The sequence below is a fragment of the Camponotus floridanus genome, unplaced genomic scaffold (genome assembly GCF_003227725.1).
Source record: "Camponotus floridanus strain SB8 unplaced genomic scaffold, Cflo_v7.5 scaffold68, whole genome shotgun sequence".
NCBI classification, from domain to species: domain Eukaryota; kingdom Metazoa; phylum Arthropoda; class Insecta; order Hymenoptera; family Formicidae; genus Camponotus; species Camponotus floridanus.
In genome coordinates this window covers 320,095-608,452 of record NW_020229836.1, presented here as the reverse complement: position 1 = coordinate 608,452, position 288,358 = coordinate 320,095, and the positions used below count along the sequence as shown (strand labels likewise).

Sequence of the window (288,358 nt, the reverse complement as noted above, 5' to 3'; positions counted from 1 at the left end):
TTGTACATTAAATATAGACGAAAATTTTACATGGGGAGACGACCTCATAAATACACAATTTAAATCTCCAGTAAATCCTATTTTTAATATTGATATCGCAATGAATGATAAAACTGCTTATTACTTAATGGATCTTGAATCATTTCAGGTATAGACATTTAATCATTTTCTTATGTTAATGTATAAATTAGATAATTAGTTTATAATTTATTTTACAATTAAAAAATATTTTTAAAAAAACACGCATGTTTAAGAATGTATTCGATATAATAATAATTTTATTGATTTTATTGTAAATTTGATTATAAATTATACATAAGTGATAAACTAGTTTGATAAACTAGTTTATTAATTTTCAGGAAGTGATTACAGATCTGTTAGACAATTCTTTGAGCCTATGTCATCAAATTAAACAAGTTCACCCTTTATTATTACCCTTCCTAAAGTTTCCCAAAGATTTGTATCTCAGTTCAGTCGGCTTACTAGAAAAGCAAGTTTGCGAAGTTCGCGATCGTTTAAGAACCGCTTATCGAAAGTCTGTGATACCCCTAAAGGCATATGCAAGCGAGTACCAGCAGTATTTAGGAATTTATAAATTGAACGTTGAAAAATATGTGGAGTGAGTATAGATTGCTGTGGGCGATTCATATCATTTAATCGATCAGGTCATTTAATCAATTTCTCGGAAATTTTTTCTAGAATTTTTAACTTTTTTTCTCAATTCTTACCAATTAAAATTAATTATAAAAACCTGTAAATACCGATTATTTTTTCTAACCATTATTTTTTGCAGGAATTTCAAAAAAGTGGATCACACCGCCGCGGAAGTCACAGATGAAATATCCTTTCACTTCAAAATGAAATCAATTCTCGAATTTACGCTGCCGAAGGAAATCGTCATAGGGCCTTTTCGAGTGAATATCCAACCTCTTAGACAATTTTTGATACAAAAGCGACAAAACTGTTGTACACAGTTACTTACAATGTTTACTGAGAGTCTAAGAACGCAGATCAATATCATTCTATCTAATTATATGCAAATTAGAACGAGATTAAAGGCAATTCCGCGCGACATCGAGCATTTATTCGAGGAACAAGACTGGATGGGAACCATACCTCAAATGGTCAAAGGTCTGGATAAAATTGTACAGAAGTTGAAGCACGAATACGATATTCTCGATCACTTTTGGTGGAATCTGTCAGATCAAGACTTCGAGGCTAAATGGCAAGCCATTGGCTTTCCTAGGCAAATACAGTTATATGTAAGATTCATCAATTTTCTATAAAAATACATCATTGTATGATCAATCAAAATATTGTTATATGATTAAATTTTCTAAAAAATATGAAATATTGGCATCTTTAACTATTTGTTAAAGATTGAAGCATCAAATTTTATAATACTAATATAATATAATATGAAAAAAAAGAGAGTACTATTTAAAATTAATAATGAAAGAGAAATTTTGAAATTCTATATAATACATTTTTAAAGATATATAAATAATTATTAATTCTAATAAATAATTGTCTTGAAAAGTTTATAACTCTATAAATATAATTAAAATACTTTACATTTAATCACATATTTATATTTCTAAAATAATGTATGATCATATTATGTAATTATATATATATATATATATATATATATATATATATATATGTCCATCTTTTTATATATTATGCACAGATGGAAGAGACTGTTGAACGTTTTGCGAATGAATATGAAAAATTTCATAAGGCGCAAATACAGGATGAAATCTTGCTTACGGAAAAAATCAACACACTCGTAGGAAATGTTACAAACGTAGCGCTGCAAACAGATATCAACAAAATATTTGAAATGGCCGTAGAGATAAAGAGAATCTGTAAAATGATAAAAGATTGTCAAGAATCAAGTTTATTATTGAATGAGCGACAGAAATTGTTTGGTATGAATATCATGCCATTTGAACAATTGAACCAATTGGTGAGAGAATTCGAGCCGTATCAGATCTTATGGATTACTGCATCGGGTAATTGATAGATAGAGAAAAATACTATATCAAAATTATAAAATTGTAGAAAACTTTTTCATTTAAAATAATAAGATTCAAATTTTAAAGTTAAATATTATAGAATTTCACATTTATATAACATAAAATTTTATAATTTTTTCATCAAACTTTGTATTTATTTTTTGTTTTTTTTTTATTTCTATTATATTTTCTATTGTTATTATATTTTTAATACTATTCTGTTTTATTTATCATTTTTATTTCATTTTACAAAATTCTAAATTAAATAATTATATAATTTTAAATGACAATATATGATATATCATTAAATTTCGTAAATGTATTTAAGTATTTTTTACATTTTATTTAAGTATTTTTTTTATTATTAACATATCATGCATTTTCAATAACTCAACACATTTATATTCACTTTAAACAAATATTTGTAATTTTTACATGCCAAATACAGATTGGTTAAAATGGCAAGAAATATGGATGGAAAATCCTCTAATAAATATTGATGTTAATCAAATTGAAAGCATGGTTACTGATATGCACAAAGCTATATCGCGCTGTGTGAAAGTATTTCAAGAGAACCAAAGTAGGTCGATATTTCGTTTAAAATTCATTGAATTTTGAATGCAATACATTTGCAATTCATATAGAAATCGGTACGATGCAGAATAGTTTATATACTCTTTCGCAAATTATAGAGATAGCTGCTATAGCGTTCACTATAAGAGATCAAATTGAAGCATTTAAGCCTTACATCAGCATGATACAGGCTTTGCGACATCCAGGAATGAAAACTCGACATTTTGAAGAACTTAATAAGCAAATTGGAATACAAATGGAACTTACACCAACCTTAACTTTTAAGAGCTTACTCTTTCTCAGTGTGATGAAATATGAAGATATTGTGAAAACCGTCGCAGACGCTGCAGCAAAGGAATATTTGATAGAGAATGCATTGGATAAAATGACAACTGAATGGCAAACAATTATAATGGATATTCTTCCTTATAAAAATACTGGTATGTAAAAAGAAATGACCCCTTTCTTGTATATACATATATGTGAATATTGGATATATGTGAATAATAGATTTCACAAAAAAAAGTCAAAAATATCAAATTTTACATTTATTTTAATTTTTACTTCATTTCATCATGTGACAAAAATGATAAAAGATATATTTTAACAAATTAAAAAAATATGTTTGAATAGATCGGGAATTCCACAAATACTAATATATCAAATTTCACGTTTAGATTTTCATGCGTTTTAAATGACAATAAAATATATATTTCAACAAATTAAAAAGTTTATTTGTTTATAATTTTTTTTAAATTATTTAGTAATAGAAATAGTTTTAATTAAGAAATTAAATTAAGAATTAAAAAATATATTTTATATTATATTGTATATACTTTCTATTTTGAAAATGTACTTGAAACATAAAAATTTACATAAATAACTAATTTAATTAATTCCTATAATGTAAATAATATATTATTTTATTTATAATATATAATATCTTAACACATTTATATATAGGAACATACATAATGAAGATTTCCGACGACATCACTACTCTCTTAGATGATGATATTCTTAATACTCAGCATCTCAGTGTCAATCCTTTCAAAGTTGCCTTTGAAAGCCGAATCGATGAATGGGAAGCTAAATTGAGATTAATTCAGGAAGTGATCGCTCAATGGACGGAAGTGCAAAGGTAACAATTATATCTTAACTTCCGTTTGCCGCTATCAAAGAGATATATACTACTGATTTAATAGAATATATGTACAGGCAATGGATGTATTTAGAGCCAATATTTTCGTCCGAGGATATTAATCGGCAACTATCCGTAGAAGCGAGGAAATTCAATACAATGCAACGAAACTGGAGGCGAATTATGAAAAATGCATACGATTGCCCATACGTATGTAAAGCAAATTTGACATTATGTTTCGTATACATTTCTCCATTGAATTCTCTCGATCTATCAGAACAATGAAAATTACATAAAACAGTATTGAATTTGGAATAATAAAATAATAAAATAATATTTGATATTAAATTAAATTTATATAGTTTAAAGTTTATAAAAAGTAACACTTATCAAACATTATTAAATGTTAAATTAATTTTTAATGCATTTTTGTTCATTTTAAATAAGCAGTTAAGCATTCATATCATATTGAATTTATTCGTTGTTTGATCTACGTTTTGTAGCAACTTTGTGTTATTAGTTTTGGAAAAAGTAAAAAGTCAACTAACTTTTATGTAAACAATTCAATGTTATCATATTGATTTCATTCGTTGTGTTTTGTCTACATTTTGTAACAACTTTATATTGGCTTTTTAAAGTAATATACTTCAAGAATATATTTGCAGCGCATTTCTATCATCATTTTTATCATCTTATTTCCATGCTCATACAATTATTATTTAAAATTTTTTTAATATTAAATATGCTAAAAAAGAGAATATTTTTTTTTAATTTATTATTTTCTTTAAATGTAATAAATATTTAAAAATATATAGAGAAAAAAAACTCTGATCTATTATAAATATATAAAAATCTCACATTATTTCACATTAATAATAAATTATTTCAGATAATTATAACGTGCGCGGATAAAATCTTATTGGAAAGCCTGAAGGAATGTCTGTTAATCTTGGAAACAGTCCAGAAGGGTCTGTCGGATTACTTGGAGACTAAGCGAATGATTTTCCCTCGCTTTTTCTTCTTGAGTGATGACGAACTATTGGATATAATTGTCCAGTCCAAGCACGTTCAGGCGATACAGCCGCATCTGAAGAAATGTTTCGAAAATATGAGGGAATTGAGATTCGAAGATGATCTCAGGATAACGAGAATGTATTCCGCCGAGTACGAGGAGGTCACGTTACGACCATCGATCTATCCCGAGGGAAATGTCGAGAATTGGTTGGGACAGGTCGAGGATGCGATGCGCAATACCCTGCGAGAACTCATCGGTAAGGCCCTCGAAACAGTGGAAACGACATCGCGAAATCAATGGATATACATGTGGCCGGGCCAAGTAGTTCTTTGCGGGGGTCAAACATATTGGACTGCCCATGTGGAGGACGGTATCAGGAACAATACTCTGTCTGATTATTATAATCTGATGTTATTGCACGTATGTAATATGCAAACATTAGATTACTTTTCCATAAGACAAGCGAGAATAAATATAAACATTATATATTTTCTAAACGAATTATAAGTAATATCTTTGTCCACGTTATTTGAATAAATTGTTTATAACTTTGCTTCTGCTCCAAAATTCTGAGAATAGTTAACGTCAATATTAATTAATGTCAATAATAATTAATATCAATCAATAATTATATATACATTTAAAAAATTATACAATTTCCTTTTCATTTCTTCCCGCGAGCTTGTATTTTTTTATAAAGTAAAACATTTATTTTTACAAAATAAAACATTCATTAATCAAATATATCTTTTATGCGGTATTTTTCTCACATATTTGCACGTTCTCTTATATGTTGAAAAATTTAGTGATTATTTAAAATAAGGAATTAATACACTTTCTTGATACTTTATTGCATAATATGCACTGAAAAATTTCTCGTTTAAATGGAGATATAAATATGTGAAGACTTGTATTCTTGTTTATTTTAAATTAAATTAAAAAGAGTTTGATTAGATAAATATTGTAATATAATTTACACAAACTTGGAAATAATACATTTGTTTTAATAATATTTTATAGCTGGAGATATTTCGAGAATTAATACAGAATCCGCAAACCGAGATTTTAAGATTGATGCTCGAGGCTGTGATCACAATTGAGATTCATGCCAAAGACGTTTTGCATAAGTTGATTCAGCAGAAAATAATCAGTGTCAACGATTTTGAATGGATTTCTCACTTAAGATATTACTGGATTGATAACAAAGATTTAAAGATTCGCGCAATAAATGCTGAATTTCCATATGAGTGAGTTCTCGCCATATATTGGATTAATTTTCATTAGAATTAACAAGAAAAAAAGTAAGATTTCTAATATTATATTAATAATAAAATTTGATAGAAGAACTCACTTGTCAAAGATTAAAGAATTTGATACACACAATAATACAGTTTTTAAACTTCTAATCTTTGGTAGTAGTGTATATTAAGTAGTGAATTGAATCACTATACTTTTAAAACTCTAAAGAGAATTAGAAGTTTAAAAGTTGTATCAAATTTATTAATTCTTTTGATATAAATTTTATTAAATTTTATTAATTCTTTTGATATAAATTTTATTAAATTTTTTAAAGCTGCATTGAGTTCTTTATTACATGAATCAAAATTATCAAGTATCTTAGAACTTGTACTTTAAAATAATTTATTTTTATATAAGAAACAAAGCAAATTCACTTTCATAAATGTTATTTGATTCTACGAAACTGATATGATAACTTATCTAATTGTATCTGTTCCTAAATTTAATTATAAAGTTATTTTAAAACTTATTTTAATTATAAGAGGAATATCGTGGGAAATCTTCAAGAATTTCTTAAAAATCCTCTACTGATAAATAAAAGATAATCCGCTCTTTTGAAATCATAATTCTATTAATGTTCTATATACAAAATATATAAAATATTCTCTTATGCTAGTAATTCACTTAATTCACTTTTTGCAACTCTTAATACATAAAAAACAAGAAATTTGCTCAAATTAAAATCTTTCTTGAGCATAAATTTCAATTCTTATGATTTTGTTCTATGCTTATTTGTTTCTTTGAAATTATACAGTAACAACTCACATTCTAACGATTACTTGCATAATTAATTTTTAATTTAAATAGCAAATATATAAAATTAAATATTAATTTTATTTTTTAATTTGAGAATTGAAATAAATTTAATCTCTCTTTTCTGAATATTTCAATTTTTCAAAATGATCAATTAATATACACACATCTCACGAATAATCTACAAATTGAAAATATTTTTCTCAAGATACACATTTACTTCAATGTTACGAGGATGTAATTAATACTTATCTTTAATTAATGTAACTTTTTCACAGTTTTGCTGCGGCTACCTCTTACAAGGATATACTAATCAATGTCTTTCATCACTTACATTGTTCGGCTGGTTTCGATTTTGACTGCAATACTTTTTTCTAACAGAATAAATTATTAGAACAATTATTGTTATACTCTTTCTTTGTATCTTGCAGATACGAATATTTAGGTAACAATGGTAGACTAGTAATTACACCATTGACTGATCGCTGCTATCTTACACTTATTGGTGCGTTGCATCTGAAATTCGGCGGTGCACCAGCTGGTCCAGCAGGCACTGGTAAAACGGAAACTACGAAGGATCTCGCGAAAGCATTCGCGATTCAATGTGTGGTTTTTAATTGTTCTGATCAGCTTAACTTCAAATCTATGGGCAAATTATTCAAAGGCCTTGCCAGGTAGGTACAAATATTTTATATAATTTTGTTACACTCAAGTTACGTTAATGAGAATTTATCTAACACAATTCAAAAACACACGATTTTATATAATTTTGTTACACTCAAGTTACGTTAATGAGAATTTATCTAACACAATTCAAAAACACACGACTTCAATTAATAATTAAGATGACTTGACGATTTATAGCGCTGGTGCATGGGCCTGTTTCGACGAATTTAATCGAATCGATATCGAGGTTTTGTCTGTTGTAGCGCAACAAATTATAACTATTCAAAAGGCACAACACATACGAGCGAACGTGTAAGTAAGCAGCACCGGCAAATAGAAATTATATAGAATAAATTAAAACAATGAACATCATTATATCATAAAATGATTTTAACAATTTCTTTTTAAAAGAACGTGAAATCGTTTGATTTTGAAATTATTTAATATCGAGATCTAAACAGTTTAAATTGATATTTAATAATGGAATTCTATTTGATACTAGAAATAAAAAATATTATAAATTAGCTTAAAATTTGTATTGCAGAATTAATTTTAAATTTATTAAAAGTTGTACTTTGCGTATTTATTAATATTTTTGTAATATATACGATGTTAAATTAATTAATTTGGCATACATCTAAAATCGAATTTTTTGTAATATTTCAATATTATAATTAATTTTGTTACATAAATATATTACATAATTTTGTTATATAAGTTTTTGTTACTTAATACAATCAAATAACATTCTTTCTCCCTTTTTTCTCAAATTATAATTTACGGTTTGGTGAATACGTTATTAAATAATATATAAAAATAATCAGAATCTGTAATATTATATTTTATAATAATAAAGATGATGAAAGAATTATAAAGCAATAATAAATTATATGTATTTAGAGATAATAATTATTAATTACGAAAATTAAATACGAAAAGTTCAACAGTACATTTGCTCCAGCGTTATAATATCTTTGATTGATGTCAAATTAATATTAAATTAAATTCATAAATTTGCAGATTTCTTTTTGAAGGAGTTGAACTCACCTTAAAATCATCCTGCGCTGTATTCATCACTATGAATCCTGGTTATGCTGGTCGAACAGAATTACCTGATAATTTAAAAGCACTTTTCCGACCGGTGGCTATGATGATCCCAAATTATACTCTCATTGCTGAAATATCTTTGTTCTCATATGGCTTTATAAATGCAAAAAATCTTGCCAGAAAAATCACAACTATTTTTAAGCTGAGCTCGGAGCAACTAAGCATACAAGTATTTTTATTTTTCTATTTTTTCTTTTTGTTTTATTTTTCAATATAACCTCTGAAAAATACATTCTAATAGTACAAATCAAAATTACTACAGAGTGTGCCATCAAAAGTGGTTACTTGCTTTTATCTTTTAAAGAAGATCATAAGAAATCAAATTGAATGACTCAAACTGAATTCTATTGTGAGTATAATTTGCTTACACTAAACTATATGTGTTAATAAATGGAAATATATGCATAACTTTTATCTAATAATGTGAATATTTTGACATAATAAAAGTTATTTAGTAGAGTAGTATTTAAAACAAATATATGATTTAATGTAAATATTTTATATATTTTATTTTATGTGATTTACGAGTTAAATAATACGAGTTTTTTTTATTTATTAAATAGAAAGCTTATGAATCAATGAAAATATGAAATATTTAATAAATTTCAATATTTTGTGGCACGTGGCATAAAAACATCGCACATGTAACTTGCGAGGTAATTTTATTTTATTATTTATCGTGTTATTTACAACTGCTAGCTATCACTATAATATAAACTTTAATAAATAATAAGTTATAATTTTTAAACAAATTGTGAAATACTTTCTAATGGTAATAATTTAATTAAAGTGATTATTATTATTAATTAACTTTATTATTATTTCTGCATTATTGTGTTATTTATGTATTATTTATGTATTATTATATTTATGTTTGTTTAGCCAACCATAAATTTTGATAAATTATAAAATAAATAATTTTTAAAAAATATGTGCGACTTTAAAGCTTTTTAATAATTTAAGACTTTTAATAATTTAAATAAACGCGTATATTTATTTTTATCTCATAATTTTAATTTTTTGTACTTATATTTTTTATCTATTTATACTTTTCGTATACTTAGTATTATGATGAAACATGACAACGTCAATCTTTAAGGGTACATTTTAACTTGACGTTTGACACTCATTTTCAGCATCAAAAAACATGACTAAAAATAAAGATACTAATTTATTATTTTTTAATCACGTAATGTCTTTTGACCCTAAAAATGAGTGTTGAGTGAAAACGTGTCCAAAAGGTAAACCTTGCCCATGACATTTAAGCCGAAAACTCATATAATATGTAAAATATTCATATTAAATAATACATCATTATATCCGTTTCGAAGCGCTACAATTTTTATTATATTTGAAATATCCACATTATTATACAAAAATTATGCATACTTCTTCATTTATTAACACAGATAGCTTTTATAAGCAATCACTATACTCAATAATAATAATTTAATTTAAATCATTTAATTTGATATATATTTTTGTTATAGTTTATCTATTTTAAATGATAGATAAAAGTTAAATAAAAGATAAAAAGGGTGCCAATTTTGATGGGATGTCTAATATATTTTGAGGAATCTCGAATACACAAAGTAGGTCATATTCAAAATGTTTGTTAAAATAATTTTATTAAAATAATAGACTATATTAGACTATTATATCATATGTCGTCAACAATTTATCCAGTTACATATTACATTAAAATAATACAATTCTATAATGCTTCTAAATACAATGTTATAATTATTCATTAAAATAATACAATTCTATAATGCTTCTAAATACAATGTTATAATTATTCATGATAAATATCTTTATTATTTCATACTTTTAAAATAGAGTTACGTCATTTGACTATGATTTAAAATTAATTATTTTTGCATATTTTGAGTTTAATTAATTATATCTAAAATATAATTTGATAGGACCATTACGACTTCGGTATGCGCGCAGTAAAGTCTGTTATTATAGCTGCTGGAAATTTGAAACGAGAACAAAAAGATCTTGAAGAGAACCAAATCTGTCTTCGGGCCTTGAAGAATGTAAATATTCCTAAGTTTTTGAAGGATGACTTAAAGTTGTTTAATGGTAAATTAGTTTAAATCTTAAAATTTTTAAAAATTCGTAATCCTTTTTTAAATAATACAAATGTTGAATTTAAAAATTTATTTATCTTGAAATTAGATAATTTTTATAATGAACTATTAAATTTACAATTTTGTATTTTATTTTAAAAAATTTACGAAGGAGATATCCAATTTTAAAAAATACATTTTTTTTATAAATACATTATTTCATATTTCAATGTGGTGTATGAAAATAGATATCGCAAGAACAATAAAATATTTTTACGATTTTTTATTACTATAAAAATATATAAAATTAAAAAAAAAAATATATATATATATATATATTTATTTTATTTTTTAAATCTTGCATATAACTTATCACTTTTATATCATACTTTATATTATATATAAAGTATATTTATATTGATATTTTTATATCATATTTTATATTATATATAAAGTATATTTATATTGATAGATTTATTTATTTCTTGTCTTTCAGCATTAAAAGGGGATATACATTTATATTGTGTCGATTATATATTTGCTTCCGCTTCTTTTATATTTTATTAATTTTGTTTTTTATGGATATAATCTACTAAACAATTAAATTTTCCTATAACTTGTTTTTTTATGGACATTTAAAAAGAAAAAGATAAATAAGTAATTTATTACATTTCGTTTTTCCAGATATTGTATCGGATCTCTTTCCCGGTCTCATCGAGAAATCAGTAGATTATGAGATCCTAGAAGCAGGAATTCATAAGTCTATCGGACAAATGGGTTTAGAAGACGTCAATAGTAAGTTTAATTTTTCATTTTTAATTTGAATTTTTTCATTCGAATCTATGTACATATTGTTCTATCTTTTGATGCACTGCAGCAAAATTATTTTATAATTATTTAAAATATTTTATATAAAATGGAAAGAAAAAAGCAAATATATCACAAGACATATTAAAAAATAATATATAAAAATTTTTAACTTGCTCCATGACATGTAAATATTTTATATTTATAAAAAAAGTTCTAATTTTTCAAAAATTTATTTATATCTAATTTAAAACTCATTGTTGATAGGAAAATAGTTTATCAATCTACACTTTCTCTGTTAAATTCTTTCCGAACATAGATTTTTTCTCTTTATAAGTTAATTTTTAAAGTACAGATTAATTATGAATTTTATATTTAAAAGTGCTTTGCGTAATGTCAAATTCATGAATCTCAAAATACATTAAAATTATTAACTTTTGATGTAGTTAATCTATCTAATTCCTTTTTAATTAAGAAATAAATAGATATATATTTAGATAGATATATTAATTTAACTTCTAATGCCGAAAATATGTTATTTAATGAGGAATAAATGTTTCATTCAACTCGTATTTAAAGAAAAATTTTGCTTAAAATATATGACTTTTTAAATTGTGAAAGCCCTGTAATGCTCTCTCTTGGAAAAAATTATTTTTCTCTCCCCTTCATTTTTTAACACTTGCGAAATTTAATTTAAAATATTTTAATAAGTGTTAATAATATTAATTTATCAATATATATGTATAATGATTTCTAATAATATATAAATTTATAAGCTTTCTAATAAATACATTTTTATTAAGTTATCAGTTACAAAATTAAAGATGTTAAATATTCATTGTGGGAAATGTGCTTTAATAAAATAAATGGCATAGCTCACATTACGCGAGCAATATGTAAAAACTAATGAGAAAATTATTTTGATTTCATAAGTATGACAAATTCTTTATTTTTCTCTTTTCTGTTAATTCTCTTTTCTCGCTCGATTTATGTCGCTCATATAAATATATTTGAAATTTCAAACAATAAATCTTAAATTAATGTTAATTTGGTTTAAAATATCAAACCTACATAAATAAAATAGCTTATTATATATTCATAACGTATTAATATTATTTAATAAATAATTCAGTTGATGTTTGCATTAGGCATATTAAGTAAAGTTTCAAATATATTTCCATAATATTGTTTGTGGAATATGTTTGTTTTTAACTATTATGAATTATGCATTTATTCATTAATGTATGATGTGCAAAAGCGATTTTTATTATAAAATATTCTATTCACGGACAATTACAACATTATAAATATTGTATTGATTGTATATAACACTTTATTTAATTATTATTAGTCTACAGACTATATAATTATGTGTTGTTTATATAACATATAAAGAGACACATAAAAATTAATATAGGTTTTTTTAGAAAAAGAATAAATTTTTTGTTGCTTCTTCGTACAGTGATTATGAACTTTATGTACATATCTCATCAAGAGAGAAAGAGAGAGAGAGAGAGCATATTCACATTAATATGTATATACTTCGCGAAATTATGAAAATAAATGTCGTAATGTAGAAACGTGTCTTTGCACTAAAACATCCAATTTGGAAGCACGCGCTAAATGTGGCAACGCGCATTGGATCGATACCGGCATTCGGAGCTTCCTTAATTCGTCTGTGACTATGCTTCGTGGAATCTATTAAAAATTTTAATTACGCAATTCTAATTACAGATTTTGTGAAAAAGATAATTCAGCTGTACGAAACTATGCTGATACACAACGGATTAATGTTGGTGGGTCCGACAGGTTCCGGGAAAACCAAGGTAAGTACCAAATAATCTGCGAGATAAAGATATTCGTGTTATAGTAGATCTTTAGATGAGCTTCCTTCTTTAAATTTCTACGCTGTATTATTGATATTTTAATCGTTATATTTCTGTGTGCTTGAAAAAGTTTTATCGAGTGATATTCAAACGAGCAATATTAATCTATATCGCGATGTTAGTTTGATCTGATCAAATAATTTCATCATTTCAAAGTAATTCACGAAGATTTATAAATAAAAGAAATTTCTTTTAAATTCTCTAAAAGAAGGATTTCCTCATTTGATCACAGTAATTCGATTACAAATTACTTATGTGGATATTGTAAGAGATGTTTAAAATTTTACTGAAATCTAATAAAAGATTTAAGCTTTTTATATTATCCTAAATAGATTTTCTAGGAGTACTTTCTTAAGATTTCTGTAAGAAATCTTACAAATATTATTTGTTATATATATTTACAAAATATTAAAATAATTAAGATTCAAATTTAGCTTAGAAGTTTAATTTTATTGTTTCCAAATAGTATTATATAATTTTAATTATTTCGTGCATTTTACATAATAGCAATAAAGATGTAGTAGAAAATTTATAAGGAAGATAGAAAGAGATGTTTACAAAAATTATGTTATTGTAAGATACATATATTATAGATATATTGTTTTCTCTCTCGCATAAGACGTAATTATATTTCAGTACAAAAATAAACAATTTAAAAAAAAATTTGTGACAAAAATGAATAGAACATAAAAAGTTTATATTCTCTTCGGATCCGTTTGAGATATTTTAATAAAAATAATTTTTCTTATACACACACATATATATTGAATAATTATTTCTCTTATATATCATACATCATGATTAGGAAATCAAATCATATTCTTATTTTGTTATCTATTTATTTTAATTAGAAGTTTTGTAATTTTAAATTTTTTCCATATGTGAGAAATGTGATAATTTTTCTTATTATTTTATATATTTCAACTGTAAAACTCGATTATTATATATGATGCAAAATATCAAAGGACTTTATTAATAGTAACTGATGATGTATATCCAATCTCGCAATATGAATTCTGATCAATCCAGAATTGATCATACAAATCAAGTGAGATGGAGAAATAAACGAACTGTTTTAATAAGATTAATATGCTTGACTATACAACACATAGACGCAACATATATATATATATATATATATATATATATATATATATATTAGCTTAGCTATTAACGATATATATATATATATATATATATATATATATATATGTATATATATACATATATATTGTTTTCATATATGTATGTATTTCTACAAAACATATATCCAAAACATATATATAAAAGGGCATATATATATATATATATATATATAAAAGATGAAGCTAACAAAATCTACATATATTTTTTCTACTGCCATGAGAAAATGTGTGCGTATGATGTTTATATATTGCGCAAAAAAATATATATTCTCATCTTTTATAGAAAGTAAAATAAGTGACACATATACACCAATAGTTTGTCTTTCCGAAACAGGAAATGAAATAAATAAATTTTTAATGTTTGAAGTAGAATAAAATTATTCTCAAGTTTTTTTCAAAAAACAATTTTAATTTATTTACATAACATATAAATAATTATATTATAGGGGGGGATATAATATATATATATATAAATATATATAAATGCTACATAATATAAATATAATACATATTCATTTAAATTAATATAGAATAAGCGCATGTAAATAAAGTTCAAATCGTAAACTTAGTATATCATTTTACGATTAATAGTGGATAAAAATATACAATATTTCGTATATTGATTTAATTCAACATGTAAGGTTCATTATATAGAAACAATTATTATTTACATACCAACTTTCTAGTCAGTTTAAATAAATGAAATAATATGTTTACATACAGATATAACTGACATAATCGTACATACAATAAAATACATAGCCACTTAGTGAGACTCTCTTTACATAATAATTTAAGCAAAGAGTAAAATAAAGTTATACATACATACATATATACATACGTACATACATACACACACAAAATATATATCTTTAATATGTATTTTTCTAACATTATACATTATATACAGGAATGCGCACCACAATAATAATCATAAGTATCATATATATATATATATATATATATATATATATATACACACACATATACATATACATATACATATGTACACACGTATACAATACGTGTGTGTAAATAATTTACATATATATATATATATATATATATATATATATATAATATTGTATATATATTTTATAAAAAATGTTACTTTATTTTAAACTATTCTTTTTTTCATAATAATACGTTATATGTGATAGATACGAAAAAGGAGCACTGCTGAGACGTATTTTTATAAAAAAATATAGAAATTTATAGAACAACTGTATATATATTTATACATTTACTTTTTCATATTCTTCTTTTGTTGGGTATGTAATTATTTATTGATACATCTGATTTGACATACATGGGATGATTTAGTGACTTTTAAAGTCAATTTCTTAATATAATTTTACAGTAGAGGGTCAATTTGCGATTTTTAGAATTATTTTTATTGGATTTTTATTATATTCGACAATTTTAACGTTAGATATGTTCTTATAAATAAAAATAATTTACAATATATAACATTATCAAGTTAAAAACAATATATATTGCCTAACCATATGCATATAACTATAAATGCATATAACCATAATGCATATAAACATAAATATTTATGAAACTAAAAATGCGTTCAGATATCACAAGAAATAACAAGTAGTACTTTTACGAAAATGCGCAATGTGCGAAACATTTAATAAACATTTTAATAAAGTCAAATATCTAATTTATATATAACGTTATAATCATCGTTGAGGATTAATCATCGTTATTACAATCTACTGCCGCATACGCCTTTCTATTATGTTTCAAATTATATTGTCAAAAAACATTTTGATATATAATTAATTCAATAATGATGAATTTGATCAAGCAAAATTTGTTATTCCACGTATATAAGATATGTCATTTTATTATATTTTTAATAATTGATATGTATACGAAGTATACATGTCAAGTATAGTTTATTTGTATCACGCAGAATGCAGAAAGAAAAATATATATAAAAAAATATATATGTGATCAGATTCACGCATCTACATCAATGTTTTCAGTGAAAAATATTATAATCTTTTCATAGAAATGCTTTACGATAATCTTTTGTTCGGAAAAGTGTGCATATCAAATAAAAAATCAAGATAAAAAATGTATTTATATATGTCTATATATCTCAATTTATAAACATAATTTCGTAAAATAATTTAATCATATCATAATTTTCGATAAGAAAATTTCTGTTTAAATGTAACATAATATATTAATATATTTTATTTAATTTTTTCTTATATAAACGATTAAAAATAAGAAAAGTATTTTGCATTAACATATTTGTTATATAATTGATTGTTATATGAATTTGATAAGATGTTTGCAAAAATACTTAAACGAATTATTATTAATATTCGTAACGTATTGATAACGTGTGTGTAGGATTATTTGACACAGATAAATATTTTATATACATGAGCTAAGTGATTTTGCATTATATATACAAGAATCTCGTGTATTTTACGTGAAGCCATTGCGAGATTCTATTCATACTGCATGGATTCAAAATCGTAAAAGAATATTTGTAAAAACACAGTTTTATCTGAGATTTATATGAAATTGCGTAATCCCAAAGAGATCTTTTCCATGCAAAAATGCCGAAAAATTTTTTTTCCAGTGATTTCCCCAGACGAGTTCTCGCTCAATCGATCTCTGCTTTAATTGCGCAAAAAACAAAAAAGAAACGTAGCATGCGAGAGAGAAATGTAACGGCTCATTTTCTTTGTAAGTTTTGCATAAAACGTACAACTTATGTATGTATTATTTCTTAATTTGTTTTCGATAAAAAATATCAATGTTTTTAACATTTGACTTATATATATATATATATATATATATATATATATATATATCTTTCTTTTATAGTTTAAACTTTAATTCGCTTTTATTGTAGTAAATTAACATATTAAATTTTATTTTAATACAAATTTTCAATCAAATATTTAAAAAAATTTACAAAACTCTTTAAATCACTTGTTTCTCTTTAAGATTTATAGAATTTTTTTTAGAACAATTAAGGAAAATATAATTTACATTGCTATGTCTAAAAACTATAACCTATAATGCTATTGTCAAGTTAGTAAAATTATATAAAAAATTATATAATAAACTGAAATATAATTGAATATTAATTTAAAATAAATTCCGATTTTATTTAAAAAAGACAGTATTTGTAAAAAAAATTTGTAATCTTTATATAAAATCTGTTGCATAAATATGTGTAACAGAACATTAAAAATTTTATTTACATTTTTGGATTCTCTTGTAATGTTACTATATAAATTTTGTCATAATCTTTCAAATGTATATTTGACAACTTGTTCAAATCAACATTTTTCCAAACATTAACTTTAAAACTTTTATTTTATACCTCTTTTAAAATAGATCTTAGCTTTCTATTGACGTATGATTTAATGAAAATTAAATATTAACTCGCTATCCGCTCTCATTTTTTACTTTCGACGTGAGTCAACTGAAAAGAATAATCTCTTAATAACCTCTTTTTTTATTTTGATACAAAACTTTGAATTGGTAGATACAATCTAATAATCTATAATAGATTTAAGAGAGGAAATTATAGAATTGATAAAAAGAAAAGAAAAGTTCTTATAAAAAGTTTGGAAAAATTATTGAGAAAAATATTATAATTGCTAAAAATTTTTACAAGATCAACTTTGCGATCTCGTGCTGTCATATGATACATTATGAAGAATATCTTGCAATAAACGCCTCTGACTTTTTTCAATTCTCAAAGTAAATCCAAGTTTTACAATATTGTGCCAAATTTCGCATAAAAAATGTTTAATCAATATAACACACACACACACACACACACACACACACACACACAATATGATAGAAATAAAATATAATACAATATAACACATTTTGCTGTCCTATTCGCACACACACACATCAAATTTTTACTTTATGTAATTGATAAAAACCCAAATATTTACTGTTTAAATTAAATACTAAAAATATGTAATGGAAAAATTTAAAAATTTTATATATATAGTTTATTTTATTATTCTAGGAGATTATAAGATAAAATTAAACGGAATATCTCTCCATATATATATAATATATATAATATATATGATATATATAATATATAATATATCCTTATATAAAACATTTTTCTCTTTTCATCAAAACTTAGAAAAATGTATACAATACTTTTACGAATTAATTAACAATTCAATTTAAAAAAATTAATGTCACTAGAAAATGTTTACATTTTAAAAAATAAAATACTGTTGACAGCGCGCGCACGCAAAAGTTATCTTAACGTATTAAATAAAAATATATTAAATAAAAATATATTTATATATTAAATAAATATATTAAATAAAAATATTTTAATTAAAAATACTGTTGCAGCCAACTTTAAATGACATTTTCAACTCAAGTGATTTTTTCTTGTTTTATAAAATTAGTACTAAGTTCTATAAAATACTGAACTATAAGAAAAGGAAATATGATCAGTTAAACATGGGCGTAATTTTTTATTTGTTTTAAATAAGTCTATAAATATGTCTATCTGAAATAAAAGAAACATAAATTATAGTTTTATAAACAGCATTTAATTTAACACCCTTCAGTATTTTTTAAAAAGTAAGTTTTTGCTAAAATATATTTTTTTACTTTATACATCATGTTAATACATCATGTTTGTTCTTTCTTTACTTTTTTACTTACTTTTTTAATAATTTATTTTGGAAACATTATCTAAAACCAAAAAAAAAACAAATTTTTTATCGCATTTTTACTGAAGACTCAAAATATATTTTCAAGGTAGAAAATTCCGCTTGAAATTAAAATAATTAGTTTTATATTTTTTTAGTTTATATCACTGTTTTTTTCTAAAACATGATTCACATTTTACAAAAATATTTTTCAAGAAATTCTTTAAATATCCGATTCAAGCAGCGTGTTTCTAGTTTTATCATAAAAAATACTTTCTAATATTTTTTTTTATTATACTCTATATCGTATACATTAGTCTTATCACATCATTCAAGTAATCTTATCATTTACTGAGAGCTGCATTTACTGAGTAGCTTTATCCTTAAGTATTTATTGATTAACGGACCAATATAGATATCCATACTGCAATGATAAAGTTTAGATATCATAAATATTAAATATTAAAAATATAAATATTAAATGTTAAAATTTTTTATTCTTGCATATTTAAAATTTATAACAAATAATATTTTTATAACAATGATATTTTTTTATAAATAAAATTGTGCGCGCGCTGTGTTTTTTCATTGCATCATTTTCTGTTAATTTTTCTCCGACTAGAAAATATTATTTGTTTTTCAAATGATAAGAAAATTATGGGTGAATGAAGAATGTAATGTATGTTAAAATTGCACGTTCGAACATAAAAATAAAAGTATTATTTCTTATGATTTGAAATTAAATTACTCTGATGATAAAGATGACTTTTAAAAATTTATTTATATTTAATGAAAAAATGTGTTAATGTTCGAAAATTATGGCATTTATATAATGTAGATAAATTATTATTTTTTTAGCTATGTCTATTTAAAAAAATCAATATTTATGTTAAAGCGTGAATCATTTCTTCGTTATTGATATAAAAATACAAGGTTAATACAATTTATATGTTATATAATTGCATCACAATGGATTTATTTTGATGCCTCTTTCAAAAAAGATTTATTTTATGTTCTCTCAAAAATGTTACTCTCAGAAATATGAATGTAAAATTTCGTTAAAAGCTATCACAAAAAGAACTATTACTTTCGTAACGTGTTTATTCAATAATAATCTTATAATTTTGAAAGAGAATAATAGAAATAAGACAAAATCGCATTGCACATCATTCACGGTGTATCTAGTGTTATTGATTTTATGTTAAATAATGTTATATTGTGTAATGTTGTATTATTATTGAGCATAATATACTCACAAGCATAAGTCTTATAATTTGAAAATAACTACCAATATTCGTGTGTGTGATTATCAGTAATATTTTCTTACATTAATAATTCATATATATCTATATACATAAATTATATATATACATAAAATTGATTCTAATACATAAATATTTTATGCTTTTACTTTTTTCCTTCTTTTTTTCTATCTTATAGAAATTTAACTTTTTCTATTTTCTAGAAAAAATCGGTACATAATTTAGAAACAGAATATTGATTATTACTATATGGTAGATGTAGAAATGGCAAATAATGTAGTTGTAATAAAAATCTCAAAGAAATCAAACCCAGAATCAAATTTATCTGCTCTTCATATATTGATATATATACTATATAACTTGAAAGAAATTCGGATAAGATTTATAACAGGAATGACAACTTTAAACATTATAAAAATTTTAAAGCGAATTTTTGTTGTCTTTCTCTTTTTATATCCATGTAGATAAGAATTTTTGTACACATAGATAAATAGAAATAAATTTCTACAAGTATAACCGCCAAACTTGTGAGAATCTTATTCTCACACAGCAAACGTGAGTTTATATAATTACATGCAGGTTCCTTGTAAGTTCCTGTGGTCCTTCTCTGTCAGTCAAATATCTTGATATCGCTCGGATTTTTGACACCGATGATTTTTCCTAACGAATGTTTTACCAAATAAATCATCTCATCATTGACGTGAAATATAATGTTCACGTCACGTGTTTTGCGAAACGATGCGTTCTTTCAAGCCCATCTCGCAAACAGGATCATCTTGGATTTGGACCCGCTTACCGCAAAAGCCATCCGAAATCTCAGTTGGAAACAGACACCAGATTAACGATGATCCAATGAGCGTGGACATTTCACGGACTTATTGGTTCCCTAATAGTCACCATATAATCAATGTTCAGTTTGATTTCTGACGGATTTTCGACGAAAATGAAACTCTAACTATATGTACCTCTGTGAATTGCAATGATACAATGTCATGCTCTTCATGATCCTACGTAGTATCTGCTCCAGACAACGGCGAAACGTAATGCCGCACATAGCGTACAGCAAGAAATTGATGCTGAAATTCGTGTAGTAGAGCAGCATGAAGAATTGCTGTAGACACCAAAGCGTCTCTGGCGTGTTCTTCCTTGCCAAGGTGAAAAAAAACACGCATAGGCGAATTACGTAGCTGAAACAGAATAACAACTCGATTCATGACGCAATTTTCGTACAATTTAGATTGTACCAAGAAATGAATTTTTGTTTCCATCGTACATAAATTCTGACTGATATTTAATTTACAATTTACATCTATTGAAAAGAACCATTATAAATTTTTTCTGTTAATTGCGAAAAATATCAAAATACAAAATAATATTTTGTTATACATAAACAAACATTTACATTTTTATAAATGAAAATATTCAAAAAAAAATATTGAAAAATCTAGATAGAAAATCTAGAAAGAAAGGAAAAATACAAAAAATGTCAAAAAAATGTCACATAAAGAAATGCTCACCTCGGTAAATTAAGTAATATAAAGACTGTGCTAATGAGTACGAGCATTTTTGTGATGCTTTCTTGATTAAATCTGGTCGATCCAAGATTCCGAGAAGACATAACGTCTGTGAAGTAGAGAATAAATAAATTCCAGTACAATTTATTTTTACACTTATGTAGAAACATAGGACTAAGAAAAGTTTATTTCTCATACAATAGGGAGCATATTTTTTTAAATTTACTAAATATACTGAACTTAATATTGCGATTTTGTAAGAGACATTTACTTTTATCTTTCTCATTACTAGCATTAGTAGCATTTTAAGTTTTTATAAAGTTTTATGTTTTTAATAATTCCGGATTCCCTAATAGCAATGCTGCTATAAAAATCGCAAAAGAAAAATTAACTATGTTAACTTATCATATACTTGTAAAAACATGATTCTTATTTTACAAAGTATATTTTATGGAGTTTCCACTGGATTTAAATCTCATATTAAATAAACTTACGTATACAAGGAGCTTCTATTTCAGTCATCTGGCAAGCGTTTCGCGGTGTTGGCGGGACAGATGCAGATTGATGTCGAGAATGATTTTTAGACGAGTGGAAGGACAATTGCTGGGAAGGTGGTCTCCGCGTTCCATTTGCACCCACGAGCGAAACCATGTTTATATAACCAGCACCATTATTACTACTGTTACCACTCTGGAAATAATTTTAAAAAATATTGTTTTTATTCGATATGACATATATATAAATTCTACTAATTTATTTTATTAACTATGTAATTGATTTGTTTCCATTTATTTTATTAACTATGTAATTGATTTGTTTGTTCCCATGGATGTTAATTTCATATTATACTTTAGAACTTACTATTATACTTAGAATCACTTTAGAACAAGGCAAATTTGCCATGTAGTTTTCAAAAAAGTATATAAATATATGAAAAGCTTTTAAAAATGCAATATTTCATTATTAAAAAATATTTTATTGCGTTTTTAAAATTTTTTTAACTTATATAAGCTATAACATTTAAATATAAATAAGAACATAAGTTCGTCTTTTTTATTTGTACAGATAGTTTTTCTGCTGTTATTATTAACAGATACAATATAAAATAGTTTGCAGTTTTATTTTTTTAGAATCAATTAAATCGAAAATTTATGCACAATATTTAGCATTTTTAATCTCTGTTTTTAATTCAATCTTAACAACAAACTGATAAAATATGTTTTTATAAATCATTACTTAGACAAATCACAAACAATAAATAACACATAAACATAAGTATAAACTTTATGAGCTATGAGATACTAAGTCGGTTTTAAACATAAATGCTGTACATAAAATGCAACATTATGCATTCAATTGACCTACGGCAAAAAAAAATTAAATGCATCCCAAGTTATTGCATAAAATGTGTCAAATATGTTTTTAATGCATTTATTTTGCAAATATGCACACTTTACCTGCGAGATATAGTGAATAATGCGATGAATATTATTTTTAATATTTTTTTTATATACTATACATTTTTGCATAGTAATGATCATTTTTACTAATGATTTCTTTTCAAAAGCTTTTCATAATTCAATTAAAAATTAAAAACTATCATTTATCATTTAAAAACTATCATTTTAATTTATTTTATTAAATATGGGAGAATTATATTATAACATAATATGATTCATACTTTTAGTAATTAATTCGAAAGCTATTAAGACAAAAATATTTTTATAGTTGAATTTATATATTTCTTTTCTTTAGTTTGTTTTAAATTAAAGTTCTAAATTAATAAAATAATAAAAATTTTATTGTAATTAACATATATGAAAAATAATATAATACATATTAATTATAAAATATGAAATAGATAATATAAATTAAATAATGTAATATATAAATGTATATATATTTCTATTTATTAATTCATTATGTACAAAAAATTATACTCAACGAACGCAATGACCAAAGAATTTATTGATACGTATCTCGCATTCGTATAAAATAAAACAAATATTTAAAGAGTCCTTGGGGTGCCAATCATACTATGATGGTATATAAGACCTCATTCTTAACATGATACAATTTCTGAGATCATCGTTTCCACTATTACTTACTTCATTTATTTGATAGAATACTATGTGCTTCAAATTACAAGCCGCTATTTGTGTCATTGATAGACCTTTTTATTAAAATGATTATTACTTAATCTTCGAAAATTACATTCATTAATATCATAGAAATTGCATTTATTCGCTACTTTGAATAGAAATTTTACATCAGTGAATACAAAAGCTGGAATTTTATCGTATTGCACTGATACTATTGAAATGCTCATTGCAGGAAATGAAGTTGATTTCATCAAAATTTTATTCAGTTTTCATAATATTTTGTAAAGATTGAAACTTATTTTCCAGTGATGTTAAAGAATCTTTTTCGAGAAATGTAATGACGTAAAATATTTATTTCATTAAAAAGAGATATATGATTTATTTCTGTTCATTTAATTTATGAGATAGATAAACTTGTATAACATAATAAAACTTTCTTAAAAATCAAATGGACAATTATATTAATATATATATATATATATATATATATATATATACATATATATATATATATATATATATAATTGTTTTTATCAATAATTATCATTAAAATAATTAAATTAATAAATAAAATTAATAACTAATCAAGTTAAATATTATTCTATATTTTGTAGTGTTCTTTGTCATAAATAATTTTTTTTAATAATTTCTATTACAATTATATCATGAGATTCATTGAATACTTGTAAATTGATAATAATGCTGTCGTTTAAAAAGAGATTTTTTAAATCCTATTTAGGATATTTATCTTTATATATTCTCTTCCTGAAAAATTTAACTCTGTATCTATTAAACTATATTAATATGTTCCTATTTGTTGTTATTAAATATTTATCTATTTTCATTTCACAAATAGTGAACAATAACGTTGCTAAAGTGAGACTTATCATCAATTGGCCTTTAACCTGAATCACTTAAAGAATAACAAGTCATACACTTGGTAAGAATAAATTGACAAAGGAAATAATAAATCAATAATAATTTCTCATGACATTCCTATCTGCACACTTTGAAAAGTTAATTATTCAACTCTGTGACAAACAAAGTAGTTAATCATAAAATTTCACAGTATCTTTTATCGTTAAATAATTTGTTGAATTAATTAAAAACTGAAAACATTCAGCAACATTTGACACAAACAAAAAATTAATATTAGTTAAAAATATGATTATTCTTACTGTAGGCATTTCTTTGTATTGTTTTATTATAAATAAATTGTTTTATTACAAATAAATTTTATTATAAATAAGTTATCTCACTTCAAAAAGTTCCTACTGATGAAATCCAAAAAAACGACAAATTATACCAAAGAATTACCATCAATGATTCTATATAGTAAATCCATTATGATGAAGTACAGGAATAGTAGCTAAATACCAAGTCATGCTTTGCATAGCGATTCCAGACTTGCAACTAGATAAGTTTCCGATAAATACCTGAACAGTAATGTCGACAGCTTACTCTGTACACTGTTCCGTATCTAGCCTAGAATTTGCATAGCTAACAGATTTTCTTTAATGAAAATGGAGGTCATATTACTTGCTGTAGCGTTGCGATCTCAAACTTAATGCTAAAACTAGGATTTCCACGATATTCATGAAGGCTTAGTTTTCATGACAGTGAAAGGTAGTTTCTTGAAGCTTTGAGAGAGAAAATCAAAAGCTCTTATTACACAAGAATTATTAAATGACGTTGAGAATAGAAATTAAGATAGCAGACATTTGTAAATTAATTTAAACATGTAGAATTATAGTAAATCTCTGTTCAAACATGTAGAATTAAAGTAAATTTCTGTTATATCACTATAAAATTAAACATATATAGTACACAGATGTATTTTTTGCTCATTTAAATATAGAACAAGAAAATTAAAAATGAAAGAAAAATTCAGAAAAATTGGTAAGACATATGCATTTTTATTTTTTAAGGCAAAATTATATTTGTTTTGAATATTGAAAATGTTTTTTTAGACTGCAATAATTACAATTTTGTCGAGTTTGGTATATATCACTTTTTAACTTAAGTCTTTATTCACAAACAGAAAATATTCAATCTGTATAAGAGTGAATATATTCTGTAAATAATATTTTAATACATTAAATAATATTGTTATTTAAACTAATTATGTATTTAATATATTTTATATATTGTACATACATATAATAAGTTATATAATAATATATGGATAATTATATATATATATATATATATATATATATATGTTGTTATTTAATTATATATATATATATATATATATATATATATATATAAAATTAAATAACAACATATATTAACAATAATTACACATTAAGCGAAAAATATTATCGCCTAAAGAATACTATTATAAATAATGATATTGCAAAAGATACATCAGCAGTTAATCTCTAACGACTTAATTCGCATAATAACATAATCTTCGTTTTATCAACAATAAATTTATAAAGAACACAGTCGATAACAGCGCTTTCTGATACTTCTACGTACGAAGTAGATTTATTAATTCCATTTTAACGAACGAGAGACAGTCAGTTACACGATCTCGAGTGCGAAGCACGTATCTCAATGTCAGATAATTTATCGAGTTAATAGTGAGCGATCGCGAATATCAATATCAAATTTTTGTTCAACTTCGGCACAATTCTAAGTGATAATTGTGAATATACACATACATATATAGAAGAACAAAAATAACAACAATTTGAATTTTTTCTTTTTTCACGTTTTGTTGATGGTCAAATAATTGAATGTAAAAATTATTTTAATTTTGACGAACCTTTCAATTATCAACAACATTTATTTCTTATATGACAAATTAAAAAATCATCGTGATGGAGCTATCTACATTGTTGCTGACTATCCTCGCAGTGGGTATCTATGTGTATTATTTTGTTCTAAACAAATTATCTCATTTTGAGCGATTAAAAATCCCACATGTGCGACCGATTCCATTATTGGGTAACATGGCGCCTTTTATATTCCAACGTACATCTCTTGCGGAGCTCGTATCTAATATATACAATCTTTTTCCGGAGGCGAAATACATCGGCTTCTACGATCTTACAAAACCGGTGTATATCATTCGTGATCTGGATTTGATTACCACAATAGCTATTAAAAATTTTGACAACTTTTGTGATCATCAAAACTTTGTGAGCGTCGACGAGCGAATGGCCAGTAAAAATTTATTCGGTTTACGAGGCGATCACTGGCGTGAGATGCGGAAGCTTCTCAGTCCAGCTTTCACATCCAGTAAAATGAAGATGATGTTTAGACTCATGTGCAAATGTGCCGAGAATTTCACCAATTTTGTGGTAACACAATCTGGAAAGATTAGTAAGACATATGATATGAAAGAGACACTGTGCAAATACACTAATGACGTAGTGGCTACATGCGCTTTCGGCATTAGTGTGGATTCATTTAAAAATCCAAATAATGAGTTCTTCTTGCTTGGTAGAAACGCCTTTACCTTTGGTACCCGGCTATCTATCATGTTTTTTATGAATAATCATTTCCCAAAGCTCGCAAAGCTTCTCAAATTGAAAATGTTTGGTCCAAAAGTGGAAAAATTCTTCAAAGATGTCGTCAGTAGTACGGTAAAAATCAGAGATGAGCAGGGAATTGTTAGACCAGATATGATCCAATTGATGATGGAGACTAGAAATAATGATCAAGGACTCCAATTCGACATTGAAGAAATGACTGCTCAGGCGTTTATCTTTTTCTTTGGTGGATTTGATGCTGTATCGACGGCCATGTCTTTCATGGTGCATGAGGTCGCCACCAAACTTGATGTTCAAAACAAATTAAGAAAGGAAATTGACCATGTTGTCAGGGAGACCAATGGCAAGCCCACTTATGAAATTATCAACAGCATGAAATATTTGAATGCCGTTGTGAATGAATCTCTCAGAATGTATCCAGTGGCAAGTTATCTTGATAGGGTGTGTGTGAAGGAATTCGAATTGCCACCGGCGACTGTGGGTGGCAAATCAATTACATTAAAACCCGGAGATGCCGTATGGCTTCCAAGTTACACTATACATCACGATCCCAAGTATTATTCGCAGCCAAACAAATTCGATCCCGACAGATTTTTGAACGGCGATGTGGACAACTCGAGCTATATGCCATTTGGTCTTGGACCCAGACTTTGCTTAGGTAACAGATTCGCTTTATTGCAAATGAAGATTATGTTGTTCTATCTATTGTGGCGTTGTGATCTTGAACGTGATGCTAAAACCAGAGATCCTATAGTATTGGATAAAAAATCACCTGTTATAATGGCGGAAGGAGGTTTCTGGTTGAAATTAGGAGCAAGAAAATCGACAGATCTTTTGGAACAGTATTTATCGAACGAAAACAGAGATTAATAATATTCATAATTTATATGTGAATTTTAAGTCGAACAACAAAATTATAGTAGACATTATTATTATCAAATACGTACTCTCTCTTTTTCTAATATGAACATTTAATCCAAAAAAATTAAAGATGCTAAAAATAAAATTTTTTAAAAATAGTTTTACATACATATATATATATATATATATATATATATATATATATATACATATATGTGTATTTTTATACATCATATACATGTATCTGTAATGTAAGCAATAGATAGTATAATTTCGAAGTATCTACTTGAAATATTTCAAAAGAAAAACTTTTATTTTGTGAACTTTTAAATTGTGATTATGTATAAAAGAGATCTTGAATCATTATGGCAATAAAATTACACAATATTATTTTAAAGATTTGTAAAGAAAAAGTTATAACAAATAAAAATTTTGCTAGATCTAAAAATTTGCTCCTATACCTCTCACGTAAGCTTTAGGTACTGCATTTAATGCAATTACATTATTAATACCTTTTTAAAATGCAGCTTTATTTGTGTGTGTTAATGAATCAAAATTTAAATTAAATTCTTTCTTTGTCATTTAAAAAAAATATTTCCATTTTACACGTATTTATTTTTGACTGATTCTTGATTTTACAATTAAACTTTAATAATTGAAGATTTGATAATAATTTATTAATTTAAAATTGATATATATTTTAAACACACCATATAGATTGACACATACTATAGCTAGATTGTAATAAAAATAATTAAAATAATTGAGTATAATATTTTCAAGGATAATATTTTCTTATATTCAATGATATTCTACAATGATACTAAATGAGACCCATATATCATCAATCAACCTTTAACCAACTAAATTGAACCAGTCTCATAGAATGACAAGTTATTTCAATAAATGATTTTGTAAACAGTACTGCAATAATAGCACTCGATTAGATAATGGTTCTTCAATTGATCAATTCCATGACATAAATTTTATGATGTAAATTTGCATAGTTAAAAGGAAATTGCTTCAAATAAGAAGCAGCAGTCAGTCTTTATATTCAGTGCGTGATACATGTATCTAGATAGTATGTTGGAATCATAGAATATCATCTGTAATTGTGAAAATTTAATTTCTATTCTTGATAAAAATCTAAACACAATAAAAAACTAATACATTGTATTTATATACAACTTTATCTGCAATGTATCTATTTTAAATTGATAATATTACATGTGTTTTGTGTACAAGTAATGTTATTATAACAATCGAACGTAGAAATTATTTATTATCTTGACGAAAACTATATTGACAAAACATTACTGTAACGTTCTCTTCTTGCGTAATCATTTGTAATGGAGTTCTCTACTTTAATTCTGATTATCATTACGACATGTATCTGTCTATATTATTTTATTTCGAGCAAGCTGTCTCATTTCAAGCGGTTAAATATCCCACACGTGCGGCCGATTCCATTATTGGGCCACATGGCGCCTTTCATTTTCCGACGTTTGTCTCTAGAAGAAAACATTCGCAGAATATACAACTTGCTCCCGGATGTGAAGTATTTCGGTTTCTACGAGTTTATGACGCCAATCTATGTGATTCGTGACCCGGAAATGATCACCACAATTGCCATTAAAAACTTTGACAACTTCTGTGATCACCGTGATCTGTTAAACAAAGAAATCGAACCGTTAATGAGTAAGAATCTATTCGCCATAAACGGCGATTATTGGCGCGAGATGCGGAAACTCCTCAGTCCTACTTTCACATCCGGGAAAATAAAAATAATGTTTAAATTAATATGCGAGTGCGCAGAAAACCTTACCAATTTCATAACGAATGATTCTGGAAATATCGGCAAGACATACGATATGAAAAATGTACTGAGCAGATATGCCAACGACGTAGTGGCCACGTGTGCTTTCGGCATAAGTGTGGATTCCTTCAAACATCCAAACAATGAGTTCCTTCTTCTCGCTAAAGAAGCCGCGAAGTTCACTAGTAATCCTCTCAAAATCTTAATAAATAAAAATTTTCCGCTACTTGGAAGACTTCTCAGATTGAAACTATTCAGCTCAAGGATACAAAACTTCTTCAAAGAAGTTATTGCTGATACAGTCAAGACTAGGGATGAGCAGAAAATTATTCGTCCGGACATGATTCATCTGATGATGGAGAAAAGAGATAAAGATCACGGTCTTACGATCGACATCGACGAGATGACTGCCCATGCATTTGTCTTTCTCATCGCTGGATTCGATTCGACATCATCAGCTATGTGCTTCCTAACACATGAAGTCGGAACCAATTTTGATATCCAGAATAAATTGAGAACTGAGATTGATGATATTCTTACTCAGACTAACGGAAAACCCACTTATGAAGCCATCAGCCAAATGAAATACTTGGATGGCGTTGTAAACGAGACTCTTAGATTGTACCCACTGGGGTCTTTTCTCGATAGATTATGCGTGAAAGAATTTATATTACCACCAGCGACTACGGACGGGGAACCGATCACGGTGAAGCCCGGAGACAACATCTGGTTTCCGCATTATTCTTTGCATCGCGATCCTAAATATTATTTTCAACCGGACAAGTTCGATCCCGATAGATTCCTGAACGGTGAAGTAGACAACTCGGTTTACATGCCGTTCGGTATTGGACCTAGAATTTGCATAGCTAACAGATTTGCCCTGATAAAATTAAAGATTATGATATTTTATCTGCTATGGCGTTGCGATCTCGAACCCGATATTAAGACTAGGATTCCCATAGTATTAAGCAAAAAATCTTTTGTGATGACGTCGGAAAATGGTTTCTGGTTAAAATTGCGAGCGAGGAAATCGAAGACTCCTGCTACGTAGCTTTTAATGAAAGTTTGATGCAAAGATTAACTATATGTATAACTTTATTTTAAACAAGGAATTGTATTTAAACTATATTTTAATATATTCAAATTAGTAAATCCATATATATAGTATTTTTGTTTAGAAACATTTGATATAGGAAGATTCAATATTTCAAAATTTATTTTATATATGTAATATATCAAATAAATAACATATTTTTATTTTAAACACTGTAAAATAATATACGTATATATGTATATATACGTATATATATTCTTATAATATACATCGGTTGTAGTACTATCAATTAAGAAAGAATTATAACAGCAATAAACTATAAAAATATAAGGTATATTAAAAAGATAAATTTTTACAAAGAATTTATTCTTTTATTTGTAAACTGAAATCTCATATCCTCACATATTTATATAATAATAATTAAAAATAATTAAATATTGAACGAAATATTTGCTTGCCTCTAAGAATATTTAACGACAGCGTAACAGAAATTAGATTTATCTATTATTGTTATTAACATTTAACCTAATTAAATTTCATTTATCAACAAAATAACTTTGCGATTAGATATATGTACGCATATGATATCTATGTTACAACTATGATAACACAATTGATTTAAAAAAGGCCTTTAGAATACATCTTTAAACATTTTATATCTCATGCACTTCCAAATAAATTTGTTGTTCCAGAGCAGATAAAGAGCAGTCAGTTTCTGTATCTCGTGCATTATACATGTTTTCAAACAGTAAAATATATCGCTTGTTAATTAAAAATCTACTTTTTGAATTGTCCTCTTAACGAGAAATCAGCAATATTAACAAGACTTACTAATGACATTGTCTTCTCATGTAATCGATTGATAAATCAATGATGGAACTCTCTACTTTGATCTTGACTATTCTCACAGCATGTATTTGTTTATATTATTTTCTTAAACAAGCTGTTACATTTCAAGAGACTAAAAGTTTCACACGTGCAACCGATTCCGTTGCTGGATAATATGACATCTTTCGGCATACATCTTTGGCAGACAATGTACGCAGAATGTACGACCTCTTTCCGGATGCGAAATATTTCGGCTTCTACGATTTTATAACGCCGGTTTATGTGATCCGCGATCCAGATCTTACGCCAGCATCACCATCAAGAACTTTGACAACTTCTGCGATCATCGCAACTTTGTGAACGAAAGTAAGATAATGATCAACAAAAATCTGTTTGGCTTGCGGGGCGATGTTTGGCGCAAGATGCGAAAGCTTCTCAGTCCTAGTTTTACATCTAACAAAATGAAAATGATGTTCGGCTTAGTATGCGAGTGCGCCGATAATTTTTCTAATTTTCTGATGACAAAATCTGGAAAGATTAGCAAGACCTATGATATGAAGAAATTATTGTGTAGATATGCCGATATAGTGGCCACGTGTGCCTTCGGAATTAGCGTGGACTCATTTAAGCATCCAAATAATGAATTCTTCATAATTGGCAAAGAGGCTTTCAACTTCGGTAGCAGGCAATCTTTAATAATCTTCCTAAATAGAAACTTTCCGCTGCTTCAAAACTTCTTAAATTAAAAATGTTTAAAGGTAGTAAAATTCTTCAAAACCGTCGTCAGCAATACAGTGAAAGTCAGAAATAAGCAGGGAATTTTTCGTCCGGACATGATTCAGTTGATGATGGAGACTAGAAACAAAAATGAATCTACATTTGATATCGACCGCTCAGGCCTTCGTTTTTTTCTTCGGTGGATTTACTGTATCATCATCTATGTGCTTTTTGGGCCACGAGATTGCTGTTAATCTTGATATCCAAGACAGACTGAGAGCGGAAGTGAATGATGTTCTTAAGAAGACTAACGGCAAACTTACTTACGAAGCCATCAATAGTACGAAATACTTGAATGCTGTAGTGAATGAGACTCTTAGATTGTATCCGATATTGACTTTCCTGAATAGAGTATGCGTCAAAGAATTCGAATTGCCACTAGCGATTCCGAAATGGTAAGCCGATTATGGTAAAATCCGGCACTAGCATTTGGATACCGAATCACGCAGTAAATCACGATTCTAATTATTATTCGCAGCTGAATAAATTCGATCCCGATAGATTCTTGAAAGATGAAGTAAACAACTCGGTTTACGTGCCGTTCGGTCTCGGGCCCAGAATATGCATAGCTAACAGATTTGCTTTGATGGAGATGAATGTCATGTTGTTTCATCTAGTATGACATTGCGATCTTGATCCCGATATTAAAACTAGAATTCTGATGGTATTCAGTAAAAAGGCCTACTTTATGACGGCGGAAGGCGGTTTCTGGTTGAAAATACGAGCAAGAGAATCAACTCCTGTCGCGTGAATGAATCGAACGAATAAGGAATTGAGGAGACGAGATAAATTGTATTCATAATTGCATCATAAGAATGTTGAGGCAAATCATTTTTTGCCAGTTTCTAATTTTTCATCTTTTTAATTAAAACTTCAAATTAAAATTCTGTTAAAGTAAACTTAATTTAAAATTAACTGAAGAAAATAATTTTGTAAATGTTTTAACTCTATATAATTTAATTTTTTAAATTTCTCTTCTTCACAATCTTATAAAGAAATTTTTTTAATCTAATTCAAAAATTATTAACAACTTAATATATTTATTAAGAAAAAATCATTTCCAAATTAGGTAAAAAATCTGCTCTAGATATCTGATAGTTTGATAAATTCTGTATAAAATATATAAACAAACAAGTTAATTTTTGTCTTGTTTTTGTGATTAAATCAAAATATTATATGAAGTTTATTAATTCCTTTACCATCTAACTTTATAAATGATTGTATTATCATCTGTAGATATAATATTATTATGTTTTTAAATAAAATAACAATCCTTCGAACGACATCGATTATTATTTATTATACACTCTGTTATTTTTCTTTAACGAGAAATATTATATGTATATATATATACTATATATATATATATATATATATATATATATATATACATATATACATAACATTTTATACAAATGTTTCGTAGAGAGATTTCATATATTTATTATAATAAAACATGGTATATTCTGATGTGTTATATATTCATGCAAAATGCATTATCTAAGAGAGAATGTTCGTTTTAATGTTCAATGTTTGATATACAGTATCCATTTATTTCTATAAATATTGTTACGCTCGCGGCGAGGATTTCGAGCGCGCGCGTAACAATATATACACTTACATACATTTTATAAGAAAGATATTTATATTAACATTAAGATCTCAAATCTATCGCATCGTTTACTTGTATATATTCAATAGCAGTAAAATTTATGTAAAATATATTTATGTAATTTATGTAAAGTATATTTATGTTTATAAAAGTGAGTAGAAATGATATATTTATTTCTGCATGTATAATAACGTGAATATAATTACTTAATAATTAAATATGTAACAGATTCGAAACAGATTAAATATTATAATAATTATATTTTAAATTAAGATTCTCTCAGGATCTCATCAGGATAATTTTACAGAGTAACTTATATAAAAATTTCAATTATGTGATTACATTATGTGATTTGTTGTTAATACACATAATTATAATAAAATATAATAAATACATTGAAACACATAGAATATGCTGATAGTCGTGTTAGTTAATATAAAATAGATTTACAAGTCTTGAAACAGTCATGTTGCTATGTAAACGAAATGCGCATTCAAATCATATTTAATATTATTTTATATTAACGGTTATATCAATGGATATATAACTGTACTTTTAAAATAAGCTTTATTTTTTAAAAAGACACTATTGGATCACTATTTTTTTCACTTACACGTATACATAATACATATATATATATATATATATATATATATATATATAACCTATTAAGATAAACAATAGTATAATTATTTTAATTATATTACGATAATTATTATATTAAATAATATACTAAATATTATACTAAATAATTTTACATAAAGTCGTATTATTGTATTTATTTCTTTATAAAATTAAAGTGCATCTTATCTATAAAAAATTTTTTATTTTATTTTATATTTGCATTTATTATTTTCTTTTAAGACAAAACTTGGTCTCTAAGCAATGTTAAATTGCAATTTTAATTCATAATGGATAATGTAGTATCTTGCAATTTAAATTATAATTTTGTACTTGATGGTAGTTTTGTAGGGTTGATATATACTTATGAAAGGTACATAATTTCTATATACTTGCTTTTATAAATACTTTAATTCTCAAAATTTAATTCCTATAGATATAATTATCTAATTGAAAAGCATTTTAACTATTTTATATTTAAACTAAGACTTAAATAAAAATTAACAGTAAAAAAAATTCTGACAGAGGATTGACTTTATTTCAAATATTAAATATATCTTTGAAATATATGTGGAAAAGGATTAAAAGAAAACATTAATTGAGTTTTTTATATTTGTATAAATAAATATTCAGATCAACAAAACATATCGAAATATATTCCAAGTAACATTATTTTAACATATAAGGATTATTATTTATTAATAAAATTAACGAAAAATTTTGATAATATTAGTTGGTATCTTTTAGATTTCCTACAAACATATGACTGTTAATATATTATAATAAAATGAATTTTTTTCCATTCAATGAGGAAAAAGAGGAAAAGCACGAAATTCATATTATAATTTATTTTTAAGTTGAATAATAGTCAATCAAACTCACATATATATTAGGAATGAAAAATATCTTTTAAAATGTTGAAAATAGTTTTGGTTACAAAGATAATGTTAATATTACTATTCCAAGCATTTTATAGATATTTATTAATTAAATGTACATAGATTGAAAAGAACACAATGCACGAGAATTTTGCCCCACATACCAGAGTATAAATAAGACGATGAGATCGTTCGAACCGCACTTCGATTCTTGTCTTCGGTTTTATGTCAGAAAGGCAATAAATACTGAAATCTATATCCATTTCTTTTAAAGTTTCAGAAAATGATAGAATTTATTTTAAAATGTTAAATTTATCTATAAAAGTGCTTATAAGCAAAAAATTTAAAATATATTAATTGTATAAATCCAATTTTGTCTTTTCAGTATTTAGTAATTTGTTCTTCTTAAAAAGGAAAATCATTTATTTTTAAATTTAATATACTTTTTCGTGTATATATATATATATATATATATTCTTGAGAGTAAGAGAATAGTTTTTTCAATGCATTTTCTTTTTTTTAAATATTGTTATTAATTATTTATTATTAATTTATTATTAATTTTTCTCTCTTTGTTCTTTCTAATAAAATAAAATTCTTTAATTAAAGATTAGAATACAGCAACTATTGTAATTATATATATGAACAAGTAAATATTAATCATATATGTGTGAACCACAAGTAAAAATTAAATATTAATAAAATTAATATTAATCCATAAATGCTACTACATATTATATTACTATATACTACATATACTACATATGTTTTTAAGGTTCTAATTAATATATTATATTATATTACATATTATATTACTATATACTACATATACTACATATGTTTGTAAGGTTCTAAATAATATACTTGAATATTTTAATTTGAATCATTTTTTATTTATTAATATTATATACAATATAATGATTTATATATTTGTATTTTAAAATATTAAAAATGTAAAAAAATGATATCTAAATTTATAAGCACATTTTTCTTTTAAAATATTAAAAAGAATAAAATATGTGTCCTAATATTCGTTTTCGATACATACAACTTAATTGTGTAGAACGTGTATATTTATATAATGCTTACATTTTGCTACAAATCATGTTTTGATACAAATCTAATTAAAAAATAAATTATCAAATATTGCATTTGAGTCTAATATTTTTTAATTCTGTACGTGAATCTCGTTGCATTTTTCTTTTTTCATCTTTAATTCGTGTTACTGCAATTATATGCCAACTGATGCGCACACTAGACAATCAACATGGTGATTATATTTCGCTCGATAAAAAGTATATGAAAAAGTATAGTCACAGCAAGCGTTGAGTTTTTTTATTGACACTTAAATATGTCATTTAACTTCACTTGCTTGCAAATAGTAACTTTGAATATACCAGCACGTGTCTTTTATCAAAGAAATAGCAGCATAAAGAATGCCGCGTCCCACATTCTTTACCTTTATGTTTAACGTTTTGTTCCGTAAAATATAATATACAATAACAATATTGTGACAATTTACGGAACGACGAGTACGGTATTAAAAATAAAAAAAAGAGAACTTTATGGTAATATACTATACAAAAAAGAATGAGAAAAATAAATATAAAAATGTATCAATTTTCTTAAATTGTTATTCCTTAGAAAATTAATAAAACATTGTTACATGCACTCGATATTTATTGCGCTTTGTGATAATCGCATTTATATGTAAGGCATGAAAATGTTATACCTTAAATCGATCACATTTTTAACATTTATATTACATAAATAACAATTTTTAATTAAAATTGTTAAAATGTTAAGTAATAATTAAAATGTTAAATATAATGATAATGTATAAATTAGTAAATTATCATTTATATTTCTCGAAATATTATAATAATAATTGCACAATCAAAAATTGACTTTTTATCCTTCTTTTACTGATTCGTGTCAGCAATCAACGTTATTTTATGTATTCATTTTGTTTTAAATATTGATTTCTTTCATATTGATGTTTTTTTCTTTGATATGGCGATAGTATTGAATGCTATGATATTTGATTTGTTTTTTAGAGCAAATGCAATGCAAATATAAAATGCTGCTAGAAAGACAAAACATTGAAATATATAATTCCAATTAAATGTAACTTTTTACAAGTTTAACTGTGCGTGAATTGAGTTGTGAGTATATACATATATCAAATATATTTTTTATGAAATTTATAGAAAATAAAATGCGATATGTAAAATTTGACGCTAGCTTTAAAACTAAAATGAGTTTAAAATTATTTAAAATTTTTTTAAATTGTTATTTTTTGTTCATATTGCTTCATTATATATTTAAATTTCTTTTTAAAAATTATATATTGTTATACTTATCTTGAAAAGTGTGTTATTCATTTATATATCCCTCCAAAAAAATAAAATACCATTTTTTTTTACATTTCTATCGAAACGAAAATGCTCTAAAAATGTTTTAAATATATCAAAAAAATGGAAATGTAAAAATATTTATATTTTACAGATATATAAAATAAAATTATTAGTTTATTTAATTTTAATCATATTTATTTATAAATATATGTGTAAATATTATAATATATAGAAATTATTAAATTTAGTTCATAAAAAAATTTATAATAAAGCCTAATATTTTTTATAATGATTGAATGCCACTTTCCTTAAACAATTGTCACAATATATATTTTTATTCACCCAGTTTGATGAAATAATGCCTACTTTATTCCCTTGAAATTGTCTCTTTATACACTGTAAATTGAATGAATTTTTTATTTTATTTTTTTTTTAAGATTAACTTCCAACAAGAAACAATAGTTGCAAAATTTACTTTTGTCCTCAAATAATAACTAGCATTCAATCTCGTCTAAAAACGACAATTTCAATCTCTCCAATCTTCGATAGCGCATCAAGAGATTTATAATGTAATTAAATATACAGAAAGTGTATTAAAAAATATCATAATATCGAAAACTGAATACTAGGTCATTACATTAACAGAATACTAGATATATATATATATATATATATATATATATATATTCGTTGCATTTATAATTTTTAATTTATTTAGACAAATAGCAATAGTAGTTTTTATATTAAGTTGATGTTAGAGCATGCATTTATGTGTAAAGACGTAATGTTCGTTTTTTAATTATACTAAAAATAACTTAATTTACTCTATAGCCAAATTAAAATTCTTTACGTTAAAAGAAATAAATCAATATAAAAAAATACAAAATTAAGAATATACAAAATATATTTTTAATAAAAAATTTATTTTTTCTAATAAATTTGATTTTCTTTTTCGCATGATACTCAGACGCAAAAAAGTTCTCATACACACAAAATCTTATATATCTTATTTTTTTTATAAATATTTTCTTGAAACATATTTTATGGATACGTTTCTCTCCTCATGGATTACAATAATGTATCTAACTCGCAATGGGGATATGTCACGAGATTTACTTCGTAATCTTTTCCGCCCCTATATCCACCCACCAATATCAATGACCGAGCAAAAGGCAGATTCCATGCGATTCATGATATGTCGATAACATACCCAAGAGTGATTATAAACAGCGAGCCTAGCAGGAAGCGCCGGCAATGCACGCACGTCGATCCGTAAAGATGAATGGCAGTTAGTTATGTAAGCCGCGAGAGTATTTATACGTTGGTCGAAAATAGTCGACGAACCGCATTCGAAGAAGCGGCACGTTCCTCTGATACTATATAGATATCGACACACTTTTTATATCGGAGCAATGATATTAGAGAGAAGATATTAGAGAGATATTAAATAGAAATAAGAATTTGCTTATAATGTTTGAAAAAAAGTTGACACGACTTTTTAAATCTACCTATTCTCGTCTAAACAACAATTTAGATAATTGAACATCTCTGTATTTTTTAAATTCTCTAGTTCGATGATATCTTATTATACTTATTATACTTATCAATTGTAAGAAGCAATAAGTGATGCTGCCTCTTAGTTAAAACGTACCCCATATGTTTTCAAAAATAAATCAATTTTTGCCTTTTATTCTCTTCTTTTTGTGGTACTTTTTAGAAATTATGAGTGGATAAACTATTTCCAGATTTGTTGATGTTTCAGATTATATATGCTCGTTTCGATGCTCTGCTCATACACAGCCAACAGCATCGATTGATCGCACAGGGAAAACTCAATATTTCAATGTTTACTTCTAAGAATTTATGATAACATACGTGGGAAGAAATACTTCTAAAACCATATCATGAGTGTTATATATTCTAAAACTCCAGAATTTTCGATAGTAATAAAACTGGAAAAAAATATCACAAACAAAATAATATCTATATAAATATTTTTATTGTAAATTATATCAAATTTTGAAATCACATATCGTTAATCACTTAACGATATGTGATTAATTAGATCCATTAAATATTTTAATAATATATTTATGCATATTAAAAATTTTGCAAAATTAAAAAACAGTATAATTTAAATTATATATCTATTTAATATTTGTCAAGTAATATTTTAACATATATATAATATTACATGTACAATAATTTTGCATATGCAAACTATTATCATAAAGCATGCATTAACTATTTAACAGTATATATTCAGTAGTTATCCAGCAATTCCCAGTGTCCGCAATAATTTTGTGCATGCAAACTCATCATAAAGTGTCCACGTGCATTAGCCATTTATTAATAGTATCAATTAAGTAAAAAATATATAAAGCGATGAAACGTGTAAAGAGAAAGATATATATATATATATATATATATATATATATATATATATGTTTACAATTTATTGTTTTCAATTTATTTTTTAAATCCAATAAAACAAATTATTTAAATAAAACAATTTAATTTTTTTACGCTTAGCTTACAAATTGTCATTTAATAAAAATTGTCATTTCTAAATAAATTGTCATTTCTAAAAATTAATAAATTTTTTTAGAAAATTACACATTAAGATTATTTTGAAATCATTTCAAAATTAAAGAACTTTATTTTAAATAGAAGTGTTTATGTAATATAATATAAATACTTTAATGAATTTAGAGAAAAATCAGTGTATGCTTTATTTTAAAAAATATAGAGATAAAGTAATAAAAAAATTTTATAATAACAGTGCAAATATATGTGTATATAAGTACTTTAACTGAAGCTCTTTGTAATATACAAAAATACGATACCAAATTTACAAAAGAAATATGATATAAATTATATATCTATTTAATGGATGATAAAAATTAAATCTTTTAAAAGAAAAGCTTGCATTGAATAAAAATTAAATCTTTTAAAAGGAAAACTAATATATCATAATAGACATCATGTACATCATGTACATTGCATATACATAACAAACGCAATTACGAACCAAGATCTGTTACTGAAGGAAACTTACCGGGATTTGATTGAGATTGATATCGGCCTTCTCCCTATTGGCGCAATTAGCGGTGTAACCGGGCTCCTGGTTGAATCGCCTGCCAAACTTGAGGAGATTTCTCATGATCATAGTATTCATCACGATGATGAGTACAAGTGGCACAATCAGGCTTGCTATGCTGTCGATAATGCTGATAATCCGCATGGTTTCCAGATATTCGATCCTCAAATCGCACACCTCGTAGCCGTCCGGATTTTTCACCACCCCGGCAGTGACGAAAGAATACGAGTGGCTAGCCAGGGCAAAGATCGTCAACACCAGAATGATCGTTTTTGCTCGCGCTACGGTGCACATATGCGGCCGATGGAGTGGATATTGAACGGCGATGAATCTCTCGACGGTGAAAGCGACGATCAGCCAAACGCTGAGCGAGCTACAAACCGCACTCACATACACCAATGTTTCGCACCAGCCGTCATTGTTAAAGACTTTCCAGCCTACTGTGCTATTAAGCCACACCAGAAGCAGGGACATGAGAAAGCCGAAATCAGCAGTGGCTAATGCGGCCAAGTAGTAGCTGGAACTGCGCAGCTTCAGATGCGTCTTGAGGAAGACTACGCACGACAACAGGTTACCTACCAAGCCCAATAGAATAATGGCCGGTATGTAATACACATGGAAAAAATCCAGGAGAACGTATAGCGAGGTGCAGATTCCATCCAATTCCTCGTCCATATCAGAAAACATGTCTAAGCTATAGTTTCCATAATCGTAGGTCGTCCGGTTCGGCCAAACTGTTGGCGACGCCGATCTTCGGAATCGCGGAGACATATCACCAATTGTCGTCGATATTTGATGATCTCTCGAAACTCTACTCGATAGTTCGTGAAACGCGAACATGGTTGCACTATAACGAGATCACATTAATAGACAAAGGAAATTCTCTTCGATGATTCTCTTGATTGCTCCAGAAACCTGGATGCGATCGGTTGCGATGTGCATCAGCGCGTAATGCACGTCGCAATAATATTGGCCATTCTCCAGGCTCGTAGGTGTGACGTTGTTGATACAGACCAAGCCAATGTGGGCTATAGAGTTGCACTGAACGCTTGAATCACGGGTGCCATCAGCAAAATGATTGTCCGATGGAAATTTCCAGTATAACGTATATCTTACGCCGATAAAACCTATTGAATGAGAATGCGTGTATGGTGTGTTTGATGAAGATTCGTTAAAATTGTCGACACGAACACGACAATATTCTGCGCACTATTACGTTCGAATCGCGCGTGATAAGCAATATTGTTTCGATAAAAAAATGCCTTCCTTTCTTTTTCCGAATACGGAAAATATCGCGCTACCTGCTAGATGAATGACAAAAGATTGGCGGAAGCTTTCTAAATTTGTGAACAATAAATATATAAGCAATAAATTATAAACAATATTGTAGACATTATCCAGAATCAAACATCTGGTACGCGTTGAAAGTTCAGTCTATTTGTTGAAATAACTATTCGAAATCAGTAGTCAGATTAAAAAGCTACTTGATCTGACACGGTTGCAGGGCGGACGCATTCCGCTATGAGGAAACGCACGGCAAAACGGTTGGAGACTTTCCAACGTCGCTGACACGTATTAGCGTCGGTATTGGGTGCGCGATTGCGTTTAAACGTTCGAACATCCGTGTTTGTTCGGCACAAATTTTTTTCCCCTGTTCAAACGTCCATCTAAGCGGGTGACATAACCGTTTACATTTTCAGTTCGATTACATTCAATTTAATTGCGTTTGCAGGGGAATGTAGCTAAACAGTACTGTTTCCGCACACGTTTCGCTCAATCGATACGATTTCATTTAATGCGTAATTTACGTACGCACATTATTCAATTTATTTTTCCGGATTTCAGATCAGTAATTTATATGCATTTTATTCTGCGAGGGCATGCGCGTTAATTCAATTTCGAGAAAATTGCGAATTCATTATATTTATCATTACATTTATTTGTATAAGTTTTTTAGTTGTGGTTCAGTGATAATGCCCGAATGATAGGAAATTAATCATTAATTGATAAAATCCGTATTCAATTATATCCATAAGATGAACGAATTTTCGAGTTCATTGAATCGCTCGCAATTAGAGAAATACGAGATAATTTTTATGTGGACGCTATTTCGTATCCAACACATTTTCTAAAGAGAACCTTTACGCTATCAATTGGCACGTCGAAACGTTCTGCGTTAATGAGAACAAAAGGGATTCGTCCATTGTTCTTAGTCATAATTCTGTTCAAATTCTCATGTTTATTTCATTAACGCAGAAACGAGAACGCTATGCATTTAGATTTAATAGTCTCTGAATTGATTTCTTAATTATACTTCTTAATTGTCCATTTTTCTTCAACTACGTACGAATGATTACAAATCGAGCAAGCCGCGCATTAAAAGTCGATTTATCGATTCATAGCTTGCAACACATTTGAACGCGAGATAAATGCGGAAGTATGGTAGAATTGATAAACAGCGCGCGTTTCTGTGAGAATGCGATTTCATCGTATTCCTCACATTCATTACTCGCTCAACCTTGACTCGAATAGCTCCCGAATCTTTAGCGTATCTACAGTTTAGCTGATTCAGCGATCGTAATTTAGTGTATGAGGGTTTTATTCTTCGTATCCAGATATCTCACGTGTTAAGAAAAGCGCACTAATGTTTATTTATAAGTTTTTTTTTAATTACCTCTTCGTATTCCTTTAGAGTGTTATATCGCGTCGTTATTAAATTATTAAACACGCCAACTTACCATTTAATTAAATTGCACAATCACTAGCTTGCACTTTACAATTTCATTAAGCGCTTTGCAGCATGCTTGGTTGAATAATTCTTAAATAAGAACTTTCGTTCGCGAGAAATATATAATCAGTAGCGCACTTAATTGTCACGTGTCGCAAAGAATAAAATTATATATGTCATCCGATTTTCTACATGCATCTTTTTCATTAATTCTGCCTTTTCTCATCTTTCTACCTATCACCACGCACACAAAATTCAAGCAAAGATCGAAATATATCTTCTTGATATGTTGTACAGCATTTTAACAATTAAAAATATATTTCAAGATTTTCATCGTTGCCTTAATCTGACGATATATTTTTAATCGATGTAAAATGTCACAAAAAAATTGTTTCTTGAATTGGTTCTTTCAGAAAATTAAATCTTTTTAGGGTAAATAATCCCTTAATTTCGTTAAAGCACTAACTTTTTTACTGACTAACACTCAATTAAAACACCCTCGAAAGATTTTCAATCGTCGAACTTGTACGCTGATTGTAATTGAAAAATACAATGTATTCTGCAATTTTCATTGAAATTGAACTGGGATTACAGAGAATTTTTTTGTCAGCTTTGTTGAATGCGATAATGAAACTACCAGGAGTTTTTTCAAATAAAAAGCACTTCAGGGTTTTCAAACGAATTCGACGAATGATGAAAATAGTACGTGTGGTCTGCAATCTTCATTTAAATTTAATCACCCAATAGAACGTCCAGAAACTTTCTGGTAATTCTTTCTCTTCGATAATTCAACTATATCGTGCGATCGGCAAAAGTTCCGAGTTTTCGAACATTCACGATCTAAACGTCATATGAGGAAAATATATATTTCGCGATATTTCTATATTTAAATAGGATCGCCACAAACGCGTATATAGGAAAATGTGCGCGTCGTGTGATGGGAAACGTCGTCGGGTAAACTGGGAACACAGGCTTCTATGAGAACGCATCTGTCCCAAGCCGAAAAGTTCCGCCGCATGCGCTTTGTAGAGATCCTGCCGGCGTCTCGACGGACACCGCTGATGTCGACAACGCCGGCGTCGTTGGGCTTCACATCGTTCTGCGCCTTACGGCTTCGAAAAAGCAAAGGAAGGGTATTTTTTTCGTTCTACAAAAATAGACTAAAAATTGCGAAAAAAAGGCCTTTTTTTCGCTCTGTAAAAACATAATGAAGATTATGAAGCGAAGGAGCATCTTTATTTCGTCCTTTAAAAATAGAATGAAAAAGAGATGTATTTCGTCCTTTAAAAATAGAATGAAAAAGAGATGTGTATCATGTGATGTCATTGTACTTTTTGATCTTGAAATACAAAATCTTCACTACGAACAATATATTGATATATTAAATTGTTATTGGGAGATTTTTGGCATACAAAGTACCAAGTATAACACATTGTTATAAACTCTACTTGAATTTTAAGCATCAGAATTTCGAGATATTGAATTTGAGATATTGATTTTTTTAAGAAGTCATAGAGAAGAATCCATTATACACTATGCACATTGTTGAGCTTCATCTTACGTCATCTTACGTCTGGAGCTGCGAAGAAAGATATTGTGAAGAAAGTGCGTCGCGATCTTCTTTCCATCTTGTAACAATAGGATAAAAGAAATATGACAGTACTTTGTGATTTTGAAGCATGCAATTTTCGCAACAAATAGTAGAATAAATTTATATATTAAATTCTTATACACATATTATCAAGAAATTTATAAAATGCAAAATATTTTATATATTTTACAAGTTCTATTTGTAAAACAAACTTAGTTGAACTTCGATTCGAGATAGATAGCTTTTATACGATAAAGTTACGAATAAAAATTCATAGTCCATTATCCAGTGAAATTTTTTGTTACTTTTATTCTATGCTTCTATTACAGAAGATTCCAGCCGAATAACCTATTTGAATAAATTTTGTTCAATAACGAAGAGACTTTTTTTCAAACAGGATTATCGAAAGTTTTAATAGCTTTTATGTTATAAACTAATAAAAATCTAGATATCTTTTGAAATGTAAATAAATAGAATATAAATTTCAATTTTTAATGGATTTCATATCAAGGTCAAAATGTTAAAAATTTTAAATGGTGTTAGTTTTTTCATGATATAATATTTCGTTAAAATATCATGGAAATTAAAAAAATCTAATTTATATTCTAATGTATATTCTCTACTTGATAAATTTGAGATTTTTTACTATTTTACTTTTCGTATATCGTGAAATTTTCAATGTTAAAAATATATCTTGTTAATTACGGATGTATATGATATGTTCAGCAAACACTGATTATGTCCGACATAGCGTAGGTTATTACTACTATATTAATAGACGTATAAAGGATATGTTAAATTAATTAATATATGTTCAAATTTATAACCGATAACAGCCGAGAATAGCCGATAATATAAAATACATTGTTCTTTTTACTTCGCTGATAGCATCACATTAATTTTAAATTAATTTTATAAATAAGAAACACTTTTTTTTTGTCAGAAAAGAAAAAATATGAAACGATATTATTCTATTTTAAAGACTAATTCTCTAAAAATAAGTTACTTTCAGACATGACAACTTCCTCATATATTTTTGCTTTTAATTTTAAAAAAGATTTTAAAAACTAAGATAGTAAAAATGTTTGCATTTATTTATTATAATTTTCCTTATAAATTTAAAAATATTTTTAAAAAACTATTATTACGCATCAAAAAGACTTATAAATATAAAAGATATATCTTTTATTTTAATACGCTTTTCTTGTTCCTTTCCTTCAAAATAATGTTTAATTAATGATTATATTTGTTCAGCATATACGCTTAACTCTGACCAATCTAAACAATTTCAATCATTTTCGCAATCAACTCGCCATCCTATGTTAGCTTTCGTACACGTTGGCTTCATCATTAACGCAATACTAGTATTACGTTGAGAAATAACAATTTACTAGCTTCTATACATATCACAAATTATATTTATTGATGAATAAAAGAAATTTCATCAATAAGAAGGTCAAAAATTAAGTGGATTTATAAAAAGATATATAGGATATTAATATGCGTATAAAAATATATAGGATATTAATATGCGTATAATGATATATAGGATATTAATATGCGTATAATAATATATAAAATATCACGTCAAACTTTTAATGTAATAGTATATATGTCATCCTTCAATTCTTAAACATTTACTCATGCTTGAAGTTAAAAATTTAATTGTACTGATTGAATCAGTTAAATATATACATATCTCTCTATAATTATTTGTAAACTATCTGCAATTTATTTTATTATTCAATTTTTGAATAATAATTTTTTTCGAAAACAATCTTATATAAAATTTATAAAAAATCACCTTTCTCATAACAAGAAAATTCTTGCCATGTATTATCGCGATTAATATTTAATTTACAAGAATGCTTTTAATTATCTTTATAATTTATATTATTCTAAATATTTTTCTAAAAGAAAAATTTGAGACCAATCTCTTATAATAAAATATTTATACATGATTCGTAGTATACTTTATACAAAAAAATTCGTAGTACTTTCAATAAAAAAAAAAATTATCTTTAAGAAAGTACAAATTAGCACAAATAATAAAATATTAAATTTTTTTATAAAATTTTAAAAGAAACTTTTTGTTTAAAATTTTATATTTATAACGTATAAAAATTTTTCTTAATTAACTAATTACATTAATTAACTAGAAGAGAAAACCTTTTAGAAGCTAACAAGGCAACAGTACATAGAAACAAATGGGAGTTTAAAATAAGCTCTCGGGATAAAATTGAATTTAAATGTGAAATGACAAAAATAATTACGAAAAAAATTATTAAATTAATTATTTGTTACGGTACAAATGTTTTGCAATAATGTTTATTAAACACACCTATTTCTAGAATGTGCACATGTCACATCTAATATTAATTTATTTATAGTATACTAAATAATTTATAATTAAAAAAAAATTATCTCTTATTTTTCTATGATATAAATAGAGAGATTAACATAAATAATTAATAAATAATGTATCTATTTTGTGTGATTATTTCCAGTGTTACGAAGTCTTAAAACACGCGTGTACAAATCTAAAAGGTCGACCACAACCATGTGGTAAGCCATTCACAGCAGTTATCTCGCATGTATTGAATCCAAAAGCTATAACAATAGGTCAACTATATGGTGAATATGATCCCAATATACACGAATGGTAAGCGATATATCGACTGTGAAAAAATTGTCAAACTGCAATATCACTAAATTTCATATATATATGTTATGTTTGTCGAAGCTACAAATTTGCAATTCCTTGAATTTTAAAAATTTATCAAATAAACAATGTTTTTCTTCAATTTAAAAGATTTTTTTCTATATTAAAACGTGAAGCAAATTTCTTAAAATATTATATGAAGAAAAACCAACGTTTATATACATATTTTATTATATCAAACGTTTCAACACATATGTACAAAAATCTGCTATTCAACTTTAATAATCAATATTTATTCAATTTTTATTTTAATATTTATTTATAATTTTATTATATATATTTATAAAGTATTTTTATTACATTTATACGCATTTATGTTAAATCAAATGTGGAAGGGAGGAATTGTAATTAAGAGGAATTTAACATTAAAACTATATATATATATATATATATATATATATATATATATATGTATGTATGTATATATATTAGCTGTTGCATTACACTCGACGTTTTAATACAAATAAATTCGACATTATTATTCCATCGTTCGCTTCTAATTTTCGATTAATTATGATAATTAATCTCAAACGCCGCACGCATTAAGCGTATTAAATGCTCTGAACAAAAATATGTTTTTTAGTATCATTTCACAATTTTATCTGTTTTTCATATCAAGATCATGTTAATTTTTCTTTTATATAATTTGGAAATATATTTTCATAGATATCACAATATTAAAACTAATATAGAATACTACATATTATCAAAATGTTACCTCGCGTATATAATTAATTAAAATACTCTTATTATAGAAACAAATGCATCGTATATAAAGCAGATAATGAACTATTATCATCATTGTAATCTGACATATTTGGAGAAATTCCTTTCTCTGATATTATGTTCTCATATATAAACAAACTTTCAACTCATTTCAATGTGTAAATTAAAATAATTAATAAAATAATAGTTATATCACTCTTTCATTATATGTTTCAATTAACAATATATGCATTTTTAATATATAAAAAAATATTTCTTGGATATACATCTGTATATATTTAATTTTCTTTCGACACTTTCTACTCTAGTGGAAATGTATATATATTATATTTTAATTAATTCTCCTAAACATAATTTCCTCTAATTTTAATTAAAAATAAAAATATTATAGTGTAAATATTTTTATATAAATAATTTATGATTTTGTTAATAGTTTTATTAGAAATAATTTATGTTTAAATTTAAATAAATTGTTTATTAAAATGCATTTACTGCAATTTATTTATATATAATTATACATAAATACTAATAGAGAGATATAACAAATAAGAAACATATAATGAATTAATAGTAATACATAAATAGTAAATATGTAAATATATATCAGTCTATTAATATATAAAATATACGAGTTTTATAGTATTAAAAATGTAACATTTTTAAAATAGATACGATATTATCGTAATATTGATATCTACAGTGCACATTCGATTTTCAGGACAGACGGAATATTGCCAACTTTAATACGAGCAGATATAACAGCAGCGGATCATGATAAATTTTGGTACATTTTTGATGGACCGGTCGATGCAGCTTGGATTGAGAATATGAACACCGTCCTGGATGATAATAAAAAGCTTTGCCTTTCGTCAGGGGAGATAATAAAGCTATTACCAACTCAAACCATAATATTCGAAGTATCTGATCTTCAAGTGGCTTCCCCGGCTACAATATCTAGGTAATACGAAATTGGTTCAATAGGCTTTCATTGCTATAATGAAAGAAATAAATAAAATAATTTTGTTAATTGCAAATTGCAAAAATATAATATTTTATATAATTGGTAATTAATAACACTTGTTAACACTTGTTAAGTGATTCGAAGAGCTTATAGCTCTTAAAAAATAATAAATCCATAATATGTAAAATTAGATGGTAATATCACATTAAAAAATATTTTTATATGTTCTAGATTCAGCTTAGTTGAATTATCTTTTTTATTCTAGATATTTAATTTAAATAAAATAATAGCAGAATTCTAATGATTAATAAACTCACTATTATTAATAAACTCACTATTATTAATAAACTCAATATTATTACCCATACATACACATACACACATATACTTCTTTAGTAGCTTTTTTCTAAATTCTTTAAGTTATAAATAAAATAAAGCGTTTTAATCCCAAAGTGACATAAAATGATATAAAAAATTTTTTTATTAAAATATTCTAAGATTGATTTCCATTTAAGTTTATTTGCTGTAATTTAAATCAATGTTTAAAATTTATAATGCTTGATAATGATGATGAGAATTAATGAAAAATGAGTTTTTGTATTGATCACAATTAAAATATATATTAATTATAATAAAATTATTAATAATAAACATGCAGACTCAGATTTATAAAAATTAATGTAAAAAATAATAACATTAAACTCTTGAAGGTCGCCAGTAAATAAAATAAAAGAAGTAATTAAAAACGATCACACTGGCAAATTTTTTATTAAAGTGAATCACGACATTTCGACCATGGTTTTGGTCCTTTTCGAGTGAACTACAAAAAATTATTTCCAGAATTACACAAAAAAATAAATTACATTGATTTTGAAATAAAAATAATAATTGATTTTGAAATAAAAATAATAATTGTCAATTATAATAATGAAAAAATAATAATAAAGTAAAAAATAATAATTGTCAATTATAAGATTATCAATAAAATATGATGAGTAATTATATGATAGAAAAAGAAAGAAAGAAAGAGAGGGGGGGGGGAGAGCGAGAATTATTAATATACATTAACATTATATATTATATATATTATCTATTAATATTAATATAGACAAGTTTAGCATTGTAAAAGCACTCGAAAATATTGAATAAAATATAATAAACAACAATAATAAACATTTTTAAAAGAGAACACAATGTATTAATTAAAATGTTATTAAAATTATGTGATGAACGTTTCTATTTTCGTCAATACAGATGTGGTATGGTATACATAGAATCTGAAAATTTAGGTCTGCAACCTTTAATCGATTGCTGGATACGATCATTACCAAAGGTAAGTAAATATTTTCAAAAGAATATTTTTATAGAAATATTTTTGGCCTTCATTTAGTATATTGGAAGAATTAACGAAGAAATATGTAATTTATATTTAAATAATTGAAATAATATACATTTTATTAAAATTTGGTATATAAATTTAGTGTATAATAATGTTTTTGAAAATATTTATGTATAAATAGCATATTTGTTTTTAAATAAATATTTATTCTCTAATCCCGAAATTCTGCGTATTGCAGAAATAAAATTATTATATTATTAAAAAATTATTATTATTGAATTATTATTAAAAAATCATATTAAATTAAATTTTTAGAATAAACTTTACTACTTAACCTTTAATCTTTTATCGTTATATATATTTTCACTGATATTTTTAAATTCTCAAGTTTTTAAACTCGTTTTTTGAGTCTTTAATTAGCAACAAATAAATATAATTTTATGTGTAATACTATTAATCTGTAACTTTATTATCTAATTAGATACATGTAAGATATAATTACGTAAAAAAAGTCTTTATCGTTTTCATAGGCGATGAACGATTACGTCGAAGAAATAAGAAGTCTAACAGCTCAATTAGTATTTCCCGGTTTGAAGCTTGTACGAGAAAGTTTACGAGAAATCGTGGATACGGTAGATTCCGCCATTGTTCAATCTTACATAAATCTAATGAACTTCAGAATCAGACCGATGGTCGGCCGCGAAGGAAAAGCGCCACCAAGTTTTGCTTTCCAAAGGACTATACGTAAGTTGCAATTAATTTAAAACTGTGTAACTGAATTTTAACTGAAATTTTGCACATGAGCATTGCCATATATCATAAATAATAAATTTAAAAAACTGAATAATTTAAGTTATTTTTGAATATGTTACGTAATTACGTATACTAATATACATACAAAGCGAAATAAAATTGGTACTCGATATGCACTTGAGCCTGTATTATTATCAAAAGTGCTATCTGTTTCTATTCATCAATTCTGTAACAATTTGTCATATGTACATAAGCAGCTTAAGAGCATAAATGTCAAACTTGTGCTACGTATGCAAAAATGTAATGTCGTGCAGAACAGCATAATATTTTAACTTTAAATATAATTGGTGTTAATATTGAAATAATAATATTGAAATAATTATATTGTATTTCCAAATTGATTTAACGTTCAGTTAAATATAACAATAGAAATGACGTTTGATGTAATATGAGATGTAATATGAAAATAAAAATGATATAGTACAGACTTGATGTAATATTTTTAAAATAATTTGATGACAGGCTATGTTCATTAAACACATATTATAAATTATTCTTTATTTTATATATATATATATATATATATATATATATATATTTATTTTATTTATTTATTTATTTACTTATTTATTCATTAATAAAAATTGATTGCTATATTTAAATATTAATTATTATATATAATTTTTTCTCATTCTTTCAATCTATTAGAATCTATTAGAATCACTAAGAAATTTAAATGATATTATATTATATTTATGATATCGAATCTCACAATTATTGATCACACAATACTTTGTGCATAGCGGATTTGCTGTCGCCATGGATAGCTTTTGCTATAGTTTGGGGATTAGGTGCTATTTGTGATTATAAAAGCCGATGTATATTTAGTGATTGGCTGAGAAAAATACAAAAGGATGCTCAACATAAAACACCGTTTCCAGAAGATGGCCTTGTATTTGATTACAGGTATAAGTATAACGTAATTCAAGAAATGAATTATATGAGAAAAATGTCCGATGAAAAGGTAACGAACGGATATTATACCGATTACTTTAATCGGATATCTGATCGGAAAGTTCCGAATTTTGAATTTTCTGATCAGATATCCGATCGATTTTCTGATTGGATATCTGACCGGTTTCTTTTGTTTCTGATTAAAGTGATCGGTATAATATCCGTTCGTTACCTTTTCACCGGATATTTTTCTCACAATCAGTATAAAAAACAATTTTTTTCTGGAAACCTTCATGTACACAATTTCTTCGGTATTACAATTTACTTGAAAACATGTGCGCAGTTAACATAGAAATTAACATGACTATTCAGATTGCACGATGGTGGATTCACCGATCCTATCGAGGGTCAAGAGCCAATTCCACCGAAGTGGTACAAATGGTTGGATGGAATTCCACTCATCAGAATAATGCCAGAAACAAAATATACCGGTAAGTCACAATAATTTCTTTAGGGGAAAAAAATACATATATATACATATATATATATATATATATATATATATATATATATATATTACATTTATACTTATACAATACATAGTTAATTAGTTGATTATTTTGTTTGGCATCTAATTTTTACTTATAGTCACGCAATGAAAAGGAAAAACTGAATGAAAGCTTTGATAATAATGTTGAGCAAGCAAAACATACGAAAAGGACGTTTCAACTACATTTTTTAGTGATATTTTTAATTTAAATTAATAGAATTTAATTTAACTTAACAGAACTTTAAATTTGGTTTAACTTATCAGAATTTTAAATTTAATTTAACTTAAAAGAACTTTAAATTTTTGAGATCTAGTTATAAAGACATTTAAAATTAAACGAGTAAAAGATACATATACACAAAAAAATATACAATGTTCAAAGAAATTTTCAGAAGAAAATTATTTCAAGATGAAGATTTTATAATAAAATAAGAAAGATTATTAATAAGGAAATGTTGATACATATAAAGTCTCAACTATCCTAGATGTTCCACATTATAATATATTATATAAGTTTTTAGTTTGTGTAAATGTAAAATATAATTATTAATAATTAATATAACTATTATATTTATGACATTTTATTTCAAAATGGTATGTGTTGCAAAATAGTTATTTCAAAATGGTATGTGTTTTATATTTTGTTCAACATTTTCTTGACAAATAACTTTTGCAGATATCGAGGTTCCAACTAAGGATAACGTGCGAAGCACTGCATTAATTGAATATCTTCTCGTGAACGAGACAAATATACTCTGTGTGGGTCCGACCGGAAGCGGTAAGACTTTGACGGTGTCGGCGAAATTATCGCGTAACATGCCGAAAAAATATATTTGCGACATCATGACTTTTTCGGCGCGAATTACGGCGAATCAAACGCAAGTACAGCAGAAAAGCAAATTACGTATTTTTCGAACGGGAAACGGGAAGTGAGATTAATAGCACGAATCTATTTTCGCACAGGATTTAATTGACGCGAAATTGGACAAGAGACGTAAAGGTATTTACGGGCCGCCGATCCTGAAAAAACAAATTTTTTTCATCGATGATTTGAACATGCCGGCACTGGATGCGTATGGTGTTCAACCACCAATTGAATTAATCCGCCAATTTATGGTTTCAAACGGTGAGAAAACAGAATTAATTATACATACAAATATGTATAATATATAATAATATAAAATTATTAATCATTGTTAAGATGATAAATTGATGAATGAAAAAATATGCAAGAGAATTTAATTAAAAATAAAATGTGGAAAAAAAATAATGGTTAAATATTTAACAGCGAGTATTATATGAAAATTATAAAGTAATAAATAATTCTATACATGATTATTAACTATTCCAATTTAGTTATTATTCTAATTATTTTATTCTAATTTTAGCTATATAGTATATTTTATTTTGATCTGCGAATAATTTTCTAGATTTGCCATTATAAATATATTTGCAAAATAATACATCAATTATCTATTAAAATTTCTTCATTTTTTCATAAAAAAAAATACAGTGCAATATTTTATAATTTTATATTTTTATCTCATGGATAATATTATATTTCATAAATTATAAAGTTTACAAAAGTAAATACTTTTTATTTCCGTGCTACAGTATTGACCTATCTTTTACTTAAGAGATTCATAATTTTTATATTACACACCTGTTCATTAAAACCTTTGTTTACAGGATTTTATTAAAAATAAATTGTATCACGATTACGAAAGAGAGAGCGGATAAATAATTTTTAATAAATTAATCTTGAAAATTTTAATCGTGATTCTTAAAAGCTTATTATTATAAGAAAATTTAAGATGAAATTAATGTTTTAAAAGATTATATATGAAAATATGCATATAAAAATTTAATGAAACATGCAAAATAATAATTTCTAGTTATTAAATACTTGTTTCCCACACATTTATATTAATGTTATATTAAATTCAGTATCTAATAATTTTAATGACATTTTTCTATAGAATAATATCTAGTCTTGAATGCAATGATGCTGTCAGTTGACCTTTATTATATGACGGAATCCAATATCATGGATATATATTTATGCATTTCGAATATAAATACGACCAGATTAATACGATATCGGGCGAGTTATATAATCATGGAATCATAGAAAAAATTCTTACAATATATTATCCATTCCATTATTTTAACAAGTTCAGCTTTAATAAATCAAAAAATTTTTCAAGATTTTTTATTGCAATTTTCTTTGAAATGATACCAATTATGAAAAATAATACTGTCTATACTTTTTATATAATGATATAAAATACTACCTATATAATGATAAAATAATGATACTATTTATATAATGACAATATAATGATAAAACGTAACATACTAAAATTTAAATAAAGATAAATTTTCCACAGGATGGTACGACAGAAAAGAGATCGGATCCTTCAGGTTCATCGAGGACGTAAATTTCGTCGCAGCTATGGGACTTTCCGGAGGTGGAAGAAACCCAATAACTGCCAGACTTCTACGACATTTCCATATTATTGCGTTTCCAGAGATCGAGGACGACGCCAAAGTGAGTTGCATGGTATTTGTAAAACTGCACGTTGAATACGCTAATTGCTTGCATTTATCGACAATCTTTCAGGATATCACGTTATTTTTTGCCTATAAATAAAATTGTGAAATTTCCGCGCGCGTGAATTTTCTGAAGTTGTAATCTTGTCAAATGAAAAAAAGATCCTTGATTTAAATATCTCACTTCTATAGGTATCAAATATTTTAAGCAAGTTTCGTTTTTAATTCAAAATTTGTTTTTTAGAGCAATATATTATAGAGATATAAAAAGATAAGTAATATAAATAGACAATTTGTTTAAAATATTTTACATAATATTTTATGTTATAAAAAGTTTAATTATTAATTATTAAAATCTTTAATAACATATATTAAAGAAAATAAATTTTTTAATTTTATTAAAAATATTTTATTAAAAATATTTTTTTATTTATTAATTTTAATCAAAAAAACTGATTCATACACACAAATAAAAAAATCGCAAATCAAAATCATCAGTAGAAAAATATTCTATAAGATATTTTATAGACGAAAAGTACAAGAATATTGAATTTTAAATAATTTCAGAATAGAGATGTTTATTGTATAATGATACAATGAATATTACAATTTTATTTATTGTGTCGCTTGCGTGTTAAAATTCAATGAAAAATAATTTCCGATGTGACGTTTGTTACACTCGTGGCTGCACATACGTACATGTACATTTCCTTCCACTACGTCGTCAAGTTTTCTTCCATTGAATCGGCATCCACACCCAAGCGCATAATCGCGACCCTTTAGAAAAGACGGAACACCGTGGAACATAGCTGCGCTGTTTGTCTTGTTCCTCCGTGCTCGCCGCAATTAGACATCGTAAATCGTGACAGTACCGACCATAATTTATCATAATCACCTGCTCGGCTAATATAATGGAGACCATAATCAACCTCACCGATTCTGCGCACCCGCGAGACCTTCTATGTACGTTTCGTTCAAGGTCGATGAGGCGGGACCGAGTTTAAATATTGTTGATTAAATATTCATGTCAAATCATCCATAATATTCATACTCTGGAGAATTTCCTCAGTACTGATGCCCTCGGATGTTATCTAACATCGGATGTTATCTGATTAAATATTAGAGTAATATTATTATTAGTGCTAAACGTAATAAAACATAAGTAAACTTTAATTAGAATAATGTAATAATTGTTTCTTAATTTATGAGCTCCTTTTGGCAATTGATATATTATAAATTTATCGCCGAAAGGTTTATGTTTATGTTTCCTTACAAACTTTTTGAATTGAAATTAAAATTAAAATTAAAGTTTAACAAACTTTTAAGTTAATTTTTTATTAGAAAAATTCTATTTATTTTGTTATCTTGTAAGTTTCAACAGTAAATATCTACATGTAATTGTAAAATCAAATTTCAATTAAAGTAAATTTTAAACAAAAGTTCGAACAACTTAAAAATTTAAAATTAATGTTGAATTAAATATAGAATGCATGCTAGAATGCTTGTCAGGAAAAACTCATTGCTTAAAAGTCTATTTAAAAAGTAAATGTTATGTAAGTGGAAGCACTATAAATTTATAAAAGATAACTAATTAAATGTTTGTGTATATGAGATAATATTTTTAAAATTATAAATGGATATCTATAAATAATGGATATCTATAATCATTTAATTTTGTTGTACATTTAATTTACAGTCACATATCTTCAAAACAATTCTTAACTCATGGCTATCAAATACACCAGAACTTGAAAATATGTTGGATGATATAGTGAACGTTACTTTAAAAGTTTTTACAAATACATGCAACGAAATGCTGCCAACTCCTAATAAATTCCATTACACTTTTAATCTTCGTGATTTGAGTAAAGTTTTCCAAGGTATACTTATGGCGGATGCGACAAAAATGCTAGTTAGTATAATTTTTAAGTATTATTAACTTTCTAATTTGAAAAATTGATTATATTTCATTGCAAGGCAAATCGTCTCAGAATTAATAACAAGTTGCTTCAACAAAGTCGATAATATTAACTATCCTGTAGAATGAAAAGAATTATTCGATAAAAGACTATGTGCTCGAGTGATTAAAACTCGTGTATGATCAAACAAACCTTCCCTTCAGTTCATACATGCGCGGCGCTCATGGCTATACATCGCACGTTATTAAAAAGTTAAAATAGAATTAAAAAAGAATAAATCTATTTTATATAAAATGGAATAAAAAATATTATTTAAATGGCTTTATTTGTACGTGACAAAGCAGTCTATACATAAATTGGCGAATATTGTTATACGTTTCCAATTTTTTCTTGATTGCTTTACAATAGAGATCACTTTAATCTAATTCAATATTTTATTTAATATACAGCTAGTATAAAATTGAATGTTTTATATCCATCTTGATCTAAATATGCAAAACAAAAATACACGTTATGGAATTTTATTTATCGAGCAACAATTAATACATGTTTCGCATTTTTTGCAATTTATTTTCTTAATTAATCTATAGAAAAAAATTATTTTACATATTATATAATATTTAATTAATTAATTTATATAAATTAATTTATAGAAATTATCCTACATATTATATAATTTGTATCATACTTATCTTTTTATACGTAGACTCGTGAAAAACTATTACTACTTTGGTATCATGAAAATATTCGAGTCTTCAGTGATCGATTGATTGACGACGAAGATAGAAAATGGTTCGATCAATTCTTGCGAGATATATTAAACGAAAAGTTTCATTGTGATGCTGATAATTTTATTGGAGACGAAACATTATTTTATGGTGACTTTTGTGGTATAGCAAAAGAATATGAACAGATAACAGATATAAAACAAGTAACTATATAATTTCAGTATATTTAAAATTTAAAGTTTATTATATATATATATATATATATATATATATATATAAAATATTAATATTAATTATATACATACATATATATATATATATATATATATATATATATATATATATATAATATTAATATAAATTTTTAATTATGAAATTAATAATTATTATTTAAATTTAATAATATAGTAAATATATAAACTTTAATAATTACTATTTTTGATTTTTTTATATAATTGCATGTGTTTGTTTGTCTTTTTAAAAGTTTCTTGTTTATAACTAATACAAAAATTAATAAAAAATGTATGCCGACTTTTTTTATATATTTATAGATGGAAAAAATTTTACTTGATTTTTTGGAAGATTATAATAATTCAACAATGTCACCGATGCAATTAGTACTGTTTGAAGATGCAATGAGTCATATTTGTAGAATCATGCGAATTCTTCGACAATCTAGAGGAAATGCCTTATTATTAGGAATGAGTGGTTCAGGTATATTGTAATTGCACCTACAATATCACAAAATATTTTCATAATTGATATAATTGATATAATAGTTCTTAAAATTAATTTATATACTCTTTTACAAAAGATACATTTGATAAAGATATTAATTAATCAATTTAAAAAATTGACTTTTATATTAACTTTTATATTAAATACTATATGTGTAATAATAATATGTATATTTTTTTATAAATTTAGAAATAGATTATAAACTTTATAAAACTGATTCCATCAGAAGTACAAATATAAATATAAATTGAATAATAGTATTGTACAGTACTATTGTTAACTTTGCACAATTTTAAATAGCTACATTATTCGCAGCATCATTTTTCGTTTTTCATATTAATGTCTCATAATGTTCTATATAGCTATTGTATGATATGCTTGATAAATAGCTTATTCATTTTAATGAATGATATTTTAATATATTTTTATGGCTTCTTCAATCGTATTTCCAAGAAATTCATATTGATGGCTTCTTCAATCTAGAAAATTTACTGTCTAAAGAACTTGCATTTATTATGTTGCGTCTAGAAGATGCAAATACAAAACGAAATACTTATATTCCTAGGACGTCAAAGTCTGACGAAGCTTGCATCGCACATCCAAGAGTACAATTGCTTCCAGATTGGAATCAATAAAGCTTTTACGATTCATAACTGGCGAGACGATATCAAAAATATAATCTTAAAAGCAGGATTACGGAATCAATCTATTGTCTTTCTGTTTTCTGATACGCAGGTAAAATTAAATCAGATTGTCAATTAAAGCTTAAATTAATTGGATATTTGAGAAATTCATTATATTTTGTTCTCTATATTTCTGCCTGTACATATATATATATATATATATATATATATATATAATTTATTTATTTATTTATGTTTAATATGATAAATAACACCTAATAAAAGGAATAGGCAGTATTGAACTGCACAAGGTAATTTTATAGAGTTTCTTATAAAACACGAAAAATAAAATGATTTATTTTAGAAATAACGAGAATTAACTGAGTCATTTTTTTGCTATTATGTTATATCATTATGTTCTATTATGTATATCATTAGTTATATCGTTATGTTATACTATGTTTCTAACTAAATTTATAATTTTTACATATTAAAATTTTAAATAAATAAAAATTTAATTTTAGATTAAATAATTAAAAATATTAAATAATTCAAACTTATGTATTTTTTAATTATATACAGATGTATACAGATGTATGTCATATTTATAATTATTTATTATTAATATATTATTAATATATTATTACAATTGATAAAACATATATGTGTATGTGTGTGTATGTGTGCCGCGCGTGCACAAAAAACTTATTATCTTATACAATAATATACTATACTAGCATATTCTTCTGCATTGAAAAATGAAAGTCTATCCACCATAAGCAGATTAAGTTATTTTATACTTCAGAGCTAAACCAGAGGGATTATGTTCATTTAATTATAATTGTTTTGTTTTACATATTTCATGGATAATACGTATAGGTTTTTCTAGATAAAGAATGACTCTATGTTGGAAGACTTGAATAATATTTTAAATAATGGTGATGTTCCAAACATATATCAAACTGATGAAATAGAAAAAATTTATCAAGCAATGCGAGCACCAGTACAAGAGACTGGGCTTCAGATCAATAGGAGTAATCTTTTCTCCGCTTATCTGAAGAGAGTCAAAAACAATTTACACATTGTCATCACAATGAGGTATTTTTATTATAAAATTAAATCTTATTATTAGAATCATTTTAACAAAAATTTTATAATTAATTTTTTTATCTATAAATGATTAATTCACAATTTTTTAAAAATCTGTAAATAACATGTAATTTATATGAAAAAAATGAGAGAGAAATATAACTTTCGTCAATGTACCTATATAAGTTAAATATTATATTAGATAAATGTAAATTATCATTTGCCATAATATGAATTTGTGATAAAAATTCATCTATGAGATTTATACGTTTATGACGAAATTTAGACGCGATGCAGATTTAAATATATTATATATCAAATGTCAATACAATTTTTAATAACCGTAACGTTATTAATCTCATATCATGTGTCATGTCTTGTCGTAATGTGAAATAATATTAAAAATCAAGAAATAGATCTAGAGAGAATAATAGTTATTTATGATTTTAAAAAAATCTATTTTTTTGTATTAACATTCATATCGATTATGTCTCATATAAAATGTAATAAACAATACAATACTATTATAGTTTTTATATAATATTATGATTTCTATTTTTGAATTTTTGAATATGATTCCTATTTTTGAAATTAATCAAATGCAGTAATTCTCTCAAAATAATCAATATATTTATAATTCTTCTAATATATAATAAAATAATTTATATATTTAACTTATAAGAACTTCTTGAATATTCAAGATTATTTTAGAACAACTTTAAGTCCTTAACCGTAATGAAAAGAGCAAACAAAAATTCAACGTAAAAATAAATCACACATTCTATTTAATATCTCTCTCTTAATCCCTTTAAAACTTAAATTATTGAAAATTTTGCAGAACAAATCTTTCATGAAAACGAACATTAAATATTTTAAATTAATTTAATAATTTATTCATTAAACCAACAGAGCAATTTGAAAGTTATTTTTATTAAACAGTAATAATATTATATATCTTTTTTAAGCATTAAATTAGCCTTAAAGTATATAAACTATAAATACAGAAAAATAAAAATTTTAAATGTACTTATTCATACTATTATTTTAATACTACTATTAATTTGAAAAATAATTTTTTGCACAATATATATAATATAATGTATATAATAAAATCCTCAAGAAAGATGATAATAGCAAAAGATTAAGTTCCAGCAAAACAATGGCCAAGAATAAAAGTAGATAAAATATGAAAACAGCGACAAAACCGAAGGAATGATAATGAAATATTGATCGTTGGACTTAATATGTCCGGGTTAGAATGAATCTTGATCCCATATTTATGAATTTTTCATAGAATAAGCAAATCACTTATAATTAAGATTGATAATTAAACCACCAATCATAATAATTTTATGCAAATGCATTGCATTCCACGTCCTATACGACCTTTTTCTTTGAAAATATTATTTTATTCCTTTTAATATTTATCTATTAAATAAGAACTCGAAGAAAAGATCATTTTATAACTCTCTTGTAAATTTAAAAAAAATTTAAATTCATATTAATTCTTCATATAAATTCTTATATTATTCTATTTGATAAGCTTGAAAAGAAGAAAGAGACATAATTATATGTAAACTATAAGACTGTAATACAAGACTAATAATAAAATTTACTAAATTTATCTACTAGATTAACCAAGTCAAAATAATAATTAATTTAATGGAAATAATTTAATAAATCATTTTTGTAGAAGAAAGTATTAAAATTACAAATTATCCAAATATTAATAAGGAAAAATATTTAATTTATTTATATAATTAATATTTGTATACAATAATCATACATACATAATTAATCTCTTTTTATATTGTTATTTGGCAAATCATGAAACATTTAATACATTTAATCACACATAAATCTACATACACAATTAACTCGATGTTCTTATATTTCCAATATTTAGTCCAATTGGAGATATATTTCGCGCTCGTATCAGACAATTTCCGGCGTTAGTAAATTGCTGTTCAATTGATTGGTTTTGCCCCTGGCCGGATACCGCACTTCAGGTTTGTATAATATAATAAAAAGCATGAAATGACTAAAAATATATATATGAAATGACTAAAAATATATATATGTCTCTTTGCAATTCTCTTATATAAAAATGTTTTAATAAAAATACCAGATCAATATTATATCTGCCTCAAAAATATTATACAGTATTTTATTATTTATATATACTACGTATATATAAATTCCAATGTAATTATTAAATATAGAAATAATAAAATTATAAATGTCTCATCAAAATATTGAGTAATTATTACAAAGTTTTAATATTACGTGAGACATTGAATTGAGTATATTTCTAACAAATTTTTTGCATTAGTATTTTCAATATATTTATAATGGAAAAATGCGGGATATGCGAGAAAGTATTATTTATTTAATACATATGTTATATCAAAACTTTATGAATGAAACAACGGTTGCGTAATAATAAATGTAAAAGTATAAAATTTATATTTTCTTTTAAAATATATCGTTTATTTTAAAAATAATAAACATATGCTTTTCCTAATAAATATTAAACTATAATTAACAGCAAATTAATCTACTTAATCATCACATTTCATATCACGATATATATATATATATATATTTATAACTTATTTACTAGTAAGTTAGTCATTTCAATTTCTATAAATTGTGAAAGCAAAGGAAAAGGCGATCTATAATAAATGACAGCAATTTATAATTAATTTTAGTTTCGAGATTTTATTATAATCCTTATACTTTTGACAGACGTATAATTAACAAGTCCAGAGCTTTATAAACTGATATGTTTAAAAAGATTAATCTTATTGGATAGATAATAAATGAATTTAATTCACAAAATAATAGCACCGTATATTTATTGAAATTCAGAACTTGAAAAATTTGATGAAAATTATGTCATTTGATATAACTTTCGTCAAATAAGCTTAAAAACTGATTTTAAAACTGATTAATTAAGAATTGTACAGAGATTCTATTGATTACAAGATTATCGATACGAAATATGCAAGAAAATATTTGTTTCCTTACACATCTAAATACAAACTGATTTATTTAATAATAAACTTATTTAATAATAAATACGATTTAATTCTGAAATCTATTCTTTTCTTATAAGTACGACCTTATTATCGGACTTGAATGTATATTTAATGTTAATATGATGCAAATGTTGGCAATACTAAGTAAGTTCGCGTTGTTAATTCCGAATTCCAATTTCTCCTCGAAATTTCTCATAGTAAATTAATTCTCATTTGAAACCAGAAGTTCAACACATATAAGTAACTATTAATTTCACGAAGCTTGTCACAAAATTATAAGATAGATATTTGAAATATATTATAAAATAATTGCTCAGGATATAATTGCTCGAGTATTAATTGCAATATATTTTTGCTTAGAGCGTAGCGACGCATCTTTTATCGGATATCAAAGACAAATCGATCACGGATAAAAATTTGCAATCTATCGTAAGGATATGTCAATATATGCATTCCAGCGTGATTGATGCCAGTGAACGCTTTTTGAAAGTGAGTATGTAATTTCATTTGGACACAGACGTCACTATGCTGAATAAAATTTATCTTAGGAACTGGCACGTCATAATTACGTTACTCCTATGTCGTATTTGGAATTGCTCTCTGGTTATGGCAACCTTTTGAAAAAGAAGAAAAACGAATTAAATTCTTCGATGACTCATTTATCTATCGGTGAGTAAAGTTGAAAAACTCTATAAAATAAAAATATAGAATAATTAAAATAACGATTTCAGTAACTCTAGAAAATAATAAATATTAATATTTAGGAAAATTTTGTACGTAAGTTCTCTCTAATTATTCTAATTTAGTGAAGCTTTTTAGATATATGATGTTAAACAATATACGAGATATATATCTATTTTTAAAATATATATTGAGAATTTTATAAGAATTTTAAAATAATATTTTCAAAAGTATAAAAAGATATTTTATATTTTTCAGTCTCGTATGAATAAATAATATAAAATATAAAGATATAAAAGAATTGTGAAAAGGAATTTAAAAAATATGATCATCTTACACAATTATATTACACAATTATATTACACAAATTTCTTTACAGCAGACATAATAGGACTTTAATGAAAGTAATCAAATTGAAACAATGATTAAAACGGAAAAACTCTGTTTTATTTAATATTTATTTTTTATATTTTACTAACGGCGTGTATTGAGTATAACAGGAGACGGATGTCATAGGTCAAAGGTAAACGACCGCTATCAGTAATTTTCCAGTTCGTAAATTTAACGCCGACTGTCTGACGGTAGCTCGTAGTTCGTGGTAAATTTGAGATATCGATTTGTACAAATCACGGATGTCACTCACATGTTAGAAGATAGGAAATGAAATATCCCATTTATGTTAACTTCTTGCACAATATATCTCTTCATATAATATTTCAATTTAATTTTATTTATATTATATTTTATTTATGTTATATTTTATTTAAATTTATTCTATTATTATTGAGAATCATGATGAGATTAATGTTACTAGAATAAAGGAAAAGAGTAGAAAAAATAGAGGAAATTGAAGAAAAACTACTGTTTTTAGTATTCATTGAAAGATCGTGATAAAATGGAGATACATCATCTATTGAACCTTCAATGAGATCAAGAAATGAAGAAAATTCAATACCTCTAGCTTGCCTTTAAAACATCAGACGATGCAAATTAATGACTTCATTTAATTTGCATGAATTACCATACAACTTGTCTTTGTAATTCAACACGCATTTTTCTCAAATAGGATTAAGCAAACTAGCAAGCGCAGAAGCAGAAGTTAAAGACATGCAAGAGCTATTAAAACGTATGAAGCCGGAGATAGAAAAGGCAACGGAAGCTACAATAAAAATGATACAAGAAATTACTCAAGACACGGTAAGCATTAAACTTTTTGATGAAAATTTTATATTCTCGTTATTCAAATATATCTCATATATCATATCAAATATGCAACTTATAAATTAACAAAGAATTTGAATCCAAAAATATTCTAACTATGGCATTAAAGACATAAATGAAAAAATAAAATATTTTTTTAATAAGATTCTTTTAAGAAAGAAAACGTTTTGTTTTTTTGTGAAATTTTTTTTCTATGAATATATATATATATATATATTTATTATTTTAATTATTAGAAATGTTGTATTTTTGATTTATATATATATTTGTTTATTTATTTATTATTTTAATTATTGCAAATTTTGTATTTTTATTGATTTTTTGATAATATATATTTGAATTAAGTCTTAAATATAGATCGCCTTTCAATGGATTATATAGTAATTATTACTTTTAATTGGATAGGTTTTAGATAAAAAACAAATCAAAGTTTAATTTGAATGAATTGTCTCTTTAGATATAAAAAAACACAATTTATAGTTTTTAAAAGTGTACTTTAGTCACTATTTTAATATAATAAAAATAATTAAAATTATATTATATTCTTAATTTATTTTTTTAATTGAAAAAGAAACAGTTTTTTCTACATCTTTAAATGATACTTTTAGCTAAAACCATTTCTTAATCGTAAAAGAGAATTTAATCTCTCAGAATTTAATCTCTTTGACATTTTAAAAAATCTTTTTACATTATATATATATATATATATATATATATATATATATATATATATTACGTGAAAGATTTATAAGAGAAGATAATCTAATTTATTAGCTTTTAATAATGTTGATAAAATTGTAATTTTGACAATCTTTTGTAAATTTTTGCAAAAAATTATCAATTCTGTTAATTCCAATTTTTAGTAATTCTGTTAATTCCAATTAATTAAAATAGTTTTAAATATGATTTTATAATGTTTGATAAAATTAAAAATATATTAGCAAGGTCTCTAAATTTCGTATCACGATATAAAATAAAGTATGAAGTATTATGTTAATTAAAAATAAAAATATTTGAGTAAAATATTATAATTTTTTAATTTGTCAATTAAGAAAAAAATACTACCATAATAAAATAAATTATTCTTTACTGTAATACACAATAAAATTTTATTCATAAAAATGTACATATCAATTAAATAAAATTTTTTATAATTTTAAAAGAAAATTATAGTACTAATTTTTTACAATCAGCTATTTTGATTTTATCTAAACAAAATTGTTTAAATAAATATATGCATATAAAATTATTAATGGAAAATTTTTGTATTGTTTGTGTAGGTAGTTAAATAATTTGATCAAAAATGTATAAATATTATAAAAAATTTTTGAAATTTTAATGTTTAAATCCATTTAGAAAAAAATAAATTATAATTAAATAAAATATTATAATTAGAGTTACATTATTCTTATATTGATATTTACATTAAAAAATTTTACTTTAATTTCAATTTTACTTTAATTTCAATAAGATTATTTTAATAATAATTTAATAATAATAAATTTAAAAAACTGTATACATAGGCAAACAAATTTAATCATTCCTACTATTCTTTCTATCAAATGTAATATGCAGTTCTGTTTTTGAATATTTATAATGATACAATTTAATTTAGTTTTAAGAAATATATTTTGTCACGTAATACTTGTTGTAGATTGAAGCGGAAAAAGTTAAGGTAGTAGCAATGCAACAAGAAGCGATGGCATCAAAAATGAAGCACGAAAATGAAGCGATTAGAAATGAGGCAGAGACTGATTTAAGTACGTTTTATCTCTTTAAGCTTAGTAAAATCTCATTCTGTGAGATCAGTATATTTTATGTTTGTACTATATGCAATTGCGCGCATTTATAAGCAGCATTAAATTCGTAACATTAAAATGAAAAGAAGAAACAAAAAAGTGGCGCTTATTATTCTTGAAATTATTTCTTTTTTTATTACATTTTATTTCCTTCTCTTTCTTAATTGTATTTTGTAATAATACAGATAAAATATAATGATATCGAAAAATATCAATATAAACTTTTGACTCAAATAGTTTATTTACCTTGCAAAATATACGGCCACAAAATAAATTATCTTCAATTTTTAAAATTTAAACATCCTTAATTTTTATTTGCATGAATTAATAACTAACATTCAAAATATTAAGGCATTTATGTTTAGAATGATATTTGATTGATTCGAAGTATAGAGGATATTCCATACAAAATTTATATTCAAATATCTCACTATTTCCCTGATAATAAAAAGCTAATTATCATCGATATGTAAACTATATGATGTGCATAAATAGATTTTAGCATACAACTTTACAGTACAACTTTAGCGTACAAATCATGATTAATTCTCTCATTGTCTTTTATTGTACTTTTGAAACTTACAATCAGTTGGAAATATGTATTATAGATTATAATGTATTATAGATTAAAAATAATATTTTTTTATTATGTTGCCTAACATTATTGAGAACATGCAAATGCATACATTATTTATTTCTCCGTTTTGGAAAAATGTATTGCGCCTATACGCAGTTTAAATATCAAAAACTTGATGAGGGATTTTGTAGTATCAAACATAAAAGCTCGCACATAAATATTTATATGTATATACAGTTAAATAAAGTAAAATGATATTAATGTGTGTAGAAACTATTATAAATAAAAATTCGATCATTTCGCATATGTACAAATCTACTGACAGTCTATTAGTAAACAAAAAATTTTTCAGTTTTCAATAGCAAAGATAAAATATTGACAAAAGAATATTTGCGAAGTTGATATTTTATATTCGTTACTTTCTCATTACTTAAGAACTAAATAAATACAATGTTAAGAAAAATACCGTAGTTTTGAATATTTAGATAAGTCAAATAATATTCAAGAGAATTAGACAAAACTGTAATTTACAGATGAGAAATAAATAATCTGTCTATTCATATAAATTTTACATATTCGCAGATGAAGTAAAACCAATGCTCGAAGCTGCCGAGGCTAGCTTGAAAGCATTAAATAAAAATGATATTGCAGAGGTAAAAGCAATGAAAAGACCGCCATTAGGGGTACTTTTAGTAATTGAAGCAATGTGCATTGTGAACAATGTAAAACCACATAAGGTTCGTTCAATTATATGTATAATTATGCGAATACATATATTACAAGATAATATTTCTGTTTTATAAACAAGATATTTATTATAATGCTTTTTATTTTATATTATGTGTGTAGTTGTTATCATATAATTTAATATAAATTGTAATTATAAAATATAATATAATAATGGTTATGCTTTATTAGTTGTGCATTTTTTATATAGCAATACATTATTTAAAGTATTCTATTTTTAGTACTTTTAGTATTTTTTTGTTAAATTTGTTTATTAAGAGATTTAAAATGTAAATTAAAATTGATAATTTAATAACTCAATTTGAAATGCTTCTAATTTTTTGTAAAAAAAGTACAATACGATTGTTAATTAATTTAATTAGATGAACAACTTTTATAAAACACATGACTATATTATCAGCATCCTGGAAAGCTTCCCGGGGAAAAAATATTAGATTACTGGACCCCTGGGAGTCAGATGCTAGCAGATCCAATTCATTTTTTGTATACAATGGAGCATTTTAGGAAGGAAGATATTACGGAGGAAATGATCAATAAACTTAAGGATTACATAGAAAATCCAAACTTTGAACCAGCAAAGGTAAATATCCGTTTACAATTATACTATAACAAATTACATTCATCAGATCATTTCTTTCATATAAAACATTTAATCTCAAAAATTAATACTTTATTTTTACTTGCAGTAAATTATTATGTTGATATAGTTTTTATACAAGTATAAATTATTTAATCTCATGAACATATGCAATAATTTCTGACAATTTTTTACTGTAAAATTAATAAAGAAAAAAAAAGAGAAAGATGTTTGTTGATATAAATGTTTTTTTAAATTAATATTTTAATTGCAATAAAAAATATTACAAAAAAATACGAAATTATCAAAAAATATAATTCATTAATTATATTGTGTGTGAATGTAATTATTTTTTCTTTAATATTTGAATTAGCAAAATATTATAATAAGATAACTATCAAAATTATAATATCGAAAGGTACTTCAAGTGTCAAAAGCTTGTCATTCTTTGTGCTTGTGGGTCCACGCTATGTACAATTATTATTTCGTAATTAAAAAAGTGGAACCTAAAATGGCAGCTTTGGAGAAAGCCGAGAAAATTTTGGTTGAAACTGAAAAAACTCTTGCAGTCGCTATAGTGAGGCTGCGAGAGGTAGAAGAAGGTATTGAGAAACTGCAAGATCAATTGAGGGAGAAAGAAGAGAAAAAGGTCGATTTAGAGAGACAGAAACAGCTATGTGAGGAACGAATAGCACGAGCCATGAGATTGATCGTGGGTCTGTCAGATGAACAGAAGCGATGGATCATCATGGTAGACGATATAAAAGTGTCCTTAAAGAATACTGTTGGTGACATACTTCTGTCGTCAGGTGTGAATAAATTTTCAATCATCACCTCGTTCGAATTATTTGTTTTTATTTATGTACGAAAAAGAAAATAGAACTCAATAATTTATATGGTTTCAGAAATAATTTTCTTATAAATCCGTTGCATTATTAATCGAAATAAATTGGATAATTTAATTTACACCATAAGTTAGTGTATTATACATATTATTGTATTTTATTGTGTTATATATATGAGTATTATATAAATATATTAAATTAAAATTATAATTTGCACAATCATCAAAAATATTTTACTAATTCTTGTTTTAATATATAGCATACATAATAATAATATTTTATAGCATTTAATTTTAAATGTTTAATAAATTTAAATCACATATACACAAAACATACACTGATTATTATATTTTAAACTATTTATTATATTAAAACAACAAATGGATCAATAAAGCTTTCTTTTTTCTTTTTCTTCTTCTCTTATGTGTGTGTGTGTGTGTGTGTGTATATATATAATATCATTTGTTCATAATTGAAATTATCAAAAAATAATGCTAAATTAAAAATAAATTTTTATTTTAAAAAATGAATAAATAACATGCATAATAATTTAAAACTATCATAACTGTTCAATATCTCAAGAGATATATTATATAATATAAAATTTTTATCGTACATTTTCAAACCAGTCCATTAAGATCGTTGTTTCCTTGCTAAAATTCTGTATGATCCACTTTAATGTGCCATTTACGATAAATCACAGTCATTCTCGTAAACCTAATTTTCTCCCTAGACCTTAAGGAAATTTCTTTGTAAAGAATAATGACACTAACCTGATTCTATCAGATATGAGAAATCGAAATTCTTTACAAAATCTTATAAAGAGATTTAAAAAAATTTAATATTACACTTTTTAGCGAGTTTCATTATATTCAACTTTATGATTTCTTTAGTATTACATTTCTTTCGTATTCTATAATTAAATAAAATTAATAATAATTTATACATAATCATAAAAATTATTGTCAATTTAATGTTTCTTATAGCAAAGGAGTATGCAAAATTAAGATATAAAATAAAAATTATCCAACAAAAACATAAAGTCACGGAAGCATCTTTATTTCTCATCTTCAATTGCAATGATTTTTCTAAATGCATTAAAGAATTTTTTTATTCATCAAGTCAAAAACATTATTTGTATGATGTTAAAAATTAATGCGTATCTCTCTCTTTATATTGATTTCTGCCAGTGTAAAGCCATCGGAAATAACACTATCTGCATACAGTTCATTGGTTATTTCAATTATTGACTGTTCCATTAACGTGGGAGATTGACAAAGCTTTGTTTTCATCAATTTAATCAAATGTCTACAATAGCTCTGTTCATTCTAATAACAGAATAAGCCTCATTTCACACAATCCTTTTGTGTTAAAAGCTTTCACCTTATTATAGGCGCGATAGCATATTTGACGCCCTTTACGGACACCTACCGTCAGGAACTCCTGGCAATCTGGTACAATGCTCTCGGCAGCGATGTACCTCATACTCCAGGCAGTAAACCGGTATTGACACTCGGCAATCAGATGGAGATACGAAATTGGCACGTTAACGGTTTGCCGAGGGATGCCCTATCTGTCGAAAACGCGGTTCTCGTGATGAATTCAAAACGATGGCCTCTTTTCATCGACCCTCACGCACAGGCGAATAAATGGATACGCAATATGGTGAGTATTACATTGTGAAAACACACAATGAAAATCTTTTTTAATATTATCTGCCTGTTCTATATTCTACAATAAATTTTATGCACCTGTTGACAAGAAACTTTTGTAATGAAATACAGCGTAAAACTAAAACTCGGTTAAATTATGATGTATGTATTTTAAATAGAATTATAATAACTGTATAAAATCATAACAATTTATATGATGATATTATTATTATTATAATGAAAATTTATTATGGAAATATTTTATTATATTTGCATCAATTTTCTCTTTACTCAATAATGTAATAATGTTTGAAATGTATTGAATTTATCTGACTCTTAAAAATGTTTATATGTTATGTACATATTTATATAATGCAGAAATATATCATACGATACTACATATAATATGTTACAACTTTTTAAAGCTATAGAAGAACATAAATACAAAATACTAGGAAAAATTTGAAATTATATATAATTAATTTTATATTTGTTAGTTAATATAAATTAAATAGTTAATAATTTATAATTAAATAATTGTTACATTGACTTTTTTCAGTTATTGTTTATAATTTAATAATATTTTTTTCCTATTTTCTCCTAATCGATTAAATTACTTTTTATTTCAGCATAAGCCAAATGGACTTGTAATAGCAAAAATAACAGATAAGAACCTTTTACGTGTCATTGAAAATTCTGTGCGATTCGGGAAACCATGTTTAATCGAAAATGTCGGTACCGAACTGGAGACTACCCTAGATCCGATTTTTACGCGTTCATTATTTAAGCATGCCGGACAATTGAGTATCAAAATTGGTGAAAATATCATACCTTACAATTTCGATTTTCGTCTTTATCTAACTACGAGATTGTCAAATCCGCATTATATTCCGGAAATAATGATGAAAGTACTAATAGTCAATTTTGCGCTCACTGTTAGGTAAGATTCTAATTCTTTTAATAGAAAAAATCTATGTGAATAATTTACATATGCTAATAATTAATAGTATGCGGACTTTGTCAATCAATTAAATTCTTTATACAAATATCTTGTCAATTTTATACATATGATATTATAAAATGATGAAACATTCTTACTAATTACATATTATTTCGCAATAAAAATAATTATCTAATTATATTTAATAGTAATTATATGCAATAAGAATTTCAATCATTATTTATTTTAATATGTGCGATCATCTTTTTCTCTCTTAAATTTTGTTATTTCAGAAAATTTATCATTCTATTTTATAAATATCACTAAATGTAATTAATATAAGATTGAATAATCAATGTAGTTTTTAAATAAATCAAAAATGATAAATTAAAGTTGACTTAATCTTATTTGATAAAAAAGGAAACTTCCAACTATCCCGACATCAATTGATTATATTATGAATTGCGATATTACAGTTGTATCTAATCCCATGTATATATGTTACAGTAATCTTATCGATCAGATGCTATCTCTAGTCACGATACAAGAACGTCCTGATCTCGAGCAAGAAAGAAACACGATTATTGTATCATGTGCTGAAATGAAACGGGATCTAGAAGCAATTGAAGAGAAAATTCTTCACAAACTTGCAATATCTAAAAAATCGATAGTTGATGACATTGACCTGATTCTTACCTTGGAAGCCTCCAAAACCAAAAGCGAAAAAATCAAGGTCAAATATTAAAAGAATTTCTAGAGTGTTCTAAAATATATACTTAGTATAAATTAATTTAATTTATACTAAGTATGTATTTATAGATTAATAATCTAACAATAAGTATGTAATTTATAAATTAATTTAATTTAGATAAAATCTCAATACTAAAATAAGATATAAAATAAATTCCATACAGATATTTAATCCGTTAAAAATAACGAGATAAAAACCATTTAATATTAAAAGTACAATTAAAAACTTCTCTTTATATAAATTTATCAAAGATATAAATTTTGTGATTTTTTAACATAGATAAAGATGGAGACTGCCGAACTTACGCAAACAAATATCGATTTAACAAGATCATTGTACATGCCAGTAGCAAATCGGGCACAAATATTGTTTTTTTGTATCGTTGATCTTCAGCATATCGATATCATGTATCAATATTCTCTAGAATGGTTCATTGTTATATTTAACAACAGTATATCAAATACCGAAAGAAGTGGTAAGTATTTTTCGTATTCTAATATTCAGTCGCATTTTAATTTTCATTAATTCAAACTTATCTGATATATAAGTTTAAAAAATATATTAGTTAAAAAGATTATATAAACTTGAATTTGTGTTTATATAAATAGACGTTTATATAATATTTCTCTTAAATTTAAAGCTCTTTAAAAAATCAGACAGTAGGATCGATACGCTAATATCAGTATTAATTAGTATTAATTAAAATTCTAAAATATTTTGAATATTTAAAGTAAAATATTTTACGCTTTTTAATTTACTGTAATTTATACAAAAAATTTATGTAAAAAATTTCGCAGAAAATATTAATAAACGAATCTCAAACATCAACGAGAACTTCACATACACGCTCTTTTCGAACGTATGTCGTAGTTTATTTGAAAGACACAAATTGCATTTTGGCTTTCTTCTCTGTGCACGTATTCTCTTGGACAATAAAAAAATCGATCCGAAAGAGTGGCGACATTTTCTTACTACGGTCGCACCAAAATGGGTAAAACATGAAGCGAATTTATAGCTATAGTGTAAAACTATATACATTAATTTTATATATTTTAGTTAATAAAAATTTACTTCATCGAGCAAATAATTATTGCATTAATTTTAGAGAAATACAAATATAATATCTAATTTATTCAAAACATTTTAAAATATAATCATACATATGTACAAATATTAATATACTAACGTATATTATAACGATACTGTAAAAGTACGTAATATATAAATTTAAAAGTTTATTTGTATAAAATAAATCTTGGAAATTATATAGAAATTAGATCTAAAACTATTGTTATTATAAAGTATTATTCTATTTTTATATATTTAGCATCATTTTGACATATAAATCAAGCACGAAAAATCTATCAAATGTGAAATAGAATTAAATTTACTATAATGTATCTTTATTTAAAGTAAAAGATTTAGAATAAATTTGTTTTGTTAATTTTTAATTGTTTCTGCTAAAATTTAAAACAAATAGCTAAAAATGGTCTTCAATGTGTGTAAATAAAAAATATTTATCACGTTGACACATTATCGATATATATGCAAAGTTTTTCCTTCTCTTTAGGAATTGTCAAATCCCGCACCAGAATGGATTACCCCAAGATGCTGGAGAGAAATTCAAGCTTTAGAGAGGCTTCCAAAGTTTGACAAATTCGTGACATCTTTCCAGTTATCTTTAATCCAATTTAAAAATATATTTGATACTCAAGAAGCGCATTTGTAAGTAGATTATCTTTCTTCATATTCATAAATTCATATTATATAACGATCAGGGTGTTACACTAATCTAGAAATAATTATATCAATTTGAATAGGGATAAAAAGGAGGAAGGAAAATTATACATTAAATATTAATATAAAATTATTTATTCTCTTTCCCTCTTTCTCTCTCTCTCTCCCTCCCCTTCTCTCTCTCTCTCTCTCTCTCTCTCTCTCTCTCTCTCTAATTACATATTTTATATTTTAATTTATTAATGAAAAAGTAAGAAATGTTATTTTTTTTTATTTTTTGTATTTTCTATAATCTCTTCAAAGAAAAGATATAAAAAAATTTATACCATATTAAAAATTAAAAATTTTTTACTCTATAGTTTGCAAAATGATTAAAACAAAGATTACTTTCATTTAAAATACAATTTTGCTCTACTTAGAGCACTGTTTCCCGAGCCATGGAACACGAAGCTCAACGATTTTGAAAAGTTGCTAATACTCAAGTGTCTACGGCCTGATAAGCTTATTAATGCTATACAAATCTACGTGATGAAATCGATTGGTCGGCAATTTGTTGAACCACAGATAGCGGAATTGTCGACGATTTATAAGGAGTCATCCAATAGCACGCCGATTGTCTTTATCTTATCACCCGGTACAGATCCGGCTACAGAATTATATAAATTTGCCGACAAACTAAAGATGGGCAGAAAATTGTATTCGATATCTCTTGGCCAGGGTCAAGGGCTCAGAGCGCAGGCTATGCTGAAACAATCAACGGAGATAGGCACTTGGGTCTTTTTTCAAGTTAGAAAATCTTTCGATAACTAAATAAAATAAATACAATTATTCTACAAAAAGCATTAATACATAAAAATAAATATTTATCTATTTAATATTTGTACTTATTACATATTATATATTGCATATATTATATTACACATTAAAATTAAAATAATATGAAAATACTATTAAAACTTATTTTATTTATTTTGCAAGTACAGGAATATGTAAATCTCGTAATCAGCATATAATAATATATTCAAAATATCTAAGCTTCTTGTATAATATGAAAATTTGATCTTTTTTATGCGACAAAATAAAATGTAATGATAAAGAAAAAATGTCTCATTTTGATAATATATGAAACAGAAGAATCAGAGAAATAATTTATTGCGCTGCATAATGTGCTCATATTATAATGATAAAGAGAAAACAGGAGATAGCAAAATTTTACATTCAACGAAATAACTGAATTATTATTAATAACTGAATTTATTATTATATATTACACGTGAAATTAATATTATAGCAGAGACAATATTACTTGTTCTGAATTATTTAAGAATTAATTATTCATTAACGATAATTAATAACGCTATTTCCTCAATTCTCTAATATGCAATTTTTTATGACATGTCCGGAATTTCCGGATATCCAATATATCCGCTATTTTTTTTAAATTTTTAAACATCTTCAAATAATGTCTTTTTCATATAAAATATGGCACCAATTGAAAATATTAAAAAATATGTGTATATATAAAAATAATGCTGTAATATTATATATGCAAAAAGATTAATTTAACAATGTTATTAAATGACTACCAAAATGTATATTAAACGATTATATAAAAAAATAAAAACATATTTGATGTATATGTATAAAAAATAAATATTAATTTAATAATAATAGTTCATTTTATTAATTTAATGATAATATAAACTTTTCTCTTTTTACAGAATTGTCACTTGGCACCAAGTTGGATGCCACAACTCGAATCTCTCGTTGAAACATTATTACAGGAAAATATTCACCGAGATTTTCGATTGTGGTTGACATCCTCACCCTCTCTCAATTTTCCCGTCAATATTCTTCAAAACAGCAGCAAAATGACGATAGAACTACCGCGAGGTATAAAGGTATCAATATTACATCGTCATTTTTGTGTAAAACTTCAAAATACACTTTTTAGATAGAATTACTTTATTTTTACTTTTAGTTAAAAAAATATTTGTAAATACATTAAAAACACGACATTTTTCATGTTTGTAACTTTGAGCATTAAAAATATAAAAAAATCATTATTTTACAACAATATAAAAAAATAAAAGCATGTTCTCATATTATATGTTGACATTATTGTAGAGTTTCCTTTATTTTTGTCCGTGTTTTTAACATAGGCAAATATGCTCTGTGCATATCTGACACAAGTGACAGAAATGGAAGAGCTTCTGCAATCCGATCATCCAAAAGCTTCGCTATTCAAGTGGCTTATATTCTCGCTTTGCATGTTCCATTCCGTACTTCTCGAGAGACGAAAATTTGGTTCCCTTGGCTTCAATGTATCCTACGAATTTACAAGCGGAGATTTAGCTATATGCTTGTCGCAATTACACATGTTTCTTATGGAATATGATACTTTACCCTTTAAGGTAAAATATCGATAAAATAAGCAGAGAAGCAGAGCTCAAAGCATTCGTATTTCAATCATTTTCTGTTTCTTCGCAAAAGTATTGCGGAACTAATATAAAAAAGAAAGAAATGATGCTTTCATATTTTCACTCGTAAATATAAAATCGGTATATTAAATACGTGACTTCATATATTACAATATTTAAAAAATTTAACTTTAAATATTATTGCAATTTTTTACATAATATTATACTGAATAAAATATCTTGACATTACACTTGCAATATATAATTTATACAATAATTTATACAAATAAAAAAAATTTCAAGAAATTTTAAAAAATTTAAAAATTAGAAACTTTTTCTTCTTCGATATCTTGGAGAGAATTTAATTTATATGTTAAATAAATAAATTTTTTTCCTTTTAAATAATGGTTCGAACATAAAAAAGATTCTCAAATATACTGCTGGACATATTAATTATGGTGGACGAATAACAGACGATTGGGATCACCGATGTGTTCTGACACTTCTTGAAGATTACTATAATGCCAATGTGCTCTCCCCAGATTATCAATTTGACGAACAAAATATTTATCATCAGGTATATATACGACATATACTCGTACATATATTCAAATGACAAATATATTTTAAAATATACTTGTAATGTAAATTAAGAACCTATAAGTTTTAAACTATGATGATTCTTGAAAAAATTAAAATATCTTTTAACATAAATAATCTGACAAAAGGAATATAATAAATATTTAATTTCTTCTTTCTTATTTAAAAATTTATTGATTTTTTGAAGTTAATAAGTTTGAAATTTAGATCATCAGCAGTAAAAGACTAATTTATTCCTTTTTACATATTTTCAAAATTTATACTATATAGCTTCTCACAATATAAAAGCATTTATAAGAAACTATTATTAATCATGTTTTTATCTTCTTATCATAATCTCATCTATTACTTTTTACATATAAAGCTACCAGTTGCAGCGTTATTTGACGATTATCTAGAGTATATAAAGGGTCTTCCTTTAAACGACAACCCGTCACTGTTTGGCATGCATTCAAACGCCGATATAACATGCGCTCAAGCAGAAACGTATATCTGTCTCGCAACTTTGTTAAGCATTCAGCCCAGAGAACTCGATATTGCAGCTGCAAGTAGCGAGGAAATAACAATTCAAATAATCAACGATATGTTTGCCACGATGCCCGAACTATTTGATTTAATCACAATGCAAGAGAGGTATTGAACATCATTATCCGGATATCTAAAATTTTATATTTTAATATGGTTTTAAAGTGAAACTTCTTTATAACTTAAAATAACAAACTTTTCTGATTTTTATTTTCCAATACATAAAATATATATATGTTTTTATATAATTTCTAAAATATGTAGCAAAGACTTATTACCTCGTAACATATATTTTATTTTCTAATATATTTTCATATATATTATTATAAAGAAACAAAGAGAAACAAAATTCCGAAATGTTTTTAAAATCATAACACATACATGAATAAATTAATATTAAAGAAATAGAATTTTCTAAATATAATAAATTGAATTACAGATATCCTATATCATACGAAGAATCTTTTAATACCATATTACTGCAAGAAGCCAAACGATACAATGACTTACTTGAAATCGTGCAATCAATGTTGCAAAATCTTTTGAAAGCTTTAAAAGGCTCAATCATTATGTCAGAACAACTCGAAATGATGGCTATTAGTCTTGTTAACAATAAAATACCCCCGAATTGGCAAAGTTATCCTTCTCTAAAATCTTTAGGTAGAAAAATAGGTTAATTATAAATTTAATAATTTATTATAATTTTTACTTCATCTACAGTTATATTAAATATATTTTATTATTTTTATTAGCCGCGTGGTTCATTGATTTAAAAGACAGGATTAAATTTATAAGTGATTGGCGAGATCATGGTATACCGTCTGCATTTTGGATATCAGGTTTCTATTTTCCTCAAGCCTTTTTAACTGGCACATTACAAAACTTCGCGCGGAAACACATAGTATCTATTGACACGATCGATTTTAGTTACAAAGTACGTCTACAGTCTGTAATTAATCGATTAATTAGTCAACATGACGTGACACACAATATATAATAATTACAGTAAAATAGAGATTAATGATAATTCAATGTTCTTTAAGCTTTTGGAGAAATTTATTCAATATAAATAGTAATCAAATAAAATGTTACCTTTACATCTATACACATAAATTCTAATTTACAATACTAATATTATGCATATGTTTAAATTAATTATTAAATTATTATGCATATGTTTAAATTAATTATTAACAATTATTAACTTGTAACTAATTAATTTGATTAAATTTAAGATTTAAATCAATATTATTTCTCAAGAAATTATTTTAAATCGTATCTCTTTTAAAAATCAATGTGTTATACGCAATGCTACATGTTACAGGTTTTAATTTCTAAGCCAAAACAAAAACCATCGGATGGTTGTATTATTTATGGTCTTTTCTTAGAAGGTTGTCGATGGAATGGAAATTATCTCATAGAATCTTTACCAAAGGAATTATTCACTGGTTAAATATTTTAATAATCTCTTATCATATAGATACATTAATATTTTACATTAATATATGAAATTTTACTAAACAAATTATTAAGCTTAAAAAATATAAGTATTAATATAATTTAATTAAATATAATTTTGTTTTTCAAAGCTTTTTGTATTATTTATATATTTATTAAGTATATTACAAATTATTTAACTGCGCTGTGGACTCTATTCAGATAATATATAATAGTATCTGTTATTCCAGATATGCCACCAATCCTTCTGTTACCAGAAATTAATCATATAATTCCATCGCATGGTATTTATATATGTCCTGTATATAAAACTATCGAGCGCTCTGGAACTTTAACAACAACGGGACATTCCACAAACTTCATTCTAGCAATGGAAATTCCTGCTGATAAACCACAATCGCACTGGATAAAAAGAGGAGTGGCATTGATATGTGCCTTAGACTATTAACATTTCTCTGTCCCTATATGTCATATAATTTATGACTTGTGATATGACGAAAAATAAAGCATATGTTATTGATTTTGTAATCAATAAATGTATCAAATAAATTTTTATTGTCAAATAGTATTTCATAGTATTTCAGATAAAACATAGGGAGGAAACATTTCAAATATTGTTATTATTCTCTCTATTCAGAAATATGCAATATACATACAAGCTTCAATTAAATTTATAATTACTTCATAAATCACTAAGTAATTATAAATTTGCTCTCCATACATTATTACAACTAGTAGCTAATAATAGTAATACTATCAGATAATTATATGCATGTAATTAAATGTACAGTATACATAAATCATAGCAGTTTACTTTCTGTTAATATCTTATCAAAAAATTATTGACATTTTAATATTTAATTATTTTAATATATTATATGTATAATATAAAAACGAAAGTGCATAATATAAATGCGTAAGAATAATATAAATGGCAAGAAATAATATTTTTTTTTCTATATTTCTTTTTATTAGATTTTTAATTTTTATTATTTTCAGTAGACTTTTAATTTTTTAGAAATAATTTTAAAGACAATAATATCAACATAAAACATTTGTCGACTTTAAAAATAGCTTAATTAATTCTTGCATTTATTTGTCATTCTCGTATAATTTGGGATCCTTGCGATTACATCGTTCATATTCTGCAATAGACCATTTATATACCACAGCTGACATTATAAAACCTAAAACGAAAAACATACAATCGAGAATAATCACTACAAAAGAGAATAAAATATGTAATTTCATTCAATAAAATTCAGTTCAATAAAATATATAAATATCATTCTATTATATAAATTCAGTAAATTAAAATAATGATAAAAATAAAACTTAAAATTCTAAACATATCAAACATTATAAAATAATATTGGTTCATAAAATGTTAAAAGTTATTTTCATTATAGAAAATGATGAAGAAATTATTAAAATAGAATAATCGAATTTTATAGAGTAAGTTTTCATGAATTCTTTTTTTAATTTATTATTCTTCTTTTCTTTTCTATTTGTAGAAATAAATATTACAATTATAAGAAAAAGAAAAGCGAAAGCAGAGAAAAATCTGTACGTAATTTATATTCTAGAGGTACATACTGTAAAATAGTGATTTATAAAAGTACTCTTAAAAATTAAAGAACAGTTTTAATAGAAAAAGAATAAAATTTCTATTTCGAAATATATGAAATATGATAATACAAAATATCTTCTTATTATCCTCAACAAAAATGATGCAATAAATATATTTATCTACAATCTTTTCAATTTATGATTTTTTCGATAGCAACAATGATTTAAATTTTAAAATATAGGGATTTCAAAGATTATATATTATTATTTAAATGCTAAAAGTTTTATTAATATATTGTTTACAGAAAAATGATTAAATGTGTTACATAAAGCTTTAAAGCTCTCAATTATAAATCCGGAAATTAAAATAAATATTAAATATATTTATATATTAGTATTTCTCAATCTTGACGTGAATTATAGATAGTTTAAAAAACGAGAAAACTGACAAAAAAAATATATATTGCTACAAATAAATGTGACGTCATAAAGAACAATTATATTGATTTTATAAATTGACTTTTGTTGTGTCTATAACAAACATCCCAGCGTATTTCCGCCGATCAAATGCGTGCTTTTATCGTGCACCTTTTTTGCTTATCTCGTATTATATTACGCACCAATGCATGTATAAAAATCAAAAATAAATACTCATACATTGTTTGATATCATATTGATATTTATAACGACAGATTATTTTATTTATTACATAATATAAAATTAAAATTTTGGTACATGAATGCTATTTTTTGATCAATTTCATCTCTGATACTAATATAATTAAACATTTTTAACATTGCAGTTTTATAGAAACAATAATATGTGCAATATTAATATAAAATTACTGTGGAAGTTATTTGAATATCCGATCAATCTTTATTCATCTTAAAATAAATCTTCACAAAATTGACTACTATTACATTAAACGGCTTCTAAGAATAAACGTACACATGTGCGAGAAAAATTTCGTAATAGATTCATCTTTGTCTAATAGTTGAATTTTTCGCTAAGTTACAGAGTTATATAAAATTTTTGATACATTTGCATATCATTTATATCTATGAATGAACATGCTAAAAGATTGAATTATGTACACACACTATCAGCTGATTTCGGTGGCCTACTTTTAACGCGCTGCAATCTCAGCGGCGATTTTATTAGAGAATCCGGATTTCAACATAAAATCTACTTATTTTTAACTTATCTTACTTTCTTTTGCATTTAAAATATTATATATATAAATATATATATATATATATATATATATATATATATACACATACTTAAAATATATATACATAAAATATCATTAATATTATTTTAATTTTAGAAAAAAATTAAAAGTAAAGAGATTGAGTAAATTTAGCTAATTAAAAGATACTGATTAAAAGCGAGGGATTAAACAAGATATTTTAATAATAAACATCGATATATTTGAAATTATATGGAAGATAAGACAAATCATTAAAAATATGTTAATATATAAACAATAAAATAATAGAAAAAAATAATAAAAGCATTACATAATCTCTTCATTTACATATATTATATTGCGCAATGTATATATTTATATGCAACAAAAAATAAAAATCTCTTTGAACAGCTTACGTAATTAATGATTCGGTTTCAAAAAAATTAATAAATTATAGAATTGATAAAGAAGATAACATTATGTTTTCGTGTTTCTTCTATTTTTTATTAGCTTTTCATATTATATTTTATTAGCTTTTCATTTAGCTTTATAAATATATACCTGGAAGCATTGTCGGGAGTGCACATATTGCTCTATTTATCAAATTAGGTATTCCATGCGTCACTGATTTTGCCCAAGCCCGTTGCTCCATGGGTGATAAACCATAATACACAACTCTACGAATCCGAATTGGTAAATTGCCGAACTGCAAACCCATTTTGCATGAATCACAATAAAACAGATCAAGAAATTATAAATTATCTCTGACTTTTAATTTCTTGCTGTCATTACCTTCTATAACATTTATTTTATTTTGTCAAAAAAAAAACAATTGCAAATTGAACATATCGTAAATCGTAAAGCGCATTTAATTGAAAATTAAAACATCATTAAAATTCATTCAACTATTATCAAAAGATAATATCGGAAAAGTTAGACCTAAGAGTCCTAAGAGTATAATGATATGGAAGAAATCTCTTATGCCATCATGGGATGATATATATCAAATCCTGGATTTCCAACAAAAGGTTATGCATATTAACGCACAATTTTACTATCTTCTTATAGGAAATATTGAAATGATTCTAAGAAATTAAAATATGTCTCGATGAAATCGAGAAATGAACTGATCTATCGATCTTACTTCCTAATTTTTTTATGCTGAAGAATGAAGAATTAATTCAAATTGACCTTATTTTATATTTTTAAATACATTAATCAAAGCGTTTTTCAGTTCTCCAACTTTTATATCTTTACACTTCTGTCTAGAAAATTATATTTTTTACTGTACTACAGATGCTACTAAATAAATAACTTGAACATGCTCATTGACAAGAGGAATATATTGTAATGCGCGTAAAATGTTAAAATTGACGTTTTTTTAGTATTTACGTATATTTATTTTATAAATGGCCTTTATTAATTAATTGTAAGTCAATCATTATTATAAAACGTTTTAATGTATTTTTTTTGAGCTTGTATAAATAACTGAACATAACAACTTTTCTAAATAACGAGGTACATATTCGTTTATATTAATATTATAATATTACAATATATTTTTTTCATTATATAGTATTATAATATTTTCTTTCTAATATTATCATTATTATTGCAAACTTTATCCTTTTACTGTGGATGTTATTATGGTGGATATTATTATTGATGCATATTATTATTGATGCAATTTTTATAACAGAAAAAAATAATAAAAGTAATATATAATCTCTTTTGTTTATGTTTATTATGTCGCGCAATGCATATAGTTATATACAATAAGAAATAAAAATCTCTTCGAACAGCTCGCGTAAATAATCCTTTTTCCAATCAGATTTATCCGGCAAACTATTTCTATCATCGTGACATATTTTTTTCCGGTGTGCTTTATCGCTCCGAGTATTGTCTCCTAGAGGACACAGATATAATTTCAATAAAATATTTTTTCACTGCTCTCTCTGTGAGAGAAGAATGACAAGAAGAACATGAACCGGCACGTGGCAAAATCGGCGCATGCTTACAAGGTAGCTAAAATTTTCGCTGCGTGACCTAGAATCCCGCAAGCCCGTGAGAAAGTCGGGCTTTTCCTGATCATCGACCCTCCAGGTCCAGACTAGATCGCGGCAACTGCGAAGTGCAACGTCAATAAGTACGATATAGCACAAGGACACCTGTTTGCCTCGAGCGGCAAGCGCATCGGTTGCAGGCGCGTTACGAGAGACAATCGGGACGCGATTGCGAAGTTTACACCTCGTCGCGCGTGACGTACGAGAATCTGCTTTATATACATTTCAGTCTTTCAACACCATCATGTCAATCTCCAGAGTCGCAGAAATAGAGGCTCGATCAACGGGTCAAAGGTTAATGATAAACAAGCACAATCGATTGTCGTGTAATTTATATATGTGTTCTCATTGTTTGTGATAATTAAAAATATTATATAATGATTTTATATAATAGAAAAAATATATGTATATATTTAGCAAGTGATTCAGTGATAAGTTGAACATCTCTCGCAAATTTTCTTCGAATGCATTTGACAAAATTACTACGGTTTGTAAAGAGCGTTTGCCATTGTATTCATTGTGAAATGTCCTACTTCTCGCCACGCGCTGTTCAATTTGCACGATTATCTAGTCTCGGTTGATATGCTAAAAAGTACACGCGGAACAGTTTCGATCACAAAAGAGCCGAGGACGATGACGACGATGACGCTCAGGCACGACATATGTCTCCGTTCGGTTTTATCTATATCCATGCCTGTTGCGTCCGACAATCCCTCTCTTTATTAGCCCTCTCTCTCTCTTTCCCTCTTTCCCTTTCTTTTCCACTCTCCGACGCCTCCGCAACTTTCACCTGACCACCCTCTCCCATCGTCTGCTTCCTTCCTATCTCTCCTCTCTCTCTCTTTCTCGCGACGCTTGGCAGCTTGATACATCCCTGCGGACCGTACGAGCGAGGAGAGCTTTCGCACCCTTCCACCCAGCCAACCTTCTACCCTTCGCCGCTCTTCCGCCGAGTTGAGCCGCGCGCGCGACTCAGTTACTGAGGTAGTGGCGACTGCACACCATACACCAGCAGCAGTATCCAGTCAGCACCCGCTTGTCAGTTGGCGGATATCGTGGCGGCAGCTCGCCATAAAGTTTCCCGGCGGACCGGTGCGATTTCGCGCGATTATCGAGTGTTGCCGGGACCCAAGGGAGAGCGCGCACTAATTAACGGCGATGGTTAATTGACGAAGAGCACGAGCCGCCAAGAGCAATTGACCGCACGCGCGCCGACGCGAGCAGTTGCAGCCTGTTGCAAGCGCCTGACTCTGACGTGAGTTCTCTCTCCTTTTCTCTACCTTTTTTTTTCTCTTTCGCAACTATATTTCATCGCGTCTTTTGTAGTCAATATCGAACACGATTAGAATTTTCCTCTCGCAATATCTGATAATATATTAATACTGTAAAGTTGCATATGATGTTATATCAAATTCCTGTCTATATTTTTTGCAATTTAACATGCGACTCGAAAATCTTTCATATATTTTCAAATAATAGTTTTAACAAATTTTCAAAAAATATGATAATTATCTCAATATTTAAATTCAGAGGACATAAATCTTATTAAATCCATAAGTCAAAGTAACATACAGTATATTTCGACATATGGAATACGGTTTCTTGTTATTTTTATAATCTTATCCATATATTATAAAGTGTATTATGCGTATCGATAAATGTGAAAAAAAAAACATTTATATTAATATTTAATCAGCCCTATTCATAATTTCAATGTAGCTAAAAGAAATTCATGACGAAATATACCGTATTACGCAAACTCTGCATAATTTATGTGCGTAGCGTGACCGAGCGGACTGAATTACTTAATTACGAGGCTTATAACGGGTGGATCATCGTGGGGGATGATTACGGTAGTTTTCGTTATTAATAAGCCGATGTGCGCTCAACGCTAGCGATACACAATATTGATACGCGCGTCACGAGCTTCGTCGATTGATCGCCAACATCGACATAACGCAATCGCACTCGATTCGGTTCTTTTCTTTTCTTTCCTTTTCTTTCTCTTTTTACGATACGACCATCTGTCACGCAGCAAATAGCCGTTGAGAAAAATAGAACGTTTATACCGGCGGAAAAATCGCGTCAGCCACTTCAATATACATATATGTCTCTCTCTCCGTCTCTTTTGCCCTTTTACATCGCGTGCCGGAACATCGTGCGAGCGCTCTTTGGTTTGCATTTTCCAGTAGCTTTGCTCCTTTTTTAATGCAACGCGAGCGCGACATATACGCGCCGCCATAATAAAAAAGGCGTAAAAGACTTGAGAGAGCTGTGAGATATGCACCATGAGAGTATCGATTCTCCGGAGCAAATATAGCCACTTTCGTTGAAAGTTCCTTTGTTCCCTTTACCGCGGTGAACCATATGATAGCGTGTCGCGCGCGCGATGAACAATGGTAGTAGATAGTAAGACGGCGCGACGAGTTTATTGAATTTTCCCCAGGAACTTGCATCTCGCCAATTTGCATTTATACGATTTATGCGTACGTACCGAGCACGAAAGATTCTAGCACATATACTATAGAAAATTGTGGAGTCTTTTCTTTTCTTCCATCACACGCGTGCACGCATTAGCAATTTGTAATTGTAAACAATGTAATTTATATTAATGAGTTAATTAAAGCATATCAAACACGTTTCATTTAAAACAAGACTTTAAAACAAGACTTAATACTCCTATCTATTTTTTAGTAATTATAATTTCATATTGATGATATTGTTTGAGAAGGCAGTGATTTCAAAGTCACCTGCAGTAATGCATTATTAAAGTAATTTAACAATAGGTAAGCTGCCTTTGAATCAAGATATATGTCAGTGCGTATATCTTTGAAATACCTTTATTAACGATAACAGACATTACAAACAATTTGCATATACGTATTATGAGTATATAAAGATTATATTCAAAGCCAACTTTACTTTGCTAACATTACAACATCATAAAACAATGAAGTAAATAATGACACAAAAGTTATTTAAAAGAATTGATACGAATATTATATATCTGATAATATAATACCAATGTTGCGCTGGAAAGACAATCATCGATTTATACTACTTCGTGAGTTGAAGTTCGAACTAAGTTCGAGCAAGGTGAACAAAGTTCGTGTAAAATATTTTTCTTGTATTCGCCTTACCTTGACAAAAGCATAACACACATTATTTCCTACGTTTTCACATAAATTCTTTATATATCGGGTGACTTAAAGTTTTCTTATAAAAACCAATATTGCCGACATATGTCAACACATTGCAATATATAAGAATCCCTGATTGAATAAACCGTATAAGCCAATAAAAAGAGGAAATTTATACATTTCTGTGCAAAATTATTACATGTTAAATAAAATTTTGAATGTTTTTTTTTTATAAAAATGTAGAAAAAATTATTAAAATAAAATATAGAAAAGAAGAAAGGAGAAATCATAATCTTTTTAAGTATATATTGATTTTTTTTCTTAAAATAAACGAAAATGTCATATCGTTCCGTTTGTTGTGACTCACATGAATATCATGTTTCTTCCATTTTACCCTAAAAATCCGATAAATATGTGACAACTCGCAAGCAAAACCCATTATTATCGAAATGCGATAATATCGCTGTGCGGAAGCATTTCGGAGCCATGTTTGTGGCCGGCGATACCAGATTTCCGATTCGCAGTGCATACCCGGTCGCATGTTCCTATCGTCGTTCCCTGAATATTTCTCATTTTTCAAGGCTCAGCAGGATAGAAAAATTAGATCAAGCAGGAAAATAAGTGAGAGAACGTGGGCGATGTACAACTCCCACGCCCGAAAATCTTTTTCAGCTGATATCGCCGAAGCTAGGAGACGGAAGAAAGATAATAATTCACGATATATAAATATCGATATGCGCGCACAAACTTGACACGTTAATATTCATACATGGTGGAGCAGTTGACGAGTTGGATTACATTGTAACACGAAATTAGAATTTCTATTTAATTACGAAATATCCATAGGGAAATGATATAAGTGCCGTTACTAAGCTTATTTCAGCATGAGTTTCTATGCTATCCCATATAAACTACGTGTGCATGTATGTGTATTGTGAAAAATTTATGTGTGTATTGTGAAAAATTTATTTTATTTACATAGTTATATTTATATTTTATAATTATTTATATTTTATCTAAATGTTACCCAAGAAATTATTCTTAAAAGAAAAAGAAAAGTCTCAAAGAAAAAAGATTTAGCCTGAAATGGAAAAAAAATATATATATCCATCGTTATAGATTCATCATTATTAAATCTATACGCTTATGTTCTATTAAATAAATTTTATTGTGCTTATGATAAAAATATTAAAAAAGAATTAAACTGACTACATATCAAATGGTTTTGGTAATTATAAAAAGAAATACAAAATATATAAATAGAAGATGTAAATAAAAATATTATTAAGAAACATATACACATAAAATACATATTCTTTGTTATTTACATATTCTTAATTGAATTCGAAATTGTGTTTGAAGAAAAAACAATTAATGTCGCAGAGGAACCCACTAAGTGCTATTTCAATTTGCTTGGGAAAAGGACAAAGTTTTCATGCGGCTTCCAACTACTATGATATTTTTCTACAAATGATAGTTATCAAATGAAAGGTTAGTGATTAATTTTAATGTAATTTTAATGACTTACTCATAATTTTTCTTGTATTCTTTATATCGTTTTACATTGGTTTTTAGATAAAATATTGCTATATTAGAAAAGCTATATTAGAAAAATGATGATATTTTTAATTGCAACATAATGCAGCAATTTATTTTTTTATTATATGTATATAAATTTGATCTAAATCTATAACTAGAAATCTAGTATTCATATTTCATATTTAATATTAAATATGATTGTCTAATTATTAGTTAAAGACAATGTAATATAACACGTATTATATAATAATGTGATGTTAATAATATAATGTTTTATATAACATAAGCAATTTTTAAAATTAGAATAACATTAATATAGCATTTAACGTTAATATAAATTAACAAATATAATACAAATTTTTTTCAGAAGCAACACAAAAACAATACAAAAATAGTCTTGTAAACTGTGCATATTTAAATATTTGTAGATCGCATATCTTTATTGTTGTAGACAGACTGAAATTCCGCGCAAAGCAATTAAAATAAACGATACGATACAAATAAAATAACTTCCAGTGAAATGGATGAACGAATAACACGAGGCGGCAGGTGGGTTTGTCCGAACGATCGGCATTTGGCGTTGCGAGCAAAGTGAGTTCAAAAATTTATTTTTAGCATATTATTTTCAAAGTAAAAGCCAATACCTATAAGTAAATATGCGAATTCAAACAATTTTCTCATATCTAATAAAAAAAAGAGTATTTTTGTGACATGTAAAATAGATAAAAATGTAAAAGACAATTTTTTAAATAAATGTTTTCTCAAATATATTTCAGGACTGAAATAACTCTTTGATCTGGAACAAATATTGCCAAAATATATATAAAATATGTTTGATATAAAAGTTATATATTTTTAATTTTATTTTATATAAATTGTAGTTTAATGTTTCTAACTTTTACAATTTGACAAAAATAACGTTATATATATTACATTTTTTGTTATATTTTATTATTTATTAGTGTACTAGTGCTATATAAAATAATTTATGCTATATAAAATAATTTATGTTTATATGTATACGCGATATTCAATTTATTACAATTATAGAAGCATGTAGCATACAATGAAATTTTTAGAAATTATTTTAATAATATGTAAGAAAGAAATATTTTACGATTTATAAAAAACAGCCAAGAAATGGTAAAATCGATAAAATCTACAAATAACAAATAATTTAACTAAAGTTTAAAAATTTCACTAATTGAAAATATCAATATGCTAAATTTTATCAAGGATCTGTTAAGAAAATTTAAACTATTGGATTATATTTATACTGAAAAATTCTTTTCAGAAAAAAATTGTGTAGGATATCACTCTTTGACATTTTTTAGAGTAAAATCATCGTGATCGATGAAGAGATTATTTTACCCTTCGAAGAAACTTCAAAAATTTGGAGTAATACTTGAATTTAAAGAGATTATTTGTTGGATATAAAAAGTAAACTCTCAAAATCTGACCTTGATACGTTTTATTCAGCTTTGTTTCTATCTCTTTCTTTTTCTTTTAAAAAAAAGTTAGGAAAGAATATTCTTCTCAATGATTTTATAATATTTATCAAGTATTAGTCAAAAAAGCAATCACAAATTATTAATAAATTTACGTTACAGAAATTAATGTAAAAATTTGTTTCAATCTCTAAATATATAAAAAAGCATTTATAAAAAGTAACGTTTTGTATTTTTATTAATTATAACGTATCTAGAATTCATTAAAATATAAAAAAACACATCACAAAAAATTATCTGTAAATTGACACATCTAGATCTGTCTCACGAATAAGTTTTATTATAAGAAATATGTTTGTAGAGAATATAATGTCCATTATATACTGCAAATAAATTATAAAATATTTATAAATAATAAATTTTAATAATTTATATATGCAATATACATACATATGTAATAAATAATTGAATTTATACAGATTGCGAACAGGATGGTCTGTGAAAACGGGATCTTTTGAATCTCATGGATGGGGAGAATATCCAAATTCTTATATAAGTGGTTCCAATCGTTGCGGACAACCCTTTTTACTTAGTGAAGATGAACGACAAAGTATTATTCAGGTAAACGTCTCTCATAATAAAGCGACACAATTCATAATATATTATTCAAACTTTTCTTTCGACTCTGTTATTGATACATGATAAAATTATTGATACATGATAAAACTAAATACTTTCGCAACATTACGAAATATTATATTACATTAAACGAAATAACTATGTTTATTATTTGGAATTATAACAAGCATTTTGGGATTATATCAAGCATTAATCTGAAATAATTGATGTAAAGCGATATGATGATTTACATCCATATTTAATGATTAAGCAAATAATATGTATTATATTTAATATATTCAAAAGAATGTCCGTGGGGTTTCCAGATTATTTATATGGATATTAAATAATTCCAAGGCTCTTTTCTCTGTAATTAAAAGTGTCTGTAGTATAATCACGTTTCTCTTTAATCTATTCGATTATGTGATAACTTTAATCCTTTCATCTTCAAACCGCAAAATCATGTTAATAATTTTGTTAATAATTATAGTTTCAAGCAAAATTAAAATTTATTAAACAACGTCACTTCGATATATTCTAATAGAAATGGATTCTTTATTATATTATATTTATTTGCGACAATACGTTTTATGAAATATGTAATTAGCATGAAATGTATTGCGCAGCATAAATAAAAAATTGAAAAGCTTGATAATCTCGTCTAGGTTTTTAAAACCTTGAATAAATAAATTTCATACAACTGAAAAAATTAGATTTACATAATCTAATCTTTAAATTCTCAGAAAGGAAGCATCGTGTTGAACAGAATCTTTTGAACGATTCTATCAGAATTAGACTTCGATTTTTGATTCCAACTGATGGTTGATTTCTATAGGTGATTCAAAGAGCCGAGGCTCTGGATCTATCAGAGCAAGAGCGAGTCGGTAGACTCGTCGAGAGGCTGGAGAACATGAAGAGGAACGTGTGCATCGTGACGTCGACTAGGTCGAACGAGAGACGCGGTTGTGGAAGCCGATGCTCCGGTGGAGCCCGTTGCGTCTGTTCGTGCGCGCTCTGCGGCGAAAAATTTGGCACAGTGCTGGGAGCGAGCGCAAACCTCTGCAAGGACTGCCACAGGTACATCTGCCAGAAGTGCGGTATCGAGGCCACGAGGCTTAATCTGCCGAAAGGGAGCGGCGACAGAAACGACACGACCGCTTCATCGCGCAGCTCGTTGCGTCTCATGAGAATTGCTCAGGAACGAATGGCCGTACAAAGAATCGTTCAAAGATCCCATGGCAACGCGCAGAAGCAGTTTCTCTGCCGGATTTGTGCCGAGACTAGAGAGATGTGGAAGAAAAGCGGCGCTTGGTTTTTCAAAGGCATGCCAAAATATATCCTACCAGAAAAGAAGGTATAGAAAAAAAAGGATTTCTTTATATTGCATATATACTAACTATACTATACTTATATTTTCGGCTAAATTTAAACATTCGAAAAAGATTTTAATTATCTCTCTTACTTGTTGACGCACCGAAAATTATTTTCTATCTAAAAAATATTATCTCACTTGAATTAAAAAAAAAATTATTTAAATTTAATCATGCATTTCAATTAAATCATGTTCTGTGAAAAATTCCACAACATAAATTTATTTCATGAAAGGCTGAAAAACTGATATACTGCAAATTAAATTAATTATACAAATCTAGTTTTTTTTCTATTTCATATAGGTCATTTTTAAAAATATTTTGTTGGCAATTCCATATTAAAAAAATTATTTTAATCTTACTGATTTAAAAAAAATTTCAAATATTGATTTAAATGATTTAATGATTTACAAGATTAGAATGTTTTTTTATATTATTTTATGATTTCTTTTATAAAACAATGAGATTCAAAACTTATTTAAAATATTCGAATATCTGATCTTAAAATTAGATCTTAAAATAGTTTCAACTAATTAAAATTGATTAGAATTAGATCATTCTCTTGCTTATCCATCGAGTCTTCATACACGTCACTAGCGCAGATACAATCAGGATATTGGAATACATTGCAACCACATTCCCGTAAAGCTTGTTTTACATATGACAGAAATCGAACACTATCTATCCATGCACGTGGCACTCGAGTTTCACTGATTTCATATTGACATATATATGTGTTACATGTGTGAAATATTTGTTTTCTCTTTTTCGGTAGCCATACTAACACATTGCGCTCATTTCTGCTAGTTTCCTATCAATATTAATGAATGCAACAAATCGAATCAAATGTTGTTAATTATTCAACCGTAAAAAATATTCTATGAAATATTCTAAAAATATTCTATGAGTTGATGGAAATATTAATACAATATCATCGATAAATTTAAACTCTGAGATCTTCATCGATAAATAATAATATAAAACGTTACATATTAGGAACGCGGGTGGTCTCGACCTAGTCACAGGACGTCGACATGGACAATAAGCAGATCTTTAGATTCAACCGATGCCCAGGACTCTTCGTCCGACGATGACGCAACGCGACGACTCGCGGTAACTCGCGGTCATTCCATCTCGCCAACAAATCTATCGAGCAATCGAGAAGGCACCCCTACCAAACTGACGGTTTCTAGTCCCGCGACCAGCACCTCATCGCCGAAAAGTCCTCGAGGAAGGCCAAACGGTCTATCGCCTTCGGGATACCGCGAGGATGCCGGTTCCGACAGGCTGGACAAGTCTTGTCTGTCGATCGCATCACAATGTAGCCGACTTTCGCCCACGGGCTCAATCAGCACCCCTCGATCAAGGACGAGCGGCAGGAGTCCGAGTGGCCTGCAGACCGAGCAACACGTGTCTTTCGAGAACATTTTCGTCGACGACGAAAAGGCCAACGAAGCCGACGATGATGAAGAAGAGGATAGTGAAAACTCGAGTAATCTCAAGGACGCTACTACCTCCCTGGATCGATCGAAGAGCACTCAGGTACAATCTCTCAGGTAAGTAAGGATGACGAGCGGGGTGGAGGTTTGAACTTATACGAGGAATCGCCACCCTGAACAGACTGAAGACACCGACGATAACAATGTCCCCCATGACGCCGACCACGCCGGTCAAGCGGTTTCAGACTATGAGCAAGATTCTCGAAAGAAATACGGAACGGGATGCGAACAAATCCTGCTCGACTCAGGACAGCTCTTCCAGCGGGACTCGCAGCAACAGCCAAATCAAGGCATCAAGAACCCCGGAATACCCAAAAGGTCAAAAATCATCTTACTAGTACTAAAATAAATTATGAGATTATTGGGCTTCAGCAATTTTAAATAATTTGATATTATATTTTTTACAAATTTTTTAAATACATATTATACTTTCAGTAATGTTGATTATGTGTTTTATATTATAAAATTATTAATAAAAGAATGTATATATTGATGAACATTTTGTCAAAACTTTTGAAGTAGTTTTTGTAAAGAAAAACTCTAAATGATTTTAGTATTATAAATCATAAGAAAGTTTTAGTTTATTAACGAGTGCAAATAACAAATTTCCTTTTTAAATTAATTTATATTTGAAATCTATAATATATAATCTAATAATACCTTGATAATCTTATCAAGGTATTATTAGATTTAATCTACTGGAAATATTATACGAGAAATGTAAAATTTTAATAGTAAAAGAACAATCATAAAAGAACTGTGCTATAACAATAAAAAACTAATAATTTATCCTAATTTAAACGAAATTTTAAATTAAATATTGATATAAAAACAGAGACGGGACAAGACTATGGGACTCTCGAAGTCTCCTTGCGATACGACCCGGCCGATCAGTGCCTCCAGTGCAAAGTGGAACGTGCACGTCGTTTAATACCTATGGACATCCAAGGCCTCGCGGATCCTTTTTGCAAGCTGAATATATTGCCCGTCGAAAAGGTAGCGACAAGCAGTCGATTGCGAACAAAAACGGTACACAAGACGCGCGACCCCGAGTTCAACGAGACGGTGAATTTCTACGGGACGACAGAAACCGATGTATAGATCAATCATCATAATATATCAATCAATCTACTCACGCGAAATATATATTAAAAATTTTTTTCCTGCTAGATCTCGAGTGGCAAAGTGTTGCACATTTTAATCATCCAGGACGACCCATCGGGCCAAGACTTTCTGGGAGAGGCGAAATTTCCTCTACACGAATTACAACCATACCAAACGAAACATTACAAGGTTCCTCTGCAGGCTCATTATCCGGTATGTTGAGTAAAAAAAAGTACAATGAAGAATCTCTTAATATTTCAAAAATTCAATATAATTCATAGAAAGTATCTATAAGAATTTTTCTAAATTATATTTCTAAAAATTGTTCTATCATATATATATGAGCACAAATGAATGTTAATATTATTGATTTTGATTTCATGAGAAAATTGTATAAAATTTAAAAATTTGAAAAATCTAGTGAATTAAATTGTCATAAAATAAAAGTTTTAAAATTTTTTTAAATAAATTTATATAATGAATTTCTGCATAAAACTATATTTTATGACGAAAGCAAATACTTTATTTAAACACGAGATCAAGCATTAACTATTTATAAAATAAATGTTACAACCTATGGAGTCCGAAATAACAAGGTAAACGAATTAGCATTTCATCAGCGTACATGTAGTAGATTAATTATTTTAATGCAGGTAGACAACGAAGAGGAAATTTGGGGCATGTGTTCAAGCGGACGCGGACAGATACAGATAAGCCTGAGCTATTGTACGCGTCGACGTGCGTTGCTGGTCACTGTACACCGCGCTACGAATCTCCTGCCCATGGACAACAACGGGTTTTCTGACCCGTTTGTCAAGCTGGCCCTCGTCGAGGATGCGACCGACAATCATCGGCAGCAACGGTTCCTAGATTTCTCGACCGCTCGCGCTACTGCCAAGAAGCTGAAGAAAACGGCCGGCCGCAACTCGCAGAGCACGAGCATCAAACGCAAGACGCTGAACCCAGAGTGGAACGAAGAGTTCGTTTTCGCGACTCGCTTGACGGAGCTGATGAAGCTGACGCTATGTCTCTCTGTATGGGACAAGGACTTCGGCAAGAGTAACGATTATTTAGGTAATATGAGCTATTGTTAATTATTTTATCCCGTGTCTTTTTTGAATTTTAGAGTTTACTTTGAAAATGTGCAATCTAAAAAGTATGAGTTACAATCCTGCTTGAATTAACAAATTAATTATATGTTTGTAATCAGAATTTAATTTAAAATTACTATATGTATATATTATATTAATTTAATCCCCTATTATTTTAATAAGTGAGAAATAGCGACTCTTCTCATCATAGTTGTGATAAATAAATCAATATTATTAGAATTTCAAAAAATATCAGTTTCAATCTCAATCAATTTCAATGTTTTAACATTAAACAACTAATATTGATCAATAATAAAAAATTCATTCATATTTTATTAATCTATTTGTATTAATCAAATAAACTACTTGCGTATGTGTTTGACGTGTGTTTGACACGTATATTTTAGGCGGCCTCATGTTGGGTTGTAGCAGTAAAGGGGCGCGTTTGCGGCATTGGATAGACGCAATCAAATTTCCGGATCATCGTCATTTGGCGTGGCACAATTTGGCGGAGATGGACGTGCCTATGGAATAATAAGCTTCGTCTCAGCGAACTAGAATAGGTCAAGCTTAAACACGCACGAAACATGCGGGCTTTATCGACGTCACGCACGCATGTATGCATACGAAATGGTGTATTTAGCGCGGATTAACGATTTACCGCGTTATTTATCGTTGCTCAATAAAATCAAGTATTATAAAATAAAATAAAAAGATTGATACGAGAAATAAAGACAAGTATTCCCCGATTACAATTGTATTTGTACTTTTACCCTAGTAGCAGAATGTCAAATGATGTCTTTAGACATCTTGCTACCTGGGTAATGCATTTCATATATTATATGTGCATTATATATACAGTTTTCTTACTCATATAGCTGTTTTACTTTACAGTAGGTCGATCTTTTATAAAGATAGAATATCTCTTAATCGTTATCGCTTTCGGTAGAATCTTCCTCCGCCTCTCGCAACCATTTAATGAATGGCTGGACGGCATTTCTAACTTTACTGTGAAACACATCCGCATCCTCGCTAGTGGATTCATACCATTCTAAGATTTTCTCTTCCGACAGTATATCGCGATCGTAAAACTGATTCAACAGGTGTTGCGTATATGGCAGCAATTCGTCGGTCGTACTAGCAATGTCCTCTATAGCGCGTAAACAATCATCTTGCGCATTTTCATTCTTAACATAATTCAATATAATGGGATTGAAATAAGTAATGATGGCTTTTAGATTCTTTTGATAGTTCTGGCTATTAACGGGAGTTTTCGTTTCGGCGAGATAATGTAGAGGCAAACTGAGAATCGCTTTAATGACATTGTACGTCACCTCACGAATGGTGACATTGTATGCGTATCTCGAAGAGTTTATTTCTAGAATTAAATTCTCGCAGTTAAGCTTATCCTGATAACCACGTAACAGACTATCGATAACTTCGGACAAGAACATATTCGTGTCGTCTGGAATCGGTGAATCACGTTCAGAATCCTCTTCGCTACTAGACGATTCTGTGGAACAATTATCACATTCGGCTAGTTTGTTGTTCTTAAAGTACAAAAATTCATCATTAACCTCGAGTTCTAACATTTTAGTCTTAGATACACCAGAGGATTGAGATTCGACGATTATATCAATGTATTGACTACGAGCAGCGACATCAATTTCAGGACATAATATACATCCGTCTATTTGACTACCATACCTGACGATACAATTTGGAAACAAGATACTGTTCACAATAGTGCAATTATCCTTGATTCTAACGTTTGAAAAGATATAGGAATTACGTATATTAACATTACTACCTATAATGCAATGGTCTGCAATTACAGATCTTGCAACTTTAGTATTATTTCCTAATGCACTGTTAAGTCCAAGGATACAGTCTTTTTCCAGTACACAACCCTTAGCAAGAGCAGTTTCGTGTTTGTATGTGCTCTGTGGCATGTATATAAAGTTCTTTAATGAAGAGAAAGCATCTGCCACCAGGGGAAAACTGTGTCTACGTAAAATATCTTGCGTAAGCATATGATAAGCTTTCCATGATGTAATTGGCAAAGCATAATCTTCTACATCTAACTGCTGCCAATAAATTCTTGAGTCCAATATCTCTTCATTCATCAATACCCCTCGAATAAAGTCATCCATAGTCTAAAGAGAACATTTCAATATGATAAATTATATTTGTTTTATTATTAATGTACATTGCATATTGCAATTAAAGATAACTATGTAAAATTTAATATTTTATATTAAAAAAACTAATTGATTACCTGAAAGTCAAAATTATCAGCAAAGAGTGGTAAAACAGATGGTGAACACAAATAAATATGAGTGTCTAAATAGCACGTATTGAGCTCTATTTCACTATGATCAAGAAACCAGTTTAACTCCAACTTAACTTTTTTCTCACTATTCTTTAATTTTGTATAATACAGCATTTTATTGCTGCTTTTATCTGATACAACCAAAGAGGCTTCCTCACTCATGTAAGAATTCTTCGTTGAACCCAAGTTCCGTAATACCATAGTCATAGTCGCACCTTTATCTTTCTCAACTTTCAAGCAATGCGCATTGAGTAGAGATTTAAGATCCGCGGTGACAAATGTGTTTCCACGAATTAATATAAAATAACCTCTTATCCAACCTTTTGTATCAATGTCTCGCAAAGCATCTCCAAGAGAGCTGCAGCCATCCGAGATGATCAGAGATATTGCAGTTCCTTTGTAATTCTTTACCTTTACATATTCCTTTAGTAGATCAATATGACTGCTACAGTAAAGGAACACTTCTTGTATTCTAGATTTTATCAACGTTTCGAGCATGTAGTCGAACAGCGGTACATTTATTACCGGCATCAAGATGCTCGGGAATATATTTTGCGATGGAGTCAGACTTGTTGTAAAATCATCCGCAAGAATGACAGCTTGCAAAACATCCTTCTTACACATTTTTGAAGTCATTGTCTTGAGTATCGTATTAACAGTTTATACGTACATAAATGTCGATCATTCGAATATAAAACAGCGTTATAATTACAAGAAAATAAAGGTGCAATTTCATTGACGCTAGAAACCAGCGGCAAATTAAAATCAATAGACTTTCTCTAGATATGGCGTCAATAAAATAAAGTTCAAACAGTTTCAACTTTTTCAGTGTGTAAAGCGGCCTTTTCATTGACGCTACTTTTTAGCGTCAATGAATTTGCACCTTAACAGTTGGCAACCCTACGAGATAGGCTGTGCAGCACTGCGCGTATATAAAATAAATTTGAAATCGCTTCTAGCCTAACCATCTTCACGCGATCGACTTTATTTGAATTGCATGGCATCGCATCGAATTATGAACATCGAATTATCGGCGGCGCCGATTTGTTCGAACGTAATTCGGGACATCGCGATGCTGTATAAGCGTCGAATGAGCACGAATTGTCACGCAAATATGATAAATCACATCTACTCACCGTTCACCGGCTATTCCACAGGCCGCTCCACTCGCTCGCCTCGGGACGTCCCATTCCGATCTTGATGCACACGATATCATCAACGCGAACGCGCGAACTTTATTCGGCACTCCCGATATTCGCTCGCATCCGATAATCATCATCAAGGGCGCAAATAACGCGACGCGACTTCGCTCCATCTTCGCGATCGCGCTATTACTGAACTGTGAAAAATAGCTGTCGCGTACTTTCACCGACATATTATGAAAGTCGCGCGATCATCCTTGGACACTTTCGACGCTCTTTCACTCGCGATATTCGTTTAAAAACGGTTAAAAGACGCGAAAAATGCGGACGTACGACGATCCGTGTAACTGCGTATGACTCCGATTCACGTATGACGCGTATGACGTAGCAGTCACGCGCTAACATGGCGGCCGAACCAGTGCGCATTCGTTTCTGCGCACTGGTTTGGCCGCCATGTTGGCGCGTGACTGCTTCGTCATACGCGTCATAGCTACGTCATACGCGTCATACGTGAATCGGAGTCATACGCAGTTACACGGATCGTCGTACGTCCGCATTTTTCGCGTCTTTTAACCGTTTTTAAACGAATATCGCGAGTGAAAGAGCGTCGAAAGTGTCCAAGGATGATCGCGCGACTTTCATAATATGTCGGTGAAAGTGCGCGACAGCTATTTTTCACAGTTCAGTGATAGCGCGATCGCGAAGATGGAGCGAAGTCGCGTCGCGTTATTTGCGCCCTTGATGATGATTATCGGATGCGAGCGAATATCGGGAGTGCCAAATAAAGTGTCGCGCGTTCGCGTTGATGATATCGTGTGCATCAAGATCGGAATGGGACGTCCCGAGGCGAGCGAGTGGAGCGGCCTGTGGAACAGCCGGTGAACGGTGAGTAGATGTGATTTATCATATTTGCGTGACAATTCGTGCTCATTCGACGCTTATACAGCATCGCGATGTCCCGAATTATGTTCGAACAAATCGGCGCCGCATCATAATTCGATGCGATGCCATGCAATTCAAATAAAGTCGATCGCGTGAAGATGGTTAGGCTAGAAGCGATTTCAAATTTATTTTATATACGCGCAGTGCTGCACAGCCTATCTCGTAGGGCTGCCAACTGTTAAGGTGCAATTTCATTGACGCTAAAAAGTAGCGCTTTACACACTGAAAAAGTTGAAGCTGTTTGAACTTTATTTTATTGACGCCATATCTAGAGAAAGTCTAGTGATTTTAATTTGCCGCTGGTTTCTAGCGTCAATGAAATTGCACCTTAAGATGCGGCCTCATTGACGCTAAAAAGTAGCGTCAACCATTGGTTAAACAATGAAGCAACTATACTTACCTCCTTGTTCAACCAATGATTGACGCTACTTTTTAGCGTCAATGAGGCCGCACCTTTAAGATGCGGCCTCATTGACGCTAAAAGTAGCGTCAACCATTGGTTGAACAATGAAGCAACTATACTTACCTCTTTGTTCAACTAATGGTTGACGCTAAAAAGTAGCGTCAACCATTGGTTGAACAATGAAGCAACTATACTTACCTCTTTGTTCAACCAATGGTTGACGCTACTTTTTAGCGTCAATGAGGCCGCACCTTAATGCGCTTACAAAATATTTGTATCACTTGTGAGATAAATCGTTTCTCGTACTGTTATCAAATACGAGTAGATGAGCATACTCATAGAATTTATATACTCCATGTGTAGACATTTCCAAGTCTATGATTGGCTACGTATCTTATTTAGGGAGCTTTCTGGCAAAAGACACGATTGGCTGTCGCAAGTAGAAAAATTCTCGGGACTTTAAAAATTTTTCATTTCACAACCAATTATGCAAGAGACATTATATCTATTTTCTTGCTGGTAAGCTCCCTATATATTTTATGTCTATGGATATATGGAGTGGGAAGCAAATATTGTAAACGTCATTATAAACAGTGCATGCGCACGTCTCATATTTAAAAGTACACACATTTATATACACACATATATTATATTATATATATTTATTCTTATAATAATCCTATCATAATAATGCGTCATAGCACAATATAGCCAGATATAACTGGAAATATGTTGTTTGTAAGTCTAAAACGATGACAATTAATAATAGTTGATTACAATTCCACAAAATACTGGCAAGTCATTATGTGATAACATTTTGTCATTAAAAAAAATCACGAATAAATATATAAGTGATTATTAGTAGATAATACGTATAATAAAGAGACGATAAATAATAAAGAATCTTACTTATTTACGGAACTGTGTAATTGCATTTCAAACTTATAAATAATACAAATAACAAAATAATGCAAACAAAATCAATACAAGAAAATTCAGTTTCACTTTTTTTAATAAATCTTCGTAATAGTATAATTCAACCCATAATTATAAACAGATGTAAATATATTCTCAATGAGAATCTGTTAACACATAAATTTCTGAACTTTTTTGTATAAATTTTATTTTTGGAGGAGTATGTCACGCGTCAGATAAAATAGTATTGAAAAACAGTGAAAATTACTTTATAATCTAGGAGATAAAAATGCATACATTTATTGCAAAGTAATGACTTACTTTTAATTCCTTTTTATATTTTTCTCAATATATATGAACTATCTAATATTTTTCCTTAATTTAATGCAGCAACTGTAATTATCATAACAATCCAAAATTTTACAATGATTCTAATTTGATACTATAAATTTCGCTGCCTAGTATATTGTACTATACTATATAACAAGAAATGTTATACATTTAAAAAAAGACGCAAAATTAATTAGTGCATGACAAATGATGTGAAAATAAAATCATTTCGGATAAAACATTCAAGTTCCAACATGATGTAACATTTCAAGACAATTGAATGAAAATAGTTATGCTAAAAAACAATAAGTTACTTTTATTATCTTTCGTGATATAAAACTGTATCTCTTCGTATAATTTGATTCATATTTAATTAATCCATAATCCAGAAGTTCTCAAAATTATAATTAGTCATTACATATGTAATAAATAGATAACACATGTAACATAGATAACATATAATAAATAAACTAAATTTTAGAGAAGAATATAATAGAAGAGAATAAATTTTAAATAAGTTTTAAATAAGTTCTAAATAATTTTATAATAAAATTGCAAATAAAAAATTTTTAGCTTACTCCAAGATAATCTCTCATAGTTTTATTGTAAATTCTTTTATATATTTATTTATATCATGATCTCTCTCTCTTCTCTTTCTCTCTCTCTTGAAAATAATATCTGCAGAAGCAAAAAATACTAATATTGAAAATAGATTTAAATTATAAAATTGGGAAATTCTGGTTTTACATTTATTTATCCAAAATAATATAAATTATATTTCTTCGCATTTATAATCTTTATGTTTGATTTATACTAACATTACTGTTTGAATGCTGTAAATAAATGGCTGAAATATGAGACTAGCGTACAAATGTGCTTGTTCATTTTTCATGTGACACAATAAAATACTTAAAAAAATGTAATTCATTTGAATATCTTACATAATGTCTCTACATATATATGAGACGCAACATAATATGCTCAATTTATGATTATATAATAATATTATGCAATAAAATTATATAATCGAATGCAATCAGAGAGATAGCTTATAATTGCTATAATCAATATGAAACAATATGATTATAGTAGTTTTATAGTAATTAATTTTACTAAGATATAATTATATGGAAAATGTGTGTATAATATTTGAAATTATGAAATTATCGTGATCTTTGTATTATTATAATATTAATTATATTAATGCTGAATTATATTAATTATATTAATGCTGAATATAGTAATTTAAAGCTGCACAATTTATTTATATACCGTTGCCTTATGAAAAAAATTTAATAAAATTTAATTATAAGACTGAAGAAATTTTGCAGATCTCTAAAAATTGAAATTTTAAAAATTTCCAAATCTCTTTAAAATTATAATCTTATTAGAAATAAAATATTTGAAAATAATTATATTCAATATTGCAGTAACACAGTGTGTTAGCAGGTTTATATTATTTATTTATACGTGCATATTATGATAGAAATTTTCGTGCCTTTCAATATTTTTTATATCTTCTTGACTAGATATAATAAGTCTTGCTAAATATATTGCTTTGTTATTCTAAGTCCATTCCATATCATCATAAATCATAAAAAAAGGTTTTTAAATTTCTAAAAAAACATTATATAATTTATGTTATAAATTTAATGCTCTGTGTATTATATGTATGTATATGCGGGAAGCACTAACTTGATTATTAAATAAATAAACTTTTCAAATTTATTTATGTAATAGATACATTATTGTAAATATTAAAACCAAAAAATATTGATACAGATGTTTTGTTAAAATGTTTTGTAAAAATGTATTATTGTGACAAAATGATATTTTAAATGTGTGTTCATGAATGATGATTATTTTTCTATGTGTAATTTAATAAATAAAATATTATGCATTGTATAACAAAATCACATTAAGTTTTCAATATCAATTGTATCTAATATCATTTTTTTTTCAAAGATGTCGCGCGAAAACTACTAATATAAGATATAGTTTAATTTATAATCATATATATGTAAAAAGAAATTTAATAGCTTTAAAGTTAAAATTTCCTTTGTTTAGATTTAAAAATTTTTATATTTTTTCTCTCTTTTTCTCTTTTCTAATTTCCTTAATTTTTTCGTATATGAAAATTTACTCATATAAATATTTTAATATTTAAAATACTAAAATTAAATTTATTTTAGAAGATACATATGAGTTTTTAGTTTTAGAAAGAGAAGTTTCAGAAAGAGAAGAAAAAAGAGATAAATATATATTTATATATATTCTTAAAGATGTTATTTCTTCGTAATAATTAAGATATACTTAAGTACTTATACACACACATACTAATCATATTGGAATTATAAACCAATATAATTAGTATATATTATATTATATTGTCATTAATTAAGATCTATATTTATAAAATATATAAAATTGAAAACATTTTATAAAACCATTAAATATCCGGATATAAAGAAAATAAATTATTTCGTAATTTTTATTACATCATTCTTTAAATTAGTGTTTTTACGCACGATTAATAAAAGTTTGTATATTTTTCTGAAGTATAAAAAAGTTAGGCGAAACAAAATTTATCACAGGTTCCTGAATTATAATAATGTATAAGACTTGTTGCTATTAAGTAAGATAATCTAAATATTTCAGAAATTATCAATATGAAATTGTTACCAATATGCATAACACTTCATGAGGCAATATTAAGAAAAAAAAAAAAAATACTGAAATATGGCAAAGATAAAATATTTCTGAACACGACAAGTATCAGTGATATTAAAAATTACATTAAAATATGTAAAGATATGTATAAATTTAACACGAAAGGAGGAACATGTAAATAATTTAACTTAATGAATGCTAAACATGTTTACATGAGATCAAAAATACACATGACATGTATGACTTGTACTGAGAACAAGATATTGGCATAAATATATTTTTAATAAATGACAAGTACTTTTAATAGAGATTTGGCGCAATGCTCTAATGCCAACGCAGAATATGTTTTTAATACTGGAGCTACATCTATTGTTATGTTACTTTATATCTTTCTTTGCATAAAATTTTCTGCTCCATTTATCATAGAAATTTTGTAATTCCTATATAATACTAGTTATAAATATTTTATTTGTGATGATGATGTTTTTCTATGTAAATTTACAGGTACTAATTATGCGCATGCACAATGGAAACTTTATACTGCTGCTAAGTATGCACCAGTTAGATAAGAGCTCTAAACTGATGACACATCATACAGTCACTGGTGGTCTATATTCTTTGTTAACGACATAGAACTTGTGTTTCTTACCAAATAAGCCCCATATGACAGCAACGTTCTCGATAATTATATTAAACGGAATGGTGGACAATGCACCGCATATACAAAGCATAAATCGAGCAACACCAAAACGGTATAGGGAAAATGATTTAACTACTCCGAACACATACATATAAATATTTACGGCGCCGATAAAAGCGCATAGAAAATCGATCAATGGCGGGCAGTTAATCGGACACAATCCGGCTAAGATAATGTTAGAAGTGGAAAGTGGCATTGTCACCCACGAGTAACATGAAATACCCAGCAATAATTTTTTTCTTAATGGAATTGATTTGGAATGCACAACAAGTAATATACCTTGCAGCCATCTTTTTCTTTGCTGTACAAAATCCCATAGAGTGAATGGCGATTTCTCCCACATTTCGCCTTCTACAAAGTTGAACGTATATCCTTGAGAAAATGCTTTCATCGCAAAGAAACAATCCTCGGCAACGGATCCATCTAATCCATTATTAAACGAAACCTGCTTTTCTGCTCCCATCTATAATACATATTTTATAAAAAATTTTACATGTATAAAAATAATAAATATATTTATTACTGTTTTAATATTTTCTAAAGTTAATTTTTAATCACATTTTGCTAATTTAATTTATCAATTTTACAGACGTTTAAATTTGTTATAAAATGTATTTTTTCCTCCTCTCTTATATTTTTATATATTTTATAAATATATATAAGAGAGGGGGAAAAATATATTTTATAAGAAATTTAAACGTCTGTAAAATTGATAAATTAAATTAGTAAAATGTGATTAAAAATTACCTGTGTGACAACATAGGACCCTTTCATACTAAAAAATGGCTTGTGGAACATGGTAAATTGTAATCGTAACTTTCCCATATCATCTGCTACTCTAAAACTATCAGCCAATGTTGTGATCCAATTAACAACATCTTCGTTAGCATATGTGATTAATCCTTGGCCAAATTGATGTTTACCATCCAATACAAAATTCAATATGCCACGAACGGAATTTTCAGTCATCAAAGTTTCTTCATCAAGATGAACAATCCAGTCATGATCAGCTAATTCATTTACCGAATTCTCGAGGCAGTATTGCAAAGCACGAGCCTTGAATAAGGCACCACTACTTGTGCGATAATTTGAAGGTACAATTACTTCTCGTACCCTACGATGCGGTATTAAACCAACTGGTTTATCACTCACTACTTCTATTTGGAAATTTTCAAGACCAGCTTCTATACATTTATCTAAGTTTCTCTTCACATTTGTTTTCACTAAATGTGGGTAATCCCCACGTGTCACTATTCTTATACAAACAAATGGTGCAAGCAGAGGTGAGCCTTTTAAGATTACTTTATCAGGGAATGCATTGTATATCGTTAATCCTATAAAATTGAATAAAACTTGAGGCAACGAAAGAAACGTCACTGTACGCAACAGGTACAAAGTGATTGCACCAATAATGCCGTATCGTGTCCATGGGTCAATCTCTTCTTTTTGGTCTGCGTTCCATCGAAGTCCACCAGACACAAATTCAAATACCAATATGACTATGAGCAGCAGACAGCAATGTAAAATGTGTTTTGTTATACTGTTCAACATTATTCCTGCAAATTATAATACATATCTTATGAATAATATTGCATTTATAAATTTCAACTATATTTAATCTAAATAACTATCCTTAATCTAAGCACTTAAAAACAATTTAAAAAAACAATTAAAAACAATTAAAATAACTTATTAGTTATATCAATACCACGCTACAAGATATCAGAGATTATGTTTCATGTCTGATTTATTTGAAAAAACAATTTAATCTAAATTATAACACAGTTGGTATGCTTAGCGAATGATGAGAGCAACTATTTTTGAACTTTGTAGCAAAGATTAATTTGGCCTTCAGTTCTATCATTACACATAACATACATATACATATTTCTATATATGCACACATACATATACACCCACACGGCTAATGCAACATTGCTACATGTCATGGTCGACTAAATTGTATTGCCAATAAGAAACCCGTAATTGTAGAAAATTAGAATCATTTCCTGTGACTCAGAATTCGCGAGATAATAAATTGATAATTAAAGCGTTACGATACCCAGTTTATCGCAAAAATAAATGCAATCATTTCACAGAGAATTATGACTTAAAATACTTATTGTCGAATTTGAACGTTATAATTGAAGTATTACCGTAATTAAGGGAACACCGTACTCGCTAATGTCCTCGGGAAATTTGACGGGCCTCGATGCGCGCGAAAGCGTTTCATCCGCTATCGCTCCCTCCGCCCCCCGATAACACGATACTCGAGCTTATCGATACCGCGACATGATTTGTGGAGTGTGTTGGAAACGGAATGCCTGGCATACCAGAGTATCAGCCGATCGTAAACGAGCGTCGTGTAAACGTCATACGCGCGACCTCGAGAGGAGGTTAATGTTTGCGCGCGTCCTGTCAATTTCGTGCGACTCGACGCAAACGTCAAGCCGAATGCCTGAACGCGTTCTTTGGCAACATTGCGGACGCAATTACATACGAACCTGCAGTGATGGGCGACGAATTCTTAAGCGTTCGTGACGATTGTGGACGCGCCGACTCTGCCCATTATCCGCGATTGCAACGATCGACTCAATCGCCGCGTAAATGCATCTTCCTAATTTCAATGCAATTTCAGGAGCACCGCATTCGTTGCGCGAACGCACATTATACGCATATTACATACACATACATGTATACATCATCTGTAAGGCTAATGATTCGATTACCGCTTCGCGCTTTTTAACGTCGGCGATCTTGAAAAGAGTACGAGCAACGCCTTCTCGCGAGAAAAAGAGAGCCTCTTGTGACGCCACTGCGCGTAATCGCGCTTGAGTAGACTGATACTTTGAATGAACTACGTACGAGATCTTTCTTTATATTTTACAACTGTATTATGTATTTTTTCTGCGATCAGAATGAAGTAAATATACATTTAATAAGTATTAAAAGAGAAGAAAAGAGAGCCAAAAATCCACGATTCTTGGAATAAACGATCGTAGAATATATATTGTATACAGAGAGTCACCTCTAGCAGAGAGAAGACTGAGAAATGTCATGGCCTGCTTTTAGGTGATCCCTGAAAGCGATACTCCCTCTATGGACATTGAAAACGTGGATATGAACTACAAAGCCAATATCCATGAATGTTCTCAGAGGGTAATACATATGTCCCTCTGATAATATAAATAATATAAATAAAAATATAAATAATTTAATTAATAATAATTTATTATATAAAAATATTAGTATGTTCTCTCTTTTCACGCAAAAGCGGGACATCTTCAGTCTTCTCTCTGCCTCTCAGTCGCAGTTTTATACAAATAACAGCCTTTATAATGACATGCGATTGGTCAATTATTTTCTCTTGTCTTTCTGGATAGGATCCTTTATAATATTTACGTCATTTTGTAAAGAATGGTGTACACGCGTCACGTAAACTAAAATGGGAAAAATATCTGAAAAAGCATAAACGTAACTCTTGAACCACAATCTTGTTTTAGTCCCGATCTACAATAGGTAATTTAAGCCCTTAAGAAATTGAGTACTCTCTTCATACTTGACTGTGATTGGTCAATATGCGACGTGTACATGGCACTTGTCACAACGAAGTGTGAATTGAGGATATAAAAGGAACATTACATTGAATCATGGATAGTGGTCAAACGAAAAATACGAATTCGCAGTTTATATCTTTTCACGATTTCCCATCGATGAGCCATGCCAGTAATCTTGAGGGACAAATGAATACTGGGACTTCCACTCACCAGCCTTTCAATAACCTGTCAAATGATTCTACAGGTATCGGCATGATAGAAGACCTACAAGGAATAAATACCGATAAAACAGACGGTATTTATAATTATATGTTTCTAGAAAAGTCTCTGTTCAATTTTATATCAATAAATAAATTTCGTTTTAGTGTTAACTTATATGGAACTTAAACCAAGTCTTATTTTTTTTATAGCTGCTGCTCAACACAACTTTTGGAAAGTCGAATATTATCAAAAATTCTTCAACGTCAATACAAACGATGTCTTGGAAAGACTCAAGCGATCCATGGTACCACATGGTAGCGATAATTATCTTATAACGCATATAAGACCAAATCCAGATTTGTACGGGCCCTTCTGGATATGTGTAACTTTAGTATTTTCCATTGCAATCAGTGGGAATATGGCAAACTATTTACAGACTGCCAGTTCTGCCAAGTATCATTGGAAGTATGATTTTCATGTTGTTTCATATGCAGCCACTTGTATATTTTTATACGCATGGCTTCTACCATTAGCCCTATGGGGCGCATTGAAATGGACTTACAATTCAAGAAATACTGAAGAAGAGCTAATTCAGGTTTATATAATATTTTTCTTTGCTCTTTGTCTAATCTTTAATCTCTTGCATTATTTATTGCATTATTGCATAATCTTTGTTTTTCAGTCTTACGCTGCCCCAGGACTTTTAGAACTTTTATGTCTGTATGGATATTCTTTAAGCATTTATATTCCAGTAGCTTTTCTATGGACAATTCAAATTGGTTGGTTGCAATGGAGTTTAGTCATACTAGCTACATTTTTATCTGGAGGAGTTTTGTTACGATCATTGTTACCAGTGATTACAGGTAAAAGATACTGCTGTCTATTAAAACTGTCTGCTAAAATACATAAAAACATAAGGAATAATTAATTTAATAAATAAATTAATCTAACAAATAGAAAATGTGTGATATAATAAATAAATTAATCTAACAAATAGAAAATGTGATATAATAAATGAAATAAATAACTAATAATAATTAATTAATATAATAATTGATTTTATAGGTAAACATAGAATTATATATATTGCTGTAATTCTGGGTATGCATTTATTGCTAGCAGCAGGATTTATGCTATATTTTTTCCATGTGCCATCAAAGAGCACTGTGCCAGTCATGGCTGAATTAGTAGCTTCCTCTACGCAAACCAATGTATTACATAAAGCAGCACAAAATAACAGTTATGTAGGATCTACATCATCTTAAAATGTCATCTAGATGCAGATCCTCATGATAGATAAATTTTGGAGACTATTAGGGAGAAATTTATCTATATTCGCGCATGTATATCAGATATTATTTTATTTAAAAGAATATTATATATAGCGCCGACTTTTATATATCTACTCGTTGAATAAATATCGTGCTAATTATCTCAGCGTATCGATCTTCGTTGTATGTAAAATTATATTGTAATATTTATATTGTGATTGAACTCTCGTAATAAGCAAGTTAAGAATAAATAAATTAAGAATATATCTTTGGCTAAATAATCTTTAAGTGCTTTAAGGATAGTAACATATAAGACTAGCAAAGTGTCTGGTTGATTTATTTCACAGCCCTACTACAATATAGGGGCGCGTTACATCAACGCAATACACATATCATTTACAATCATACGAAATAATCTCCACGACATTGTACATAATGCGTGACCGCGCGGTATTAGTATACTTATAATACAATAGATTATTACATTATTAATCGCACATAATTCATTAGTATCTTGCTCATTTACCATTTACCAATGTGACAAAAGGCAACATTTATTTTGTAATTGTTATCATTAATGTTATTATCGTCGGCGTGTTTAGTACACATATACCATGACAATAGTAATTCGCTCGCCGTTGCAACGGAAATCACATAGTCGCAGACAATGAGTGGTGGTGTCGTTGCCGATAAATATAACACGCATTGCTTAATGCGGCTCTGATGCTGCTTCACTTTGAGCCTCGCGAGACAATTTCTGCGTTCCCAGGTGGCAAAAAGAAGAGAGAATTATCGAAAGCTACAGCCAAGGAACTTGCTCTTCAATAATACGTTACGAATGATACTCGCGAAAAGAAAATCGGAAAGAATTTGGAGAATTAATTCTTTGACAGAAAATCGTGTTCTTCTTCGGGATACATTATTATTATATTGAAGGATCGTCTCGGGATGAAATTCACTTACAAGCCTTGTCGATGTGAGCGTCATATGTATTTATGTACGTATAAAATACAAGGAAAAATTCTACGGATAAAAGCCTAGAATATATATTATACTTGGAGCCGAGCACCTGTCTCTCCATTATACTATCTTCGGTTGCATAAACTCTGTATAATGTATATTTTTTTTTATTTTTATAAAGCAAATACCACATTTTGAAATACATGGGCAAGTTATGTTCGATTATTAAAAGATATTAGCTGTTAATTGCATCGAAGTTGATAAATTCTAGATGTAAATGAATTCTCTCTCTCTCTCTCTCTCTCTCTCTCTATATATATATATATATATATATATATATATATATATATATATATATAATGTATCGAATAGCTATGTGCATTATATAGCTAACGCGCATTAATAGAAACATTTATCTTATATCAATATGATATATGAACAAGGAATCTAAATTTTGTGATTTGGCGAAGAAAAGATCAAATTCACCGTATGTTGAAGTATACGATGTCTCCTTCCTTTCCTTTTCTTTTTTTTTTCTCTTTTTTCGCGAAGTGACAGTGCTCGACGACGAGAGGCTGTAATGGTGTCAAAATTTACAGCTAGTGCTCACAACGACGTTGGTCCGACGTGTTTACGATATATTGCAGTCAAAGATTGCGCGAATAGGCAGGAACAATAATAATAAGTTAATAAATTTACGACAGTCTAGTATCGAGTTATACTGCTCTTCTTTTTTTTTTTCTTTTGTTCTATTATATTTTCATACACACGCAACGCTACTTTTTTTCCCCTTTATGATCTCTAAATAAATACATTTACATGTTTCGTACTGTGCTCGACGGTCGAAATCGATGTGAAATATGTGTTTATTTACAATATTTCACGCCCCGTCGAACACGATTATAATATACAATAATTGTTTTGTCCACATATGCTATGGGATGCTCGCGTGTAAACGTCTCGCGTTAACGTATTACACACATATGTACCCTGGTTTTATCAATTAATATATTGTAACATACGTATATATAATGCTCGTAAATAAACTCATTTATTTCATTCAATATCGAACTGTCGTACACACGACAAATCGATATTATGTAAAGTGCACACATCTACGAGCAAACTATATATTTGCGTATGTGTACCCTATTATACTTTTTTTTAAATTGATTATTCAGTCGCATATTTAGTTAATAATCGCATAATTTGATTTACGTAACAACTGTATATATATATATTGAACTCGTAGTTTCGTAGTAAAGAAAAGTAGACAACACACTGTAGGATGACACAAATAACAATCTTGCATTCGACTTCTCATACAAAGTGCAATTGATCGAAATATAGCGGAGATAATTATTTTCCTCTCTATATACTAAAATTATATCTGTAGTTTATTCACGGATTCTCTCATTTATTTCCACACATACGTTGTTTCAAAGAGAGAATTTCTAATAAAATTTAAACGGCGCAATGTAATCAAATATACATTAGTGGAAGCGATTTTGAGAAACTCACATTTTTACGACATGTAAATTTAACATTTAGGTGTTTTTAAAAAGAGGTATTTATAAATTTTATGAAAATTTAAAGGTGTTGTATAAACTTTTCCTATTGCTACTGGTTTGCTATTAATTATTATGTTCAATTTGTTTGTATGCAAATACGATTGAATAACGTTTAATAAAATTTGTAGTTAAAAATGTAAAGTCAAAAGAGAGGATGTAAAGCATGAAAAATATATTTCTCGAAAGCAAGCGGATAGTTTACGTTTTCTTATTATTTTACCAAAAATTTTGGAGGCTTGATATGTTCTTCTGCATCGGGAAATTCAACCGTATACACAAAATTAATGTAAGACAGATTACTTTAGAAAAATAGTAAAACTGAAAATTATTCGCGATATTCAAATTCTCTGAATAAACATTTTTGTAGTTTAGAAGATTTGGGAGTTAATTCTAGGCGATGCGCTCTCTTCTTGTCTATACAATCTAATACAGGACTTGGCCGACAAGAAGAGAAATAGATATATATTATTACATACATTTCGTATATCTTTCAGCAAGATCCCGCACTACTCTCAAGAAGTCAATAGTTATTTGCCCCAACACATTAATATATTAGAATAGAAATCCTTATATCCTAGTGATGAAAAACTATGCAACTTACGACGAACAATCTCTATCTTACAGACATTAATTTTTAACATTCTACAGATCGGTTCCCAGTATGCGATCATCTAATGTGTGGATCCTCAAATGCCCTATGATTCTATCAAAAATTCACAATCAATATCATTCTATAGCTCGAAAATAGGGAAAAGAAAGTCCGTGTTTGATCTACAGAAAATTCACGCCATTTTTATAATCGGCATAAGTTAACGTACTCTTAAAACGTTGAATTTTTCAATATATATGCAAATGGGATTCCTAAGCCACAGAATCACATTGGTTGGTCTAGTTACATTGATTTTTTTTCAAGTCATGTGACAGCATAGCAAAGTACAGAAACTGGCGAAACGTGCGCCAAAATAAAGCATGTAATCTCTGTAATCTCTAATCACATTTATCTATTGTGAATTCGATACAGCGTCATATAAAAAGGGGACAATTCGAGAGTTTTGTGCCTAACAAATTCTCGTCTACGTATTACAAACGCGAGGCTTTTTGATCGACGTCTCATTTTGATCACTTTCTTTCGGTGAAACAATTACTTTGATTGCGGACTTAGATGTTATAGAACAGGTACGTAAGAGTTAAAGACTTTTTTTTCCTATCTGTGTTTTTTCCCTTCCATTCCGAAATCGCTATGTTGCTATGCTGCTACCTGATAATTACCCAGCAAAATGTGAACAAACATTTTCTCGCGACACACACACACAAGCTGACTTAGGCATATTTAATAATTGCAATTTTTTTTTCTTCAGTTCTCTTTTTTGACTAAGAGTCACAAATATCGACATAATTGACATAATTACATTGGAGCAAATCAAAGATTTCACAATTGCGTCAAGCTTGAACTCCAATTTACTCCATCCCGTTTTCTTGTTTCAAAATGAGCATAGCCGATATTAATATAAGAAAATCACACTTGTAAAAAAGAGGCATCCTTCCGCTTGTCGAAGGAGAGCGCTTATATATTTAGATTTAAAAAATCTAAAATTTTACACGAAAAATAAAAAAGAGAAATGTGATTTCTCAAGCATGGAATATCGTTCAATTCAGAAATTGGTTCGATGATTTAAACTATTAACAGAGCTAGTAGTACAACACGTGTAATTAAATAAAACAAAATGAAGCGGAGCACATTTAACTCAGTTCGAAATAAAAACTTTTGCATAAAACAAAGGACACAGGAAGTAGTAATAATAGTTTACGGGAGATTTCGTTGATTCCAGCTGAATATTATTGGATGGAAATGGGAGTCCTTGAATACGCACACAATCCAGGAGAGTGTGTTTAAGAAGAAGAAAAAAGAAGAGTGCGCTTAAAACACTACTCAATTCAGTTCACAGATTGCTCGCGATAATGCGCGAACATTCGCATTTATTTATGAGCTAAGACACAGTGACGTTTATACCGCTGCGAATGTACCCTTTGTTAATTAGCCAAATGCGTTTTTTTTTAATTTTTCCCTTAATCTTTTTTCTTTATATTCATCTTCTTTTTTTCTCTTTCTTCCTCTGCGACATGACGTTTAGGTTGCATAATAATTCGCGAATACACTTATTACTCCGAATTACAACGGAGCCTCGATCACCTTAAGCATTAGTCTTTAGTGTTTGATTATTATACTACAGTAATATACAGAAAATCGTGGGTCGCGCGCCGACTGATCGCTCGCATCCCGTTCTCCATTTTCTTTCTGATCACGATCTCGGCTGGCCAGCCGGAACTTCCAATGGAGTTCGCGACGAGCGAGCGAGCAAACAGCCGAGACGGTTAATCAATATATTTGACAATACACTAAATATAATCGGCTCGTGTGTGTATTAAAATATAAATATCAAATAGACTTCTTGCGCCCACAGGATGCACCTTAATGTCGATGCGCGACTTAAAAAATTCAGAAACGCTCTCTATAGTCGTTAAGTAAGTCGTCACCGACTATTATAATCCCTATTATCGGAAAAGTGATGAGAACTCGTGACTACCAAAGAATTCCTTAAAATCACGGGACAATCTATTTCTTTTTTTTTTTTTATTCATCTTTCACGATTCCCACACTTTCTATTACATTCTCTCGATAGTCACGAGCTGCATCACGATGAGATTAGAATTTTTGGTAGCTTAGATATACGTTCGGTGTAATTTGCCAAATGTCGATCGCCGCGTCGATCGAGAGCCGAAATTTTCTTTTTATATAAAATTTTTGCGATAATTTGATTGACTAGGTATTATTAATGTTGGATTAATTATACGAATCAATCTCGTACAATCATTTTCCGTAAAAAAACGAATATATTCAAATTTGAATTATCAGAAAAGTTATTATATAATTATTTATGATTTCAATTGGAAATATGAGTTTCCGATTAGCAAACTTCGTTCCTTTCTTTAGATTATTATAAATCTTATCAAGATTTGAGCGAATCCAAACCAATCACACTTCAATTGGTGATTGTCAATGATAACTTTCATAATCTCATTCGGATCAAGAACAATTTCAAACAGATACACAATAGTTTTCCAGAGAAGGTTTATTCCTCCCGATCCGTCGTAATTTTTCATTTATTGTCAGTTAAAGTAGACGGCAATCTCTCAATTCTCAGTCGATGCGACGATATTAACAACGTGGCGATCGGCGGCTTTTTCTCTACACTACGCATACTTTTTTATGTTAAATATATGTTTCGGTACTCTAACATTCGTCGATGACATCGATTCGACTGCGTGTGCAGACTATTTCCGAGGCCAAACTAAATCTACGCTTTGTACTCTGGTCGACCTCCGGAATAATCCGTCGCACGTACATAAGCTTTTTGTTACATAATATTATTTATAACATATGGATGTAATATTTATAACATAAATATAAATATATATATATATATATATATATATATACATATATATATATATATATATATATATACATACATACACATATGTATATGCAGGTATGTGTGTACATACCTACCTATGCGTATGTTATCTACTATCTATGCATCTATATATATGTAGAGATGTGTATATTGAATACATCTTATATATATATAAATATATGATATATATATATATATATATTTATATATACACAAACATAAATACACACATATTTGTACGTATATATTTATGTATATATGTGTATTTGCATGTATACATATATATATATGTATATATATTTATGTATATATGTGTACTTGTATATATGTATATATATATATATATATATATATATATATATATATATCAGACGCATACTTATCGATTATCTAAGTACGGAATAGTACAGATATGATCCCGAAGTGACATTTAGCGATGTCGGTGTCACGGTAACACAAGGCACGCTCTATCTAAGTCTACTTTAAATCTCTTAATTAGAATTTTTTTTACTTTGTAATAGTAACTATGTTCTTGCTAAAGACACTGTTCTATGTTGCTTTAACTTGTGTTGTATTTGTATATATCCATACATACACATCAATTTCATATACTTTTAATCAGACAGAGAGATATAATTATTTTTCAATAAATTACAAAAATAGACTGTCGAAAAATACATAAAGAAGTGTACATGAAAGTATGTGTAAATAAATTTTACAACATCCTGCAATCAATACTTTGCATAATTTAATCAACGATTAAAATATACGAAATATTGATTGCGATAATAAATCAAGAATAGAATAGTACTTTAGAAAGAAAAAGAGTTAACAACTAAAATTTATCATATCTAACGCGAAAAAGATAGTCCAAATCATCAACTTTCAGCTCTAATAGCTGATGCCCAAGTATATATTGCAGCAGATTACAGAATGAATTCGTAGAAAATAATATATTTTACACATTAAAATTGAAAATGACAATTAAATGATAAACATGACATTAATATCTTATTGCATTAAGCGATACATATCTGTACTAAAGCGACTCGAAGCGATTAATTGTTCTCATCAGCTATCCGTACTTAGGTATTCACGACGTGTCTTATATATTGACGAACGAATTCACAAAAGAGCCACCACATATGCAAGCGGAGACAGTTTTTGGCTCAGCCAAAACGACTACAATACTTTAAAAGACTTCTTGCGAAAGCTTAAAAACACTCTATACATTTAATAATCGTACTTTAGAAACTTCACTTTACTCGTCACTTCGGACGATAAGTCGGGGTTACTATATTCTTGGCGTATGCGTGTATATGTATAGTCGAAAGAAAGATCCACGCGCGAGCTGGAAATACCGACATTTTTTTCTCGACTTATTGTGACGATTTGATTAAACGATAATTTCGCAATTTCCAGAAACGCTCTTAAATCTCCGCGCGTAGATCCTTCGCGATATATGTAATCGTGTATGATGTATTTGTTCATACGAGAAAGAGATTTGGCAGATAGTATACTAATATCGATGACTTTAACAATTTATTTATTCGGCAATACACGTATGAATGTCGTTTTTAATGATTATCGTATATATCGACAACAAGTCATTAATAAGGCAACGCTATGAAAATTTCTTCTCGAAAGAAATTAAACAGGATGCACGATCTCAATGTAACGGATTATAATAAAATTATTTTATAATTTACACTTAGTAAACTAAAAATGGTCGCATTATTTTTACACTTTAGCTATTTTTTATCATTTCCTCGTAAATAAATAAAATTCTTAATTAACTGTCTAGATAAGAAGTTTTGATAAATTGGAGAGATTATGAAATACGTATCGAGAGAACGTGATCGATATTTTAATTAAAGAACCTCGCGGAGAATTCATATGATGTGATCAAAATAGATGATACTTAATCACGATGCATCAATAATTATGCAGCTTGCGTCACTATCATCATAGTACAATTAAAATACACGAAAGAGACATTCATTTAATACAAATACATAGCGTAGCGATATATTTTATCGCGAAAATGTAATGCAAGTTATAATCATAAAATAAAGAATCAGAGTCAAAGTCAGACGGACATTTTCGTATCTTTGCTATAATTTGTCCCCGAGTTGTGTTGATTATCTCGAGTTTTAAATGCTTAAGGAAATTGTATCTAAATGTGTCATGAATAGCAAAGAATTAAATACTGCCCACTTCACTATGAGATGTAATTAAATATATGCGAGTTTTGCTGGATACTTAGAAGAGACAACGACAATGAGTTTCGATCCCTTCAACGTGTCTACGTATGAAAAAGAGACCCGAAAGAGCAAAACAGCCTTCGTCTATAAAAAAGTCCTCTAATTATGCAACTCTCTCTCTCTCTTTCTCTCTTTTGATTTTACAAATACGAGTACAATAACGATCGATTTCTGGTCCAATGTACACAAACGATCCGACGACTAAGAGTCTGCGACTGGATCGTCTTCTACGTTACGTTAGGAAGAAAGAGTCTAAAATGTTCGATTTGTAAAACATCAAATTTACTACCGACTTGTGGAGAGAAATATTTTCCATAATAAAAAGAGACACGCCTAATTGTAAATTGCCTCTATCAGCCATGCATAGGTGAAATGAGAATCTAAACAGTGATGTGTCTACGTACGAGGATACTATCTCTCTTTCTCTCCTATACTAATTACTAATTTTTATACAGCATTATGCATAAATCTCGATAAACGTATATATAATACAAGTCCCACCGTTAATTATTATTTGCCGTTACATTACCATAGTATAATAGTGAACATTAAGAACATCGAAGAACAGTCAGATAATGTGAATCTCGTCGTTCCTATATCTTATTATATAATTACCCGCGCGATAAACTATCTATCTTTGCTTCTCTAATCGGACTTCATTTATCCTAGTAACGACAACTTTCAGAACTCTCTGGTCTAGTCAACTTCACACAATAATTATATTCTGTTTTAGATTTTTAGATCAAAAGCTCCCTTAAATTTTAAACGTATATAAGATTGCCATTTTTTTTCTGAAGATTTTTTTCATTCTCACGTCAAAAATGTTACACACTTCTAAATTTGAGATGTAAATGTAGTATTGAGTTTATGCGCAAATATTTATACTTTAAAAAAATATAAAATTTTAGAATATTAATATAAAATGTGCCTCTCGAGAAATATTTAATCTAATACATTCAAGTGAATTTAAGTGACTCGTAAGATGAGATATGTGACATTCAATAAAATTTGACAATTAATTCGATTTATCGAGGCGCAGCCGAAAGTTGTTTAGCTAACAATTGTCTATACTTGCAAATGTGGTCCGATTACGACGAGCAACGTAGCAAATAGAGAATTTAAGAAAAAGAAATATTCAATAATTTACGAAGCACAGTACAATATCAATCCTCTATTAACTCCAAAAATATGTTATTTTTTCCTATATACTTTATATATAGCTACATATCTACTTTTCTCTCTTATAAGAGAGACAGTATTACTTTGTTTACAGTGATAACATAACTTTATACGAACTATCCCGTATAACGCGATGAATATTACAGTTCTAACAATGAAATTGTAAGCCTTCCCCCTTATCCTATAATCTTTTTTTCTTTTTTTGTTTACATTTGACCACTTTTACACAAATATCTCCCCACGCTAAGCACATCTAAGCGTTTCTCAATTTTACGGTGACTTTAAATAATCTACAGCCAATACACAAATATTGGTCGCGTTTATCATTCTTCTCTTTTCTATGTGTGTATATTGGGTGCCCGCAAGTTTATTAATATTAAAACCATCAATTTTCTTAAAAGATTTTCTTATTGAATAGTTTTAATAGAAATGAACATGTTTTCTGGCAATTATTCGCGATACAGTAAATTCTGCCTGCACCGGTGCAGGATTAACTTGAAGATCCCATGCTAAATAAATTTTATTATCAGACACACGATCTCATCACTTTAGGCACTACACCTAAGACTAATATATCACACCCCCCAATTCCCAGATGTAATAAGAAACATATGTACATATTCCAAAACGATCAAAAGAACTAGATACTTACACCGAATGTGTTATTATCATCAACACTCTACCCGAACGAAAGGAGTAATTGTTACAGTTGCATACGATTGTACGTGTAAAAATTTAACTAATAATTTTTTTTTCGTTTTAAAAGCTCGGAACTAGTTATATGTAAATAATCCGGATTTATATATCACGAAGAAATTCAAAAGTTTCACACTCATAACATGAAATAACTCCAACTTTTCCAAAAATCACAAAAAAGAATTTTTGTACATTTTGAATGATACTCTGATTAGTAAGAATTGATGTTACGACAAAAAACAAGAATAGTGAATGTTCGTATTGAATTTTGAAATTAAAAAAATCATTCGCAAATTCGCCAAATATTCGTAAATAAAGTAACGTTATATCGATCATCATAGATTATTTACTGCAACAATGTATAATATTTCCCCTTTTCTCCTTCCGCATATAATTAATACGTTAAGATTAAGATACAACTCCTCTACATGCTTTATATCTCGCGATATATACGTCGGGCACGCGAGAAAACCCGTTCAAAGTTAATTGCGCACGAATATATACATACATACATATACATATATATATATATATATATATATATATATATATATGTGTGTGTATATATGTATATATATATATATATATATATATATATATATCAGCATATAATAAAATATCACAACTAGAACCATTGATAGTTATGGTACCTTTTACTTAATTTTTCACACAGCGTTTTATAGCGTCTCTACTTCTTTTTATTTAGATAGCTTATTATGTGTGTGTGTGTGTGTGTGTATATATATTTAATTAACAATGTGAAATGTATACTCTGAAATGACGACGAACATAAGCACGTATTGACCGACGATCGACCGGAAAAATATATAGACAATGTATCAATACGATGCAACTACGAAATCAATTCAACCTATTGTAATGGTCCGCGCGTGCATTTTGTACCCCTTAAGATAGTCGATATGTCACCCGCCTAAAGATTTTCGTTCCTATTTCTTATCATGTACCGTGATCCTCTGAAAAAAATAACGCTTTAGCGATATCTACAATAATCCGAACGCCACATCGTTTCATGATAATCAAAATCCTATCGTCAGTCAAGACCTGCTCGTGAATGGAGTAAGAGAAACGTGACCATCGTTCAAATCTAATGTTAATTATGATGATGATAATCGTTCAATCTAATGTTAATTATGATACGTTTACGAAACGTACGAAAAAGAAGATGTGAAAAAACTTATCACTACACTATGACTATTATAACTCACGCACATATATGTGCATATGTGCGCACATAGGGACGCACACATACACACATCCAACATTACGTGTAGAGGATGAACCTAAAGATATGACTCTTTTTTTTTTTCTCACGACTCTCATATGGAGTAGGGTATATGGTAGTTTTAATGCGACGCGAGTATCTCTATACTGTCAAATGTGGAAGCATGTATGTATGTATGTATGTATGTACATATACAATTGGGCGTGAATTGATCAGTACGCCGAAACCCAGAGATGAATATCAACGTAACATGGTTTACGATTGGATGATTGTAACGCGCTTCACCGATAGCGCGTTCAGTCTACATCGAAGAAAAGGAAAAAACGACTTCCCAATCTACTTTTATATCCCTTTCTCTTTTCCGTTACAATTAATTATCCAGTGTAAATACGATTATTCGTTAAACAGGCACATCGAGTTGGTTAAATATTTCTTTTTTTTTTCATACAAGGTAAACGTATTGATGCGTATACGAAAGAGGGTATCGGGCAAATCGCTTAATCTTAAGACAAGAAGAGAAACTGCGTAATTGCAGAAACAAAGAAGAGCGAAAAGAGAAACTAAGAGGTCTACAGACATCGCTCTTTTGTCGAAACAAATCCGACATCGCTACAGATTTACATCGATTCATCTGATGCCTCTCGATATAAAGGCACTCGAGAGATTTGCGAGGCTATCATGGACCCGATAGCCGTAACGGCCCTGCTCTATAAAGTTAAATATAGTTAAATTGCAGCTGTATATATCGTTTGTCGTTTACTTATTGTATCACGTAAGGATTCTTTTCATGATACCGGTAACATGTGTTTAAAACTCCGTTACACCCTACACTACATTTATATATATCTTCACTTCATATGTATATATATACATATATACATACACACATATATATATATATATATATATATATATATATATATGTCCCTAATTGTCTCCTCTCTCTCTCAACTTCTTGTTATTCTCTTTCACTCTCTCTATCTCTCTCTCTCTCTCACTCTACGTGTAAAATATCTCTAATTAAACTCTGGACGTGAATCACTCTAAACAACATACCGCAATTATAATCCCATATATACGCCGAATATTACAACTTTCTATACATTTATTAATAGAATTAGAGCAAAACAATACCTAAACGTTATTCCATAAAATCACGAAATATATTAGCAGTTGAAAAATGACGCCGATACCTGAAAAACTATGTATGCGTATCGTGTTTATGATACCGCTTGAGAATGATATCTATTTTCTATAAATGAAAATCATTAATATAAGATACTGACTTTAGTTTAGATACTGACGTAGAGAAAATGCAACGAGGAAGAACATGATTCGGTGAGAAGAACGGAATTGTGAAAACTATTTCTCTAAAAAGAAATTTCTCTCTCTCTCTCTCAATCGCTCGCTCGCTCACTCGCTTTCGCTCTCTCTTTCTCTCTCTCAACATTATTATTATTATTATTAAAAAAAATTATGTATGCGCGGAAGTGTGTATGTAATATAAGATTTGTGATATCCGCGAGAAATTCTTTAATATAAGATCCATTATTATATTTTATTGCTGTTTGGCATTTCTCTCATATATAGAATGTGTTACTGTCTTCCTCTTTTCATCCCAACATTCGAAAAAAATCCTTAGATTCTATTCTGAAAACAGAAACGCTTTCTCCAAGTATTATTCCTTTTCCTGTTCCTGTTTCTCTCTGAATTGTGCAATGTACTTGATGTGTATACTTTTTTAATATATAGCCTCCGCCAAAATGCAAAAGATTATTGGAGAAAGAAACATTAACGAGAAGTGTCATTAAACCTATATACAATTTATGAACCCTTCGAAATTATATGGTCACTATTTAGCGTTTTAGACCATAAATTTAAGGCAAAGATTGCCTATAATACACTATTTATACAATTTAGAACAAAATATTAGGCATGAGAACAATGACGATTAGTAACAATGATAATGGGAATAATAATGAAATGCTATACAATGAAAATGACACATTGACTATGGAAAGAAACGATTGAAAATAATAATATAAGAATAAAATAAATAATAAGACTGTTCCAAAAAAGGCACGTCAAAGCTTTCGTCAATTCGGATATCGTGCAATCATCTTAATAGATTCGTGACTTGATTCTAAATTTTTTTTGTATATTATTTTCTTGACGAGATACTCCCTCATACAATTATACTTACGACAACCGGAATAATTCTCTATATACTCGCGAATCTATATGTATCCTGAAATTCCGAATATGTACTATAACTAAATAATATGTGTGTGTATATGTTAACGTATACTTGTGAGTAACACGCTGCAAACTACGAAGGATAATGTGATTACCTCGTTAGTTTCGAGTATCCGTTATGAATAAAATATCATAAAAGACTACAGCACACTATATTCCATAGCGAAATTCTTAATACAATTGAAAATCCCACGAACAAGAACAAAATCGCGATCGCCATTGTAACGATCGAAAAAAATATATAGTTCGTTAAAATGATTCCGTTAAGGAGGATTAAAAATAAGATACTCGCGCGCGCGATATATATTTTTTAACATAGCTTAAAGAAATGCATACTCATTCGTACTTTAAATTAAATCATATAAATATAAATCGCATATGAACGATATCTGTCTTACAATTGTACGCGCGTTTCGACAATGCCATTCCACATGCATATTTCTATCATCGATATTGATGCTTCCAATCTATTTAAGTTACATGCTAATTCCATATATACATGTATACATATATATATATGTATATATATGTATACATGTATATATATTTACAATAGAGAGAAACTTCGCGCATGTGAACATTCAATAGATTTGGGCATCTCGATAGAAAAAAATTTTGGTCTGTACATACAATGTCCTTATAAATCTTACCTTTCGTAATAAAACTTCGGCATCTCTGGAAACTTACGAAATCTATATAGCATGCCGCATACGCCGAGATATACATATTTCTTCGATTCAAATTCAAAGAAAAAAAAAAGAAAATTGTAATGAGATTTCTATTTACGTACAATCGCGTGTCAAAATAGGATAATTCTTTTCTTTTCTCTCTAATTTCTTTTTGAAATTGTCGCGATGGGTTTATTTCAAACACATATAAAAGGCATATAACAAACATATATAAAGAGATCTAATTATACTGATCTCCTAGCATTTCGCTTCTTATGAGAGAGCGGGGGTCGGAAGGGAGTCGCTGCTTATATATATATAATATGTATATATATATATATACGTAGGACGGATTGTCAAAAATTTCATCTTTAAACACATCTCTACTGCTTTCTGCTGCTTTTCATTCGGCAAACTTGCTCGATCGTAAATTTTTGTATAAGTATATGCAAATATCGATTCGTATTCACAGTTCGGATACTCCCACCCCGCTCCATTTACTGGCCAAGTGCACAAAGACTGTGAAAAGTGTGCACGACATACCTTTGTTCTGTTATATTTAATTAATTACGCATTCGCTGATTGGCACAAGCGGCTCGTAAGTTCCCAGAAAATTCGTGCGATTACTTATTACATTCGCTCGTACGACTTTTAGTCACGACTCGACCGAATAATTTATTCGGTGAACCATAAACCGGAAGGTTGATATTGGTGTTTGGCTGGCGATAGCGGGGCCAATCCATAAACAGCTGTAGGCTGCATATGCGCAGGCAACGGATGTGCTGCGTGACTTGCCAGTAATGGTCTGGCCGAGCTGTGATGAGCTGGCGGTGGCAACGCTCGACTAGAATCATACAACGTTAATGGAGACGAGCTGTAAAAAACGGGATAACGCACATTAGAAAGTCTTCACAAAGCTCTAAAAAAGAAATGATAAGTTTTTTTATAAATTGACCGATTCATGAGCATATATTTTTGAGAATAAACTCAGAAAATAGAAAATAGTTTGACTATTAACTTGAATTGATAATTTTACAGTTAATTGTATATTAATTATAATTATTTAAACAGTTAATATTCGAAGTAATAATTAATTAGCGTTAAACAAAACGCTAGAATGAATATTATAAGATAATAAAAAAGACATGCATGCATCAACTAGTTTCTTAGTTACCCACCCGGGTGTGAATCCTTGATAGGTGGGCACTTGTTGCTGCTGAATAGCAGTAGCAGCCTGCGAGGGTGCAGCGGTAACGTACACGGGAGGTGGCACCGCATGAGCTCTCGAACGCACATGAGCGTATTCCTGATAGAGAGGTTGTCCCAAATGCTGGGCACTTCCTATCACAGGTCCGCCGGCAGGACTTCTACCACCGCCACTGCCCCCTGGACTTAAATGAGCCGGATGTCCGTGATGACTGTGGGTATGACTCGGATGGGCTGCCGTACCTACTACCTGGCTCTGTCTATAAAACACAAAACGAAATCCACTCCTCCTTATATATAATTCATACGTTTCATCTTTTTATTATAATATATCTATTTACAGATGTAAAGAAACGCGCTCTCCATGATTCATTTATCCCGAAAGAGAGAAAAAAATAATTTATAGAAAACTTGTAGAAGATTTTATAGAATCGTCTCACAGAATTAATATTGAATGTTTACTGTCTGATTTTAAAAATTTTATTTTGAAAAAAAAAACTCGCACATGTCTTACACATTACATGTTGCTCGAAGAATTGTCAATATATATAGAATCGCTATTCCAAAGAGTATGTGTTTCAATTAAAAATACAGATGGAAAAACGATCAGAAGAAGGAAATTCTCACCTATATTGATGTACAGGATTAGCCACCACCCACTTTTGATGATCTCGAGAGTGTGCAGCCGGTGGTTGAACGTATTCATGTTTATACTCAGCACGTTTTCCGGGCCAGGATACTCGTTTGTCCGTGCCAGTTGTATACACGATATGTTGCTCTTGGAGATGAGGATGCGCACTACTCGTAGTCACATACTGCAAGAAGTGGTCATGCATGTCATAGACGTCATCCTAGAAAAAATATTCATCAAAGAAAATTACTAAATAAAAAAAAAAATAAAAAATATCCTGATAGCATATACACGATCCAGGTCTTTCCTTCTTTCCTCCTTTTCTTCATTGAACGTTTCGCGAAGTACTAAATAAAATAAATCCGCGCTTCTGATAGAATTGCAAACAAAAGAAAGAAACAAATCAAACGTAAAACTGTTTCAATAGAAATTAATTAACCTGATAGGTCGGTGGCTCTTTGCAAGCTGGCGCGTGACACGGATGTGGAGCAAGATACTCGACGCCAGGTTCCGGTTTCGTCGCAACGTTCACCATATTGCATTCGGACTGCACTTTTGCCAACAGCCGCTTTTTTTGTGATTGAGAAGAGTATGCTGAGCTACTGCTGCGTAATAATCAGAAAAAATTAATCAATTATGTATTAATAATACATATAAAAATCACAATACAATACATGTAAAAATACATATAAAAAACCATGGCGAAAACAACAAGTTTTTTAAATGAATATTGCGTAACTATTAAAAATATAAGCTCTCCGATTTATTCTCTTTGCGATTTTCTCGCGATTTCTTGCTTTTATAGAAATTTATTTGATTCAAAGAAAGGAGGTAGAATATAAATCAGAACAATGATTAAAATAAAAAAAAAGAATTTTAATGAAAAATCCTTTTCACTGCATCACTATTGCAGTAAATGTTCACCTGCTAACGTGATGTTGTTGTTGCGGCTCGTGCTTGATCAACTGCGTGGTCTGTTGATGCTGCGGGTGTTGCGATAGATGTTGATATATATGACCATGCGTACGGTTTGGACTAGCTTCGCCGTCGCTATCGCCAACGGTGACACAGCTGATGACATTCTTGCGTTGCGCTCGATGCGATGATGAGCTGCTGCTGCTATGCGTAACGTGCCCGTTCGTGTGTTGCTGACTATTCGTGTGTGTTGACTGCATTTGTACAACACGCGGCGTCGACTGCGTGCTGTAAATTGAAACAGAAGAGATTTCATTATTCAAAATTATCAAATGTCGTTGTTGCGTGCTTTAACCACTGGCAAGTTATTGCATCCATATGAAACATTACATGCTAATTTGCAACAATATTTGTTACTAAGAGACATTGGCTTTGTGTTAGTCGATAGTTGTTTCACGCCAAGCTCCGCAACCAGATTCCTAAGTACATCCGTAGTACCAAATACATCGAAAGTATAATTATTGTTCACAAAATAATATATGTGTGTATAAAAGGGTAATTTTAGAAAATTTCTAATATACAATAAATAAATTAATACAGATAAATTTCATTTTACAAAAAATTTTAAAAATAAAGGCTAAATTAATCCATCAAGATTTCCAAAGTAAATCACATATCTAGAGAAAACCGATTTTGAATAAATTTATAATAATAAAATCTAATTTCGAAAGTAGAAAATAAGTCCTGTTCTTCGTGACATTCGATTGCATATTCTTTAATCAAACTAAATTAATTATCGTTAATCACGTAATCCTTAACGGCACATTACATTAATATACCTTCGTATGACTTCCTCACGGACAGGACGTCCGTCGCCCGACAGGCGAGTTGCCAAACTTTGACAGGCGCTGCACTGACGGTCTCCGCAGCTGTCAACGATATCATGCGTGATTCTACCAACTGATAATGCGCTAACAAATAAGCGTGCTTAACTATATATTTTTCACAAGACGATAATCGACTGACGATGTTAAAGAAGCACAAAATGCATTTTCAATCCATTTTTTCTATTTAATTTTAATTTTAATTTTTCTTAATCTTGTCTTGATTTGTCAATTTGTCAGTTTGATTGACAGATTTGGATATAATTGCAGTAAATGCAAGTTTCTATGATATTTCTACAGATACGGCAGAAAAGAAAACCGATCGTTTTATTTATTCACGAAAACATGATTATCAGACATCTATAATATCTAAATCTGAACTCTACAGGTGCATCATGTTTTATCAAATCTCTGATGTATACTACTTTTTTAATATACTGGATGCAGGCTATACTATTATATATTTGGTATACACTCACCATTTTCCGGGCGCCTCATCTTCACTGTCACTAATTGTGATAACGGAAACGGCTGGTGAAGGCGTGTCATCGATCGTAATAGTCTGCTGTCGCACGGATGTGATTGGTTGGTGCTCCACATTGTGACTACTGCTGTGCTTGCTACTATGATGATGGGATTGCACTGACTGTTCCTGCCAATGGCTACTTGACGTCGGCGAGTGTCGTCGCATGCTACTGGGTGGTGTACTCTCTTTAACCCTCTTCTTTACCGGACTCAATTGTTGTGTCTCTTTTTTATGTTCATGTCTATGCTGAGTCTGCTGCGGTACCGTAACATGATGATGATGTTTAGTGACGGTACGCTTGCCCCAGCTCTGTGAAGGATGCTCGACGAGTGCGCTAGCATTGTAAACCTCCGTGACAGGAAATACCGGCCGCTGATCCTTCCCCAAAACAAGGGAGATCAGTTAAAAACTGAATTTTTTTACTTTTACATTTTTTTACATAATAGATGATGGTAATAATCACAACAGATAAAAGAAGAAAGGCAATAACCCAGCCGCATTAACGATCCTTTTTTTCTAAATAGTACAAATATCAGTTTATTGACAAGTACTACCTGTAGAATAGCAGAGCTATCAACAATAAGAGGTCTTCCCCAATCACCGGCATCACTGAGCAGTGGTTGTTGTATGGCTGCATGCTGCGGCGGCAATTGTTGCCACGATGGTACGATCGCAGCCATTTGACGACTTCCACCAGGCCAAGATGTCTGCACAGCATTCTATGATGATCATAAACATATATCAACACGCTAGACGGTATTAAATGGTAATTCAAAAATAAAGAATGATATTTTACTTACAGTAAGCAACATTTGCCGACCAGTTTCGACCATAGACACAGGAACCGCAGCATATTGTTGTTGAGCAGCTGCAGCTGCCGCAGCCACGGCTTGCTGCGATATGATCGATGGTTGAATTTGCAAAGGGGCCTGTTGCGGTTGCGGTGGCTATAAAAGCGAGTTCATTATCAATGGTCAATCATTCGAATAAAACACTAATTATACATATGTAATAGCGTTACTATATTTTTAGCAACCTGAGCAACAACTACGTGTTTTGCAGGGCTTGGCATTGTTTGATATCCAGGCGGTGGACACAATATACTAGGCACCAATTGGTGCGGGAAGTCGTGCACGCCATTTCGCCCGCTATTGGATCCGCTAGACGACCCACTATACTGTGTTGCCCGTCTGCTACTGTTACTATATATTTGATACTAAAATAGAGACAATTATAAATTATATACATCAAATTTTTAAATAAAATGTTATATAATTGAGAAAACAAAATATAATATATACGAATATACATACCAGATTGTCGTATCCTGTTTGCGCAGTGCGGTGCTCTCTGACTAATCGCTGCACTTGATTGGTCAATTGATTGTTGAAGGTGAGAGTCACCGCACTGCCATTCGTGGTAGGTACAAAATTGGCTACTAAAGACGTTGGTGGAGGTGGTTGAGGCGCCGGTGGAGCCTGATGATGTGCAGGACTCGCCGTAAAGTCTCCCGCGCGCCTACAAACCTCCATCATCTGGACGGAAGCTTTGACGTTGTTACAATGCGCGTAATCGACTAAATGTGCCAGAGTGACAAATGCGTGGTTCAGTGCCTCGCCGGGTGTTATACGGCGCTCCTTTAATTCAAACACATAACAGATATGAGAAGAATACTGCATTACGTTTTTATACATAAAAGAATCTCATTCTCTAATCAAAAGCATCAATTAGATATTACTACCTGGTCCATTGTAAGCATCCTCTTCAAGAGGTCAATGAACTCTCTCCTGTCTGCTTTCTCTGGCAAGAGTTGACCGCCATCTAAATCAGTCGGTACATTAACCTGACCAATATCGTCAAGGCAATTAAAAATATATTTCCTTGCTTCCTTAGATTTGATACCAGTCTCCGCTTCGTGCTCTTCCGGTGTCTTTAACCGCCAAAATGGATATGTGCCTAAAAATATATATGAAATTTGTGAGAAATTTATGTGCGCTATTATTCGATATTATTATTCTGCGTATCGATACACACTGTCCATGTCCCGGTAAAAGAATTTTGTTGTTTTGCTAGCGTTGTTTAACATATGCTCCGTCGGTAGGCCCTGTGTTTGACTTATATATCGAATTTGATCATACTCGGAACTGCCCGGATATAATGGCCATCCCAGAAACAACTCTGCAACAACACAGCCGAGCGACCACATATCTATCGCTTCACAATATGGAAGTCCCAGTATGATCTCGGGCGCACGGTAGTATCGCGACTGCAAATAGGTGTTACAGACGGCTTTAGACACATGCGAGGCTGATCCGAAATCAATGACTTTCACTCGATATGGTTGACGAACTGGATCCACTAGCATAATGTTCTCCGGTTTCAAATCAGCATGTATCAATCCTAATTGCTGCAAAAGTAAAGGGTTATTAGGTATTTGCTAATTCTTATCATCGATCGAGTAATGTGAACGTGGACATAACTATAACGCGTACCTTTAATTTTAACAGCGCGGTCAATACTTGTTGGAGAATGGGCCTGATATATTTGAGGGGTAGAGGTGAGAATTTATTCTGCTTCAAGAAATCGTAGAGGTTCTGCTCCAACATTTCAAATACCAAGCAGGTATGTGACTTGTGCTGGAAGCATTCATAGGCGCGCACGAAATTGAACTCATCCGCATTTTCCTGACTAAGTCGAGACAGGATGGAGACCTGTAAATGCGATAAATTGCTCCGTATACAGAATGAAACTAATGTTTTTATCAATGTTTTTGTTTGTCTCTAAATAATATGTCGTAAGATTTCACAATACTCACCTCAATCTGACCCTGGCGCGCGTACGATGGATGGTTCTTTAGAATTTTGATGGCTACTATTTCGTTCGTTCCTTTTTTCCAACATTTTACAACCTGCAAAAAAGCGATTTATCTTTGTACAACCAGTAACTGCAATATAATAGCTGCTGTAACTTTCATAGTTTCACATATTCAGGCAAAATTAATATTACACGAAGAAAAATATATACTGTATTCAAGTAAATATTATTTATTTTAAGTATATCGTAAGTTTGTATATCACAAATATATATATATATCGCAAATATATCACAAGTTCACCACAAGCATTAAATTTAATTCAATATATTTTGAATTTTAGTGCAGTATTTTAGTCAAGAATATTAAATTAAAACAAAAATTTGGTTTGCTTACTACATGAGTTGGCGTAAAATAAGTTTGATTTTTCTTTGATACAACTTTACAATATTCTTGAAGAGAAAATAATCTCTTCTTTTGAGTACATGATAATGAGATTTTCTAACACTTGTAACGAGTATATTTTAAGACTATTATCAAGAATATATTCTTTATTAAAGAAAACTATTGCTAATTCTTTATTAAAGAAAACTATTGCTTAAAAAAGAAAAATAATTAAAAAATTATTAAGATTATTAAAAATTAATTAAAAAAAAAAAAAATAAATTGAGTAACCGCTTTTCTTGGTAGTGGAATGATATTTTTCTCTGTGCACAAACGTTTGTTCTTACCTGTCCGAAAGTACCTCTGCCAAGAAACTCGAGGACTTCGTACTGGTTGGTCATGGAGTAGAGGACTTCATGCTGCACCAAGTGATAATCCCCGTCGCCCTGGGGATTGCTGCCACCGCCGTTCCCGTTGGCCGCATTAGCCACTTGCTTGCTATGCGCCGTCATACTCGTCTGCTTGTTGTGCTGTTGCTGCTGCTGCTGCTGTTGTTGTTGCAGCTGCTGTTGTTGCTGTTGGGTATGGTGCTGCGACACTACAGTACTACCCACCGCATTCGTCGCATTGGCGGAGTGGACTGCCAGGCCGTCACCATTACCCTCCCTCGACCAAGTTTTTCTCTGTAGGAGGAATATACCTTATACAAAAATTTTTGGACGTTAAGAAATCATCGTCGAATACGGAGAACTTTGAGAATTGGGCAGAACGGGAAGAACGACGGATAAAAACGACCAAACAGTAACAGCGACGAACCAAGATCTCTTGGAATAGGGGCCGATATACAACGCACACACCTCGGCGCGTACAGTAGTACGTGCTACCTGTGCAACGAAGATCCCAGAAATTTTCCACACCGGCAATCGACGCAAAGGAGAGCTTCGATCGCCGCCGATTGCGTGATTCGCGCATCGGTGGAGATTAATTAACGGACGAGGGTACTTATAGCGGACGTTATATCGTGCATCCTCGCGCGCTATGAAGCATCGCCGGCCGTGTATCAACGCTCGCTCGTCGTCGATCATCGTCGAGGAAAACGTACTCTTGCGAGACCCTGCCTTTCGCGATCTCGCGCCAATTCTTTGGCTAATAATCGTTCTCTTCGTCGCGCATAGTCATCGAAATTGCGACTCTCGCTCGACAGAATCACGCGCGTGTTCACACTTCCGTATACGATGGTCAGCATGAAATATGTAATGGAAGCCTTGAAAGCAATCGATAGTTAACTACGCCATACGGAAACGTTATCTACGCCGCCAACCGGCGCTCGTGACACCCTGCAATGATAGGCAACCGAAACATTATCGTCGCGCTCTGTGATTATCCTTACTTAATTAGTCAGGGGGCAGCTCGAATGTACCGCGCGCTCTTGTTCACGTGTATTATTGTTAATAAACCAACCGAATCTTTCGGATGAGAAAAAGGAAGAAAGATCGAACCCTTTCGGCTTCGAGAAACCGAATTACTCGCGTGAAGATTCTCTCTGGCCCATCAACGACGTACCCGATTAATAGCAAATTCTCGCTTTGTCAAGTGTAGTAAATTCTCCATCTCAAACCGATCTGCATTTTTGAATCTCGTTAATTTCATCTCCGATAAAAACGCTCCTTTTATCAAATAATATTTTATCAGTCATCAGGTTGCGATTCTCAACGGTCGAGGATTTTCGAATTGATCGTGCAGTTTATACGCGAGAGGATGACGTATAAAATGCATGTATACATTCGCGAATATACATGTGTATAAATACATGTATACATTCACGAATATACATGTGTATATCGCGCATTAGTTTGCAGTAGTATCTATAGGTTCCTGGTAATAGACGTCATTTTCCTACATTAAGTGCGTATACGTCGTTGCTCTTGTAATTAGGAAATTAATGAACGTCGAGTGAATTGAGATACGTTGTAAGTAATTAGGAATTCGTTATCGGAACCTTTAGACTTATGTGCAACATTTTACGATGATGTCGAGCCGAAACAATTTCGAAAATTTACACGTTTATATAAGAACAGACGTTTATTATCGATCGCTGAATAGTGAATCAAGCATGCCAAAAGATTCGGTCGTGCCTTGGTTGTTTAAAAGGAACGAACGGCAGATTAAGTTCAATGTGCGTCGATTTATCAGCATGGAGATGTGACAACACTCGATTGTCACGATTGAGATGGCAAAAATCGCGCGACGTAACGACAGCATATTACGAGACGTTTATATTTTGCGAACGATGGAGCGAGAATGTTAGGAGACAAGCGCAATGAATCAGCGAGGATATAATAGCGTGCAACTGCAAGCCGTCCCATGTTATTGAATCGACGTCGAGTTACAGCCAACGCGAGGATGCAATTTGGAAATTTTCGAAGGCGGATGAGACGCCAAACACGAGGCGAGCCGAAGGAACAATTATTAGATGAGATGTTAGCACAGAGAAAGATAGAAAGGACGACACATTTCTTAAGCGTAATTTAAACGAGCTCATGCTACACAGAAAAAAATGTATACTGTATCCAAGTAAATATTATTTATTTTAAGTATATCATAAGTTTGTATATCCGCAAATATATCACAAGTTCACCACAAGCATTAAATTTAATTCAATATAATTTGAATATATTTTGAATATATTTTTAGTAAGTGCAGTATTTTAGTCAAGAATATTAAATCAAAACAAAAATTTGGTTTGCTTATTACATATAAAGTAAGTTTGATTTTTCTTTGATACAACTTTACAATATTCTTCAAGAGAAAATAATTTCTTCTTTGGAGTACCTGATAATGAGATTTTCTAACACTTGTGATGAGTATATTTTAAGACTATTATCAAGAATATATTCTTTATTGAAGAACACTATTATTTAAAAAAGAAAAATAATTAAAAAATAATTAAAATTATTAAAAATTAATGATTAAAAATTAAATAATTAAAAAATAATTAAAAAAAGAAAAATAAATTGAGTAATCGCTTTGCTTGGTAGTAGAATGATATTTTTCTCTGTGTACGCATATCGGAAACAAATTCACATCAGGCTGCAAGTAAGGGGGATAATATTCTGCCCTTGATTAATTGAAATCAATTTTATGTACAACAAGCGATCGTCGTGATCAACAATTATTATCGAGAACTAGTTGAAGGATTGCAATAAGCTTACAATGGATGAGCAGAGGACAAACTGTATAGTATATTCTTGCTATAAACCAGAGATCTCTCAGGCCTTTCCCTTTCGCCTCGGCTTGTAGCAAGAGGAGGCATTAGTCGCGAAGCGAAAAGTATCATGACTCGTTGCCAAACGTGCTCTCGGAGTCGAACAATCTAGCTCTCGAGCCTGCGCCGTTGTGCCAATAAGCGGTTAATAGTCGTTAGATTTTATTCGCTGGAACGTTAAAGATGACAACACGTACGACAAGACGGCGAAGGAAAGTTCTTCCTGCCTACCTGCATAAAATGTTAAAAAGAAAAAATTGTAACTATACGTCGGGAGAAACGTAGCCGCGATTGTTCGCGCTCTTAATTATACGCGTGTGTTTATAACAGTTGGCCCGAGAGAATACGAGCAATGGCGAAACAACAACAAGCTACGGTAACTCGAAATTTGCAAACAAATGAGGCATTGCCGCGATAGTTTGTTCATTATGCTGATTACGTGCGATGCTGAAAGAAGGGAAACGGACAAAAGCCACGCATTTAGCGCTAAATATGGTTTTGAGACGAATACATAGCTAAACCGCGGACTATTATGTTAAAAATACAGATTCTAAAACTAGTAATTAAGCTCGAAAATAAAACGCGTGTCTTTGATTGGATGTGATTCCATCAGCCTTGTAATTCAATGTTGAATCAACAACAATCTTTATATTGAATAAAACAGAATACTAGGACCGAATTTAGCGCTGAATACGAACAATGGATTTTACGTTAACGATTAAAATACGGCAACATAAAGAGAATGTAGGAAACCACACCAACCTTCTGGCCACAGCGTTGGTACGTATCTAAGAGCTTGATCGTCGAGGCTCGTACCAGGGTCTGCTGGTTCGGACTACTCTTCTGCAGCGCATTATTGTTGTGCAGCGAGCTAAATGCGGTATTAGCACCGTTCACGGAGTATCGTTGTTGCAGACCGGTATTGTCCAATTGGTAGTCGCTGGTCGATTGGACCAATGCGTGCTGGATTACCGGCTGGCTCACGTTGTAGTCCAACTTGCGCTTTTTGCTGTGATGGTGAACGGTGTTGTTACTGCTGCTGCTGCTGCTGCTGCTGCTGCTGCCGTTGACGCTACTCGTCTGCTGTGTTTGGATGAACATGTCATACATTCCCTGCAATCAGAAAGCAACGATCTTGATAACAACCATTGATTTTTTTTGTATATAAGTGTGTGTGTGTGTGTGTGTGTATAACTTAATTTTTTTTATCATTATTTATTATTATTCTTTTGTTAAAGATATATAAAGAGACAATCTTTTTTTCATTCTAAATCATCCTCATATAATCTTTTGTCATTCTTTTAATTTTTTCATCTTTTTAATTTCTTATTTATATTATTATACTTAATATTATTATATTATGTATATTATATATATTATATTATATATATGTATGCATTTATTATTACATTGGTACAGTTTAAAGTTTGTAAATCTAATTTCATTGACAAAATAATTAGTAGGTCAAATCACTAAAGGTTAAAATGTGATAAATATTTAAATATTCGAATAATGATGTTATCTATTAAGATATTTCCTCAACAATGTACAAAACCGCCACAGAGCGACAAAAAATACAGAGGATACAAAAAGTAAGGCCAACGACCATGAATATTTTAGAACCACCTCCGCGTCCACGTCGGTTTAAATCAGTGATTCTCAAAAAAACTGTCACCAGATATCGTGTCGCGTATTTTGTTATATAAATAAAAGTGACCGCTTTCTGTTTGTTGCAATAAAGTTTTCAATAAATTTAACTTGGAAATAAATAATTTTCTTGAGATTTATCGATTGAATCGTTTTGAGAGAACGGTCTTTTTTTCTTCCTCAATCTCAGTTGTCGTGGCTGAGAACTCTTTGTCCCTTGTTGCTACGCCGTTCTTATCATTCGGTTATATTAAATGCTTCGAAACCTATCGATTTTGGGACCATTTCAGAATCTTATAGTTCTTCAATTTATCTCACATCCTAAATTTTAACCACGTAATAATGTCTTATACTAAAATATGTTATAACTATAAATGTAAAAAATTAGGGTTACCGTGCGATTTAACTCACAAATATGAAAAAAATAGATAATACATATCATAATAATATATATCAAGATTTCCATGACTTTTAACATTTAATTTTTGACATTAATCGGTTTGATATTTGATAAATTAGGGAACTTACATCACAAATTACTGCGCATTCATGTCACAAAGTTCGTTAATCTGTCTGATATAACTGACAGATATTTTCTCCTGTGCTACCAACATGCTATAGGTTCACGTAATTCTCTGCGTTCACAACCAAATACGCAATATTGCACAATGTATTTGTGACTCATAAGCCAGAGTTACCGATCGAATAATACCGGGCGAACGAAAACATCCGATCGATCGCTGTCCCAAGTGTCGTGGAAACCTCGCGCGATTTCAAGCCTCCCGCCTCCTCGAGTTACCCCTTCCTTCCTTGCTATCCATCCATCATATCGGCACGCATCTCATTCTCTTTCTCCTTCTTTCTCGTTCTTGCTGTCATTTATCTATCGCGCGAGGACGTGCTCTAATTATAGTGCTGACTGTCAGAAATAGTGCTGGTCGGCATTACGAACGATCCACGGTATCACGAGGTACAGTTACGTTTAAGTTAACCGGCTCGACACCCGTTGGATCCTAACAAACTCGTGCAAACAAGTAGCACAACCGTATCGGTCGTCTGACAGAAAAGTAAAATACCGTCGTAGAAAAGAAAAACCGCATCGCGACGCAAGGATGACAATTTCGTCAGTTGCGGGAAAAAACTTTTTTCGTATTTCCCTCAATCTTAACTAAAAAAAAGTTGATGTTAAAAATCTGATTGAAGACAACAAATACGAATACAAATACTTTTAATATAAAATAGTATCACTCGATGCGTGTTTTCGTTGAAAATCTGTTTTTTATTATAATTAATTCGATAACTTGTCAAATTGTCCTTTTAAAGATGATAATCAAATAATAAGCACAATAATAAATGTATATAGAAAATAGCATCCATCATGCAAAAAATATGATTCACGTATTTTGCCCAAGATTGTAGAGCAAATATATAGGACAAAGGAGGAAGCTGATGAATGCGAATGGATGAAATTGCAGTAATTTGTTTCAGCGAAATAAGTAGTGGCGGGATAACTGTTTTTCGGAGTAATTTGTCAGGTCACGTCGCGATGACTCAGCCCGGAATAAAATTAACAAAAACTTTGCGTCACCCAGTAGCGACCGGCCCCCGCGCTCGTAACCCGTACACGTACATACTATGTACGTACGTTCGTGCGAGTAAGTACGTAGGTATGTGCATCGCGCGTTGCGCTTATATTCCGTGCGATGAGTCAAGCCGATCGATTGATGAACGGGGAAATCCGAGCTTATTCGTCGAACGGCCAAAACTTTCGTGGCAAATTGCGAGATAGCCAAGTAACAGCAAATTCCAAGTGACCAATCGCGTCAACTGTCGCGACAGACTTACCAATCGTGCATACAGAGTGACGAAAAAGTACGACAATAAAAGCGGCGGTAAGAATATTTAATCGCACAGTTCGTCTGATTATTAATTTCAAGAAAGGAGACACGAAGTTAAATTTCGGAGACACGAAGTTAAATTTCTCCGTTCAAGAATTTATGTCTGATAATTCGGACGTGTATGAAAGAATGTTTTAATTTTTAATTATCAAGTAAAACTCGAATTACGTACATGTATAATCGCATGCACGATTTGAATTCTTGCTAAGAAGTTGCAAAGAATTTATAATTTCGGGCTTATATTTTGCTTCCCGCATATTTTTCTCTATATGCGGCTAATCAGCTGCATTTTATGGCGGCCAACACACACAAACACAAACAAACTGGAATAATATGTAAATCCTTCATTGGAAATCCTGGCAAAATTTACAACATATTATAATATTGTAATATTATATTTTCTCGAAAACGCGTATTTAACAAATGCGCCGAAACTTTCTCATAAAAGCTTCCTAATAAACTTCAATAAATATCATAAAATCGTGTTGGAAAAAAACTGAAAAAATATCTAAGCTTATCTTTAAAAAAAATATTATCAATATCATTATGAAAAATCATTGCTTACGACAGAAACATTAGAATTTTTTAAAATAATTTCTAGATTGCTTTCACAATAATGTTTAATAAAAAGTCGCGAAATCAGCAAGATAATACATCTTATACGGTATTCGCGATATGTGTATAATAATACACATGTATGTGTTATCTGTGTATATAAATTTTTATATTTCGTTTGCATAACCTGCGACATTTTTTCGGAATTCGCAATAAAAAAAATTCAAGATTTACTCGCTTTTTCTACATTTTGCGTGGAAAGATGGAATTGTGTATTGTCTCTCGTGGCCACAAGAGAGTAAGCGTAGATTCAGCGGTCATGCATCGGTGACCGGTCATTCACTGATGCATCTACCCCACGTACATTGATAGTACGTAATCAATATACCGCGCGACGCATCTGCGACAAGTTACTTTTAAAGCGGAACCAAGCGGAACGTATCGATATGCGTGTGAGAGTCGCGCGACAAAAGATTCGATAAGTCGCGCAAATATCATCGGGACTCGGGTCGGGCAACTAATTATAGATGACACGTGACGTAAACGGGACACCGCGCCGCTCTTAGTGCGATATTATGTCAAGTCTTCGCGCTGCGCGATACTAAGGGGAACTTACGCGACGCTCGTCGTAAATTAGAATCCTAGTATCGCGACCATAAATGTCCAATGTGTTACACGTCTCGTATTTATAACCGGCAATCTTCTGCGTGCGCAAAAATTCGCCGACAAATTGGACGTTGGCGCATTAAGCTTCATTTACGTCGCGCCGCACGAAACGACATCGCCAACAATCGAGGGAGCGGAGTAATCCTTTGCGAATGGTGTACCGTAAATAATCGCGTCTAATGCAAGTGTAACTACGTAATGTAATCCTTCGCGATTCCACCGGGTATTCTGATAAAAGCGCGTATCGAAAACATGGCTGCATTTCCTCAAGCTATTTTAAAGTCACCTTTCTAAGAAATGAAAATTACGCGTTAATCAATATACATGTTTGCAAAGTTTTTCGGAAAGCTACGGATGAATAATCGCCTTTTTTAAAAAATACGCGGACACACAGAGAAAAATATCATTCTACTGAAACAAGAAAAGCGATTACTCAGTTTATTTTTCTTTTTTTAAGTAATAGTTTTCTTCAACAAAGAATATATTCTTGATAATAGTCTTAAAATATACTCATCACAAGTGATAGAAAATCTCACTCTATCATGTACTCAAAAGAAGAATTTATTTTCTCTTCAAGAATATTATAAAGTTGTATCAAAAAAAAATCAAACTTACTTTACGCCAACTCTTTGTAGTAAGCAAACCAAATTTTTGTTTTAATTTAATATTCTTGACTAAAATACTGCGCTTATTAAAATTCAGAATATATTCAATTAAATTTAACGTTTGTGGTGAACTTGTGATATATTTGCGGATATACAAACTTACGCTATACTTAAAATAAATATTTACTTGAATACAGTATACATTTTTCTTTGTGCAAAATAGAGATAGAATCTTCCTAAATTATCCCCTTAGAGGACTTTGTATTCGATCTTTCTTCGCAATTATGCTGACAATTTTCTTCTCTTTCAAGAATTTGACCTTAAATTAGAGTGTCGTAAAAAATGAAAAATAGAGTACGAAAATATTAATTAAATATTAATTCAAATATTAATTAATATTAATCGAAGAGCCTACTTTTGAAGAGCACACTCTCAGCGTTGTTTGAAATTTAATCAAATTCGTTTTACGAACGAAAAGGAGATATCGCGCCGATTTTCGCATCTCGCTTACGCATGTGCGCCATCATCACATTCATCGATATGTATTTCTCGCGGGAGCTAATTATAATTTTTACGTAAACCCACCCTTGCGCAAATAAACGTGCGGCCGCGCGGAATAAATCGTCTGCTTGTTATTATTATATTACGCAAGGTGCGCGCAAGAGCAAACAAACATGCATGCGACTTCTTTTCGAAGCAGAAAAGAGGCGCCGACAAATCAACGGACGATTAAGTAGTTGTCTCATGAATTAACACACAATGAGGACCACCTTATGACGTCAATCTCGTCGGAAACGTTTTCCTGTTCGAGCAACAACGATCAAAAGGGATTCGCGCTCTCGACTCTCGAAAATGTTAATTTCTTTTTTTTTTTTTTTGAAAAATCGACAAACGTTTCCGCTCTTCATCCTCTCTCGTGCGCGTAAGCGATAAAACACAAACATATTGCGATTCTGTGAAACCTCAGCCGGGACCCATTGGACGATATTTATATCGATCAAACTCCTCCGGACGATAGAAGGACGAGTCGTTTCTCTCTCACAACGGGAGAAGATATTTGTTCGATGTATATTTATCGCGATGGATTTCGAGCCGAGAAACGCCGAGGAAGGATTGCAAATGGGAAGCTAAGGAAACCCTCCGTGCGGTAATAATGGCCTGCAGGGCCAGGCATGGGCTAATGTAGAATATTGCGGGGGAGACATGACAGGGCGCGAGTGTCATTACGAGACCGAAAATGATATCTTTTCTTCCGGCGAGCTTGTACACGACCCCGTCAATGATACGAGGATCCAATTTACCCCAGAACACAATTTCGCGATATCCATTCCCATCTAAAGAATTACACGCTTTTTCGCAAATTGAAATTTAAGGCGCACGACGAAATGTTGGAATACGCTTTCGCGTGAAAAAGTCGGCAGCCACGTATAAAGGGTACCTTCCAACGTAAATACCTTTAAAAAGTCCGAATATAAAAAATTCAATGCAATAATTATTCGTATTATTAATTCATGAATTAATAATTAATGATAATTCTTGATAAATTTTTAGTACGTATTAATTAAAATGTGACACGATTAAACTGAATGTAATTGAACTAAAATTAAGGTGAAAATCTCGCATTAATCTATTTTTCATAAAGACGCGCATAATTTCCATACGCGTTAAACCAGGATTCGAATTGGTACAATTAACATGACGCTTGGATCTTCGCCAATTTTAATAGATATCTTACTTATGTTAGTTAAAATTTCGTGACATAATGAATTCCTTCTACGATGTGACGTGTCAGCGCCTAGCAGCCGGTGCAACGTACTCGGACACGAATGCATGCGTATTGCATGTATTATACGTTCGACGCACTTATACATGTATACCGCGTACCTCCATGAAGGAGAACAGCCGTACAAAAATGTCCTAACGGACAAGCAACGCATCTCCTGAAATGCCTGCACGTGTATAACGCGACGTGTAAGATTCGTTTAAAAAAAATCGAAGATGAAAAATCGAGTCAAATTGAGCGTGTCTAATCGAATAACTATAAATTGTAGTATATTGATTCCTCTATATAAGTTACCACTTCTTATTGAATAAACACATCATTCAGGAATAATCTTTGTTATTTAATTTTAAGATTTATTTAATCTTGAAATATTAATTATTAATTAATAATATATATAATAAATATTATATTATATTAATATTATATTATATTAATATTATATTATATTAATATTATATTATATATATAATAATTATATACATAATAATATTAATAATTACTAAAAGTCAAAACATTTTTAATTTCGACAATTTGTTCCTTGATTCCATATAATGCTCTTAAATATGATATATTATCCATATTAATTTGATACTCAATTATTATTCGGGTATACGATTTATTTCGAAATAACTCTTCAAATATTGAAGGGCAAATATTTTGACAAGTAATATCAAATAAAAAGAATATAACAATGTTTCGAGTATCATCGTAAAATTTAATACTGTCATTTTTGTGATCCTTTTTTTCTATATGTATAGATATTATAATAGTTGCGTATATTCAATAGGCGGAGGGGGGGGGGAGGGAAGGCAATATTATAATAATTTGCGTATATATTGATATTGATTATTCGTCTATTATTCGCGAAATAATGGCTCGGAATAGAGACGGTCAGATATTCTGTCATGCAAAAATAAAAATGTTTTGCGTCATCCGATAATAGTCTGGAACAAGTTTGTAATTTTTTCCACTCCCCTTTTTCTAGAATTACAATTTTAGAGAGTTTTCTGTTTACATGTGAATCAATGTTACTCGTTATGAAAATTAACGTGCAAAATAATAGCTACCAGTCATTCGAGTGATGCTAACGGGAATATTAGAATTCACGTCGTATTGAATAAACAGCTTACGAGAGAAACCCACGCGTATGAGATTTTCAAAAAGTAAGATATACCACGCTGTTATTTGCATTTTCCAAGCGGCGGGGTTTAATGTATCATTCGAATGAGCCGTTTGCGAAATACGCCCGCTTAGAACACGACGATGAGAGCTATTCCAAGCATCGCTAATATTTCTGAAATGTGGCACACTCTCCAATTCTCTTTCACGCTTAAGCTCGTCATATCTCGCGAAATGGTGAAATCGTTATATTATCTTGTTATTATTATTCTGAAATTGTCCGTCCCGGCAGTTGCAAAACGTGCCAATGAACGAAAGGCACACACGACGAGTTATTACAGCGATCGTTAAATCGAGAGACAAATTCGTTTGTTTGCGCGCTTTTACCGCGTTTTTCGCATCATTTGCAACAATATCAAATTCGCTCAATCTTATACAGCTCGAACCAGGCGGTGAATGATTCACATCATAAAGCGACGATAAAAGAAGATATTTCTTCTTCGCCGCGTGCTGTTTGCAATAATCGACATTTTGCAACAGGGGAACCGTCTCTCTCTCTCTCGGGAACGAAACAAACGCCTTGTTTCCGCGTGTGACACGAGAGAAAAAGGGAGAGAGAGAGAGAGAGAGGGGCAACAATCGCCAACAACAACGAACCGTCCAAGCTGCCAAAATTCTACGCTCAAACACGTAGCTGCGAACCGAGCGAATCGATAAGCCCTTACCGAATTCAGGCCTGTCTGCCTGCCTCTTCGCAAAATTACTAATTACAGCTAGGGCACTCCCCGACGCGTTCCAGCGCGCACCGTCCAAATTGAACTGAAACCCCAGTCCCAGTTTGCGTCCGACACAATGCCTATCGCCGAAAACGAAGGGCCGGTGGGCTCACCATGTTAATGCCCAGGTATAAGGGAGATACCCGCATGGCCGGAGCCCACACCGATGCTCGTGTCCGATGGAAACTATCTAGTCGCGCGCATATACTGGGTGCGTCCAAAAATCACGCTTCTACACCAATATATATATATGTATAGGGTGATTCATTTTAATCTTAACAGGCAAATATATTTTGAAAAATATGCGAGATACGAAAAAATGTTTCAGACAAAAGTTATATGGTTTTAAAGGAGGCATAAGATGGTGTCATTAATTTGATCTTAAATAGTTACTTGAAAGTTAAAGAAGAAAAAATATGTCATTGTTAATTGCAAATTACATATTTTTTCTTCGAAACAACTATGTGTTTTCTTTACAATTGATTCCTCTCATTATTTTGTACATAAAAGTATTAAATTAAAGTAATCGAAAAATTAATATTTTACAAGATATTTTACGGTTTATGTAAAATTAAAAAATGATTTCAAGCCTCATAACTTGGAAAGTACTTAATGAAAAACTAACTTAATTATAGTGTTTTGGAAAGCTCTCGGGATAAGCTACAAGAATATGTGATAAAAAATAGGCGGTTCTACTTGAAAAATTGAGGATGATCTTCATATGATCTTCAAGGAACTATTTAAGATTAAATTCATGACACCATCTTATGTCTCCTTTAAAACCATATAACTTTTGTCTGAAACATTTTTTCGTATCTCGCATATTTTTCAAAAAAATTGCCTGTTAAGATTAAAATGAATCATCCTCTATATATATATATATATATATATATATATATATATATATATATATATATATATACATATATATATATATATATATATATATATATAGAGAGAGAGAGAGAGAGAGAGAGAGGATGATTCATTTTAATGATTTCATATATATATATATATATATATATATATATATATATATATGAAATCTGTCAAATATATGGAAGAGCGGTCGTTCGCTCTCTCTCGTCTCCGATATTGCGGAAGAGCGATTTGATCGCCGAGTTATTCAAACGTACGTAAATCGACGGCAAAACCGAGCGACAGGAAGACTAAAAATATTATACAAATATTATGTAAATATAATCACACATTTTTATATCTCGATAAAGGTACAGTTTTGGCAGAAGAATCGGAAAACTTTAAGGATCTGACGCGCAAACCAGTATGTTTTAATCCGTTACTCGTGCATACGTGCACGTATGTATGCGTGAACTCGATTTAACAACCGTCGACGGACAGGTCGGACGAAAGCAGCGACTACGTCGCGCCGACAATCGGCGAGCAGTAGCGTGACGCGAGGAAATCGCGATCCAGAAAGGTTTCCGCGACGTGACTCGCTGTCGACTACGTCGTCTGCGAGCGACAGATGTTTTTCGAGACGTTGCGGTTCGAAAGATTTAAGGCACACTGCGATCAAATATATTATTTTTGCCGGCGCAATTCAAAGATTTTCCGCGAAAGGACGTCCGAAGGCGCGGTTTCCAGAAATTCAATTCGCCCAAAATACTTGGAATTTTATTCGCGAGACGTAATGTCCCGTTGGCACGTAATGCGGACGATCGGTTACATGCGATTAAAATCTCGCAGTCTCATAATTGAATAAAATGAAAGTGAGTAAGTCAGAATGTCAGATAACGGTTCAAAGCGGAGCCAAGGCAAACCTGGCTCTAATCATATTTGTGTAAGAATCTAAATAAGCTTTAACATTACTCTCTTGTAGCGCCCGATTAGATTATTCCTGCTCATCATCAATATTGAAAGCGTTAATATTTATGTATAAAAAAATTTAATGTAAAAGAAATTGTACGTGTGATAGAAAAAAAAAATATATAACAAACAATTTCATCGAAAATAATGTAAAAATAATGACGCCAATAAATGGAAATTTAATTTTGTTATTCGAAGAAGGAATAAATAATTTCATGTTTGAAATGATTTACACTTTCACGAGGAAAATTATGCCGTTTAAGGAGAAAATTGCCGTTCGTCTCTCGAGCGAAGAGAGAAGCAAATAACGCGATAAAAGCGAAAATAATTCGTGTTACCGATGACGGAGATTTTCTAACGCAGTTACGTCCATTTTGGCATCGACGTAGGAATGTCTTCGTCACGTCCTCGTAGCACCTTGCAAATTTCTAGGTTATGTCGAATCGATCCGCTCGCGGGGAGATCCTATCGGCTGGTCATTCGGCAAAAAGCGCACGCTTCGTTCGCGATGATGCCATATGCTTGCCGTGTTTATCGCGCTCTCGCCTGTTTACGAGCAAACGTCAAAAAATTTCGGGCGATAAGGGGATTCGCTTCGACTCCGACCTCGCTTACTCCGATTCCCGGGGGGGATCGCGAGCGGCAGCGAGCTTCGACGAATTCGCCGAATTGCAAAATACATTGCGAGAACGACGAGAAGCCGCGGCGACATCCGCTTCCGCTCCGAGTGACGCGTAACGCGTGACATTCGCAATGACGTCTCGCCCGCGGACGTCAGGAGGCTCCGAAGTAAGACGCACGTCGTCGGAAAATGCCAACAACCCGGACGTCGTCGTCGCGCGCGCGCGCGCCGATGGATTTCGCGAGTTGCGAATTTGCAGGTTAGGGTTAGGTTGAGTCGGCCGCGCGACAGATGTTTCCAGCAAGGCTCTTATTCTACGCGTGTATAGAGGAGAGCCATTCAATCGACAGGACGGAGCCTGGCACGGGGGAAAGTGCGGACCGACAAAGTGCAGACACCGATAAACCGCCAGCCACGCAGACGTACGCCGGGAGAGAGAGAGAGAGAGAGAGAGGGAGAGGGGGGGAGGGAGAGAGAGCGAATATACGAGGGCGAGAGCAGAGGGATAGCGATGGAGGATGGAGAAAGGAAGAGATACATCGGCCAGGTCGTTATCGATACGCGAATACTTCGCGCGAGATATACGAACGTATAATTCCACGTCGTCGTGGAAGATACCCAATGATGAGCGAGTTTTTGGCTAGAGAGAGAGAGAGAGAGAGAGAGAGAGAAGCGATGACAGATACCTACGCGAGACGCGAAAAAGAGAGGGCGACAGGGTGAGATATTACGAAGAACTTGTTATCGTAAAATTTTCAAGACCGAGGCATTCACGTCACTGAACGAGATATTCCGCAGGGATATCTCTCGCGACTTGTTTACACTTTTCGTACGCCGAGACGATGTTCGCGATTGCGTACGTGTATTTCTGCTCGCGGTAGAGTCCACGTATGGTCCGCTCGCTCGCTCGCCGTAGCGTGAATGTACGATTAGACACGCACCCCGCACCGGACGTCACCTCCATCGTCCTGTCACGAAGCATTGCCGACGTGTAACGTTGCCGGGAAAGCTCCGAAAGTTTCCGGCACGGATTTCCGTCCGGCAAGAACCCGCGAGCGAACGGAGAGCCGTAAGAAAATGAAAAAAAAAAAAAAAATGACGTTCCGGGAAAAAGGACAGCGAGATGCGACGCAAACACAGAGAGATAGCGGGGAGAGAAACTCACCTCTCGCTTCTTGGCCAGGGTCTCTCTCTTCAGGGACGGGCCCGACGTTCGCGTAGCCGCATGTTCCGCCTATATCCACGGGCTGTCCGTACTCCTGTCCGGTTTGTCGGCCCCTCGTCAGCGACATACAGCCATCTTGCGTAGCGGCTGGCCTGACTCGTCGGAAGGCGCGGACGCCCTCGGTGCGGTGGCCTCCGGCGAGAGCGACCGAGAGGAGCGACGGCGACGACGATGACGGCGGGTGAGCCGCGTTGCCGGTGACGGCGGAGGGGGCGGGGAGCCGCCGTTGCCGCCGAGAGAGAGCGAGACGACGACCGCGCCGCCCGACGATGACGCGCGGCGGCGGTATAGGACGGAGCGAGACGGCGACGACGGCGACGAAACGTGGCCCCGCCGACCAAGTGCGCGTCGCACTAACACGCGCGCACGCCACCACTGGGCCAGCGCCACTCGGTGCACTCCTCTCCTCTCCTCTCCACTTCTCTCCTCGTCTCGTCTCTTCTCTTCTCTCTACCACTGCGCGAATCAACACCAAAGTACGATCATCGGGGCGCCTCCGCTCCTGTCACCGTTTCTTACTACCACCGACCCCCCTACTGCTGTCACGTCCTCGTCCTCGTCCTCGTCGTCCTCGGCCTCGTCCTCCTCCTCGTCGTCGTCGCCGTCGCAGGCTACTATCGCCACCGGTGTACCCGCGCACTGCACCACTCGCTTCACACTCCTCGCCACGATTCCGCGCGATCCCGGACTATTTCCGTCGGGTACATGTCTCGCGCGTGAGCGATGCCGTTAACACGCGCGTCGTCGATGCTCGTTTCGCGCGATACGTCGTTCTATTTTCGAGGCGCGAGCTATCTCTCGGCAGACTTTACGATCGCGTTCGCTTCTATCTCCGTCTCTGTCCCTCCGGCGCTTCTCCTCCCTCTTGTTGTCGGTGTGCTACTGCCGCGATGCGGTTACTGCCACCGTCGATCCGTTGCGAACCGCGCTCCACCACGCACTGCCATGCGCGACCACGGCTCGGACTTAACTGCCGCGTGACGGGTGACGGGACGCCCTCGGCCATCTCCGCCGCCGCTCGGCGAGCCGAGCCGGACCGAGCCGAGCCGAGGCGAGCCCAGGGCCGACCAATCGGCGGGCGACCGCGGCGCCCCGGCCGACAATCGGCGGCGTCTTTGAAATTGAGAAACGATTGTTTCGCAACCGACGCATCGAGCGTTTATATTCCGCGATTGAAAAACACGGAATGCCTTTAGAATTTTTCCCTCACCGCGCGACGAATGTATTCCCTCGGCGACGACGGATTAATACGACTCTGAATGTTTATCGAAATTTGTCTCGCGTGTAGATTTTTTTTTTCACAATGTTGCGCATATTTATTACGTAGGTTTAATTCTACGCAAATAGTGTCACATTTAAATGGACTTATAAATTTTCTTTCCTACTCGAGGTTCTTGAACTCTCACGAGTATAAGCGTCGTGTATATGTACATTTTTTTGCATACATTTTATTGAGATAATTTTAATTTATCTCATCTTTATACATGTATCCTCTCCGACGCGATTGGCTTAAAGCGCGTGAAGATAATAAAAGAGAAACTCGGAATTACGCTGCGCATTTGTATTATCTATTATCGTTTGATCCGCGTTTTATCTTTTATCACAATTTTTTGCATTTGTGCGCGTTTTAAAAATCAAAAATTCCCCGCTTTCGTCGAAGAAAAATATTCCACGAGATAATAATATTATATTTCGGTTGCAATTCGAACGATTTATGTCTTTTCACATTTCTGTCTCGTAAAAAACACGGCAGTAAATAAATAAAAAATATTCCATTTTTATGAAAACCGTGAATTTTACGTCGATAATATCCTCCCGTGTAGTTTGTTCGTCAACGTTGCCGATTCTTCGTAACGTTGGCTTCCACATCGTTATATGGAGCACGATCGTAACAGTTTCCACCGTCGGTGGTTTCTCATTCTCCTTTCGCGTTGCACGCTCGCGCCGCATCAAACCGATTCCCTATGAAAAAGTACGAAAACAATGGATCTTACGTCGAGGTTAAGCCGGTGATTTATAATCGCGCTTGTGAGATCGGAGCGAAGACGAATAAAATTTCAAGCGTCCTAAGCACTTTCACGCGATTGCGTCAGATTTACAAATACATGGCGTAGTACAAAAACACGGCTTAAATAATAAAAAACCGTCGAAAAATAACTGCGCATTTCTCTCCGATTCCGCCGGGCCACAAATATGTTTAGCTAAATATAACGGACTCGCGTATATTTTTTTAACCCTGCTCCGATGACGTGATTTACAATAATGCGAAAAATAATGCTAGTCTCTCTTGAATTTTTTTCGCGAAAAACTTTTTGCTGCGCGACAACGTGTTTAAGGACAGCGTTCAAAACTTAGCACTTGAAATGATCGATCAACAAGAGAATCGAAAAATACTACACTCGTTTCAATTTTATAAAAAACAAAATAAAAAATGTATATTTATATGTGTGTGTTCTGTTAATAAATTAATAAAGAAATATCTAAATGTTACATATAACAATTTAAAAATATATAGAATATTAATAAATATATATATAATATTTTTATAAAAATATTTTTCGCGTTATATATTTTGCTATTTATAAAATCATTGGATGTTTTTGCAATGATAGGTTCTCTTTGGCTAATTTCAGAGTCAATTTTTGTTTAATGAAAATATCGAGGCATTAATATTTTTAGAGTCAAAAAAAGTTTTTTATAAAGTAAACAGGTTTTAAAGAATCAGATGGCAAAATTGCATTCTTTAATTAATTTTAATTGAAATTTCACAAGATTTTGAAATTTAGTTATAGACATATTATATTGGAAAGTTGCTGCGAGAAATAATTTTTCTCGATTATTTTTTCTAAGAAAAAAAGAAAAATCGATTTTAAATAAGCCAAGGAATTTTTCTCGTTAAAGATATATCTGATGATTTGAGGGCATTCTGTAGCAAAAGTTTCCTTTTTTAAAAAATTATGCATTTCTGCATTTCTCTGTAGTTACAATCGTAATGTGTATTTGGGAACATATGAAATTCCTTTTCGGCACTGACATAGTTTTGCATCTCAATTACGCGCATATTTGCCACCGCGTTACGTGCAGTACGAAATGACAATATAATAAGAAATCTTGAATCACACATACACACACGATTCGCGCACTCGTCGCGGAATATCTTCCCGTCTGCGTGAGCCAAGTGAAACCGGATCTTCGAGAGAACGCGGTTCGCGTCAGTGCCAATATAAAGACAGCCGGCGCGAAATACTTCTAATTCGGTACATGCAAAATCATGCTGTGTACTTTCAGCTCCACCCACGAATATAATTTTAGGTGATAAGCAAGTCACTTTTTTAACAATTTACGATGATCGTCCCCCGACGATGACGATTTTCGGTCAAATTCCATGTCGGAAAACTCTACGAATTGAAAAGTTTCCAAAGATTAGATTTTAAATATCTCTTTCTTTCTTTACATCATTTCAATGCACAAAATAAAATAGACAAAATTATATATGAGTAAGATTTTTCAAAATTTTTCTTGTCGATTTTTCGGTAAAATAAATTTTTAAAACGGTATAAAGAGACTTTTCCGTGGGTCTCAAGGATTCAACAACCAAGTGAGAAAGTTACCCTTGAGACAGAACTTACCACTTTAACAATAAACATCAATAAATAAGACTTATGATTCATACAATTTATTTCTAAATGATTTATATCATCAATATTATAATTGTTTTTAACAGACTTTTGATGTAAAATTTCACTGAATTCCATTTAAATGCGAGAAATCAGGATTTTAGGTGCATTTTCTCAATATTTGGACATCATGTTTAGTACTAATTGCAAGAAATTTCTCATGCAGTCACTTTGAACTTTCGTTGCTGGTTTTTATCCTTTTTCCCTTCTAATGCTCTTAATAAAAAAAACTTTTTACGTAAAAAGAATGTTTGGAATATTGTTAATCAATAAACAAATATTTAATGTCGCATGAGACATTAGTATGTTCACATTTTTTCCAAAAAATTTTGAAAAATCATATATAAAATTTCACAACGATGTTTGATTTGTTTCGTCAGTTATATTAGACTTTGCAGACATTTTTATCGACAAAATTAAGATTTTATTTATCAATATCAAAGATTTATCAACCATTCATTTATTGTCGCGCATTGATATCAGTCACGATGTACCGAGTGTGTTTCTTTTCGATCGGAAAAAAGGCGTTATAAAACCGCTGTCATCTCGCTCGATTGTCGTGGTTATCGTTGAAATTAACCCACAAAGTCATCGTTGCGCATCCGTCTCGAAACTTTCGATCGCTATTAGACAATTCTATTCGAAGCCAGCAGTAATTACGCGATACACACGGTATACGTTAAAGATTTTCCGCGTGTCACTGGGTCACCGTACTGTCCTACGCGCGGGGATGTGAATACAGATCGCTCTCTAAATATCAGAGTGCTGGCAGAGTTGCATACGACCGCAGTTTCCAAAGTGCAGCCAGGAACGTACCGATATATCGGCGAACAGGCGAAATCGCGCACACAATCGTGCGCGATTTCGCCGATAAATCCCGGCATATCCTTTAAATGGTAACGATTTTTAAATCGAACAATTTGTAGCCGTGAAATCCGCATGTTATTAATCTCATCCCCTTCGGGATAATCGAAGGCGATCTGTTTTCGATGGAATTCTCACCACCGGATTTACGAATCGCTGATGCACACGATCGCGAAAAACACGACTTGATCTCTCTCTCTCTCTCTCTCTCTCTCTCTCTCTCTTTCTTCTGTGTTCCTACTTTCTTACCTTACTCTTTCTCTTTCTCTTTCCCATTTTTCTTCTCTCGCTTATCCCTCATCTTACATTCTCTTTCTCTCTTTCTCTCTCGCTCTCTTGTAACAAGAAACGAGTTTCCAACGATTCAATGCCTTGGTCTCGCAAATGTGAAAGTACATTACTGCAGGCTCTGAAAGTCGTTTTGCTCGAAGGTTTACCTTTCGAATGGCCCTGGACTGTTCATTAAGAAAAGAACTTCGAGTGAAGACAAGTGTACGATGAAAAATCGGGAGGAAAAAGAAGAAGCGAAATAGAGAGGAAAGGAATAAAATTTTCCGTAGTCGTAAATCGCATAATCCTATAAAGTAATGAAAGCATTAACAATAACTCAATGAGAAAGGAATTCTTTAGAAATCCGCGTTGCCCTCTCAAAAAAATGTTTTGCCGATGTAAGTAGATTTCTGAGTGTGCCAACAAACTTTATCGCCGTTTTTTATCCCTACTAGAAACGTTATTTGTAAAATTTATAGCAGCAAATTCCAGTAATGCCTTCCAGCAAATTTAGGTTTCATTATCAAATAATCACATTAAATAAATATACATTTTAATATAACTAATAATAATCTTTGTGGAAAACAATTTTCTGTAATCTATCAGTCAAACTTTATAACAAATATAAAGACGTTATAAAACGATTTTCTTTTCAAATTTCATTAATAGGATAGATAAACTCTATCTCTATTTAAATTGATTAAGTGCAAAATATATCGCAGTATCTGCTAATTATTTATCTACTTCAACTAATTTTTCCCGCAAAATTGTTGCTGTAATTGCAGGCCTATTTTTTGAGTGCATAAAAAAATATAAATTATAAATCGTAAAACAGAAAACAAATCAATTTATCACATAATTGATGTTAATTCGCGTTGCAGCCTGAAAATTATAGTAATAAAATCAAGATGTTGAGCAAACATATTTTTTCTAGTCTTTAGTATTTATGCTCGACTCTTTTTCATCTCGTCATATTTGCATCTAAATTTTGCACTCGGCCTCGACCTCCTATACAAGTCCGCGTTATCGCGTTCTCTTTTTCTCTCCCTCGTTTCTTATTCGATAATACACGTGTCTCTTCTCTCGTTCACGTCATCGCACCTTCATCCTCTCCTTCCTCGACCGAACTATATTTCTGTTACCCGTTAGTGCGTCATAGTGAGCAACGCATGTTCTGATATATCTGAGGATACATACAAGCATGCAATATCACGATATAATTAAGAATACAATTAGAAGATTATGTATTGTAAATCGACTATTAAATTATAATATTGCTTTCGACTTTACTCGAACAATCTTCTATTCATAAGCAAGGAAGTGAATCATCGATTGAATAAAAGATAAAATTAAGAAATTTATTATGAAGAAGATTTCATCAAATATTTCAAATTCTTTGGAAACAGGAACCTAAAGGAAACTTGTACAATAATATATCCGTCGACACATCTTTCCCAGCATAAGGTTTTAGACACGTATAGATCTAATCGGTTTATTTTCACGGGGAGTATATAATTTTATTACTGACAAAATGTACGTTAGCCGAATTTATTTTAATTCATTCTCGCTCTTCTATAACATCCTCTCACGGTATCATTATAATTTTTACGATTGTCGCGGTTTCCGCGCTCCGCAAGACGGAAGCCACGTTTATCTGCTTCCTTGGGAACATATTATGCCGCTTTCGAATCGCCTTTTCCTGTTTTACGTCGATTAGTTCCTTACCGATCACATATGTGTAAAAGTCCACATGAGAAACTTTCGGTTTGTATACAATAAAAAATGTTACGTATCCATTGTAAGCTCATTTATTTATCAATCTTGCTCCTAGCGATGCATTCGAATCTAAAACTTAAATCTCTATATATTGTAATCTGGAATTTAAATCTCAATTGTTTGAGTTCAAATGCGATATCTGTATGTATATGAGAATATATTTTTATATATTTTGCATTTTTCTAATGCACGAATAATCTATGAATACATATTACACACAGAGAAAAATGTATACTGTATTCAAGTAAATATTATTTATTTTAAGTATATCATAAGTTTGTATATTCGCAAATATATCATAAATTTATCACACGCATTAAATTTAATTGAATATATTCTGAATTTTAGTAAGTGCAGTATTTTAGTCAAGAATATTAAATTAAAACAAAAATTTGATTTGTTTACTGCAAGAGTTGACGTAAAGTAAGTTTCATTTTTCTTTGATACAACTTTACAATATTCTTGAAGAGAAAATAATTTCTTCTTTTGAGTACATATAATGAGATTTTCTAACACTTGTGACGAGTATATTTTAAGACTATTATCGAGAATATATTCTTTATTGACGAAAACTATTATTTAAAAAAAGAAAAATAAACTGAGTAATCGCTTTTCTTGGCAGTAGAATGATATTTTTCTCTGTGTAGATAAGTATAAGTCTGTCAAATATAAGTCTGTCAAGTCGAGTATTATAATTTCAACCTATAATCTGGAGTCTTTCTATATTTTATTTAATTATAATAATTATTTAGAGTCACACACATCTAAATTTGCGAATTCGTCCTCAGAATACTCATAAAATCATATTGGCTAAATATTAAATGACGCGAGTAATCAAAGTGACACGTGTGACTCTCGAAGTCATGTGATCTATGGCAATGACTTCTCTATGAATGACAATGTGAAGAAATAAACGGTGAGATGAGCGTGTGTCGGTTTTTGTAATCGAAGAGTAAGGGTGAGCTTGGTGCGAGAAAGATGTGCGACGATAAAAGCTGCATGTAGTAAAAGGACCATCTCTCTCGCAACGCTCTCTTGATTCCTGGGTGTCACAAACTTGTAACTGGACTGCCTTTCGAAGTGTACCGCTTCATAGTAAAAGGAAATCTCCGGCAACGCTCTCCCGTCTTCTGTCGCGAGCTCTGAACATGTTTTTTGAAATGTGTTGCTACCACGAGAAAAGGATCATCACTCGTAACGCTCTGCTGATTTTTAGATGATTCTTACAACTAAATAAATTTTTCGAGATGTTTGTTCCATAATAAAAGGCTCATCCTTCACGATACTCTTCCGTTTCCCTTGAGATTCACGATTTCATAATTGGACATGTTTCTCGAAATACGTTGCTTCATAGTAAGTATCATTATTCGCGACATTTCTTTCCTGACTCTTAGTTCAAAATTGTACATATTTTTTCAAGATACGCTACTCTCCACAATAAAAGTATTATTTGCGATGCTCTACTGGAGTTTATAACTGGATTTATCCTTTGAGATGTGCTTCACATTGAAACTCCACAATGAAAAGTCATATCATTCATGATTCTTTTCTAACTTTTGTATACAAGAAAAGGTCAAGACATGTTTTTACATGCTATATTAAAATAACAATTTTTTTGTCATTCTTTTGATACTAGGATGTTATGTAATTTCATTATATTTTAAAAATGTCTTTGTAAAGATATTCCATAGAGCTTCATAAAATAATCATTTATGCATTTTTTCAGTTTGCATATTATTTGCAAAATGCAAATATCTTTTCGTGAATAAAGGAATTGAATACTTGTAGACTAGTCTTGTAGACTTTGTATTTTCTTTGTGCTCTAATTTTTTTTAAGCTGATTAAAAAGCAAATTTCTAACCAGGTCTTATGGAAATAAGATCGATCGGACGTATCTCATTTGTAAATAAGCTAGAAGATATTCTCAAACACATACGGATTTATCTTTTTAAATTAACAGTAGGCAGATGAGTCGGCATTATCTTATTTTTCATGGAAATTAAGGACACTCATGTGTAATTCTATGCAAAATAGCTTATACACCACGAAATGTGTCCCCGTACCGTAATCATGAATGATTAACGACATCGCTCGTACACATCGTTTATCATTCCAAGCAAGCGTAATGTTTTGCACCACACGGAAACGCTCTAATAACAAACGCATCTGCCTTTAATCAATTTTTCCACGTAGAGAAGAAAAGTAACATTTCGATGAATGATTTTACATGACCTGATGGCAATACGTCGAAATAATTTCTTTCGATAATCGTAATACAATGCCATCGCAAAGAAATTAAAATTTTCATTTACTGCCCGTATTATACATGATTTATAATGCGCGACAAAAATTAAGACAAAATTTTATTAAATTTTAGTTTATTTAATAATTAATAACACATACACATACACATTTTTCAAGATAAAAATAAATTAATAATTTTCATTATGTGTATAGTATTTTGAGAGAGTAATAGTTTTAAATGAAATATTTAAAAAGAAGGTTTGTATTTTGCATTTTTGCATAATTAAAATATAATCACATAATTTTTTTAAGTAATATTAATTTTTGAAAAATATAAATGTCAATTTTCGAAAAAAAAAAACTAATATTATTCTTTTTATAGATAAATTCCTATTCTAAATAACTTATTCCTATTATAAAGTTACAATATATTTTATTTTATTTTTTTTATAGAAATAAGTTATATGTCAAATGCACATAGTAAACTAATAGACTTTATTACCATAATTCATAATTCAAAGCTTTAGTTAGACAGCTTGTGAAAATAATCCTTGGTCCGAAATAATGAGATCTAATGTCATACTTGAAAATTTCTTTTTAATGCAGGTAGTGGATTATTTGAAATAATAAAAGTATAAAGCAAATTCAAAAATGATTCATTATATATTCAAATTTAATTTATGAGATATTTGTTTTAACGTGGAATCCTGCATTTCATTTTGCGCAATGTGCAATTATTGCAGAATATTAATTATTATTACAATGAGATAATACGTATACTGCTGTTAAAAACAATGATTTGCATGTAAAAATGCAAACGTCCCAATTTTATATTACCGATAATCGAATCGAATGTAAATAAGAGATATTTCCATGCGATTTAATCAAGCACGATATTTCTACAATAAGTCGATACAATAAATTATGAAATACGGAATACACATCTACACACACTTGTGAAATTATGAATGAGTAAGATAATATAATGTTATGTATGTGCATAATTTACACTGTACATCAAACGATAAAACTATGATGATAAAATCGCGATGAATAATAAACAATTAAAGTGAATTAATTCTTATATTTCCAGATACTATTTTTTCCGTGTCAATCAAGTTTTTATTAAGTTCGCTTCAATCCTTTAGTTTTAATTAAAGTAAAGTCAAGCTGACGAATATTTATACATATATTGCGCAAATATACTGAAAAATAAGAGTGCATAAGAGTGCTAAATGTAATAAATAAATAAATAAATATATATATATATATATATATATATATATTGATTATTAGGTAAATAATAACAATCCGCGTTTAATTATGCCGGTTAAAATCTTAATATTGGACATGTATGCGACACGTATACTGTTCATCTATCGCTTTGCAATCGCTTACAATAAATAATCGTCAACAACTTGTTAATAATGCATATTATCAATACAATACAAGATACGCATTTGCAAAAAATCTGTTGTCCAAAATGTTCTCAACTCAAGATTGGATTTCGATTTTGACTTAAAATGAAGTTTATGTAGATTATGAATAAGTAAGTTTCTACATAGATCGAGTTATCCTTCTAGTGAAAATGGCCACTAAATAAGTATTTTTTAGAGAGATAAAAATTAAAATTTTTATAAGAGTGAAAATTAAACGATAACTCAATACATCTGGAAAGTTATGTATTTATATTTTATCATAATTTTATTTTAAACGAAAAATGAAGTTCAATTTCGTGTTGGGGAAATTTGAGGCAACAAGTCTGTGGACTTGTCCACATCCTTTGTAAAATTTAAATAGTATTTAATTATTTATACTTCTCGCCGACTCTAATAATTTATAAGGAACTCAATAACAAATGAAAGCGTTCTTCGTTGAGAAGTAATATTATATATAACAATGTTGAATTTATTAACAAATATACGCGTTTTTGTACTTCTATACATTTTATTCATTTTAACTATTAAATTGAAATATTGATTTCAGATATTCAATAATTTGTAATCTCTTCTACTGTATTGCAAATATCTTTATTTTTTCTTTGAAAAGAAACAGAATGAAATGTACCAAGAATCATTCGATTATTGACTTAAAATTTTACTTACTTTCCCCAAATGTCCTCAATGCTCGTAGAACATGATCGCAGATAAATACTCAGACTTTTTCAATCTGTCAGATAACGATTGAAATGAAATATTCTTAACTTTGAATTTTATAGGAATAAGTGTGATTTTTTTAAAGAAGATTGTCGGTTCAAAACGCGGTCCGATATGAAAGTTGAAATGAACGGGGTAATGTAAAGTGCCTTAGAGTCACGTTTCCGCGATGCGGGTGCACGATTGCGTCTACACGCGAGGCGCATCTAAGCCATCGATTATTGATTCAGTTGTAAATAGACACGAATGATAAATTTATCAGTGGTAGTGGGTGCCGGTGAGAGTCCTCCACCTTAATATCTATACACTTTTTGCGTTTGTGTAGTTTACAAGTAGTCTTGCAATTCTACAGCGCAAGGAAACCTTGATACTTTGTAATCTCTACTTAAAAATTTATTTCGCCTTTAACGCGCTAAATTATTTTTTAATAATTGGGAATTTAAATTAAATTTAATCTACTTATTAGAATTGAAATTTAATCTAACATCATGGTTTCAACTTATCATTTAAATGATTAATTAACTAACATTATAATATTTGTAAAATATAGTGGAAAATTGAAATATATAGCATGAATTTTGTATTATATATTATATATTATACATATGTATATATATATTTGTATTATGTATTATATATTATGTAATATATATATATATATATATTTAATGATAAAATAGGTTGGGCTTTCTTGTAACATGTTAAGAGCCAGAATAAAAGACAGTTTTTCGTAGAATTATATATGACGGTAACTTTCACCTGACAAAGGAAACTTTCGAAAAACAATACCATGTCGAAAATATTAATGTATCAGATATTGTATTTAAATTATCTGATTTTCCACTATTTTAGGAATTTATCAATTACTTCAATTATTAATATTATATTTTATATATGAAATATTTTTAACAAATTGAAATAGAAACTTCCCCGATACTTACAGTGCTTTATTAAATATGTGATATAAGCTTTTACTTTTTTTTAATTAAAAGATGAAAAAATAGTATATGTATATATTTATTATTTAACAATATATAAATATAAATTAATGCACCAAGGAAATGATGTAGCGACATCTTATCAAATTCGGAATGCATATTGGGTAAGGTAGAAAGTACCTTTATCCAATAAAGCATAAGCAAAACATCAGTATAATCAAAAGAAGGTAATACAGTGAAGTCCACAACATATCTTACGTTGGTGAAAGATACATACTTTACCGGTAACAAGATTTTTGAAAGCTACTTTTTTAATAAATTACTTTTTCTAATAATATTTTTTTAATATCTAAAAAGATGTTAGAAAACAAAGAAAGAGTACAATTATATAAAATTATGCATAAATTTCTCTCTCTCTCTCTCTTCTTTCCAAACATATTTACGAAAAATTACTGGCAAAGTGTAAAAACTCGTCCTACAATTAAATTTGCCATCAAAAAATAATACAATATTAATTTTATATTATAAAATGGTAACAATATTCATTTTATATAAAATATTTAACAACAAATTTATATGTTTTTTATGCTTATTATATGTACATATGTCATATATTTATTCTTTAATATTTATTCTTTAATATAAATTAAGTAGATTATAATCACCGGTGACGGATCGTAAACTGCGTGAAGCATTTAAACGCATTGAGTCTGCATTCGTTGCATTTGAGCACCGATCTTTATGCAGATAAATGCCATTTTTAACATGTACCATTGTCCTTTTATCGTACTCTGCACACGTCCGAGAACAGAAAAGCACAGGTGAAGCATGTACTTGGGGGAGTTCTTCCGCTTTTAGCAATCGTAAAACTGCAGGTGCAGCTTGTCACACAATGAACAATGCCCGAACACCTCGGACGAATTCACAAATTATGCAACCACAGTTTTATAACGCAAATGCAATTTTTTGCAGAACGTCCTCGTCTTCAGATTTCTAGCCAAAATGAGATCCATCCATTTTTTGCGTAGCACCATAAGTTAATACAACTTTCACAAATTAATTATAATTGAACACTAATTGATGTACAAATGTATTTAATAACTGAACAATAAAATCGCACACAAAAATGCAATTAGTTTTTTCTTTCACTAATTAAATTTATTTTATAAATATCATCTTGTTCGAAGTACGTGTCGCAATACTTTCTAGAAAATGATGATTTGAATAAAAAATACAATATTTCATTTCATATTTCATGTACTTTATATTTAGTATTTTATCACGAAATAATAAAAAGTACATATTAATAAGAAATATATTTAATATTATATTAATTTTATCATATTAAATAATTTTTTAATGTAAAATATTTTTATATCACCACAAATACACATAAAATGCTTTCGCGAAACATATATTTATTTTAATAATATATTTAAAAGTTATAGTAAAATAAGTCTAAAAATACGTCACAAAGATAAGGAAGACACAACGTAAAATTTGTTTCTCACGAAGCCGCTCAAGTGTAGCAAAAAATTATTCGCGCGTGCAAAGTTTAAATTTCGCAAATTCGATAGCATGATCGCGTGCATGATTGATCACATAAACCATATGGTTCACGTACCCCCAGCATGGAAGTGACGGGTCATGGTTACATAAAGAAGACCCTTGATCACATTCTGTTCTTTTCGTAAATTGATATACACTGCAGATGTTATGGAAAAAAATGTGATTCTATTAAACAGAAAATTAAATAAATCTAATTTTTTCAGATTAAATTAAATAAGATCATAAATTTTAAATCCTTTTTTCTTGTGTGTTTTTCATATGCAAGATTAATCCAGCAAATTTTCTGGTACAGTTGAACTGGAAGATTTAATGCAGGCTCGATTTATCGACACAACATGCAATATATGCGATTTTCTACGCGTTACAAAAGAAACGACGTTCGTCAGATAATATTTGTATAATCGAATGACGTATTAACATCCGATAAAATATATGATTCTCCTCATTTGTAAGATCAATATATTATCGTGTGCCCCATAATGTCGTTGTCATTCCTAAACATGCGATATGCCGGATCGATGCACAAATCTCTGAGAGGAAGATAAAAGATAAAACGCTATCATGGGAAAATGGAAATACATCTCTTTCTTTCTTTCTCATTTTGCTTATTATAATTAGAGAAACTAAAAACTAAATCTCTTCCTCTCATATTCAATTAAAAGATAATGATAACATTATAAATGATCAATATAAAAAAATGCTTTTTATGTGAATTAATTAAAAAATTAAATAGAAAAAATAAAAACTGTTTCTCAAAGTTTTACATTTAAGTTTAGTTAAAGTCTTTTTTCTCATATCGTGGCCAATTACTCGAATGTATCTAATCAATATCAATGACTGTGCATTTATAGGAAACCATACCACTAATGCAGGAAGCGCGTGCTCCCCCCCCCCCAGATCGATTTCGTGATGATGGGTTTTTAATCCGGAAGTCGATACTTCCGAAAGGAAATACTTTCAAAGGATTCTGTCGACCGTTTCCTACAACGTGCCAACGGAAATTTTAACATCTATGGGACGCATAAGGCTGTTGTTCGGATTGTGATTATAAAACCATGAATGCATTTTCGATAGAAAGCACTAGAAAGTGAATGATGTCATGGGATTATGAAATCGATGACACAAATTACAGATTGCAAATCGTCAACTTGTTACGACATGATGTTGAAACATAAGCAACAAATTATACGAATAAATATTACCATAAAAAAAAATAATAACAATACTAATAAATCAAAGAAATCATCATCATGAATTATGTCAATCTATAGCTACGCTTGATATATATGTATGTTGAAAATAATAATATTTTTTAAAATAAAAATATGCTAAATTTCTTTTTAATTATGATTAAACTTTCATTTTTTAATAATGTACATACAAATCAATAATCAATACTCGCCGCGTCAAGTTATGAACAGACTTGATAATAAAATTCCATCTGTTCCTTTAAGTCTTGCTGCAATAGGGTGTTTCGTTCGCATACCTACGTGTTATTTACGAATATTACAATTATCTCGTAAAACTTTTTACACTTTGGTGTGTTACGGACGATCGCCATCGCAGCCGTTTCTCACGAAGGAAAAAATGCTCTTGCGAGGACGGTTGCTTCACGCAACATAAATTTTACGCATGTAACCGTATATTCTCCGTTTCATCTTTGCAGGTGTTCTTCGTGAAAGTTTTCGCACAATTTATACGTCGCGTATCAATTCTGCTGCATGTTAATTCGCGAACCAATGAACGGATAACGAAATTGAGTCGATATTTGAATTAATTCTTTCATAATTATATCTAGTTAAACTCGATTGTTTCACGATAGAACGAATTAGTATGCATAAATCTTTAAATAATTAACGAAAGCGTATTGAGATAAAAAATTTCAAAATTATAAAATTAAAGATAATTTAAAATTTAAAGGTGAATAAAAAAATTAATTGAGGATTTGATATCTAGAATATGAGGTGTTAATATTAAGGAGAAAAATTTTAGAAATTATTTTTCTAAATAATCACTGTAAGTGTTTATTTTTATAATATTTCAATAACTAATATATACAGAAACTAAAATAACAGAAATAAAAACTGTATAAAAAAAGAGTGAAAAGCAAGAAACACATGACGCATAATTATGTTATATGATACATTTCTCAGGAAATTTCACGGCAGATAACATTGCAGATAACACGCGACATAAAATGTTGCTATAATTTTGCATATAGATATGCCTGCAGATATGCGGGTTATTATAGTAATCTTTTCTTGGATTCTACTCATGAATTTAATTCCCTTTTACACTAGTAAGAATAAATACTTACAGTTGCAAACGTAACTGACACGTAGCAAAATATATATGTGATAGAATCGCGCAGAAATAATCATGCGATATTTATGTTTATTCATGGGCTTGTTTACGAATCTAGATATCAATTTCCTCGTCACGACTTCTTCAATCAAAGTTTCCCACAAAAAGAGACTCTGGAAAATTTATTCATCAGGAGCGTCAATCTTGGGCTATGTTGAATCGTATGACAGCGGAATTTATGTAAATCCCCCTTTTGTCCAGTTGTCTCGTCTCGTGTCACGGCTTCGCGTGAAATCGCCACGAAGCGGAGCAAATCGACATGCATTATTTATCGTTGGGGGTGTTCTATGGGAAACTCTGCGCGCGCGCGCGCGCGAGTTGAAAACGCACGTTCAATATGAAATTTTGTGGGAATTTCTATGTGTTACACGTACTCACATATATTATCGAGCTAACGTGCAACTGTTAATTGGGTCACTTCCGGTTCTCATAGAGAAATCACAGTTCAGTTCTGCTCGGATACATGTGGGCGACAATGAACCAACCGTCTTTCTATATAAAGATTTGTCATAATATTTTACGATAATCTACATCCTTTCAAACATCCGTAAAGGGTATCGTAAAATCTATAATTAAAGAGATCGATGCAAATATAGTGAAAAATTATTTTAAAATTATATAAGAGAATTACATTTATAGTTTCTCCAAATTTTTAAAATACAAAATATATTATTATTAAACGTTTTATTATATAATATATTATTTTATTTTATACTATTTATATTAAACTTTTAATTATAAATATTGCCATCTAACCAATTTATATTTAATTTTAATTATATACTATTTTCTTCAAGAACTATAATTAAATGCTAATATCGCATGATGAAAATTAATTATTACCACAAGAAGCTTTTTGGAATTTTCCGAAATAATTTTGGATCGCATGCATAGTGTAATAATTATTTATTTTAATTTAACGTATTATTCGTGAATATTCGCGACAAATGAAACAATCAATGTACCCGTTCATTCGTATTGTTGGTGCACCTTTCGCCGTGTATTGTGGGTAACCACTCGCACGTAAAGGTCCGAAGGTCCAAGAAGGGTTTGCCACAAACAACCCTTCGACGCGGCAGATGGTCGATTGAACAAAATCGATCTTCGACTTGATCTATCGAAATCTCGACGTTGTGTCGCTCCGCGGGGTCGCTCGATCTCTCAATGTTATTTTTAACAATTTCCACGTGACGATTGACTGATAAACGTCGAAGGGTTTCGTAATACAGCAGATGTTTTCCTCTAACGCGTTTGCGATGCAATGTTCAATCATCAATTTAGTATATATTTTCGATAAATTAGATAGCTTGAATAGATCCTTAAAGCTTAATCACGATAACGACGATCTAACCATAGAGAAAAAAAGAAAGAATTGCCTGATGATTTCATTGAGTGAAGATCGTTCGATAAAACTCGAAGGGTTTCGTAAACGAGCAGATGCAACTGTATTTGGTTTTTTGAAACTTTTTTGAGTATTTGACTACATCGTCTACCTTTTGATAGACGATATAATTTATTATAATATACAATTGAATTTATGAAAGAAAATATCCGAAAATATATTCTCTACCAAAACAAGAGATAACAAAAAAAGTTCGAAATAGAAATAATCGATTTCTTTTTTGTTTTTTTCTGACAGTGTATCACCTAATGTTATTTTGTTATTTTATCTAAATTCAGTATTAAATTCTCTTTCTTTCTTTCTCCCTATTTTTCTGTTCAGATATATTACATAAATGCGTTAAATAATCTAAAAAACCTGATTTATTGCAATTTAGACTGTGTGATTATCAGAGAATCCTAAACATTATGAATGCATAATAATCATTTTTATAGAATGTTAACTTCTGTAAAGTTAATCGAAAATTTTATCCGAATTTGACTAGTTATTAGCTCAAAATCGCTCAAAAGACTAAGATCACCAATAGAAAATATCCAATCATCATTATCTGTTGTGTTGTCATTATGTGTTGCTTTCTACATCTATTTTATGATTTCTACATATTTCTATATTATCTGCGACCGTCCAAAGTTCGAGCACAGTTTATCGCTATGAATTTCCCGGTAAAACTAAAAATGATAAAAGTGTCCATACTAAAAATAAAAATGAAAAAAACATTGCTCCGAATCCTGCTACAGTACAACGTAAACTTAATACAAATAGATGTTATTTTAAACATCTCAGACTAATCAGAAAATTTATTTGAAGATTGCAATAAAAATAATTGATTTAAATAAAAGTCAAACAATAAAGTTTCTCTTGGAAATTTTCTCTTAAATTTTTGGAATGTTATTATTTAACTTTTTCTCTGAAATAAAGTGATGAGAAGATTTGTTTGAATATTACAATAAAAATAACGTAAATTGATTTAAATCATATTCAAACAATAAAGATTCTCTTGGAAATTTTCTCTTAAATTTTTAGAATATCGTTATTTTACTTTTTTCTGTAAAATAAAAGTGAAATTTTATGCAAAAGAATTTAATGTATTTATCATTTCTGAGTGAATATTATATTTCTTACATTTCTAAGAAAAATGTTAAAGAAAAGAGGAAAAGAGAGAGATGTCAACACTCAAAAAATTTAAAAGAAAATTTTCATGAAAAGGAATTATAATTCTCTATTTGAAAATTAAATCATAATAAGTGCGATAAGCAGTATAGTCATTTATTAGAAAATCTGCAGCGATAATTTCCAAAGTAAATTAACTATCGTTCGAATGGTATAATAAATTAGTCGAAAAGTTAAGCGAAACCGCAAATTAGGCAGCTGAAAGAATGGCGTTGCAATAGAGAACGAGACCAACGATCAATGTGGGCTTAATACGCAATTAATGACCACGGGGTGCGTTGCGCAACCAAGTCGAATGCGATTTTCGTCACGACATACTCTATCCATTCTAATGCATTGTCCACCTACACGTGCTGCATGTCGAGTTAATAATTGAAACCGCAATCACTCACGAGTCACCGAAATCGGGAAAGGGTTGGCGACTCGCATGGGGGTTAAAGGAGCTCGGGTTCATTTCCCTGGTCTCGATTGCAACACGCACCGGCACGAGTCGCCAACAAAGAAGGTAATGATACGGCAGAAACGAAAAACCGGACAACAATGTCCGGTTGCGTAGCGGAAAAAGGTGCGTTCGTGCGTGATTCGTTAATTATTCCAGCGTATTTGCTACGTTATTCAATATATAATTATACATTACAATAATATGTAATGTAAATAATTGACAATAAATTACATTCATTTTGAATGCGGGATTGTTAAAAAATTTATTTATTTTTCTACATTTAAATTTATATTTTTCAAAAGATCGAAATTAGAAAATGTTAGATTTGAACATTTCATAAATTATCAACTTCAGTCTAATCGACGTTTAGAATACGGCAAACCGATTAAATAAAAGCAAAACAAAATTTAGCGATATCCTATCTTGTCGTCTGGCAGAAAACGAAACGATAACGCATAAATGTCGATAAACTGAAGGGAAGAGTTACATTCGTTGTCTATATTAACTACTGCGGCGCGCTTGGACCGGATAATTTTTTTGTTCACGAGACGAACTAATTATTGGTTTTCGTGATTAACGACAATTATAATAATTAGGCAATTTCTCCTAGTGCTTGGCGTGCTTTCGATAATCTCTTATTTCTTCTACTCTGATTATATCGTACTTGCCATTAAATCGCGCGTGTGGTTATAATTAATTATAGCGAATACGAAGTAACAAAATGTGTATGTAACGGCGAATTCTTGAAGAAACTTGGAAAAGAAACAAAGATAAATAAAAATCAATAAAAATAAACAAAAATGAAAAATATACGTGTAATATTATTGATCGCAATAGTGATCTTTATAATCGTGATTTATTATTTTACAGTTTCATTGCTCTACAGTTAGGTAACCCTGTCTTTATATCTTTTTAATGATTGTGATTTCAATTTCTTGTAATGATGAGTAATTTCTGTTTGATAGCTAATTTTATAACAATTAATAATTTTCTAATTATCTATTTTCTAATCTCTCTTTTGAACAAATACAAAAGTTAAATCGATAAAAAAGTAATTCTTTCTTTTTGTAAAAAAATGAAAATATAGGATGATTTTTTTTTGTCATACATTGTGAGAAAAATAATTTCTCTTTCTCTCTTTCTTTCTCTTTCAATGAAAATCAAAAGAAATTCTTTCTGTAATTTTTAGTTGTTATTTTTTTTCATAAAACATTATTACGTAATTTTAACTTCCTATTTTTTTTCATAAAACATTATTTTTATCGTCAGTTAAATATTTGATAAGAACAAATTTTCATAAAATATCAATTATCTAACGGTTCTATGCATGATAAAGGCAAATAAGAATGTCGAATCTTAATTTAAATATAAAGATATTACGCGTATATGTGCGAATTGTAAAGAACAAAATGAGACAAATAATTTCGATAGGTACAACGGCCTATTCACAATCAGTAAGGACGACAGCATCATCTACAGAATTGACTTCACCATCGGAATCGACAATGGAAACAGACGGGATTATAACAACAACGATGAAAGATACAACGACACGTACAACCGAATTCGAAACAACTATAACGATTTCAACCTCGACGATCGCAACAAATGAGCCGACGTCTGTATACGAAATACCATCATCCACTATGCCAATTACTCCATCGAAATCGACAATGGAAACAGACGGGACGACGATTATAACAACGACACGTACAACCGAATTCGAAACAACTATAACGATTTCAACCCCGACGATCGCAACAAATGAGCCGACGTCTATATACGAGATACCACCACCCACTATGCCAATTACTCCCTCGGAATCGACAATGGAAACAGACGGGACGACGATTATAACAACGATGAAAAATACAACGACACGTACAACCGAATTCGAAACAACTATAACGATTTCAACCCCGACGATCGCAACAAATGAGCCGACGTCTGTATACGAAATACCATCACCCACTATGCCAATTACTCCATCGGAATCGACAATGGAAACAGACGAGACGATGATTATAACAACGACACGTACAACCGAATTCGAAACAACTATAACGATTTCAACCCCGACGATCGTAACAAATGAGCCAACGTCTGTATACGAAATATCATCACCCACTCCGACAATTACTCCATCACAAATAACAAGTACAACCGAATCCGAAACAACTATAACGATTTTAATCCCGACGACGATCGCAAATGAGCCGACGTCTGTATATGAAATATCATCATCCACTCAAACAATTACTCCACAAATGACCACAAGTACAACCGAATCCGAAACAACGATTTCAACCCCGATGCCTCCAAAATGCACTAATTGTAAAAAAAATACGACAATAGATTGTATGAAATATATCACTGTCAAATTTGATTATATCCTTAAAGATATTAAGACCGGGATAACGTGCATTCTGACTAACATGATGATCCAAATCAATTTGCTATACGCAATGAAAGACTTTCAGGTAAAATATTAATATTTATTTATCGAAAAAAAACATACTGTCGCGTATTTATAAAGAAACAATTCATGAAAATAGTCGTTGTAGAAAAACCAGGAGATTAGACTTTTTTGTTTCATTGATGTCTTAAAAAGTTTAACGATATATTTAATCATTATTTTATCGAATAATCAAATGCAACATTATATTTTTAGATAGGCAATGTTACATTAATGGTTCCGATGAATGCAAAAATAACGGGTACCTGCAATGAAAAAATAGCCAAGATGACTTTGAGTTGGAAGGAATCTGTCGAGAGTCCAGCAGACGGCGACAATAAAGAAAATAGAATTACTTTTCATTATGCTCACAATGAAACGAAATTTTTCCTCGATTTCATTTCTATCGATGTGCATTTGGATAGCAATAATTTCCCGCGAGCACAAGGTATATCGAAAATCTTTAACTTTTAAACTTTGATATAGATCAACAATTGATATAGATCCTTGTTTATGATATGATATTTAGTATTTGATTATAATTATTTAATATTGTTATTATAATGATTGTAATTATTTAATATTTGATTATATGTTATCCTAATCTTTTTCGTCATCTTATATTTAGATATATCATAAAAGTTTTTTTCAATATTTAACAGAGAAAAAAATGCGTGGGAATACAGCAGACAGACATTTGCAATTATTTTCCGCTTCAATAAATAATGGAGTATTTGTCAGCAAAGTAAATACTACAATAAACATCGGAGATCAAATAGTCGTTGTTATCTCCGATATCCATTTGATTGCATTTAACGAATGCATCCAGAATTGCTGGAAAACAGGTGTATTGTTGTGTATATAGATTATAATATATTGTGACATTCAAAAGGCAATGCTTTTATTAATTGTTTTTAATTAGACTGTTTTTAATTTTGAATGTAATGGTAAAATATTATTTCAGAAACAGATTGCACCGCTGAAACAAATGCTATCAATATGATCGTTGGTGCAATTTTTATTGGTATTATTCTTATTCCTATTCTGATTCTTGGCAAATGGAATTCGAGAAGGACTAACGATAAGTAAGACCTCAAGATACTGCGAACTAATTTTTGTTTTGTTAAAAAATAGTTTTAAAGAAATGTCATATATAATTTTTAAAGACATCGTAGAAAGTGTCAATTGTGTTGACATTAATATTGTATTAATGTCAAAAACATGGTATTAAATTATGTTAAAAAACATGGTATTAAATTATGCTTTTCATTAATCACTTAAAGGGAACAAATAAATAAAAAAATCTATTATTCTCAACATACATCCTATATTCCAAATAATATATTATATATATTATAAATAATATATTCCAATTTAAATATAAATATTTAAATTGTTCGTATCTTATTTTTGGAAATATTTCTGTTACCTGATATTCTGTGAATTGAATTAACGATTGCCAATTCTCGTATGATGAGCCAATAAAAGTTGCATATGGCGTTGGGAAAAAACTGCTCTTTAATTACCAAGCTTTAACAAATAGCTCGAGGTTTTAACTGCCCCTGTATCCGTCACGGTTACGCCCACCCCGATTACCTTGTTATTTGGAAAAAATTGTAACATTAACGGCACCATCTGCACAATCGTGTGAACGTTGATCAATCGGGATGCATCCTATGAAGCATACTCTTCGTATATATTGATTTTAATTTAACCAGCTTGAAGCGAAATCGCATGAAATTATCATGTCAAGTATTATTGTAATATGTACGAGTATAATTGTATTTAAATATTTTATTAATTCGTATAGCGAACTTTGTATTGTAATAATAAAAATTATAGGACCAATAATACGAGCTAATTATTAAGGTCTAAATAAAATAAAAACAAATAGTTATAAATTCGTTTAATTAAATAATCACAAATTTTGTGATTTTAATTAGCTCGTATTATTGACCCTATAATTTTTATTATTGCATTGCAACACACGAGCAGTATTTAGTGTTATTATTGTTTAATTTTCGAACTTTGTATTCTTGTAACGAAAATTACTTGTCACTCACTCATACGAGACCGGAATCATATTTCATACCGATTCCGACAGAAAAAGAGTATCAAACGCTATAGGTACACCCTTCGTTTAGCACCTGGATATCACTTACAACAGATGCTGTAATAAAATTCACGATTATCCGCGTTAATTGATCAAGAGGAATGTTTATTATCGTAAAATGTGCGGGGGATACAATCGTTTTTGTTACCGTGAGAACTATGAGAAGTGAATCGCTCAACTTGATATCAAACATGGGGAAAATCGTTTGCCAAGAATACGTTCTAAAACAAACATTATTATTTATATACGTATACATACACGCATATGTAAAAAATATTTTTAAATTTAGTTTTAATTTCTATATTTTTCCAACCTTCATAAATTTTTTGACATCAATTGATTTACGTTTTTCAAATGTATCTCGAATTTATTACGAAGAATACCTGAGTATTTTAGAAAGCATCAGCTGTTCAGAAGCCGTCCTTTTAAAATTTAAAGATCCTGTAAAGCTTATTATGTACCTTGTCGCTCAAGCTGAGCCTTTACGACATCGCGCAGACAGTAGACTGGAAAATATCCTGATATCATTTATAACGTAGATATTTACAAAAATGAACAGGAGATCTTGAAAATCTTTTGTGAGATAGCAAATGTTATCTTTATTGCATTCTACCAATCACACATTAGGTATGATTTATCTGTCGTGATAAACATATAAATATAAATATTGCGTAAAAAATATTGCAGTGTCATTTTAAACACATTTAGAATAATAATGTAATTTTAAGCATGCGTGGAATCTTGAATTATAGCAAATGTATTTACTATTTACAAAATCACTACAATTCTATTATTGGGAAGTATAAATTATAAGATATATATATATATATATATATATATATATATATATATATGTATAGAGAAAAAGAGAGAGAGAGGGAAATGAATATTTATACATATGTAAATATTCTCTCTCTCTCTCTTTCTCTTATTTCTCTTTCTTTCTCTTTTCTTTCATTGTTTTGCACAATTGTATTTTTGTATAAAATTGCACTTGGCTGATCATTATGATACGCATTATTGTCCGTAAATCGAACTAATGTTAACCGAGAAGTGCGGATGCTAAATGAGTATTATTTACTTTCAAGTTCCGGCCGATCCTTTTCCTTCGAGTTAAGTAGAGAGCATCCTAAAACTAATAAATCTCGAGGGCCTAAAAGACCAGGCGCGCGTGCCAGAAGAACAAGCCACGTGGCTTACTGTTCCTTCCAAAAAACAATTTATTTAACCAAAGATAACCGATTCGTTTTCTCTCAAAATCCTGACGATATTTACTAAACAATTTGTTTGTTTAACTGGCTCGTTTAAATAGTTTTACTTCTTCCTTATTCTTTCAAAATTTCATGACATTTACTTAAAAATACATCATCACTTTTCTTTTGAAGTAAAAAAATCTGAAAATTTCTGCTGGGAAATGATAAACAAATCCCTTCTCCTTTAACGTAAAAGGAGAAGGATTATATCTGAATACATTTATAAATTTAATTATAAGTTTAATTCTGCAATAAAATAGAAAGTGTCCAGCATTTCTTTTTAAGAGTACACACAAAATGTTTTCTTTAATAAACGCGGAAAGCCCCAAAAATTTTTCATTGCGCTATATTTAAATTAGCTATAAATACGTCATCGTATTCACAAAAATGCGTTTCCTTGTTTCTTAAAATCATTTTTTTCCTTGTTGCATCGAGAGCAAACACCTGTCACAGTATCTCAATTATTGTCACGCGAAGTGTATAGTTTTAAGCAGCTCCCATTGGACCAGTCAATCTGCTTGTCTTGCGAGCAAAGAAAAAAGGAGAAAATACATATATATGCCAAGCGGAGTTGCTAAGGCTCCTGTCTTCTCATCTCTCTCTATCGTCCTCGAAAAGTTACGGCGGCCACGAGACGTCTTGGAAGTATGAGGGCGCAGATGGGATTGTGTTTAATGAAGTTAGGCCCGAGTTGCACCTGCCACTTTCGAGGCATCTCGGACCAACGGCCGTTACACCGCCTCGAGCACCCGTCGAGAAATTGGCGGGAATCGCGTTCCCAGGAGTCTGTGAGACTTATCTGTGACAACGGTTATTCCGACTTTTTTCCGTCTCAGACCTATCGTTAAAATGCACACACGTTGTAATCGCGGGCCGCAGCGAGCGGACGCGCGGTTCAACGCGGCGGAAAAAATTCGTGCAAGGTTTGTTTTTTCGTCTTGTTTCCGCAGTCAAGAAATATGTATATACGATCTGTTAAATGATCGTTAAACGATATGTTAAATGATTTAAAATATTTCACAACTTCGAGCATAAAAATTTTGATAGTTTTTTTGGAAATATTATTAAAATTAATCATTGGCATAACTTTGTTCATCTGCTTCTTGATGTATAAGAAATATATGTACTCATTACAAATATTGCGCCAATAATTCTTTTTTCGTTTTTAAATTTTATATTTTGATTATATATCTTTCTTATTTGCACATCTTTTAATTTAAAGTATCAAGATAACTTTTTTACAATTAATATCGATAGAGGCCGTAAAACTATCCTAAAGATCGAATTACTTTGTGCCCACACGACAAGATGGTTCCTCCTTGAACCATAGTTTTTTTTCTCACTCAAAGGGACGTGTTCTTCCTGTTCCTGTTTCGACCGTAGAAATATGAGAACTTGGTTACGCTAAAATGATGAGAGAAACGGGGATCTTTCGTGACAGCAATTTAATTATTCCCGACATCTGGTACATATTGGAGCGTTAACCTTTGAATATAAACCTTACAGCTTTTCGAGAATTCATTGCTTTTTCTTCACGTGTAAATAAATAATTAAAACGTAAAAAAATGTAAAGAATTAGAATCGCAAATTAATATTTTAAAATTAAATTGTTGTTTTCGTTTAAAAATTTTAAATATTTTTTTTTAAGTAATTCTCTTATTTTTGAGGCAAGAATTTTAGTTTTCAAAAATTATGACGTTTCAAAAATTGTGACTCGATATGTGCAAAGAAACTACGAAACATCCCACTTCTATTTTACAATTCAATTACTTTCAGTTATCTAGCTATTCTATCTGGTCAGCATAACTGAGCAGCGTGGGTGGGATTTTTCCTTTTTTCACCCATGAATTTTACTTACTTTTTAAAACTTACTAGCCAACACTTTATGAAAATAATTAAAATTTTTGCATAGGACAAATCCTATCAAAAGTATTTAGTATAAATGCTAAATATATTGCTAAATAATTAAGGACAAATTTTTAATTGATAAAAGTTAATTTGAATACGAATTTATAAGATAATCTAATCCCATCGTATTTCATTGTCTCCAGTGACTACTGTTAAAAAGTTCATTGAAAGCATGTAGAACGTAGGATACTAGGATCTTTAAATATTCACGATTCAGGATCTCCTCTTATTGAGCGAAACAGCTGTTCCACCCTCTCCAACGGGGGCAGCGGGAGATCTGCTGGCATTCAGACTATCTGAACGAAAAATCGCGCGGAGGTGGAGGCTTCGAAAGGTCGACGGTAAATGTAGGTACGAGCAGCTGGATCGGCGGAGATTCGTAAAGCTCGTCGTCACGCCTTCCTCCCGCATTGTTCAAGTCTTGTTAGTACGTTTTTTCTCCTTTCTCTTCCCTACCGCACGAATCTAACTTCCCGAAGCACCCCTAATATCTGTTTGAGCTCGGGATTCGTAAAAACCGCGCAATTATCATTCACATTCATTATACAATACAAGGACGACATAAAAAAAAAGCACCAGAGTATTCGTATTATTTGATCACCAGCATCTCTTTTCCAAAATATATGCCACTATTTATTAAGATTTATTATGATTTTCTCTCTCCAACTATTATTTGTTGCATAAAAATTAATAATAAATATTAATATATATAATAATAAATATAATTCTTAATAAATAGTGAAATATTATTACATTTACTTGTGTTGCAGAAATGTATTATCACAATCAAATTTCTTTTCACCATGAATAATACATACATATTTAAGACACTGAATTTTCGATTTACTTTTAACAATAGTTCGTAAAATAGTCCCTCCAATAATTAGGGAAACGAGATGTAAGCAATCTTTGTTCAGACATTTCGAATACGAAACTACCAAAGAATGTTCACATCCTGTCAAAGAAAAAAAATGTCAATTATTAATTCGATATCCATAAGAAGCGTGCAAATTATAGAGAGCGTAGAGATGTAAATGCTTATGGTTTGTATCGTAGGAGGTCTAAATTGACTGAAATTGCGATGCCAACCTTGAGCTTCGTCGCTCATGTCACTACACATCCTCGCTCGTTCAGAAAAGTGGTTAATTTCTAACCGACAATTTTTCCACGTCTTTGCATCGCGCAGCATGCGTCAAGGAGAGAAATAAAGAGCTGAAATACACACACGCAGGACACAAAGTGTAGAGCAACATCCTGCGTTAAACGTTTCCCTTCGCTTCGATGCACGCACAATTTTTGCGCTGTGAATAAACATCAATTACCGCATTTTAACCTTTAATATATACGGTAATCAGTTGATGCATCAGTTAGCCGTTGTTAGATTAATTGATACATCGGCATAATGGATAGGAGAAACCTATGTTTATAATGCATATATTTAACTAAATTTAAATTAATTATACTTCTAGGAATATGAGATAAAGCCACTTCATTTTATTGATTTTTTTGAAGCAATAATAATATCCCGTTAGCTCGTAAATTAAATTAAATTATTAAATATTATTAATATAATCTGAATAATTAAATAACTAAATAATTAATAATATAGACTGTAACAGAACAAATGATAAAACAGATTTTTTTTAAAGACGCGAATACACGAGAGAGACAAAGAGAGAAAGTATTATAATTTATCCTTTTGCTGTGTAATTTAAAATGTTTTAATGTGTTATGATGTGCTATTGATGTTTAATTGATGTGTTATTAATATACTAATTCAATTATGTAAGAATTATTTTTAAAGCAATCAAATTTCAAATCTTTTGGAAATGATGATTTTTTGCACGCAAAAGACGGTAGCTTTTCGTGCAGACACAGTCGTAAACTTTCATGGTTGTTTACGACGTGGTTCGAATTTTAGAATTTTTAGAGCATCTGCAACCCAATGGCAGCTGTTTGCGTATACATCCTTCACCACTTATCTTCGTCTATGACAAACATGACGCTCTACAGACGTCTGGAATGCTAAACTCTATCGCGTTCTCGGACAAGAAAAATTTTCATTCCAAGGAATTTAAAATATATTCGTTAAAACATTTTATGAGAGAAATCAAGAGATAATCGCGTCTCTAACGCGCGCACCGGGCATTTTATGGTAGCAGATGATGAAACACTAGCTGAATATAACAAATTTCTACGCAAAAGCAGCCACGAGAAACCGACGCGTCAGCTTCTGTTTATTTTCGCCGTTTAATATAAACGTGCGCGTGGAAAAGACGGCCTTGTTTCCTCACACATGCTTTCGTCTACCTGCGAGTACAGGTGGTTGCAAACACGAACCCTATTGTCCACTTTCTACCCCTCGTCTTGCTCCTTCCTGCACGATTTTTCTTCCTAGAGTCTAGGTGCACGTCAGTACAACGTCTAATGTCTTGTCACAAGATATGAGATTAATAAAAAAATCTAATTAATAAAAGAATAATGCTAAATCCAAATATCACAGAAATTCCTTCCTTCATAATAATTGTCTTTTAATTTTGAAAATATACTCCATATTTATTAAAGTGAAAATCTATAATTATAATTATAATTAAAATTATTAAATAAATAATTTAATATTGTTGAGTTTAATAAAAAATTATACTATTAAGTTTAATATTAAATAATATTTAATAATGTTAATTTTTTTGTTGAACTTAATAATATGATAATTAGAATTATTAAACAAATAATTTAATTAAATAAAATAATTTAATTAAATTATTTGTTTAATAATTCTAATTATCATAACAGATTTTCCCTCTCTGATAAATATGTTTAAGAAACTTAATATTATTATATTATTAAAAAAAGCCAAATTGGACATCCTGTCACAAAATGTCAGTCCTGACACTAATAAGAATTTAAACGCAAGATTTTACTACAAATGTACGCTTTATCTGACATTATTTCAAGAGAATATGCAGTTAGCAACAATCACAGCTAACAGCTGATCATCGACCGACACGCGGTATGCTTCCAGTAATTTCGATGCTGGCAAAAAAACCGCGCGGGACGCATCGATGATTCCGCAAAATTTTCAGGACCTTCCAGCAGACACAAAATTTGCGAGGAAACAGAAAGAGAGGGAGAGAGAGTGATCGGCCCGCAGAGACGCGTTCGTTCTTTTATATTTGGCACATATGCTGCCCAGGTGCTCGCGTCGATAGCCAAAGGGTAGAGTTTCAAATTTTCTTACCTTATTCTTCGCGATTTTTTGACTCGTTCCATTCGATATTTCTCGCTTTCTTTCTTCCTCCTTGGTATCAGCTGTCTGATCATCTTTTCACTAGACGCCTTCTTTCATGGCGGTCGTGCCTGCAAACAGAAACATGCAAATATTAGTTTAAAAAATACGTCCAATACAGAAACAAACACTGATACATTCTAAAAATAAAAATTATATTTCTCAATTTATAAATATTGGTAATTATAAATTTTGGGGAATATAAGTGCTATTTATAAAATTAATTTGAAAAAAAATATCAGCATAATTAACTCTCTCTTTTTTCATATTTTTCATATTTTATATCAATTTATCGCATAAAAGTATCAAGGAAAAATAAATTAAGAGATCAACGTTACAATGGTAAAATATAGAATGACATTTCCAAAAATCGGTTCGCGTATCTCGTGAGCATGTCCTTCATTAGACTGCTCATAACCGTGAAAAATGATCAGGTCAGTAATCGTCTTTAGTACGAGTTAAAGTCGCGGCATTAACTACATCCTGGCGTCGAACCCCTGCAGATAAGTTCCTCCCTAATTTTCGACGATGTTCTGACGTCACGGTGTACTCGGGGACCCCGTGTGTTCCGGTCTGCTTGACCAGGACCGGAAGTGGGAGACCGATGGGGGAGCGCGGGTACTCGAAACTCAAAATCCCCCACGGATATCGATGTTCCCGTGTTTAAACAAGAAGGAAGTCGGCATTTCCTCGGAGATCCAACGGTTGTGTCGGAACAAGAGCGAAGGAAATTTACAGGGGGGATTTACAGGCTGCGGAATAACGTCGAGATTTATATTAACATCCGCGTAAAGATTTAAAAAACAAATTGCTTAATTTTCTAAATCTCTACGGAATCACGCGTGCATTTCTAACAAAGTATGTTCCATGTATGGAACCTGATAATCGCCGGCAATCTCGCGAGTTGCATTCGATATCATGTCGAGAAGCAATTACGGGGCAAACCGCGCAATAATCAGCAATAATAACCGAACCAGCGTGGATATTACGCTGAAAAAATCTCAAGAAGCAATCACAGGCCTAATGATTGTTACGGGCGCTGGCTATAGTCGGTCATGGTGTTCATGGGGTTCACCTGTTCGTGCTGGCCGTACGAGAGAGGACGCGCGATGCGCGTACGCACGCACACGCGTCCACGCCCGACGCATTGCGCTGCGATGCATTTCTGTAACGGTCGAATTTACCCCCATCACGCGGCCAGCCGTGATATAGCGAAGCGTGACTCGACCAAGTTGCGTTACAATTCATCCGGTATGCTTATAATTGCACGTCTTCGAATCTCGCGGCAGCGTGCGTCACGCTTTATTTTATGTACGTGCGCACAGTGGCGCGTTTATGTCCCTCCTACCCCTCGAGGATTCATCTGCATATCGCCCTTCCCTCGCCCACTCGGACTTGCATACAAGAACGTACATCAATTATGCAAAATTTCGTACTATATTTGTACGTTTATTCTACGCATTTTCGAAATAAAAAAAAATTTTATCTCGAGTATAAAATAATTTCAGCGATAATCTCTTTTGAAAATTTTTTCAGTATCTTTGAAAAGTGCAAGAGAAACAAATCTCGTCGAGAGGAAATGCAAATTCATGGTTGACCAATTGCATTTATGACACCGACCGGTTTTGTTTTTTTCAAGAAATTGAATAAAATCGTAATCTCATCGATTTTTTATGAAAAGAGATTTCGAGGAGATAAAATTTACGTGTGAAAGTCAAAGGTGAGACCTTGCCTTGGTCTTTCTGATTGTTACATTTTGAATGTTCTGTATAGAATGGGCAGTTCTATTACGTTGAATCACCTTGACCTGTTACATAATATCTGGTGTTGGCGAAGAAGATATAAAAAAACGCAATAAAAAATATAAAAATTATGACTAAGATATTAAATTCAAAGGCGATTCAACAAAAAAAAATTTAATAAAAAGCAAGGAAATCTTGATTTTATAAAAAGATACTAAAATCAGACGTATAATGCCTTCTTGATATGCGAGTCTAGTAATATGAAAACCGCACGATTGTGATCGTTACACTGGCTTGTTCGTAAGTCACGTTTTATCCGAAAGTTCTATGTGCTCGAGAAAACGATTGCGGCGTCTCGAAGAGCGATTTTCTGGCTGGGACTTGCTTCCACTCTGCTCTCTCCCTCTCGTTCTCCGGCTGCTCCACCTGCTCGGACGACCGTTTTTTCTTCTTGCTACAGAACACCCGACTTCCCGCAAAAATGCTCGAGGCAGAATCGTGCCAACAACAATTGGGTGAATTGTCCTACAGTCTCATTGGTGCGCACGCTTACGCGATCTCTAAATCACTTCTATTCCTCTTGTACAAAGCTTTTTAAAAAATATAATTCAATTTAAAAAAATTTCATTAAATCTTAGTAGAAAGATGATAAACTTTTTACATTAGCTTCACATATAATCTCAAGTTGTGTCTAATGTCTGATATTTAAAAAAAATTAAATAAAATCTGATTAAAAAAACATTAAATAAAATAACAAATTTCAATCTGATAAAAAAAAACATTAAATAAAATAACAAATTTCAATCTGATAAAAAAAACATTAAGGATGCTTTGTATGTACAATCCTAGCAAAAAGTAGCTAAAAATCAATATTGACGAATATATCCTCTTTTGATGTATTTTGAGTATGAGAAATTTCGTGGAATATTATAATTTGATTTTAGCTAACATTGCAGAAATGTATTTTTTAATATTTATTGCGTTTTTACTGAAATATTCCGAATTTTGTTAATCAAAATGATTAACTTTTGGCAGAGAATTTCACCTTGTGTCAGATACATGGCTAATTTCATTGAATTACATTTAATATCTTTTTAACCAGTTAGTACTTGTATAATATTATTTGACCAAATATTTCCTCTGTATTTAAACTACACTTTTGCAAATTTTAAACAAATTCTAAATATTATTTCCATGTGTTTTTGTCATTTGAATCGACGTGGTTATACGTTTCCCATAAGAATACATGTTAATTCGGTGCAAATTAAAATCCTTATAACTTGTGAACGCCTTAGTGAATCGATTTAAAAATTGCACTGAAGATTCTAAACATATGTAAAGACGTTCTGTACAATTTTCATGAAATTCTCAATATTTTGAAAATAGATACGAAACATCCTTAAATAAAATAACAAATTTCAATATGTACGTAAACAGACGATTAAAAATGTACGTAATATATATATATAAATTATTTAATCTATGTAAGAGATTTGAAGAAGTAAATTGAAGCGAAACTGAGGATGAAACAATTCGCAAGAAAAATTTTTTTCGAAAGATTCATCAGACGCAATAGCGTAACCGGAAAGAAATTAGATGAGAGAAAGGAAGATCTGAGAGAGCGAGAGAGAGAGAGAGAGAATCTTGAATCACATCGCAGCATGCTCGAACCGCGATCGTGATCGTTCTATACATCGCGCTACTTAGAAAAAAAGATAAAAGGTACGCTTCATGGCGCGCGCGCTCTTTCCTACCACAAGGCCGAGAGATCGCTTAGCATAATCCGTTGGACGGTTTCGAGCTTGAGAACGATGGTGAGGGTACACGTGGAGAGCGCACGTAGCGGAGAGAGAACGAGTGTACGGATGTCATCGCGAGCGCAACGAGGACGTCGCTAAAAAAGATTCGCGCCATTTTTACTGCGCAACCAGCGCGGCGCACCAATCAGATTTGAATTTCAACACCCGGTAGTGGGGACTACCGGACCTCGTGGCTTCGCTCAAACGGCGCTGAGCCGACTGACTCCATCATCCCGAACGATCCTACCAGAACAAGTCTGACCGTCGAACGGTGAAGATCAAGGTTGGCCAGTTGGTTTTTGGCCGACTTCGCGCAAGAAGAGTGGAGGAAACTTCACAGAAAAGTTGAACGGCGCGACGCAATTTACGTCATCCAACATTCCTCTGTTCTTCCACAAGACGTTGAACGGAAGAAACGAGGACAATCGACGTTCCATAATATCGTATCTGTTGCAAAGTGTTGCGGAAGTATCTCGAATCGAAAGACGCAAATTGTTGAGAATCCGCTCAGCTCGACTACGTATCCGGTGGAATACACAAGAGGGACCCGAGATGCTGGCAGCTTCGATCTGTTGCGAAATCTATTATACGGTGTTACCCAACACGACCATGGCCTCGCGAGTACCACGCTGCCTCTTCGGTAAGCCGGACCCGCGGGAAACCATGGAGATGTTCCAGGAAGCGTTAGACGCGGAGAGGAGCAAGTTCGCCAAAAGATGGGGAGTGGATCCCTGTTCGGAGGACAAGGAAAATAATTATCAGAGACGGAACAACGAGAAGAGCGAGCCGTCGACTAACAAAAAGCGAAGTAATCCGTATTCAAGGCAGACCAGCATTCACGGTGAGCAACATTTCTCTCGCAAAATATCCACGCGAATTTTATCGGTTAACTTGACGGAAATTAGGCGAATGCTCGCGTATGTATGCACGAGTTACAAAGCGTATTTCGATAATAATTATGTCCCCGTGAACGGACAATACGTAAAAATTGATCGCGAATGCATGCATCAGGCGCGGAAGAAGATGGGTTTTTTTCGCGATTTTTTTGATTAGTACCATGTTGTTGAATTTAATGCGCGTGACCGGGCTAAAAATATCTCTTACACATAACTCAATATATGGCATGCCATTATAATGGTCCTTGAGATGGATGAATTATCCAACCGAATTGTCTTCGTGATTCTAGTATCATAGTAATTTTTTAATAAAGATTTATTAAAGACTTACGTCATGTAATACGTTAAAAAAAAAGCTAAATCTTGGGTTAAGATTAACCTCCTCTAGAATTATCAACGATACAATGATACAATAATCTATCACTTAGCTCATTGGATGACGTTGTAATGAGAGTGCAAAGTGGCGTCATAGAGTCGCGACTTTTTGGCGGGAAAGCCGTATCGAAGAAAGGGAAGTCGGACGCGCAGGCGCGGCCTGGTCGCGTGGCTTCGACCTGTTTTCTTATTCTAAGTTCGTCGCATCTTCCGCCTTTTCTCCTCCTCCAACTTCTATAGCTGTATCCCTCGCCTGAGTACTCCCGGCTACCGTCTTACGCGTTCTTTCGGAGAACCTTTCATCTTGTTAGGCTATTCGTTTCTTACGCTAAGAGCACGCGTCATAAACGAGACCCAGGGATAATCTAGGTAGCCCAAACTAGACATTTTTTAAATTAAAAATTTGTATTATGGTTTTTAGAAACTTATCTTTTTTTTTTCTAGAAACTTTTTACGAGATAAATAGTTTCTTATAAATGTTTTTATATCTCAAGTTCTTTGATTAATTTGAATTCGTGTCGTAAATATAATCCGTTATTTACATAGGCTCAGTTACATAATATAGTCATAACATGCTCTAATCGTAAATTACAGAAACAGAAAGAAAAAAAATTCTTAAAAGTATTTTTTTTTATTATTTAGAAAATGTAAATAAATAATGTATATATTTTTGCTATCTTCCATGAATATATATTTTTTCTCGAAGACATCTTGATTTGTTTCACAATTCCCGGAAAATTCAGGGAAACATCTCTTCTATATCCATCTTTCGAATATCTACAAAAAAAAACGTTCGTGTTATCAGAAAAGATAAGTAAACACGTGTGGTACGTAATCGCGTGAGAAACTTGAGTCACTGATCGGTATTCTATGATCGCTACGCGATGTAATAATGCAGTTAGGGACGAAACATCGAGAGTGAATCACGACTGAGTCATGCGTTTAAGGCGACTGACGTAAAGTACCTGTAAGGGTTCGTGAGTCATCGAAGGGCCCCGATTTCCAAGGAGTAAAAGAAAACCGTGATCGCATTCCTTGGATTCCTCCGGCATGATGCATCTAGGCTTGCTCCTCAATTCGCATGAATTTTAACGCACAATGGATATTATGTTTTTCTCGACCAAGTGCAAAAAACCTTGCATGTTTTTGCATGCGAACCGATAAAAGCATCGTATGTATTTTATATTCTTTATCCGAGATAATAATTTCCATGTGAAATTTTTATTCTCTTATAAAAATAAAATTCACACCACCACAAAAGCACATAATTATTAATAATCGCTAATATTCATTTTGAAATCATGTATAGGCATTCGAAGTGGTTCGCAGGCTAAAAAAATGGTCGATACGTTGAAACGCGTGTGCGAGATAATCGTAGCGCGCGCGAGGAGAAAAGATTAATTTTCTCAACTTCGATGGAGACCCTATGCCTATTTGCACTGATAATCCCATACACGGTGACTCCTTGGGCTGGAACGCGACGACCCTCGAAAATTCAACGGAGCGGGACGGTGCAACCAGCACCTCTTTTTCCACCGACACCTGTTAGCCCTTGCTACAGGCCTATGACGACTGGAACGTCTTTTCCCACGATTAAATCAGACCCCGCGAACACGCGATACCGTGTCGCGCGAGGCCTTTCGAAGGTCGCGCACCACCTGCTGGAACAAGTTGCCTTTGGTGCAAGTATGACAAGAACTGGATACATTAATTGCACAATTGCATTAATTGCTCCTTTTACTTTTATTTGACATTTTCACAGACTGACGAAAATTATTAATTTATTAAATTAATAGATATAAAGGAACGAAATATAAGGTACGAAATTTCTGTTTTTGTCTTAATAATTCACCTATTAAAAAATTATTTTTCGTATCATCATGCGTTTCATCTCTTGTATTTAATCGAAAATAAAATATTTTACATCCATAGAATAAATATAAAACTAAATAAACAAAGATTTTTGGATTTTCGTCTTTTATACCCATTTTATCTGAATAGCAAGAATAACAGAAAACGATAGAAAGCGTTCTATTTTCTTCTGCGATTAACGAGAAGAAAAATAAACGCAGGGGTGCGGATCGCGGTATTGCTGTCCGCGTCGTGGAATAGAAAACCTTTGACATTCTCTCCTCGCGACGAGAAATCAACAAAGGATCCTTTCGATCGCGACTTAAAGCTTAAAGCAGACTCTCCGTTTACATGGTTCTCCCGCAAAATCGGAGACGCAGTTGGAGAGCAGCTCGAAAAAGATCCTTCCTACGGGTGAAAAATGCGTCAGAAGGAGGACTGTTCGGATCCGCGAACAAAAGAGAATTTTCGAATCTCGTCTCTTCGAGACATATGGACAGGTAAACGTCGAGCCTTCCATGACGCACCTAGGATCTACTTCGCGGCACATTGAGGCGTGGAAACAGATGTTGACAAGCGAAATCGTGAACGCGACGCGTAAAGAAAAGGAGACCGAGAAGAGAGAGAAAATGAACGTTCATCGAGGAAGAGCTCGGTTTCGCGCGCCATATGGCGAACCATTGCCAAAAAGAGAGAACCGCGGAGAGAAAGGATCATGTCCTCAACATATGGTTATTGCGTGGATTTTTTTCTTCGACCTTTCTCTCATCGATTTGCCGGATCGAATCGCGATCCGATTTATTATGCCGTTTCGCGGACGTTAATATTTCTTAATACTTCAAACTGAATGACCAATTAATAAATCAGTTCTTAAAAAAAAAAATAATTTCTCTAAATTAATCAAAAAAATTATGGCTATAAAAAATGTATGACGTCTCGTATTATAATCTCATCTGTGATATAAATGCATGGTACACTTTTCAATTATCTTTTATTATTTCATGATTTTTGTAATAAAATATGTACGTCTTATATTCTTCGCGTTTTTATCGAGACGTCAAAAAACAAGGAGATTTTACTCTCGGAATTGGTACCGTTAACATTAAATCGCACCTGTCAGTAGTCAGTTAGAAAAAGAAAGAAAAATTGGATAAAAAGAAATGAGGGTAGGGTGTTCAGGTGGTTACCTGATCGAAAATAGGGTGCCCCTAAGACGATTCCTGCGTGTGTAGCCTTTGTTGTGGAAATTTCGTGCTTCTCCCTCGCACGAGATGCTCTTATACAGGTTACGCGACGTCGCAATGAGATGACCCGATCGATTCACTAAACTTCATATACGCCACGGAATCTTAAAAATATATTCGTTACGGGAAGCCCCACGCATTCTCTCAAAGAGAGACGTCTATTCACGCCGTACGAACGAAATAGAATGAATGCTTTTATTACGCCTCACGGAATTTTGTTTTTATATTGTATACTATTATTATTACGACTTTCGTGACGGGACGTTTCAATAACACACCGTTTATATTTATTTATTTATACTCAGTACCGTTTAATGTTTTTGTTACAGATTACTGGCGAGCTCGAAAAACATGTGACGTGAATAAAAAGCCTCTGACGACTTCGATGGACGTGACGAAGCAACAAAAGGAGTCGTCGAAAACAACAAAGACGACTACCACAGCGACGATAACGAAGACCACGTAGAAAATGTCGAATCTCGGAAACGATCATCATACATCTTTAGACCCCCCGTGCACACATGCGGTTTTCTCTTATTTTGCTGCGAAAGCGAAAAAATCGCCATGTTAACTGTCCTTGAACAACGAAAAAAATCGCTCGAAATAATTAGCCTTCTTTCTCTTAAAAAAATGTTAAAAAATTATTATTAAATTATTATTAAATTATTATTAAAAGATTATTAAAAGATATATAAAATATTATTAGAGAATTTCATAAAATATTATTAGAGAATTAAAAGATATATAAAATATTATTAGAGAATTTTATTTTTTTAAGATTATAGAGAGAGAGAAAAAAAATTTTAAATATATATCATATTACATGGAATGATCAGAGCAATTAAATATAAGCGTAAACTGCATGTGTGCATGGCATTTTAATAATCGTTTTAGCAGAACAGACATTACTTATGCTACTGAATTTTGTATATTTATTTTCTTTCGCGTCCTTCAAACATTATTATCTTTGATCAATTATTAATTTTCTGTAGGGTTAATTGTGACGGACGTATTAATCATTTTTTGTAAATAATTCAAATGATTTATTGGAGGTTTTTGTGGATGGACTCATTGTCATATAAGAATCGCTATATTTTCAATTATAATTTTTACGATTAATGGAGCATTGTCTTTAGCGAGCCGATCGAAAGTGTCTCTCGCGATAATTCAGACTCATGGTTTATCGAGAAAGTTTTTAACAAACTCCATACATTAAAGATTTTTTGCGACGACGAAAGTCCATCGAAAGCTTCAAACGGTTGCTTCCTCGAGGAAGCAACAATGCAGCGCCTCCAAAGACTAATTGATTATAAACATCAACTTGCATCTCTTCGCACTCTCGTCACATTTTTGTCGCGAGAGACAAGAGAAAGTCCTATGTATATTTCATTTTAGAATTAGGACACTCTTCTAGTCACCTAGTCATTTAAGCGAATAATAAACTATCGTGCTTTCATTCCTATCTATTGTTCTCATTTTTTTTTCTTATCCTTACGATATACGTGTATATGTTAAAAAAATATCATATATTAGAAAAATGTTATATTGTACCAAGACATACGTGCTATAATTTTAAAAAATAAAATTGATAATTGTGATAAATATATCTCTCGCTAATTAAAAATTATGTAATCCTATTATGTAATCTATTTTGCACTTTTTCTATTTTACTATTTACTCGATGTATTGAAATGTAAAGATTACAATTTTTTGCATGATTATGGCATTTTGCAAATACATCTTCTCCTCATTAATTCAGTTAGTACTATAAAACTAATTCGATAAGTAGAAATCTAATCGATTAAAAAAAAGTTATTTTGCATCAGATATTGCTGCTGTAATGTTTGTCTCATGCTACTGCCTCATATCTTTTAAATTAATAATAAGTTACATAAAAAAGCAGCAGGCGAAACGATATTATCCGATGTTCCATCGACACATTCTAAGGGAATCGGCACGTGGAGAACGAGTCAAAATCGTCAAAATTGAAAATTAGACAGCTGAGCAGCACGATCGCATTTTCTAACGAACATTCTGTAACATCCACCTGGACGCGTGCTATCGGGGTGGTCCCGATATGCGTATGGGGGTGAACTATAGGGTGACATGAAAATAACTATTCCTACATACGCACATAATCTAAGCAATATCCGTCTCAAATGTAATTATTGTACAATAAAATTATAAATATAACAAAAATATTTGAATGATATAAATAATAAAAAATTATTGAAAATTTAGTTAATTTGCAAGAAAATATCGTTATATGAAATAAATAATTTATAATAAAGAGATACAAACAAAATATAAATATAATAAATATTTATACAAAAGTACAAATCTTCAAATATTTACTATTCTTTAGTATACAACAAAACAACATGATTTTAAAATATGTCATTCTTTATACGATAACAAAACGTAGCAACGTTTTCAACAGTACCCCATGTAGTTTACTTATCTGTACGACGATACGATGTATGGGGGTGACTTGGCGTAGTCGCTATATAGTTAATTATAATGCGTGATGCACAAAGGGGTCTTCCAACCATAGGGGAACTATGCGAAGGGAAGCAGCTGGTTTATGGTTTTAATGGCTGTCATCCTAGCTAGTTATTTCCATAGTAACTAATACGACGCCTCTCTCTCTCTCTCTCTCTCTCTCTTTCTTTAGAACGCGGAATTATACTTGCGTTAAATCGAATATCGATAAAACATTGTTGCGTAAATGGATTTTCGAACGTTACATATTACAACGGATATTCGATTAGCATTCGGCGAGCGATTAACGGCAAATCATTGAAATTATATTTTGTACATTTATATATATTTTTCAAGAAGTTTTGAGTAATGACTTTTTCAGCTAACAATTTAGCTATTCTATACCTATATCTATTATCAAACAACATTATGGTTAAATAAATATATAAATATAACTTCAAAATTATATAGATAAAATATTTTATTCAAATTTTGTGATAAATTGTTTATAGAAAATGTTTTACCCTTTAAAAGTCTAAATTTCTTTCTATTCAACCGATAGCAGAACATCCCTCTATTCAACCGATAGCAGAACATCTCCAGGTGCACTGAATGTACGTTAATGGACATCTATCACGATACACGTGTAATGTGCCCCACTATAGACTTAATTGATTGAATTAGCTGTAGAACCAGTTTACATTGGAACAGCACCTGATTGCAACAATGTTCCGAATGAATCAATTTTGACAAATCGCTTGCAATCGACAGTCAAACGATCTATCAAACACTTCTTTTAACATATAAAATTCAATCGATCATTTTTTTTTATTTGTACTTTTAATCGAAATATTTCAGCGTATCTAACACCAAGGAAGCAAGCAAAGATTTTTACTCGAACAATAAAATAAATTTTGCACATACACACGAAGGTCTTTTCTTCTGTAATATTTTTCTAAGATTTTGAAGAGACATGCTAGGAGAATTGCTAATGACAAAAATCACTCGTATATTTTCTGATTCAATTTATAATAAAAAGACCTAGAAAAAAAACGCAAGGATTGCACTCAATCTCATCCATCTTGAAAATGTCGTATTACAATATATAATAGTATGATAAATTGTCAGTAATGATTCTCGTATATTGCTTTTTTTAAAGCTTTCGCAAATTGTACCTACCGCACTCGACCATGCCGAAAACTTCAACGGTTCGTTCTCTTTCCCGTGAAAAACTTTAACTGACATTCGCGCCCAGACAAACGGGTGGCAAGAAAGCGCGTGTCGGCAGCGGCGATAAATTACGATCTTTCCGGTGAATCGGAGCGGTCCTAAATGAGAAGGGTGAATGTCCGCGATCGAAGACCACCAAATGATGTCCACAATGGCCGAAACGAACTCGCCCAGTAGCATTTCACTTTTTAACGGTAGCACGCGCCCCATCCGCGGCCCCCTCCCGCGTGTCCTCCGTATATTAACTAATACCCTGTAAACACGCGCAGCCAGAAAAGGTTCCAGCCGGCCGTTTTAATTAAAGGACATTCATATCGAGAGCTCGCTTTTTCGACCCCTTTTCAGTTTTCGCGAAAACTGGTTCGAATGTCCGTTTAGTCTGGCTCGTCATATGCCTATTTCTTTTTGCATTTTATATAGCATTTAAATTTTAATATCGTATTTATGCTTATTAATATCATAAAATAAAAGTTTCATAATATAAAAAGAAAAAATTAATAATTTTTAAATTTGTCTTGTATAAAAATACAAAATTTAAAAGAGTACAATTCTTCAAACACTTTCCATGAAAATAATTTCTTTGGAATTGCTTCTCAATTGCTTTTACAGAAAAGAAATTATGTCGATTATTTATTAAAAATAAATTTTAATTAAAAATCGATTACATAGAGCTCTCAATAAATAATATCTCTCAAGACTTCTCTAATAAATAATAATAATCCCCTCTATGCCAATGGAAAATAATTTTTATATCTATATAATAATTATTCGATTATTACCGTTAATCATTTTTTTTCATTTCATAGATAGAGCATTGCTAAAATAAACCATACAATGCAATTGCAATCGTTTTTTTATTGTTATTACATTTTGCTCATCTTTAAACTGACAATAATCCCATTGACAGTTAAGCACGGTAAAGATATTATAAATCTGTCAGTGGCACTTGCATGCCATTCGAAACCTGGCTCAATGAAATAATCACATAAGACACTCGACTGTTTGAAGAAGAAACGTTCCTTCTTGTCGTCCGCATTCCACACATTGATTCATGATTTATTTATATCTAACGATTTGCGATACTTTGATTAAGCAAATGTTTGGATATTGATTATATGCTTATATCACACTTGTGATTAAAACTTATGATTTTGTTTTAAATCGACGATAAATTATAGAAATTTTAACTGCAAAAATGTTTCATGAATATGAAAAGAAAACTGTTCATTTTTTTCAAGCTTCTTTTCTCAAATTTCTGTTTTTTTTTAAATTACATAGAAATAAATAACAGAAGTGAGAAACGGAATTAAAATCAATATGATAAGAAGTAAAAAAACTGCTATAAGGTGTAAAAATATATTCCTTATGATATATTTCTCCTGAAAAAATTTCAGTTAGTATCAAGCGACATGAAAGCGTCGCGACGCCAAATACATAAAAATTTATTTCTGACTTGTCAACAGTTTTGCTTATGTAGAGGGGTCACAGCTCTACCAAATAGCTTATCCGGAATTTTGAGTCTACTAAACTTTCGATTAAGATATTTTAGAAATAAAAAATCTAATGGCACTTTTATTACAATATATAATATAAATACTTTCGATTGCGATCAGTTTGAATCAGATTGATGCAGTTAATCCTGAGAAATGATGATTGCAATATGAGACTCCTGACGTATTTTGTTTTCATTATCATATTTTCCACTCTAGGTTCAGACTCACGTATGCACTCGCACGTACACACACAAAGCAAGTTTATTCCTCAAGGCGCATTTGCAGCGCTTATGTACGATTATTGGTGCAAATACACTTTGAGAGACAAAATTATATGTATATATATGCGTACATACGTGTGATATGTGTATACGTGTCAATGATTAATTTATTGTGTAGTAACAATTTCCAAAAATCAATCCCCTTTAGTGGAATAAAAAAATAAACTTGTGCCGTTAAATAAAATTTTTAAAAAGAATAATCTGTCGTTAACAATTTTCAAAAATCACTTCTTGAGGGTGAACTCTAATATCTTGAAAATGAGATCAGAAAAATATGAAATCTACATCCTTAGTTAAGATTCCTATAAAGAGTAATTTGTAATAATAATTAGTAATAATTTTATATATAATCCATAATAACAATTTTCCTTTTCAGAGGATATATTCTATCTCCTCGCATTGACTGATTCTCATCAATGGATGATGGTTACTCGAAGTAAGTTTACAGCATGCATTCCCCCGAGATGTCTCACGGAGAGACTTCTCCATCGATTCTCTTGGCTGGTAGACCAAGACACCGCAAAAACTAACCGTATCGAGTGCACCAGGGTTACGAATCACGATCCAATGTCCTTCGTCCTGTCTCTCATGGCTCCTTGTGAGACTCGTTGCGAATTTGATCGCAACAGAAAGGACGACAAGACTATTTCCAGATTCTTTTCAACAAGCGAGACGACGCAAATTATTGTTCATCTGCTGTTATAACCGCGATCTCCTTGAACCACCATTGACCATATCCAATTTTATGCCACTTTCCATTTTCTTCCCTTTTATTGTCGATATATCGTATTCTTAAATCCTAACATTTTGCAATAAATTGTTTAAAACACAGCCTTACTTTACGCTATCTAGATTTATGGAAAAGATATTTTGTTTACATTTATATCTATTTTTAATTAAATATTTTTATGGATGGCAGCATATTTCAGAGAAAACATTAAGAAATATATATCTAATTTAATATACTTCAAAATGATAAAAGAGGCTAAGATAAATGCGATAATTAAAATATGACTAATTCGCGAAGGTCGAGAGAAAAATTATTTAAGTTAAATAGCGGACGACAAAATAAGGCTTGTGAGGAAGGAGGATCGTTGGCAGGATGCCTCGCCTAGATCCTGTCTCGAGGTCGAAGAGAGGTCCTTCGAAGCGTGAAATCACTTCCAGTCTGAATATAAAGAGCGAAAAAACAAATGTACGTTTGTGTTTCGGTCGTTCCGTACCACCGCCTCCGCGATTATCCTAGAAATTATCGCGCCTACTAAACTTCTTTCCTTTGTGCGTCGAGAGCTTTGATTCAACGCTTGCTAAAAGATTCGGCACTAATGGCAATTAAGAACATGATACTGTCAAAACATATGGCGATGACGAATATGTTAAACGAGTAAAAAATTCGTCTATTTATCACATCAATTTAATAAACTTTTTTATCGAGAATTCAGTATATTGTAAATATTACAATTTATTTTTTCAATTACATAATAAATTTTATAGATTTCATAAAAGTATTATATGTTTATGTATAATCCTTAAATATGCAATTGCAAATAAATTCAATATATTGTAAATATTACAATTTATTTTTTCAATTACATAATAAATTTTATAGATTTCATAAAAGTATTATATGTTTATGTATAATCCTTAAATATGCAATTGCAAATAAATCTTATAATATATTGCATTAATAACAAATTTCTTTCAGTGAAATACAATGAAATAAATTAAATATAAAATCTCTATTGTTAATAACATATAACCCTTTGATACGAAAAGAGAAATTGAGGAGAGGAAAGAACAGATTTGGGACAGAGAATTTGTCGAAAATATTTCAACGATGCTGCAATTTGTACGAGGGGTTGGGAATGAGTTAAATTTTAAGATGCCTTTAGATTGCCTCTTAAGCGAAGTTCATTGCCTGATGAAAGACTGGGGTATAGGTTTTCGTTTTGGATACATTTTCGATTATTCGCTGAAAGCACAACACATCGAGATAACGGTCTTGGTGAGTGAGCGAAATAAGAGGAGCAAGGGAACAACGTTTTAAAATTATCACGAAGACGAAGGAAGTGCTGCCGAGAAAAAAAAGAAGAAACAGTTAGAAATTTGTTGCCAAGCGGGTTAACGTACTTATATGGACTCGTAGCACACGATATATGTCGCATCCGGTTTACTAACGACTTGAAAAAAAAAATATTACGAGAGCACTCTTTGTTACGTTGTGCAGGCAGCCACAATAATTGAAACTTGAAGTTTACACAATTAAATTAAAATTTAACGTTGAAAGAAAGTTTCTCAAATATAATTTAATCTTGTCCGCAAATAAAATGTACACTCTTACAGATAATTCTATCTTTATAAATTTACATAGCCAAAAGATTATACGTTTTCCTCTTTTCTACAACCATTAAACGATTAGACAGCTTTGTCCCTCATTCCATGAATCTCTATTCATTCTTTTGCGCGCATATGGCGAGTCTGCTTGATCTCTTTCGATCGACGAGCACGTTTTGAAGCGTCACGAGTCGCTCTCGTCTCGGCGAATTCGACAGTTCGCCCCTTTTTCCGGAAATAGACTTCCTTTCTAAAGCTCGCACGGTATCCCCTCGCTGGCACACACCCCAATGTTTCTCTCCTCGGTGCTCTCCTGCAACCAATACGCCCGTCCTACGTTATTCTATAAATAAAATCGATGCGCGACGCTCGCAACTCCTCCGCGATGCATGGCCATGAGTGCGTGCGTGCACCCGAGTCGAAATCCACAGGGTGGTGAGTGTTCGGCTTATAAATAGACGTATACATAGACGGATTAATCGCGGCGGAATGCAGTTCGGTGCACGAGTCCCTTTAAAACGTGAAGAGAACAGAGCGCTTAGCGTCGTTCCGTATCAATACTTCTCGTTGCGTTCCTCGCCGACGAGGAGCACAAGAAGTGTCAGTCGACGCGGTAAACTTGCGACGAACAGTCCCTCCATCGTGTTGTTCTAATAAGTCGATATCGTAACCGACAATATTTGCACAGCGAAATTTCCGACAGTCGTACTATCGCGTCGCGTTTCGTGGTTTTGCGGTTTATTTATGACGGCATTATGTTGGCGACAAAGCACAGGTGAGCTAAAATCGTTTGCATAGGATAGTGGATTTTGAACAGGCAATTTTGAGAATGATGATTCTTTATAATATTGTTATAGTTGAAACCTGTCATTTTTAGACAAAAGTTAGATCATGAATTATAGAATAATTTTGGAAAAATGATCATTTTATTTATTTAAAATTTATTTAAACAGTTATTTATTAAAAATTTATTTAAAAAATTTATTAAAAAGTTATTTAAATTAAAATTGCCTCGTGTTTAGAATAAACTTTTGTCGAAAAATGTGTCATTGGGCGTATGATTTTCTATTAACTCTCTATTTAAATACAACTACAGTTGAATTTGCATCTATTCCGCATGTTAATCTGCAACAAAAACCTAGTCAAAATGTTGATTAGAATGTTAATCAACATCGACGAGATTTAAGGATGCTTTGTATGTACAATCCCAGCAAAAAATAACTGAAAATCAATATTGACGAATATATCCTCTTTTGGTGTATTTTAAGTATAAGAAATTGCGTGGAATATTACAATTTGATCTTAACTACAGTGTAGAGATGATATTTTTAATATTTATTGCATTTTTCCTGAAATATTCCGAATTTTGTTAATCGAAATGATTAACTTTTGACAGAGAATTTCGCCTTGTGTCAGATACATGGCTAATTTCATTGAATTATATTTAATATCTTTTTAACCAATTAGTACTTGTATAATATTATTTGACCAAATATTTCCTCTGTATCTAAACTACACTTTTGCAAATTTTAAACAAATTCTGAATATTATTTCTATGTGTTTTTGTCATTTGAATCGACGTGGTCATACGTTTCCCATAAGAATACATGTCAATTCGGTGCAAATTAAAATCCTTATAACTTGTGAATCGATTTAAAAATTGTACTGAAGATTCTAAACATATGTAAGGACATTCTGTACAATTTTCATGAAATTCTCAATATTTTGAAAATAGATACAAAACATCCTTAAGATCTTAATCAGTAGATTATAATAATACACGTTTATGCATTTTGACAAAGAAAATCTATTTCTGGAAAAGAGAGGGGAGCTGTCGTATTTACCGATCAAATATACATACAAATAGGTTGCATGTATAATAAGATGATAAGCGAGCATAAAATGTATGATGAAACTGTTCGATTAAATTAATAATTATACAAAAGAAAAATGTACGTGTTATCTCTCGGCTGTATAAATTTGCATATGACTATCTGATTGGTCGCGTAATATCTAGAGCATGATATATATCCGGATATGTATCCGATATCTCAAATTACACGGTTTGCATAGCGTTTGCTACGCGCGTGATGAAACTACATCGTAGCGCGAAGCAAAATATAAATATCGCATAGATCCTACGAAGAGATTTTGCGGTCGCTCTCGCATCCGGTAACTCATAATAGAGAGGGAGAGCGGAGGAAGAGCCGAGAAGAACAGAGGAAAAAGGGGATACACGTGACTAGCGTTACATACGGGATTTAACAGAGTAACGTTACGTCGTATGTCAGACCTTTCCTGAGCTCCTCGGATTCGTGGCGTTCTGGTTTTGAATTTCTCTCGAGAAAAGAGGTAATTGTATGCCAGGGTTTTGAATTCCGGGCCAAGTTGAATGCACCCACAGGCTCTAATCTCTTATACTTTCTCTCCTCGATATCGAGAACCGTATGTATCCAACGGACACATCATCGTCGATTGAACAATGCCCGGATTCCATACTTGCCTGTTTCGCAACAATCGCGTTGATAAGACGCGTGAGATAAAAAAGAATTTGCGTTTCCAACAGATTTTAATTTTTGACGGATGATGAACTTATTCGAATACCTTTTCAAATAAACTATAAAAGTATTTAATTTGTATAAAAAAAAGATATATATAAATATGATAATTAGAAAAATAATTTAAAATAATCTTAAAAAAAGCAATCTCTCAATTATGCAACTTTCACGCGCTTATTAATATTATCATCGCAATATTAACATCGAATATATTTACGTAAATAATAAAATTTAATTAATGCAGAATAATCTAATAAGGAAAAATTAATTAATGCAGAAACAGAAACGGTAAAAAGACGAATAACTAATTAGCAAAAAAGTTTCACTTATATTAAGTTAAGTTTATCCGCTAAGAAGTATTTCTCTCATTACAAATTACCGTAATTATTTAGCGAAACGAACTATTACAGTGTTAATACAATTCAAAGATACAAAGAGGAGAGAAGAGTAACTTACATATCGTATAATCTTGAGTCTTTTTAGATCGGATCAAGCATACCCCTTTGCTATAAATGCGAATTCCTTGAATATGTGTATCCGGGCAATTATGAGTAATTAAAAGCTATATGCTTTGGTATATTGCGCAGTACTTTCCGTAAATATTCTCGGTTGGAAACAGGAATGATAATTAGCCTTTTGCTATGCCTTTGATGCGTAGACATAAATAAAAAACAAAGAACATGAAGCAAAGAAACAAAAAGTAAGATTTTTCCTTCTTTTCATTCAAAGCGTGGGATATCATTTTTTTTCTCCACATTTAAAAATTTGCCTCGTTTTTATATCAAATACATAATTTAACATGTTGCAGCAAATCAAACTATTATTCCCGAAGAAACCGTGAACATTCAATATGTATACTGATCTTTAAAATTTCAGACAGTGCGAAAGCAAATATTTGACAACCTGAAATAGATGTGCTAAGTATTGCATTCATATATCTGTAAAATTCAACAGATGCATGCGACGCTTTCGTCGCCAGTAAATTCCCTTTTTCTGAAATATCCTATCGTCAAATTACAATTACATAACTAGAGTTGTCATCTAATTATAAATAAAATAAAATTATTTCTTTACAACAATGCCCTGTAAAATTATTGCTTTGATATATTTTTGTAAAATAAAAGAATTCATCATTTTTGAAAATAAATTTGATAGATGTGCTTCATAAGAAATGAAATAGAGTCGAAAAACAAAAAAGTGCAGTTTTATTCAATTATTGGCCCTGAAGAATTGTCACCAAAGAATTGTCACAAAAGAATTGTCGCCCGATGATTTCTTTAGTGCGTGGGACGAGCATGCGTCACTGACCTATCGCAAATGAACGAGCGTTGCGCGAAACAAATACTGACGGATTTCCGCGGTCGCGTTCGCGACCTACGTTGAATCTATTTTCGTCTAGCAAAAGATCTAAGAGGACGACGAGTCCGTAGGTGATTGTCCCGTTTCCAGGGAAGAAATTGATAGCCCGAGATCCTGAATAAAAATGCGCGAGGGGACACTGACCGAACGAGTCGTCATAAATTCCGTCTTAGCTAGCATATATAAACGTGTTCCTCCGAACAAAATAACGGACCGAGAGATCGAATTTTAAAGTGGATATTTTCGTAGATTGAAAAACTGCATAATCGATAAATATCGTTGGAGAAAAAAAATAACGCCGAATCACGAAGAGGAATATATTCGCAAACACATTTAATACAGAAATTACGATAATCGCCGATCGCAATTATATGTATTACAAGACGTTAATTATTAAAGGGTTCCTGAGGTAATTAACCGAGAGATAACAATCGTGAACATCGAAACGAGAGAGAGTCGAGGAAATCACCTTGGCGAACCTATGATAATTTCTTATTCGCATTCTTGCACGGATATAAATGCCATGGGGTGAAAGACTCCTTAATAACTCTTGTTTACGGAACATGAAGTCTCAACAAAGCGAGTTTTCTATCGATTCAAAAAATTAGCCTATTTAGTAAAAATGATTTTATGTGGGAGATATATAAAATATTAATTATTTGTTCTTAGTTGCAACTTATTTTATAATGATTATCTTTTTACTGTAATCTTAAGCGTATAATTTTTGCTTCTTACTTTTTTCTTTTTTTCGTGTTTTACCAAGTAAAATCATCGTTAACACCCATAGTACTGATTTATTTTTTCTAAACATTCCGAATATTTCTTCATCTATCCCGTAATCTCCCTTCGCGTACTTATAAATGGCTGCAGCTTGTAACAGAGACAGATTGGTCGCATGTGAGGCTGCTTTGACTTTTCTCGTCTGGCTCCCGCCCCTGGAAACGTCACGTCTGCCGGATGAAAACATCCGACAGGAAATATTCCCGTTAGATTGGAGGGTTGGCTTTTTTTATACCGATTTAAACCACAGAAAGCACGGAGGGGTGACGCTGCAGGCTAACTTTGAATCTGAGCAGTCTGACATTAATAGGGAGGTTCGTTAAACGCATGCACCCTTCGTGAAGAGGCCATATGACTTCTCAAGAAGTCGTTCCTTTAAAGTCAAACTCACTAAACGCTAGATACATATTTTACATCAGACACATATTTTTTAATGGAAAAAATTTCGTTCGTTCGTATTTTCGTTGTTTTTCATTTTCCTCCGTGTTTGTGCAGAGATTATTTCAAGATATGCAGGAATCACAGGCCGTTAACACAACTTGACACGTTACCATCCGCAACAATTTTCCAGAAAAAAATCAAAAACTTGCCTCCTTTAACCTGTGATGGCAACCTGTCCCTTGCGCGAGTCTTTTCGAGCAGAGCGTGACCGAGGTGATTTCTTTTTGCAAAGAATACATTTCAAGGTCCGTGAATTTATGCAGGAAGCGACAGTTGGCGCGAAAGATTTTAGCATATGTCGGATCCGTGGAAGGCAACACGTGCACCATCGTTCAGAATGAATGAATATGCATCCCATTCATAAGAATCGTTCGAGGTTTGTTGCCTGTCAAAAGAGGAGAATCTTGACTTTTGCGATCAAAATTATGACTTGTGATTTTTTTCAGAAATGGAAAATCCGGATACTGATTACGTCCAAAAAATTAAAAACCAAGCAAAAATTGAGGAAAAAGCTTAAAAAATATATATTAAATATGAAAATTTACTATTATTCATCGGAAAAGTGAAGAACTTAATATCGACATTATTACTGCTTCGTTGGAATGCGAAGTAAATGTGGTCGCGTGCTATCGAGCAAATCTGAAATGCATTTGTGATAGGTTAATAACGTCGGCATTCGAGTGCTGCGAGTATGCAATTTTTACGACCCGTGATAAGAAACGAAGTCAAGAACGCGCACAAGGTAAAATAGCTTCTGATAACATTATTGACTATCGCGCAATCTCTCTTTAATTAATATTGCATTAATTGATATTATGCGCATTGCTATATTTTTTCCGATGATCAAAATAAAATACGTCATCATATATAAAAATGAGATAAAGTTTCATAATAAAATCAAATATTCTTTCAAGAGAGAATTATTAGCAGTTTATCAACACGAAATGTGAAGAAATGAGAAAATTTAAAAAAACTATTGTTTCTTACATTCTTCTTAAACACACACGGTATAAAATTAAATATGTCTCATTTTGCTCGAACTCATGTTTTATTGTTGAAGGGATTAAAAAAAAATTTTTTTTTAAATATAATAAAAAAACAATTTAAACAAAAGTTGCTGGATATTAATGAAGAAATATAAAATAAAAATATATTAAAATTAGCCCCAACATTATCTAAATAAATTATATCGACGCATCGTATGAAAATATAATGCATGAAAATCGTATTTAACTCTCGAAACAATAGTTGCTAGGCGACATTTTGGATCGCGCAAAGCTTCTCACTGCATTAGATTAACTCTATCTATAATAGCATCGGAAATCTTTTCTCGTGTTAAGAGATGCAAATGAGTTGTTCGTCACGAGGGGATTGTCCGGCAGAAATTTCTTTGGGGCGCTAAGGGCCCATCCGTTTGCCCGGTAACTCAAGCGGAATAATTACTGGGCATAGGCACTCCTCTCCGTTCTTTCAGTCGATTTCTTGGCGAGTAACGAGGGGGATGAGGGAATTTACTTGGGGGGGAATCTTCTTTTGCACAGGTGTCGACGCGCAGAACGAAAGAACCGCGTTACGCGTGACTGCGCAAGTCGGATTTTTCGAATCTTGCCCATGTTAACGATTCGTTTTCCTAATTAAACTTTTTGCTTTTTGACCTTTTTTATCAATTCAGCTTTAAGACAAATCTTAATAAAAAAAAAGTGATTTTTGCCATTTTTGTACAGCTTTCAAAATCTAATACTTTTGCAAAAATTTCACATATCACACAGAGAAAAGTATCATATTTTATTCTACTGCCAAGAAAAGCGATTACTCAGTTTATTTTTTTTTAAGTAATAGTTTTCTTCAATAAAGAATATATTCTTGATAATAATCTTAAAATATACTCGTCACAAGTGTTAGAAAATCTCATTATTATGTACTTAAAAGAAGAAATTATTTTCTCTTCAAGAATATTGTAAAGTTGTATCAAAGAAAAATAGTAGTAATCAAACCAAATGTTTGTTTTAATTTAATATTCTTGACTAAAATACTGCACTTACTAAAATTCAGAATATATTCAATTAAATTTAATGCTTGTGGTGAACTTGTGATATATTTGCGAATATACAAACTTATGATATATTTAAAATAAATAATATTTACTTGAATACAGTACACATTTTTCCCTGTGCAGAAAGATAAGAAATTGTCAATGCTAAAAAAGGAATATTAGCGTGCATTATTCATGAAATGTAGGCCATTTTAATAGTATTTCACAATAATTCGCACAGTATTTCGCAATAACGATGCTGAAGCGATAATTATCTTACTTAATATTCGTCATTCGTACGAAGCTCGTCGATGCATTTACACAATAATGGAAAGAGTATTTCAAGATTGCTTTGCAGAAACTCGAACATGTTGCAAGAAAAAAAGGAAACAATTAGTGCAACAGATGTGCCACCTTCGATGTATCGCAGACTTAGCTGACCGAGCAGTCAAGCATGTGAAGTCAGGTGGATAACAGTGATCGTGTTAATTTAACCTATTTTTATTCAAGATATAAGATTAAGGTATCACATTCCCCTTTTCTTATAAATACGCAGTGATTCAAAGTACCTTGACCAAGGAATAATCGTAAATATTAAAGAGCGGCTGTGAACATTATTACTAATATTAAATACGTTAAAATTCAATTCTAATTGATTAACAATTTTGCTGACATTATATGCAATATTATATATTTTATCGTTACATTTCCTTCTGTCATTCGATATAAGGTTACATAAATTTTCACACAATGATTCGCGATGTGTCCTCGACAAGTTTGGATTTATATCGAGGGAGATGAACACAACATCGCGAATCATCGCGAGTTAAATTCCGTACGAATAATTGAGAGTGCAGCAGAGAAAGGAAGAGAGGAGGTTACGAGTCGACTATTGATAATCGGTAATTTGACAGAAAATATTTTTGCCCGTGACGAAAAATCACGAGTATTTTTTGTCAAAATAAAAGATTCGCGTCGCGCATTTGTAACAATCGTGGGTTTTGTTGGAACGACGCGAGAGAGAGAGTTCAATCGAGGAAGAGAAAAACACTCCCGCTGACACGTTAAAGACCAGAGTCAAGGAGCGAGTTGGGGACGGGCACGAAAAACGTTCCGCCGTTTCGACGTTCGAGAGGTGTGCGGGCTTAGTCGAGAAAAAAGCTTATATGCGATTTAGTTGCTCGTGTTTTCTCGACCGCAGTCACGATACGGAACACCGCCCTCGGAACGGTACGAAACGGCGGTTGCCCCGGGGCCGTTAAAGAGGTCGTCGCCAACTGTAAGACGTGCCGAGTAGGGATACAGTATCGATATTGCAATATCGGCAAAAAATATCGATATTTTGCATTGATATTTCAAATCGATACGTCAAATGATATTTGCATGTATCGATACTAGATCTCAGAATATCGAATATACAGAATATCGACACAAAAAAATGTATACTGTATTCAAGTAAATATTATTTATTTTAAGTACAATACAGTAGAATTAAGTACAATACAGTATCGATAATGCAGTATCGATACTTTGCAGCAAAAATATCGATATTTTGCATTGATATTTCAAATCGATACGTCAAATGATATTTGCATGTATCGATACTAGATCTCAGAATATCGAATATATATCGACACAGAGAAAAATGTGTACTGTATTCAAGTAAATATTATTTATTTTAAGTATATCATAAGTTTGTATATTCGCAAATATATCACAAGTTCATCACAAGTATTAAATTTAATTAAATATATTCTGAATTTTAGTAAGTGCAGTATTTTAGTCAAGAATATTAAATTAAAACAAAAATTTAGTTTGCTTACTACACGAGTTGGCGTAAAGTAAGTTTGATTTTTCCTTGATACAACTTTACAATATTCTTGAAGAGAAAATAATTTCTTCTTTTGAGTACATGATAATGTACTCAAATTTTCTAACACTTGTGACGAGTATATTTTAAGACTATTATCAAGAATATATTCTTTATTGAAGAAAACTATTACTTAAAAAAAGAAAAATAAACTGAATAACCGCTTTTCTTGGCAATAGAATGATATTTTTCTCTGTGGATGTTCTTAATAGCTAGTAGTTTACTAGACGTCGTTGACCAATCACAGCTATTTATCTGAAATTTGCTCCCTTTTATAATTTTCATCCTTGATTTTCACCCAGTAATCTGATTCCCTAAAGAATGTTACTATTACATTCTTCAGAGAAATGATTGTGATTGGTCAATAACGTCTAATAAACTACCCCGGAGCGATTGAACCTGAGCAATCGAAAACGCTATTAATCGAATAGTCTTCCTGCGATAAAAGAATAATCAACTGTGATTGGTCAGTTTTCTTACAACTAAAATTTTTGCACGTGCAAAGGCCTTAAGCAATGTTAATTATTTTAATCAATAATTTCTTTTCTTTTTCTATATATTATGGAGTTAATTCTTTTATTGATACATTCGATATTTACTGTATCGATATAATACGGTCGATATTTTTTATGTATTGATACTTTAGTCAACAATATGTATCGATATGATATACCGATACATGTCGTTGAATAAAGTATCGATACATAAAAAATATCGATCGTGTCGTATCGATACAGTAAATATCGAATGTATCAATAAAAGAATTAACTCTTACTTTTCTAATGATACGACAACCCTAATGCCGAGTCTAAGGAAACAAGAAAGAATCGAACAACGTTTCCGAAGTTGCGTTTCAGAGACGATTGTACGAGCGTATCCGCGTATGTGTGCGTGCGTGTGAGAATTCCTCAGCGTCGCACTTCCCATCATTGTGCTATTTATCTTGAAAAAAAAAATTCTAAGAGCATAGGAATCGAACGTTATATCACAGACATCGGTAATAAATAAATTTTCACTTAATGTATCAATTTAAAGATTTAAACCTATTTTTAATCACTATCTTTTCGAAAACATCAGCTCTTATACTAGTTACAGATAAAATATTTAAAGTAAATTAAATTACGCAGATGTTATAATCATCCTTTCTCGTTTTGTTTTGATCGAGTTGAGGAAAGGTCAACTGTCACGAAGCTTTCATCCAGTTGTGCATCTTATCGCGAATTGCGTTTCAATATGATACAATGAGTCAGAGCAATCTTCGCGTTGCGTTCGATCGGGGCACGCATATCGGATTTTACGAGCCGATATACGGTAAAGCGATCACGTTACTCTCTTTCGTCGATCATAAATACGTCAGACGCTTCTTAGAAAACTGCAACCTTGGGCCTTGAGCTTGAGCCGATAACGGCTCTATTAATTAAAAGCGTTATCGTTATGGCATCGTTGCGGATGTGCATCGTTAATTACGTTCCATTCCGTCCAGACGATTCTACGAAAGAAGACATTAGGCCGGAACGGAAATACGTGCACCAAGCGACACGATAATTCCCATCGCGCCTCTCGGAGGTGGTCCAACGCGAGTTTCTCGCTAATCCCTCATCCTACCCTTTGTCCCGACGGTAATAAAGTTCGCGGAACATCCGGGGGTATTTTCACGGAAGGATATCATCCATCGTTGTCGGCCGATATAAATTTGCTCTTCGCGGGATGAACGACCGCGCGAATAAAACGTGCGGTTAACGGGTCGCCTCGCGCATGCGTGTCGTTCGCACTGTCGTGCTTCTCGTGGCTATTCGTACGCGGGGTCTAAGCGAATCTAGGCTAGTCAGCTGCAACCGAGATGCAGCAAGTGACTAGTCTAGATGCAGCCAGTCTTACCTTGGGGGATTAGTTGCATCCCGGGTTTCGCGAGCGCTATTACGCGGCCTCCATTATTTGACAAGTCGACGAACACCTTCATTTAGCATATCGTGCCCTCATAAATATTGTTGCAGAGAGATACTACTTGCATCCTAGGATATTTTAGCAATTGAGTGAGTTTCAAGTGATTGATTGAAAATGTGGAAAATAGGTTAATTATTACTGTCTTCGACGCAAAAATCTTTTTCACATGTTGTTTGATTCCGACTTTTACATTGGAAAACCAATGCTAAATATGTATTTAAAAAGATATGTAATTAAAAAAAGTAGTATTTTAAAAATATTTTTAAAATAGAAGTAGTAAAAAGTGGGACCTAAATCTACTGTCACCTGAATCTAAAAATTTTGTAACCTCCGTAGTTGATTAAGGTTATGAGTACGATCAAATTTCAACCTTACAAAAAGGTTGTATAGATCCCACCCTCACGTTTTTGCAAATCGCTGGGTTCTGGAAACACAAATCCCAGAATCTGTATTTCCTAAGAGCAAGAGAGCAGGACAGTGACACAGAATGTGAATACTGTCCTCTTTTCCTTCGCCGCATAAACGGCAGTCTTTCTGTTCGGCTAATAAATAAATGGCCCTGAGGATCATAATTTTTAAAATAAATCCAAAGAGAATAAATTTAAAAAATTGCAATTAAAACATAATTAAATTATTCGCGCGTATTAACTGTTGTGTAAATATTGTTAGATCCATTTTTTAAAATCTTCCCATTAATAATGTCACTATTCGATCATCTGAGAAGCCTGCCGTTCGAGCATGAGTTTCCAATTAAATTCCCGATTAATTGGCGTTATTTTTACCATTGATACCGTATGTGCGAATACGTATTGACAGAATTCTCGTCACAGAATGTGCGCGCGCACCAAACCACCCCATTAAATTCCACACCCCCGACGAAAACGTACTTATTGATCGGTGTAGCCGTACAAACTGGCGACCGACTAAAGTCGACGTTAAACAGAAAGACGAGACGCACGTGCTAAGACGAGATAAATGAGCGCGTGCAATTACCAAGTGCAACAAAAGTGATCTCGATTGAGTGCGCTCGTCTGTGTAATTAATACCAGATAACAGTCGATACCTTATCAACGTTCTTATATGCACACACATACGTATACGTGCATATATTCGTGAGAGACCAAATGAAAAACACCCCGAGGAAGTGAGTAGGTGAACAGATTGAGCTGAATTTACTTCAATGATGGCTTAATTTCTTTTGTTTTTTAATTACTTTTACAATTCATACCTTCCTCTCTTTCTTTCGATGAATATTTATTTTGTTGCTAGCATTTCTGATGCAGCTTTAGATCAATAAGAATAGCATAATGTGAAAAATAAAATTTGCAAAAGTTATACAGTGAAGTTATACTGCAGATATTAACTGCAATGCTTATATATAAAATTTTTTACATTATATGCATTTCAACTATAAAATCTTCGATTCCTCAATTTAAAATAGATTATTGTTATCGTATGTAATTTGATAAACTGTAATATTAGTGTCTCACGTGATAATAGAAAATATGATGAAAGAGAGAAATTAAATGTGCAATTTGACATTTGTTGAGAATAGCTGAATGAGTAAGTGGGTCAGGGAAAGGCGTGTACCTCCGTGTAAACCCGTACTACCTGTTTGATAGACTATAGGCATAATATATAAGCGGAATGTGCGAGGAAACAATTCGCAATACGGGACTCTGGATCCATACAGCTATTTGGATATAATGCTTTGTAAAAGTTATAGTAATTGTAGAGACTATATTAATTATAGGAATAATAAAGTAATTTTTTCTACATTAAAAAAATGAAAAGGTAAATGTAGAAAATAAATATTCATAATTTCATGCTGTACAATCGAAGCTGCGCAAGATATCATTTCAAACGAGGGCTTCTAATATGGCAGTTAGCTTCGCTGGCAGACATGCACACAGAGAAAAATGTATACTGTATTCAAGTAAATATTATTTATTTTAAGTATTTCATAAGTTTGTATATCCGCAAATATATCACAAGTTCACCACAAGTATTAAATTTAATTGAATATATGTATTCTGAATTTTAATAAGTGAATTTTAATAATTTTAATAAGTATTTTAGTCAAGAATATTAAATTAAAACAAAAATTTGCTTACTACAAAGATTTGGCGTAAAGTAAGTTTGATTTTTCTTTAATACAATTTTACAATATTCTTAAAGAGAAAATAATTTTTTCTTTTGAGTACATGATAGTGAGATTTTCTAATACTTGTGATGAGTATATTTTAAGACTATTATCAAGAATATATTCTTTGTTGAAGAAAACTATTACTTAAAAAAAGAAAAATAAACTGAGTAATCGCTTTTCTTGACAGTAGAATGATATTTTTCTCTGTGCAGTGCTCTAAATAAATCGCTGTTGTCAACTTAAGACGACCAAATAAACGGTGCGCGCAATTTATGCCAGCAATAAATCCGCAATAATTGGATGATCGTTAAAAGTACATGGTAGTCGCAGAAAAAGAAATGCTGTTCTCGGACGATTGCGATTTTCGAGTTAATACGACGTGACAATATATTATGTCGAGAATCGGATGATCGCGAACCCGGCATGACGCCATTCGAGTGATTTCAACAATGCGTACGCATTTTTATTCGTCTCTCTCTTTTTTCCCCTCTTTTACGGATCACACCTTGATTCGTGGATCGCGCAGCATCCATTTATCTTCCCGATTCACGTACGTATAAGTGTGGCCGAAATGTCGGGAAACGAAAGCACGTACGAGTACATTAACCCGCCCGATGTAGCCCGACCCGATGCAGGGAGGCACCATATTTCGTTTTTTATTCCGATATCGTATAATCGGCGGAATTAATGCACTTGATTATATCATTTACACCAAAGTACATTATAGTAATTATGCGAATAACGCAGAATTCGCTTGTTAATGTCCCCAGAGAAAGCCAACCGATCAAACCAGTTTAGAGTTAAAGAACGCGCGTACAAAATGCAGAATTCGATTCGCGATCATTAGAGGGCGAACATAAGAGAGAAAAAATTTTATCTTCGATTCTGAGATAATTTTGAGAATTTGTGTTTAATTCTTATTGGCCTCAGAAAATGCCTCTACGACGCTCGTTAAAGGAAAGAGAACGTATGCCAATTAAAATAGAAAATTATCTTATGTGATGCAAAGAGAGATAAAGTAGGACATTATTAATTTTTTGACGCATATTTATACAAATGTTATACAAACGTGTATGCAATTTATAAAAAATTTATTTTTAGAAATAATCTATCACATCTGTAAAAATTGAGAATTATTTTTACAAAGCTTTCCATGAGTTTTATTTTTAAATATGAATTCAAAATGATTTAAAAATAAAAGCTCTTTAATTATATGCAAAATATTGTATATTAAATACTCGTATAGTGAAGAAGCAATTTTAAAATCTTTATCATGCAGAATATCTAATAAGATCACACAGCGATATCAAAAGGCGATTTCAAGAATGATACACAAAAGCAACAAACAGCTTTCGGTATATATGTGCCCGCAATCGTATGTACCGGAAATATAATGCATTCCAACACATCCGTCCAACGGCATATTGACCGACAATGCTGCTAATCTCTTTCTCTCTCTTTCTGTTCTCCCTCTTTTACCGTTTTGACGTATAGATAGACTCTTACCTCGACTCTTGATGCATGTCATCTTATTTATAAAACATGTAATATCACATGTAGCTCACAGCCATAACTCGCGGCGTATCAATGATTAATATCGAGTACTGTTATTCTGCAAAGAATTTTCCTGGTAGTTTAACAGTTTTATGCAGAAGGATATTGTTGAACTTCTGATTGTATGTGCATGCATAATAATTTTCTTGGAATGATCGATAAACAAAATAAAAATGCACTGCAATCACAACTGAAATAACGACAAAATTTTGTTTTGATATTTTGAATATATTCGCTATAATCGGATATGAGACACTAACAATATCATTATAACTTGTGTTTTCAAACACATCTTTGTAGATATTTATTTTGAAAAGTTTATCATCAAGTTTACTTGTTTCAACGGTAGAGAAACCTCTAGCCAGTAGTAATTTCATAGCCAACTAATGTAAGCATTTTATTAGAGAATAAGTAAGTTTATTGATAAATTTTCTTTAGAAACTTTATTTGTGACAATTTCAAATAATTAAAATAAATCAAATTTTGAAGTATACCAAAAATATTATACATTATTATACATAATTAATTTTCTTATATAAATTATATATATATATATATATATATATATATATATTGTATATATATATATGATGTAAGCAAATAATATATAACAAGAAAAAATAAGAAAAGTACAGAATAAAAAAATTGCACATTTTTAATACAGTAGATTTATAATTTTTCATTCTTATAAGTTTGGTACATTGTGTAAAAATGTAAACAAAATTAATTTACGTATCAATTTTCTCCACAATATTTATAAAAGATTAGTTTGTGTTTATATTTGGTAAAAAAATTGCACACACAAAACTCGTAGGAACTATCCGTACAAGATAAAATTTATTTTCTTACGTAAATCAAAATTATAAGAATGATAAAAAACATTGAAAAAGAAAAGGTTTTTCGATATGAACAATCATTTAAATAAATATAAGATTAAATTCGAAAATTTTTATCAATAGAAATTTAATTTTTCTTACAAGAGCCCGGTTGACGATGGAAAGAAATGCATCGGAAAATGAAAGAAACGTTCGTAGACAACTCTTTACAGATGAAAATGAGAGCGAAGATGAGAGACAAAATTATGACAATCTAATTATGGAAGACAACTTACAACAATCAGAAAGGGTAAGAAAATGAACGATTTTTTGCTATATTAATTTAAAGAGAATCGTTTATAAAAGTTATTTTTTTCATCAATTAAATATAAATTATATATTTATAACGTAATTTTATGCTAAGTAGATCAGACATCGATTAAAATAATTTTAAATGTTGATATTTGTTGATGCGCAGGATAAGGAAAAGTGGAACTTTGATTTTAAGCGTGGAGTGCCATTACCTGGCCGATATCAATGGATAAAATTAGACGAACACGGGAATGAAATTCCGAGTTCCATAAATTCAATTAATGAAGTACAAAATACAAATGAGCAAGAAGAACAAATAGAGGAAACAGAAAGAAGAAGAAATGATGAACCAATGGATGAGGCAAGAAAAAGAGCTAGACTAGAAGAATCGTAATATTATATAGTAAATATAGTAGATAATAGTAAAGATTTAATAGCAGCAACAAGACAAATTGTTGTTCCTGCTAAAGAAGATTATATAAATTTTTAATTTCAAAATTTGTAATTAATTTTCAATGCACGATAAAAATTACTTGTAAATTTCTTTCCAAAATTAGAATAAGGTTAGTAAGAAATAGATTTTTATACGATAAATATTATAATAGCGAGAAAGGGGTGACAAAGTCCTATAAACAAATGTGATATAAAAGACTACATTCTTGAATTGACAAATTACTAATTAAACTAAATTATTTTTAACTTATAAATTCTAGTCAGAGAAGGAATGATGTATCTCAAAGGAACCAAAGCAAAATTTTTTATTTTAATTCAAATTTTACTAATATGTAAAAAGAAGTGGCTAGAAATCGCGCATAATTTGTCTAATTAAACTCAATTGTATTAATTTTAAAACATTGTGACTTTATTCAATATTTATGTGCAATATACGTGATTATACTCAATTGATATTTATATAATTTAAGATAAATAATTCATTGTAGTTTATATATTTGGACGAATGTAAAAAAGAATAATGAAGAGAGAATGAAAAAAGATAATATATTCTATAATATTTATAAAAAAATTGTGTATTCCAAATTCTTTTGTCTCCTTTCCTGTTTTCATTAACATATTTAATAAAAAATCGATTGCGCTAAGTTTACGACGTTGATATTTACTGCCGTTCATTATACGTAAATTTTGCGCGACCTAATATACATGTACATTACGCCCAGATGAAATATTTGCCTACAATAGATGAGTAAGCGTTTGTCCCCTCCCTCTCCCCCTCTCTCGCCAGGCATCTTAATCTTTAAAATTATATAATTATTAATTCAGTATGACAATCTTTAATATTTTTTATAAATTTTGATAATAAGCAGCACAACTTTAATAGTAAGTTTAATATTAATAAATTTTTAATAAACTTTTTTTTGAAATTTAATAGTAAAAACTTTTTTTTTGTTAGAATGCAATTCTAACAAAGAGTGAAAACTCGCAGCATCAATCGCATTGTAAATTAAAAGCTGCAAAATCTCATGATTGCAAATTATCATCTTTCATCGACTGTACCTTCTTCGTAAAGCACTCTAGCCGTCTGAGAAAGACTGATACCCACGCTGAGTATCACGCTTTCGTCGAATTAAATCACGAGTACTCGACATGAGAAGACGCGAGAAAACGCAGGTTGCACCTGGCATCGCTTCTTTAAGGATCGCTTTTTTTCGCGCTGCTGCCGTGGAAGCTGGACACGACGCGGTACCAGCCAGAAATTGCACTTCCGTTCTGCGAATTCCCACGGAAGTGGGCACAATCGCGACGACGACAAAGGATATTGCCGTACGAGCTATACCACATACATTGTTCTGACCAAGCATTGAGAATCCTTCCGATAAAGAACCTTCCGCGAATGCGAACGGATAATAATGTCAGACGTTCGGGACAAGAAGTCTCCGTTCTTTGAAAGTTCTACGAAAGTGTGTACGCGTTGTTTAAATATAAGATATTTTCACACAAATGTAAATTAAAGCTAAATTAGAGATTTATGATGATTTTTAAGCAGTTTTAATATTTCAATTTATATGGCGTTTGTGCATAAACTGATCGATTTACCCTGCTTGAGATTTCCATTTCGCCAAATAGCGACGGGGAAAAGTAGACTTGTAGATACTGCGAAACAGTGTACCCGTTCTCAACCTCGATCTGGATCCACCTTGAGCTTGATAAAAGTGATTTATCGCGACTGTGTGCAACTTTGTTCCCGTTACCGCTAGCACGCGATGAGATAACGCGCTCCAGTCTTAGGGTAAGCCTGGCTTTGATAGCAAAATGATGAAACAGGTGACTCTTTCGCTGACAAACACGCGACGCAGATGCGGCCGTGCGTCTTCCGGTCGCGCGTCTCGCTCGAGAATAAACACCAACTTCCTTCGGAAATAATCTGACCGCCTTACAAATACACGCGCAATATACGCCATCCGTGACGCGAGAGAGGTATTTATTTTCTCTTAACTGTCAGTAATTATTTGCGCAAAGATACCTGCAATTTTTTGAGACTGCATAAATAAAAGCTTTGTCAATATCCAATATAATGCGCTCGATAATTCAGCGGTAGAATTTTAAATAATATTTCATCAAGGAACAAGCAAAATAAAAACAATAATAAGCAGTGATTAATTATTACGATGCATATTATGCATCGAGCTCTAATTTGGATGTAAAAGAGAGAGAGCCTCTTGGATTATATCTGATAAAAATTCCTTGACGAATATTTTGTAACAAATATCGCAGAAAGGAAGTAAATAGTAGAATCTTCGCTTTATTATAGATTACATAAATAAAAGCTTTGTCAATATCCAATATAATGCGCTCGATAATTCAGCGGTAGAATTTTAAATAATATTTCATCAAGGAACAAGCAAAATAAAAACAATAATAAGCAGTGATTAATTATTACGATCCATATTATGCATCGCGCTCTGATTTGGATGTAAAAGAGAGAGAGCCTCTTGGATTATATTTGATAAAAATTCCTTGACGAATATTTTGTAACAAATATCGCAGAAAGGAAGTAGATAGTAGAATCTTCGCTTTATTACGGGTTACAAAGCGCAACCTGTGCAACCAGACACCTCGCTGAAATGCACTCCTGCGGTGGACAATGAAAGAGAGACCGATGGTCTCTTTTTTTCTCCCTTCCTCTCTCTCTTTCTGTCAAAAGCAGAAAGAATTGTTTTACGTGAACTCGTTCGCTCGTCTCCCCTCATTGAAATGCATCCGGTACCACCCCTCACCACTTCCTGGATGCTGCGTGGGATTTTCGTTTCTCAGAGTGCATCGCGCTGCACCGACATCAAGTTTTCTCATGTCTCTCATTCTCAATTATAATCGAAAACAATGAATTAATTAAAAACAATTAATCATATATTGTGGGCAAAAAATAATTTGCACTTTTATTAATCCATATGTAGATAACGCAAAGTTATTTTACAAATTATAGGTTTTCGCAAAAGTATAATGGTTCGATAAGTGCGATGATTTTACTACTCGTGACACTTTCGTGGGAAAGGATGGCAGTTTGAATATTCGAAATACCCGCGCCGTGTTGCGGCGGCGTGCAAATCGAACCGACACACACCAACGCGATCAAGAGCGAGAGAGAGGGAGAATGCCGCGTGGCAAACGCTCTCTCCAATTGGTCTCTAGGATCCGTTTATCTACACTTCGCTCGCCGCGAGTTGCGCCGCCGTCAACGCGCGCGCGATGCTATTGTCATTTCCCGTAGGTCCCCTCGCGTGCCGCGTGCGAGACGAGTACAACGGAGTAAATTGACAATTATCAATGAAAAAAGGTCTCGATTCGTCTCGTTGATTTTGTGTCATCGCACTCGGTGCTGCGACGCACGATCGTCGCGAAGCGCTCGCGGCCTCGTGCGTCAAATGTAACGAAATCTTCGCGCGACATTTCATGAATTAAAACTTTGCGATTCCGTCAACCACATTTTTTCCTACATTTCAGACCATTCCAAGAAGTCACGTAACACACTTACCGGCCCTCTCCCTGCCCGAATATTAGACTCTCGATCGATTTCAAAGTACATTAAAGTTGAATGTAAAATGTGTGAATTATTAAATCGAAAATATCGATATATATTAGTAATAAAATTTGCGCAAATTTAATGACGCGTCAAAAATTGCGCGTTTTATTTTTCGCAACCCTTTAGCGGAAATTCTTTCCTTTGTTGTCTCAAATATAAAAATAAATAAAATAAGTAAAATAAGTAAAATATATAAAATAAATAAAATAAATAAAATATATAAAATACATAAAATAAATAAAATATATAAAATACATAAAATAAATAAAATAAGTAAAGTAAATAAAATAAATCAAGTAAAATAAATAAATAAATAAAATAAATAAAAAATAAAAGATAAATTAAAAAGATAACGTTTTTTTTTGACCAACGAATTCAATATAACTTTCGAACTACGCGAGCCTCACTATCGTCTTGTATAAAACGATAATCCGAGCGGAGTATGTAAATAAGTTCACGATGCGTAACGCGTCGCGTCGTGCAAACATGAAAATCTACCGAATATACGCGCGCGATAAGATTTGTGCGTGTGTCGCGTTGTTTTGGAAAGACCGGACTTATTTATTCCTCATCTCCCGCTGCGCCCCCGCCCCCCTCCCCCTCCCCCCCTCGAGCGACGCGCCGTTCTCTTTTCGCGACTGCCATCCGTGGGCACGAGCGCGTGAAGGACAATTAAAGCGACGAATTAAGGTCACAATTAAATTAATTTGACGACGTGTTTTCGATCCCGAGCCAGCGTGTCGGTCTCGTTAATCGCGTCGTAGAATAACACGAGATGAGGAAAGAACGGGCGAGAAGGAGGTTAAAAATTCTAGGACATTGAGATGTAATCGAGAAATTAATCACCTCTCGTGACGCGGAAATAAATTCCGCTAGCAATTTGCATAGCGAAAAATCCTCACGCGCGAATGCTGAACATTTATCTCACGGCGTTCCCACCGTGCAATTGTCATCTCCTCCGATGACGCTCTCGAAAAAATTTCGCCCCTCCGAGGACGCGGAGGACCTGGGGAATATTGGATCACGTCGAGAGAGGTTGCGATTGGCATTCTCTCGGCCGTGCTCTTCCCCCCTTCGCTTTCCTTCAGAGACCGATAACTGTACAATCTTTCCGCACACGCTCCGCCAGGTCCGAACGTAGCCGCAGTCGCGTCGAGGGGACTATACCGCGCGAATGGCGGTTATTTCGTTTCTCCGCTCGTCGCGTGATTGGTCTCGACGGCGGGGTGGGCGCGAGGGAGGGGGGAACGACTCGCCGAGCCGAGGCGAGCCGAGGGACGACGGAAAGCGCCGAGCTCGCGGGAGGCTCGCTCGCTCGCAATCCGAGACGTCCGCTTCAGTCGCTAGAGAGCGCTTTTCGTGATTACCACGCGTCCCCGCGCAGCTCCGTGAGTCGCAGCTCGCGCGCGTACCGTCGTTTACCTCCCAGCGTAACTGCGCAATCGTGCCCCGCACCGTCCTTCCGGACCCGGGTGGGCCACGCGCGTGCCTTGACAGCCGCGCGTTTGGCGGGAAACGCGAGGCGTGTATTTACGTGCTTATTTACGCGGTGTCAGAGGCGACTCTGTTCGGCGCTCCCCCCTTCCACTCGCGGATCGGCATATCGCTGCGGGCCGTGTGCAATAGCGCTTTTCTATGGAATTTTCTCGCGCCAAGACCGATTGCGTTATCGCGTCGATTCGCCGCGTGTGAGTGCGGGAGGACGAGAAGAGAGAGAGAGAGAGACGGAGAGAGGAGCGAGATCGATCGCCGACGGTGGACCACGAATTCGCGCGGGACATGTCGTAGCACGTTCTCTGGCCGTCGCTCGGATACTCACGCGCAAGTGCGGTCGCGCGACGTTGCCGGATCAAGCATTCTCCCGCAGACTACGCCGGAGGATCGTGTGCCGCGAGGAGAAGAGTGCCGATAGAGTGACTAGGAGTCGCGGGTATCCTCGACAGGAGCGTCCCCGCGGTGACTTTGGCGGACGGTCTTGCCCAGGGGCGACGAGGGAGAGTTTGTTTTCGCCGCCCGCCGTCTCTGTCTGGCACGTAGTAACCGTGTCCACCGTGTTGCCAAGCGCGGCTGCTGTTTGCCGTCGCACGCGTCGCCCGTGATACCGGGCTCTCCCCCGGAGGAAGCCGACCCGGGGGCATCGTCGCCGTCCCTTACCCTCCTTGGCGAGGATGAGCGCCGACGCGCGTCGCGCGGCGAGTCCGTGAGCTCCTGGTCGACGCTCGGCGGCAGCTACGCCATTATTCGAAATTCGGTGGGTCGCGCCACGGATCGCGCTGTTGCCACATCCCGTCCACGGTGCGTAGCCGCGATTCCAACGTCCCGACGGCGGCAGCGATTCCTGGAAGGAGTCATCGTCATCCCCACGCGCGATGCGTCACGGCCATCGCTAGAAGAACCGATCTAGCGCGCTGAGAGACGGACAAAAGGCGCAAGAGACAGTGTGTGTTACAAGTGCGTTCTCGTCCGGGTCTTGGTGTTATTTGTTGTCCGCGCGCGCGGGGGCGTAGGAAGAGAGAGAGAGAGAGAAACGGCGCGCGAGCGTTTGCCGTTGCGCGACGAAATATGAGCGCACGAGTGCTGAACCCGGTGATGATGACGGAAATAAGCAGGAATCTAGGCGGCGGCGGCGGCGGCGGCGGTGGAGGAGGACGAGCGCCGCCGAGCAGGGCCGCGCTCGCCCGCGTGCGACGCGATCTCTTCGGGCCGGTGGACCACGCGGCCGCCCGCGCCCTCGCCGAGCGCGAGCTGCGCGCCCAATCGCTCCTCGACGCCGAACGATGGGGCTTCGAGTTCAAGCTCGGGATACCGCGGAAGAACTCGCGCTACGAGTGGGAGAAGGTGACGGAGCGCGACGTCGTCCCCGAGCCCTACGCCCTCCGCGGGATGCCCTACCTGAGGAAACACGCGCCCGGGACGCCGCGGAAGGTGCCGCGCGCCGACGACGCGTCGACGACGGCGTCGCCGACGACGGTGGTCGCGACGACGACGACGACGATGCCGACGACGATGCCGACGACGAGGATCGTCGAGCAGACGGAGACTCCGACGTGCGCCGCGTCGACGGCCGAGAGGACGCCGCCCCAGGAGCCCAGGGTGCCCGAGATCGGCGAGGCCACGGCGCCCGATCCTCTCGTCGACGCGATCGCCAAGAGAAAGAGGTGCGCGGCGGAGCCGACCACCCCCGTTCTACCCTCGGTCGCGAGGAAGCAATCCACGATCACCGGTAAGTCCGCGTATTTGTTTCCCAAGGCGGAGTTTTTAATGTCTTCTTCCGACAATCTGCGAGTAATTTTTCATTACACGGAGAAAAATACCATTCTGCCGATATCACCCTGCCAAGAAAAGCGATTACTTGATTTATTTTTCTTTTTTTAAGTTATAGTTTTCTTCGACAAAGAATATATTCTTGATAATAGTCTTAAAATAATACTCACAAGCGTTAGAAAATCTCATTATCATGTACTCGAAAAAAGAATTTATTCTCTCTTCAAAAATATTGTAAAGTCGTATAAAAAAAAAATAGTAGTAATCAAACCAAATTTTTGTTTTAGTTTAATATTCTTGACTGAAATACTGCACTTACTAAAATTCAGAATATATTCAATTAAATTTAATGCTTGTGGTAAACTTGTGATATTTTTGCGGATACACAGAAAAAAAGGACATTCTTGAAATGAGATTATATTGCGTTAATTAAAGAAAAATATAATTGCTTGAATAATTGCTTACTTGAACGAAGCCATTTTATATAGTTCTAATCGAGAAAAATATATTCTTACGATTTAATTTTCTTGAATGGAAAAGAAACAATGTTAGATAGAAAATAACATTTTTAAATCAAAGATTAGAATTTTCAGACAGACAGAAAGATGGCAATTATAAAATTAAAATAAGACTGTAATATTGTTGAAATTGAAAATTATTAAATTCTTCGAAGAAGATTATAAATTGTTGCGAACGATGAACGCGTTAATTTAAGTATATAAGTTTTGATTTGACACTTCTTTTTTTTCTGTGTATATAAACTTATGATATACTTAAAATAAATAATATTTACGCGAATACAGTATACATTTTTCTCCGTGTACGCTCTCATTCGGCGCTTTCATCTCAAACATTCTCGTGGAAAAAAAAAGAAGAGTCGTGGTATCGCGCCAAACTAGCGATAAAAATTATTTACGGCTTACTCGCGAAGCGAGTATCTTCGCGTCTTCGGTGGGGATGGATTTCTGTCGATTATATAAATTCAACGGGCGATGTTTGTTTTCCGATTGTTTGATCGCGCGCACGCGTTCGCGTAAAAATAACGCCGCGAAATTAACGGCGGCTGCCGGTTATCGTCGACGAGCCGCCCGATTGGTCGCCTCTCGCCGATTATTTCGCCGTGAAATATCGCGTGTCGGCGAGTTCACGGCGAAACGCGACGCGTCCGTTCCGCTCGATTGCACGGCGTGTATCTCGGTCTTTAACGCCTCTCTAATCTACTCGTAACTCATCAGCGCGTATCTGCCGCCGCGGAGGCACGAGATACAGGTACAGATAAAGTTTTGTTTACACCTGCATTGCATATGCACGAAGGAATGTATTTGACAAAGGCGATTCGGCGGGAAGTGATTGTCTCGCTCCGGGTCCTCGCTCGCGCGAGTCCAATATCCGATTGTCTCTGTTATCTATATCTGATCATCGATTCATTGGAGTCGAATGTGTTGAATGAAATATATGTGACAGAGAGGGGGGGGGGAGAGACGAAAAGAAAGAGAGAGAAAATTGATTCCTTTATTAATTTAATTCCGCGAATTATTATATTTACTTATATCATTATCTTATATATTAAATTGTATTTATTTTATAGAAATAATTTTCGAGTCTAACGGGGACAATAATAGGGACACGATCAATGCAAGAGTTATATCTTATCGTTGCAAGTTTCTTTCCGGGAAATAGATCCCGGAAACTGCGAATTACTGCTTTCGGCTCACGAAACGTCATGATTTTGCGTCGTACTTGTTACACGGATTCCACGAATTGCGGAAATGATTCCGCGCCGAAAGATTACGGAGGAATTTTCAAGAGGATTTATCGCGATTAATTTACTCGGTATATTTATACAGGAAGCGCATAGCCTAGGTCAATCCAATTCGTTCTGTCGTAAGATTGCCGTAATTGGTGTATAATTACATCAGCACCTGATAATTGACAAATTGCGCGTATCACCCATATATTTTAAAATTTATCAATGCTATTTTCTGCTGGCTACGGATAATGCTCAAAATATGTAAACTTGATGCAAATGTACGAGCAATAAAGTAGAGTTAGTATATTATAGTAATTGATTTAGAAATCTCTTTTATAATTATTTCATTATTATTATTTCATAATTATTTCATAATTATTTCATTATGTTGAATATCATTGCCATATATTCTAGAGGTAATCAGCTAAAGTATCTACTTGAATTAGCTCCCATTTTTTTTCTATTATTTACTTCCTGTAGTATACATCATTTTTTATGTTTTGTATAAGTGCACAATTATTTTTGCCTTTTTCGATGACATGTGTCAACAAGAGATTCTATCGATGAACTCTGCGAGGTATCGAAACTGCATTATCGCGTATGATATCGTTAAAAAGAAAGACATTGGCAATAAATATATTCCTCTTTTTTCCTCTACAGATAAGCAAAATCGCTTGTCTGCGTTGTAAATGATGACACAATCAAAATAATATTGCATTACAACAGTTGTTTACGACAACAGTGGCGCAAGCTTTTGAGATAATGCAACAAACTTATGCGAGATGGACAAAAACCTTCGTATATGTGTGCGTAAATTCATGCAATATGCTTAGGGTCAAGGTTTCAATTCTTTCAATAAAGATTTTAACTTTGAAGTAAACCAACTAAATTTTGACTTGTATGTTCTATCTTTAAAACAAATGCTTTATTATTATTTATCCATAGCACAACGATGCACTTGCAATAATATTTGCAAAGAAGTCTAAAGCCTAAAGCGGAAAAAACGGTATCGCTAATCATAATTGCATATACAATTTACTCATAAACGTGTTATCACTCTTGTACGCAAAATTATCACTGTTGGCACTACTTTATATATTTACGTACGAGCGATGTGTATCGTGAACGATTTGCAATGCTAAATTCGAGCTTAATCGACATTCTTTGTCTGGAAATTTGTTTGATAACGATTAATCGATTGTGCCAAGATGAGAAGAGATTGAGTCAATATATAATTGAGTGATATAATGCGATTGAGAGATAAGCGATGTCGGCAATTTTATAAAAGAAAAAAAACAGATATGCAACTGTAAACTTTGAATCATTTATCATACGTAAAACTGCAATATTCGAAATTCTAAAAATATCAAAGTTAAGTTAAGTTATATTTTATAAATATCTCTTTACATTAAATATCACTTTTTTTATTAAAATTAAAAATATAAAAAAATATAAAAATTTTTATCAAAAAGATTGAAATTAACGAGCGTTTTCTCATGGTTTCAAATATTCTAACAAAGTTTCGATTTCTATGCATTTTCTATGCACGTTTATGTTACAACACAGTCAACTTGTAGATGCTATAAATCTCAAAGTCTAATTCTCTTTTTTTTCTCCTATTTATTATTCGGCCGTGCACACCACCCACGCGACGCGACTATTTCTGGATGTGACTCGTCATGTGTCGTGCATGCATATATGCGTGTAAACATTTCACGTCGTGCCACAACATGCGGCGTTTTGTTTATATTTTTGCCGCATTGCGAAAAGCGACACAAAAAGCTGTACAATTTATCGCGAGTCGAAAAAATGTCCATTGATTTACATTCACTTTATTCTACTAACTTTTCCTCAATTTTTATTGGAATCTGATATTTAATAATGTTTAATAGATTTTCTTTTCTATACATGAGTATCTTGATTCTTTTTTTTTTTTTTTCTTTCCAAAAGATAGCTTTGTTTCCTATTGAGAGGAAGTTGCAACTTCCGGAACATCCCGTACATATGTGTAAAATGGGTGAGAAACCGATTGGGTGTCCTATCTACGCAATTCCTTCCTTCGCGGGGGTAGTAACGAGTTCGTAACGTATTTTGCTTTACGGATACATTTATGGGGGCGCCGAACGATATTTCTAACGTACTTTATTAATGAGCCGCGCGGTCAGCTGTTGAAATCCATATGGGGTTGCTGGCCCCGAGTGCACCCCCATGCTTTTCCTCTCTCACAATCCCCACGCGCCTCCCTTTCCAGACCTTTTGTATCCCGCGTGACGCGTGTACGTCGAGTGTTTGCACGCGTGGGGGGCATCAGCTGTGCACGCAATCGCGTGCCCCTGACTACTATGAACCCCAGGAGCGGCGGACAGATCGTTGCGAGGGTCGGCATTTAAAATCAGGGTTTAGGGCCCGCATATCTCGTCTCGTAGGTATTTAAATTAGAGAGGAAATAATCGGGAAATAATAATTATTAAATTCTACATGCGTTCAATTTTATTTCTTTCCGCAATTTTCAAATTTAAAAAATTCACGATGTATTCTAAACTATTGATTTAAAAATGTATGATTTTCTGAATTTTTATTTTAAGAAAGATGCGATATTTGTGAATATAAATATATTTTTCGCGAATACGAGAGTAATCAAGAAATTCTGTAAATAAAATAATTGTAATAAATTTATATAATAATCGAATAATTTCGTAATAAAGAAAAATATTTTGAAAGGGTGAGAGTTAGGTATCGTGTGATTTTCGTCACATGACTTAGCAGACGACTCTACAAAAGCACAAGGGTTCGAATAGATAACTGGACAGATGCACCTAATTTTATTGTGGAAAGTTTGCCAAATGCTATCCCAAAGGGGTCTGAGGGGGTGTCTGTATCTTTGGGGCATATTGTATTAGCATATCGATTTATGAGTCATGATCAACGAATTCGCTTCGACATAATCATATTTTTATTATTTTTATTAATTTTATTCAAATTTGATCACAAGTATGACTCATATATATTGTACTATGTAAATTTTCATATACAAAAAAGGGCTGTTACTTTGAAGATCGAAGCTTTGAAAAATATATTGTTGCAAATTCATGTAAGAAATGTTGAAAAAATGTTGAAAATATTATAAATAGAAGTGAATTAATTAATATATATACACAAAAAATTATTTAAAAAATAAATTATTAAAAAATTATTAAAAATCAATTTTTAGAAATATTTTTCAATTTAGCAACATAATTTTACAACATTTTATCCAGATTTTATCATATAATTTTATAAATGTACATATATCGCGATAAAATGTAATCTTCGAAGCTTCGAAATTTTGATCTTCGAAGATTTTAATACCGAAACTTCAAACTAAATCATCTAATACAAAACACTATATAAAAAATTTAGAATTTTATACACGATTAAAATTTAATTCACATCATTCAAGCGGTTCTATCTCTTGAATATTCGTTATGATATTTCATCAAAGAATAATTTAATATTTATTTCATGGCAAACAACTAAAAATATATCTCTAGAAGTTAGAACTGCGTAAAACGATTAACAAAAACAATATAAAATCCTGATCTCACGCTCTTATCTTTCACTGATATAATTAGCGACGCGGTGCGTCGATATTATATTCTCAAGGTTATCAGAAGAAAGATTTCGCATGCACATACGGTCGTTAGCAAGCCGGATTGTGCATAAGGTCAAGTCTGGCATTGCATGCGATTACATATAAGAAATCAAAGTCGAAGATAAGCCGTGAATTGCTCGCGTTATTCACCAGATGCCTTTTAAGATACTCTATCTCATTTTCAAATGGAGTACAAATAAAAATATAAAAAATGTTTATATATAATAATTAATAATATTTATGTTTCAATTGTATTAGCATTTCCTGATAGGATTAGCCTAACTGCAAAATTATTGTAAAATCTATAAGATATAAATTATCTTTTTATACGTTTATTATGCAATTGAAATATCTTCAAATGAAGGGAGAAAAATTTTTTTATACTTAATAAAAATGTATAAGAAATTTTCGATTGTCTTAAAATTCAACATTACTAAAAAACGACTAAATATTTCAATTAGCGAATAAATATTTCATTTTCGATTATATATATTCTTTCGTCGTACTCGCATCGGTTTATATAAAAATATGCTTTTTCCATTATCTGTTCCAGACTTTATGAAGACGCGTAAGCGCGGCTTGAACGGCACCACAAAGAGTATGATAGAGTCGCCGGAGAAGATTGCCCGTAACGCGGGTCAGATACGCAGCTAAAACCTTCAGCTTTCTTGTTCAAGCCTTGGCGTCTTCTTCCATTTCGTTCGTGCGCGACGTGAGACAATACCAGAAGCGGGAAACAGCATCGCCGAAAGGAATAACGGAGAAAGGGGAACTCCGGCAGGAGGCGCGAGGTTTGCGTTGGCTGTGCCATTCGTATAGTTTTATCTACCATGAGTGCAGACGAAACAGATCGAGAGATAGATGAATTAACAAGGAAAAAAAAAATGAACAAAAAAAGCTAAGAAACAACATCATTTTTCATCACGTATGTACATCCTTTTCTGTAATTCACTGCTTTGTAATATCGCGAGAATTACGGAAACAATAGTAACAGCGAAGATAGACGCGAGACGAGAAAAACAGAATTAAATAAATAGAAGAAAAGCGAAAAAGAGAGAGGACGCGCTTGATGGAAGAAGAGAGAGACCTAAATAGCTCTCTCTCGTCGCTATTTTTTTATGGAACATGTCATATCTTTTTTTTGTATTAGGATAAGAATATAAGTAATGTTAAGAATATGAAAATTAGATTGTAGATATAGAGTAATGATTTGTGTCCAAATTAATTAATGTAATATATACGTTTGTTTCTTGAGACATTCATAGAAAAATCTTTAAGCAATGTCGTTACACACAAAAAAATACTGTAAGAAAGAGAGAAGCACTACGAAATATAGTTTAGATTATTCATAGGAGTTAGTTTATTAGCTTCTAAGATATAAGAGAGAGATATCGCGCGTATTCATTGGATCGAAAGAATCGGATATTTAAGCTGGTCCATGGATTTTTGGGACTCGTGACTGCGTATCAATTTCCTCAAGTATTCAACGACGGATTTTCCTTTGCTGAATAACTGAGGAGATTTTAGAATCTTATTAGGAAGCAGATCTTTGCGATAGATATTGCGCCAATTTCGATACTACATTCTTGAAATGCGTGCAATATCGAAGCAACTTGCAATTTCCAAATTAAAGATTCACAAGCACTTGTTTTGAATTTTCTCGACTTGGATATATGGTTTGGCGAAAATATGAGGAGAAGCTCAAAAGAGTGGTTGCGACTCCGGAAAGTATCAGAATGTGACCAGTTTTAAGAAAGAAGAGAAAACATGATTTAGCTGTAGTTCGTTACCCAAGTTTAAGCATTGATCTCCTGTACGACTTTAAGAAAGTACAGCCGATGCCAAATCATCCTACGATTTTTTTTCTTCTCTACCTGTTGAAAAAAAGATCCATCATCCTCTCCCAATCCCTTCTTTGTCCTACATCGCGTTTATTTATGACAAATTAATGCGAGAGATATAATCGTCATAAAGTCGCAGCTTTTAAAAGAAGAACTCTTCCTTAGTTATATTTTTTATCAGCAATCTTTTTATCTTACGAATTACAATTTCGACATAAAAATATTTAATATTTTTACATGATTCTATCAAATTAAATTGCTTGATTTTTTGCTGCGATATATTCTCGGAAATTTATTCAGACAATTTTTCAGTTTTATTATTTTCTACATTTCAATATTAGTTTAAATAAATGTAACAATTTATATGAAAACTTATAATTTTGAACACTTCCATTTTTGATAAATATAAAACCAATAGGAAGATTTTTTTTTAAACATTTAACTTTCTCTAATCTTAAAAAGGTACTCGAAGACCCTCATAATATTCTGACAAAAATGTTAAATTAACCGTAAATATTAATTTTTTGTTGGCCATATCATTATATATAACGATATATAAATATAAAATCATAAATAAAAAATCTCTCATATATATTATCATATTATATACATGGTAATATATAATATTTTATAGAATATATAGTATGATATATATAAATTAAAAAGAAAAAAGTGTTAATATCGGAAAATCAAATTTTAAGTGTCCAACAAAAGGTTAATAAATTGCAGATTTCATTTTTGTTGTGAATAATTGCGAAGAAAATTTTCTTGTTTTATATTGAGATTGAGCGAATTAAGCGTTTCATAATTAAAAAATTGCATATTGTAAAGTGAACGTTTACTTCGTTCAACGCCAACGAATTTATAAAACGTAATATTAGCTATATATATTCTTAACTGATTTTTATAATGGTAGCTGTTTATCATACACGACTTTTTTGTTTATCAATATCCCATTAAAGCGGTCCTCATAAAATACCCCACTATTTTGCTCCTCCTGATATTTTCCCGCTCGCCATTTCCTTTTTGAGATTATAGCCCAAAAATACGACTGGTGGTTACAAGCTATGTATTTTTTCAAAGTCCATATCATAATATCGAAAATGTGGGAGAAAGAGTTAAAAATATAAATCTCTCTCTCTCTCCTCTCTTTCCTCCCTCTCTCCTTCTCTCTTCATAAATCAAAAATTTAAAGATATATATATTGATCGCAATATTTATTTCCCTCTGTACGGGGAAAAAAAAAATGTTCAGAATTTCACAAAATTCATATAACAGTCGAAAATTGAATAATCATTGAATAATTAAATTATCATTGATTATACATTCGTGGCACTTCGCGATTTCGATCGACATACATGCAGCAATCGTCAAAAAAAGACAAGTGAATTTAATTTGACAATGGTACCCTGGAATATGTGTAACATATTGATATGTTCCATTTCGCGAAAAAAAAATGACAATAAAATAACCAGTTTTTCTTACTAAGCGTGATCATTTTAATTTTAGCGAACAATGTCATTTTCGGTGACATATTAAAATAAAAAAATGAAAGATCTTTTATGTCTAAAGATGCCATCGTCGGATTAAAAAACAGAAAAGAGACCTGACAATCTTGGAATCTCGTAAGATCTGAGAAACTCGCGACGCTGCTTGGTGCCTACCGTCAAAGAAAACTCGGAAAAAAACAATAAAGAGAGAAAAATCTTACGTCTATGTAACCCTGTGATGTATTAGTATGATCTCAGTAAACATAACTTAGCATGTACTTCTTATCTATGATAATTAAATATATATGTATATGCGATAGAACAAGGAGTTGTGACAGGACATTTGAAAAATGTCACGTTATAAAGTATAAAAATTAGAATTCACGGATAAGAGAATCGATGATTCGTGGTACTTTGTGAATATGTGTGTTTGTTGTGTGCGTGTGTTGTATGTATGAGTCTTGCAGAGACTGAAGAATGAAATGAGAAGAGAGAGAGAGAGAGAGTAGAAAAAGAGAAAGAATACCCAGTGAATCATGCCTCATATTCAGTCGATACTCCGCGATATAAAATGATATATGTGTAACGACAATATTATATAAAGATATATATAAATATATATAATGTATAATTATATAAAAATTGTAACTATAAGAGAGTCTAAAAAACTAACTAACTAACATAAGTAAATTGTCTCTCCAATTGTTTATTAAAAAAAGATCTATCTATAAAGTTGATTTTTTCTCTTCTCAAATCCTTTTATCTTTTACACATCCAAATAACTTTTAATTAATACCATTTTTACAGTCGAAATGTTAGTTTTTATTTCAAGCTCTGTTTAAAAATACTTCCATTAAAATGTCGCATCTTTTTGTCAGAACTCTATCATCTTATTACGAATTAAAATACCTGAATATGAATACTTTTTCGTATCACGTTTTTTGCATTACTTTCTTTCTTGCATTATTTGTAAAGATTCACAAAAAAAAGTCTTTTGATTTGTGTGCAACGAGAAATCTAGAGAGTTAATGGTTTGACAGGTTTCTGTTCCTTTACCATAAAAACCTTGCAAATCGGACGATTAAGGAAAATCATGACAAGTGCAGCTGCGCGACCAGAGATGCACTAAAAGAGCTTGTTCCCGATAATTCAGGACAGGTGCTTGCGAAGCTTCGCTGGTAAGTGATTTTGTTTCACCTTCGTTCAGTCGCTGCCCAGGGATCAATTTTGCGGTTGTAACGGTCGAATTCGTCTGACAAGGAGAACCTGACTAACAATGCCAATGTACATCGTATCATATTAATCTAAAGAAAAAATATAGAATATGCGTTAACGCGATATATTTTTTTCCGAAGATGCTAACAAAAAAAATCTTACAAAGATAAAAGGAAATACGCCAAATATTAAAAAAAAACTAAATATCTCCGAAGATATTAATAACGATAGATGACAAGTAAATACGCGCACGCGTTAAATATATTTTATGAGAATAACATAAAAGCTGAATTCTAAAAATTTATTTTTTTTTTACCTCTAAATTCGTTATCTAAAAAATTATTAGTATTTTACTGAAGATGCATATTCAAATGCACAAATTTCAAAATGTAATTTATCCTTTATTTTTAAGATTAATTATAAATATATAATGCACGCAATAGATGATTTAAACGTGTTCAAATAATATTTTACATACGTCAATGTTAAGTGTTTGAATATAATTGTAATCAAACAATAAAAACTATCGCTTACATCAATTATGATGATATATTGCAGTTGCGTCGCGAATGCAATTAGCAAGTTCGAACGTTTTGTTTGCGAGAAGGCTGCCTGTTGACGTTTAAAACGGCACGTACGAACGTCATAAAGTGCAAGGTAAAAATGCAGCTACCAAATTTGCAAGTAAATTAACACAAACTGACTGGAGGTCATTGGTGCGAAAAGTATCGATACGTTGCATACGAAATATCCACAATTTCAACGTGCGCGATCCTAATTGGGCGATCAATTTGCATCTCAATTGGCAGTTCATTATTTTTTTTTTTTTTACAATTTTATAATTATGCGGTTTTCTTAAAATTTCAGCAACAGCACAACGTTATGCAATATCGTATTACATAATGCTAGAGTCGACAATAATATATTGTAATAATAAATTAATTGATTTTTACAAGAATCCAATGTGCTAGTTTAAGCTAATTTAAATTTTCATTAAATATTTAGTAATTTATAAATTAGACAATTTTATAATAAAATCTGAAAAAGGCTTAAATTTCTGAAGGAAATTTTTCTAATAAAATTAAATATATATTTCAATATATATTTCTATATTTCAATATCATTCATGTTATGAAGTTTAAACGATAGTCGGAGAAATAATAAGACGATTACTTGTAGAAATCATAGTCGAGGATACCACATGGATCGCGATGTCTATATCTCCGCGGCTTCTTTTTTTCACGTCCCGTGTCCTCGTTGCGGTACGACGTAGAAACACGCGCGTTCACTGTAGTTATGCTTCTATGCAGCCTCTGTTGCTAGGCGCACCTCGGCCCACCGGTAATATTTTTAGACGATACGCTCACATGTCGCCACTAATTTTTGAATGAATCAGACAGATCCCTTGAATCTGCTTTCTCTCAATGAGAGTACAGTCATTCGCCGAAAAATGTTATATACTTTGTTATATAAAAGCTTTAATAGAAACAATACTATTATTTTTATATATTATTTTATATTATTTTTCTATATTATTTTATATTATTTTATATATTATTTTATGATTATATATTATTTTTATTATTTTTAACTTTCGGTGCATATTTTATTAAATTCACGATTAATAAAAATATTTGATTTTGAGCGAAAATAAAGTCATTCCGTTACCGAACCTTAATCGCGGGGATTGATGCGTGAACTGACAACTGACTCGACAGTGGACATTCGTGAAAGTGCACGGAAATTGCAGCGTGCACTCGGCTGCATTTCCCGTCGCGGGGAATAAATGAGCGGTTAGACAGAGCGATTCTTTTTACTTATCGCCGCGGTAATGCCTCATTATTACGTGCAGTGACTCACGCGTGCTCGCAATAAAATGTAGGAATATTAAATTCGTCGTAAGGGGGGGAGCGCTCATCACACCGAAGCGAACTGCATCCTCGGTAAACGCGGTACTGCATGAGATTTCCGGTTTATTGTGCGGAACATCCAGCGCATGTGATTAAAGGAAATTAATACCGAAATAAATATAAACCTCCAAAAAACGCGGTAATAAAATCGCGTCCCGAAATTGCCTGACGATTCTAAAATGATCGTTTACTGCAATTTTGGATCGCAACATAAATATCCTGCATGGCTGATACAACTGTCGATCCGACTGTTGCTAAGGACTTCTAGAGAGACGTCGAAAGAACCTTGACTGGTAATTTGGATCTTCCTGTGGCTTTAAAACGTGGTAATTCTGTAATATTCTGTGAGAAGCAGGATGATGCGTATTTAGATATACCGCGGATTAATAGGCTGATAATAATTTTAGAAAGGTAGAAAATTATAAAAATACAAACGAGTTGGCATTTCACGAGACTAAGAAAAGAAATCGTGATAAATTTGTTTAGATCCATTTTACATATTTAGACTTGATTTTTATAAAATAGATTTTGATGAATTACAAATATCGCATTCTTTCCAAACTCAACCCTTAATTTTTTAGCAACAGAAAAATGTTTTATTTTTATTCGAATCTGTATTGGTTCAACAATTTTTTATCTGCAAATAAAACTGTTTAGGAACATTTGCGCTCACAGTGGTGAATGAGAAAACTAAGTATGTCGGTAACTGACAGCTCTCTTCTCCTTGTGATATTCGATAATTTTATGTCGATTAAAAATAATTTGAATACAATTAAAAAAATATTTAATTATTAAAATCTCAGATCATTTGCGTGTGATTCCTTTCAACTAGGAATTTTTTATTAATCATCGAAAATCACTGTCGATGCGTTATAAGGATAAAACGACCGACAGAGTTTCCGCATAGTTTAGCACATGTAATATCGTTAGTCTTCTCGCGAACTATATAGTTTCATACATTTGCAGAGAGGACTCTCGTTTAAATGTGAAAAAGGAATAGAGGATGAATCAATAGAGGATAAGAAATAGATATATTTAGTATTGTAGTTTAGTATTGTGAAATGTATGTGTATTATATAAATTTTAAAAAATTTTACATCAAAATATATTATATTATACAGAACATATTCTATTATTATCCCACGAATCATCCAAATTTGGCAACCTAGCAAAGGAAGTCATCGCACTTATATAGATACTGTTTGGCCCCGTTTTTAAGATCGATAATCTGCTTTCTGATAAACGAGTAGAAAAAGTATGTTAACAGAATGTATCGAAATTGAATTCCAAAACACATACAAGTATATATTTTAGAGAAGAATCGGATAAATCGCCTATAAGATACTTTTTCAAGATGACAAATATCTTTTCATTTACTTGTGAATATCAATGAAGCAAATATACAAACGCATTTAAGCTAATGTGCATATGTGCATGGGTACACACAAACTGATAAACATCAAGTTTAAGAATTAATTCAGTAAACAAATCTCTACGTTTACCCAACGCATAGAATTTGACCCAGAATCAGAAAAGCCGAGTAAACTTCTGAGTAAACTGTTCCGCGATATTGGTTCCGATTCTCGCGCCCAGGAACCATGCCAGCTAATCTGGGCCCATTTACAATTTGCTCGAATCGGGCAGGAGAAACTTAAGAGCGGAGGAGGGAGGAGGAGTCTCGCGGGCCGTTATTCCAAGTTGTTTTCGGCATTATTTTCAGCGACTTCCCAAAAGAAAGAGAGAGAGAGAGAAAGAAAGAGAGAGGGCAGAATCTTCCTCACGCCCTCCCGGGCTCTTACAAATTGCGGTACGGGTGCAACGTACCTGTTGTTTACTACATAGCGGGTTCAAAGCCCGGTCAGTGCAACGGTCCTCCACCTTCCCTGCCCGCCCGTCCGTATATACAACCCCCCCGCGCACCCCCATCTCCCCAGTCATGCCCACAGGAGATGCATCCCATCCCCTACTGTCGGCCTCTTCAAGGTAAGAACAGAAGAGCGGTAGTTGCCTGCGGTAGCGCTCTCTCTTTCTCTCTTCTCTCTTCTCTCTCTCTCTCTCTCTCTCTCTCTCTCTCTCTCTCTCTCTCTTTCTTTCTCCCTGTCTCTCTTCGTGGATGCGCAAGACGAGAAGCTGGCCGAGGAGAAGAGCGAACCGCTGCGAAACACGCATACATGGCCGTGCGGAGGAGCATCGCGGTGCGTGCATCGGGCGACATGCACCCGTGACTCGGCAGAAATCGTTCCAACAGGCGGACGAGTCCCGTCCACGAGCGTGGTTGTTCCGATCCGCGCGATAAGCGCTTTTTGCGCTTTCGTCGGACGCCCGCGGGAAGAAGAGGTTCAATGTACCAGATAGATTAGTGTCGAGCAGAGGGGAGATTCTTTCCTCTCGCCGCGAGAGTGATCTATCCTCCTTCGTGAGAGAATAGATCAAGACGAGTTAAGATGTTTTTTTTTTTTTCCAGCGAATGATCGTGTCGGAAGCTGCAGAAGAATTATCGAAGAATGATTCAAATGTATTTTCCCTGAGATGATATTAGAATTAATTTGCAAGAGAGAGAGTACACGAAATACTCTGAATCTGCTGTAGTTTTATTTAAGGATGTTTTGTATCTATTTTCAAAATATTGAGAATTTAATGAAAATTGTACAGAATGTCCTTACATATGTTTAGAATCTTCAGTACAATTTTTAAATCGATTCACTAAGGCGTTGACAAGTTATAAGGATTTTAATTTGCACCGAATTAACGTGTGTTCTTATGGGAAACGTGTAACCACGTCGATTCAAATGAGAAAAACACATGGAAATAATATTCAGAATTTGTTTAAAATTTGCAAAAGTTTAGATACAGAGGAAATATTTGGTCAAACAATATTATACAAGTATTAACTGGTTAAAAAGATATTAAATATAATTTAATGAAGTTAGCCGTGTATCTGTCACAAGGCGAAATTCTCTGCCAAAAGTTAATAATTTCGATTAACAAAATTCGGAATATTTCAGTAAAAACGCAATAAATATTAAAAAATGCATCTCTACACTAAGAAAAATCTCCGAAGAAAAGGTAACGAATGGATATTATACCGATCACTTTAATCGGATATCTGATCGGAAAGTTGCGAATTTTGAACTTTCTGATCAGATATCCAATCGATCGATATTTTCTGATTGGATATCTGACCGGTTTCTTTTTTCCGATTAAAGTAATCGATATAATATCCGTTCGTTACCTTTTCACCGGATATTTTTCTCATTGTCAGTGTAAGATCAAATTGTAATATTCATGCAATTTCTCATACTCAAAATACACCAAAAATGAATATATTCGTCAATATTGATTTTCTACTTTTAACTAGGATTGTACATACAAAACATCTTTAAATATAAATGCTAGGAATATATCAATATATTAAAAAATCGATTTTGCATAAGAAAAGAGAGATTATAAACGCCTAAAAATAAAATAATAATAACACGCACATAATATAACCCAGCAGACACCAAGTAACATTTATATAATTGTTAGTTGTAATTTCCCACTCAACAATATAACTGTTACATGTTATGTAACTGTTACATGACATGTAACATATTGTTGTACATGTAATTATATTGTTAAATGGGGAATTACAACCAACAGTTTTATAAATGTTACTTGGTGTTTGTTAGACTATATTATATCTGTTATTATTATTTTATAGGCGTTTATAATATCTCTTTAATTATAACTAACAGTTATATAACTGTTATTTGATGTTTGAAATAATATATGTAAATTTTCTTACGTAACGTAAAATTGCTTCGATTAAAATACAAGTTGACAACTATCTAGAATATAGAATATTGCTAATAAAAAAAATGCTAGATCGAAAAATATTTTCTAATTGCATAAAACAATACATGTATTTCATAATTTGATCAATTTAATAAATTTCTGCCTCCTTGATTCATGACTTCATTGTCTTAAAGAGAAGCGCACGGCAAAGAGAAGAGATTTCTGACGAATGCAGTACACGAAACAGAGGACGTGGGGAAAGACGTAAGGAAGGACGTAGGGTTCATAGTGCGGTAAACCAAGAGAAGAGAGACGGGACCGACTCTAATCCGAACGAGCTCCGTACTACGACGTAGTACTCCAGTGGAACCAGGGTTCAAAGCCCGGTCAACACCATGATCGCGCGTCTCTTTCTCTCCCTCTCCCTCTCTCTCTCTTTTTCTCTTTGCCCTCTTCCCTCTTCCACCTTCTTCGCCAACCTTCCTCCTTTCCTTCTCTATCTCTCGTTACATGACGACGGCCATTTCATGACTCGTACACGCACAAACGCAGCATCACCGCGATCCCCTCTCCGCGCTATCTTCCGCGCTCTTCCTCTCTTTTTCTCCCTCCCCTCGCTCGTAACAATGTCGTTGTTTGGCCGCGGTGATTCATCATCGGACGAAGATAAGCGGCCAATAAAAGGAACCGTAGAAGGCAGCAGTGAAGGATAACAACATGCTCCGCGCGATCCACGAGAGAAGATATCGGATAACGAAGATGAAAAAACTGTGAATTGATACCTCTGCGCGAAAGAAAGGAATCCTCTGTCGCTGACTAAATCGCGCGACTGATACCATCGTGCCATGTGTTTAAGGTGTATGACGACGCGATGTATTTGTATGTTTTTACGAAAAAAGATGATTCAAAACATTCATTTACATATGTGTGTGCACAGAGAAAAATATCATTCTACTGCCAAGGAAAGATTACTCCGTTTATTTTTCTTTTTTTAAGTAATAGTTTTCTTCAATAAAGAATTCTTGATAATAGTCGTAAAATATACTCGTCACAAGTGTTAGAAAATCTCATTATCATGTACTCAAAAGAAGAAATTATTTTCTCTTCAAGAATATTGTAAAATTGTATCAAAGAAAAATAGTAGTAATCAAACCAAATTTTTGTTTTAATTTAACATTCTTGACTAAAATACACTTACTAAAATTCAGAATATATTCAATTAAATTTAATGCTTGTGGTGAATTTGTGATATATTTGCGGATATACAAATTTATGATATACTTAAAATAAATAATATTTACTTGAATACAGTATACATTTTTCTCTGTGTGTGTAAATGAATATATTTTAAATCCTCTTATATACGATAATCCACATAAATTGTAATTTTCATGCGCACATTTATTTAATTATTAGTAAAAAAAGGCTTAGATTGCAAGTAATAAATAGATAAGTTCTTAAATTTCTAACTTCCACAATGAGAAAAATCTGATTTCTAATTTGAAATCTGAAAAATTTGATTGTATCAACAAGACGTATATGATAGAAGGCATTTTGGTTGAAGCAAACAGAATTTTTTATCACGATAAGATTCGATTTTTTATAAGTAGAACATTTATAATAGACTTTACTATAAGAATTTAGTTAATATTTTCTCGGTGAATCTATAAAACTTCTTGTTGTATTTTAACTAAACATTTTTTTTTTAATTTAGTATCATTACCAAGAAAAATTGGTAAATTTAACAGAATAAAATTAATCATACTCTGATAATTCTTAGAGAAATTCTGATTCGTCGATTTTTCAACAGACATAGTAATTGAATGTACCAGATTTGTAATTTATGCAACCAAATTTTTTCTCAGTGCATACAACAATCTATGTATTGTTAGTGAATTTTGTCCGCTTGGGCAAATGCGATTTTAATGAAGAAAGGAGCAATAATTCGCAGATTTCTATTCCGATTGTGCGCGATCTCGGCGGAAGACCGGTTACACGGACACGGTCATTAAAACATTTCACCTCGAAATTATTTACCGACCCGGCATTATTTTGTCGACGCAATATAACTTTAATAATACCGTATTTCCGTCTGTCGCGATGAATATAAAGTACCCATGCGGCTGCCTTCTAACGATATGCAGTCGCTCTCGCTGTAAAAAAATTTATTGCCGGTGAGATGAATGCAATTTGAATGCGATGGACTTTCTAGGAATCGTAATACACGAATAACCGCTCGGTACAATTGCGAGTCTCGTTTGAGAAACAATGGACAAAAATTTTACACAGAGAAAATTTCACACATATATTAAAAAAAAAATTATAGAATTTGGCAACAAAAATATCATAAGAAAATTTCGACGCTTTATCTCAATTTATTATTATTTGCGCGAAAACGTTGCATTACCCTTTATTACATTTTATTTTTTCTCGAGAACAAGAAAAAATAAAATGTAATAAATAATAAAATTTTTTTTTCTAAATTTCTCCAAAGTTTTATTTTCTAAATTTTTAAGAGTACACATAATCACATTTTGACAGATGAAATTGTGAAAAATTCTTTCTTTGTTAAAATTTTGTAAAAATATATTCATGCAATATTAAAGAGCTAAATAAGATTGATTCGATGTACAATTAACAATAAATGCTCACACGCACTCTGTAATTGGTGAGTCGCACTCACACAGATGTTCCTTGGGGTTAAACTCGAATAGCTCTTTCTTGACGACCGCGAGGGAGCAATCAAGTAATGATTATCATTAACGACTTGCGCTTTATGCGGCCCGTTTATCACGAAGATCTCCCGTGTGCGACGCGCATAAAACCGTGACATTTATATTACAATCGCCACAGCATTGTCGCTTTCGATGTTAAGCCGCTGATGCAGCATCTCCCGTGAAAAGTCGCGTGTAAATCGCGAATCGTTCCGTGCTTAAAGATGCGCGAATACGTTCCTTTCAGAATCAGTCATGCGCTATTAATTAGCAAGCGTCGCAATATTAATTCTCTTGTTATCATTACAGGATCATTATTTACCATGCAATCAGAATGTTATTTGCTGTATAAGCAGGTGCAAAATCACAACGTCAAGAAGGTCTTTATGGCGCTCGTTTATCCTTATTATGTGGAAAATTTGATAGAATATCGCAGGCATAGTAAAATTATAATTAAGGCAGTAAAGTTGAATTCAACTCCACTAATCTTCATTAATAAAATGGAATACACGACTGTGAATCTCAATTGATATTAGGTCGAAAATAAATTATGTCACAAGTAGCTTTTATGTTACTTTTATATTTACACCTGCTTTACAGTACTTAACATTTGAAGTATATAATTCAAAATTCACGCGAATCGTCTTGAACTCTCGAGAGGAGAAAAATTGTCTGGCCAGAAACCGTTGCGGGCAAACTTCTGCGATGTGTGCACAGAAACATATGCGAAAATTTTAAGTGTATGCAATCGCGTACTACGCTGCCGGCCTTGAGCGTAAGCGATCTGTTTACGAAAGGGACGTTGACCTCGTGTTGTTCCTCGCAACCATAATGGCGACCATAATCGCGACCATGTTTGTCGAAAGGGAGGAGAGCCTTGCGGCGTTGTTCGCAGGGATCCTCGCCATTTACGCGATGTTTGATGACTTTCGTCGTTACGAGAGAAAGAAAGAGAGATTTACGGCCTCTACGATGAAACTTCTTTCTCGAGATGTTCGCAATTACGATAATCGCGGGGTAAACGTCTTTTTTCTCGTAATTTTCTACGTAATAAATAATTAAAATTAAGCACAGATTCTTGTAAGCGCGGATAATCTCGCGTTTTATGGATAAAGCATTATTGAACAAAATGACAGTGTGTGTGTTTATTTATTATACAGTTTTAAGATTAGACGATTGAGGTTACTGGTCTTCATTATGTTCACATAAGCATCGCGATAAGACTTAATCTGACGCGTGTATGGCCTCGTTATCAAGCTTTTTCTTATCGGCTTAATATGAAACAGTCTCGAGCCAAAACGTAAAATTTTTATTGTATGGAAAAAAATTAATTCATACGCATACGCGTTTATTCAACTAGAATTTCAGTTTATTAAAATTCTATTTCTTCTATCTCAAACTTGTCGGCATAACGTGTCTAGCTTGATTCATTTACTTACATAATTATCTTCTGTGATTACAGACAGTTTGCTTCTTTCAAAATTTTCCATTTTTCCATTTATAAACGTTCCGCGTAATTTTAATTGAGCAATTAAGAAATTAATACATATATAAAATAGTAACTAACCCGTTTGTTGTGCAAAAAATTCTTTTCCTTTTTCGATAAAATTCGAGGATGTTTTCTTTTTCATTGAAATAAATATTAAGAATTTGATGAATGTAACGATTTAAATTACGATATATGGTGGCTAAAATTGACAAGCAACTTATTATTACTAATTTAAAAATAATAATAATAAGTCTAATAATAATAATAAATGTAATAATAATAATAATAATAAGTCGAAAAATATTTAAAAAAATATAAAGAAACGCTAATATCAGCAATAATGTAATAATGCAATTAAAAATCAAGAAAATAAAGTGGAATATATGATTTTCTTCGCATTTTTACGGGCGGTTTTATTAGCGCACCCTGAGCAATCTTTCTTGCCGTGTGCACATTGAATTGTAGTTTCTTCCCGAGAGTTGCGCGAGGTTAGGAGATTGCATTCTTCGACGTAATTTCGGCCCAAGGTCCCGCTAAGATTTCCTTCTCTCTCCCTTCCCCTCTCTCGATTCGCTTCGTTAATAGCCGGATCATATCTGCGAAGCCTCTTATTCTTGGCACGGAATTGAAACCATGAATTGCGACAAGAGGTGATTTTTTGAAGCATGAATAATTGACATCATTTTGCTGATCTCACTTAAAATTTCTTTTTAATAACCGGAAAAATAACATGATCATGATTTCGGAGCAAGATTAATTTCTATCACAACAATGTTGTGAGTGGAATTCCATTGGTGGATCGAAACATCTTTAATTATATAATTATAGGGAACGTAGCTTGAAAGATTTATACGGTAGATTGCATTGAAAACTACTTTCTTTTCAGTTTTTTTTTTTGCCGGAGAACAATCTTCTTGTCATAGAATTGGACGTTGGATTTAAAAAACCGGCTCAACCAAGACTCTCAGGCAACATGGAAATTCTTGACTATAAAAGTTTCCATTAAGAGAGAATCGCCCCGTATAAGTCATAAATGGAATTAACTGGTGCCGGAAAAATTTTTGACCATGAATTTTTAGTGTCGCACAATGTTGCTAATTTGAAACTATATTTTAATGCTGCAATTCAATTTCACGTATAAGATACCTTTAAAAATATCTCGCTAAAATATGACTTAAAAAATAATTTTAATTATGAAAAATTACGATCGAATTATATGCCAATTAAAAATATTCCCGAAGAGTCTTAAACGAGTTGAATATTTTTAATGTATTTATATAAATCTACTTTGAGTTTAAAATTTAGATAAAAATCATATAAAGAAAGATAGTCGGAAAATATGCATAGGATAAGAATCTTTTAACGTGAGAAAATGAAATATATTAAGTTATAAGTAAATCTATAGGGGTCATCCACCACCATCCACTCGGTGTGGGAAGCTATAAGTACGGACAAAACTTTTCATGTTGCTGTCTGGTAGGGATAGCCACTTTGTGGCACAGTCTGGATTACGAAGGGAACGAAGGTTTTTGTCCGGTGCAACCCTACGAGCGGTCGTTGACCGGGAAATGACCTGCATCATGCCGAGCTTGATTCTCAGTACCTGCCCACAATGTTGCTAACCCGAAGAAACTTGAGACGGTAGTTAAGGTGCGATATAAAGAAATGTTTTGTCATAAAAACAATACAATCTTGTTTTTTGACTTTATGAAGTTTCAGACATCTTTCAAAAGAAATACATCTTTAATAATTATATATTTAATATTGCTTATTTTCAATATAATTCTGCATTATCTTTCCATGATAGTAATGTGTGCATGAAACTTCATCGAATTTTAAAATAATTTTAATCAATTTTTTAGAATAACTTTTCCTACTATTATGTGCTTATCTAAATATGTGTGTATCTTCTTATACATTATATTATAATATATACATTATTTTTTCATCGATAAAAACAAGAAATAAAAATAGAAAATATGAAAATTTTTAGACACAGGGAGACATGAATAGTAGCAATTATTTTGCGCATCAATTAATTATAGAGACGATATCTCACTTTTATTTTCGGAGGCAAGTACTCGTTTCATTCATTGGGCGATGAGGCCGAGAGAACGAAGAAAAAAGAAAGTGGCGAGCAGTATCGAAGCCTCGAGTAAGAACTCGTAATAGCCGAGGAGAGAGTGACGTTGTGCTGTAGAAATTGCCGCCGCCAAGATGTGAAAACGCGGCTTTGAACATCGCCGGCTGCAATTCACCCGAGAAAAGAGAACCCTTACAAGACGCGGGAACTCGAGCAAGAAACCGCAGGATGAGAGTTTTAAAGATAACTATGTACGCCATGGAAAAGATACGTTACAATTACTAGACTCAGAGTTTTCTGTTCGTGTTATTATTAGATATTTTCATCGTGAAAACTTAATTTTATGGCAAGTATTTCAATAACATGCATTCCAAGCGCTCCGAAATCTTAAAGTTATTAAAATTTCATGAAACTAATGTTAAAATATTGTTAAAATATTCGAGATTCGATGTGAATGATTTATATTTAAATGCTTAAATTACCCCTTTTTCTCGCACACAAATATATAATAAATATAAGATTATTATTATTATATGCAATATACATATAATATATATTCAGGATTAATATTTATTAATAAATAATATGTTTAGAATTTGATATAAAATTTTTTATGAACTTTGTTCATTTTTATGAACAATCTTCTTATATATTATTCTTCTTATATATTATTAATATTATATAAAATAAGAAAGAATTGCAAAAAGAAAAACAATAAAAATAGATACATGATTCGCTCACTCAGAATTTTCTAATTTATTGAAGCAATTATAATCTTTGCCTTCGCAGTTGCGGTTCCCGTTGTAAATTATGAGCTCCGGGCTGGGCATTCGTATAATACGCGCTTTCGTATAATCAAAGGTTAACCACATCGAAACTAGTAAATTCATTACGAAAGACCACTGTAACAATCAGGAGATCCGATCCTTGTAACGAATCATTTGTTTGTCGCAATTTATATGTCACAAAAATGAAGCGCGATGCTTCTTCAAACATACATTACATACAGAGAAAAATATATACTGTATTCAAGTAAATATTATTTATTTTAAGTATATCATAAGTTTGTATATCCGCAAATATATCACAAGTTCATCACAAGCATTAAATTTAATTGAATATATTCTGAATTTTAATAAGTGCAGTATTTTAGTCAAGAATATTAAATTAAAACAAAAATTTGGTTTGCTTACTACATGAGTTGGCGTAAAGTAAGTTTGATTTTTCTTTGATACAACTTTACAATATTCTTCAAGAGAAAATAATTTCTTCTTTTGAATACATGATAATGAGATTTTCTAACACTTGTGATGAGAATATTTTAAGACCATTATCAAGAATTCTTTCATCATTATCAAGATTCTTTATTGACGAAAACTATTACTTAAAAAAAGAAAAATAAACTGAGTAATCGCTTTTCTTGGTAGTAGAATGATATTTTTCTCTGTGTATTTCTCATTGATATTTTAATAAAATTAATCCATGCTTTGATGAAAATTTCCTAGGCCATATATATATATATATATTCCTGGACAAAATTAACGCATAATTTCTTTTTCATTTCTTCTTTAAAATCTTTCGTTAAAATTTAAATATCAGCTTTTTAAAAAAAAGTGAAAAAAATCACAATATATAATTGAAATATTATTTATTCAATAATTAATATGAGTTTCTCTCAAGTTTAATTTTAATATCGATGATATTTATCAGCGAAAAAATATATTTTTTTCGACAGTATCTCAGAACCCAATAATTTATTGTGACACATTGCACATCTGTGATACGTGTGCCGAACTCTGCCGTGATGCGTATTAAACGCACGTACATCAGCCCCAGAGCGACCGGCCAGATTCGTTCATACCGGCAATCACGATAATCGCGAAGTTTATCGAGGAGCCCTTCCTGATTAACGAGCAGCCGCGTCAAAGCGGTAAGATGTCAAGATCGCGTGATCGGCGACATTGTATTTCCCGAAAATTCGCGATACGATCGTATTCCCTGAAATTTGCATAAAGCGCTGCGCTGCCCCTTCGTGTACAATTTTGTTGATTATTGCCCCAAAAAAATGATGTATCCCCGAAAGACCGAGATCTGATATGCGTGTTTCATGAATATCATACTACTACTTTTCATAATTTGTTTCATTAAATATTCTTGCATTGTTATTAATTAATACAGATTTTTTGATTACGGGATATAAGTAAAATAAAAAAATTATTAAATAAAATAATTATATTAAATATTAAATAAAATTTTTAAATATTAAATATTAATAAATAATAATAATTAAATTATATTAAATATTAAATATTAATAATAATTAAATTAAATATTAAATAAAATTTTTAAATATTAAACATATATATTCGTATATATTTTACAGTGCATCCAATTATTTGTAGAAATTTGTAGAATCGTGACTTATCTTGCGCTATTTTTAGACTTGTAATAACATAAATTTCTCTTGAAAGTTAATCTCGTGTTATTTTACATACTTCTACGATAGTGGTATCGAAATATATATATATATATATATATATATATATATATATATACACTAGTGACCAGATTACCCGCGACATCATTCCTGACCGGTTTGTACCGCATGCGGTTAGTATAACGCGCGAGAGTAAAGGTAAATTATACCAATATTTTTCCTAGACTTTTTATTACGACCAATATAAGTGGCACTGACGTGCATCGGTAATACACTTTAATTACACACATACGCGCACGCATTTGTTTGACCATGCAAACGACTGCGGGACGATAATTTCGTGGAATACGATCTCTTTCTGTGCCTGCGGCACAAAACCGATACTTGAAGTGATCTTTAGATTTGTAGTCACGTGTAGTGAATATGCAATTGCACAATGTGTCACTTATTATTAATTATACTCGGCATCATCGGATAAAATAAAAAGAGAGAAAGTAATTATAAAATTTGCAATTTTTTCATGTTTTATATATTTTAAGGCATATGATAAAATTTATTATTAATTTTAATGACAAAACTTTCTATAAATTTATAAGGTTTATTTTTCTACGCGAGAAAATATCAAAAATTTTCAATTTAGAGAAAGGAATTTTTTTTCAAAACTTTAAAGGGTAAGAAAAATTAAAAGAATATATATTCATTGTCAATTTTTAAAAAGAAAAGCGTGACAAAGCGAAACAGAGTGTCTACTAATATTTCGATAATATATTAATGTATAATAATTGCTTCTACATCAATTCTCTACTATCAAATCTCTACTAAAGAAAACTCTAATCTAACAATAAGTGCGTGTATACAATGCGTAGGATATGCAGGTTAAGTTAGGTCCTTGCGCGATACACGTGGGCGACCATGAAAATAAATGCAGCTGATCATCCCGGGAGCTTCGATCCCGATCCGCCTCCAGCTCGTCTCGCGCATAGCCGTTTTTAGTCACGATTCACGATCCGGAGATCGTGCGATGCACGGGCATCTTTTTTCTCCCGCTAAAATTATTTTCATTGCGAGCGCATTTATCATTTTCACCAAAGCACAGATGTTTCGTTTCTCGGAAGGAGTAACGTTCTTATTGCATAGTCATATTCAATTAATATTTCATGATTATTTTGCGATCGTTTAAAGAAAGAATCTTCTTTATTGCAAATATATACTTTTTTCTTTTACTATTTTTCTCTATGTTGTTTGGCACGTGTAAAAGTCAACATCATATTAACATTGAATAATGTACTAATAATGTATAAAATATGTATCTTAGAATAATCTTGTTACTAATTTTAGTAATATTTTTAAAAATATCAATGTATTATTTAAACGCTAAACAACATTAGAAAATCGCATATGCATTTAAATACAAATTGTTTCACATACAGGAGGGAGGATATATAATTTAATTTTAAATCCCTTAATATGTCTCTAATGTATCCCTTAAATTTAAATTAAATTTAAATTAATATATACCTAATTTCAAATCTGAAATTTTGATTCTGTTTCTTATCGATCGAAGCTATTTATTAAATTTTCTAAACATACACGGAAACCTATTAATTTTATAATAGCGTCATATTTCGAAATTTGATACGAGCCGAGAAACGTAGCGATAGTTCGATAAATTTCATTGACAGATTTCGTAAATACACGTACGATCGACGCGTTTACAACTATATAATTAATTTCATTAGTCGATCCATTCGAATTTATCGAATATTGATTACCACTATTCATGTCTACCTGGATGATCAGTACAAATTTGCCCCTTGCAGAATTAATTACCTGATTATCATGATTATTTAAAAGCCTGAAAGTGCCTGCGATTTTGATTTGCTTGATAAATTAGCAATTTCTGCTATTCAATCTACATTTCGTAAAAATTTTAAACAATAATAATTTATCTTATCAATAATAATTTATCTTATCAAAAGATTGCTATCTCTTATTTTTCCCATATATTGTAACAATTTTAAAAATAGATTTTAAAATTAATTTTAAAAATTGTACATCTAGAGATTCTTTTCATTCTTTTTTCATAATATTAAATGAAATGATTTGAAAAAATTTTATTCGTCATTTATATTACTATAAGGCAATTAAAAAAGCGATAAAAAAAGAGAATATTTTTATTCTTTCTGTCTTGGGCAAATTCGATACTGTATGACGGAAAAATTAAGAAATAAAAAATAATCACTCACATATTCATCTCCGGACACCGTGGACGAACAGCTGTCATTTTCTTGATTAATTTCTTATGACGATTCCAGCTCTTGACACTTTTAATACACACACGCAAAATATAATATTCCCGTTGACTATTTCGACGAACTCTGACCGATATCCATTGCAAGAAACGCAATCGTTCGTAACCTTATTCGGCACTTTCGAATAATGCGTAAACATATCCGACGAGATGCGAATAAATCCAAACTTAAAGACGTGTCTCACTCAGCACTTCCGATTTATCAGATTTAACGTATTTGTCAGCACAAAGTTCGAAGAGTAAATAACGAGCACGAGCACCGGACTGTTGTGTAAATATCGTAGGTAAGTGATGACCTGTCTCGATGAATCCATTGTCGAAAGTTCCTCGAGGCTCTCCTCGATGTTCCACGGCGCACATACAACACGCGCGATACCGTTCGTCGAATGAGCGACGAGATAAGCGAGACGCCCGTGTTCGAGGAATTCTTTCGACGAAACGAGAAGCGACAGCTGATTACGAATTCCGGAAGACACGGCCAATCGCGATAAGCCGGTAAACACACCGAGACGGCCCGTCATGTGACTCGACTCCCTCGGGCGAATCCGCGACGTAAACTAAGCAGAGGTCGTGACACTAGGTCACGTGACGACGCGCACTTGCAGCCAGCTTCGCGCGTTGGCGCGACGGAAAAAAATGTCTTGCGCGACGTAACAAAATTGAGTCTCGAAATACGCGTTAAATCGCGATCGCACGGTCCGATTAACGGACCGAGACGATGGCCCATCGGTAGATACGTCACTTCCGACACTCGATCGCCCGACAGGGCTAAACGAGACGCGACAGGGCTAAACGAAACGCGAGACAATCCCGCGATTCGACCACACACCGGGGACGTGCGACGCGAACTGACCGGCGATTTCGAAATTCGGTCACGTGACACGCCTGACTTGGCGCATTCGCGCGATGTCGAAAAATTCCTTAGCCGCGCGAAACGCAACGAATGTCGAAATATACGTTAAACCGCGATCGCACGGCCCACCTGACGCATCGGGACGATCGGCCGTCGATAGACAACGCTTTTGACACTCGTTCCCGGAATTTAGGTACTCGGACGAGGACCCGCGACGAAGGCGCGATTCGACTACGCATCGAGGACGCGCGACGTAAACTGCTCGGTGATTTCGTAATTCGGTCACGTAATACGCCCGACTTTATACGGTCCAAACACCAGCACCTATAGTTGAGATTTTTATAAAAATATTATAGTTTGAAGGAAAAACACGTTAACTTTTTGCTCCGCGATTGTTTACAATGGCACACATGTCTTTTCTGAAAGGTACACAGCTGAAAAAAAGAAATTGCGCAAGAATATTGTGCAGTGATTTGGGTGCTAAAAATAACGATACGAAAATAAATAGTACGAGATGGTTGAGGATAATAAATTTTTCAATAATATACTAATTATATTTCAACATTTTAATGATGTTGAGATTTAAGTAATTAAATATTTGAATATCTTTACACGTGTTCTTTTGCAGAAAGATTCTTGCAATTTATTTTCATATTTATGAATAGGTATACCAGACAGATTTTATCATTTTCCTCATACGAAATTGTGTGTGTATGTGTGCACAACAACTGACTTTTAAATTTAACTTGACGAGTTGTCGCTAAGAGATTATTTTTCCTTGTAAAGCTATTATCTCTAGTTTTTAAACTTGAAAAATTATTTTTTCAAGCGTTGTTATGTAGAAAATATATAATGTGAAGAATATATGTTGCAAGTATATCACGGATCACTTTTTTATTTACTTAATTTTTATTTTATTTATGCAATTTTTTTAATAAAATAAGCAGTTGTACTATAGATTAATTTTATTTTTTAAATTAATGATTTCATATTATTTAATCACGATCGATTTAATCACATATTTTGATCGGTCACAAATTAATACAATTGAGAAAAAAAATTGTTAACTTGACTAAACCGTTCAATTAAATTATTTTTTTAATTGAAAGATTTAATTTAAAAAAATATTTAAGTATTTAAATTAATTATGACACGTTAAATCTAACATGACATCTATTTAACTTAAATATTTAAATATTTCAATAAAAAAATTTCATTAAAAAAATAATAATTTAGTTAAACAGTTTAATCAAATTAACAACTTTTTCTTTCTCAGTGCAGCAATAAAGTGTCGAACTGATTTTCTAGTTTGTGTCGAAAATATATTACCCATCTGTTTCGAGCGATGTTCGTTAGTGTCGTAAATGACTGGAAATAAAAGATAAACAGATTTTACGATGGATGATGACAAGACAGAAAACAGAAAGAAAAAAAGAAAACGCATATCATAAGAATAACAATCTTTGATATTTACTTTATCTTTTTTTTCTATTAAAACCGTGATGAAGACATATGCATATAAATATAAAATTAATATGACTATTAAAAATTTTCAAGAAAACAATTCGAAAGTTATATCGCCCTGATCTGGACACGAAATATCTGTCTCAAGCATTACGTGCCTCATCCCGTGTAAGATTATCATCTCTCTTTTAATTTTTGTATTGGTGCCAAGAAGAACATTAATGGCGTGCAACTGATTGCGGGCTGTCAGCAGGATTAACGGCGTTGTCGAAGTCGTTTGAATCATTCCGAGAATAATTTCTTCATATTTAGCACATTGAAAAAATGTTTATAATATATTTTTGTGGATTATCAAATGTCGGAGGAAATAAAAATGCAATATGATTAAACAGAATAAGGTTAAAATATATGGAAATATTCTTTTTAAAAAAATAATTTCTTGTCATACGAAAATAATATTTATTTACAAATTACTTTTTGTTGTTGAGTATATAAAATTTACTTAAATTATTCGTACATATATACATGTATATATAAATTTTTTCCTTGAGATTATAGACAAAAAAATTTATTAAGAAAAGAGAGAAAATTATTTTAAAGAAATTATTCTTTTCTTAAAACAACAACATATTTTTATGATTCTGGGATGCGAAGAACGCATGTTATTCACCTCTTTGAAAAGTGTAGTACTTAAGAGGAGGATGATAACGGCGGCAAGATGAGGACGAATATTCTTTTCAGGCAGCTTAACATCTTCCGCGCCACTTCACATATTTAAAATGCAAATCCGTATGCCAATAAATCTTTGGTACATGATCCGAACAAAAGTGTACAAGAGAGAGAAGAGAGAGAGAGAGAGAGAAAGAAAGAAAGAGAGAGATAATTTCTGTTCTTTTTCTCTCTGCCTCTCGCGATGTCTCTTCAGATTCGATTATTTATCAAAGCTTTTTCGTGCACGCTTCAAAACATCGCTATTTCTTATATTAAGTATTATCAAATGATACAATCGATTTAATTATTTAATTTGATTGGTAACGAAAGATAAATCAACTTCGTAATATTATTGCGGTTATATAAGTCCACATTTAAATATTAATCACATCTGAGACAATTAACTTTTTAAATTAATTAATTATTAAAATATAACCAAGCAGAAAAAATATATACACTATTTCAAATTATTTCTAAGGACTAAAATAATTAAAACAAGTTACTTTATACTTAATCCTTGTTCTTTTCATAAGGAATTACGTATCTTCCTCGCCGAGTGTACCGTAATTTAAAGGCCCATAAAGAAATTGTTTGTTTAAGTCAATTGCATGCAAATTTTTGTAAGCAAACTAAATTGAGGATTTCAAAATTTTCTCGCTCGATAAGAATCATTTCAATTCTCTCGACATGTCCACACGAACTGTGATCTTTCTGTAAAGACACGGGTGAGTGGTGTCACTATTCAAGTATGTGCTCGACTGGCCGGAGCTTTCGTACAGGGTTTATTATCAAGCGTCCTTCGACGCGTACGTACGTGCGTAAACACGAGTGTCCTTTCGCGACAGTAAAGAAGAGAGAGAAGAGTGAGAGGAAGAAGGGGAAGGGGGAAAACTGCGTATCCGCGCACGCACACAGGTTTATTCAAATCTTGCTCGTGGCCTTAACGACGTGTAAATCACGAATCCGAGACACCAAAGATCCCTCGTCTCGTGTATACGACCGCGCTGTTAAAGTGTCCCCGAAAGGTTTTACGATAAAAGCGGGATCTTTCCAGGATACGCTAAAGTGAATCAAACGAGCGTGATTCTTTAACTTTCAAAGTCGTTTCAAGCTGCGTGCGTATGTGAGAATGTTTTATTTAGAGAATACGAATATGAATATAAAATGTCCGATCGGTCGATATATTACTGGCTAACACGAGAAGCCGTAAAATTGTGATTAAAATTGTGAATAAACGAACGATGAGAGTGGCGTGTGTTTACGAAAACATCGTGAATAAATTATCATTTTCTGAAATAAACATTCGAAGTAATCATCGATACAATCAAAAGAGATGTATTAAAACTTAATCCATATGCGAATTGTAAATATTGAGAAATATTTTGTTGCAACAACGAAAGATACTTTGATTAGACTGCATCAATAATATTAAATTAATTAATTTTTAATTTTTTCCTAAATGCTTATTGTGACGATATATATATTTTACGTATTTTAATTACTTAAAAATGATTTTAACAGTATTAAAAAAATATTATTAAACATAACATCAATTAATCTTTTCAATAAAAAATATATATGCATATAATTAATTTAAATATATGCTTATTAAGAGTCAAAATATATATTAAATTCAAGTCTACTCTTGTGTTGAAAATGAGGAATTGTCCACGTTCTCAAAAGGGGTCTCCCCGATATATAATCTCAACTGTAATATATTCCAGGACACGAAATCTTTCGCCCGGCAAAACATATTTTTATAGACGAAGAACGGCGCGAGAAAAAGCGAGCAATGCGAGGGAACGGCAGGGGGACGAACACGAAGAAGAAGAAGGAGAAAGCACGGGGAAATAAAGTAAAAGAACGCCGCGAGAGAGATGAGGAGACGGTGGCAGGATATAAGCGTACCGCGGTAGCCTCGAATCCTTTCGCGGCAGAAGGTGATTACGTCAAATCATCCCGTGCAACGATTCGCGCAGCGATTGCCGCAGCACGATCGTGTGCTGCTCACATACGAGAAAAATGGGCCTCGACTCCTTGTGAGTCCTTCCAGAATCTGCAGAGCTAATCTCGTCTCGGCTCCATAAAGTTTCTTTATGATTGTACATTATTTTATAAAAGCGAGATATCATACAAATGTTGAAAATGTGAGGCGAATTAAGTAATAAATGGCTCTCAACGATGCCTTAAAACATTTTTCACTCGCTATAAAGTTGCAGATAAGCTGCAAGGAGATTTTGTTTCGTAGACCGAAAGGTTGAGTTACGGATTGTATTGCTCAGGACCGCACTTTAATACTTAAGTTTAATTATTTGAGGTACACGTATACCTGAGAATTACATGAATAAAATTTGCAAAAATATTTCGTTGCATTTTTGACGTAGAGATAAAATGCGATTAATCGATTTTTATAAAAAAAAAGTTGAAAATTATTTTCTTCTTTTAGAAAAGAATAAATATCATTTTATAAATTTTCTCATTTTAATAGTAGACGTATTATAAATAGCTCGCGGATCAGTCAGAAGGACGAGGGTGCCTATAGCAGAAAAAAGATTCGACGATTTTAATCTCTCCCGATGTCCTGCTTTTTTTCGTTCCCTCCCCTTTCTTCTCCTCTCCTTCTTTAAGTCGTAAGCCTCTCGCATTCCCCCCTCATGTGACTTTTTTTCGATCTTCTTTTTCTCTGCGCTCCTGCTCTTCTCCTCTTTTTCATCCTTCTCCCTCTCCCTCCATCTCTCTCTCTCTCTCTCTCTGTCTCTTTTTCTCTTTTTTACTTCCTCTTCTTCTTTTTGCCCATGTCTTCCGAATGCTATTACGTGCGGTTGCTACCGCGGAGAACACAACTACCGATCAACTCTGCCCAGAAGACGTGGAACGCGGGAGGAACTTACAATTAGGCAATTTAAATCAACCGTTTCGATCCCCCTCCGCCCCTACGGTGACGCCAATTACCATATTTCATATTACCTACAGACTAAAGGAATAAAGTGGCCACACGGTCACGCTGGATTATGAAATAAATCTTTGCTCGCGGTGCTTGCACGCGGCAAAAATATCTTCTGCTATGGAAAATAAATCGGCCTTTATTATTATCTGGATTATACGCAGAGAACTGTAGCACAAAGCGATAATATCACATCACGGATACACGAGAGATGCGTATGATGAGGCTCATACCTGTATAGAGCAAGGTGATACGGCAGAAATCGTGGTACTATGTAAGGGAATTTTTTTTTTCGTATGGACGAACGTATGGCAAATAGAGAATTAGCCTCGTACTTACAGGTGACAGTGCATAGATTGACATAGATTAGTAAATACGCGAATCGTTGACAAAGCACGCTTGACCCCTGCCAGTGGGGGATCTCGACACATCCTCCGGTTATCAGCTTATAGCTCAGCTCATCGCTGTTCCTGCCTGCGTCACGTCGGTTGTAGCGAAACACGCAGGATACGCCAACGTGATGAGATTAATCGAGCTGCCGACTCATTTGCAAAACGTTGGAATATCTTAGATTCCTGCGAAAAGATTTATTTATTATTTTCACATCTCCAATTTTAAATTATAAATATATATTTTTATAAATATAATTTCTATAATTATATATTATTAATTATATTTCTATAATTCTATAATTATAAATATATATTTTTAGTTTATTTCATAAATATATATTTATAAATATGTATCGAGATAAATCTTTAGTAAATCGAAATCTTCTGCAATAAAAAAAAACGAAAACTAAATATAAAACATCGACGTGTTCGTCGAACGAAAAAAATATAAATAATTTCATAATGAATCATCTCTCGCGCGAGAAAAAAAAATAATTCCGAAGATATGTGTTTCGTTCTATCGCTATGATTGCATTCGTACGTTGGCACACGAGAAAAGTGCACGCTATCATATTATGTCTTACCGTACTATACATTACTGCATCGTACAGTAGAAGCAACGCCAAGCACCAGCGTACGAGAAGAGCAGGATGGACGGAGGATAAGATGAGAGAGGGAGAGAGTAATATAACGTGTGTGCGCGGTTTTGCCTCTTTTGCCAGTTCTGCCTTTTTATTTCTTCCTCTCTTCTTTACCCTTCTTCGCCTCTCTCCTGATCCAGGAGCGTATCGACCGACAATGAGCAAAGATCGCTGCTTTTATTGTATCATGCGTTATATTCTATGTATAACATGTTCTACGTCATTACATTTTATAATGAGTTTAGTGAATCTATTGAAATAACAGAGAAGTGAAAAATGTCTGCTTCAAACATTATTATATCATAAATGTCAATAAATGATTTTTTAAATAAATGCGTAATTTTCAAGCTTTAAAGCAATTATTTCGAATCTTTCGTAACGCAAAAAATATTCTATAATTGACAACTATGAAGAGAAAAAAAGAATACCAAAATTTATCGTGGAAGTCGTTGCAGCTACCGCAGCGGTAGCACTAATAAGCGGTAGCGTAAATAAAGGTTGCAAGTAGTAATTAATTGCATGTTCGCTTTTTTTAAGAGGAGAGTTATCAATTAAATCTCGCGTACACTATTATCTTTTATTAAGGGAATCTTCTATTTGGATCTGACTTGGTTTACAACCAGCTCTGTTAGATAAAAAATTTTACAATCGAGATTAGATATGTTTCTCATTGAAGACTTTTATTCGAACGCAAGTTTCGTCGATATCATAAATAAATGCTTCTCGGTCTTTAACCCAGATTTGAAACGCATTCTCTCTTTTTCAAAAGTCATATATGAACCCGTTGGTCGTAGCACGAGGATTCATCGAGAATTCCTCGAAACTACTCAATGACAAACGTGACGTTCGCGGAAGAATTCTTTGTGTCACGCGAAAGCCGCAAACGGAAAACAATATTATGCTGTTGAACAGAGAAAGCATCAATGATATCCACGAAATCTCTCTCTCTCTCTCTCTCTCTCTCTCTCTCTCTCTCTCTCTACAATTGGCGAAATTTTATACAAACATTTGAACATTCTCTCTTTGAATATCTTTTACCGCGTAAATATTTTATCTAATGATTTCTGGACGAAAGGGAGTACTTTTGGGGGGAAAAAATTCAACTGTCCTTTAAGATTATTATTCCCAGCACTTTACGATATCATGTATTTTTGTGCGCGAGCGATATCTCTCTTCGTTCACTTCCGAGAAGCTACGTCGTTAATACGAATCGCGAATGTTGCGCGAGGCACAACAGCCTCCGCCTTACATCCCTGCCGCCTCCTCCCTTCATCCATCCTCGCCTCTCCTTCGCGCACTCCCCCATTCCCTTCTGCATCATCCCGAAGGGCCGATCTTCTCGTCTTTTTCCCCTTCGGGCCCCGCTCGTTCGGTTTGCTCGCTTTGTACAGCGTCACGGCTACTTTTGTTGCTCCTCGCGCTGCTTCTCCTTTTTCTCTTGCTGCCCCTCTCCCCCTTCGCCCTCCCACCGATTCCCCGCTTCTCTCTTTGTCCCTCCGGCTACGCTTCTCCTCGTCCCGAGTTTCGTTCCTTTTTTCCTCCCTCTCCCTCGTTCCTCCCCGCTTCAACTTATTTCAGTTGCTCCTTTTGTTTTCGCCGAGTGAACGAGATGCCGAGAACGACGAGGAGCAAGTACGAGGGAAGGATAGAGGGAGAGAGAACGAGAGAAATTACGAGCGAAAGGAGAAGACGTTGCATCGCGACGAGGAGGAGTCTCGAAAGAGAGAGAAGAGAGGCGCACTTGAGCGAAGCGTGTCCCGACACGCGAGATACGAGGATCGAATTCGACCATCGGATCCGGATCCACGAAACTCGCGATCTTTCTTGGATCACTCTCGTCTCGAGGCTTATTCCCCCCTCCTCTCTCCCTTCTCATCTGTCCCTGTTATTGACGCTTCTTTTCCTCGCTTTTGTATCGAACGTAGGGAAAAGGGGCTCGTAAAATCAGCTTTGCCTCCGAAACACGTCGCTCTAACGCGTTAATTATATTCGCAAAGGTGTTTATAATTATTATTGGATAAGAGGGAAAGAGTTGCATGAAACGAGGTGTAATTCACCGTGTAAAATATTACTAAGATACATGAAAGAAGTTATTTTCTTGCATCGAGAGGAAGAGAAGACTCTCTTTCAGTATCTCGATGGAGTGCCTTGGATTACTAGCTTTGTATTTTTAACGAGATTCGATGTGCATAAGAGAACACGCTCTCCTAAACGTATACTTCTTCTCACAAAGTTGGAATATATAGCAACGCGTGAAAGCAAGATTCGATGAAGTTGTATCGGGGAACTTGTAGAAACACGACGGAGGCGGGACAAGAGAAGGAAGGAAGGAAGGAAGAGCGTCGGCGATCTCTTTGGCGAACGACCACTTATCCTGCCAATACATCTCGTAGCTTTCCGTAGAACAGCGCGATGAAGTGTGCGCGGACATGCACTCATAATTCTGTGAGGATCATTAATGTCATCGATACTGGCATGTAATATTGAAGCCGATCGAAAGACGAAGAAAAAGAGAGGAAGAGACTCGGTAATAAAGTAATAATAAACTAGTCTCGTTGAATAGAAATCTCAATGATGTTGCTTGCTGATCGCGTAGAAGGGAGGAGATGTTAAAGCACACATGCTTGGCGTGCTCTTCCTGTTGTTTCCGCATCCGGGCACGCGTAAAAAACGAAGAGGATACGGCTGGAGACTGGTTCTCTATCCTAAAGAGAAGACACAAAGAGGACTTTTAATTGCCGCACAAAGTGTGTAAATAATATAAGACTCTCGAATTAAACTTGAATTTAAAAAAAGATTATAAATAAGATCCGAATAAGATCCAAAGATTAATAATTGGATTATAAATAAGATCTGAATACGAACCAGAGACGCCTGTTTTCAAGATGCCGTATGTGCATCTCGTTTATTTTTACCGTTCAGACGTAAATATACTGTTGTATTATTCCTCAAGCGTATACTCGTTCCTGTGTGCGAAGCAAAGACCGGTCATTTCGCCGTCTTGAGAATAGTAAAAGCGAGCATTACGTACGAATACATGGTAATTTACAGCTGGCGTATACGAGACGCGGATAGTACGTAAACAGCAGGTTTCTTTGTGCCGCGCACTCCCGTCCCAGGCATTTCTTCTCGCTGCCTCCGCTCTTACGCCTTTTTCCAATTTTTGCACAATCAGCAAGGACCATTTCTTTCCTATTTCCGCTCCTCCTTCTTCAGTGTTCTCTCTTTATGCTGCAAAACAACAATATTTAATATTTTGAAGTTAATTTTATAAAGAAAAATAATAAATTGCATTTTCTATAATTTTATAATTTAGAAAAAATTTACAATTTATTTTATAAGATATAACAATTTTAATATATTTCTATATAATTAAATAGAAATACTAAATTATATTTTCCATAAAACATAATTTTATAATTTGTAAAAAAATATACAATTTTATAAGATATAATAATTTTAATATATTTCTATATAATTATTTTTCTTTATTTTACTTTTATTTTAATTACGATTTTGACGTTTCTCTTTCGTGAAAGGGATTTCTTCCCTGTTGACTTTCTCGAGCGTCTGTACCGAGGAAAAGTGGACCGCGTAGCTCAGAAGTCATCACGCACGGTCATCCTCGACACATACACACACGCGTGTACGCACATCGCCCCTGTCTCTCTCTCTCTTTCTTCCTCTCTTTCTCAGTCGTTATTATTACTCCAACAGTAATCCGCTTCGAATCCCGACCTAAACCATTGATTTGCTCTTGTTGCGCTACTGTATTCATTTGTGTCTCTCATTCTTCATCTCTTGTTCCTTCCCAACTCGACTTGGAGAGTCCATTATGTGCTATGTGATTTTTTTCCCGCTTTACAATTTACTCGCTCGAGTTCTGATTAATCTATGCATGGGATCATCTCAATATTTTTTCAAATATTTTTTCCAATTTTATGGAAATTTTTTGACATTGTTAGACTGTAATATTCCATAGAATATATATACATTGGATATAATTTAGAAAGAAGCATTAATGCACGCTTTTAATGCAATAATACAATGGAAGTTAATAATAAATCCTCATCGTGATTTATTTTGGTCGGTGGCCGAAACAAATCATAAGAGGTCGCGATCTCTCTTGACGCATGTATCAAAACTCCCTGTTACATAATCATCATCTATGAATAGTTTCTAAACAGACTTGCGCTTACATGGATAAAATTGTGTCCGACGAATTGATAAGCAGATTAAAAACTTGACATATTACTTGTTATCCGGTCTTTAAGCTTTATTCGAATTAAAGAAATATAAGTTAAAATAAAAATTAAAATGAGATTAAAATTACAAAATAATTTAACATCGGAAGGGTGTAATTTAAGCCAAGAGACGTCAGATTTTCAAGAAAATTACAAATCTTTTTGCGCATCTCATTTTTCCCGATCGACTTCAAGCAACGGTGATCAGCATGCTTGAACCCTTTCGTTGAGCCTCGGTGATGGCTTATCAGTTCATATCTTGTACAAACATGTTTCACCTGGTCTCGGACAGTCACGGCCCACGCCATTTTCTACCGGCGCTGCCCACGTTGTTTCGTAACAACGTTTCACGAGCCCACTTTATCTCTTACGCTTCGTCTTTCATCTCTTGCCCCCCTCCGTCGATAGATTGGCCCGATGCTTCTGTACGTTGGTAACCAGGAGCCGATACCGGTGTAATTCAGCGAGGGGCAACTTTTTACACCATACATGAAAAGAAAAAGAATCGGTATAAACTTCATTTCTGCCGTTATGTTTATATCGAGCAATTTATCTTAGTACATTATAGTCCACAGAACATTCTATCTCTCAATCTTTTCACGAAATATTAAAACATATGGTCGACTCTCTTTTTATTTCATACTTCTTTTCATGGAACACTGATCTCGTTGAATGAATTGCACAACGCAAATATCGCTATAGAGAGAAAGATAATTGCTGATTACAAATGTTTTCCAAGAAGGATTTTCTCTAATTAAAATTTCAAATCGACCAGGAAGATAGCGAACATGTAATTTTCGATGTTGCGATATTTTTTAATTATTATGATAAGTATCTTTCGTATCGTATGGAATAATTAAAATACAGCATTTTTGACTGATTATCTTTAATCTTTTCAATATATTTGATTCGAAAAAAAAATGCCGGAGAAGAAACTTTTTTAAATTCAATTTTTTTACATTCTTTCATTTCTAATATATTTACCCAGCTGATTTCGCACAATAAGATTATGCATAATAATCATGATTTGTACGAAATACAAAATAATTGTACCAATAATTTTATCAGTGCCAAATGAACGTTTCACGTGCTAAACGTGGCGTTTCAGCCACTTTCGCGACTACACCAAGACCGCGTTAATCCTTCGGCTGTAGCAGATTTCTAAAGATCGTCTTCCATCAAGAGGTAAGGCGATCGAGTTACTTTGTATGTGGAATTTCGCGCGTAGACCGGGCCGCGTAATCCGGGCTTACGGGTCCGCGAGATGCCTGGGCGTGCTTTAATGTGATTTAAACCCACCGCCATACCGGCTACCGTATTACGATTGCGTCTCTCGGACTTCTGTCGTCGGCGCTTTCTCTGTCGTGGGGCCATCCGCGGGCGGCACCAGTCCTTGAGGAGAGATCGCGGGGACGGGGGAGAGAGAAAGAGAGAAAAATAGAGAGAGAGGGAAGAGAGGGAGATACCTACACGCGTGCATGTACACGCAAGAAAGTGGCGTAAAATACGCAGGCGAGGCACGAGTTTTTGCCGGGTGATCGTCTTTGAATTTTAAACGTTACCCGAAGCCGACGAGAACACCGTTGAAATTGCAACGCGAGAATCAGGCCGCGATTAAATATTAATATTGAATTATTTATACAGATTAAAATAATATTCTTTAAAAAAAAAATTAAAAATGTTAATAAACTAGATCTAATAAGAGACCTTTGACAATTTAATATACAAATTTATATATTTTTTAGAATATTCAGAGGAACGATTACGTTATTTCCTAACGTTTGCCGAAAAATTAAATGGCAGTTTCATTTATTATTCACTTATAATCGTATAAGATGTTAAATTGAAGCCTTTTCTTGAAGCCTTAAAATAAAAAAAAAATATATATATATATATATATATATATATATATATATTATATATGTATATATGTTATATATATTATACGTACGTATGTGCGTCGGCATTTCCTTCGAAACGAGACGAGAGGAAGCCTCGCAATTGCGACGACAGTCGGCATTGTTCACCTCGTTTCTGGTCCTCCGTCCTCCGCTCATTGTGCATCCCTTCCCTCTCCTGGTCGCTTTGACGAAGCCGCCGCGCAAGAAAGCCGGCACGGGGCAACGTACACATCAGGTACCTCACTGCGAAAGCCCGCAAAAGTGACAAGGCCCCGGCAATTATAACGGATGGCGCAAAAAAATGGCGCCGCGGTACGGAAGGTCGGTTGGCCGGAGTCGGCTACCGTTTCTCTTCCCCTTTCGCCAGCAACCTTTAAGCGTGTATATCAGGGAGCCCCCTGATGATTAATCGCGGGTATCACGGCGAATCTCGATCGTCGACTCCAAGTCACTCGAATTGGTTCGACGACGATACCCGATCTGAAATCGTTATATATACATATTATTATTATTGATAAATAAATGTGTCAAGTGCAGATATTTGATACAAATCAAAATAAAGAGATGGCTAATAAGTTTAATATTAATATCATAGAGTTTAATATATAATTTATTTTAAAACAAAAAATTCCGATTTTTTTCAGATAATAAATAAAATCTCATCCCCTCAGAAATGATAAATGATATCTTGTGCAATAAATTGCGCAATTCTGAAGCCAAAAATGTATGATTAATTTAAATTTTTCGAAAAGATCCTTCGTCATTTGTACCTGTGAATATGCGAGATGTAATCGTAAATCGAAACCAGATTCGATCGTTCATTAAATCATGCTTATCGTTAAATCATGAACACGAATTAATTAGACACGGTAAAATTATTCGAAATTCAAGTCTGCAATCAGCGCAAACACAGCACAGGTCAGTTGTAAAGTCTCCAATTACAAAATTGCCAATTAATCATTTGATTTTTGGCTTTCATGAAATTCTGTAGGCGCTATAAATTATCATAGATGAAGGGAAATGCGACACATATAGAAAATAATAATTTCATCTCGATAAGGTAGATTTCATATTGTAAAAAAATAAAGAAAAATCTAAAAGAAAATAATTTAAATATTATACTAATGCAAGCATATAATACTGTTGATGTTATTTTCTTCACATTTAAAAAAAATTATATATAATCCTTTTTATTAATAAATTGCTCTTAACACGATATGTTTTTCGAATATAAAAGTATTAAGACATCTATAAGAAAAAGAAAAGTTAAAAATAAAAGTATTTAAATACAATTAAATATCTTTAAAAATTACGATAAAGAAATAATGATTTCTATATTAAAATTCGTTTCATAATTTGAGTATTATATGCCATCTAGTGATCCTAAAGATAATACTGATGAGAGCAGGAGTTCGATTGATAACTGTAGAATAACTCGATAGATAACTTTTTGAAACATATTTTTCAATTTATACAACGAAATCTTATTTCAAGATTCTTTAATTATACAAATATTAATGATCTCAATTTAATAATTAAAATGTGATTTCTATGGATTATAAAATGTGTATTTTATATTTATGCATTTTCACATTATACATGTAATGAAAACTGTATTCATTTGTATTTTTAAAAGCGATAAATATCTGTTACTACCTTATTAGTTGGCCGATTGCACAAAAACAGCCTTTACAGATGTAAACAATATTGGAAGGATAACAAGGAATGTGATCTGTTGAATAGAAAAGAAAAAGAGACGTTAGAGGTTTTCCTCTAACCACCTTTCCTTCCACCTTTTACATGACAAAGACGACACTAACTATGTCAAAAGCGCAATTTTCTTAGAAAGTGACTAAATCTATTCCTCTGTAAATAATTTTATAAAATTAATTAATTATTAATTTTTATTGTCAATGTAAAATTATTATTCATTATCGTTGGTAAATCAAAATTAATCTTTATACAAGCATATATTTGACCAGTGGGTACAATATGGCTGAACAGTGATGATCGTTTTCGCGCCTTTTTGTGGTCGAGAGCAGAGAGATGTCTCTGTCGAGAGACGCCATGAATGTCAACTACTGCATGTTTGCATACAAATCTTACGAAAATATCGTGGATTAATTAGTATGGAATATCCGCACACGATAGCAATATGTCATACAATAGTGATAATATAATAGAGCAGGAGAGAAAACGATCCAAGATTACGAAGGAAACGTCTATCGCAGATATTGCGTCTTCTATTGGTAAGAAAGATTTATTCAAAATGTAAACACGTTTTCTTATATGTATATACCTGGTTTTTTCTATACAGTTTAATTTATGAAGGAAGAAATGTATAGGTTCTGGATGAAGATAAGCCATAGAAAAAAACTATTTTTTTAATAAAATATTTTATAGATTATTAAAAATTTTCTTGTGAAAACTTTAGATTACAACATATAAAATGTTACATGTTAAAATGTAATTTTTGTTTAGGTCACATAACCAAATCTATTGAATCTATGAGTGCAAACTACAGCGAGATCTTAAGGATTAACAAGAATGTTGTTACATATCTACAGAAGGTTGAAGAATCCGAGAAAGGAATAAATCATATTGTAGCGGATACATCCATAGATAAGAGCAAGAGAAGCAATAATTAATGCAACAATTGTATTTATCCCATATTGCTTGAGACATATTAGTCCCTCACTGCGATTTATGGTATGTCATCGCTCTAAAGAATTAATTTATATTTTGCAAGGATACATAGACATAGTTTTTTTTGGTTTGACCTAATTCAATATAGCAGTGAGAAGCATTATTACTTAGTCATAAATATTAATTACAAATATATGTAATATATATGTAAGCAAAAGTCTCTTATATCATAAATTTATTGTCATATATATATCATACGTGTAATAACTAAAGTAAATAGTTATTTCTTACTTTACTACAATAAATTATATACAAGAACAATAATTTTATGATATAAATAACAGAAGATTATTTTTATGGATAATCCTTAATATATCACAATATTTGATTTTATCCACAATAGACTAAATAATAGGTTAAATAATAAATACATAATAGGTTAAATAATGGGTTAATACTTTGGCACTAAGAAAGCTCGTGTTATTCTATTGTAGCTTGGAAATATAATCACAAAATGTAACATTTCTTGCACTAGTAGATCGTAGAGCTAGCAATATCCATTACCACATTACTTTATGCATTATAAATGTGCCAATACTGAAAGTTTATATGTTTTACAATATATTTTTCATCGTGATGAAATTATTATCTAATGAAACAATCTAATGAAAAATCGAATAAAATAATTTATTCTTCCGAGACATTAATAACAAGTCTTATCTCGGTAACGAGATTAATAAAGTGACCATGTTTTAGCAGTCTTGTAATTTGTATATCTGTCCTATTTCTTTATTTATCTATCTTTATATATATTATATTTTTTATATATTCTTATTTTATCACTTATATTCTGGATCCTCCTTAGGTTTTCTTCTAGGATCTGATGGGTCCAATGGGATTATCACAGGCGGCACATTTTCGGGCCGACGGTTAGAGAAATTGTAATTTGAACCTTTCGTGGATACAAATCTGTTTATTGGTCTAGACAACCCTATTGGTCCACATCTGGAACATATTTACGGTTACATTGCGAATAATTGCAGCATGAATGCTATAATTTTGTGCTCAGACTGTGCGTGAATCAAAAGAATAATGTAGGTTATTGTTCACATACATATATATTTAATCTCAATTTCCTGCATCATTGTTTGTCAAGGATTCTTTTAAAGCAATATTAATTATTGTGTTAGTAAAGTACAAAACACTATTTTAAATGCTACATGTTAGTACGTATATTATTTTTGAGACATAACATCATTCTTTTTAGTAACTAGACAGCGAAAAAACGACAAATTTTGACAAATAGAAGGGAATCTTCATTTCACTTTTGCGTATTATTTTGTTTGAAGGAAAAATAATCAAATAATGTAGAGAAAGAAAGAGAGAGCTCGAAAGTAATTTCACTCGCGTGCAAACATTCCATGCGAGTTGGAAAGCACAGGTTGCATGGATTCATGGATGAGACGATACAAAGTACGAGACTTGCAAAAATTCGTGCAAAATCGAATGGATGGCCGAAATAAGTCGAGAATACTTCGGTGAATAGATCGGTGCATTCGCGCGTGGCTTACAAGACAGAGTAGAGTGCAGTGAAAAGAGGAAGACGCCTTATTCCTTTAGAGAAGATCTCTCTATTCTGTCCGTTCACACCTGCACGTGTTGTAGTTGAAGTAATATCCGGTGTTGCATGGCTCGACAGATCTGCACGAGCAAATACAAAGATCCGGGTTCCAGATCTTCGTATCGTTGTTCTTTCGGCACTTCTCCGCCTCATCGACGTTGTCGCAGACGCATTTGCAATTATGCGGCTCATAATGCTGCTTGTCGTTGCAGTGCTACGGTAAAAAAAGCGATACAGTATGAATCATCGACGAAAAGAATGTCAACACTTTGCGTGCGCGCTTAAATACGATTAAATTTTGCTTGTCCAACGCATTGACACACTTCACGAGCACGTTGCAAGGAAGCGTCAATTGTAATAATACGTAATCAACGAAATTGAGAAATTGTCGAAGCTTATTTTGCCTTAAATACCGTACACCACACGTGTCATGAATACCTCAAAGTATAATATCAATTTAAAAAAACATACATATATATTTTTTTAAAAATTGAAATTTTTTACGCTCATGATGAAAATGTTAATTTTGCATTCGAAGGACAAGGTGAAGATGCACATGTGAAGATGATTCATTCTTTCGGCTCGCCTGTCAATTCTGTTTATAATGCAGTTTCACGCATTGTTGGGAACACTTGAAAGCATGAGAGAAACTCGTGCTCTTTTCAATCCACCAGCTGACGTAAATCGCTCTCACGTACGTATGTCGCATGAAAAACAATACAATGACACACGATGTGTGAGGTGCGAAACTCACGGACCGCCCGGTTAAGCAGGAAGGTGTCGATTATCCGTCATTTATCGGTTGTCATCAAATTACCTCCTGTTTGATTTTGCAGTCACACTTGCATTTAGTATGCTCCTCCAACGGCACAATTCGTCGACCCGAGTAATTCAGCTCATTCATCGACGCCACGATCACCTTAAGACAGAGACAAGCGAATAAGAAAAATGTTCAACAATTATTGCGCTCTCTCGAGTTGATTATTTATAATAATAGGCGCGTTCTCTTTCGTATTCAACTCTACGACGATCGATTACCTCAAAGTTTCGGATCTCCACGGCTGTCGGCTGGCAAGAGAGCAAGGAACTACCGCAACAGCCGCCGCACCTGTTGATCCGCGTACAGGATGGGAAGATAATCGTCGAGGGATCGTCGTCCACTTTTAGAGAAACGGGTTGCAACTCGGGCATACACTTGGCCTGTACCGGTTTCGCTGCGTTCGATCGTTCCACGCCTTCGCCAAATCTACCTGAAATTTTCGTTTGTACTCTATCGAATCTAACTGAAAACATTTCAATCTTAAGGACGTTACGAATATTAACTTTCAAATAGATGTTGTGAGATTTTTCTTCTCTTTGTATGTAAACATTTCGTGTTATTATTCTTAAACTTCAGATGAGATACAATGTCACAAGACAGTATCTAGTCTAACAATGATATAAGTAAAGTTGCTAAAATATAGTTCGTTGAAGAATAAGCGAAATTAGACGATATTAAATCAATATTAAATTTTCTTTCGCGTTATTTTTTCCGAGCACAAAGATGAGCAACGAACGTGCCCGTGCAATCTCGGTTACAAATCATTATTTCATGTTGGTCGATGGAATGATTCCTGGTTTTGAGGATCATCTTGCAAAAAATGTGGTGCTCAAGTGGTTTGGAAAAGAGATCAAAGGGAAAGAAAATGTAATTGCTTTTATTGCGTCTGATAGAACAGAATCCTTTCATACGTTTCACGACATTATGCCAATTTCGGATATCATTATTGAGCAGAGACAATCGAATCGGTGAGAATTTTAAAATAATAAATTGGACTCGTATTGTATCTTATACTGTTCAGATTCATTTCAAATTTCTATACTTTTTTCCAAAATTAATTTATATACAATATTCACCTATATAAGTTATATTATATTTAACATTAATTTATTTAAAAACGTAACACATTTTATATTAAATAAAGACGATTTGACTTTTCGCGTAGATCGAAAGTATCTTTAGATAGATTGTTTAGATTCATTTCAAATTTCCATACTTTTTCAAAAATTAATTTATACACGATTTTTAACTTATATAAGTTATATTGTATTTAGTATTTAATTTATTTAAAAATATAATACGTTTTATATTAAATAAAGACGATTTGACTTTTCGCGTAGGTCGAGAGAATCTGTAGATCAAAACGCTAAATGTGAAACCCACACGAGCTATTGTTCTCGTGAGACTGAAATGTCAACGAACTATGAAAACGCAATAGATTCTAATCGGGAAAATAATGAAAATGATGCAACCTCCGTACTTAAAAATGACTGTACATTTAATATCGAGGAGCATGCATGCAAATTGAAAATAATGACAGATTGTGATAACGTGAATGTCAATGATAACATAAATGCAAATATTGACGCGAATCAAAATGAAATTAATGCAACTGCAATCACTAAGATGGATGCTCAGAGTAATGATTTTAACAAGAACGATCTCCGTAATCTTTTCGAGCCCGAGATTACATCTCAGGCTATCGTCGAGAAGATACAGAACATTAATAGGGCAGAATTGAAAGAGGAAATGGCACCAACCGTCAGAGCCATCAACAGAGAGTCTGATCAAGGAGATGAACCTGTTATTGTTGAAGCTGATACGACTAGGTACCTGGAGGCAAATGGAACAATAAAATTTTTGCGAACAAATATACAAAAAGGTAGTATAAATATACGAAATATACAAAGATAGGATAGATGCAATATAAATATATGAAAAAAGTAGCATTTCAAATCAATTTAAAAAAGCAATTTCAAAATATATAATATTTTATTATATCAAAATATATATATCAAATATGAGAAACAATCATAATTATTAATATTATTAAAACTCTAAGATTAAAACATATTTAAAATTAAAACATTTTTTTAACAAAAACTCTATATTTATAAAATATTATAAATTAAATTATAGAAAGATAAATTATAAACTAACATAATGATTTTTAAATAGATAATGTTTTATTTAATAGTAAATGTTAGACAGATATTGATTGAAGTTAATTTACATGATTAAAACGTATATTAAAAAATGTGTATTTAAAAAAATATTATATTAATTAAATTTTAGATTTTCCATTTTTGTATTATTCGTCAAAATTGGCCCTTAAAAGGAAGAATTGGAAACGAAAATGCAAATTACAAATCGCCTATTCGCTATTAATCGACAATAAATCTCCGAAAATTGTCAAAAAGTGCATGCAGGAAAATATTCCTCCCGCTAGTCATTTAAATCCTTCTACTGAAAATACATATAAAATGCAAAAAAATAAATTACCGAGTGTAGAGGAGATTATCCAAGTTAATACTAAGAAAATACGGAATACCTATTTGGACGATTATTTGACATCTTTACCTTCCTCAGAATATCGTGAGAAGTTTTTAAAAGATTTCGAAACCGAGATGCATAAGAAATTCAACGTACAATCTTGCGTGCGTTATGTGGGAAATAAATTGATTTTGGATTATCCGAATAAAAAACCACCTCTTAATGTTATGTATGAAATTCACATGATTGTTTATACAAAAGTTGAATGAAATGAATATATTATGCAAGAAATAGCAGATGCAGAATGAAGCTAGTGCACAAATTTACGCGATTGAATGACATTTGTGTCTATAACTATAGTATTGTCAAGCAAAGTAATCAATCGGATACGCTTCGGCGAATTTGTATTCATTACAATAGAAAAGTATATCCTGTGTGAATCAAAATACCATTTAATTCTACAAAATTCCCGAAAAGTTTAAGCTTGTAAAAATTTATATAATATTTTTCGAAAGCTTATTGCACTGTATCGAAAGTATGAGAATGCATACGAGCCACATGAATTTACATGATAATCTCAGTGTACATTGATAACTGCGTGTTTGTGTAAACAATAAAGCAATCAAGGCATACCGCCGTAACTTAATTTGTGTTTCTGCTTATTGTTAGATGGAAAATATTGATTTTATCACGATCACAGTGATTTTATTTGCATCCCGATAAACGATTATTTTCCTATGATAGTTGTTCAATTATGCATATGACTATATATATTGTGAAACACACATAATTATTATATATTAATATATTTTTGAAATATTATGATTGCATGAGACAATATATTTTCTCGTTTTTGTAGCAATAATAAGTTGTGATAATAGATTTTAAGTTTGATGTTTTTTTTTTATTCAATAAAATAGAATTTGCAACAAGTAGATTCTAATTTGTTTTATACCTTTATATGACTAATTTTTCAGGATTGTTATCTATCACGAAAATATATAATGAAAAGACATCGGGTGAATTAAACTTACTGCTTAATGTAGACTCCTTTTCATTTGTGGGAACACCTTGAAGAAGTTGCAAAAATTCGTCCGACGTTTCTATGGAATTTAATTTAATGGCTAAACCGAGCGGTATCTGAAAATAAGATATTTTTACAATATAAATTATACGTTTTATATAAATGTAGGTATTCTCTATAATATCTTATTATCAATTAGTCAGCAATAATCTAATCAAAATCTGATAATGATGAAAAAATCATGTGTGATTAATGTGTAACTATAACGATATAATATGATTTCCTAGTATTTATTTTTTTCAAAGTCAAGGCTACAAATTATTAGAAGTTATTTTATTAATTTGTAATTAAATTTTTTCTGTATTTTTCTGTATATCTTAGAAAATTTAATATGTTTTAATATTACTTAAAATTTAATATTACTTAATGTGATATCAAAGATAATCGATTATCTATATAAAAATTTTTTTGTGATGATTATTAATTCTTTTATTAATCCACGGCTAGCATTACTGCATTTTTCCTGCATCAGCTATACCGGAAAATTTTATTGCGTAAGGAAAGATAAATTTAAAATGAAAATTTCTCAAGTTTAAATTCTGTTGGTGCAACATGATAAATGTTCAGGAACAGAAAGAAACAGAAAGATGATAAATTTTAATGGATCATACGCGTAAAATAATCGATTATTTATTTCCACAATCTCATAAATATTAATTCAAAGATAAACATAAGATTATCCTTCGATCGGGATATTCCCACAAATTGTGAATCATCCTGTTCAATCGCGGATACTGTGACTAAGGAGAAAATTATCTTGACTAAATATGAATACCGGTCAATGATCCATATATTACACAAAATCTTGTTTTGTTTAAAAAAAAATTGATTTGTTTCCTTTATTTATTTACTACATTTAAAATAAAATAAGTTTTAATATGTATTTTTGTTATTTTAAAAATAATCGTGTAGGATAAATCTTAAATTTTTTATAATAAATTATAATAATTATAAAAATGCTTGAATATCATATAAAAATGGAAAAGATGAAATTTATAATTTGTATTGTTCTACAAGAAATTTTATTATAACTGAATTGTATCGAATAACTCTTTAATTTCTAACTAGCCTAAACATTACTGGATTTTCGACGTTTATATTAAATCGACATACTCCACATTGATAAATATCTGTAAATAGAAGATAATACAGTAAGGAGTAAGGAGTAAGTTTGGGATATTGCATAGTTATGTTATTAGTCATTGATAGCCACTGCTTTGGGTGCGAAATCATTAGCTTCGATATCATGAATCAAACAGGTTCTCAAACAGGTTGGATCGTTTTTATACCACGTAGCAAAAAAGAGTAACATAGCTTTAACGAGTGGCTCGAAATTTAAGCATACTCGCATCTATTATATTAATCTATCATTAATAGCAAATATCGCTTTTTTTAAATTATACTGATTTTAAAGACAAAGCTTAATTCAAACACAAAATATAAATTGTCTTAAATTTATTGACTTAAATTTATAGATTTAGAAAAAAATTAATTATAAATTTATCAAAGAATGCGCTTCAAAATTTAATGCAAATATGAAACACTATTATAAGATTTATTAATTAGCAGGAAATTATTTATCTGTGTTTCTTCATGCGATATATAATAATGAAAATTGCTTCTTTTTAACTCTGAGAAATATTTTTTCAAAGTGGCACGACACAACGCAGCCTTATAAGATTTGAAAGCAACAGGTTGCGCACGTTCTACGATTTGCATAATCGAGAAATATTTCGCGTATCGAGACATTATATTTTCTAGGAATCCTTCTGATTTTATCGGCTTTCCAATATACTTCATACGAAATATTGAACTCGCAGGTAACCTTCAAGTGAAACCTCAAATGAGCGACTTTACGATAACGACCACGACGGACAGTCTCCTCTCTCGGAATAGCGACTGGTTGCGACCTTGCCAAGGAAGCAAGACCTTACATTTAGCGCTTAGGCGCCGTTATGTTTTATTGAGCATTCGATTCAGTGACTCAACCGCGGTGAGGATAATATTATAATTATCAAGCTAATAACTAACTATACAGGCTAATAATTGTACTGTTGACATAAAGATTCTCTTCTAAGCAAGTGGCTCGACAAGCTTACTCAGTTATTTTTTCAGTTGCACGCGAACTCATTATCTTACACTGTATTTTTACACACCTAGTTTCTTCTCTCTCTTTCTCAAGCTGATTATTTATTATCTTGCATTTTTATTTTTTCATTTTAGCAATTCGCGTATCGTTAGGTAAATAGAGTTAGAGAGTTATAGCGGTAGAGTTACCGATATAGATAACGACTTAGTCGGCCAGGTATTTGCACAATTGCATGCAAGGTGAGATGATGTACGATCGGTTTTACATCGTGTCGCGAATCACAAGCGTGTCGATTGCGCGCGTCGATTATTTCGCTCGAGAATATCCTCGACATTAGCAAATTTGGCCTTCGACGTCATTTCGGCCTTTGTGAATCTTGGAAACGTGTTGCAACGCGCACCATATGTCATTTTAATTCAATCGCCTTATATTTTAATATTTTTACATTTTTACAACTAACTAGATGTAAAGTGAAGTGACAGTTGTAAATATTTTCCAATTTTTTATTAAATTATTTTTTTATATTTAATAACGAAATATTGCCTGCGACTATTACAACTTTTGGGTGTGTCATGATTGATTCAAGATTAGAGAGAAAGTGATATCTGATAAATTTAATCCAACTTTTATTTGGAACAATTTGAATTAATTTAATACAATACAATAAGAATCAATGTGTACCAATTTACCAGCGCATTTTCCCTGTCATCCGCAGAGCCCTTCGTGGGTTTAACATCAAGGGCCCTCGATCTCGAGCCAATCGGTCCGGGAAAGACTACGTGATCAGGATTGCCATGATACTGAGCGCTAACTTGTCCTACGACGAATCCGCCGCAAACGATCGCGAAAACGAATATTTTCGCGCCGAAATGAAACAGCTGATTGTCAAACGGCGCGTCGAATTGCATTTTTCTCGCAATTCCGCGGATAATTTCTATTCGTCTCTACACACTTTTTTTTATACAAGCACACCAAGATTTGTATCGATGTCGGCGATAATAATACAGAGATGTTACGTCGACGATTATTATTATTCGATTATTATCCGCTATTATACGATTCTTCTCGCAACTGATCCACGAGCCGGCTCCTTGCTTCCTTGCACCGAGTTTTCCGAGTTTCCTGCGCGATAAGTGCCCGTTCCGAACGATACACCTGAGCGTTCCAAGTCCTCGCGCCGCGATCGACTGATGAGACGCACACGTCTCGCGCGTATTTCTTGACTCACGCACACACGTGCGAGCGCGCGGCGCGCACTGCGATTCGCCGCGGAGATAAGCGCCGTGACTTTTTTGCGTACGCTGATCATCCTCGATCGAAATGTTTATCATAATGAAATTACAAAAATTAAAAAAACCGCAACGTAAGAATATTGTGCGCCTCTTGCATAATCCGGGAAAACCTATTCCACGAATTTGTGTCGAAAAAACAGGCGCGATAAAATAACGAAAAGAGCTTATTTCGCTCGTCCTCGATCGAAATGTTGATCGTAACGAAATTATGTAAAAAAGCACGACGTAAAAATATCGCGCGTTTCTTACATAATCCGGAAAATTCTATTCTGCGAATTTGTATCAAAAAGACGGACGCGATAAAGTCATGAAAATAATTTTTCTTATCTATTATTTTTTATTATATCTCGAAGATACGTACGTTTATCGTATGTTTTTTTTCACGTATTTGTCATGTATTTTATAAATATAATTCGTTATATCGTATGTTGAAATTCTTAAAGAAAAATAAATTCCACGAATTTTTTATTGGGCATTGAAACATATTTCCTATGGAATGTGTCTTTCAGAATCAATCTTGTCACAATGAAAGAATGTAGATTTTTCTTTTTGGTGTTGTATTTAATATCTTAATTAATATCTTATATTTAATAGATTAGTAGGTATTACGAAAGTCAAGTCTTTCAAAGTAGTCATAAGGAAATAGTCATAATTTATTATAAATCTATGTAGAATAATGATAATGTAATAAGCCAAGTTTTTCTTTTAATACTGGGAGAGCATTTTGTATGTGTGTGGATGAATACAAGTAGGCGTTTAAATTTGCATATGCAATTGATTTAATCTGAGACTCAGTTTTCATAACATTATACCTCAAGGTAATAATCTTAATGTTCAATGATGCAGTCACTTACATAAAGTGCAAATGGAGCAGGAACTTGCAAAGTAATTTATGCAATTTATTAATAGCATTTGACAAAATAAAATCATAGTTTCGAAAATTAATATCGGATTTATAAATTAATCTGATTATCAGTGCTATTATTCATAGGGTAATTGAAGATAATTTACTTACCAAATGATTAATTGACTAAATAATTTACTTGCTTCTACATAGATGGTGCTGATAATCGGATATTTCGCGCGAACATCAAGCATTCGTGTTCGTTTGAATTTTATTTCTATCAAATTCGACACTTTAATATGTTAATTTCCCATTGAAAAAGTCTATAGATCAAGTGAGTTACTACGATTGATTCGCTCTTTAGTTACTGTTTATAATAATCGCTTAAATATTTCGAGTTTTATTTCTACATAAATTCAAATATTAATAAGTTTTATTTTTACTTCAAACTGCTTGAAGTTTGCGCCATTATTTTCGCGAAACGCGTCGCGTCAGGTGTAGGCTCGAGTCGCTCCATACTTTTTGCGGTTATTATCGTTTAAAAGTGAATGTGAGACGTAAACGCGAGTGTGTTTCGTGTCCTCTAACGTAAATAATCGGTTGTACAATATAAGTACGACTGTAATCAAAAGAAATTAGGCGGGGTCATGTGTGTTTATCGTTCTACGTATCAAGAGTCACCATATTATTTTTCAATGTATCACCTCGCGTCGCGATGTACGGATCACTTTTGGATCGCTCCTCATTTTATACTATTACTGCTTTTAAGTGAAATCTCGTGTGCAATAAGTGATCGCGAGTTTCATGTGAAGCGTAGGATGTTGATCGTAACGCATTGGACGCATAATCGAGGTTCAGCGAAAATGCAGATTATCAGGTATGTACATAGATTTAATTCTGTCTCGATTATTTCTTTCTCTAATATATGAACAAGTAGATAGAAAAGCAGATATATATAGGTTGGTAAAAATTTGAAAGAATAGTACATGTATGTGTGTGAGTTTTGAGCATGATAAAACGCTTACGTGTTTTATTTAATGAAGTAATATTACCGACAATCGAGTTCACTTAATCATCAGCTATTTTAAGATGTTACCATTGTATGCTTATTATTTTGACATTACCGACAGTTGGACTCATTTGATCAATCACTTTACCAATTATTGCTCATTTTTTTATATTCCCTCGCAAGATAAATTATAAAAGATAAAGAAACAGAACATTTTAATAAAATTGAAAATAATGTTAGTATTTGCAACAAATCAGTTGAGAATTTTAAATTCTGATATTATCTAATATCCGATATTTCAAAGTGTAAAAGGAATATTTCAAAAAATGCGTAAATATTAATTAATTTGTCATTAAAAATACTCTTAATAGATATTGAAATATTTTTCTAAAAAATTTATAATTATAAACAAAATTTATATAAATTAAACTTTATATATTATAAACAAAATTAGTAAATGTGCACATAGTAACAAATTTTTATTACAATTTAATGATAATCTAATATATTAAGCACTATTAATTAATGTTTAATACTAATAATAATCCAATAAAATATTAAGTATACGCAGTATTAAATATTATTAATATTACTAATTTTTTGTATTTTTTAATGATTGTCTTTTCAAATTGTTTAAATTTTTATTAAAGTACCATGTTTATATTTTTTTATCAATAATATTATTTCAATAATCAATAAGTACAATACTAACATATATTTCTTATAAAGAGAGAAAAGAAGAAAAAGAAACAATAAATCCATATAAATTAAAAACTTTTTATTAAATAATAAAACAATATTTTTTAATATAATATTTTGCTAATACTGTTACGAATGTCTTATTTTTATTATTATTTATTTAGATAGACTTAAAAAATATATATATAAATAAATATTTTTTAAATATACGTAAATAAATATTATGAGAGATTATAATTAAAAAAAATGATTTCTTTTTAGAATTACTATGTTTATTAAAATAATGTATACACAATAATGTATACACAATAATGTATACACAAAATTTACATGATTCATGCTAATTAAAAAAGCATATTATATATGTACTTGTGGCAGACGGTAATTGTTTCATTTTTTTAAGCAGTTTTTTTTAAATATATGTTACTGTAAATATATGCGCAGAGAAGAAAAAGCATTTTAAATCTTCGTTTTTGACAATAATGTCATTGCCTTATAATAGTATCTTCCGCAATGTTGCTTGCACTATTCTACAATTAAACAAAACAAAAATAATCAATTATTAATTGGTTTATTTTAAGATATAATAGTAATCTGAATATAATGAAAATATATTTATTTTATTATTTTTTTAAAATTTTTATAACATTTTAAAATACAAATTTTACGATACAAAAAAATACGTTACAAGAAAATACAACAAAATAAAAGTAGATTTTCTAATTATAAAAATCTTATGGAATGTATACTTACAAGTGCAAGAAGAGATAATGAACAAAGTTACCAATTTGAAAATGTTAAAATTAATCTGCATCCTCCGGTACGAACGCGCCTATAACCTGGCGGACATTTCGTTTGTATCCAGTTTCTGTCAGGAAAAGTTAGCGGCCGTCCCTCACACGCGAATACTAACATTATTGACACGAGAATCAGTAAAAACAAACGTGCTGGTGCCATTATTACAAGCACTATCCAATCTTTCAAATCCTTTCAAATTGCAAATTGGATGATCAAGATTAAATACAGGTGTTAGAACGTTTTTCCTTTCTTTAGCGTATATAGTAGATGCTTATAGCATCAAAATACTAATAAACGACTGATCCCTATAGTTATATATATATGTATTTATATGTAACTAGGTTCCATTAGTGTGGTTTTCCGTCTCCTTTCCGTTTCGTCACTGTTAATTTGCGGTTGAAATCATATCCTGACTACTTACGCATGAGCTTTTATTCGAAACTTCCGCAACGCGATTAAATATTGAGAGTGATTGTGCAATATATATTCGAGGTTTATACATTGCAGACAAATCTGTTTCATGAGTCAGTTAGAAATACGGGCGATAAGAATAATGTATAAACGTATTTGAAATGTTTTGTTCATTCCATGGCCTTTACATATATAACTATTTTAAATATATAACTATTTTAAACACAAACACATACATATACATATATATGTTCATTATTTATTTCGTACGCTTTATTTTTGTTTATTTTAAAGATTATACAAATTGAAATATAAAGTTACAATTTATTTCCATATAATTTTAATTAGTACTTTTAATCATCTTTTAGACAAGAAAGATTTAATTTTCAAATTGTGTTACATAAATACTAAGATTATAATTATTTTTTAAATATTAAATATTATATAATATTTAATTATGAATTTTTCATATAAAGTCAAAATTTATTTTTATTTGTAGAAATATTAGAATTAGTGTACACGCTAAATAAAATAAGCTGTGATGATATTTTCATATTTTGATTATTACGATTATTGTTACGATTGACAATTTGATTATGTCACATTATAGATTTTATATATATTATTATATAATTAATTAAATATTTTTAAGATATATAGTTTTCATTTATTCTTAATTTTTAGAATATTTAATTTACTTGTTTTTTTATTTAGGAAATATTTTTACGGAAAATATTAGTAATAATTATCAATTAAAAGATCTTATAACAAAAGCATGCTTTTTGAAAATATTTTACATACATGAATTTTAAATACAACCTATAATTATTATGGTTGTATTTAAGGTAATACAACCTATAATTATTTTCATACAAATAAATTTTATTTTTAATTTACAAATAAATTTTATATGTGATAATATTGAAAATAAGAACTATAGAATATACGTGGAAATAAAATGCCATTATAAATAAACGCTTGAGCAATTTATTGCATATTTAAGTTTAACAGACATTAAAGGAGATCGATAAAAGGTGATAATTGTATATTCATCATAGACAAGAATATCTAGCGTCTTCCGGCAAATAAAATTAACTGAAAAGCATTATACGTCATCGGAGTTATCTACGTCATACTGCAAGTATAAGTGAATTTGTCTAACGTCAATGCATTAAAGACTCAATATTGCCAAAGGAATTGACTTATACCAAATAAAAAGAGAGAAATATAGAAAGATAGGATATAATATATACAAATTTAATATTTAAATTATTATTTTGATTACTATATTGATTACTATATATATATTATTTATAAATATTATTATTTTTATTATTTACTTATATATATAGCAATATCAAGTTTTATATCTCATTAATTTTCCTTCCAATAATAGAAATGATAATATCTTTTATGCTGTTGCAAAACATGAATCATATGCATATTTATATAAAGATTTCTCTCTTAAAAAATATTACTGTGAATTAATAGCAGATATGCGATTTTCAACTTTGATTGTGTTTGATTAGATATTGCATAAAAGCATCATTGTTGCTGCCATTCTATTATAATTAAGTCTGCGAAATGCTTCTGCGATATATTTGAATTGGTCGCGCTTGTACTCACTATTGATAAGAAGAAAAATAATGCTACCGCATATCTTACTGGCAATAGAAGTCTCATGGTTATATATAACTTCAATATATATCATGTGCAATCAATGCTTGAAGCTCCCTAGATTTCACTTCTTGATAATTTAATCTGCAATTATGTTGCATTTTCAATATGTGTGAATCAATTGCAATTATCGAATATCTTCTTCCTGATTTACTAATCACTTTTTCAAAAATTCAAACATAATGAATCATTTTATGAGGAGTGGCGCATAATGTATATCGTAAAGCATAATTTCCACGTCTTAGAAGCTTCAGAATAATCAAAAGGATTTTGATATGTAGTGTAAAGAGCTTTTAATAAAGTATGACGTCAACAACCTTGCACTGGTGGCAAGATAGTTAAGCCGATATTAAGTGATGTAGAGGTCATACTGACACTCATGCTCGAATATAAGTGTCCTCAAATTATTAGTACTCAATTCGTTGAAAATATTATTAGTCACGACATTAAGTATTTCAAACTTCATCGAATAACTATGTCAACGTGTGAACGATGCAAAGCTTAAACTTTCGTGTTGTAATGCGCATGCATTGTTATTAATTTATAACTGTTTTACATCGTCATTAACTTATAGTCATTTCATATCAGTAGATAGATGCACACATAGAGACACGCAAATATAAATCATACATGTATATGATTTAAATATTATCTATCCCTCTAAAAAGGAAATTATATAATATTTCAATGATGCTTATAATATATTTAATTAATTTTAATCGTTTTTTGAAAGAATGAAGGAGTGAATTCAATTAATTTGATTCCTTTTACAATGAAATCATTTATTCTTTAATATTAAATACTTCATAATATTCACATTGATTTTAATCATGTATGCTTGATATAACAAATTTATTTTTAATATTTGACAATAAGTATAATGCGACAAGATAATTTAGCTGATATTATTTCCACATCTTGATTATTTATTGGAAAATTTGTAATTGATGATTCAATTTGTGATACTTTATGCATTGTTAATTAATAAAATATTTTTAATGTAAATCTATTCATCCTTCCTTAATTGCTAATCTTCAAAATATGGATGATTCTTCTCTGTTTTTTTTCGGAAATATCTCCTTTCATAATATTGGTGTTTAATCCCTTAATGATGAGTCTGTAACAAAAATCAAAATTTCAATTTAAATAAAATGCAATTATAATAAAATGCATTTATATAAAATGCAATTACATTTAAATAAAATGCATTTATATAAAATGCAATTATTAAATATTTTATCAGCACTTGCGGTAATGTCAGATAAGAGTTATATACTATATGCGGAAATAGGTTGGTCGCTATAAATAAAAATTTGTACAATTTGTTGAATATTTGAGTTTGAAACAAAGGAATCAATTTATGGTGATAATTGTGTGCGTTGATGGACGAGTATTGAAATATTTAATGATTCTAGCGACTTTCTAGTAAAGAAAATCAACTTTGAAGCGTTATATTTCATCGGAATAAGTTTACATTACATAAGAAAATGTATGCTTGACGTAAATATACCGTAAAGACATTATTGATAAATAATATCTTTACGATATATGTTTGTCAAGCATTTCAACGATGTTTGATTCTAGAAAAGAAAGATTAAAAAGATTGGATAACGTACTATTTAATATGCAAATTTCCAACATTTATTATTTATTTATAATACGTAGCAATGATATAAACATTTAATTAATTTAAAATTATAATAATATGAAAATAATACAGCCATTTCTCTTTTATGCTGACAAAACATATTAATGCTTTTCTCGTAGAAAAATCTCTTACCTAAAAGAGAGTTCTACAGCCACTTCCAACTTTAACCTGGCCCCTCGGACATACAGGAGGAGTATTAATTATTGATCCTTGTTCGATTTTATCTTTAAAGGGCAGGAATATTTTTTCCTTTTGCGTTTTGTTTGAGTTGTATGCGCTCGATAATGATAAGAAAAATAATGCTATTACGAACGCTACGGCCAGTAAAAGCTTCATAGTTGCGTATGATTGCAATACAACACAAGGGCAATTAACAATTGAAAGCTAGATTTCGTCCCCTGATGATTAATTCTACAATCAGGTTGCAGTTTTAATTTGCTTTAATTAATTGCAGATTCGTAGTTGCCATGGATATTTGACTCTTAATTTATTTATTACCTTCTCGAAAATTTAAACGTAACTAATCACTCGATAAAAAAATCACTACGCGAAGTACACGCAATTATACGTAATCTTGGCACGTTTTGAAGATTTTGGAGAAATCATAGAAGAGAATTTTAACGTGAGTTGATGAATATAACGAGTTTTGATGAAGCTTCTTTAAAATAATACACCGACAATCGCAGCGCGATTAGCGACACTTGGGATACTAATGTTCGCGCTTGAAAAACACGTGCTCCACAATTATTATCAGTATCCACTTCGTGGCAGAGTTTCTCTCTCCTCGTTAATCACAACGCGAAGAGCGTTTGGTTTTAAATTTTATCGGAGCGTACGTGATTCAAGCGTGAGCGAAGTTTAGATTCGACACGTCCGGCGATCTCAACAGCTGATTCGACTCTCCCATTTTCCGTTGGATGCCCGCCGAGCTGCGGGCGCGATTGAGACGTCGAGAAACTGGCGACGATTGATTTCTATCCGACGCCATCGCCGCCACCGACGTCTCGAATCGAACGCAGGCTACTCGGAAACGGACGAACGGGCCAATTAAAATCGACCTTGTGGTCAAACCGGCTTTATCTGCGACGCGGAGTATCACGAAGACACCAACCAACGGCTTTATCAGCCGGCATGTCCGGAATTTTTCATCGATTCGAGATTGCGATACCAGGAACTGCGTGATGAAATCTTGAACTTTACTTGTTAGGCGTTTTTCGAGTCGCGCGCGCGATTGACTAGCATAAAGTCGATTTGTTAAAAATACGCAAGAGGTTAACGGGTCCACTTTATCGAAGGATTTCCCGGGAAATTTTAAAAAGAATGATATCAATAGCGTACAAATAACAGAGTACGTAAAACGTGAGATACATTTTAATTTATTAAATTATTTAAAAAATGATATAAATAACAAATTGTTACATCTATATAATTTCGATATTCTCGATAACTTGTTATCGCTTGCAATAATAATAAACTATCCTTATTTTCGTGCATGATTATCATGTACTTGATAAAACTAATCCATAAATACTTGATAAAACTACTTGAAACTTAAAAGCTTGTTACTTGATAAAACTATACTATATTGTTAGATAATACATTTATATATATATATATATATATATATATATATATATATATATATTAGTTTTTGCTATATATAGACGTTTTATTCAAACTTATTTTTGTTAAAAATTAAATAATTAATTAAATAAAAATTTCCATTATTATTTATTTTTTTTACTTGTTTATATTATTTATGTGTTTATATCACTATGATCATGCTTGATACTTGGGTTATTAAATATTCTATATGTATAATTAATAAATAAATAAGAGTAAATAAAAATAAATAATAAGCAAAAAAAATAAATTAGGACAAGACAATAAATTAATTAAATTAATTGACATACGATTTGATACAAGATGTAAAAACAAATTAAAAATTAGTTTGCATAATTGCGACACTTAAAACTTGCCTGACTTATTTGCTTTTTTTTTTCGTCGAATTGTCAATTCACCAGATCATCCTACATTTGCCACGCCGATCAGCTTGTTGACCCTCTTGACAAATTGTACTTCTTCGTGGAATAAATATTATTCTACCCTCCCTAGTACTTTGCGAGTCCGTGGTACCGCTGTTCTCGTGAAAATTTAAAATTCGCGGTTGTAAATTTGTGTCATTTTGCGACCCCGGCGTATTTTTGATAGAAAAGCACCAGCTGCTAGCGAGGATCGCAAAGAGGACCACGACAGTCGTAAAGAAAGCGCGCATTCTCGGATACTAATAACTCGCGTGGTGTTTAAGCTGTGTTTGAAACATGTTTAAACTTTAATAGTCAACGATAACCCGATGACATTGACGATTTCACCGTTCTTTCGTCATTCGGAAAAATCTCGTAATCAGTATACGCGAATGTTTAATGTCAATACTATATGATTGACAAATTTGTGCGAGATTTTGTCAGATGGGTTTTGGGTGGTATTGCGTATTGACAAAATATATGAAAAATATATAGTCAGTTTTTTTATATTTTTCATATACATCTCAATAGTTATATGTCAGGTGCACGTGAACACTGTTTCATCCGTGAACGTACTCAATAACCTTCGACATTTTCGATAATAGTGATTAATTGTCTTATTATTGCTTGATAAATTAAATAATCTTCGTGGAATAAATATTATTCTGCGTGGAATAAATTAAATAATCTCATGTGACAATTTTATTATGGATTATTTTTTTTTGGTAATATTATAACAATCTTATAAGCTCATTCAGCAAAGTTGTTCATAATGTAACATATAATATATAAATTTGATAGTAAAGTAAAAAAGTAAAAATATTTCAGAAAAAAAGTAGAATTTATGATTTCTAAGAACTTATTATATATTTCAGTATTATGTAAAATATTCATTGGAAAATATTTATAATATTTTTATTTCCAATGAAAGAAGCTTATCGATAACCTCTGATATCATCATCTATCTAACACTTAAACATATTGATGACATATTGATTTATAACATAAAAAGTACTTATTGTTGGTAAAGCTGTCGTTTTAATAAGAAAAAATGTATGCATAGAATATAAAACGTAAATCAAGAACAACTGATATTATCAACGTCATACAGATTACTTTATCAGAACATATAAGAGCATTTTGTAATCGTTAGAATTTGCATCACGTCTCTCTCCATTGAAATATTAAATCATCCATTTAAGAATAGAGACATTACGTTTATTAATATGTTGATGCAATACTTGGCAACATTGATATGATATTGAATCTTGTTTTTTTTTTAATTATATTTTTTATATAAATCTCGCAATACGTAACTTTTTATTTTTTTCTTTCAAATTAATTATATAATTGTTATTATAGAAAGTTATATTTTAATCTTTCTTATAAAGTTGTAAAATTGATATAACTATATTAATACAATACTACATATAATATATTGTTTTTAACTGTATTATTTATTCTATTTTTCTTTACAATTAAAATAAATGCAATTAAATATATTTTAATTTAAAAAAATTTTTATTATACATATATATGTGACTAAAGATAAATCTTGAATTTCTCAAAAAATTTTCAATTTTAATTTAAGTTAATATTTGTATAGTAAGATGATATCATGCTAGCGAAAAAAAGAAGTGCTTAGATCTTGTTTCTATAAATTTTATATGAAACAGTTGGTGGCGCCATCCATTGCTACAGACCGAAAGATCAAAATGGATGCAACGCAATGCTGCGTGATAACTCTCATTAAAATTACAATTTACCATTGATAATTTTCTTTCTTTTTTTTCTCTCCGATATTTTATATAAAATTTACTATCTTTTAAAAAAAATTATTATGTGTGTAAAAGTTATATTCTAACTTAATTTTTCAAAATTTAAAAAAATTAAATCCTAAGTAATTTTTTTTCAACTATTAAATAAAGAATTGTTAAGTTAATTTTATAATTAAACGTGATATAAATGAGTTAAAAAAATTTCGAACTAAAATTTCTCTACTTTCGACCTCAATATTCAATCTCTCTCTCTCTCTCTCTTTCTCTAAACATTTATTTTAATGCTTTAAGCAATGCAATTATTCTATGTTAAAGTTATTTATAAATTATAGTTTATAAAAGTTCTCTTTTTAAATGTCTAAGAAAAAACTGTTCATTTACTATGTCTATTTAAAGTACAAAATTGGAACTCAAATCTCTCTCTAATGTATAAAAAATAAATTTATCGAAATTCTCCAGACTCCATAAGCATGAAAAAAGTGAGGTTGAAAATAGGAGCAAAATTTCGACTCTGAATATCGTTTATCGTTGGCACGCATCGCTGAATGTCTTTTAAGTCGATCCCCATACTTAATCAATGACAGTTCCTCCCTGCGGCTACAGGCATCGATAATGCTTTACGTGCGGATCATGTAGATACAATTTTTCACACATATGCATCACTTTCCGACATGGTATATCCCCTAATGTCTCGCGCATGAAATTTAACATGTTCATGTTTTTTCGCATAATTTTCTCATATCGCAGTCGCGTGCACGATGATTAAAGGCACATGTCGAAATTTCTTTGAACAGACATTAAAAAATCTTTTTGAATCGCATGATCAAAGAGCATAAATATTATTCGTCTATCACTGTTATAAGGCCCATAAACTGTATTTATAATTTTCATTTAAAATCGGAGGAAAGGAAGAAAAAGAAATACTTTGTATTTTGATTACCGGATGATAAGTGCATATGCGTGCCGCGAGTACGTCCTGCGAAGGATCTCGTTCTCCTCTTTACCACGTTCGAGATGGATTCCCACGAGCAAAGTCGGACGCACGGTCTAGAAAGGCAATAACCAAAGATGATTAAGATATAGTCATTTTGTTCTTCGCTTCCCTGCTCTCCCCGGCGGTTCGTGCAGACACGAATGCAAACGCGCGCGGCGCAGTCGTTAAACATACAATTTAACATTCACGTTTTTCGCATAATTTTCTCATGTCGCAATCGCGTACACGTGATCGAAGACGCACATATCGAAGTTTCCTTGAACGAACGCCAAAGATTCTTTAAATTGTAGAATCAAAAAAAATAAATATATCATTAATGGATCTGTAATAAGCTGGTATTCTTGAAATCGGATGAAAGAAAAAGAGACACCTTATAGTTTGATTATCGGATGATCCTGTAAAGGATCTTCTTTTTTATTTGTTATTGATCGAAATACCATATCGATGAAAGGATTACACATTATATGCGTATACACAGAAAAAAAGGACATTCTTGTTTTAAAAATATATTTAGTTTTAACATGAAAATCTTGAAATGAGATTTTATTGTGTTAATTAAAGAAAAATATAATTGCTTGAATAATTGCTTACTTGAATGAAGCCATTTTATACAGTTCAATCAAGAAAAATATATTCTTATGATTTAAGATTTAATTTTCTTGAATGGAAGAGAAACAATGTTAGATAGAAGATAACATTTTTAAATTAAAGATTATAATTTTCTTAAAGTAGAATTAAATAATTATATATTCTTGAAGTGACAGTTACAATATTAAAATAAGGCTATAAAATTGTTGAAATTTAAAATTATTAAAATTATTAAAATTTATTAAAATCATTAAAATTATTAAATTCTTCTAAAAAGATTATAAATTGTTGCGTGTATACGAAACAATAAACGCGTTAGTTTAAGTATATAAGTTTTGATTTGACACTTATTTTTTTTCTGTGTACGCAATTATTTTGCACGGCGAAGAAGTGTTGAAAAATAATTTGACTATTAAACATTTTATAGAGCATATTTCTGTCGTGAAATTTAAATTGATAAATGATTGATTATTACAGTGCTATATAGATTTAAAAAAAATAATGACATCACATTCTTCAATATTTTAAATCTAGTTTTTCTTTAAATTAAAAATTATAATGAAATATTATAGAAAATTTAGCTAGAGCTTCGCGCATAGTACGTAAAATAACGGTGTGTTTATCGATCCATTTCGTTCTAAGTTTGCCTTTAAGCCACGTGATGCATCGAGAATAGAAACTATTCTGATCGTAAACTCGGTTAACATCAGGCTGGCCATTATCGCGAGTTTAAGGGGTTGAGAAACGGTGCTCAACGATACTCGATAATCCTTGGCGCGGATCGTATTCCGACGAGCAATTTATTCGCGACTTTAATGATACGGCGAGCGACATTTCAGAACATCCTGATATGCTCGGCTGACTCGACAAGAAAATTAATCCAGCTGTAATATCGTAGTGCGAAACGATATATCTAAACTGTTTTCGTGTCATTCGAGAGTCTTTATAGTCCGTGTGGCAGCGCGATGATTGTCAATAACAAAATTAGCATCCTTCCCTCTTATCTTATTTTTAAGTATAATTAAAGACACCATATAATTAATTAATATGTTTATTATTTCTCCACAGTCTTCTTATCGCTAGATTTATTACGGCAGATATAAGAAGATGATACAAAAATGCGTACTGATATGAAGACTTAAGAAAGACATTGAACGAGAATCGCCAGGTAAAATAAGCGCCTCCGTAAGCTTATCACGCGCGCGTCCGATGTATCTTGTATCTAATCAAGTTTTTGACAGAGAGTAAAAATTTGCAAGATTCTTGTCCGCTGGGGTAAATTGTCCGGCGATGCAAATTATACGGAATGCGTTGAGAGAGGGGCAACTGAGGTCTAAAAAGGAGAAGGCCTATCGTGGATCGACTTTAGCATTGGGAAATTCCGCGTGCCGCGGAGTCGCGTGTGCTCGCACACGCGTGCACACGAGGGTCGGTCGTATGAAGTTTACGGACGGACGGGCAGGCGAGGCAGGCGGGCGCAGGTAGGTAGGATCGATTTAAAAAGTAAATGACTGACGGACTGAGGTCGCCTACCAGGCAATTCCAGTAGCGCGGGCAATTGCGTGCAAGAAATTACTTGCCAATGTTGAGTGGCACGCAAAGCTCGGAGCGAACGCGAACGCTGAAGGATATGCCATGGCGGAGAGGTAACGCCGGCCCCGCCGTCGCCTTCTCTCCTCTTCTTCGTCCTCGTCTTCCCGCAAACCTTTCCCGACTATCCCGTCACCGTGCATGCGAACCTGTCGACCACGAACGAGCCATGCGACTCCTCTCGAATTCGTGTTCGCCTCTTAGACGTCAAATTCGCCAGAGATCTAGGCTTCTATACGCTTCTTTTCAGTCTTTTTCATTGATGTAATCATCCACACAATGATGTCTAAGGAAAGACTTTTAGTAGATGTTTCTAATCGCTACAGAAAATTAATTGAATAAAAAATTGATAAAGAGAGCTATTAATTAATCGATGATTCGGGTCAACATATATTATCTTTCTTTGAATGGAGCATAGAAGTGTATTTCTTTTAGTTTCTATTATTTGTTATATTTAGATAAATGTTGAGATAATTTAGTGAAACATGTTGTTTGATAATCGATTTACAGCACATATTTAGCATGAAATTAATCAAATTTTGTAAGGATTTCTACATATATAATTACGTAATTATATCTAATGTTTTAATATTTATTTGTTGTAGGTGCCGTACAAAGGGCTGAGATGATTAACACTGAAAATGCCGTGCAAAGTATCGCGCGTAATTAATATCGGAAGTGCCGTATAAAATATCGCATGTAATTAATATCAAAAGTGCAGTGCAGTTTCAATTAATGTCGGGAATGACGTTTAAAGTGTCGCGCAATCGTTTTTTGCTAATTGGTGCGCGCACGATCATAATTAATAACGTGTTTTTGTAAATACTGTGTTGTGCCAAAAAGGAGTAATAAAAGGCGAAAGAGAGGATAAGGTCCGAGCAGGCATCATGCAACGGTGAAGCAACGATAGGGTAAGCAGCTTATAATTTAATTTATATTTATTTATTTAGAGAATTTTCTTTTAGAGAATTTATATGAAAATTCTTTCATTTGTAAAACTTCATAAAAAAACTTTATATCTTAAAAATAAAAATCTATTTCGAATATTACATAATTTTATATAATTTTATATAAAAGAATCTTAATTATTAATTTAATTATTAATTTTTTTAACTAATAATTAAACATTAATTTAATTATTAATTTTAACTATTAATTATTAATTTCAATGTATTTTTATTTTTTACAGATCAACGTTGTGTTACTACAACTTCACTGCTGCGCATCGTGTGCCGGTGAGTTTTAATTTATTTTTTTATATAAATTCAAACTTTTATGAAACTCTTAAACTAAAAGACAAAAATATACATGAATCGAGGTATAATTAAGTAAATTTTTTTTTTAATAAATACAAAATTCTTTAATAAACTTTTCTATAAAATGCAAGAATGACAAATTTTTAAATTCGCGTTAAATGGATGAGAGTATTTTGTTTTAAATTTAATTCAGATTTGTTTATCACAATTTTGCCGTTTTACGTAATAACCATTTTTACGTTTCATGTAATAATTCTTATGCTCTTTCTTTTAAGAGTTGCTTGCTTAATATTAAATGAGCAAGCTGCAAATTTTAAACTTTCGCTCTAAAACCGCTTCGTACTTTGACGAGGTGATGAATCTCAAAGTAACACTTTTCTCGCTACCATGTCTCAGGACTTGCCCTCGCATACGTTCCTTTACGCTTCGTTGAATCTCTTCATCCTTCTCAGAATTTTAAAGTATTAGTTGCCATCCTTTGTATTATGCTATCAGAAATTTTTCTCTTTGGATTTGAACGCGCATTCGGGCGATGGATTGTTTTGCCAGAAAAAAAACAACAAAAATGTCGTAAAAATGTCGTAATAAAAGAATCGTATTTTGCATCTGCTATATTATTATACAACGCATAATTAATTAAGTTGGCTTTACTTTTTAACACTCTCGTGCAAATTCGAGATTAGAAATAAATTACACGCAAATGATCTCGTTAGACATGACGAAGAAAGAGGAGCGGCATCGTAAAATTAGGCGACCGGACGATAGCTTGCGAGTGTGCAACATTATATGCAGCCTCATAAAATTAATCCAGTATCGGTCGACAGATAATTCTTCAGTTACGACAAATTTTATACCCGGCAATAAGCAACCGCGGATAGTCTCACGTTAGACTTAAGTTAACGTTACACTTAAGACCGCACCTTAGGAAAGAAGGTGCTCGAAGATAGCATCGAAAAGAAAAGTTTATAACAGTTCTTATCGGGCTTTGATTTGGTCTTCTCGCGTGATATCATGCGCAAATATAACAAAGAGAGGGTTTACAGGGTGCGAAAGTGAAGAAATACTTTTGATACCGGAATGTCTTTCGTTTTCTCCAAAACTCGTCATTAATTATTAAATTATTGTCGTCTGAGAGAAATAAATTTCGCGGAAGAGTAAATTCATATTTGTAATGTTATTATAAATACGCGTACTGATAATAAAGGATTAGATATTTTCTCAAGCCTTATCTGTTAAAATCGGCTCCGCGTGATTGATTACATCGCGATATTCGAGGGTACCGCTCGATTATTAATGAAGCAAGAACGGATCGCTCCGATTTGTCCCGGATTCCGATGGGCCGTAAATGTGAGCGAACCGTTGATCGTACACAATGTAAAACGTGCGCGCACCTTCGAACGATCTTCGGAATTGATCCATGGCGAGAAGAAACAGAGGGATCGAGGAAGGAGAGGAGGTAAAGACCGAGAGGGAGAGAAAGGAGCCAGCTGCTCGTAACAATTACACTCGCATAACACACGGCCGGTTATACCCCTGTCCTATGCTTAAAACCAGTCGCGAAGTTCACAGCCCGAGGAGTATCCCGAAGAATTATGCCGTTGCACCGACTGATTTTACGACGCGCCCTTGTGCTCGTATCTAGCACGTCACCGTCTTATTTTACGATGCTGCCGCTCTTTTAACGCCTCCTTAACTCCGAACATTGCCAGCGCACGACCCATCGTTTTACATACGTTACACACGTGAGATTCTCTCGTGTGTATGTGCTGAGAGCACGAGCGAAAAAAACGAGTGTCTCTCGATTACCACAGTGTCGCTATTACCGTGAACGGACGCGAAGGATGCGAAAAAAAAATAATAAGAATATTAGATTGCAGTTTTTGCATGCAACTGCATGGAAATCGCGTACATCGAGTAAAAACTGATTGATGAATACAAATTAGCGTAATGATAGATCACACTTTTGATTTTTCATTTTATCGCGATAGTTAATTACTCGTGATTGATATTAAAATGTAGTAGAATAAATTGTAAATGTATGCTTTTTCCTCGTTGCACTCTATCAGTTATAGATATATCAGTTAATCGAAACGTTGTTGTAATCCCCGTGGCTTTGTGCTCATTAAGCGTATAAGGAAACCAGATCTTGTGACGCATTTGGATTAATTCGCGTTTAGCTGCCAGTATTAGCCATCGCGATACGTGTTATAGAGCGAATTAAATTCTCCGCTTCATTGGATAATTTAAGCGCAAACCCATTGCGCTTTCAACCGTGTGCACTTTTGTGCATAAATTGTTCTTATCTGATGTGAAAAATATGTAATGAGATAATTAGCGTTGTACCCGGAATGAAAAATCGTGGGAATAGCAATAAAGATGTACCCTTGATATGTTTGATTCAAATCGAGACGATTTTTTAGTAAAATTATACACATGTTGCTGCAATCTTCGATAAGCATACACGATTTTATTTCGAAGCATATTTTTTATTCTTTTATAAAGTTAAATTTCAGGTAGATGTAGTGAAAATATAATTATTAAGCAATCTTTATCTTATCTGTATAAGCTGTGAAATGGACGGTACTTTAAAATGTTTTTACTTATCTGATAGTTAAATCTGATTTACACTACTTCTCGCGAATTAACTAAATAAATAAGCACGATGCAATTTTACTAGTAAATATGGCAGAAAACTAATTCGTAGGAATCTATTAGCGAAT

The 288,358-nt window shown here is 31.5% G+C and overlaps 16 protein-coding genes, 2 long non-coding RNA genes and 1 pseudogene across 44 annotated transcripts in view; 12 read left to right on the top strand and 7 right to left on the bottom strand.

Annotated features, from left to right (window-relative positions):
* LOC105258587 (dynein heavy chain 1, axonemal) overlaps positions 1–81,493 on the top strand; it is an 87,031-nt gene extending 5,538 nt beyond the window's left edge. Inside the window, exons 8-60 of the mRNA XM_025413539.1 lie at positions 1–148; positions 360–619; positions 794–1,262; positions 1,694–2,018; positions 2,470–2,601; positions 2,714–3,034; positions 3,558–3,735; positions 3,813–3,945; positions 4,625–5,170; positions 5,771–5,997; positions 7,234–7,476; positions 7,667–7,780; positions 8,489–8,744; positions 10,501–10,663; positions 11,335–11,445; positions 13,192–13,283; positions 48,282–48,436; positions 49,941–50,180; positions 51,438–51,516; positions 52,053–52,266; positions 53,079–53,241; positions 53,602–53,720; positions 54,456–54,661; positions 54,743–54,905; positions 56,170–56,330; positions 58,029–58,244; positions 58,958–59,182; positions 59,531–59,693; positions 60,283–60,452; positions 61,230–61,438; positions 63,336–63,438; positions 64,831–64,959; positions 65,019–65,139; positions 66,218–66,348; positions 68,027–68,132; positions 69,331–69,485; positions 69,896–70,075; positions 70,491–70,881; positions 72,311–72,582; positions 73,199–73,509; positions 74,017–74,242; positions 74,540–74,735; positions 75,058–75,251; positions 75,831–75,985; positions 76,417–76,783; positions 77,719–77,898; positions 78,160–78,411; positions 78,842–78,994; positions 79,382–79,650; positions 79,982–80,202; positions 80,295–80,476; positions 80,867–80,990; positions 81,231–81,493. The exon at positions 1–148 is cut by the window's left edge and continues 68 nt beyond it. Of these exons, the coding sequence (XP_025269324.1) occupies positions 1–148; positions 360–619; positions 794–1,262; positions 1,694–2,018; positions 2,470–2,601; positions 2,714–3,034; positions 3,558–3,735; positions 3,813–3,945; positions 4,625–5,170; positions 5,771–5,997; positions 7,234–7,476; positions 7,667–7,780; positions 8,489–8,744; positions 10,501–10,663; positions 11,335–11,445; positions 13,192–13,283; positions 48,282–48,436; positions 49,941–50,180; positions 51,438–51,516; positions 52,053–52,266; positions 53,079–53,241; positions 53,602–53,720; positions 54,456–54,661; positions 54,743–54,905; positions 56,170–56,330; positions 58,029–58,244; positions 58,958–59,182; positions 59,531–59,693; positions 60,283–60,452; positions 61,230–61,438; positions 63,336–63,438; positions 64,831–64,959; positions 65,019–65,139; positions 66,218–66,348; positions 68,027–68,132; positions 69,331–69,485; positions 69,896–70,075; positions 70,491–70,881; positions 72,311–72,582; positions 73,199–73,509; positions 74,017–74,242; positions 74,540–74,735; positions 75,058–75,251; positions 75,831–75,985; positions 76,417–76,783; positions 77,719–77,898; positions 78,160–78,411; positions 78,842–78,994; positions 79,382–79,650; positions 79,982–80,202; positions 80,295–80,476; positions 80,867–80,990; positions 81,231–81,448 (10,837 nt within the window). The 3' untranslated portion in view covers positions 81,449–81,493. The remainder of the gene's footprint in view (positions 149–359; positions 620–793; positions 1,263–1,693; positions 2,019–2,469; positions 2,602–2,713; positions 3,035–3,557; positions 3,736–3,812; positions 3,946–4,624; positions 5,171–5,770; positions 5,998–7,233; positions 7,477–7,666; positions 7,781–8,488; positions 8,745–10,500; positions 10,664–11,334; positions 11,446–13,191; positions 13,284–48,281; positions 48,437–49,940; positions 50,181–51,437; positions 51,517–52,052; positions 52,267–53,078; positions 53,242–53,601; positions 53,721–54,455; positions 54,662–54,742; positions 54,906–56,169; positions 56,331–58,028; positions 58,245–58,957; positions 59,183–59,530; positions 59,694–60,282; positions 60,453–61,229; positions 61,439–63,335; positions 63,439–64,830; positions 64,960–65,018; positions 65,140–66,217; positions 66,349–68,026; positions 68,133–69,330; positions 69,486–69,895; positions 70,076–70,490; positions 70,882–72,310; positions 72,583–73,198; positions 73,510–74,016; positions 74,243–74,539; positions 74,736–75,057; positions 75,252–75,830; positions 75,986–76,416; positions 76,784–77,718; positions 77,899–78,159; positions 78,412–78,841; positions 78,995–79,381; positions 79,651–79,981; positions 80,203–80,294; positions 80,477–80,866; positions 80,991–81,230) is intronic.
* LOC105258555 (thyrotropin-releasing hormone receptor) lies at positions 20,955–42,782 on the bottom strand. Its single transcript, XM_011269881.3, has 5 exons — positions 41,414–42,782; positions 22,441–22,636; positions 21,950–22,055; positions 21,398–21,619; positions 20,955–21,318 (listed from the first exon to the last, which is right to left on the bottom strand). Exons 1-5 carry the CDS (start codon positions 42,293–42,295, stop codon positions 21,300–21,302), a joined length of 1,425 nt encoding a protein of 474 aa, XP_011268183.1. The 5' UTR covers positions 42,296–42,782; the 3' UTR covers positions 20,955–21,299.
* LOC105258552 (cytochrome P450 9e2) lies at positions 26,577–28,540 on the top strand. The gene has a single exon (XM_011269878.3). It carries the CDS (start codon positions 26,877–26,879, stop codon positions 28,419–28,421), a length of 1,545 nt encoding a protein of 514 aa, XP_011268180.2. The 5' UTR covers positions 26,577–26,876; the 3' UTR covers positions 28,422–28,540.
* LOC105258553 (cytochrome P450 9e2) lies at positions 29,194–31,362 on the top strand. Its single transcript, XM_011269879.3, has one exon. The coding sequence runs from the start codon at positions 29,762–29,764 to the stop codon at positions 31,277–31,279; it is 1,518 nt and encodes a 505-aa protein (XP_011268181.2). The 5' UTR covers positions 29,194–29,761; the 3' UTR covers positions 31,280–31,362.
* LOC105258554 lies at positions 31,713–33,717 on the top strand (annotated as a pseudogene).
* A 565-nt stretch (positions 81,494–82,058) lies between the features above and the next one.
* LOC105258556 (cytochrome b-c1 complex subunit 8) lies at positions 82,059–84,487 on the bottom strand. The gene is made up of 2 exons (XM_011269882.2): positions 84,323–84,487; positions 82,059–82,187 (listed from the first exon to the last, which is right to left on the bottom strand). The coding sequence occupies exons 1-2, from the start codon at positions 84,477–84,479 to the stop codon at positions 82,093–82,095; spliced, it is 252 nt and encodes an 83-aa protein (XP_011268184.1). The 5' UTR covers positions 84,480–84,487; the 3' UTR covers positions 82,059–82,092.
* Positions 84,488–86,259: 1,772 nt separating this feature from the next.
* On the top strand, positions 86,260–98,382 carry LOC105258557 (rabphilin-3A). 8 transcript variants are annotated; one of them, XM_025413531.1, is made up of 11 exons: positions 86,267–87,079; positions 90,348–90,455; positions 91,020–91,094; positions 92,431–92,572; positions 93,405–93,923; positions 94,936–95,495; positions 95,560–95,756; positions 96,274–96,533; positions 96,609–96,755; positions 97,196–97,616; positions 98,041–98,382. In XM_025413531.1, exons 3-11 carry the CDS (start codon positions 91,024–91,026, stop codon positions 98,166–98,168), a joined length of 2,445 nt encoding a protein of 814 aa, XP_025269316.1. In that variant the 5' UTR covers positions 86,267–87,079; positions 90,348–90,455; positions 91,020–91,023; the 3' UTR covers positions 98,169–98,382. The 8 variants fall into 8 exon arrangements, with proteins under 8 accessions (XP_011268190.1, XP_025269316.1, XP_025269315.1 ...); XM_025413530.1 differs by having other exon boundaries at positions 90,959–91,094; XM_011269884.3 differs by having other exon boundaries at positions 90,955–91,094.
* Positions 98,383–100,724, bottom strand: LOC105258558 (translation initiation factor eIF-2B subunit epsilon). Its single transcript, XM_011269889.2, has 2 exons — positions 99,912–100,724; positions 98,383–99,789 (listed from the first exon to the last, which is right to left on the bottom strand). Exons 1-2 carry the CDS (start codon positions 100,599–100,601, stop codon positions 98,560–98,562), a joined length of 1,920 nt encoding a protein of 639 aa, XP_011268191.1. The 5' UTR covers positions 100,602–100,724; the 3' UTR covers positions 98,383–98,559.
* A 5,793-nt stretch (positions 100,725–106,517) lies between these two features.
* Positions 106,518–109,985, bottom strand: LOC105258551 (beta-1,4-mannosyltransferase egh). 3 transcript variants are annotated; one of them, XM_011269875.3, is made up of 3 exons: positions 109,572–109,985; positions 107,815–108,623; positions 106,518–107,530 (listed from the first exon to the last, which is right to left on the bottom strand). In XM_011269875.3, exons 2-3 carry the CDS (start codon positions 108,616–108,618, stop codon positions 106,958–106,960), a joined length of 1,377 nt encoding a protein of 458 aa, XP_011268177.1. In that variant the 5' UTR covers positions 108,619–108,623; positions 109,572–109,985; the 3' UTR covers positions 106,518–106,957. The 3 variants fall into 3 exon arrangements, with proteins under 3 accessions (XP_011268177.1, XP_011268178.1, XP_011268179.1); XM_011269876.2 differs by lacking the exon at positions 109,572–109,985 and adding an exon at positions 109,224–109,563; XM_011269877.3 differs by lacking the exon at positions 109,572–109,985 and adding an exon at positions 108,776–108,958.
* Positions 109,986–110,453: 468 nt separating this feature from the next.
* On the top strand, positions 110,454–112,360 carry LOC105258550 (protein YIPF1). Of its 2 annotated transcripts, none has more exons than XM_020029783.2 (4): positions 110,454–110,868; positions 111,035–111,420; positions 111,508–111,688; positions 111,891–112,360. In XM_020029783.2, exons 1-4 carry the CDS (start codon positions 110,718–110,720, stop codon positions 112,088–112,090), a joined length of 918 nt encoding a protein of 305 aa, XP_019885342.1. In that variant the 5' UTR covers positions 110,454–110,717; the 3' UTR covers positions 112,091–112,360. The 2 variants fall into 2 exon arrangements, with proteins under 2 accessions (XP_019885342.1, XP_011268176.1); XM_011269874.3 differs by having other exon boundaries at positions 110,464–110,919.
* Positions 112,361–125,289: 12,929 nt separating this feature from the next.
* On the bottom strand, positions 125,290–245,345 carry LOC105258547 (homeodomain-interacting protein kinase 2). Of its 8 annotated transcripts, XM_025413541.1 has the most exons (19): positions 245,063–245,345; positions 179,595–179,713; positions 137,795–138,145; positions 134,115–134,450; positions 133,387–133,479; positions 133,064–133,282; positions 132,606–132,978; positions 132,310–132,527; positions 131,885–132,208; positions 131,608–131,787; positions 131,372–131,518; positions 131,126–131,290; positions 130,525–130,943; positions 130,001–130,090; positions 129,171–129,449; positions 128,686–128,851; positions 128,243–128,466; positions 127,588–127,875; positions 125,290–127,283 (listed from the first exon to the last, which is right to left on the bottom strand). In XM_025413541.1, the coding sequence occupies exons 3-19, from the start codon at positions 138,140–138,142 to the stop codon at positions 127,085–127,087; spliced, it is 4,068 nt and encodes a 1,355-aa protein (XP_025269326.1). In that variant the 5' UTR covers positions 138,143–138,145; positions 179,595–179,713; positions 245,063–245,345; the 3' UTR covers positions 125,290–127,084. The 8 variants fall into 8 exon arrangements, with proteins under 8 accessions (XP_025269326.1, XP_011268162.2, XP_025269329.1 ...); XM_011269860.3 differs by lacking the exons at positions 179,595–179,713; positions 245,063–245,345 and adding an exon at positions 149,696–150,709; XM_025413544.1 differs by lacking the exons at positions 179,595–179,713; positions 245,063–245,345 and adding an exon at positions 149,696–150,709 and having other exon boundaries at positions 125,290–127,253.
* Positions 168,726–172,171, top strand: LOC112639482 (cell wall protein DAN4-like). Its single transcript, XM_025413538.1, has 4 exons — positions 168,726–168,750; positions 170,059–171,107; positions 171,299–171,530; positions 172,047–172,171. Exons 1-4 carry the CDS (start codon positions 168,726–168,728, stop codon positions 172,169–172,171), a joined length of 1,431 nt encoding a protein of 476 aa, XP_025269323.1.
* LOC105258548 lies at positions 183,437–188,157 on the top strand. 2 transcript variants are annotated; one of them, XM_011269865.3, is made up of 2 exons: positions 183,437–184,024; positions 187,879–188,157. In XM_011269865.3, the coding sequence occupies exons 1-2, from the start codon at positions 183,736–183,738 to the stop codon at positions 188,013–188,015; spliced, it is 426 nt and encodes a 141-aa protein (XP_011268167.2). In that variant the 5' UTR covers positions 183,437–183,735; the 3' UTR covers positions 188,016–188,157. The 2 variants fall into 2 exon arrangements, with proteins under 2 accessions (XP_011268167.2, XP_025269333.1); XM_025413548.1 differs by lacking the exon at positions 187,879–188,157 and adding an exon at positions 185,764–186,276.
* Positions 195,878–211,679, top strand: LOC105258549 (cyclin-dependent kinase inhibitor 1). Of its 8 annotated transcripts, none has more exons than XM_011269867.3 (3): positions 195,878–196,143; positions 211,033–211,177; positions 211,346–211,679. In XM_011269867.3, the coding sequence occupies exons 1-3, from the start codon at positions 196,124–196,126 to the stop codon at positions 211,571–211,573; spliced, it is 393 nt and encodes a 130-aa protein (XP_011268169.1). In that variant the 5' UTR covers positions 195,878–196,123; the 3' UTR covers positions 211,574–211,679. The 8 variants fall into 8 exon arrangements, with proteins under 8 accessions (XP_011268169.1, XP_011268173.1, XP_011268170.1 ...); XM_011269871.3 differs by lacking the exon at positions 195,878–196,143 and adding an exon at positions 203,021–203,061 and having other exon boundaries at positions 211,346–211,678; XM_011269868.3 differs by lacking the exon at positions 195,878–196,143 and adding an exon at positions 206,249–206,441 and having other exon boundaries at positions 211,346–211,677.
* LOC105258586 lies at positions 217,732–225,709 on the top strand. Its single transcript, XM_020029773.2, has 2 exons — positions 217,732–218,438; positions 224,414–225,709. The coding sequence occupies exons 1-2, from the start codon at positions 217,778–217,780 to the stop codon at positions 224,512–224,514; spliced, it is 762 nt and encodes a 253-aa protein (XP_019885332.2). The 5' UTR covers positions 217,732–217,777; the 3' UTR covers positions 224,515–225,709.
* An 11,152-nt stretch (positions 245,346–256,497) lies between the features above and the next one.
* On the bottom strand, positions 256,498–260,052 carry LOC112639486. The gene is made up of 3 exons (XR_003123536.1): positions 259,934–260,052; positions 258,328–258,757; positions 256,498–256,850 (listed from the first exon to the last, which is right to left on the bottom strand). It is a non-coding gene; the product is annotated as an uncharacterized LOC112639486 (long non-coding RNA).
* A 210-nt stretch (positions 260,053–260,262) lies between these two features.
* LOC105258544 lies at positions 260,263–261,965 on the top strand. Its single transcript, XR_889755.3, has 3 exons — positions 260,263–260,526; positions 260,759–260,986; positions 261,789–261,965. It is a non-coding gene; the product is annotated as an uncharacterized LOC105258544 (long non-coding RNA).
* On the bottom strand, positions 261,622–270,242 carry LOC105258546. 2 transcript variants are annotated; one of them, XM_011269855.3, is made up of 6 exons: positions 269,720–270,242; positions 266,892–266,997; positions 263,583–263,794; positions 263,362–263,463; positions 262,574–262,758; positions 261,622–261,928 (listed from the first exon to the last, which is right to left on the bottom strand). In XM_011269855.3, exons 1-6 carry the CDS (start codon positions 269,936–269,938, stop codon positions 261,763–261,765), a joined length of 990 nt encoding a protein of 329 aa, XP_011268157.1. In that variant the 5' UTR covers positions 269,939–270,242; the 3' UTR covers positions 261,622–261,762. The 2 variants fall into 2 exon arrangements, 1 of the variants encoding a protein (XP_011268157.1); XR_003123531.1 differs by having other exon boundaries at positions 261,761–261,928; positions 262,495–262,758.
* Positions 263,801–266,647, top strand: LOC105258545. Its single transcript, XM_011269854.3, has 3 exons — positions 263,801–264,332; positions 264,705–265,246; positions 265,660–266,647. The coding sequence occupies exons 1-3, from the start codon at positions 264,088–264,090 to the stop codon at positions 266,124–266,126; spliced, it is 1,254 nt and encodes a 417-aa protein (XP_011268156.1). The 5' UTR covers positions 263,801–264,087; the 3' UTR covers positions 266,127–266,647.
* Positions 270,243–288,358: the final 18,116 nt, after the last annotated feature.

What these genes read in the sequence shown, in the direction of transcription:
- LOC105258552 (XM_011269878.3), top strand. Translation starts at nt 26,877, where the DNA reads ATGGAGCTATCTACATTGTTGCTGACTATCCTCGCAGTGGGTATCTAT.
- LOC105258553 (XM_011269879.3), top strand. Translation starts at nt 29,762, where the DNA reads ATGGAGTTCTCTACTTTAATTCTGATTATCATTACGACATGTATCTGT.
- LOC105258555 (XM_011269881.3), bottom strand. Translation starts at nt 42,295, where the DNA reads ATGTTCGCGTTTCACGAACTATCGAGTAGAGTTTCGAGAGATCATCAA. An exon ending in TCAATCTCAATCAAATCCCG is followed by an intron (nt 22,637 to 41,413) that starts GTAAGTTTCCTT and finishes AATTATTTCCAG; the next exon opens with AGTGGTAACAGTAGTAATAA. An exon ending in ATATTACTTAATTTACCGAG is followed by an intron (nt 21,620 to 21,949) that starts GTGAGCATTTCT and finishes ATTCTGTTTCAG; the next exon opens with CTACGTAATTCGCCTATGCG.
- LOC105258556 (XM_011269882.2), bottom strand. Translation starts at nt 84,479, where the DNA reads ATGGGTTTGCAGTTCGGCAATTTACCAATTCGGATTCGTAGAGTTGTG. An exon ending in ACTCCCGACAATGCTTCCAG is followed by an intron (nt 82,188 to 84,322) that starts GTATATATTTAT and finishes TTTTCGTTTTAG; the next exon opens with GTTTTATAATGTCAGCTGTG.
- LOC105258557 (XM_025413531.1), top strand. Translation starts at nt 91,024, where the DNA reads ATGGATGAACGAATAACACGAGGCGGCAGGTGGGTTTGTCCGAACGAT. An exon ending in AACGACAAAGTATTATTCAG is followed by an intron (nt 92,573 to 93,404) that starts GTAAACGTCTCT and finishes TGATTTCTATAG; the next exon opens with GTGATTCAAAGAGCCGAGGC. An exon ending in CAAGAGTAACGATTATTTAG is followed by an intron (nt 97,617 to 98,040) that starts GTAATATGAGCT and finishes CGTATATTTTAG; the next exon opens with GCGGCCTCATGTTGGGTTGT.
- LOC105258558 (XM_011269889.2), bottom strand. Translation starts at nt 100,601, where the DNA reads ATGACTTCAAAAATGTGTAAGAAGGATGTTTTGCAAGCTGTCATTCTT. An exon ending in CTGATAATTTTGACTTTCAG is followed by an intron (nt 99,790 to 99,911) that starts GTAATCAATTAG and finishes TGTTCTCTTTAG; the next exon opens with ACTATGGATGACTTTATTCG.
- LOC105258551 (XM_011269875.3), bottom strand. Translation starts at nt 108,618, where the DNA reads ATGTTGAACAGTATAACAAAACACATTTTACATTGCTGTCTGCTGCTC. An exon ending in GGTCCTATGTTGTCACACAG is followed by an intron (nt 107,531 to 107,814) that starts GTAATTTTTAAT and finishes TATGTATTATAG; the next exon opens with ATGGGAGCAGAAAAGCAGGT.
- LOC105258550 (XM_011269874.3), top strand. Translation starts at nt 110,718, where the DNA reads ATGGATAGTGGTCAAACGAAAAATACGAATTCGCAGTTTATATCTTTT. An exon ending in AAATACCGATAAAACAGACG is followed by an intron (nt 110,920 to 111,034) that starts GTATTTATAATT and finishes TTTTTTTTATAG; the next exon opens with CTGCTGCTCAACACAACTTT. An exon ending in CTGAAGAAGAGCTAATTCAG is followed by an intron (nt 111,421 to 111,507) that starts GTTTATATAATA and finishes TTTGTTTTTCAG; the next exon opens with TCTTACGCTGCCCCAGGACT.
- LOC105258547 (XM_025413541.1), bottom strand. Translation starts at nt 138,142, where the DNA reads ATGTATGACATGTTCATCCAAACACAGCAGACGAGTAGCGTCAACGGC. An exon ending in TGCTTACAATGGACCAGGTA is followed by an intron (nt 132,209 to 132,309) that starts GTAATATCTAAT and finishes TTTGAATTAAAG; the next exon opens with GAGCGCCGTATAACACCCGG. An exon ending in TATCAAGGATTCACACCCGG is followed by an intron (nt 127,284 to 127,587) that starts GTGGGTAACTAA and finishes CGTTTTTTACAG; the next exon opens with CTCGTCTCCATTAACGTTGT.
- LOC112639482 (XM_025413538.1), top strand. Translation starts at nt 168,726, where the DNA reads ATGTCCGGTTGCGTAGCGGAAAAAG. An exon ending in ACGCAATGAAAGACTTTCAG is followed by an intron (nt 171,108 to 171,298) that starts GTAAAATATTAA and finishes TTATATTTTTAG; the next exon opens with ATAGGCAATGTTACATTAAT. An exon ending in TAATTTCCCGCGAGCACAAG is followed by an intron (nt 171,531 to 172,046) that starts GTATATCGAAAA and finishes ATATTATTTCAG; the next exon opens with AAACAGATTGCACCGCTGAA.
- LOC105258548 (XM_011269865.3), top strand. Translation starts at nt 183,736, where the DNA reads ATGCTGGCAGCTTCGATCTGTTGCGAAATCTATTATACGGTGTTACCC. An exon ending in AAGGCAGACCAGCATTCACG is followed by an intron (nt 184,025 to 187,878) that starts GTGAGCAACATT and finishes TTTTTGTTACAG; the next exon opens with ATTACTGGCGAGCTCGAAAA.
- LOC105258549 (XM_011269867.3), top strand. Translation starts at nt 196,124, where the DNA reads ATGTTGGCGACAAAGCACAG. An exon ending in ATGTTGGCGACAAAGCACAG is followed by an intron (nt 196,144 to 211,032) that starts GTGAGCTAAAAT and finishes TTTTCTTACAAG; the next exon opens with AGCCCGGTTGACGATGGAAA. An exon ending in ACTTACAACAATCAGAAAGG is followed by an intron (nt 211,178 to 211,345) that starts GTAAGAAAATGA and finishes GTTGATGCGCAG; the next exon opens with GATAAGGAAAAGTGGAACTT.
- LOC105258586 (XM_020029773.2), top strand. Translation starts at nt 217,778, where the DNA reads ATGAGCGCACGAGTGCTGAACCCGGTGATGATGACGGAAATAAGCAGG. An exon ending in GAAGCAATCCACGATCACCG is followed by an intron (nt 218,439 to 224,413) that starts GTAAGTCCGCGT and finishes TATCTGTTCCAG; the next exon opens with ACTTTATGAAGACGCGTAAG.
- LOC105258545 (XM_011269854.3), top strand. Translation starts at nt 264,088, where the DNA reads ATGAGCAACGAACGTGCCCGTGCAATCTCGGTTACAAATCATTATTTC. An exon ending in GAGCAGAGACAATCGAATCG is followed by an intron (nt 264,333 to 264,704) that starts GTGAGAATTTTA and finishes CTTTTCGCGTAG; the next exon opens with GTCGAGAGAATCTGTAGATC. An exon ending in GCGAACAAATATACAAAAAG is followed by an intron (nt 265,247 to 265,659) that starts GTAGTATAAATA and finishes ATTAAATTTTAG; the next exon opens with ATTTTCCATTTTTGTATTAT.
- LOC105258546 (XM_011269855.3), bottom strand. Translation starts at nt 269,938, where the DNA reads ATGCAATTCGACGCGCCGTTTGACAATCAGCTGTTTCATTTCGGCGCG. An exon ending in AAAGGAGTCTACATTAAGCA is followed by an intron (nt 263,795 to 266,891) that starts GTAAGTTTAATT and finishes CGAAAATTTCAG; the next exon opens with GTAGATTTGGCGAAGGCGTG. An exon ending in TTCAACTACAACACGTGCAG is followed by an intron (nt 261,929 to 262,573) that starts GTGTGAACGGAC and finishes AATATGTTCCAG; the next exon opens with ATGTGGACCAATAGGGTTGT.